At 53.8% G+C, this 231,799-nt stretch overlaps 17 protein-coding genes, 2 non-coding genes and 1 pseudogene across 35 annotated transcripts in view; 10 read left to right on the top strand and 10 right to left on the bottom strand.

Moving 5' to 3' along the window:
• Positions 1-1,128, bottom strand: part of LOC123642879 (RNA-binding protein 4) — an 8,530-nt gene extending 7,402 nt beyond the window's left edge. For all 3 annotated transcript variants that reach the window (XM_045558390.1, XM_045558388.1, XM_045558389.1), the window contains exon 1: positions 668-1,128. The gene's annotated coding sequence lies outside the window, so the exon portion shown is untranslated. The remainder of the gene's footprint in view (positions 1-667) is intronic.
• A 7,407-nt stretch (positions 1,129-8,535) lies between these two features.
• On the bottom strand, positions 8,536-17,803 carry RBM14 (RNA binding motif protein 14). 3 transcript variants are annotated; one of them, XM_045558387.1, is made up of 3 exons: positions 17,025-17,803; positions 11,569-11,679; positions 8,536-9,431 (listed from the first exon to the last, which is right to left on the bottom strand). In XM_045558387.1, exons 1-3 carry the CDS (start codon positions 17,359-17,361, stop codon positions 9,409-9,411), a joined length of 471 nt encoding a protein of 156 aa, XP_045414343.1. In that variant the 5' UTR covers positions 17,362-17,803; the 3' UTR covers positions 8,536-9,408. The 3 variants fall into 3 exon arrangements, with proteins under 3 accessions (XP_045414343.1, XP_045414341.1, XP_045414342.1); XM_045558385.1 differs by having other exon boundaries at positions 10,215-11,679; positions 17,025-17,766; XM_045558386.1 differs by lacking the exon at positions 17,025-17,803 and adding an exon at positions 11,921-16,948 and having other exon boundaries at positions 10,215-11,679.
• Positions 17,804-24,863: 7,060 nt separating this feature from the next.
• CCS (copper chaperone for superoxide dismutase) lies at positions 24,864-34,601 on the bottom strand. The gene is made up of 8 exons (XM_045558394.1): positions 34,491-34,601; positions 34,104-34,176; positions 30,002-30,139; positions 29,606-29,783; positions 29,044-29,104; positions 25,461-25,538; positions 25,284-25,387; positions 24,864-25,178 (listed from the first exon to the last, which is right to left on the bottom strand). The coding sequence occupies exons 1-8, from the start codon at positions 34,527-34,529 to the stop codon at positions 25,025-25,027; spliced, it is 825 nt and encodes a 274-aa protein (XP_045414350.1). The 5' UTR covers positions 34,530-34,601; the 3' UTR covers positions 24,864-25,024.
• A 155-nt stretch (positions 34,602-34,756) lies between these two features.
• Positions 34,757-37,622, top strand: CCDC87 (coiled-coil domain containing 87). The gene has a single exon (XM_045558395.1). The coding sequence runs from the start codon at positions 34,780-34,782 to the stop codon at positions 37,360-37,362; it is 2,583 nt and encodes an 860-aa protein (XP_045414351.1). The 5' UTR covers positions 34,757-34,779; the 3' UTR covers positions 37,363-37,622.
• Positions 37,623-39,006: 1,384 nt separating this feature from the next.
• Positions 39,007-39,068, top strand: LOC123643095. Its single transcript, XR_006736660.1, has one exon. It is a non-coding gene; the product is annotated as a U7 small nuclear RNA (small nuclear RNA).
• Positions 39,069-53,066: 13,998 nt separating this feature from the next.
• CTSF (cathepsin F) lies at positions 53,067-58,053 on the top strand. The gene is given in 14 exon segments (XM_045558396.1): positions 53,067-53,366; positions 53,560-53,658; positions 53,960-54,055; positions 54,057-54,197; positions 54,316-54,391; positions 54,967-55,080; positions 55,186-55,331; positions 55,420-55,516; positions 55,597-55,677; positions 56,477-56,596; positions 56,676-56,740; positions 56,833-56,923; positions 57,354-57,412; positions 57,492-58,053. Coding segments are annotated over 14 exon segments (1,473 nt in total). The 5' UTR covers positions 53,067-53,153; the 3' UTR covers positions 57,567-58,053.
• Positions 58,054-58,183: 130 nt separating this feature from the next.
• ACTN3 (actinin alpha 3) lies at positions 58,184-71,811 on the bottom strand. Of its 2 annotated transcripts, none has more exons than XM_045558397.1 (21): positions 71,801-71,811; positions 70,975-71,155; positions 67,030-67,144; positions 66,744-66,863; positions 66,323-66,409; positions 66,159-66,246; positions 65,578-65,656; positions 65,413-65,494; positions 64,579-64,664; positions 64,205-64,297; positions 63,486-63,716; positions 63,205-63,352; positions 61,997-62,147; positions 61,321-61,429; positions 61,093-61,233; positions 60,648-60,830; positions 60,037-60,171; positions 59,762-59,941; positions 59,226-59,372; positions 59,072-59,137; positions 58,184-58,704 (listed from the first exon to the last, which is right to left on the bottom strand). In XM_045558397.1, the coding sequence occupies exons 2-21, from the start codon at positions 71,119-71,121 to the stop codon at positions 58,306-58,308; spliced, it is 2,787 nt and encodes a 928-aa protein (XP_045414353.1). In that variant the 5' UTR covers positions 71,122-71,155; positions 71,801-71,811; the 3' UTR covers positions 58,184-58,305. The 2 variants fall into 2 exon arrangements, with proteins under 2 accessions (XP_045414353.1, XP_045414354.1); XM_045558398.1 differs by lacking the exon at positions 71,801-71,811 and having other exon boundaries at positions 58,184-58,464; positions 58,546-58,704; positions 70,975-71,213.
• ZDHHC24 (zinc finger DHHC-type containing 24) lies at positions 71,805-77,558 on the top strand. The gene is made up of 3 exons (XM_045558399.1): positions 71,805-72,290; positions 73,672-73,949; positions 77,002-77,558. Exons 1-3 carry the CDS (start codon positions 72,010-72,012, stop codon positions 77,286-77,288), a joined length of 846 nt encoding a protein of 281 aa, XP_045414355.1. The 5' UTR covers positions 71,805-72,009; the 3' UTR covers positions 77,289-77,558.
• A 4,408-nt stretch (positions 77,559-81,966) lies between these two features.
• On the bottom strand, positions 81,967-84,286 carry LOC123642175 (annotated as a pseudogene).
• On the bottom strand, positions 84,244-99,008 carry BBS1 (Bardet-Biedl syndrome 1). Of its 2 annotated transcripts, XM_045558400.1 has the most exons (17): positions 98,913-99,008; positions 98,513-98,589; positions 98,360-98,394; positions 95,725-95,997; positions 95,125-95,171; positions 94,981-95,019; positions 94,809-94,881; positions 94,059-94,190; positions 93,380-93,486; positions 91,714-91,834; positions 91,409-91,567; positions 89,953-90,022; positions 89,037-89,195; positions 86,452-86,585; positions 85,340-85,474; positions 84,634-84,720; positions 84,244-84,427 (listed from the first exon to the last, which is right to left on the bottom strand). In XM_045558400.1, exons 1-17 carry the CDS (start codon positions 98,957-98,959, stop codon positions 84,341-84,343), a joined length of 1,782 nt encoding a protein of 593 aa, XP_045414356.1. In that variant the 5' UTR covers positions 98,960-99,008; the 3' UTR covers positions 84,244-84,340. The 2 variants fall into 2 exon arrangements, with proteins under 2 accessions (XP_045414356.1, XP_045414357.1); XM_045558401.1 differs by lacking the exons at positions 98,360-98,394; positions 98,913-99,008 and having other exon boundaries at positions 98,513-98,582.
• Positions 99,009-99,681: 673 nt separating this feature from the next.
• DPP3 (dipeptidyl peptidase 3) lies at positions 99,682-120,826 on the bottom strand. Of its 3 annotated transcripts, none has more exons than XM_045558403.1 (18): positions 120,383-120,826; positions 118,954-119,228; positions 116,799-116,888; positions 116,117-116,254; positions 115,546-115,620; positions 114,904-114,997; positions 112,440-112,570; positions 112,199-112,329; positions 112,065-112,123; positions 110,982-111,176; positions 110,714-110,826; positions 110,269-110,361; positions 108,739-108,801; positions 108,514-108,638; positions 108,297-108,417; positions 106,842-107,021; positions 102,905-103,067; positions 99,682-100,256 (listed from the first exon to the last, which is right to left on the bottom strand). In XM_045558403.1, exons 1-18 carry the CDS (start codon positions 120,432-120,434, stop codon positions 100,084-100,086), a joined length of 2,271 nt encoding a protein of 756 aa, XP_045414359.1. In that variant the 5' UTR covers positions 120,435-120,826; the 3' UTR covers positions 99,682-100,083. The 3 variants fall into 3 exon arrangements, with proteins under 3 accessions (XP_045414359.1, XP_045414358.1, XP_045414360.1); XM_045558402.1 differs by having other exon boundaries at positions 118,954-119,231; positions 120,383-120,442; XM_045558404.1 differs by lacking the exon at positions 120,383-120,826 and adding an exon at positions 120,069-120,080.
• Positions 120,827-123,503: 2,677 nt separating this feature from the next.
• On the bottom strand, positions 123,504-132,779 carry PELI3 (pellino E3 ubiquitin protein ligase family member 3). 3 transcript variants are annotated; one of them, XM_045556828.1, is made up of 8 exons: positions 132,658-132,779; positions 131,386-131,538; positions 130,784-130,855; positions 128,649-128,778; positions 127,943-128,044; positions 126,985-127,179; positions 126,479-126,667; positions 123,504-125,209 (listed from the first exon to the last, which is right to left on the bottom strand). In XM_045556828.1, the coding sequence occupies exons 2-8, from the start codon at positions 131,535-131,537 to the stop codon at positions 124,640-124,642; spliced, it is 1,410 nt and encodes a 469-aa protein (XP_045412784.1). In that variant the 5' UTR covers position 131,538; positions 132,658-132,779; the 3' UTR covers positions 123,504-124,639. The 3 variants fall into 3 exon arrangements, with proteins under 3 accessions (XP_045412784.1, XP_045412785.1, XP_045412786.1); XM_045556829.1 differs by lacking the exon at positions 130,784-130,855; XM_045556830.1 differs by lacking the exons at positions 130,784-130,855; positions 131,386-131,538.
• Positions 132,780-142,446: 9,667 nt separating this feature from the next.
• Positions 142,447-145,706, top strand: MRPL11 (mitochondrial ribosomal protein L11). The gene is made up of 5 exons (XM_045556831.1): positions 142,447-142,667; positions 143,334-143,429; positions 143,875-143,968; positions 144,055-144,214; positions 145,413-145,706. Exons 1-5 carry the CDS (start codon positions 142,545-142,547, stop codon positions 145,516-145,518), a joined length of 579 nt encoding a protein of 192 aa, XP_045412787.1. The 5' UTR covers positions 142,447-142,544; the 3' UTR covers positions 145,519-145,706.
• Positions 145,707-153,794: 8,088 nt separating this feature from the next.
• NPAS4 (neuronal PAS domain protein 4) lies at positions 153,795-170,164 on the bottom strand. 3 transcript variants are annotated; one of them, XM_045558407.1, is made up of 10 exons: positions 169,925-170,164; positions 168,482-168,661; positions 159,048-159,833; positions 158,211-158,362; positions 157,930-158,032; positions 157,539-157,812; positions 157,248-157,357; positions 156,768-156,903; positions 155,210-156,645; positions 153,795-154,537 (listed from the first exon to the last, which is right to left on the bottom strand). In XM_045558407.1, the coding sequence occupies exons 3-10, from the start codon at positions 159,220-159,222 to the stop codon at positions 154,509-154,511; spliced, it is 2,415 nt and encodes an 804-aa protein (XP_045414363.1). In that variant the 5' UTR covers positions 159,223-159,833; positions 168,482-168,661; positions 169,925-170,164; the 3' UTR covers positions 153,795-154,508. The 3 variants fall into 3 exon arrangements, with proteins under 3 accessions (XP_045414363.1, XP_045414361.1, XP_045414362.1); XM_045558405.1 differs by having other exon boundaries at positions 168,482-169,258; XM_045558406.1 differs by having other exon boundaries at positions 168,822-170,164.
• A 16,570-nt stretch (positions 170,165-186,734) lies between these two features.
• SLC29A2 (solute carrier family 29 member 2) lies at positions 186,735-194,364 on the top strand. Of its 3 annotated transcripts, none has more exons than XM_045556833.1 (12): positions 186,735-187,150; positions 187,392-187,473; positions 188,832-188,995; positions 189,151-189,290; positions 189,612-189,746; positions 190,357-190,454; positions 190,678-190,762; positions 191,289-191,398; positions 191,599-191,704; positions 191,806-191,891; positions 192,530-192,729; positions 193,378-194,364. In XM_045556833.1, the coding sequence occupies exons 1-12, from the start codon at positions 187,122-187,124 to the stop codon at positions 193,487-193,489; spliced, it is 1,347 nt and encodes a 448-aa protein (XP_045412789.1). In that variant the 5' UTR covers positions 186,735-187,121; the 3' UTR covers positions 193,490-194,364. The 3 variants fall into 3 exon arrangements, with proteins under 3 accessions (XP_045412789.1, XP_045412790.1, XP_045412788.1); XM_045556832.1 differs by having other exon boundaries at positions 186,736-187,150; positions 191,289-191,437; XM_045556834.1 differs by lacking the exon at positions 189,612-189,746 and having other exon boundaries at positions 191,289-191,437.
• A 5,973-nt stretch (positions 194,365-200,337) lies between these two features.
• TRNAS-GCU lies at positions 200,338-200,419 on the bottom strand. The gene has a single exon. It is a non-coding gene; the product is annotated as a tRNA-Ser (tRNA).
• A 341-nt stretch (positions 200,420-200,760) lies between these two features.
• B4GAT1 (beta-1,4-glucuronyltransferase 1) lies at positions 200,761-203,067 on the top strand. The gene is made up of 2 exons (XM_045558408.1): positions 200,761-201,965; positions 202,215-203,067. The coding sequence occupies exons 1-2, from the start codon at positions 200,910-200,912 to the stop codon at positions 202,404-202,406; spliced, it is 1,248 nt and encodes a 415-aa protein (XP_045414364.1). The 5' UTR covers positions 200,761-200,909; the 3' UTR covers positions 202,407-203,067.
• A 242-nt stretch (positions 203,068-203,309) lies between these two features.
• BRMS1 (BRMS1 transcriptional repressor and anoikis regulator) lies at positions 203,310-210,445 on the top strand. Of its 2 annotated transcripts, none has more exons than XM_045558409.1 (10): positions 203,310-203,451; positions 205,983-206,128; positions 206,228-206,318; positions 206,505-206,632; positions 206,791-206,870; positions 206,968-207,064; positions 207,568-207,660; positions 208,781-208,845; positions 209,538-209,577; positions 210,021-210,445. In XM_045558409.1, exons 2-10 carry the CDS (start codon positions 205,990-205,992, stop codon positions 210,134-210,136), a joined length of 849 nt encoding a protein of 282 aa, XP_045414365.1. In that variant the 5' UTR covers positions 203,310-203,451; positions 205,983-205,989; the 3' UTR covers positions 210,137-210,445. The 2 variants fall into 2 exon arrangements, with proteins under 2 accessions (XP_045414365.1, XP_045414366.1); XM_045558410.1 differs by having other exon boundaries at positions 203,327-203,451; positions 209,938-210,114.
• A 347-nt stretch (positions 210,446-210,792) lies between these two features.
• On the top strand, positions 210,793-217,643 carry RIN1 (Ras and Rab interactor 1). 2 transcript variants are annotated; one of them, XM_045558411.1, is made up of 10 exons: positions 210,793-211,450; positions 211,580-211,760; positions 211,864-211,978; positions 212,061-212,133; positions 212,256-212,347; positions 212,501-213,238; positions 213,535-213,840; positions 214,156-214,287; positions 214,431-214,582; positions 215,446-217,643. In XM_045558411.1, the coding sequence occupies exons 1-10, from the start codon at positions 211,365-211,367 to the stop codon at positions 215,902-215,904; spliced, it is 2,334 nt and encodes a 777-aa protein (XP_045414367.1). In that variant the 5' UTR covers positions 210,793-211,364; the 3' UTR covers positions 215,905-217,643. The 2 variants fall into 2 exon arrangements, with proteins under 2 accessions (XP_045414367.1, XP_045414368.1); XM_045558412.1 differs by lacking the exon at positions 214,431-214,582 and having other exon boundaries at positions 215,446-215,910.
• A 9,128-nt stretch (positions 217,644-226,771) lies between these two features.
• Positions 226,772-229,312, top strand: CD248 (CD248 molecule). Its single transcript, XM_045556835.1, has one exon. The coding sequence runs from the start codon at positions 226,789-226,791 to the stop codon at positions 229,066-229,068; it is 2,280 nt and encodes a 759-aa protein (XP_045412791.1). The 5' UTR covers positions 226,772-226,788; the 3' UTR covers positions 229,069-229,312.
• The last annotated feature ends 2,487 nt before the right edge of the window (positions 229,313-231,799 follow it).

A 231,799-nucleotide genomic window follows, 5' to 3' on the forward strand; every position in this document is an offset into this window, starting at 1 on the left:
TAAATGAAGAGCTGGGGTTACTGCACTTTTCTATCCACTATAAGAACAATCAGAAAACAAAAGTCTAATTACTGGGCTTGCTGACTGCCTGAAATTATGAATTGGCCCTTCCTCTCATAGTAACCAAAGCAGCCACCATTTCTGGAAAAGTGGGCCTTGTAATAGCTATGTTTTAAGGTTTCCTTTGTTAAACAGTGAACGCAAGACTCGGACCAGATAATGAGGCGCCAGCAGCACAGAATTACTAGAGTGGACAACGCCTCTCTCGAGACACCGTCCTAAGAGCTCCTGAAGAATGGGGAAATGGGTGGCCACAGAAGAGGGCTTCAGATTCATTAACCAGACAGTGTCTCACAGCCCGAGAAATTCTCGAAACAGCGTTGTAACTTCTAAGCATAAGAGAAGCGCGGTTATCTCGGTGGAACTCTCGACGCTTACGGGTACAGCCGAGGCGAGTATCGGGCAGAGGGGAACAGCAAGGCGTTCTCAGGGGGAGGCGGTGGGGGAAGGGCTGCTTCAGGCTTACCGCGCAATGCCGAGGACCGAGATCGGCTCTCAGTGACGGATGTGGAGGCCACGACCCCACTGGGACACCCCCGACGCTCAAGGAAGTAGGATAAGATTTAACAGAGCAAAAGACAGACAGCAGAAGGTCTCAGAGTCTCACCCGCACAGAAATCAGCAGGGCCTCCTCCTCGCGGCGCGGACGCTTCTGACAAAACGCTAAAATGGCGGCGGCCGCAGCAGTGACTCTGGGTGGAGGGGGAGGGGAGCCTACCACCGGATTGGCCGTTCAATAAAGACAGAGGCAGGCGTTCCCGCAGATCCTCTTCCTTACTGGTTGCCACGAACGCCAATTACCCGAGAGTCCGGGAAGAGGTGGAAACGTCAGTAACCCCAGAGCTTTTATTCGCAAGCCAATGGGAACCAACTTTACGAAGCCGAAATCACTGATTGGGCAAGAAGCCGGCGTGAGGGAGGAACTACAAACGTGGGCTTCGCCCGCGGGTGCGGCCCGCCATTAGGCGGAGCGAGCTACGGCCCTGGAGTAGCATCCTTTCGCTTCAGGGCGCCAACTTTGTTACGCTTCCACAGTTCGGCAATTCCACGTGCAGGCCCCGACAGCATTCCGCCCTCCATTTTACCTTCCACTCCAAATTTCTCCGTCTAAACTTCCAAACACCAGCCCCCTCGCAGCCAGGATACTGTGGACAGTATCTCATGCAGACACAGACGTCAGGCAGGAAAAATAGCGGAGCCCCTCCCTCAGGAAACCAACCTTCTCCTTTGGCCAGAGTCCATCCACGCTGTGGCCTTGGGAGTCCCGGAGCTTCCCCCCCACAAATTAAAACCACTTTCCTAAGTGGTGCAAGGAACCCTGAAAAGTCAACGGGCCCAGCTTCGATTGGGGTGTAATAACCCACAAGTAGGTCCAGCAGGAGGCTGTACTTACCCTGGAGGCGCTGAGACCAAGTTTCCTCCAGGAATCAGCCCCCCAGGGTCCAAGAGGAAGAAAGTTCTTTGTGACCATGGAGACTGAAGACACCCCCACCCCACCTTGAGAAAAAACTGGAGCAGCAAAGTTGTGTTTTGTTTGTTTGTTTTATTGGGCGCCAACCACAGCAGGATTTAACCCCCTCTGAACCGGACCTTAGAAGGAAGAGCCTAGTGACAATCAGCTGTAAACAAAATACAATCAAAATAACATTCTCCAGAGGCTCCAACTCCCACATCATTTCTTTCTCATCCTTTGGCTGCTTCTCATAATCCCATATTCATTGAGCAAGCAACTTAAGAAGACCCTTTGCAAAGCAGCTTTTGAAGAGGGAGTTAAAAGCGGGGGCGGGAGGGGGTGCTGGATGGAAGAACTTAAAACATGAGCAAAACAAACTAAAAGCAGTGAATTATGTGGAAAGGGATCATTAGGAGTGGAAATAACACAAGTACAACATACTGTCCTCCAAAGCAGCCCCCCCCCCCAAAAGGGGGGAGAGGTTGTAAAGAAAAAGGTGAAGTCAGAGTTCTGGGAAGAGGAGTGAGTTTTAAAACCCCACGTGATTCAGGAATCCAATGGTAGAAAATTAGTCAAGGATTTTTTTTAGGGTGGAAAAAGGACCTAAAAAGACAAAATATAACATTTACAAATGTGATCACTAATTTTCGTCCTTTTCATTGTGGATTGTGATGCACATCTGAGACTAAGTTAAAGGCCACAGGGTCAGTGATGAAGAATAATACCAACTCCATGTTAGAGTCAGCTGTATGTGCCATTTTGAGGGGGCCAGCATTAGGAGGTAGTCACAACTCAATCTGTGTAAGGAAACACATGGTATAAGAATCTTTCAAATTTGACACTCCTAATTTTTTGTGTCCCAACAGCCCTGAGGATAGAATTTTCTTCCAAAATACCAAAGCATATGAGGTCAACTCGTTATGAAACTAACAATCTCTCCAGGTCTGAAGGAGAGAGACTGGGAATATAAACCTTATGAATTCAAACCAAGTGTACAGACAACAAGACTACTGACCACCTCCCCATGCCCCCCAAAACCTAATTACTCGGTTTGTCTTCTGAAAGCCAACTAGCTCAAGTTAGTCATCTCACTTTGCAAGCTCATCCAACTGAATGAACCACATTAAATCATCTCCCTGCTTTTTAAAACACAAGGCAATTGTAATATTAAGAAGCAAGGATGGTGAGTATAGTATTTGAGATTAATTTAGAAAGAAGATGAATACCTAACAAAGCAATTCTGTGGCTTTAAATTTTTTTTTAAATGGCAATTGAAATTAAAAATTCAAACTCCTTTCCCAGGACTTTAAGACCCTATCCAATCTGGTTCTTGCATATTAGAGTCTCCCAATCTGTTTAACCACCTCCCCAACCTGCAGCTATGCTCCAGACACACTGGCCTTCCTTTTTTTTTTTTTTTTGAGACAGAGTCTCGCTTTGTTGCCCAGGCTAGAGTGAGTGCCGTGGCATCAGCCTCGCTCACAGCAACCTCAAACTCCTGGGCTTAAGCGATCCTACTGCCTCAGCCTCCCGGGTAGCTGGGACTACAGGCATGCGCCACCATGCCCGGCTAATTTTTTCTGTATATATTTTAGTTGGCCAGATAATTTCTATTTTTAGTAGAGACGGGGTCTCACTCTTGCTCAGGCTGGTCTTGAACTCCTGACCTCGAGCGATCCTCCTGCCTCGGCCTCCCAGAGGGCTAGGATTACAGGTGTGAGCCACCGCGCCTGGCCCGCACTGGCCTTCTTGTCCCAAGCTCATTCAGACTGGAATATGCTTTTTTCAGGTCCTTCATTGGCCACACCAACTAAAGACATCCCCTGCTCCAACCCTACCTTAAAACTCTGTCCCATGACTCCAAGTTATTTTTCCAAATACTTACCATCACTTGGAATCCTATACTTGTTCTATAAAGGCAGGGACCTTCTTATTCCCTACTATATCCCCAGTGTTAGAATGGTGCCTGGGACATGGCAGACACTCAAATATCTGTTGACTAAGTTAACAAATCAATGAATGAATACATGAGTTAACTTCTTGATAACCAAAAGGAGGTAAATGACTGGATTTTTATATCAGGTTAAGAACCTGGACACTTACCAGTACTGAAAACATGCACCTTTACTCGTATCTCCTAGTACACTTTCCAATCTCCCTCAAACAGAAAAGCAGGTTCCCAAAACCCAGAGGTAACCTATGCTAACAGCTTTTGATCAACACTTTTGACAAATGTGACAAATGAAGCTATAGGTAGAGTACTGACGTTCATCTACCCAACTGTATTTTACTGAGTCCACAAAGGAGATTAATATTTGCCCCTTAAAAAACATTAAAGGTAAAATTAAAGACATCTCATCCAAATCCTCTATCTTATCACCGCAACTACAGAATGACACTGAGTGTAATGTTTTAAAAGCACCTTGTTTGGAATGCTGTAAATGCCATTTTGGTGATTCTTAACACTTTGCTAACTAGGCTACCAAGCTCCTAAGAGGTAAAGTGACTTGTCCAAAGTCATCTAGAAAGCTGACATTCTGTCAGAGCCAAGAATAAATATGTATTCTGGCTGCAGATCTTTAACAAAAAGGGCAGTGTATAAGCATATAATTGAGAGATGAGAAAGCCTAGACTCTTGAAAGGGAAATGAGGAACAAATCCAAATTTAAGGGTAAACACTGGTGTCAGTGAAAACTATTTAGACATGAATAAGCAATCTATAGTCAGTTTCATACCCTTAAGGATAAATATATATAATTTATACATCTAATAAATAACTCTGGCTCCTGGTCCAAAAATAAGTTACAGGAGTGATAATGGCTCTCAAAAGCCAGTATTCTCCAGGGACATTTATATGAAGCCAGCAAGCCAACCAAGCAGAAAGCTTCCTAGGCCTCCAATCCTACTGCCAGCTATACTCTCTTAGCCTTCCTTAATGTCTTTGTAGGTTTCCTACCCTGTACAGTATACTTTCTTCTCCATACCCACAAGAATCTGACCCTAGGACACAAAATAGTGTTGCCAGAGACTGAAGGTCGCCAAAACTGTGTGGTCCAGTAGCCTAAGTCACTCCTAGGTACCACTCGCTACAAAAATTCACTGCCTTCACTGTTACTAGTATAAGCTGCACTCACACCTACATCCAAAATCCTCTGCTCAGCTGTCCGCTATGCCATCCCAATCTCCCCAGAATGTTCTAACTCCTCATCTCTATATAAACACTTGTCACATATTCTCATTTGACCCTCTTAAGAATAGCATAGCATAATGTTCACAAGTGAAGCCCTAGATGGTTCACGTGGCTGGTTCAATTTCTTGATTTACCAACTTTGTAGCCAGGTGATCTTAAGTCACCTAATCTACAGCCTCAGTTTATAAAACAGGTTTAGAAATAGCCAATTCATCTGGGTTGCCATGGAAGATAAATTTACTGTATCATATTAATATAAACCTAATTATGTTAATATTTTATCATAGTGCTTAGCATTACAATAAATGTTAGCCATTAGCCCCATTTATAGATGACAAAGCTGAGACAAAGTTCCTGATAATGTCCAAGATCACAAAGCCAAGAAGAGGCAGAGCCAGAATTCAAAGTCAGGAAACCTACTATAGTCCCAGCTTCTCGGGAGGCTGAGGTGGGACTATCCCCTAAGCCCAGGAGGTCAAGTTCAGCCTGGGCAACATAGCAAGACCCTGTCTCTTTTAAAGAAAAAGGCTGGGCGCAGTGGCTCATGACTGTAATGCTAACATTTTGGAAGCCCAAGGTGGAGGATCACTTGAGGCCAGGAGTTCAAGACCAGCCTGGGCAAGACAGCAAGACCCTATCTCTATAAAAAAATACAGAAATTAGCCAGGTGTGGTGGTGCCCGCCTACAGTCCTAGCTACTTGGGTGGCTGAGGCAGGCCCAGGAATTTGAGGTTGCAGTGAGCTATGATGATGCCACTTTACTCTAGCCTGGGCAACAAAGCAAGACCCTGTCTCAAAGAAAAAAATAAAAAGCAAACTAAAATCTCAGGAAATCTGATTTTAGAGGCCAACAGTTACTTTGGGCCAAGTCAGTTTTTAAATCAAATCCCTTCTCCAGCCGGGCACCGTGGCTCACGCCTGTAATCCTAGCACTCTGGGAGGCCGAGATGGGAGGCCTGCTCAAGGTCAGGAGTTCGAGACCAGCCCAGAGCAAGAATGAGACCCCATCTCTACTTAAAAATAGGAAGAAATTATCTGGACAACTAAAAATGTATATAGAAAAAATTAGCCAGGCATGGTGGCACATGCCTGTAGTCCCAGCTACTCGGGAGGCTGAGGCAGGAGGATTCCTTGAGCCCAGGAGTCTGAAGTTGCTGTGAGCCAAGCTAACGCCACGACACTCTAACTCGGGCAACAGAGCAAGACTCTGTCTCAAAATAAATAAATCCCTTCTCCAGAAAGTTTCCTCTAACTATGAGGACTGCCACATCTTCTTTACCTACCACTTGCCTACCATTGGTTATTAACTATAACTAATTCACTGAGGTAGGTCCTGCCTCCCAAAATCTCAGGTTCAGCCCAAGGCCTCAGCTACCTGAGCATTACATTTCAAGCACTACAGACACATACTTCAAATGATTTAGCACTAGACCTGAAACTCAGTTTTAAGAATTTCTCTTTTTTTGGAAAACCTAGACTCTCTCACCCTTTATGACCTTTTTAAAGGTAGCTATGGAATTTAGGGGAATTTGAATTTTCCATGTTACATGGCACACTAGGTCCATAAATCTAGTAAATCTATTTTCCTGATGACCTCACCCATCCCATGTTATAGTCCATTTACTTGGCTTGATAGGACAAAGTGTCTGGAGGACCAACAGTCTGTGAACAGACTTTGACAGAGCTTAACTGATGCGGATGACTAGAAAGGTAGCCTACCTGTAGAGGCTGTCCCCTCAGTGATAGTCCATTACCTCCATTACCAGAGATGGGGCCCTAAGCCTACCTCAGACAGAATTTAAAACAAAGTTCAAACCTCAGAAGAGAGTAGGCTGCCAAGGCTAGAAGCCTCTGGGTGGTCTTATTCCAGGAATAAGCCAATTAAAACTTCTTCAATGAAGACCAAGTTGTAGAGGTGGTAAGTGTAGAAGCTGAATGATCTGAAGATACATTTTCCCAAAACACACATTCAAGATCTGTCCTCCCATTCATTCAACCCACCTTTTCCCAAGTTATAGGACCCTGGAAATCAGAAATCCACGAAAAGCAAAGTATGAGAAGTGGGCTACAGGATTAACACACGTGGCATGATTAAAATAAAGAGGGAAGGGAGATTTTAAAACAATCTGCACGAGAGAGGAAAATGACAAATGATTTGGCTTTGTAGCTCCTGGCTAAACAATGAGAAGCCTAAGGGATGAGGCAGCAGGGGCACCAGGACCTAAAGATGATAGGCAGTTAGAGCGATCATCCAGGCCAGGTCACTCGGAGGAGCCGGGGCTGCGATAGAGAACATCACCACTGGCCCACCAGGCTGGTTTTTTCTGTAGGAACCATGGCATTGGGACAGTGGCAAAACCCTCACTGGAGAGAAAGGAAGATGCAGAAAGCCACAATGACAAAGAAATATTGCAAATACACAAGCCATAATCATAGCCCGACAATCAACCCTCAGTTTTCCAGGGTAATATTTGGCTTGTTAGCTTGGCCCTCAGACAACCCTACCGTCACGCAGCAAAGTAACAAGAAGCCTATCAAACTACTCCTCCCAGTCTTTCCCAATCCTGCAAAGAAATGAAAAGGAGCAGCAAAGCACCTGAAGGCAAAGCAGTGAGCAGAAAAGAAGCAAAGAGCCATGGTCCCAGTATCCCTGAGATTACACCAGTTAGCACCCACAAATAAGAGCTCATGGTCATAAGGCCAAATGATTTTGCATACTAGACAGAGGGAAGAGGACATCTGGGACAAGCTATTCCGTCATGGGCAGGTTCACATGAAGCCAGTGAAGGGAGGCAAGGCAACCCACCTGAACTCCCTTTGACTGCCTCGCACACCTCCCCAAAGCCACCTTGCCCCAGCAGCTCCCAGTCTCTAAAGCCCCCTTTCCCAAAGGAGCATCAGTAGGTTCTCCTGTTATCACCCCATTCAACCAGTCTCCTTCCATTCACCCATCATTAAGCCCAAGTGTCCATCTTGTCCTAGGTTGGAACTGCTGTAATTTTTGCCCAGGTCAATACCCAACCCTAGAATAAAAGCATAAAAAGAATCCTCTATTCCTCACCCAGCCCCAGCATCCCTTCTTGATGGTGCTTGTGCCCTCCACCCTGTTCCCAGAATCTATCACGATACCTTCAAATATAAACCCAGCAAAAAGACATTTCAAAACCCTAACAAATGGGGATAGAAAAAGGAGTCTCAGGTGACTATAATGGCAGGGGTTGACAGGACGCAGGAAGGACGCTCCATGGTGAAGTTCAACAGGCGAAATACCAGGTCTATGGCCAGCATGCCCCAAGTCTGCTTCAAATTTCCCCCACCCCTCCTCTTTCCAACCACAGGGCAGTAGATACTGACATCACCTCCACCCCTTTCAGGGTCCCAGCCCCAGCACTCACTCAAGCCCAATGCCTAAAGGATCCACTAGTCTTGTAAACACCAAAGCAGCCCATTCTCCACTTCTTGAGAAGCCAAACCCCAAAACCACCCACTGGAGCGCAGGTTGTTTCTGCACTGGGGGAAGTCAGGGAAAATGGTCAAGCATAGGCAGAGGAAAATGGGCATTATTTATTGCATTTTGGTGTGATTAAGCTGAGGGTTAAGGAAGTCCAAGCCACTTGGTCTGGATTCTCCAGTCTCAGAGATGGCAGGCTAATAGGACGGCGAAGAGCTAGATTCCTCTGGGCCGCAGGGAAATCCTTCTCATTCCCACAACCGAGCCTCTTTCCTCACCTGCCCTGGGTTCTCTGGCTGCCTTCCCTCTAGCTGTCATGTCTTCCTGGATGTCAAACTGGCTCCTCTGACACTGAGTGCAATCAAGACAATGACAACCAGGTTTCCAAACTGCAAATTGCCCCAAGTTTTATTTGTAGTCCATACAAAAGGGGGAAAAAAATTAAGGTTTTCTAATACCACCTACTTGGGGAGATGGGGAAGTGGGACTGTGCCGCTCACCATCAGCTAGAACATCAGTGGTCAGTAGGGATTTGGACACATACCAACTGACTGTCCCAACAGGAACTCAGTCTCAACACAGTCTACAGAGGGACGGTCAGGGCCCCCTGGACTGCTGGCACAGCTTGGCGCATAGGAAATGGTTAAGCTAACCCTTTCCTGGCCTCCCTCACAACTAAAAAGAAAAAGGCGCCGACGACCTCAGCTGCAGGTTGTTTCCCCATCCAGACGACCTTAAATAATCGCGCACAAAAATAAAAGGGAGCCAGGAAAAAATAAAAACATAAAAGAAACTCCCATTCTGGGGAGATGGGAGGCAGGGTAAAAGGGAAACCGCAGATCTAGAGCCAGTAGCAAGATTTGCTGCTGAGGCGAAGGAACAAAGTAGGTTACTGCCGAACACTCCAAAGGATCATCTCCTGGGGAAGGCCCGCATGGTAGAGGGGATGAAAAACCGCAACAGGGAGCAACGGGGAGACGTATGGGCCAGAGTAGTTATAACCTGGGTCTGTATCCTACCCACCTCTCCTCTCCCTCCCTCCCTGTGGTACCCCATCCCCAGGATGGCCCTACATGCGGCGCTGGTAGCCAGAGTGCATCTGAGCTGCCCGCAGGTAATCATTATAGGAGCCCGAATAGCGTGCGTAATCGGAATGGGCATCGGGCAGGCGACGGTAATCCAGCGAGGACTTTGTCGGCGAGCGGCGGAACGAGAGCTGCGACTCTGATAAACGGCGGTAATCAGAGAGCTCGGCTAAACGCCGGTCGGAACCATACCTAGTCGAGAGAAGAAGACAGTTGGTGAATGAGACAATTGAGGCGAGAGCTCCAGGTGGGCATGGGGGAGATGCCAATGGGGGACAGGGAGGGTGTGATCAGACTGGTCTCCAACAGATTGGTCTCCTTTTGTCAGAAGGCTCATCACCCTATCCAGGCCAAGAAATCAAGCCTGGGTTCACATGAGTGGGAAATCAAACCCTCCACTGAAGCCCTCCCCTACAAACTGGCCAAGGTGGATTTTGGTCTACATTCCCAAACCACAAACAATCCATCCCCATCCCTGGGCCCTGCACAGAAAGACCTTGGTTGTTTATCAACAGAACGGCGGACGAAAGCAAGGTCCCCAAGTTCCCAGAGTGGACGCACCTCATAAACTCGCCTTCAGCCAGTTGAGTGCCAAAGAGACTACTCTTTCACACCCACCCCCACCAAAGCCAGGACAACCACGTAACAGGCTTAAGGATCCTTGAGACAGTGGGAAAGGCTATGGGCCACAATCCTGCAGGCAGTAGCTCCAATGGCACTTGGGCTAGCCTAGATAGGAGACACTTTTCCCAGCCTGACTAGCTGGTACCACCCCAGGCTGAGCCCTATGCTCCACCTGACCCTGGTGACCAGAAAAGTTCACAGACACCACTCCCCTCGGCCTCTGGACATCCCACGGGAATAAAGGAGAGAAGACCGAGGGAGGGGTGGATGGCTCCAGTTTCCCTCCCATGCCAACCTCAGCCCCTTGCCCTAAGCCCCAGCTGGGGGCAGAGGCGGGGGGGCATACAGTACCTTTTCGACATGGCGACAGCCTTTTTGTACGGATCGTCGTAGCTGGCCCGGGGTGGGGAGAGGCGGGTACGCTCATAGGGCGGCGGGGTGCTGTTGGCGTTGGCAACGGCCCCCTGGGACATGGACAGGTAGGCTGCAGACGGCTGACCTGCCCCATCGTAGGCATTGCCTGGCTGGCCACGATAGGAGGCAGCAGCCTGGGGATGCTGCTGGGCAGCATAGGAAGCAGCCAATGAGGCTGACGACTGAGTGCGGTAAGGTGCTGCCAGGGTGGCAGAAGGCTGGGCCCCGTAGGCAGCTGCGGCGCCATAGGAGCCAGTGGCCGCAGCAGCCGACTGAGCCCCATAGGAGCCTGAAAGGCCCATCGATGCTTGAGCCCCATAACTATTCAGCTGGGTCTGGACAACCGGCTGGGCCCCATAGGAGCCAGCCATTGGGGTAGTGGCTTGTGCAGCATAGGCAGCTGGCTGGCTGGCATAGGCAGCAGCTGCGGCTGGCTGTGCCACATAGGCAGCAGGCTGGGAAGAGTAGGAAGCAGCCTGTTGTGCAGCGTATGGAGCAGACTGAGCATTGTAAGAGGCTGAGGGCTGGGCATTATAAGAAGCTGCCTGAGCTCCATAAGCTAGTGAAGAGGCTGCAGACTGGGCCCCATAGGAGGCTGCCTGAGCCCCATAGGAGCCTAGAGAGGAAGCTGCTCCCTGGGTGTTATAGGAGGAAGCAGCCGCACGAACCCCATAGGAAGAGGCAGCCTGGGCGCCATAAGAGGATGGCTGGTTACCATAGGAGGCAAGGGAGGAGCCCTGAGCCCCATAGGAGTTGAGTGAAGAAGCCGCAGCTGCCTGACCCCCATAGGAGGAGAGGGCTGAGGCTGAGGGCTGGGCTCCACCATATGGGCCGAGTGAGGAAGCTGCGGCAGACTGGGAGCTAGGGCTAGCCAGCTGACCCCTATATGGGGCCCCAAGGGAGACAGAGGGCTGAGCGCGGTAAGAGGCTGCCTGGGCTGTCATGGGCTGAGTCCGATAGCCGACACCCAAAGAGGCAGAAGGCTGGGCTCTGTAGGCAGCTCCCAGCGACACTGAGGGCTGGGCCCGGTAGGTGGCTGGCTGGGCCGTCAGAGGAGCCACATAAGAGGCCCGGGGAGGTGAACGGCGCAGAGGGCTGCGGTCGCGACCAAAGAAGGGTGGTGTGGGCTGACGGGCTTGCCCATCAAAGCCACCAGTGCTGTTGCCAAAAGCCTGCTGGTAGTCGAAGGTGGCAGAGAAGCCACCAGTTCCAGGGAATGCCGTATCCCCAGCCCCTGGTTTCTTGGTCTTGTCCCCAGACTGGATAGCCAGGCCAGGCCCCTTCTTCTGACCCTTGGTGGAGAGTTCCACGTTGATGCGCTTGCCCTTCACTTCTTTGCCGTTGAGCTGCGCGATGGCGGCTTTGGCATCTGCTTCCTTCTCCATGTGAACAAACGCGTAGTCTGATAAAGCAGCAGACAGAGGGTTAGCAATTAGGGGGGCAGGGCATGCTACCTGATGGGTCCCAAATTGGACACACAACAGCGCCCAGCTGTTGCCAGCTACCTCCAGGCCTCTAAACCCTCCTCTCCAGGAGTATGTCATAAAATGTGACTCCCATATAACAAAGCTTCTGATTGCCCCAAGTAATCATCTTTGCCTACAGCCTGCTCCCCATTCTCCCCTTTCCCCCTGCCACCTCACCCAACTTCCTGGTGAGAGAAGGAAGAGCAAAGATGAACTGCAACACAGGATAAAAATTCTTCACAGGTCCTGTAAGTATAAACCAGCAGAACAAAACGCAAAAAGAGTTTCTGGACCACTCAATTATTCAGCATTCTCAACCCAAGCTCATCAAACACTTAATGTTCACCTTTGAAGATTAGCTCTCAAACACTGGAAAAGACCACTCACATTTTAGCATGACCCATCTCTCAGCCCAGGTCCAATTAAGGCAAGAGAGTTAGAATGCAACAAGCAAGCGGTTCACAAAATTCCTCCAATATGATCTGCCCCTTTTTTCACAGTATTTCCCAAGTTTTCAAGGCACTTCCAGGCACAGGACCTCATTTGAGCCTCACAATAATGATATGAGGTAGGCAGGGCAAAGGATCATTATCTCAATGTTACAGGTGGGCAAGCATGCTCAGAGTTTTTATACGGCTTGCCCCAAATCAAATTATTAGAGCCAGGACCAGAATATCAGCTCTTCCAATGTCACTTTGCTATACCAGTCTATCCCTGAGAAGTCAACATATAAGGCAGGACTGTGAAATATGACTGAAAATTTAGGCTCAGAAGGGGAGAAGATGGACCCACATAAGCCAATGAGTTATGGGAACAGAAATGAAGCCTACTGGCTGAGATCAAGCCCAAGCCCACTGTTGTCCCAGGCCATATTACATCCTCCACTGTTTCCTCTTTACAGGACAAAGCTATACCTACCCCTTGGGCTTCTGTTTATAGAACAGACTGCTTGCAGGACAAATCTGGTTTCTCAGCTATAAGGCAAGAAGCTGCAATGACTGCAGCTAGCAGGGTCTGCTAAGCAGGTTATCCCTGAGGCTCTCAGTAAGATCTGAATGAGCAGTGGTGGGAGAAGATCTAAGACAGGATCTGCCACATAGAAGGGGAAAACTTTAGGTAGGGGAGAAGCGGGAAGAAATTCTCATTCAAGTCCATACTCACAAACCAAAACAGTGCAAGCAGGAACTGAAGAACAATGGCAGGATACTACCCCTAGGAAATAAAGCCCTACACTTAACCCCATTCTCAAGCTGTGGCTACTTAAAGACAGAATCCAAGTACCAGGATCCAAACTCTATCACATCAGTTTAAGAAATGAAGAGCTACCCAGATGAAAACTTTAATATTAAAGTTCCATTCTCCAAGATAAATTCTTTTACTAGCCTCCAAACAAATGTCCCAATTTTTTAGAAACTTACAAACCAGATGCCCTCTCAAGCTGCTCCTCTAGAACAAGTCCATTTCACTGGATTTGAAGGCAATGCCACCAAACTCATAATAATGGGAATAAAAATACAATTAATAGAAGTCAAAAGTGTGGTATAGCACAAAAGGGATACCAAGCTAAGAACTAAAAGGCCTCATTTCTAGATCCAGATATCACTGACTTGCTACAAGATCTTAAGGAACTTACCCTGTGTTTCCTTACCTGACAAATCTATCCTACCTACCTCAAAATTAGGAGAGTGAAGTGAGAATACAAAAGTACCCTGTATAACTAGCTACTATAGAATGATAAGGAATTATGATTATTCAAACCTAAGAATAACCAGAGGCTTATTTCCCTACAGAATATTGTCTTTTGTCTCTAATAAAACACAATGTTATGTACATGCAAACTTAGAACATGCCACAGATGATAAAAGAACAAAACAACTATCACAACTCTAAGTCCCCAAACTCCCATGGCCATAGCCGTATCTAATGACTGTGAAAAGCCACTTGTTTCTTTTAGCCTAGCCACGGTGCACTAGAATTGTCCTCAGATTTCTCATCTTCACTTTGGCTAGAGTGAGCTAAAAATAGCAGCAGGCAGTCTAAGATCTCTAAAAGAAGCAGAGGCTGAGCTAACCCTCAGGCCATGGCAAAACCACCTGGAGAATGCAATGGCAAGCACAAGGGCCCATTCAAAGTGAAAAGAAAGCAGGAGAGTTGCTGGAACTTGGAGGAGGGGGGCAACCTCCAGGCACCATACTAATGTTCCTGATTATCCTATCCACAAATTCCTGACACTAGAATGAACTAAGAAAAACACACAACAAAAACTTCCATGAGTTTACAAAGCATCTAGACATCCCATTGTCTACTCCCTACTTAGCTGGATTTTATTAAGAAACCAAGTGGTAAAATTTGAAAATTGAGATTTCACATGTGCCATTCAACTGACTGCCCAGATCAACTATACAACTAATCCAAAAAAAAAAATAGCCATCTGATACAATTATAACCAAATTATATCAGGGAGTTTCTAAGCCTGATAACGGAAGTGTTAACAGGTTGCCCAACTGACTCAGTCACATCAGAGCTAACTAAGCCCCATCACAGTGAACAGCCAAACTCAGACCTAGTCCTATCAAAGACACCCAGAAACCCAATTACTGCTAGGACAATGAAGAAAAACCAGAAATCTGAAGAACTCCAGGGACCTACCTCCCTGGAGAGCTCTAGTTCAAGGTAACCTCTGAAGGAAATCACTGCATTGGGACTAACAAGTAATGTTTTGCTGAGATCTTCTAATGGCTTGTTGGCATCACAATTCTCCCAGTATTAAAGTTAAGAAAATCCAGAAAAACGAGTTATCCTATCCTGAGAAGACCAAAAATCTTTAACTTGAAACTATACAGCTCTGTATGAGAAACAACGGTCACGCACAAAAAAGGAAAGGAGGTATTTTCCTCTTTAGCCTTTCAGACCTCCCCTGGTCTGGGTGTGGTTCCTAAAGCTGTTCATCTTTGAACACCCAACAGGATGTAGCTGTGGAGAGTGCCTGCAATCCACTGTTGTGATTTCTGCTCTACAAATCATATATAAGCTCCTAGAAAGTAACCAAGCAACTATGTTTTTTTTTTCCTGTGAAATAAAACAGAGCTGGTTGTCCTGTGCAATAAATATCAAGCTTCTATGCTTTTTAAAGACGTGACAGTCAACACTGGGAGACTCAATCAAATGACCATTTATTTCTAGCCCAAGAAATGAGTAAGCTAGTTATACAGCCAGGCTCTTCTATTACATTCTCAACTTTAAAACTTCACCTTCCTTCATCTCAAAGAGATAAGAAGGCATCAGTAGAGGATATGATGCTCAATCTTTCCCACAGTGTCTTACATTAAAGTATACGAGGAGCTGTGTTACATATCAGAATAACAATAACAGCTAAATACCACTGCCTGAGAAAACCAATGCACTTCTGTTAATCAAGTGTTTACAAAGGGACAAAATGCACAAACTTTCCCTCTAACTCTCACAGGAAGTCAGCTAGGAGTTCTAAAACCATGTGCAGTTATTATGCACTTCACCCCCACTGTCACTTGGTGTCAATCCCGAGCAAATTCGGGCAATTTTTTGGCTTTCTCTACCACCTGCAAGCAAACTTCTTGATCATATGAGCTGGATTCTAGACTCCCAATCCAGTAGTTACCAAGCCTAAGAACCACAAAAGAAACTTGGTAGGTCAATTAAACAGAAAGGTCTCAAAGACTCATATACTCTCTCCATTTGCTGGCCAAGTACCCAATCTGAGACCCTCCCCACTCTTTTACTCTAAACAAAACCAAAAATCCATGCACCATACAGCCTGCCTCAGAGCACCCAGCAGGAAAGCCCGATTCTGGATAGTCGTAGACTTGCATAACCTGAGTTGAGGAAAATAGAATGCAGTATTAATGCAGAACAAGGAATTGTTCCCAGTAGTGGACACTTCCCCCCACTTATAGAAAGGATATGGAATGGCCCAAAAGATGTGCCTTTCCAGGACAGCAAATGAAGTATCTTGGTGGGAATAAATAAGCACCTGTACCTCACATGTATTTCCTATCCTCAAAACTGCTCACACAGAGTATGAATGGGTACGGTAGGTAAGCATCCAACACCAGGAGTAAGGCATGAGATAGCTCCCAGGTTGCTTCCTCAAAGATGACAGAGCAAAGTTAACTCTGATCTGTTCCCAAGGGGAACAGAAACTGGCCACAAACACAAGGGCTGTCCCACCAAATCCTGCCAACATAAAAGAAAAAGACCTTAGGGGATAAAAACCCAAACTATGAAAAAAGTCAACTGAGTCTCTACTCAGGCCTAAATTATGGTGACACATTTTTCTCAAACAAAAGGCAAACTAGGGATCTGCCCAGAGGATTAGACTACTCAAGCAATGACAACTAATGATTCAGTAAATCGTGTTCAGCCAATGTTTAACAAAGACCTTTTACATACCCCTCCCCATGACTCTCTCAGCCAGAGTATGTCCCCTTGCAAAGTCACCAAGCTTATATAAAAGACTGACACTGCCCTGGGGCACAGGCTTGGCAAGTAAAGACTAGGAAGAAGGGATCTTCATAAAATAAGCTTCCTTCTACATGCAAAAGGTCAGGGTTTTCAGTTGATAGATATGAAATTGAGCCCAAAGAAAAAACCCAAGTTTGAGGGAGTTGCGCAGAGCTGCCACGCCTAACCTACCTAATACTGAAAGGCCAAAGTGGTTCGGAAGGGGCCCCTCCTGTACCCACGAGTAAGTGTGCCCATGAGTAGACCCATGCCAGACAATACTAAAAGATCCCAGCCCGAGAAACGTCCAAGGGCCCCGTTACCTTCCGCTTGTGAGCATTCACCAGGAGGGAACACGAGGGCGGCCTTGGGGCGTCAGCCCCCACCTTTTCCCTCTTCCCTTGATCTGACCGACGTCTGGAGAGGAAGTGGGGAAGTGGCGAAATCTTCCCCGCTCCGTGATCCGGCTTGTGCCCGTCACTTCCCAATTTCCGCTCTGTTGCCAGGCCCAGGAGACCAGGAGAAAGCGCGCCCCCGGAACACTCTCAAGTCCCTCAGGCGCGTCCCCGGCCCGTAGCTTGGCTCGCAGCGGCCGCCGCACCCACCCAGAGCCGCTTCCTCCCACTTGGTGAATGGTGCCTGGACCGCAGGGGAGGAGGGTGGCCCCCAACACCTCGGGCCAGCTCCCGCGCACTTCCCCACCCCGCCCAACCACGCAGTGACCGACCCCCGGGTAAGGGGCGTGGCTAACAGGCAGAGTGCCCCGAGCGCGCCCCCGCCCCCGAACGCGCCCCCGCGTTACCTTTCACCACGTCACACTCGATGACGCGTCCGCGGCGCTCGAAGAGGCTGCGCAATTCCTGGCTCGTGCATGCAGCCGACACATTGCCCACGAAAATCTTCCAAGTGTTAAGAGGCCTTGGGCGCGACATCTCCACCACGAGCGCGCGCCCCGGCCGCAGCTCGTGGCCGTGCAGGGCCTCGATGGCGCGCAGCGCGCCCGCGTTCTCGCGCATGTGCACGAAGGCGAACTGTTTCATGACGGCGCAGCTCATGACCGTGCCGTAGGGCGCGAAGAGGGCTGCCAGCTCCTCCGGAGTCGTATCCGCCCCGTCGACATTGCCCACGAATATCTTCATTTTGCCGCCGCAGCCGCCTTCCCGGAGAGCCGGGACCTCTCCCCAAGCGACAAGCGAGACGTCCGACCGACCGGCAGTCCTCCCCAGGAATGGCTGGCCACCGAGAACCCCGCCGCGCAGGCGCCCTGACCTAGCCAATCGGGACGCGCCTCCCGCGCGTCTAGCAGCCAATCAGAGAGTCTGAGAGAAGATGCGCTCAGTCGCAGCCAATCCTAGAGGGTCTGGAGCCCGCTCGTTAGAGGAGGGGGTGGGAGAAGGACGACGGCGCGCGACCAACCGCCACAGCCGGGGGGAGGGGAAAGGAGGGTTGGAGAGGAGGGAACGCGCGCCCGATCTGCGCTGGTGGCGGAGAGGCCTAGTCCGTGAGGCAACCTCTGGCTCGGGTGGGGCCGAGACCGGCAGGCCCCGAGGAAAAACTTTGTTCAGTCGGAAGTCAGGGCTCCTCCCTTCTGGTATCCTTGGCTAAACCCGCGCCTGGAGACGGCCGCGTGAGTGTCCACGGGAAGGCTGGGCCTGGCGGGAGAAAACAGGACAAACGCCTTGAGTCAGCAAACGGCCCCTGAGATGTGCGGGGCGGTCGAGGGGACCTGAGAGGCATGCCCCGGAGTGCCATTAATTCTTTCCTTGGAAGCGCATTCCCTGAGGTTGCTGAATTCGTGGCAGATGGTGCAACATCAAAGGTCTCTGCCCTGACGAAATTTCCAGTCGAGAAATAATGTTATGACTCTGTTGTATGTTTGAAGTTCTCCACAATAAAAAGCGTAATAAAATAGAAAATTAAATCAAAACAATCCTTGAAGAGGCGAAATTTCGGCCTTAAAAAATAAAAGGAAAAAATTTTAAGCCAGCAGATTTCAGCATGTAAATAGATTTTTTTGCGTGTCAGAAGACATTGAAAACATAGACGTGACAATCTCGGGGAAATATTTGCCCACATGTTCATTCAACAAATTTTTTGAGTACCTACTGTGTGGACAGCACCAAGGATATAGAAGTAAACAAAAAAAAAAATGACAAAACTCCTTGGAACTTTTATTATTATGGGGAGAGACAGACAATAAACAAATCAGTAAAACGTAGCGTGTTAGATGGCGATGAAGACTTGAAGTAACTGGAAGTAAGCCATCCTCTGTGAGATCATTCCAACCAGAAAGTACGCATCAAAAAGTCCTGGACCAAGAGCAAATCCGGCTGGTTCGAGGAAGAGCAAAGACCAGAATAGGAGGGTGTGAGTCATGTAGCACCTAGTGGGCCACTGAAATGACTGGAGGGTTTAGGGCAGAGGGATTGATCCGACTATGACTTATGTTTTATAATTTTATAAGTATCATTCTGGCTTTTCTTGAGATGGGTAAAAATATAAACAGGGAAAACAATTGTTTGCTCAGAACAATTACTGCTGCAAAATCTAGGAGAGAGATGATGTGACATGAATGAGTACTGCCACAGGGGAATTAGGGAAAAAGTGGTCAGATTTGGATGTAGTTTGATGGTAGAGTTAACACCATATGTGATTGGATGTGAGTTGTAAGAGAAAGAGTCAAAGATGACACCAAGCAAATGGAAGCATGGAGATGCCATTTCCTGAGATGAGGAACAATGTAAGAAACAGATTTTCTGTGAAAAGTCAGAAATTTGATTTTGGAGATTGCTATGGTCTGAATGTTTATGTCCTCCAAAATTCATATGTTAAAACCTAATCACCAGTGTGATGGTGCTAGAGGGTGGGGCTTTTGGGAGGTGATTAAGTCATGAGGGCAGAACCCTCAAGAATGGGATTCATAGCCAGTCTTGGTGGCATGTGCCTATAGTCCCAGCTACTTGGGAGGCTGAGGCAGGAGGATCGCTTGAGCTCAGGAGTTCGAGGCAGCAGTGAGTTATGGTGACACCACTGCACTCTCCGGGAGACAGTAAGACCCTGTCTCAAAAAAAAAAAGTTCAGAATTTATTGATATGGAAAGATGACCATAATTAAAGAGGGGAAAAAATAATCTAGTTATATAATATCACATTTTTCTAAGCCATAGAAAGAAAAAACCCTGCACATCTATCCATTTGTTTTTTAGCATAGAGAAAAAACATCAGGCCTGGCACTTGGGGTGGCTCACGCCTGTAATCCTGGCACTCTGGGAGGCCGAGGCAGGAGGATCACTTGAACTCAGGAGTTCAAGACCAGCCTGAGCAAGGGCAAGACCATCTCTACTAAAAATAGAAAAAGTTAGCCAGGCGTGAGCACCTGTAGTCCCAGCTACTCAGGAGGCTGAGGTAGGAGGATGGCTTGAGCCCAGGAGTTTGAGGTTGCAATGAGCTGTGATGAGGTCACTGCACTCTAGCAGGGCAACAGAGCAATACTCTGTCTCATAAAAAAGCAAAAAAAAAAAAAAGAAAGAAAGAAAGGATATCAATTACTTCAAGGGAATGGAATGGGGAGTTAATTTTTTTATGCTTCTTTTATATCATTAGACATTAACGATGAAGATCCAATTATTTTGTAATTTTAAAAAGTTGTTTTAAGGAAGAAAAGAGGTGTCTCCCCAAATCCAAACTGCTGGCAGTATTCCCAAAGCAGGATATTGACAAGCCCCTGCTACCCAGTAAGCATGGCCGTTTTAAGGGTATCATGGGGGCAGTTCCATGTTTGCTGGTGGGGTTTAGACCCAGAACACTGTGCAACAGAAATATAATGTGGGAGCCATAGGTGCTTTTTACTCTTCCAGTAGCAACATTTTAAAAAGTAAAAAGCAACAGGTAAAACTAATTTTAACAATATACTTTAACCCAATATATCTAAAATATTATCACTTCATCATGTATCAATATAAAAATAATGAGATATTTTACATTCTTTTCCTTGTACTAAGTCTTCAGAGTCCATTGCGTATTTTACGTTTACAACACATCTCAATTTGGACTAGCCTCATTGCAAGTGCTCCATAGCCATATATGGCTAGTGGCTGTGGTATTGGCTAGTGCAGGTTTAGTTTTCCGCTTAAAATGGCCTTTAGATTCTATAGGAACATTCTTTGGAAAAGCAGAGCTTCAACGTTGGAGATGTATCTGATTTTAAAAATAGCCCCATGTTCTTCAGAGCCAAGTCTGGGAGATGGGGAGGGATGGGGGCGGTGAGGGGTGGCAGGGAACAGGAAAATCAACTGGGAATTACATCTCAAATACTGTCAAAACTGCAAACATTCTTTGAGATCAGTTAGGCCAGGCCAGGCTGGAGACTTTACAGATGAGAAACTCACTGAGGGCTGGAGAAGGGAAGGGGACGGCCCATCTTGCCCATCAAGCTGGTGGTAGACATGGGGCTAGTGCAAAAGTTCTTTCCATCACCCCAGGTCAAGAAACCAGATCCTTGTTCAAACCTCAGTATCCTGATTTTCCAGCTCTGTGAGCTTTGGCAAGATTCTTTACATCTATAGGCATCATCTTCCTTACCTATAAAATAATGCCTTACCATCTTTTTGTTTTCTTTTTAACCATAAAAAGATTTTTTATTGTGAATTTTTTTAATTATAGTAAAAGATAACATAAAATTTAGCATTTTAACCTTTGGTTTTGTTTGTTTGTTTGTTTTGGGGGAAAAGGTCCTCTTATCACCCAGGGTGGAGTGCAGTGTGGTATGATCATAGCTCATGGTAACTTCAAATTCCTGGGCTTATGCAATCCTCCTTCCTTAGCCTCCCAAGTAGCTGGGACTAGAGCTGCATGCCAAGATGTTTAGCTAATTTTTTTGTAGAGACAGTAACTCAATATGCTACCTAACCTGGCCTCCAACTCCTGGCTTCAAGTGATCCTCCATCATCTGGGACTCCCAAAGTGCTGGGATTTGTGAGCCACTACACCCAACCATTGATTGATTGATTGATTGATTGTCTGTCTCCCTGTGTTGCCCAGGCTGGAATGCAGTAGCTTTTCACAGGTATGATCATAGGGTGGTACAGCTTCAAGCTCCAGGTCTCAAGGGATCCTCTCTCCTTAGCCTTTTGAGTATCCGGGACCACAGGTGCACACCACTGCACCAGACGACATGGGCCATCTTACTATAATTATCACAATAGGCCTTTAAGATAAATGTGTTAGTATCTCTGTTTCATAGAGGAGACTGAGGCAAAGAGACGTTGCTCAAGTTCAAATGGCTAGGAAGTAGTAGAGTTGGCATCTGGACCCAGAACCCTGTATATGTGCATGAGTAAGAATGATTATTAAACAGAACATAAATACAGCTTTGATAACATTAATGAGGAGTTCATCCATTATGTAAAGATGTTCCTTTGGGGCAGATACTCTTCAGAGCTGGAAAAAGATTTGTTCTTAGAATGTCTTTAAGATTGTGGCCAAGAGAGCAAGTGAGGATTTTAAAAATAAATAAATAAGGAAAGATGAAGGGACTGTCACAGACTGGAGACTAGGGAGACACAACAACTAAAAGCAATGTTCGATTTGGGATTGGATCCCAAAGAAGAAAAAGATCATTTGTGGAAAAACTGATGAAATTTGAATAAAGTCTACAGTTTATAGTATTATCTCAGTCTTAATTTACTGGTTTTGATCATTGCACTACGTTTATATAAATTGGATTTAGAGGGAGCTGGGTGAAGAGTATAGTGAACTCCACTATTATTTTTCTATGTAAAATTTTAAAATATATATATATTTGAGACAGGGTCTTGCTCTGTTTCCTGGGCTAGAGTGCTGTGGAGTCATCATAGCTCACTTAAACTTCTAGGCTCAAGTTATCTTCCTGCCTCGGGGTCCCTAGTAGCTGAGACTACAGACGTGCTCCACCAAACCTGGCTAATTATTTTTTTGTAGAGACGGGTCTTGATATGTTGCTCAGGCTGGTCTCAAACTCCTCGTCTCAAGCGATCCTCCTGCCTTGGCCTCCCAAAACGCTGGGATTACAGGTATGAACCACTGTGCCCAGCTAATTCCAGAACATTTTCATCACCTCCCAAAAGAAACCTTGTATCCATTAACATTAACTCCCCATTCCTCCTTCCCCCAGCCCCTGGTTATCACTAATCTGTCTCTATGGATTTTCCTATTCAAGACATTTCATATAAATGGAATCATACAATATGTGGCTTCTTGTGCCTGGCATCTTTCACTTAACATAATGTTTCCAAGGTTCATCCATATTGCAACTTTTTTTTTTTTTTTTTTTTTTTTTTTTTTTTTCAGACAGAGTCTCAGTTTGTTGCCTGGGCTAGAGTGCCGTGGTGTCAGCCTAGATCACAGCAACCTCAAACTCCTGGGCTCAAGCGATCCTCCCACCTTGGCCTCCCAGAGTGCTAGGATTACAGGTGTGAGTCACTGTGCCAGGCCATATTGTAACTTTGTGTTAGTCTAAAATAATTTCAGGGTGGGTGCAGTAGCTCACACCTGTAATCCCAGGGAGGCTGAGTTGGGAGGATTGCTTGAGGCCGGGATTTCAAGACCAGCTGGGCAACAGAGCAAGAACCTATCTCTGCAAAAAAATTTTTTTAATTAGCTGAAAATCTTTGCTAAATTCAGGCATTTTTGTGCTGCCTCTCTACTTTTGCCATGTTTACGAATAATGTGTAGTAATTTAACAAATATATTTTTAATTGATTCACCTTTAAACTTATTTAAAAAGGAAATTTTAATCATATTAGCAAATACCTCTATAATGCCTACTGAATAGTACTATTAAATTCCAGGCTGTTTTCGAAATACTTTTTTTTTTAGAGGGATGGGATCTCACTCTGTCACCCAAGGTGGAGTGCAGTGGGTGACAGAGTGCTTCCTATGCTCCCGGAAACTCCAAGGCTTTGGCGAAGCCCTTGGACATGGCTAAACATCTTTGCCTGCAGTTCCATTTCTGCTTTGCAGATGGGGCTATAAGATGTTTGAATAATGTTCTGTCATTTACAAATAAAGTTTGAAAAACCACACAGCTAGGAGTTCAACCCAGCTATAATTCCAGAATGGAGGTGAGAGGATGTCAAGGGTTGGCCGTGGGCAGAGTCCAGGAGGAGTTTCTGCAATGACCTGAAGCGGGGAAAGACAGCTTAAGTCCCCGGGCTTAAAAGGATTTGGGGCCAGTGCAGTGGCTCACCCCTGTAATTCCAGCAATTTGGCAGGCCAAGGTGGGAGGATTGCTTGAGGCCAGGAGATCGAGACCAGCCTGAGCAAGAAGGAGACCCCATCTCTACAAAAAAATAGAAAAATTAGCCAGGCATCATGCCTGTAGTCCCAGCTATTTGGGAGGTTGAGGCAGAAGGATCACTTGAGCCCAGGAGTTTGAGGTTGCAGTGAGATATGATGACGTTACTGCACTCTAGCCTGGTGACAGAACAAGACTGTCTGAAAAAATAATAATGATGATGAAAACAATAAAAAAAAAGATTTGGCTCCTGGGAAACAAGGGGAGCTGGCAAACAGCCAGCATAGATGTGGTGGGAAAGAGCAGGCTCCAAGAGTTGGGTTTAGAGGTGGAGCCAGGTGGAGCCAGCAGCCTTGGGGTGGGATGGGGGGGCACGGCGGGGGCAGGGCCTGGGGATGGGAGCAGAGCCAGGGGCCTCAAAGCCAAGGCCAACTAACTGTAAACCACTCGCCTGGTTCCAAGCAGGGGGCACAGGAGCAAAGTTTATAGTCTGACAGCTCACCCTGTCATAAAAGCAGCTTTGTTAAGGCTGGGCAGGCCGTCCAGTGGAGGTGGGGCTAGGGGGACAGAAGACAGCAGTAGAGAGGCCCTGAATCCGAGGCCTACGAACTATTTCTTGGTTAGCAGTCACCCATCCATATGAGAGGGGAGCTTCACTGGGGCTGCCGCCAAGGGCCCCATGTGGCCTCAGAATCACAGCTACTGCTCCCTTAACTTATTGTGTGCCAGCCTCTGGGCTAAGCACTTTACTTATTAAGTTAATTAATTGTCTTTTACATGTGAGTAAAAGAAAGCAACTCAAGCCAGGTTAATTTTTTAAAAAGGTGGAGATGCGCTGAGAAGACGCAAGAGTGTCCCTTGATTCCCGGGACAGGAGGCAGCTGGCCTCAGGAAAGGCCCGAAGGGGGACTCAGAGCAGCTGGGATTCCCCAGCAACTCATGGGCTGTTCCTATGCATCTGCCTCATTCCTGCTCCTCAGCAGACTGGCTTTTCCTGATACCCAGCCAACACCGCAGGGAGAAGAGGGCCACCTAAAGCTCCCATATTCTCATGTTACGAGTCCAACCACGGGAAGAAACTAATGCTGGGTCTGCCCTGACTCCTCAGGGAAAGCAAGGCCCAGCACAGGTCAGGTTTCCAGTTTGCTTCCGATCACCTGCAGTGAGGAGGGGAGTAGGCCACAAACAAATTTGTCTGCTGTGGCCCTTACTATGACCCCAAGGAGGAAGAGGGGGCCCTCTGTGTGTGTGGATTTGAATACAGGTTTGGCTCCAAACTAAGGGTGGCCCTGGATGTCGAGGGCAGAGGCAGAGAGACTATGTTCACCAAGCCCATTGAAGGACACCAAGACACACACGAAACACAAAGTTCCGTATGAAAATAAACTTATTTGCTAAGGGAACATCATAGTAACCCTTACATATCCTGTACCTAGTTCTCCAAGGACTAGGCAAGCAAGGCCCCCACTGCCCCCCTCTGGAAGTGGAAGCTATTTGGCCAGAGGGACAATAACACAGGGGAGGCCATGCTCAAAGGTGGGCAGGGGGCTGGGCCGACTGCTTTCGGCCCTCACCGGCGATGGGCCGGCCTCGCTCCTCCCAGATGGTGAGGCCGTCGCAAGTGCAGATCTGCTTGGGGTTCTGGAAAAGGCCGGCAGAGCGTGCGATGATGCCACAGGCCAACCTGCAGAAGAATGTGTGGTCAAGAGTAGGTCCTTGTTTAGGCCCCTCTGGGGTTCCGCGTGCACCACTGGCAGAGCACAGCCCTACTAGGGGCTACACCACTCACCTCTCCCCAGAATTGCCCGTGATCTTGGATAAGGGATGGCCGCCTCTGCCCAGGTCATCTTCTCCCTCATCGATAACCAGGCTGCGGCCAATCACGTCCCACACCTTTTAGGGGAGACAACAGCCTTAGACAGTGGACCCCATTAGGAAAGGGTCCCCACCTTCTTTTCCACCTTACCTTCAGCTGCTCATCTTCTATCCTGAAGATGGCACGGCCACCAGCATCAGCGTGGACGTTGCCCAGGTCTCCGCGGTGCTGGAATGAGACCCGGTGCAGGGTTGGGGGAGAAAGGTCACACAGGGCAAAGCTGCAATCTTCTGACTTTTCAGTATCTGATGCCTCTTCCCACTTCCCAAAAGTACCAATTTCTTGCTGTGGGTAGAGTCTGGTAGGGTCAAGGGACAGTCCAGGACTCAAGGAAGGCAACAGGACACTCCCTCCCTGAAACTGAAATCCTGGGCCGAATGACACTGTGCTGAAAAGAACGAGCAGAAGTCCCGCCTTCCTGTGGGGTCGTCCCCACCGGAGCAGACTGCTTCTCCTCTGAGGCTGCTGCCCACTCGCTTCCCAGCCTCCCTTAGCATGGTTCTCAAGCTTCCTGCTGCCTTTATGAGCCCTTGGCTGTCTATAATTCCCATAGGCTTATGTTGGCCAGGCCTGGTTTCCCCGCCCATCACAGACAGCCAGCATCAGCTCCCGACCCCCAGCTTCCAGGAACAGAGAGAAACACAAGGGGGCAAAGGGCCTGTCCTGGCCCCCAGAAGCTAGCTCTGCCCACCTTCTCCCTTGAAGGTAATAAAAAATGTCAGACACACTCTGTAGGCACGGTGGGGAATATGTATGGTCACCACTCTCAAGGGACATGTGACATGGTGGGAGCCATATATGGAACAGACTAGTGATGATGAAACATAGGGTGAGTACAACAGTTGGTGTATGTGAGGGTGACAGGACCTTACTGGTGAGCCACAGAAACCCATATCTGTGCAATTAAATTGTCCCCAACCTGACACTCTGGGCAGAGACAAGTGCCCATGCCAGGGTGAACTGGTCCCTATGACCTCACTGCGGAACAACAAGGCATTTCACTGTGCGATGGGGCTGACAAGCAGCAGGCAGCACCAGTTCTGCTTTATCTTGTTTTCCAGAGGGACATCTGCTGCTTGCACCTGGCACTTTTTGTTACGCCCCATGTTGGGGACTTTAATGGTAGAAACAGCCTTGAGGGGCTGAGCTAAGGGAGCAGCCTACGCAGTGTGGCACGACCCAGCATGGAGTCAGGGAAAGGCAGCCTTTCCAGTCCCTTCCCCCAGCACACAGGGAGGTGCAACTGGGCCAGGCGAGGCCTTGAATGTCACACCAAGAAGCTGGGCCCAGCCTGTACTCTCAGACATTGGGGTGCCAAGAAGGGCTTCAGGCTGGGCGTGGCCTGGTTACCCCATCCTTTGGAGCAATCCCTCTAGTACAGCATATGAAGAGGAAGGATTGGAAGGGGAAGGGGAGAGAAGGGAAGGAAGCTTAGGAGATACGCAAGGGACAACCAGCCTTGGATATAAATTCCCACATTAAATTATTTTCTATCTGAGAAATCCAGGTGCTGAAACCCAAAAGAACTTGCCAGTCGTCATGGCAGCCTTGGATGCTCAGCTCTTGTTCAATTCCTCCTCATCTATTTCAAGGGCTCAGATGTGACACAGGTGCCTACCCCAGGTGGGGCATGGGGTGAAGACACAGGTCACAGGCAGTCTCTTGCCCTTCAAAAGCACTCCTTGCGGTTTCACGCCCCCGGGGTTTTGCCTAGGAGTTTCCCTCAGCTGGGCCTACCATTCCCACTCTTGCCCTCTCCACCAGCCCATTCCTGCCCAGCATCTTTCAAGGCTCAATGAGGCAAGCAGCCTCTGTGATGCACCTCTCTTATTCATGTGCTTGCATGACTCACCCCCCTGGAGTGTGGGCTGGTCACTTCCAAGATTAGGTTACAAAAAGAATGTGGTTTCAGTCTTGGACACCCTCTTGCTCTCTCACTCACTTGCTCTGAGAGAAGCCAGCTGCGTGTAGTGAGCTGCCCAAGGGGGAGGCCCATGTGACAAAAGGACTGATGTCCCTGGCCAACAGCCAGGGAGGACCTGAGTCTGCCAACAGCAACATGAGCAAGCTTGGAAGCAGATCCTCCCCATGTCCAGCCCTGAGATACTACAGCCCTACAAGAGACTCTGAGCCACAGGCACCCAGCTAATCTGCAACCAGGTTCCTACCCCAGAGAAACAGATAACACATGTTTGTTGTTTCAGACTGCTACCTTTGGTGTATTTGGTTCTCAGCAATAGATCACTAATACAGGGCACAAGCATGGCCCCATGCGATGGACTGGATACAAACACCTTCCCAACTTCCCAGGGTGGGCAATAAAAACTTCTGACCATTAGAAACGTGACTGCTATCAAAAGTCCAAAAAGTTAGTTACATGGATTAAGAAACACCTACCATGGTTTCATTTGTTTTGTGGTGGAAGGTTGCAAACTTTTGAGGTAGAAAATAAAAATAAAATCCTGAGTTCTGGGAGGACCTAAAGAGAAGTCAGCAGTTTCCCAGGATCAGGAGCCAGAACCTGCCCTGGGACTGCATCTCCAGGTGCAGAGGGAACACACACCGCTCGATGGAGGAGGGGACATCAGGTGTGTGGCAGGGCACTAAAAAACATCAAGTCACAGAGAGGAAAGGCAGCCCTCTGTTCACCTCTCAGTCGCTTAGAAGACAGCAAGGAGAAAGCCTCAGCTTAGTGTGAACAGGTCTAGAACACCTCTCTAACATTTGCTAATCTCCACTCTGACAAAGAAAAAGCGGGCTCAGCCTAGGCCACACCATCCTGCACCCGGCCCATCTGGTCTGATGAAGCAGGCTCAATCATGAAACCTAGCAGGCCAGTCTCTGACAGGACTTTAATAACATTTTTGGGCTTTCATTATTTATTTTTATAATGATCTTCCTCTTATGGCTAGAAGTACTGGCTTTTCATTCACTTTGCTACTGTCAAGTTTCTTTTTAAAAATAAATTTATCTTAATTGCATGAAATAATGTCTTCATTTGCTTCAAAATAATGGTGGAGAAGGGCCAGGGGTATAGATGAAACATGATTGGCCATGATTTAAAGTTGGCTGATAGGAACATGGGAGTTCATGACACTAGTTCCTCTATTTTGCAATATGTTGGAAAACCTCCATGGTAGATGTAAAAACTTAAAAAAACAAAACTAAATTTACCTAAGGAAAAAAAAATGCGTCCATTAAATCAAATGATTGAGTAACTAACAGTGCAAGTATTAACAGTACTGAGATGAAGCAAAAAAAAAAACCATTAAGGCAGCATGTGATTCCCTAAAGATGGGAGAACAATCTCTGGTGAAAAATGAGACTCCAGGACCAGGGGTGAGAGGTAGTGCCAGGGAGAGCCTTTTCAGTTTGGGTAAAACCTTCAACTTCCACACCTTTGCCTTCTCCAGGAAGCTTTCTTTCACTGCCTCTCGGGCTGGAGCAGGTGCTCATTCTGGGCTCCCAGGTCCTCCCCACACCACAGAATTCATTGTATTGGATCCCCTGGCCCTTGATCATAGAAAATGTCAATAAATGTTTCCAAACTAAACAAAATAAAGGGAGAGGACAAGGCCCCACCAAAAAGGAATCACACTGTAAGGCCCCGAGAGCTGCCTCTGAGACCCTGGGTTCTCTCTCAGTGCACTCGCAAGCCCAGACCAACACTTACCCGGTCGGAGTCCTGGGGGCCCCCATGAGACGCTCCATCAGGGTTAAAATGGTCCCCACAGCTAAGAAGGAAAGGTAGTAGGTGGGCAGCAAAGTAGCTTACAGGCCAGGAGGTCCACTCTCTTACCTACATTTGTTTCATTCATTCATTCAACAAACAGCCTACTCTGTGCTGGGCTTTGGGTTGAGGGCACCGGAAAGAACTGGACACGGGTCCTTTCCTCCGCGAGCTTCTAGTCCAGGGGGAACGCAGATGAGTAAACAGCTAGTTATACCACGACAAACATTGTGACATGGGGACTCTTCTCCTCCTGTGTCCAGGAGTCCCCTTCTGTCTCAGAGGCACTGAGGTGTTACGGGCAGGAGCTTCGAGGTCAGATCTTGATTCAGATCCCAACTCTACTTTTTACGTGCCCTGGGGCCTCTGGCAAGTCATTTTACCTCTCTGAGCCTGTTTCCCCATCTGCAGATTGGGCCTGTGTGTGCCTCACAGAGTGCTTGTGAGGACCAAGTGTGAAAATGTGAGGCTGAGCATGCTACCAAGGAGATTTCAGACAACGTACCTGTTGCAGTTCTGCGTGAGGTCCCCGTACTGATGGACGTGCAGCCCGTGCAGCCCAGGCTCCAGGCCATCAATGGTCCCCTCGATGAGACAGCGCTCAGGAGTCAGCTGTAGGAAGCGCACTACCCCCTGCACGGTGCCAGGGCCCCCTAGAATGGCCACTGCTGCCCCCAGATTATCTGCAAGGTATCAGACACTCTCGGGCTGGCTTGCCACCTCCCCCAGCCTCACCCCTTCATCAGCTCAGAAAGGGCACGGAAAGAGTCTCAGAGAACTTTTATGACTTCCCCAAAGCCACTCCAACCCAGGGCCCAAGAATCCTATGGTTAGATTTGTACCAGTTCTGGGCCACCTCCCTCCCAGAGAGGCGGAAGCCAAGGCCATAGTGGTCACTTACAAGATTGGTCACTGCCCATGCCCTTGAGTACTGCCTGGCGCCCCGTGCCTTCCAGGAGGGCCTGCACCTCCTGGCTGGGCAGCGTGGTCTGCACCAGGACCATCTGGTTCTCCAAGTGCACCTCCACACCCTGGACACCTGGGAGGAGAGAGGGCAGGGGGCAGCAGAGGGCTGTCATCTTGTGCTGGCAGCAGGGAAGAGAGAAACACATGGTGATATCCCATCTCCATTTCCACCAATTTTCCCGTGGCTGGAGGCGTGCACGGAAGCTGCCTTCTAGCTGTGTGACCTTGAGAAAGCCTCTTAAGCTCTCCACGTCTGTTTCTTTACATACCAAGTGAGGATAACGCCACCATGCCCCCAGGACTTTTGTGAGTCCTTGCTACATGCCAGGCACGGTTTATAACTTTTGAAACATAGATAATTCTTTGAAAAATGTTTTTATAAAAGTGGGCTATCCAGGCCAGGCACGGTGGCTCATGCCTGTAATCCCAACACTTTGGGAAGCTGAGGTAGGAGGATCGCTTGAGGCCAGGAGTTCGAGACTAGCCTGGGCAACATAGTGAGACCCCCATCTATAAAAAATACGGGAAAAAAATAGGAGCATTATTCACGATAGGCAAAAGGTGAAAACATCCCAAATGCCCAAGAACTGATGGATGGACAAATAAAATGTGGCATTCATACAATGGAATACTACTCAGCAATGAAAAGGAATGTAGCACTGACACACGCTGCAATGTAGACCTTGGACCTTGAAATGTCATGCTATGTGAAAGCCAGTCACAAAGGACAACATACATTATACAATACCATTTATGTGAAATGTCCTGAATAGGTAAATCTATAGAGACAGAGAATAGATTAGGGAGTAGAGGTAAGAAAATAGGAGGGTGAAAGCTAATGGATACAGAGTTTCTTTATGAAGTGATAAAAATGTAAAATTGATAGTGGAGAGACAGTCGCATAACTCTGTGAATATACTGAAAACACTTGAATTGTATATTTTAAATGAGTGAATGTTATGGAATGTAACAACTGACTTGTATACTTTAAACGGGTGAATGTTATGGTATATGAATTATATCTCAATAAAGCTGTTACACACATTTAAAAAAAGGGGAGGGGGCTATTACCATCACAGGAGCTAAGATTTACTGTACACACAGTGTGGGCCAGGCCCTCTTTTATGTGTTTTACCTGTATTAACTCATGTGATACTCACAGTAACCCTGTGAGTTAGGGACTATTACCCCTATTTTACAGATGAGAAAACTGAGAGATTAAGGAACTTGCTCAAAGTCATGTTATAGTAAGTTGTGGAACGGGAATTCATTCCAGGCAGCCTAGCTTCAGAGCCCAAGCACTTCACGCAGACATTCTGCTCACCCTAGGACAATGGCCACAGCCCCCAGGTGGGTAAGGACCACACCCCTTGTTTTCCTGTAGTAGCTCCCACTTCCCATGAGTAACCCACACTGCACTGATTATAATCCTCTGTTACACTCACTAGGCTGCCAGCTCTGTGAGGGCAGGAGCTCTGTGTAGTCCACAAGGGTCAAGTTCAACAGTCAGTGTGTCAAAAAAGAGCCTATGGAGTCCCCATTGCCCTTGAAAGCTCTGAAGTCAGCCCTGTAGACACAAGCCTGCAGGGTGATTCTCACACATGCTCATGGACAATCTCATGTAACTTCCACACCACACTATCTGAGGTATGATTTTTAAAAACCACCCTGGCTTCTACATGGAAGAGCTATTGGAGGGTGCAACAGAGGCAAGAGGGAGCCCACAGACAAGGTTCTTATATGGCCCAGAGAGAGGTCGCTTGGGTTAGCGTGGAGGCCTGAGTATGTTGTGGACACATGGTAGATGAGACTTCCTGATGGATTGGCCTCAGCATAGGGGGGTTCCTAGACCCTGGGGTCTCCTAAGAAGAGCTGATTCTCTTCTCCTGAAGTGGGAGGGCCCCAAGTGGGAAACTCCTTGTAACTATGCACCTCCTGCATTCTTGACCTGAGTCTGAACCAAGAAGGCTGCTTCACTAGCTAAGCAGCAATTCAGTTCAGCTGGTGAAACTCAGTGAGCGCCAGGCCAGCCCTTGGTTAGCTTAGAGCCCAGCGAGGGAGAAAAGAGAAGGCCACGGGGAACTCCACAGTGAGTGATAAGGATTCAAGGGGGTGAGCCCCATGCTGGAAGATTCTCCCACTTCCCCCTTGGAGGAGAGCAAAGTCGTCTTTCCCAAGGCCCCAAGCCTCCCAGAGAGGGAAACTGTCTCTATGTTAGAGTGTGAGTTTTGCACCTAAAAATCATTAATCTGCCATTCTGCTTCTGTAAAACCTGCTTGCTCCTGCTTGCTACCCCCAACACAGAAATCCTAAGTGACTACAACACCCATGTTCTGCATAAAATGATTACAGCCCCCACGTTTTGCGTGAAGCTATTATAACACTCATGTTTTGCGTGAACAAGATATGGCCCGGAGCCCAAACTGCCCAGATCCTGTTACACCAAAGATAAGAAAATGATATAATGCTTACTCAAGGCTTTTTGTACACATGCTTGCTCAATCTTAATAATTTTCCACCCACAAATTCACAATATAAAAATTTTCCATTTCAAAGGCTCACTGCTGCTCTCTGTGCCGCCTTTGGAGGTGCAGAGAGTAGTCGCTGGCCAGCTAATAAAGACTCCTGATTTGGCTCAATTCGGTCTTTAGGTGGTAGGTGGTCATTTCTCGTCTCTCAGACCATAACACTCTATACATTCTAGGAAACTAAAACTTCCCTGCCCAGCCCATGAGAAAGTCAAGCTCATTCCAGCAACCCAGACCAGAAAACACTGAGTCACCAGAAGTCTTTAGCTGGTGCCCAAGAGACCTGCTGAGGGCTGTAAATGTCCCTGGGTCCAACAGAAAGTCCAGCCATCTGCTCTCCCAGCAAGAATGTTTTACAGGAAGTGGAGGGCCCTATATCCTGTGAAGGCTTTGGTCAGAATACTCTCAGTGGAATGGCTCAGTCTCCATGAGACCCTTACCCCCACCCCAAAACACATGGTCTAAGCAAGCCCAGCTTTGAGCTCTGTCCCCTCAAGCCTCCCTCCACCCAGATCACCACCTGTACGCCCTTCCTCTCATAATCCCCCAAGATTTACTGGGCTCTTATTACATGCCAAAGACTTTTCTAAGGTGTTTTACCTGTATTAACTAATTTACTCTTCATGACAATCCTCCAAGATAGCTTCTACTATCATCCCTATTTAAACACTGAAGAAAACAAAGGCACAAAAAGTAACACACATGAAGTCAGTGCCATTAAGTGGCATAGAGAGGATTTGGACCCAAACAAGTCTGACCCTAGAGCTCATACCCCTAATCACTATGCACATGGCCACCCTACACAGAGTCCAGTGCCACCTACCACTGTCCCAGTTTCAGAACCCATCTCGTCTCATTCCCTCTCAGGACTGCTCTTCCACGACGTGTTCTAAATGCCACCCAGGCAGTGCTTGCATGCTCATTTTTACCTGAGGGCAGGGGCTGTGCCTGATACCCCTGTGAACCTTCTCCCTACAAAGTCCCCAGGGTCTGGTCCATACCTGCCAAATGACTGGGTGAACACTTAACAGAACCAAAGGAAGCCAGTTTCCAGCACCATGCCGGTGGCTTGCTTTCTCAGATCTTTCTGATTATGCCCGGTCAGTCATCTCCAGACCAGCTGGCCTTTTAAGAACGAGAAGCTATCTAGGATGGTACTGGGCCAGGGCTGCTGTTTGCTTTGTCAAGATCACACTGTTTCCCAAGCAAGAACTGCCTGTTTTCCAGGGCACTCGCTCTGTAGGAGGGGCTACACTCAGCCTAGCTCTTCACTCCCCAGGACACCAGAGGTTCAGGACAGCAGGACAGGTAGTTAGAGCCCGTAGAAGGCTCTGACAGGGCATATTTGAGAGCTCTAGCTCCGCCTCTGAGTCTGAGTGTGACTCAGATCATTCCTTCCACCCTCTGGGTTTCACCATCTGTAAAATGGGAGTCTGGTGGGCTTAAGAGATTTGCCCGGTCCCTCCCAGAGGCCTCTGGACTGTGCAGAAAAGTTTATACGGCTCTTACCTGCCACCCCTTGCAGGGATTTGCGCACCGCGTCCACGCAGCTCTGACAGGTCATCTGCACAGCGAACTCCAGCTGCAAGGGCGGCAGGGACCGGCCGATGAGAGCTGGGGACGAGTCTGGCGTGACTCTGTTTCACCACCTTCCCTATGGCCACCCGAAAGGCTTGGGGACACGCCCCATGTGACCCCTCTACAATCGCCTTCTTCATTATCACTCATGATCATTCCGGGATCACTCCGGAACACTCAGACCGGGGGCCCGGCTACCCTCGCACCCCAGTTTCACCCCGTGGCCCAGGCCCCGCTCCAGGAGCCCGCTCCTTCTCCTCTCCGCGAGATAGCAATCACCCCAGGGGCCGAGGCTCTCTGCCTGGCCTCGGCCCTCACCGTGCATAGGGTCCCACGGGCCCCTGAGCCTGAAGCCATGGCCGGACCCAGTCACCGGCCGGAGGTAGCCGCCTCCTGTGGTTCAGAAGGTCCCACCTACAGCGGCGGCGCGGGGGGCGGAGCCTCGAAAGCCTCCTTTGCCCCGCCTCCCAGTGCGTGCGCACGCAAGGCCCTGCTCCCGACGCGAGGGGGGGCTGCGCAGGCGCACTCAGGCCGCCCGGACCCTGGTTGCCTTAGCAACCATTTGGCGTCCTCGGCTGCAACAGCGGCGGCCGCAGCCTGCACTAACATGGAGCGGGAGAAGCCCGAGTCTGAACTCCAGCGGTTTTACCAGCGGTTGCTGCGTCCGCTGTCGCTCTTTCCCCCAAGGGCGACGCCCCCAGCGCCTCAGAAGCGCCGCCCGCAGGAGGGCCGGGTTCTGCAGACCTTCCCTCTCGCGAAGCTGAAGGTAGCGCCGCTGTGCCACCAGGTGTCCAAGCTGCTGGCCGGCAGCGGGCTGGCAGCACGGGTGACTACCGAGGCCCGACGCCGTCTCATCCAGGTCATCCTGGACGAGCTAAAGTGCAGCTGGCGGGAGCCTCCCGCCGAACTTAGTCTGAGCTACAGGAACAACGTGAGGCTGCGGAAGAGGCTGGAGTCCCACGTGCTGCTCAGCAGTGAGCAGCTCTTCTTACGCTACCTGCACCTGCTGGTGACCATGTCGACCCCCTCTCCGGTCTTCACTGAGTCAGCCACCCTCACCCGGTTGACCGCCAGCCTCGCCAGGGACTGCACACTTTTCCTCACCAGTCCCGACGTCTACCGTTGCCTCCTCGCCGACTTCCTGGCCTTGCTGAAGGTAGAGCAGGTCCGCGCTGGCGTGGACAAGCTGCGTCCCGTCTGCCCCACTGGGGTTTTCAAGCTGTGCCCAATCCCCTGGCCTCACAGCACTGGCTTCGCCCATGTGCCATGCTCTAGCCTCAACTTGAACTACCTCATTCAACTCAGCCGCCCGCCAGAGTTTCTCAGCGAGCCCACACTGGATCCAGTGAAGGAATTGAAGTCCATCCCTCAGCTGAAGAGGAGAAAGCCTCTCCGCTGGCTGCCCTCCCTAGGAAAGAAGAGAGAAATCGACATTACTGCATCACAGATTGTGTCACCGCCCAGCTTCTCAGTGACTCCCACCAGCGGGGCTTCCCTTTTCCCCACTTCACCTCTCAACTCCCAGCTCCGGAGAGGCCAGTCCATGCCCTCTCTGCATGAGGGCTGGAAGCTGGCAGACGAGTTGGGCCTTCCTCCACTCCCACGTCGTCCCTTAACCCCTCTGGTCTTGGCTGCAGAGAGCAAACCAGAGCTGGCTGGGGACACTGTGGCTAAGGATCTGAAGCAGTTGATGAAAATCATGAAATTGAAGTGGATGCAATACCCACCACTGGACTCATGTCTGCCCCCTCTCCTAGGGGTTGTGACCCACCGCCCAGCTGCAGGGCATCGCATGGAGGAGCTGCAGAGGATGCTGAAGAACCTCCAGGAGGATGAAGCCTCTGGAAAGTGGGACCTCCAACCCCCCAAATCCCCTCCACTTCAACCACAGCCATGGACCATTACTTTGAAGCTAAGAAATGAGATTGTGGTCCGGGCAGCTGCTGTACGGGTCTCTGATAGAAACTTACTGGATTCTTTCCATGTTGAGGGGGCCAGAGTCCTGTACAACCACCTGGCTGATGAACTGGACCCCAAAGTCATTGAAGAAATGGATATTGATCTGTTTATTGGCAGTAATATCAGGGAGGTCTACAAGGAGTTGATGAGCCGTGTCTCTACTAACCACTTCCATTTTGACCAGGGGCCCCTGGTTGAGAATGCAGCAAATAAAGACTGGTCGGCCTTCCTGTCCTCAGCCTTTCTACGTCAAGAAAAACAGTCTCGAATCATCAACCCTGAGCTGGCTGGTCTTTACTCCCAGAGAGCAGATGCTTTACAGTGCAGCCCTGAGACGGTGCCCTCCCTCACATTACCCCAAGCTGGCAAAAGCTGGGAGAAGTGGTCAAACAAGACCTCATGGATGACCTGGAGGAAAACTGCCTTATCTGTGGACGACTACTTCAAGTACCTTGCCAACCATGAGACAGATTTCCTCCATGTCATTTTCCAAATGTATGAAGAAGAAGTTCCTGTGGAGATAGTGGCCCCTGTCAAAGATTCCCTAGAGATTCAGCACCCTCCCCCCTTGCTAGAATATGAAGAGCCAGACTTTGTGCCAGGAGAGTGGGACTGGAACACGGTGCTGGAGCACAGGCTAGGAGCTGGGAAGACCAATCTGGGAGAACCCCACGAAATCCTGAGCTTACAGAAGCGTCTGGAACGACTGTGGTCTATGCTTGAGGTCCCTGACAAGGACCGGCTGGACATGGCCATCAAGTATAGCTCCAATGCCCGTCTGAGACAACTGCCCTCGTTGGTGAGTGCCTGGGAGCAGGCTCTGAAGCCCATTCAGCTGCGGGAGACATTGCTGGGGAGGCTGGAGTGGTTTGAGCGACAAGCCTCCAACCCCAATCGTTTCTTCCAAAAGACTTACTGGAGCCTGAGTCAGCCCCTGGAGGAGAATCATGTCCGAAGCCGTCTCCACAGGAAGCTCAATCTAGTAGAATCTTCTTTGGCTTCCCTGCTGGAAGAGATTGAGTTAATTTTTGGTGAGCCAGTGATCTTCAAAGGGCGGCGCTACCTGGATAAAATGAAGCATGACAAAGTGGAGATGCTCTACTGGCTGCAACAACAGCGGCGAGTTCACCACTTGCTCCGGGCCCAGAAGGCTTCCCGCCATTCAGCCCTGCTCCGGAGGCTCAGCAGCCAGTCTTTAGTAGCTCCTGGGAATACTCCCATTACACTTTGACCAGCCTGAGTGCCTTCAGATTCCTCCCTCACTCCCAACCCCCCCGGAGCCCACCCAGACCTCTTGACTACTTCAGAAGAAGAAATATGGTGTCTATATCTGGAAGTACAGGGTTCGGGAACATTGTCCTCCGAACTATGAAGGGACTAAGATTAAAACTTTGTTTTAACAGTGAAAGTTCTCATAAAAGAATCCCCAAGCCCAGTATTCCCATTTAGGTCAAGACTTGCATAATACAAGCAAAATCTCATATATCAAAAGAACTGTGACGTTGGAGTTCATTGTAATGGGAAAGGTCAGACAGAGGCAAACCATGGTCTTTGGAACAACTCAGTTTAGCATTCCTGTCACATTCCATTAAATTGGCTGACGAGAGCCCTAGGTCAAGAGGCTCTATGGCATCATGCTAAAGAGCTAGGGCTCCAGAGTTAGCAGGTGTGGGTTTAAATCCCGGCCGTGTAACCTTGGGCCAGTTACCTAACTTCTCTGCACCTGTATCATCATATGTCAGATGAAGGGGTTCGAAGGGGTTTGGTCCAGGTTTTTACCTCTTCCAGTGCTAGCACACTGTTGGTACGGCTAAAATTAATTAAAATTTTACCAGTTAACAAGATATGTACTGAAAAGTAAGTCTCCTGCCCATACCTATCTCCAATATCTCAGTTCCCCTTCCTGGGGTTAATAACTGTTACCAGCTTCTTGTATATCTTTCTATTTAGCAAACATTTATTGAGCACCTACTAGACATTAGCTGTTTGGTCTATATCAGTGAACAAAACAAAGATTCCCTACCCTTTGTAGAGTTTGCATTCTACTGTGGGAAAACAGGCAATAACCACAAACATAGTACCTAAGCACAGTGAATAATAGAATGTTAGAAGGTGATGAGTACTGGGGAAAAAAGAAAGGGTAATATCAGATAAGGGAAAAGAGAGGATAAAGAATGTAATTTTCATTAGAGGGGTCAGTGTAGGCCTCTTGGAGAAGGTAAAGATGTGAGTAAAGGCTTTAAGGAGATGAAGAAGTGAGCCCTGTGGACACCTGGGGAACTTTCCTGACGGCCACTGTGAAGCCCTGGGCAGGCAGGTGCCTGGTAATCCGGGAGCAGCAAGGTGGCCGATGTGGGTCGAGTGAAGGGAGGGGGAAAGATGAGCAAGGGAGGGGTCATGACAAGGTGCCAAGGAGCAAGTTAGATTATGGAAGGCCTCGTAGGCTGTTGTGGGAACTATTTCAGAGATAGTTTATGCATATACGAGCATACTGGTATATATTATCTATTCATACATCTATAACTACACCAATGGTAGCACACTCTACCCCTATTTTGGCCTCGTCACCTAACATGCTTAGGGCTCATTCCATATCAGTACACATACAGCTGCCTTATTCTTTTTCACAGCTCTATTGTATCCCACTTTGTGTTTTTATATTTTATTTAACTAGTTCTTTGTTATTGGACATTTACAAACAAAAACAATGCTCTAAAAATCATCTTTTTCATCTATTTAGCATGTGCAACTATATCTATGGTTTAAGTTCCTTGAGGTAGAATTACATCTGAGTATAAGGGTTTGTAATTTTGATAGATATTTCCATTGCCCTCCACAAACGTTGTAACAGTTTGCATTCTCATCAACATTGCATGAGTGGTACAGTTCTTTTAGAATTTGTCTAGCAGGTTTTCTGGTCCTCACTGGAAGACCCAATTAAAAAAAAACACTGTATGAGTGTACCTCTTCCACCACTCCCACCTATATGGTATGTTATCAAATTTTAAAATCTTTGTCTATTTAGTAGGTGAAAAATGGTAACTCATTTGAGTTGTGTTCTCATTTCTCTCTCTCTTTTTTTTTTTTTTTTTTTTTGACACAGAGTCTCGCTCTTTTGCCCTGGCTACAGTGCTGTGGCATCAGCCTAGCTCACAGCAACCTCAAACTCCTGGGCTTAAGCAATCCTTCTGCCTCGGCCTCCCGAGTAGCTGGGACTACAGGCATGTGCCACCATGCCATGTGCCACCAGCTAACTTTTTTTCTATATATATTTTTAGCTGTCCAAATCATTTCTTTCTATTTTTAGTAGAGACAGGGTCTCGCTCTTGCTCAGGCTGGTCTCGAACTCCTGACCTCGAGCGATCTTCCTGCCTTAGCCTCCCAGAGTGCTAGGATTATAGGCGTGAGCCACCTCGCCCGGCCTCATTTCTCTTATGCATGAAGCTGCATCTTTCATATATTGAAAAATTATTTGTGTTTCCTTTGCTGTAAAATATCCACACCCCTTGTCCACTTTTTAATTGGTTTTTCACTGTTTTATTAAATATTTTGATTTGTCAGAGCTCTTTATATATTCAGGAAACTTAGTTAACACATTAGTAGTTAACACTAAGTACTTACCTTGTGCAGAACACTTTCCCTTCATGATTTCTTAGGCTCCTCGCAGCCACCTTGTGAAGGATCTCCATGTCACAGGTGAACAGATGAAGGCTCAAAAAGGTATTAATAAAAATAACTTACCCAGGGTCATAAAGACAGTAAATGGGAGAGCCAGGACCCAAGCCAGGTCTTTCTGACCCTGAAGCCTACATGTGTCTTCTTGGTGTACTAATTCTGTGAGATATCATAAGCGAACTCTTAGACATACTCTGCCTTACCTGCCTACATAGGTAACATGAGAGCTTCAGGAGAGGACCCCTGGCCCAAAAAATCTCCGCTCACCATTTAATGATACATAAACTTACTGTCCATCTCAAACTCCCATCATAGTACTCTTTAGAATGTAGGAACATAACCAGCATCTTGGTCAGGGATGAGGAGTTGGGAGGGGGACAGCAGGGGTACTCTGTTGCCCAGGCTGGAGTGCAATGGTGCAGTCATGGCTTACTGCAGCCTCAAACTCATGGGCTCAAGTGACCCTCCTGACTCAGCCTCCTGGGTAGCTGGGACTACAGATGCGTGCCACTGTACCTGGCTAATATTTAAATTTTTTTGGTTGAGACAGGGTCTCTTTATATTGACCAGGCTGGTCTCGACCTCCTGGCCTCAAGCAATCCTCCTACCTTGGCCTCCCAAAATGTTTGGATTACGGGCGTGAGCCACCATGCCTGGCCTAAAGTCTTTTAATTTTTAAAATTTATGCAAAATTTGAATTCTACTCAGTGACATGTCCACATTTGTTTTAATATGAAAATGATGCTTGAGATTACTTACCTTTGAGTTAACTGGCCCTGCAGGCAGGTTGCCATATTTAGCATCTGTATTGTGGCTCCTTGTCTCTCCTGGCTACTGCTCACACTGCTGCATTCTGCAGCAGTTACACAAAACCCAGGTGAGAAGCGCTACAGCAGGGGTTGGCAAAGTTTTCTGTAAAGGACAAGAAGGTAAATATTTTAGGCTTTGTGGGCGATATGGGAACTCTAGCAAGACTCAACTTTGCTTTCGTTATGTGAAAGCAATTGTAGACAACACAGAAGCAAACAGGCAGGGCTGTGTTTCAGTTCTCTAAAGTACTGAGGATTTTTCTGGAAGTTTCAGGTTTTTCCTACCCTAGATCCAAAGGCCATCAGACAAATACTTCAGATCTGGGCTGGGATGATTTGCAACAGCTGTTCTGCCCAGGCCCATAAAAGCCGAATATCTTCTCTATTTGCTGCTACTGCATTAAATGGACAACTCATTTCTTTGCATATTTAAAAATATATTTATTTATTCACTTAAATTAACACAAATCCCATTATGTTAACAGAAATAGTATATTTTTATGAAAAATAACTGTTTCCAAAACAAAACAAAAAAACATACAGAGAAGAGTGATCGTTTTACTCTTTTGCAAATCTCTTTAAGGTCATTTCTGCTTCTGTATGCAATCCACTGCAACATCACCACCACGTAACCTCTGGATAACACTCGACACTCAGGACAGAGGGCGGGTAAGAAGGCAAAAGATGTCTTCGTGGTATTATGAAAATAGTTTTGACCCCATGAAACCCCAGAAAGGGTCTGGGGGACCCTATCTGCATTTTTTTTTTTTTTGAGACAGAGTCTCACTCTGTTGCCCGGGCTAGAGTCCCATGGCGTCAGCCTAGCTCACAGCAACCTCAAACTCCTGGGCTCAAGCAATCTTCCTGCCTCAGCCTCCCGAATAGCTGGGACTACAGGCATGTGCCACCATGCCCTGCTAAGTTTTTCCTATATATTTTTAGTTGTCCAGCTAATTTCTTTCTATTTTTTAGTAGAAATGGGGATCTCACTCTTGCTCAGGCTGGTCTTGAACTCCAGACACCTCAAGTGATCCTCCCACCTCGGCCTCCCAGAGTGCTGATTACAGGTGTGAGCCACGGCTGCCCGGCCCTATTTGCATTTTTTTTTAAGAAGAGGAAGGGGCAGAGATGGAAGCAAAGGCAGAAGTGAGGGCAGTGGTGGGGGCAGTGGGACACGCTAGGTCAGAGGCTGGCAGTTGCTGGGGCAGGGGCAGTAAGAAGATGGGTTGACTAGAAGTGCTTGTTCACTTGTAAAATGTCAAGGGCAAGGCCAGAGGTAAAACTACAAATAACAGATAATTCTGCAAATTGGTCATCTATTAACAGCTACTAGATGAGCAGATTGGCTTTTGGTGATCTGGCTGCTCTGGGAAGCTGGGGCATGCAGAGCTGAAGCCAAGTGCCAAAGGGCACACGCCACTGGGGGTGGGTGGGAGGGGTTTGGGAGTAGGTGGAGCACACTGGAGACCAGGAGTTTCTGACTCCACCAAGCCGCTAAGCAGACAGGCCCCACCCCTCTTGGCCTCAGGAATATCTATGTTTGGGCCACCTTTACCTTGTACTATCATTTTCCTTAAATTGATCATTTAAACTTATTTTAAAAGGCAATTTTAATCATATTAATTAATATCTATATAGTGATTATTAAATGTCAGGCCCTGTTCTAAACACTTTACATGAAGTAATTCATCTAATCCTTATGGCAATACAATGAGGTAGGTACTATTATTGTTTCAAGGTCCAGATGAAGAAACTGGTTATGTAACTTGCCCAGGTCACTCAAGTAGGAATGTGGCAATCTAGATTCTGATCCAAGTGGTCCAGCTCCAGGTCTATCCTCTTAACCACTATATTGTTTCTTTCTTTTTAGAGAAGAGTTCTCACCTTGTCGCCCAGGCCTCCCACCCCTAGCAGGTTTTAAATCACAACACTTCATCCGACCAAACATCCAAATAACAACTTGTCAGCTGGTGAAGGCAGAGATTTAAATGGGTTCCCTTGGAGGAGTCGTGAAGACCTGAGCCTCTCTACTTTTAGACCTGAAGGCCTAAGAGACCATCTGAGATGACCTTTGTAAATTGAAAGATAATTCCCGTGAAGTGTTTAGCAACGGTACGAAGTAAGCGCTGGCTGTGCCTTGCTGTTCTCATTGTTGAAAGACTCCTCTGAGTTATGCAAAGGTAGGTGAGTCCAAGGTCATTCTGGGATTAGGGCGTAACAAGAACCTTTTGGAACTCCCTCAACTGCTATAGTCTGAGATCTTGGCACACAAAGCAATGAGGATGTGGATCAATTTATGTGTGAAGCCCTGGGGCCTTTGGGGGTTGGGGTGGGGAAGGTCAGCAGCCTAATCCTGGACCTAATGATTCAGCAGGAAGACCTGGAGGTGGACCAGAGCTGCCCATCCAAATTTGAGGGACGGCCCCTGAGATAAATTCACTCCAGAAAAAAAGTGTGGACTCAAGACCTGGGGTCCAGCATCTCCATCCTTCCACATACCCATCTGCCCACTCGCCCATCCATCTGTCCAGCCATCCATTTATCCATCCGTCCATTCATTCAACAGATGCTAAGGAAAGCCAACTAAGGAGCAGGCAAGGCCATTTTTTGACCCTTGTTGGCCAAAGTCCCTCAAGCTTTTGTGGGGGTCCCAATCTAATCACATCTGATCAAATGCACCTGTGTCTCACATTAAGTACTATGTTGCTGTAATATTTTTTGTAATTATTTTATAGTTTTGCTTTTGAAATTATCTGACTTTACATTAACTCATTTAAACGATTAGCTGTGATTTTTAATGCATTCATGTTGCATCCTCCAGGTAGTCTTGGATTGAGAAGTTCTGACCTACGAGGCCTTCTCAGTTGTACCAAAATCTTTATAAATTTAAAGTAAAGTCAAAATTCAATAATAAAGAAAATAAAATGAGTTTATTATAGAGACATTTAATTAAATACACAGAAATTTCTTTTTTTTTAAATTTCGGGGTCAATAGTTTTTTTTTTCCAGTCTCCCACATTTTCACAGCCCCTGGAAAGCTCAGAGGCCTCTGGTGATGGAGAAAGTGGTCCTGAGGGGCAGTGGTGCCCCCCACTGGGGCAGAAGCAGAGGAGACTAAGATGGTCAAGGCCCTGCTCTAGGAAATTTACAGTGCAGCAGGGAGTCAGCAAAACAGCGACAGGGTGTGAGAAGTGCTGCAAGATATAAAGTGGCCTGAGATGGGGGCTCCTTTAGAAGAGGTGATTCTCTACCACCTAGCCTGGCGCTGGGCAGCTGAGAAGGAACCCGACCCCTACCGGGCAGAGCAACCTCTGCAGACAGAGGAACAGCCCATGCCAAGGCCCTGAGAAAGGAAAGCGCTGATCTGGTGGACGGACGGGGGGTCACTGTGGCAGGGGCACAGTGAGGGGCGGGGAGAGAGGCATCGGATGAGCTCAGGCGGGAAGGCAGGGAGCAGATCACACCCAGCCTCAGAGGCCACGTGCGGAGTGTGGATTTTATTCCAAGTGCAGGGTGTGCCGTGAGCTGTCATGGGTTGGGCTCCCCAGGAAGCAGACTCTGAGATGGATTAGGAGGCAGGAGGTCTGTTGGGGGCCGGGGGCGCACAGGATCAAAAGGGAAGGAGGCAAGACTGGGCGGGCAGCAGAGCTGCCATGTAGTCTCGGTGGACGCCTCCCCGGGGCCTGCAGCCAGCGGTGCGGCTGGGATGACCCTTCAGATTTGTCATTTGATGCAGCTGCCTGGGGAAGGGGGCGTCACTCTTCAGCCCAGGCGATCCCTCTAGGGGTGGCAGATCCCGCTAGGGCAACACTCCCAGGAGGTGGACACCAAGGTTGCTCGAGCTGCCGCGTGGAGAGTAGATTACTGGCGGCAGGAGTGGGTTCAGCCCGGCAAGCAACGGTGGTGGCTTGGCCGTGCGCAGCGCTCGTGGGAACGCAGAACGGCGGCCGGATTGGGCGACACTGGGAGGTGGAATCCAGAGCACGTGGAGACGGGTTAGATGCAGGGCAGGAGGGCAAGGGACAAGTCAGGGTCACCTCCAGGTCTCCGGGCCGAACAACTAGGGGAATGGTGACACCACATGCTGGGATGGGAGATTCTCGAGGTGGGGTGGGATGAAAGCAATATGCAGCTTTGGATCAGTTTGAGATCTAGGAGTGGATGTCAAGTAGGCGGCGAGAAGCGCAGGGGCCAGATCTGTCTTACTTTTCAGCTGCGTGTATGGAATGCAAATTAGGCTAATTTTCATCCTGTGATGCCGGTCTCTTCTTCGGCCCTGCCTCCCTGGCCCAGTGGTTATGCTTCGGGGGGAGGTAGCTGCGTGGGAGGTGAGAGTGCACAAAGGGGCCCCCAACTTCTTCCAGGGCTCCTGACCGTCCGGAACGAGCTGAACCTCAACAGCACCACCGTGTGTCAAGGAGAAGTCATTACAGCAGGGGACCCCCCCACCCCACCCCCCACCCCCCCCCCCCGCCACCGGCTCCAGGTTCTGCGCGTGGTGCGGAAAGAGGAGACAGCCACCAGCACCCTCAGAAACCAGGCCGACCCCTCTCTGCTCTCTCGAACTAAATAAATCACGGCGGATTCTGGAAAATTTACACGCTGAAGGGAGAGGAGCAGCTTCTAAACAAAGATGTAGCTAGATGATGGAGTTTAAAGTCTTATTTAAGAAAAATAAAAGGGTGTCATACCTGTGCCATAAAGGAGGCTGTTGGCATAATATAATAATGTTAACAGCTACTATTCAAGTAAGCATGCATGAGGGGCTGGCGCTGCATCTGCATGATCTCCTGTGGTCTACACACATGCCTACAGGAAACCAAGGCTCACAGAGGTGAGAAGATGTGTTCAGGTCGTAACAGATGGTGGTGGAGTCAGGAACCCAGTCGGCCTACCAGTGGATTCCAGCTGCACCAAATCCCACATGCCCTTTTACCAACGAATGTTTGACAATGCGCTTTTAACATCCCCCATGTCTAGTTTACGTACACAGTCAATATTTGTTAAATGACCGAAATGAAATTATAGATTATATCCTACCTACCCACATAATTTTCAAAATCATGGAAAAATATAATGAAAGTAATTTGGCTAAAGAAATCTGTATTTCCACATGGCTGGTCAGGATCACACTAGAAAACATAATGAAATGATCATTGTGGGACTGCTCTTAAATACAGACTCATACAGGCATGTTGCCTTCAAAGACATGATCTTCTGAAATGGTGAATTAACTTTTGTAAAGATCTGAACTCATACAGGGAAAATTCTTCCCTTGATTTACACTTTACTAGCATTTCTGGAAAATTCAGTATATACTAAAAGTGTGCACACAGTATTACATTTACATATGCAAGGGAGTTAGGGTTCTCAGCTCAGATAACTATACGTGGTGTCCCACTGATGTAAATAACCAGTGGGACATTAGAGGGTCGTGTAGGACATGGAACAATTCCTTGTTATGCAGGACTGTCCCAAACATTGAAGGACGTCTAGGATCCCAGGCCTCTGTCTACTACAGATCAGAGAGCCCATCTATGTGACAACTGAAAATGCCCCTAAAAATTTCCAAATCCAAATTTCCAAGAACAGTGGATCTCCTTTAAAGACCTTGAGAGTATGTTAAAGCACAGCTGCCTGGCCAGGCAGGGTGGCTCTCACCTATAATCCCAGCACTTTGGGAGGATGAGTTGGGAGGGTTGCCTGAGTCCAGGAACCAGCCTGGGCAACACAGTAAGATCCCATCTCTACAAAAAAGAAAAAAAAATAGCCAGGCATGGTGGTGTGCACCTATAGTCCCACCTACTCTGGAGGCTGAGGCAGGAGGATCACTTTAGCCCAGGAGTTCAAGCTTACAGTGAGCTATGATCGTGGTACTGCACTCTAGCATGGGTAACAGTGCGAGACCCTGCCTCTAGAAACAAAAGCAAAAAGTGCTACAAACTTTTTTTGTTTTTTGGCTCCCCACTGGGGAATTGAACCCCGGTTTCCCATGAGTGCCACAAACTTTGCACACCTATGTTCTAATAGAAAATAAATTAAAAATAAACTTCACCCCCATGTAAGAATCTCATGCTCTGAGCTTGCTGGGCACTCCACCTGCCTTGCAAAAATTGATGTATGACAGCATAGTTTTCAAACGTAAGTGTCCATAAGATTCACCAGCATATTCCAAGTTTCTTCCCTAGACTTCCTGAAGCAGAAGCCAGGACTATGCATTGTCAACTACCCCTCAGTGACTGGGTAGCTGATCCACTGAGTGTGCTTGGAGGAACAGCGCTCTATTTATCCTCTGGCTTCCGATGGCATTCTTCCAATGGCATTTTTCCAATGGCATTCTTCCAATGGCATGCCTCCATGTACCCTGGGGATCTGCAGATCTGGAGAGGCCAATTTGAGAAGCAGAGTCTTTGTAAAAAAAATTTTTACAGATGAGGTCTTGCTATGTTGCCCAGGCTGGTCTTGAGTTCTTGGTCCCAGCCTCCTGAGTAGCTGGTATTACAGGCAGGAGCCATGAGAAGCAGAATCTTTATGAATATTAGAACTGGATTCAAACTCTGTTTCCATCATTCACTATTTCTGCCAACTTGGGCAAGTCATTGAATCTCTTTGCTTTCGTTTCCTCATCTGTATCATAACTATCTTACAGGGCTGTGTGGTGTTACATGGGCCACTATACGTACAGGCTGAGGACACTGAGTGCCTAGCCAGTGAACATTAAACGTTAGCCGTTATTGCTGCTGTGAATATTCCTTTGTGCTGGACACGCTTCTGGGGAAAGCCTGTGGCAGACAGGTGCTAAGGTGGCCCCCACCTCCTGATAGTCACACGCTGAGTAAGGCCCTCCACTTGATCACGGGCAGGACTGCGGCTTGCTCCTAATCAATAGGATAGAGCAGAGGTAACTGATATATGTGATTACATGTAGGTGAGACGGTAACAACCTCTCTTTCCCTTCCTGGCTTTGCAGAATCAAGAGGCTGGGATGGGAAGGACCACATGCCAAGGAACAGGCGGCAGCTGACAGCCAACAAGTAACTGAGGCCCGCAGTCCGGCAGCCTATGGGGAACTGAACGCTGTCAACACTGCTGAGCCTCAGAGGGGACCGCAGCCCTGGCCAACACCTTGAGTGCTGCTTTGCAGAGGACCCAGTTGAGCCATGCCCACGCTCCTGACCCACTGAAACTAATGTAATAAATATGTGTTGTTTTGAGCCACTAATTTTGTGGTGATGTTTCATGTAAGAGATAATTAGTACACCGGCCCTCACCTTCTCCAGCCCTTTGCTCCTGCAGGTCTGCCCTCTTTCTCCTGAATCATCGTGCCTCTGTTCCTATTCCCACCAACGCGCCAACGCGACAACGTGCCAACCCATAAACGTGCTCTAGTGTCTCCATCTTAAAAACACTCCACCCACACCCCTCCAGTTGTCACTTCGTTTCTCCACCCACCTCCATGGCACAACTTTCTGAAATCCTTGTCTCCTGTCATTGTCCACACTTCTCACTTTCTCTCCTCAATCCAACGCTTTTTTAAAATTAAACTTTTTATGTTTAATTCCTATGGATACATAATAGTTGTATATACTTATAGGGTACATGTGATGTTTTCATACAGACATACAATGTGTATTAATCACATCAGGGTAACTGGAGTATCCATAACCTTGAGCATTTATCACTTCTTTGTGTTGGGAACATTCCAGTTCCACTCTTTTAGTTATTTTATTTTATTTATTTTTTTGAGACAGAGTCTCACTCTCTTGCCGTGGCATCATCGTAGCTCACAGAAACCTCAAACTCCTGGGCTCAAGCGATCCTCCTGCCTCAGCCTCCCAGGTAGCTGGGACTACAGGCACATGCCACCATGCCCAGCTAATTTTTTCTATTTTTAGTTGTTTAGCTAATTTCTTTCTATTTTTAGTAGAGATGGGTTCTCACTCTTGCTCAGGCTGGTCTCGAACTCCTGAGCTCAAGCAATCCTCCCGCCTCGGCCTCCCAGAGTGCTAGGATTACAGGCATGAGCCACCGCACCCGGCCTCTTTTAGTTGTTTTAAAGTATACTCTAACTTGGTGATTATAGTCACTTTGTTGTGCTATCAAATATTGTTCATTCTATTTAATTATCTGAATATTTTAACACATATTAACCATCCCTATTTTATCCCCCCTCCCTGCTCCCCTTCCCAGCCACTGGTAACCGTTATTCTACTCTCTGTCTCCATGAGATCAATTGTTTTAATACTTAGCTTCCACATATGAGTGAGAACATGAGAGAGTTGTCTTTCTGTGCTTGGCTTATTTCACTTAACATAGCATTCCCCAGTTCCATCCATGTTGTTGCAAATGGCAGAATTTCAGTCTTTTATGGCTATGTAATATTCCATTGTGTGTATGTGTATATACCACAATTTCTGTATCCATTTATCCACTGATGGATATGTAGATTGATTCCAAATCTTGGCTATTGTGAATAGTGCTACAATAAATATGGGAGTGCAGATATCTTTTTGATATACTGATTTCCTTTCTTTTGGATATATACCTAGCAGTGGGATTGCTGGGTCATATAGTAGTTCTATTTTCAGTTGTTTTAGGAACCTCCACAGTGATTGCACTAATTTGCATTCCCACCAGCAGTGTAGAAGTGTTCCCCTTTCTCCACATCCACACCAACATCCATTATTGCCTGTCTTTTTGATAAAAGTCATTTTAACTGGGGTGAAATGATATCTCATTGTAGTTTTTTTATTTATTTTTATTTTTTTAAAGCCAGTCAAATTTAGCAGCAGGGCAGGGGAGTTGTACACCAACTTTAGTGAGACTAATGTTAATGTTTTGATTATCCATTACCATCAAACCAACTCCACTGTAGTTTTGATTTGTATTTCTCTGATGACTAATGATGTCGATCATTTTTTCATATACCTGTTGGCCATCTGTAGATCTTCTTTTGAGCAATGTTTATTCGGATCTTTTGACCATTTTTAATTGGATTCTTTGATTTTTTTCTTACTGAGTTGTAGCTCTTTATACATTCTTGTTATTAATCCCTTGTTAGATGGGTAGTTTGCAAATATTTTCTTACATTCTTTGGGTTGTCTTTTCTTTTTGTTGATTGTTTCCTTTGATGTGCAGAAGCTTTTAGCTTCACATGATCCCATTTGTCCAATTTTGCTCTGGTTGCCTGTGCTTTGGGGACCTTACTCAAGAAGTCTTTGCCCAGACCAATGTCCTGAAGCATTTCCCCAATGTTTTCTTTTAGTAGTTTCATAGTTTCAGGTCTTAGATTTAAGTCTTTAATCCATTTTGATTTGATTTTTATATATGGTGAGAGATAAGGTCTGCATATGGATATCCAGTTTTCCCAGCACCATTTATTGATGAGACTATCCTTTTTCCAATATATGTTCTTGGCACCTTTGTTGAAGATAAGTTCACTACAGATCTGTGGATTTATTTCTGGATTCTCTATTCTGTTCCTTTGGTTTATGTGTCTGTTTTTATTCCAGTACCATGCTGTTTGGTTACTACAGCTCTGTAGTATAATTTGAAGTCAGGTAATGTGATTTCTCCAGTTTTGTTCATTTTGCTCAGGATGGCTTTGGCTATTCTGGGTATTTGTAGTTCCCTATAAATTTTAGGATTACTTTTTCAATTTCTGTGAAGAATGCCATTGGTTCTGATGTGGATTGCATTGAATCTGCTGATTGCTTTGGGAAGTATGGACATTTTAACAATATTGATTCTTCCAATCCATGAGCATGGAATATCTTTCCATTTTTTTTGTGTGTCTTCCTCAGTTTTTTTCATCAATGTTTTATAGTTTTCATTGTAGGGATCTTTCACTTCTTTGGTTAAATTAATTCCTAGGTATTTTATATTATTTTATTTGTAGCTACTGTAAATGTGATTATTTCTTGGTTTCTTTTCCAGGTTGTTGTTGGCATATAGAAATGCTACTGATTTTGGAATGTTGATTTTGTATCCTTCAACTTCACTGAATTTATCAGTTCTAATAGTTTTTTTGTGGAGTCTTTAGGTTTCTATAGATATAAGATCATATTGTCTGCAAACAAGGATAATTTGACTTCTTCCTCTCCTATTTAGATGCCCTTTATTTCCTTCTGTTGTCTGATTGCTCTCTAGCTAGAACTTCCAGTACTATGATGAATAACAGTAACCCACTGCTCTTACCAAGGTTCCCAATGACCTAGATGTTGCCCAGTCCAAAGGTCACTTCTCTCTCCTCATCTTACTTGCTCTCCCGGTAGCTTCTGACACTTTCTCTTTCTTGAAATACATTCTCTTCCTCTGCTTTCCTAACTTTGCCCTCTTAGTCTTGCTCCTCCCTCAGCATCCCCTCCTTTCCAGTCTCCTCTGCTCCCTCTTTTCAGCTCAGCTTCTGAATGCCAGCATGGCCCTAGGCCTCCAGGTCTTCTTTTTCTAATCGTGCATTTCTCTTTTGCAGGATTGTGAGAATTGCCCGAGGCAATGTATGTGTGGCTTTAAAGAATTCACTCCATTAATTATAATTATGCTCTCATGTGTCACTCTGGCAAGAAGATGAGCCACCCTTCCCCCCAGACATTTGTCAGATGGCTCCAGTGCCCAGGGAACAGACTTACGGGAAGATGACTGTTTCCCACAAAGGCTGAGTACCACACCAACGTGGATCTCTGGAAACTCAGATTTAAGAAAAATCCCATTGTCTCTGCCAGGGCCTTAGAACCCACTGTTTTTAATTCATTCAGTTTCAGACCTTTCAGGAGGTGAAGTGTGTGTGAGTGTGGGTATATATATAGCCTTCCACAGACACAGGCAGGGGTCTGGCTCAGTGACAGCAGGCAATTTCGGAGATTCTTCTGCCAGGATTGTGAGGACCACATTCACAGCCTTCATCCTTCTAGAAAGTGAAGCTATGGAGATGGGTGTGGTGGCCCACGGCTGTAGTCCCAGCTACTCAGAAGGCTGAGGCAGGAGGATCACTTGAGCCCAGGAGTTCAAGGTTGCAGTGAGCTATGATTGTGCCACTGCACTCCAGCCTGGGTGACAGGGCAAGACTCTGTCTCATAAAAAAAAAAAAAAAAGGAAAGTGAACCTATGCATTGAACAGCAGTTGGGTGACATCACACCCGCTCCAGGTCATGCCAAAGGAGTCATTCATTCATCCAACATACCATTACTGGGCAGGCATTCAGCATGTCAGGCACTGTGCTCGGCGCTGAGGAACGAGCAATGAGTGACTCAACAAGCAGCAGGGTCCCTGCTCCAAGGAGCTCCTGGCCAAGCGAAGGACACTAAACACTACCAGCGAACAGGAAATTGCAGTGCATTGTGAGAGGACGTTCAGGGGGACTAGGGATCTAGGGGTAAAAGGCAATGGCATTGAGGCCCGCCAGCGGCAGGTGGGGTGGGTCAGAAACGTCTTCGTGAGGAAGTGGCTTCCAAACTGAGAAAAGGTGTCTGGGAGTTAGGCCTAGGGAAAAGCAAGTGTGACGTTTCCAACGTGCGCAAGAGCTTGAGTTTCTGAGATGTAAATAGACTGAGTGTTAAGTGCACAGAATGGGGTGAGGATCCAACTGAGAATAGATCTCACTGGGCCTTAGAAGATACTGAGGACCTGGGATTGTCTACACCAGGGGAGGGCGCAAGCAAAGAGAGATCAGCATCTGCTGTAATCTTTCGGGTCCTCCCCTCTCAGACCTCAGCTGGCAACTGGGAACACTGAGCTGGCTCCAGTACTAATTTCTGCGTAGCTGGAATTTGCCTCCCTGGACCGCTGCTGCTGTAAAAAGTCAGGTTTGGACTAGATGATCTCTAATATCAGTTCTCCCAACCCCCTTCTGTGATTGCTCCAATTCCCCTCAAGTCTCCCTTCCCTCTTTCCTCTTTCCCAGCTGGGAACACCCTTTGGGAAAGCGTCCTTTTCTCATCTGCATGTCTGGCCGGACCGGGAGCTCGAGAGTGCAGCATCGTGCATGACGCACCTGTGCGCGCTTCCCACGCCGGCTGTGCACACTGCTCTCGTGGTTGCCGAAAGCTTGCAAGCACGCGTGTGACCCTCCCAACAGCCTGAGCCATTGCGCGGTCGGAAGGGGCGCCTCAAAGAGACGACCAGGCTGCGCGCTCAGGCTCCGAAGCCAACCGCCTGGGTTCAGGCCCAGCTCTACCTCCTTCCAGACGCGTGGCAGCCGCTTAAATTCTCTAAGCCTCTTGTCCTCCATTTAAGACGAACATGGCACTTACTTCGCGGGGCTGCCCACGACGGACAAGCGCAGAGGGCACGTACTGCCAGGGCACTACAGGCCAGCCGTCCCGTCAGCTGTGGGTTTTATCCCCGGGCCGGCGACCTGCCCACGCCCCCGTGCGCCCCACGTGCCTCACGTAAATAAGCGAGTGCGCAGGCGCCGCAGGCCGGCGCCCATTGGCCGGCGCGGGGCGCGGGGGGCGGGCCGGCTGGCCGCGGGCTCCAGCCGGGTCGGTTGGTCAGCGCGTCTGTCGGTCCGCGAGTCGGGCCGCCGGCGTCGCCCTGGCCATGGCGCTCTGGCTGCCGCTGCTGTCGCTGCTGGGGCTGATCCCGGGCGCGACGCCCGCCCCTGCCAAGCTCCGAGACGCCGGCGCTCAGGCCTGGGAGCCGCCGTCCTCGGCGCTGCTGGGGCCCGCCCGCTTCGCCCTGGAGATGTACAACCGCGGCCGGGCTGCGGGGACGCGGGCGGTGCTGGCGGCCGTGCGCGGCCGCGTCCGCCGGGTAAGGACGCGCCGGGGGCCGGGGCGCCGGGGGCCGGGCCTTTGGCCTAGACTTGGGGTGGGGGCCCGGACAGCGGAGAGAGGAACCTCTGGTGACTGGGAGCCCGGAGGGCGGCACGGTGGGGCTGTGGGGTCAATGAAGGACAGGCTGAGGACCCAGTGGCTGTGCCCGCCTCACCTGTTCCTCTGTCCAGGCGGGCCGGGGGTCGCTGTACTCCCTGGAGGCGACCCTGGAGGAGCCACCCTGCAACGACCCCATGGTGTGCCAGCTCCCTGTGTCCAAGAAAACTCTGGTGAGTGATGGAACTCCTGCCAGTTCCCCGCCCCCAGGCTGAGTCAGCAGCAGTTGGATGGCGATGGGTCAGGTGAAGAGGCGAGGATCTGAGGCAGGAGCCACCCCATCCAGAGTCACTCCCAGGCCCCAAGGGCCAGAGACCAAGAGACTGTGAAAGGGAGGGTGTCTGGGTGCTGGCTGTGCCTCACTCTCCACTGTGGGGTGATTGCCGTGGGGTGGTCTCCATCTGAGGAGCCTCTGTCGTGCCCAGACCTTGCACCCATCCCAGCCCCCAGACTGGCTTCTTCCTCTTCCTCCAGCTCTGCAGCTTCGAAATCCTGGATGAGCTAGGAAAACACATGCTGCTGAGGAGGGACTGTGGCCCAGTGGATACCAAGGTTACAGGTGCTGGGATAGCCCAAGGATGCTGGGATAGCCCATTCAGACTTTACTCAGAGTTCAGTCTTGATTCCCTCTCTGTCCCAACCCTATCCAGATGACAAAAACGAGACTTTGACTTCAGTCCTTCCACTGTTGAGCAAGGACCCCCTGCCCCAGGTGAGGAGCCCATCCTGGGGGAGCCAGCTGCTGCCTTATTCCACTTCTCCTCCCTGCACCCTGCAGTGGGGCTCCCTGGTCAGGGGGAACTCCTTGTAAAGACCCTCTGCCTTTCCAGGACTTTTCTGTGAAGATGGCTTCAGTCTTCAAGAACTTTCTCATCACCTATAACCGGACATATGCGACTAGGGAAGGTGAGGACCCAGCCTCGGCTGAACCTGTTTGAATCAGATCAGGGCCTTCCTCCCCAGCTTGGCACCGTGGTGTCGGGGAAGGGAACGACACAAGAGGCAGTGCATCTTTTCAAGGACCCCTGAGTTCCCAAATTCTCCTGAGCAGCCATCCCAAGTACCTGGCCCCTTCTCCTACCTTATCTTCCTGGTCAGAAACCATGGGCCTCCATCACTCCAGGCAGGGCAGGATGGGGCAGAGGCTAGATTTTCTCTGCTATAGGCCCCCTGGCACCATGGTTTTTCCCCATGACCTCTTGTGGGTGGTGCCTGTAGACCCATTTCGATTACTGCTTTCATACCTGGGAAGTCATCACTCCAGTTTGGCCCCCAGAGTTGATCGGACCTCCCACTCCATCACTTGCAGGTCTGGTCCCCCACTCCCACCTGCCCCAGAGTTCTGTCCTTCTTGAGCAGAGTTTCAGGTCTGATCCAGAATGCACCTACTCCCCAGGGCAATCCAGACCTGCTAGTCCCCGTTGCCCTTCCGTGTATGATTTGCCTGGGCTTGAGCTCCTCTCTTGCTCCTTGGTTCTCAGAAGCCCAGTGGCGCCTGTCCGTCTTTATCAGTAACATGATGCGAGCACAGAAGATCCAGGCCCTGGACCAAGGCACAGCTCGCTATGGGGTCACCAAGTTCAGTGATCTCACAGGTAGGGGTGGTGGCCAGAGCCCTCGTGGAGCCTGCTCCCAAGGTCCTTGGTCAGGCTAGCTTAGAATACTCTTCCCTGCCATGACCTGCCCACCTTTGTCCACAGAGGAGGAGTTCCGCACCATCTACCTGAACCCCTTCCTAAGAGAAGCTCCTGGCAAGAAGATGCACCTAGCCAAGCCTGTGGATGACCCTGCCCCACCTGAATGGGACTGGAGGAGTAAGGGGGCTGTCACCAATGTCAAGAACCAGGTTGGACACCTAGAAGGGAGGGTGGGACATGAGCACTGCACTGGGCTTGGGGAAGGGATCCAGCCCTGACTCAGCCTGTCTCTTCCAGGGCATGTGTGGCTCCTGCTGGGCTTTCTCAGTCACAGGCAATGTGGAGGGCCAGTGGTACCTGAACCGGGGGACCCTGCTGTCCCTCTCTGAGCAGGGTGAGCATCCACTCACCAACCCCCTGTCCCCAGCCCAGCCCCTCTGGAGGGCTCCTTGAGACCAGCCTTCTGTCTCCTAGAGCTCTTGGACTGTGACAAGATGGACAAAGCCTGCATGGGGGGCTTGCCCTCCAACGCCTACTCGGCCATAAAGAATTTGGGTACGCATCAACAGGGTGAGGCAGGGCAACAGGAGCCCCTTTCCATCTGCAGGAGATCAGTGTACAAGGGGTAGACATGAGCGTGGGAGTCACACAGAGCTGGGCTCAAGTCTTAATGCTCACCCTTATTGGCTGAACACCTTGGACAAGTCAGCTCTTTCCAAGCCTCAGTTGCCTCATCTGTGAAATGGGGCTCACCGTGCCCACCGTGTAGGACTACTTTGAATATCAAGTGAGGAAGGCTCATAGCAGGGACTTGGTGTGAGCAGGGGATCTTGGTATATTTGATGCTTGGGGGGGGGTCTGTATTTCTTGAATGCTGCTAAACCAGGTAGCAACACACCTCACCCCTGAGGGAGGTATTGACCTAAATTGGCAGTTCAGTTGAACGGTGAGCTGCAGTGGCGGGAGGATGAAGAGCTGAGGGACTGAGGTAGCTGTACAGAGACTGGTACAGGAGCCTGGCAGGGGTCTGGGCTAGATTAGGAGTGGACAGCCAGCGGAACAAGCAAAACAAAGTCAAGGGTGCCAGGAATGCTGGGAGGAACTCTCGGCAAGGAGTCAGAGGCTGGGAGTTGAGTCCTGTTCCTGCCACTTTTCTTGCTGGTTACTGCTCCTCCCCCTCCCCACCTCTCCCAGCCTTGCGGTGTCAAATCTCGAATGAGGGTGTTCCTCAGAGGGGATGGCCTGTGGCCTGGGGTGGGCGAGGAACATGAGACCTCATGTCTAAGAGGCTTAGCACACTTCTTGGGCTGTAGTAAATGGGAGTCCACCCTTTCCCTACCCACCCCATCCGCAGGAGGGCTGGAGACAGAGGATGACTACAGCTACCGGGGCTACATGCAGGTCTGCAACTTCTCAGCAGAGAAGGCCAAGGTCTATATCAATGACTCGGTGGAGCTGAGCCAGAATGAGCAGAGTGAGTGAGGGGCGGGGTGAGGCCAGGCCAGGTGGGGGTGGGACCCAGATGCCTGCTGATGCTGTCCCTCCCTCCTCAGAGCTGGCAGCCTGGCTGGCCAAGAAAGGCCCGATCTCCGTCGCCATCAATGCCTTCGGCATGCAGGTAGGCCCTAGCCTGCTGCCCCTGCTCCCTCTCCTGCTGACCCTTCCCCTACTTCTCGGAACTGGCCCCCTGCTCCTTTCTCTGCCCCCCAGTTCTACCGCCACGGGATCTCCCACCCACTCCGGCCTCTCTGCAGCCCTTGGCTCATCGACCATGCTGTGCTGCTTGTGGGCTATGGCAACCGTGAGTTCTGCTGACCGTCCGTCTGTGCGTCCACTGCAGGCCACAAGCGGGGCTGGCCCACAGCATCTCAGGACCTCCAGAGGGGGCAATCGGGGCAATGCCTGGGAACCCTGTCCTTGCCCCCGTCTCTGGCTGTGGGCAAGGCAGGAATCATCCATCCCCTCCGTGGAAGGGAGGCTGCGGCTATGGGAGGTTGAACGATTATGGCCCAGTCACCTGCTAGAGGCGGGTGGGTGGGTGCTGTCCCCCTGCCCCAGAGCTGGACCAGGTCTCGTGAGGGTGGCAGGTGGGCCTCTCCTGCTTTCTGCTCTCTCCCTAGTAGCTGTCACACAGTAGGCCCACTGCAGATGTTTGAAGGGTGCAAAGTGCATGAGGCTCTGACTGGAGAATTGGGGACCCCTGACTCCTTGCACCCCGCACTGTTCCCCAGGCTCTGACGTTCCCTTCTGGGCCATCAAGAACAGCTGGGGCCCCGACTGGGGCGAGGAGGTGAGTCTTGCCTGCTTGGCCCCTGGCTCTCCAGCCCCCTCCAGCCCTGGTGTCCTCACCGGCTCCCCCTCTCCCCCAGGGTTACTACTACTTGCATCGTGGGTCCGGGGCCTGTGGTGTGAACACCATGGCCAGCTCAGCACTGGTGGACTGAGAAGCCCACTGGCTTGGGACCTGGTGCTGACCAGAGCAGCCTCTTCCCCAGCCTGCCGTGCGTGTCCAAGCCTCTCCCCAGGAGGTACAGCTGGCTGAGTGACAGGCACTGGGTCACTCAGGGTGAGCAAAGGGCACCCGGCTTACACAGCCCCTACTTCCCTCCACCCTACTCCCACCTGAAGTCCTGCCCCCCACCTGCACCTTTGTTGAATTGTGGTAGTACCTAGGGTGATCTTGTGTTGGAGGATGATTTCTTGGCCGCTGAAGCTTTGGCAAGAACTTGGCTCAGGTAATGAGCAGGAAGAAAATATTCTGATCTTAAACCCAGCTCTGTCCTTAGCAGGCTCTGCTTCCTGCCCCAGCTTTCCTCTTCTGATGCTAGACATTTTCTGGTCCCCCTGGATCTGGGGACAGTGTCCCCTTCCGCATCCAGGAAACTTGTAACTGCCCTTTCTATCAGCAATAAAGAGGTGTTCTGGACCCCAGTATGGTGTGAGTGCTTAGTCCCTGAGGACAAAGAGGGATGGTCGGAGCGCCTGGCGGTCAAGGTGGGGTAGCTGGTGCTGCCCGGGAGTCTGAGGGCCCAGCTTCTGCTTCTGCTACAAGGAGATGGTGAGAGGCCCACAGAGGGAGCTTTATTCAGAAAAACATGGCCGGCCGTGCTCTGAGGGATGGGTGGGCTCAGCCACAGGGAGCACCCTCTCTCCATCTTGCGTAGAGACCCGCAGTGGTTGAGGTCAGAGGTCACTCTCCCCGTAGAGGGCACTGGAGAAGGCCACATAGTCCAGGGCTCCAGCCGGGGCCCCGGACCCTTTGTAGGGCACCATGCGGCGGATGCAGTACTCGGCCTGCTCGGCGGGGAGCTCGCGGCGCAGCTCCTCGGCGGTGATGTACTTCTGCAGGAGAAGGGGTGTTGAGGGCCCACAGATCCTGTTCCTCGTCCCAGCCCACCAGCCCCTCCACTGCCCCAGGCTCACCTTGTCTCCTGCCAGGATCTTGAAGGAGGCCACAACTTGCTCAGCCGTGTCAGTCTCGGCTGTCTCTCGGGTCATGAAGTCAATAAAGGCCTGGAAGGTCACGACCCCGGCTGCGTTGGGGTCCACCATGGTCATGATGCGCGCAAACTCCACTTCCCCCTGCAGAGTCAGGGGCCAGGCGCCGTGCCTGTGAGTGCTGATGCCAGGGCCCAGCCTCGCTTGCACAACCCCTGTGACAGGGTGTCCCCTTCCTCCAAAGACCTCAGCCCTGGCCCCAGCCCTTCACGGTAGGCTGAAGTCTATTTCCTGCCCACTGCAATGCCCCCTCTTGCTGGCTGGTCCTGATTTTCTTTCTGGGGCTGCACCCCTCTCTGTAGGGCTGTTTCTCTGAGGTAAAAATGTTGCAAGCTCAGACTTTGGGGACACACAGAACTAGGTCCAAGTTAATTTACCTCTCTGAGCCCTTGCCCTTTGATACGCAGGAGGGCGCTGATGGGACTGGGTGGGGGGCGTCCGGGTCACTCACCAGATCATAGCCCATGGAGATGAGGCAAGCTCGGAAGTCGTCGGGCTCCATCATCCCGTTCCGCTTCTATAGGGGGTGAGTGGACATCAGGCTTGGTCCCCAAACCCCACCAGCCCCCGAGTCTCTTACCCCACCGGGCTAGGCGCCTGCTGACCCTGTCAAAGTGGTTGAAGGATGCCCGGAACTCGTTGAGCTGCTCCTGGCTCAGCCCCTTGGCGTCGCGGGTCAGCACCTGGTTCTCCACCTCGTTGATGGTGCGGGCGATGGAGGTGAGCAGCTGCTCCCAGCCCACGCGGATGTGCTGCGGAGCAGGAGAGGCAGCGGTCAGTGGCTGGCCCGCGCCTGCCACTGGACCTCGCTCCACCCCAATCCACCGAGTGACCCTGGGCAAGTTCTCTCCTTCTCTGGGCCTCCATCTCTAGCTGGAGTTTCCACCGAGTGGCCCCCAGTCCCCCTTCCTGCTTTAAAGTTTGATGATTTATTATGCATTAATATTGATCAACTAGCCATGGCCAATCCTGGCCTGGCTTTAGACTGCTTTGTGACTCTGGACTTTTCGTCATTGGGTCTCAGTATCCCATGGGTACATTGAGGGACTTGGCCAAGCTGAACTGGGGACCCTCCTGGAACACATGCTGTGTCCAGCTGTGATGTCCCCAGTCTTCCCCACCCCAGAAGGTGTGCTCCCACCTCCATGCTGTAGACAGTGTGCTTATTGTCGAAGACCAGGCTCTCCTGCAGCAGCTGGTGGTCACCCTCGAGCCGGTCGATGTTGCTCTTGTAGTTGATGATGTTCTGCTCCTGTTGCCGCAGCCCAGCCATCTGGTCCTCCAGAGAGCCGATCAGCCCTGCTGCCAGCCTCCCCACCTCCTGCAGGGGTACGCAGGCAGCATGAAGACTCCCAACTCCCTGCGGCCCAGCCCTGGCCCCCTCCCCCAGGTCGGGCCCACTATCCACGCCCTCACCTCCACCTTTGCTTGGATCCAGGGTCCGACGGCATTGGCCTGGGCTGCAAACTGTCGCCGGAGCCTCTCGTTCACCTGCTGCCGTGCCAGCTCCTCCTGCAGTGTCTGGTCACGGCTGGGCACTAGCTTTCGGATCTGGAAGGAGGGTAGCTGGTGCCAGGGCCAACTCTGGGGGCTGGGGGATGGCTTTGAGGAGAGATGGGCCTGCAGATCTTGTTCCCTGCCCCTCAAACCTCAGCCCGCTGCTGTGAGCCAAACTGGGCTTTATGGGCAAGGCCTTGGGCAAGTCAGTGACCTGTGCAGGCTTCAGTTTCCTCACCTGCAATGTGGGACTGATGACATCATTTATGACTAACATAGGCGGTTTTGTAAAAGATGTCCACACACAAGACTCAATTCTCCTTCACATCAGTCCTGACAAGAAAATGCTGCTCTTACAGCCATTACACAGCTGAGGCCCAAACAGGCAAGGGACTTACCCAAAGCCACATGGAGCCTGTGGCAGGCCCCAGCTCTGGTGGAGGGCTTTATTCTCCTTATCTTGGGACATCTGAGGTTTCAGGGTGTGCAGGAGGGGGTGGGGGCAGGAAAAGGCGACAAGTGGCACTGACCTTGTCCCACTTATTGTTGATGTCCTGTGGGCTGAGGCTGATGTAGGGGCAGGTGGTGATGGGCCGCAGCCCGTATGTCTGGCAGATCTTCTGGATCTCAGCCTGGATGCCCATGATGGCGCCTCGCTCTCGGTCAGCCTCGGGCAGCGTTGCCTTGAACTGCTCGTGGGCTGTCAGCAGGCTCTGGGGCAACAGCCAGGAAGCCTCAGCGAGCGCCCCCACTGACCGCAGGCAATGGAAGGGCAGCACCGCACTGCGGGCATCCAGCAGCCCCGGCAGGCCTGACACAGGGACTCTCTCTCCTGTCTCCCAGCCCAGCACTCGAGAGCTGCGGTTTTCCTCCCATTCCCATCCCCCAGGAGCCCAGGGGAGTGGCCAACAGGGTTTTGGGCCAGCTTCCCTGTCACCCCATTCCCATCCAGCCTCCCCTAACCCTGGCACCCACCTGGGTCTCCTCCACGGAGTGCACCAGCCACACGTCCTGCAGGTCCTCCACGGCCCCGTCCAGCCAGTTGTTGAAGGGCGCTGCCCGCCGGGCAAACTCCAGCTGCAGCTGATCGATGGTCTCCAGGAGCTTCTCCATCCGCTGGGGCCGAGGCGTGTTGGCTCAGCAGCCGCCCAGACCGCCGGCCTCACCCACCTCCCGCCCCAGCTCCCTAGGCCCCAGCCCCACCTCCAGCGCATCCCGCCTCTTCTGGGTCAGCGTGCCCAGGTTGTCCCACTGGTCACAGATGGCCTGGCAGCGGCTGTTCACCAAGGCTGCTTCATGGTAGTCCAGCTCACTGGGAGGAGAAGTGGGGCTAGTGTGGGGCCAGACTGGGGCCCACACGCCCTCCTGACTCCCCTCCCCGGCTGGGACCCGCGCCAGGCGCGGTGGGGAAGGATAAGGGAGCCAGGGCAGGTGGGGGGTAAAGCAGGGCTTTTCTAGGGAGGTCCCTACATGAAGGGGGGCGCCCGTGGGTCCTCAGCACCAGTGCATGTAGGTGCTTGGATGGAGGGGCAGGGCCTGGCGTCTCGAGGGCAGCGTTATGCGGAAAGGGGCGGGCTTACAGGGGGAGGTGACGAGGCCAAAGCTGATGAGGGTTTGGGGGAGCAGGCCTAGGCCAGGGGTGAAGGCGCGGCCAGGTTAGGGGCAGGCCACGGAGTGGCACAGGTCAGGCGCCAATGGGCAAAAGTGTGGGCAGCAGAGCGGGGTCCGGAGATGGGGACGGAGTTTCCGGAGGGCGGAGCGAGCGGCGATGGGGAAGGTCCCGGGTACCACGGCGGGGTTGCGGAGCCCAGGGGACCGGAGGGTCAGGAGCGGAGCGGGGGGCGGGCAGGCAGCGCGGGTCGCCGGGCGCGCCCCCTACTTGAGCTCCTGCGCCAGCGCCGCGATGTGCTCCACGCGGTCCTGGTGCGCCGCCAGGTCGCTCTCGAAGGCCTCGTGGCGCCGCAGCAGCGCCCGCACCTCCTGCAGCGAGGCCGACTCGTAGTCGCGCTGGCTCAGCATGTCCTCCTTCCCTGCGCGGAGGGAGGCCCGCCTGCGGTCACCCAGCGCGGCCACGCCACGGGACCGCGGAGAATCCGCATCTGCAGGTGCAGGTGATCGCACCTGCCCGGCCTGCCCTAGGGGTTTGCTCTGAGGCGCCAGCGTAATAAAATTAGGTGAACTTTCTATTCTCCGGTGTCACCCGTAAATGACGTCAGCGTCCCCTGACCCAGCACCGTCCAGGCTGGCCCTTGGTGCAGTTTTGGAATAATTTGACCTCTCGACGACTCTGTGAGCCCCATGAACCCCTGACCTGCTCTCGTCTGTTCACCACTGTTTCCCCAGCGCCTGGCACTTGGTAGACCCTCGATAAATATTTGTTGGATGAATTAAATAATGAATGATAATTATAATTATGCAAATAAAACCAAAATAATCATAATAACAATGGTAGCAACCATTTATTGAGGTCCTCTCAATTTGCAGAGGAAGTAACTGAGGTTTAGAGGTTCAGAGACCTTCCCAGGATCAGAAAACTAGCTGCAAATTTAAAGATTTTTATTATGCCAAACCATTGTTATTCATTACAGCCATTATTCATTATTAGCGTGTATTCATAATTTTTAGGCAGGACTTACTGATTTGTAGGATTAAAATCTTTGACAGAGTACTGAAAGAATGTTTTTATACAGAGTGATATATTTGACTCATGCAATATTTTAGGATCAATATACTTTGAGTATGACATAGGTGATGTTAGGGTTAGGCATGGACTCACCTTTGGACACCAGCTACGTGGCCGTGTTTACAAATAAAATGCTAAATGATAAATTAATTGGAGCAGACCTACAGAAGGCCAGAGCCAGGGAGCAAGGGGGCTGAGTTTATAGATAAAGAAACTGTGGCCCATAGAGGGACAGTGGCCCAAAGACAGTCCCAGGCTATACCACCGCAAGTTAGGATGGGTCTAGAAATCTGGTCTCCAGCTTCCTGAAGAGTATCTACTTCTGCCCATTTTGCAGGACCCCCTACCTCCAGCCCACCAATCTCCACCCCAGGAGAAAGTTCAGCCCCAGGAGGTGCACCTACCCCGGGTCCAGGCTTCATGCAGGGAGGCCTTCTGCCGGAACTTCTCAGCCAGGTGCTGGAGTCGCTGCAGGCGCCGGATCTCCGAGAGCAGCCAGTCCTCGTAGCCTTTTTCCACCTGCTCCAGCCCCCGCCAAGCGTTGGCGATGTCCTGTGGGGCAGGCCAAGGTGCCTTCCATCACAGTTTGCCCATTGTACAGATGGGGACACAGAGCCCAAGGTCGCCCAGGGAATGCGTGAGCAAGGCTGGGGCCACCCCATCCCCGGTCCCCAGGCTGGCTCACCGAGACCAGCTTGCCCTCGGAGGGCATGAAGGCGGGCCGGTGGCTCAGCCGCAGCTTGGTCTGCAGCGTGTTGAAGTTGATCTCCAGCTGGCACTTCTCCTGGACTCGGGGCGGCTTGTGCAGGCGCCGGTAGTCCCGAAAGTCCTCCAGCTTGCGCTGCATGGCACTCATGCTGGGCTCGCCCACACGGTTCTCCAGCCATGGGACAGTGCGGCGGATCCATTCCAGCAGCTGCCAGGGCCAGGCAGGGGCAAGGCAGAGAGCTGACCTGGCCACCTCACTCCCCCTCTCCACCCACACCCAGGCTGTGGCCAGAGGGCCAGCCTCAAGTTCGTGGGGGTGACTTTCATGACTATGGAGGGCAGAATGGGGTGGCCCCCCCATGAGTGAGAGGAGGAGTAAGATGGTTAATTTCTGAGTCCAGGGGCTCATATAGGTTGGCACAGAGCAAAGGGCCATGTGACTGCCTAAATATGAGTGAGTGGATCAATGAATGAGTAACTGTACGAATGTTGAGTGAATCAGTGAATGACCAGGAGCTTGGATAGATACAAGGGCAGGTGATGGGTGGGGGCGGGCAGGTGGGTGGGGGAGGCCTGGGCTACTAGAAGCAGAAGGAGGCTCTGCAGGCCCAAGCTTGGGGTTAGCATGGTTGGGAGGTTCAGGAGGGCCGGGATGGGGAGAGCACAACAGGAGGGGTCTCTCTGGCCCAGCCTCACCTCGCTGGCGAGTTTCTCGTACTCCTCCATCAGCTTCTCGTTTTCCTGGTTTACGGCCAGCACCTTGCAGATCCTGTTGGCAGCAGTCTCTGCCTGTGGGGGGGCAGGCAGAGGGCGGGCATTAAAACAAGCTGCCTCCATAAAGCCCTCAAATACCAGAACCCTGGCGCATAGTGGAGGGGCTCAGGGAGTGTATGTTAGGTGGGGAGGGAGCTTCCAGGCCAGAGGCCTTTCTGTTCCTGAGCCCCCTGAGGACTGAGTGTGCACAACTGGGACAGTAGCATTCCCACCCGCATGGCTGCGCCTCCAAATATTGGACTGCTGCCAAGGTTGGCCCTTGGGTCCACAGCCCGGCAGCAGTGAGGCCTCCTTACCTGCTCAGCCCCAGCAAACGCATGGTAGAAGCAGGACACGTAGGTCATGACGGCCTTCTCGTCTGGCTTTGGGGTGTTCACGATGTCTGAGGAGGGCAGCAAAGCATGTATTGGCCAAAGCTGGGGTGCACAATGGGCTCGAGCCCCAGCGCAGGCAGAGAACTCCGTCAGGATGGGCGGGGGTCGAGACATCTAGCCATGGCCACCAGCTGCCAGCTACACCAAGCCCAGTGTCTTCCTCTTCCCTGAAGCCCTCTCTGATCACCCCATGTGGCATAAACAAATTGCGAGAAAGTAGGTGAGTGGGCAGCCACGGTGGCCCTCATGAGGGACAAATCCACACTGCCTCGTGCCTCTAGCCATCCTATAACTCCATTTGTCTGTCTGTCTTTTCCCCAAGTCCATGGGCTCCTCAGGGGCCAGAACAAGTCTTCCTCCATCAGTGCCCACGCACCAGGGGACCACGCGAGGCCGTGCTCGGAAAATGTTTGCTGCTTCAGTTGCCTAAACGCCTCCTTGAGCAGGGGCAACCAGAGGCCCAGGCAGCTGCCAGTCTTGGGTGACCAACATTACCCCAGGAAACCCAGGTAACTGGGACACGAGGTGGAGCCAATACATGGCGGGGAAGCAGGAGAGGCTGGTTCCTGGGTGGGCTGGGGCAGGGGACAGAAGAGAGGGCTCCTGGGGAAGGGGACCGCGGCAGGAGGGATGCTGACGGGGAGCAGGGTGGGGGCAGAGCGTCCGGGAGGATGGAGAGCAGGGCAAGGTGTGGGGGGTGCACCGTGGCCACTGAGGAGAGAGCAGGGTCGCTGTGGGGGCTGGGCTCACTCTCACCCTCTGCATCCAGCATCTTGGGGATGTCCAGGTATTTCTCTGCCACCTCAAAGGCAGTGTTCAGGTTGCCAACAGGATCATCCTAGATGGGTGTGAGGAGGGAGGGAGGAAAGGTCAGCCGAAGGCAGAGGTCGTGGAGTTGGGGTGGGGGTGGCAGAGGCCCACCTTGCGCAGTTTGGCGTAGTCGATGAGGTCGGGGCGGTGTCGGTGGATGAGAGCACAGAGGGCCAGGCCGTCCTTCCAGCTGGACAGAGAGACGGGTGGGGGTGAGGCCTGGGTTCAAGCTGAGGCCCTGTGCCCCCCTCAGCCCAGGAGCCCCCCGGCAGGACAGCCTCATCTGTAAGGGAGCACAGCGCAGGAGCGGAGCCCGGCAGTTGAGACCTCATTACCAGACTTGGGCCATCTCCCGCAAGCTCACCGGGCTCCTTCGCACTCCTGTGCTCACACCAGACCAATTTCTAGGTGTCTCGGGCCTCCGGCTCCCTCTGGCTGGAGTGCCCTTCCAGGGACGTCTCAAATGCTCCCTTCTCCAGAATTCTCTGTAACCCTCCCGGATTCAATTCCATTCAATTCAACAGTTACTGAGTCCTATTTTCAGACACTGTTCCAGGAACTTGGCTGTGACCTTTCCCTCCCTTGTGGCTTATGACGGGGCCGCTCTGTGCCCCTCACTGACCAGGGAGGGCTCCTTTCTGTGCCCAGCACCCAACAGAGGCCTGGGCGCATTTCCTGCCCAGCTGACAGACCTGGTGTGGAAGTTCTGCACGTTGACATTGCGGTATGGCGCTGTCTTCCGCTGGCACCACAGGAGCAAGCCTTCCTTGGCCGAGGTCTCTGGGTGGGGGTGGGGCGGAGCATTAGCTGGAGGGGTTGGGGCAGCCCTCTCACCCGCGCCGTGCCCACTGCTCACCCTCCACAGAGATGTCCTGGATGGCGAAGCGGAGGATGATGGTCCAGATCATGCCCAGGGTCATCTTCAGGTTCCCGTCAACGATCTCTGCAGGGCGGGGACACGGGGACAGATTCTGTCTCAGCTCACCTTCCCCCAACTCGGCCCTCTGGCCCTTGTCCCCCATGCCAGGACAGGCGCCGGCAGGGCAGCCCCTAGCAGGTGCTCAGTAAGCGCCCGCTGCTATCATACACGTCATTGACCACTTCCCGGTGCCGGCGCTGTGCGGGCACCTCAGGCACATTCGCTCCTTACAGTCTCCCGAGAGGCAGGGGCGATTAGCCCCATTGTTGAGATGAGGAAACTGAGGCTCACAGAGGAGACTTGCTGATGTCAGGAGAGCCCCCCCTTCCTGCCAGGCCCCCTCCTGCCATCTCCTCACCTTCAGCACCAATGGACACCAGCTTAACCCCCTTGCTGGCAATGAAGTCCAGGGCTTTGTTGACATTGGCGATTTTGTGGAAGCGCATCTTGCCTTTGTCTGGCCTGGGCAGCCTCTCTCCTGCGTATAAGAGGAGAAGTTAAGGGTCAAAGGTCATAAGACATTGTCCCCCAAATCTCCCCTTCCCCCCTTCCCCCAAGTCCCCTCCAGCTCTCTGCTGCCCTATTCCCCCAGTTCTCCGGATCCCCGGGTCTAGGGCCCATGTACACTGGTCTGCACCGCTCACCTGAAATGACCTCCAGGAGAAGCATGAGTTTGAGGCCATTGCGGAAATCTTCCTCGATGTTCTCAATCTGGGTGCCTGCCTTGCGCAGGTGCGAGTTACACCACGCAGTGAAGGTCTGGGGGCAGAAGACAGTACTCAGACCCTAGGACTGTGTCTGGGGGGTGTGGGGCACAGTCCTGGCTCCTTGGCCAGGGTAAATCTTAGAGCCTGAGGCTCTGGATTCAACTCTCAGCTCAGCCACTGACTTGCTGTGCATCCTGGGCCAGTCCCTTTCCCTTTCTGAGCTCCATTTCTCCTGGGGAGGGAGAAATGGGATCCAGGACCCATGCACGTCTCAGTTTGGACTTGGGGCACTTTGCCACCAGCACGCCAGCCTTGGCAGGTCTTCAGCACTGGAGGGAGACTAAGAAAATTTTAACACATTCCCAAATGTGGGGCTGTCAGGTGTAGGGGCTAGTGTAGGATGATACTGCCTTTCTAAAATGGGAAAATTCTGGATTAAAGCACATCTGGCCCTGAGGGTTTTTCCTAAGGAGCACCTGTGTTATTATTCTCTCAGTTCCACCGACCTCCCAGGGCCGTTGTAAATTGTCCTCCAAGTAGATCCTGGAGTGTGAAAGTGCTCTGCAGGCTGTAGAGGACCAGCCTGAGCTTATTTTGGGGAGTGACTGCTCTCCTCCTCTCCCCAGCGTCAGCCTCAGCCTCAGCCTCCAGCTGAGACGGGAGGGGTGGTATAGGGCTGCTGTCTGTTGGGGATAGGGGTGACCTGGAGCCTGGCGCGCAAGTTTCTGCTAACCTACCAAGCCTTCAGGCCCTGAATTCTGCCATTAGCTGTGAAGTCCTTGGTGGAGTCCATAGGTGGCCTCTAGTCCCAGCTGAGCTACTCACTCTCTGTGATCTCAGGTCAGCCCCTTGCCCTCTCTGGGGCTTGATCTCCCTATTTGTACAGTTAAGGAGTCAGAATCCATGCTGTCTCAGGTCTTTCTTCCTCCGACCTGGCAGAATTCTAGAATTCAGAGCGTTCCCCCAGCACAGAGTAGATAGATACTCCTGGGAGGCGGCCCTGGAGGCCGTTCGGAATCCTTTCCCTCAGCCAGCTTTCCTTCCTCAAGCCAGCTTGCAGAGGCTCTGGGATCTGGACATGGAAGATGATGCTTTATATACTTGAGGGGCTGTCATTGCTAAGGTAAGGGAGTGAGCTTCCCGTCACTGGCGGTATGTGAGTTGGTACTGAGTACTACTTGATGGGGACTCAGGCACTGGAGAGGGCAGTTGGATTTCCTGAAGTTCCTTCCAACCCCGGAGTCTGAGATGCTCTGGGTCTAGAAAGGACAGGGGGATGGGCAGGTCTGGGTGGGGCCAAACATGACTCAATGAGATGTGGTCTCTGTCTTAAAGGAGCTCACAGTCAATAAAAAGTCATGTTAGTCTGAGAAGTGCTGGGAGCGACATGCTGAGGAGTCAATGGAGGGATTCACCGGATCGGGTGGGGGTCTCTCGGGGAGGGATAATATGTGATAGAGCTGTGATGAAGAGGAAGAGTTATTCAGGGAGAGAGGGGCAGGCAAGGGCATTGCAGGCAGGAGCAGCTACTTGGGCAAATGCTCAGCAGTGAGAAGCAGTTGCTAGTTTGTGGGACTCCAACTGTCTGGGCACTGCTAGAATGAAGCTGGGGGTGTTGGGGTGTAAGCGGTGAGAGGCGGGCCGGAGGGGTGGCAGGGGCCAGGTCATGCGCGATCTTGAGTGCTAAGCCTGGGACTTTGAACTTGATCCTGAGGGCAACAGGGAGTCAGGGAAGCCTCAGGCAGGAGGGGACGGGCAGAACTGTGTTGTACAAAGTTTGTTAGTTGCAGAGTGGAGATGAATGGCGGGGTGGAGGTGGTGATGGTGACCAGGTGAGAGAGGAAGGGGGTAGTGAGGGGACAAGGCGGGATCAGGTGGATGAGATGGAAACATTCGTACTTTCTGGAATGTCAGCTCCCCGAGGCAGGGGCTTTACTGTCTCCTGAATCCCAGCACCTAAAACACTGCTGGCACACAGTAAGACCTCCTTTTTTTTTTTTTTAATTTATATTTTGTAGAGATGGGGTCTCCGCTGTGTTGCTCAGGCTGGTCTTGAACTCCTGGCCTAAAGCAATTCTCCCACCTCCGCCTCCCAAAGTGTTAGGATTACAGGCGTGAGCCACTGCGCCTGGCCAGTAAGACCTCCTTGAGAAATAGTTATTAAACGAATGCTTTTGTGAGGCTGAGTGAAGAGGACGCAGGCGTCAGGCGGAGGCGGCAACAGTGCTCCAAGACTGTGTGAGGGACCTTGGAAGGAGTCACTGGGGAGAAAGGGAGCACTGCGGAGCAGGGGTGGGGCGGGGCTAAAGCTGCACACAGGACGTTTATTATCACCTTTTGTAAACCGTGCTGGACAAGAAAGAAATGACCCAAATGTCCAACTACAGGGGAAGCTGACTGATTCACAGAGCGTCTTGCGCCGTGCCGCCACTGAACGAACGAATGAGATGGGCGGTTGTAAGTCAGGACGAAAGGATGTTCCTGATAGTTTGTCAACTGACAAAGGCGGGTCACAGACTGGCCTGTGTCATATGAGGGGTATGCAGACCTGGATCTGGGAGAGGCCTGGGTGGGTAGGGGTGAGAATAGGAGTTATTGCAGAACAGGTGGCAGCTGCAGCCTGGGACAGGGATGACATCACCGGGAAACTGCCAAACCCAGGACCGCAGCCGTGCTTGGAGACAGGTGCAGGAGGAGCCTGGGGGGAGGTGTGTCACCCAAGGCACCCCAGCAGAGTCAGCTGAGCCTCCCAGTCCCTGGAGTCATCTCTGTCATCTAACCTAGCGGAAGGGAAGTGCTCTGATTCTAAATTCTGGGATTCTCAGATCCGGCAAATTCCACTGAGCACCCCAGTACCCTGCCCTTTCCTGGAGTCATACACTGTTGGCAAATGCTGGGCAGGCTCCAATGACCTCATGGTGCCCTCCCTAACCCTGGCCTGCCACTCTCCAAACTTTCCTCACTCTGCCCAGGATCATTTTCTCTTTGGAAACCCAGGTGTCCTTCCCCCTCCACTTGGGAAAGTCTGGGAGTGAAAATAGCTCAGGCAGGGAGGAGGCCTGGATGCCCAGTGGGCTGGGCCTGGGCAGCAGCTGCCCATGTGCCCCTCTCTAGCTCCCCCAAGGTGCTGCCTCAGCACGAAGTGCCCATCTGGCTGGAGAGTCAGGTTACTTTGTAAGGGGACCCAGGGCTCCCCTCCTCCCTGACCTGTGGCCTTTTCAGCAGACTCAGGGCCTCTGAGACGGGGAGGGGTATCTTGGGAAAGAGTGGGGGTAGGACAAGGGACAAAGAGCCTCAGGTTGTGGGGGTCCTGTTTTCTGACAGTATATGATTTGGGGTCTATCTCTGCCCCTTTTGGGGCCTCAGTTTCTCAACTGTCAAACGAGATAGAATGACTATGGACCCCGCCCTGGAGAGGATACAGAGGAGAGAGTGGGATGGGGTCGGAGATGGTCCCCTGTCCCCCACTCTCCCAAGTTCACTGGTTGCCTGGCTGCAAGCCCTCAGGGTGGGGTCTGGGAATATTTAACTAGAGAGCGGTGGGGAGAAAGATTATTCTTTCTGAACTCCCCAAACTTGGATCTCCGGGCTTTGCCCAACCCGATTTCACCAGCAGAAGTGGGAGGGACAGTGGGCCCAGGGGAATGAATCTGGGGGCGAGGGTTCATTCTAAACCCCTTGTCATTCTAGACCAGTCATGAGGGCTCCCAGCCCTCCTTCCAGCCTTGGGGGACAGCAGAGGGCCCATGGGCAGAGCCTGGGCTGGGGATTGGCCGTCTAGGTTGAAGACAGGCTCTGCCCTTGACCTGCTGAGACACCCAGGACAAGCCGCCTGGCCCCTCAGGCCTCAGTCTTGCTGTCAGGAAATGGGCGAGCACTCACTTTCCGCTGCTGCTTCTCCCAGGCCGGGTCCAGCAGCAGGTCGCGGTCCCAGTCTTCCTCCTGTTCCATGTACTCGCCGCCCCCGCCGCCGCCCATGAAGGGCCTCTCTCCGGCCCCCAGGCCCTCGGGCTGCATAACCATCATCATCTTGCTCGGGCTCCTGGCTCCGCTCCGCGCGCTCCTGGACACCCGGGCCCAGTTAAGTAGGGCCTGGCCCAGCCCCGGATCGAATTCGCACTAAATATGGGGGAGGAGGGTGGGGCTGGACAGGGGTGAGGGAGCTTGAGTCCGGACCGGGCAAGAGGTTGCCCTGGGGCCAGGGCTGCGGAACTGGGGGCTCTAGGGTAGATCTCCTAGCGGAGATCAAGGGTTCACCTTCCGGCTCCGCCGCGTGGGCGCTGTGTGACCTTGGGAAAATCACAGGCCCTCTCTGAGTTTGTTTCCTCCTCTGTACAATGGAGATGACGACAGTAAGAGTGGCTGCCGGCCGCCCCGGAGGCTGCGCTTTGGCTCTCCCGACCCTCTTCCAGCGCCCCATCCCCATTTCACAGTCAGAAACACGGAGGCGCCGAGCTGTTCTGAATGTTTTCCGGGGTGATGAAGGGAGACACCGGAGCATGGGGAGCGGCTCTGAGCCAGCTGGATGGGCCAGAGCAGGGCTATAAATATCGGGGCGGCCGGGCAGGGTTGGGGGAGAATGTGCTGAGCCGGGAACCCCGACGCCACCGCGGCTGCAACTGGATCCCCGGCGCGCGCCAGCCAGGGACTCCGGCGGGCGGGGCTTCGGCGCGAGGGGCGGAGCCTCAGAGGGTGGGCGGGGCGATACCTGAGCTGCGTCACCGGCTCCAGCGCCAATGGGATTCCAAGGCCTTCCAATCACTTCTGCGCGTCTGCGGCCGCTCCCCTGGAGTCCGAACGCTCTCGGCACCCCTTCCGAACTCCTATTGGTCGTAGCAAACGTCCGTCGGCCGCTATCCCCGCCCCAACGCGGAAGCGGCGGGGTCCTGGGGTTGCGACAGCCGGGGCGTCCAGGCCATGGGGCAGCCCTGGGCGGCTGGGGCCGCGGAGGGGACGCCCGCGCGGCTGCCTCTCGTGCTCACGGCGCTGTGGGCCGCGGCCGTGGGCCTGGAGCTGGCTTACGTGCTGGTGCTGGGTCCCGGGCCGCCCCCGCTGGGACCCCTGGCCCGGGCCTTGCAGCTCGCGCTGGCCGCCTTCCAGCTGCTTAACCTGCTGGGCAACGTGGGGCTCTTCCTGCGCTCGGATCCCAGCATCCGGGGCGTGATGCTGGCCGGCCGCGGCCTGGGCCAGGGCTGGGCGTGAGTGGGGTGCGGGATCCGGCGGGGAGAAGCGGGCGCCTCGGACAGGGGGAGGGGCCTCAGGCCCTGAGATGTTAGAGCCAGGCCATATTAGGATCCGGGTTGTGAGAGCCAGAGGTTCCTTTAGAACGTGGGATGGAGAATGAATATTATTTATTCACTCACAAATACTTAGCAAGCACCTACTATGTGCAAGGTACTGTTCCAGGCACTGCGGTTACAATAAAACAGATTCCTGACCTGGAGCTGATTTCAGTGGGGGAGGAGGAAGATGATAAACTAGAGGAATAATAAGCAAATTATATAGAATGTTAGAAGGTGATAGTGGTGTGGAAACAAAAAGTAGAGCAGGGCACTTGGGGGTGCAAATTTCATTTTTAAATAGGTGGTTAATTGTCATCACAAAAAATGATGAGTATTTGAGGCAATGGATATGTTAATTAACTTGATTTAATTATTTCACATGTATTCATAAGTCATAACATCATTTTATACTCTATAAATATATACAACTATAATTTGTCAATTTATAATTAAAAACTCAAAAGTAAGCCGTGTGTGTTGGTGCACGGCTGTACTCCCAGCTACTCCGGAGGATCCCAGGAGCCCAGGTGGCTGCAGTGTGCTGTGATCAGGGCTGTGAATAGCCCCTGCATTTCAGGCTGGGCAACATAGACTTCACCTCTAAAAAAAGGTTTTTTAAAAAATAAGTTAACTTTAAAAATAATAAAAATAAATAGTTGGACCTCATTGAGGAGGCATTTGAGCAAAAACTTGGAGGAGGTGGGGGAGTTAGCCAGGAGGGAATCCGAGGGAAGAGTGTTCTAGACAGGGAACAGATGATGCAAAGGCTCTGAGGCACTTTTGTGCCTAGCATGTTCCTGGAACAGCAAGAAGGCCAGTGTGGCTGGCGTGGAGTGAGAGAGGGGAAGAGATGTCAGCGACATAAGGACCTTATAGGGCACTGAAGGTTTTGCTTTTTACTAGAAATGAAATGGAGAGCCACTGGAGGGTTTTGAGCAGAGGAGGGTCATGACTTAGGGTTTGAAAGGATCCGTCTGGCTGGTGGGGTAAGACTAGGGGGACAAAGGTGGAATTGGAGACCAGTTCAGAGGCTATTGCAGTAATCCAGAGGGGAGGTCATGGTGACCGACTGTGACACAGTGGTGACTGGAGCAAAGGAGACGTTTGCTGCTGGATGTTAGTGGCCACAGGGAATGTTAGAGCTGGAAGAGCCCTGGGACCTGCAGTGCTACAGCTGGAAGGGCCTGGGACCTTCGGCCTGCATTACCTGGGAAGAACCTGACGGGGCTGCTTACTGGGCATGGTATGGGGCACTCTGAGCTGCTGAGGGAACTGACCCTGTGGTTCCTCCCTGCAGTTACTGCTACCAGTGCCAAAGCCAGGTGCCGCCACGCAGTGGGCACTGCTCTGCCTGCCGAGTCTGCATCCTGCGTCGGGACCACCACTGCCGCCTGCTGGGCCGATGCGTGGGCTTCCGCAACTACCGGCCTTTCCTGTGCCTGCTGCTTCATGCCGCTGGCGTCCTCCTCCACATCTCTGTGCTGCTGGGCCCTGCCCTGTCAGCCCTGCTGCGAGCCCACACGCCCCTCCACACAGCCGCCCTCCTCCTGCTTCCCTGGCTCATGCTGCTCACAGGTGGGGAGCCTGGGAGGCCTCGGCACAGAGGCAGAGGCCTTCGTGTTGGGTGGGGGAATGAGGCCCATTCTGGTGGGAGATGAGATTTCTGGCCCTGGGGACCCAGTCTCAGTGTCATTTATGGGGGTGAGGGCAGCCTGGAATTCAGCTGGGCGTGCTGCAGAAAGTGCAGAGCTCCGGCGGCTAGGAGAATCGGGAAGGACTCCAGGAGTGGTTGGCAGGGGAGGAAAGACTGGTGGGAGTCCGCGGGGGCCGTGGGCTGGTGGGAGAGCACTCTGGGGGCGCATTCTAAGCGAGGGAAACAGCATGAACAAAGGCTTGCAGGGTGGTAGGGAGTAGCGAAGGCAGTTTGGTGGGAGTTGTGAAAATTAAGGCTAGGATGGTAGGTAGCGCTGGCTGGTGGAGGCCCTGAGTGCTGGTGTGAGAAGACAGCGCCTACTGGACCGGGCAGTGGGGAGCCAGGGAAAGTGACAGGCAGGGAAGGCCCAGTCGCCGGGAGTTGGGAGGGGAAGACTTGGATCAGGAGGCTGATCAAGATGCCGTGTTCCCGACACACATATGTTCCTCTTTCCTCTGACTGACCCCAGATAAAAGCCCAGCTGGTCCTTCATACTCTGTGTTCTCTCCCCCCGGATGATCTGGCCTTCTCGCCCCTGACTCCTTCCTCCTGACCCTTCTGTGGTCCCCTCTGTGACTTTTTTTCTGCCATCATTAACCTCCTCAGCCACTCTGCATGGTCACTGTTCCTCCTCATCCTGTCCAAGCCCAGCTCTGTCGCGCGGCCCCCCACCCTGCAGCCCAGGGGAGGCCTCGGGAGCCCTGTTGGGGTAGATAGAGACCCCTCTGTCCACACTGGCTCCCTGACCACCCCTCTCCACCCTGCTCGATGGCTCCTCTCTCTACCGAGTCCCAGCCTCCAGCTGCACCTCCCTCCATCCCCCCTCCCTGTGATCATCATGGCATCATCATGGAGACTTGGGCCCCAGCTCCCAGGCTCTCCCTCCACCCTGGGCCCTGTTGAAATCACGGGTGTCTGAGAGTCTGTGTGAACGGCCCCCTCAGTGCCCAGATGGCTCAGCTCTTGACCTTCTTCCCTTGTCCACACGCCAGCCTTTGTTGAAATCCAAAAATGGGTCACCCCCAAAGCACCCATCATTTGGCCCTCTTTCTGTTCCCTACCTCCTCTCCTGCCCACCCCTCACTCCTGCGTTCCGTGACGCCTGTTCCATGCGCTCTGGGCCCGCAGGCTCGTGGGCCTCACCTCCCACCTGGACCCTCCCACCTTCGCCACCCCACGTCCAGCACAGAGCCCTTCATCTCCACCGCTCTCCTGCCAGCCTCTCAGACTTCCCTGGCTTCTGTGTCTGCCCCTGGCTGCAGAGAGCGGCCGGAGACACGTGGTACTCCGAGGCAGGTTGGTCCCGTGCCACACTCATGGCTGCTGACCTCGGCAGGCCCTCCGCTGGGCCTGGCCACCTGCTTTTCTCGTAAGCTTGCTTCCCCAACGACTGCAGCTCAAATCTTCCCTACTCTCCTGCCCTCCAACCTCCATCACAGAGAAAACAAGATGTCAGTTGGTACATCCAAAATCGTTCTGTCCTCACGTGTCTCCAAGCCTGGCTGACTGCCCAGCGTCTTGTGTCTGGGCCTCCTGGCTTGGAGGCCTCCGCCGCGGCGTCTGCTATTCTCCTGGCTCCGGCTCCACTGCGGGCTTCCCCCCTTGTACAGACCCTCACACGGTCCTCCAGCTCGCACCGCTCGCCCTGCACCTCCCGGAGGCCGGGCCCGGCCCGGCCGCTCAGCCCTGCGCCTGCTGCAGCCTGGCTTCTGCCCACCCGCCTCCCAGCCCGCAGCGCCCGGCGCTGCCTCCACAGGCTCTGAAGGACCTTGTGAGTTCTTGCTTCATGAGGACATTTACACTCAAAACTGCCGCCCACCAACCTCCATGAAGCGTCCTACCCCTGGCATCACTGACAGCTCAGACAGGCTCCCCCCCCCACCCCCGGCTTTTCCTGTTTCCTTTTCTCTTCTTTTATCTGATCCCTGATACAAATCGGGAGCTGATTTCCTGTGCTCAGGTCTAGGCACCGCCCGGGTACCCACTGCAGACCTGCTGGTGCAGCCTGGGCTTGTCCCCTGAGCTTCCTGACTCGCATGCTGTCCACTCACTTGTGTCACAGGCGCCTCTCTGTCCTGCCACCGGACGTCAAACAGAATGTTTTCTCACTTTATCAAAAGACATGAGGCCACTTTCCCTACCCTCTTAAGTTTGCGTGGCATTTCCCCCTGTGGGCTCTTTTTTATTGAGGTGAAATTTATATAATGTATAATTCATCATTTTAACTATTTTAAAGTGTATAATTCAGCGGCTTTTAGTAAAATCATGTAGTGCAACCATCACCCTTTTCTAATTCCAGAACATTTTCACCCTAAAAAGAAACCCTGTATCCATTCGCAGTCACTCCCAATCCTTCCCTAATCCCTCCAGCCCCTGGCAACCACTAATCTACTTCCTGTCTCTGCGGATTTGCTTGTTCAGGACATTTCATGTAAGTGGGAGTGTCTGGCTTCTTTCACTTAGCATAAGGTTCAGGGCATCTTGTAGTTCATTAGCTCAGCGGGTACTTGTTGCCCACTGTGGGCCAGGATGGTACAAGATGCTGTGCTTTTCCCTGGTGACACACATCACAGCTGTAACTGAGTAACTGAGAAATGAGCTTTTAAATTTAGTCTGTGAGCTTCCTGAGGGCAGAGACGCCACCGACCGCATTCATCCTGGTATTCACGGCGCCCAGCACCGCGGCCCGCACTTACCAGGTGCTTGCCAAGTTTGCGATGCGAGAATGAAGGGGCATGCCAGGCAGGGGCTATGTGCTGTGCTCCTGTCACCCAGCACGGGCTGGCCACCAAGTATGGACTCTGGGTTTGCTGAGTGGAGCAATGAGCCTTGCTTTGTGATGGAGGGTACCGGGCAGAAGGAGGGCAGGAGCTGGGCTTTGGAAGGGCTGGGCCTGACTTCTGCCACCTGACCCTCTCTGCTCTCTCCTCACAGGCAGAGTGTCTCTGGCACAGTTCGCCCTGGCCTTCGTGACAGACACGTGCGTGGCAGGCGCACTGCTGTGTGGGGCTGGGCTGCTCTTCCACGGGATGCTGCTGCTGCGGGGCCAGACCACATGGGAGTGGGCTCGGGGCCAGCACTCTTATGACCTGGGCCCCTGCCACAACCTGCAGGCAGCCCTGGGGCCCCGCTGGGTCCTGGTGTGGCTCTGGCCCTTCCTGGCCTCCCCACTGCCTGGGGATGGCATCACCTTCCAAACCAAAGCTGATGTGGCCTCCTGACTCCAGGAAGAGCCAGAACTGTACAGGGAGGAAGGCCGAGGCGGGGAGCGAGGGGGGCACCCCCAAACTCAGGAGGGAAGTCGGTTGGCCTGTAATGCCTGCATCGGCACCTCCACCCCTCCCTTGGCCTTGCCTCTGCCCAGCTTGGACTCCTGTGTGTCCAGAGCTTGGGCCCTGTCACTCTGTCTCTTTTGGAGTGCAGGGATGTGGCAAGGGCTGCTCGGCCAGCCTAGCTGCCCCTTTGCCGGGTTAATAAAGCGCACTTGTTTCCCCACCTCCATCTTTGCAGGGTTTCTGGCCCCTCAGTTTGGTGCTGGGGCTGCTGTTTCTGGTTCCTCTGGTTTCAGGCCTAGAAACTCCAGAACGTCCGAGGGTCTGAGGGGCCAGGTGGGGGTGTCCTTGTGACCCAGGCCACGGGAATCCAACATTCTTTCCCAGGCGCAGCGTTTTATAGTTAGAAGCATTTCTGCGATGACAGCATCACGGACCCTTTCTTAGCTAACCTACTACAATTATGCTCCTTATTTTGTGAGTGAAAACTTAAAGCTCTGAAAGTTGATAAGATGATGGTTTAGTAAATGGCGCAGCCAGGCGGGATTTGAACCCAGGTTTTTGTGCTTGTGCCTTCAGCCCTGCACAGCTGAAGGAAGTGAGTAGGGAAAAGTCCAGGCATCTGTGAAGGGCTGTGAGAGGAAAAGCCTGCCCCTCTCTGTGGGCTCTGCAGGAGCTTCTTGTTAAGCATTTGTACATAAATACAGTAAATAGAAAGACTGCCAGTTAACCAGTTCTCTAGTTCTCTTAACATCTCACTAAAATGATAAAGAAATAACAAAGCTAAATACTTTCAAGGGGAAAGAAAACAGGAGAGGAGACAGTAGACCAAAGTGCCTGACAGCATTTGGTGAGATGGAAAGTGGATGGAGGCTTATTTACTCTCTTAGCAGGGCATTAAAAGTTGAAATTGTGTGTTCCCAAAGTGGGGGCCGAGAGGCAAGCAGACTGCTCCCCCAAACCCTGGAGAGGCTGAGGAATTCCAGTACCACGGAAGGCGAGGTGAGGCTTCCGGCCAACAGCGTGGACCAGTGGAAAGCCTGGATCCGGAGCAGATGTGCCCCTCCCTCCAGGCCCACCCTACCCCGCAGCCAAGCAGCTCCCCCCTGGGGCAGGGCTGGGGTTACTGAAGGAGAAACTGAACCAGAGAAGCTCTGGGTCTCAGGGGCACTGGGAAGGGTAGGGGTGAGGGACCAAAAATGGGGTTAGATGAAAGTCCCCAGATGCTGCTGGGGCTTCCTCCCATGAACAGGCAGGCTTGCCCCCCACGGACCCCCCAGAGGAACCCATCCTCTGATGAGGCTTTGCTGTGGCCACGGATGTTTGAGCTTTTCAGTTGTTTGTCCGTCCAAAAGGCATGCTCTGTTACTGTTTTTCACAGTAAGAACTTGGTGTGTGTGCCTGGCGCTGTGGGCTACACATCAGCATTAGCACCTTACCCTCCAGAATATCGTATTTTCATTTTTTTCCTTTTTATTAGTGATGAGATACAAAATAAACAGAAACAGCATCCGCCGCCCCATTTGAGAAAGCTACTATTCCCTCCAAGTTCCTGCTGTGCCCTCCTGGCTGGGGGAGATGCTGTCCTGTCGATCATTCCCTTGCTTTGTAGTTTTATTACATGTTTGTATTGGTTTTGCATGTTTTTGAATTTTATATAAATGAAATCATACCGAGTTTGTTCTTCTGTGACATGTCGTTTCACTCAATACTGTGTTTCTGAGATGTATCCAAATGACTGCACGCAGCTGTAGGGTGTTCCCTTCCCTGCTGCAGCGACCCGTTGTATGTGCCTCAGTTAACTTTTCTGCTTTGATCCACTGCTCATTGTAGTTACCCATTTCCTTTGGGAAGCATCCACTAAGATCTGTTCTTGGCCTTTGCTCTTCCATGTAAATTTTAGAATCAGCTTGTCAGGCTCCACCAATAAAAATTCCTTTGAGATCATAAATGGAACTCAACTGAATCGATAGATCAGTTCAGATAAAATCGGCATCTACGTGAAATTCAATTCTCAAAAACGTGGTGTATTTCTCCATTCAATGTTTTCAATAAAGTTATAAACTTGTTCTCATAAAGATGCCCTTTTTTATTAGATTGATTTTAAGTATTTGATATTTTTATGCTATTTTGCATGGTCTATGAAAAGATTGTGTCTAGCAAACCTAAAACTCTTGTCCTTATCATTTACTTGTAGCTTGCCCAGCTCCTACTGCAATTATTAGACCTTCCTACTCCATCCTCCTCATCTCATCTCTCCCCACCCCCACAAATTCTCAAGCATGCTTTATTTTTTAAAATAAGGCTGGGTGTGGTGGTTCATGTCTGTAATCCTAGCACTTTGGGAGGCAGAGGTGGATTGCTTAAGGCCAGCAGTTCGACACCAGCCTAAGCAAGGGCGAGACCCCATTTCTACAACAAATAGAAAAATTAGCCAGGTGTGGTGGCGCATGCCTGTAGTCCCAGCTACTCAGGAGGCTGACGCAGGAGGATCGCTTGAGCCCAGGAGGTTGAGGTTGCAGTGAGCTATGATGACACCACTGCACTCCAGCCTGGGCAACAGAGCGATACTCTGTCTCAGAAAAACAAATAAACCAAACAAGTGCTCTCCTCTTTCTCTCTTACTAACTCATATTTTCTATGTTTCTGGACATGCTAGATAATTTCTATAGATCTACCAGTTAAGTTTTTCTTCAGCTGTTGAAGTAATCTAGTGAGCTTTTTTTTTAAGTGGTTGTACCAACTCATCCATTGAGTTGTACATGTCAAATATTTTATTTTTCAATTCTGGAAGTTCTTTTTTTTTTTTTTTGTCAAATCAGCTTGATCATTTTATAAATGCTCTTGTTCTCATATTTTAAGATTCTTTTTTTCCTTAAATATATTGAAAATATTAATATTTTACACTCTGTGTTTGGTAATTCCAATATCTTAAGTCTTTCTGCAAGCTAGAAGTGTTGGTTCCTAGTCTTATTTTTTTTCCTACATGCTCAGAGAAACTTCTCTAGTAACAAACTATAGAAATGGTCACCAAAAGTATTGTCTTACGATGTCTTTTCTTGCAGTTTGTTTTGATGGTGAGTTCACATTTCTTGGCATTTTCTCAATGAGAATTTTTTGAGGTTGGATTAGAAGTAAATTCCTCCAGAGAGGAAATGTATTTGTTAGTTGCCTGATGACAGACCAATCCTATACCACTTTAAAATTCCAGCTAGGGGGTCTTTAGGACTACCCGGGTATTGCCAATTCAGGTGCAGACACTTAATCAGGGATGGCTTGTGGTTAAAAATTCCCAGGAGAGCTTTTTACCCCCTTCACCCAGCATTACGCGTGGAGACGGGCATTTCCCTGCGGCGCTGGCATGGACAGTGGGGGCGGTTAATTGCTCGTGTGCCTTCACGCTGGCATGTAAGCGCTTTGCGCCCGTGTTACACACCTTGGAGGTAAAAAAAAAAAAAAAGAAAAAGAAAAACAGAAACTTGGGAAACAGTGGTAAAGATAAAATATAAAAGATAATCTTAGATAAGATAATGCACCTGTGAAAGACCGTAAGTGAGGACTGAACAGAGAACAAAGAGTTGAGAATTAAAATAACAGAAATTTTTTTAAAAATTCAGAAGAGCCGAAAGAATAAAACTCTCCCAGAAAACAGAACAAAGATGGTATGGGAAGAGAGAAGGCAGGCTCTGTCCTGTTCTCTCAGGAAGTACCATTTATCAGATGCCGGCGTGAACTGAAGTTCCAGAGAGAACAGAGAAACAGAGGGAGAAAATCACCCAAGAAACAACAGCGATACAACTTCTCGGAACTGAAGGATGCGCACTCTGCCCACAGCACAGCACAGCAAATAACGACACACGGTAAGGCATGTGGCGACATTCGGAACCTCTGAGAGAAAAAGATCAGGAATAAGAATGGCATGGAATTTCTCAACAGCATTACTCAGAGTCAGAAGACAAGGGAGCACTGCCTGCCAGAAAACTATTTTCAACTTCGAATTTTATGACCCAGACAACTATCACATGTGTGAATTGAATAAAGAAATATTCAGGCCCTAGCACTCTGGGAGGCCAGAGTGGGAGGATCACTTGAACCTAGGATTTCAAGACCAGCCTGGGCAACATAGCGAGACTCTGTCTCTACAAATAATTTTAAAAAATTAGCTGGGTGTGGTGGCACACGCCTGTAGTCCCATTTACTGGGGAGGCTGGGGCAGGAGGATGGCTTGAGCCCAGGAGTTGGAGGCTGCAGTGCGCTAGCACTCCAGCATGGGCGACAGAGTGAGACCTTGTCTTACAAAAAAAAAAAATTTTTTCAGACAAGCAGTTTCTTAATCTTATTATGTCTAATGACTTTTTTAAAAAGGTACTTGTGGATGTGTTTCACCAAATGAGGGTGAAGAAGGAGGAAAGAAGAAGGAGGAAGCCATGGGGCCCAGGAATCAGGGGACCTAGCGCAGGGGAGCAGCAAAAGGAATTCTGCAGAGCAAAGGATCTTCAGTGAAGCAGGCGATGAGGGAAGTGTCCAGAGAAAAGAGGAACTGTCAGACTGGGTGGGGAAAGAATCAGCAATTGGCATATTAGAAAACCAAGCAAATGAAAAAGTCAGAGCAATTATTAACTCCATGAAAAATAAAAAAGTACAAAGGAGGTAATTTAATTATAGCCCAATTCTTGGTTCTGCAGTGAATACCCTCACACGGTAATACAAATAGTAATCTAAACAGTGAATATTGATTTACCTAAAACCTGGGGATGGGGAAGGGGTGCTGTCACAGACAGCTAAAGCCTCATCTGTTACAACAGGGCCAACAGATATGTCTGAGATTGATAAATCTAGCAAGAGTAGTATAGGCAAATTTCAAAAATAAATAGCTGAAAGAACTGAAAGTGACTATTGCGGGGGAGCAGTACTAGGGAATGAGGCGAGGCTGCTTTCCTGTTATAAACGGTCTGATTCCACATTACTTAGTGCATATTTTTAAGTATTTTTTAAAAGATCCCAACTCTCCTTATCGTAATGTACACGATTTCCTGGCGCTCTCTCTGGCGTGTGCGCTGGGTACCCTGCCCCGTTACTTGCTTCATGTGGCTTTATGTGCTGTCCACATGGCACAGTCTTGCATTTCTTACCAACAGCTACACCGTATAACATACAAACTCACAAGAGGTCCTGGGCATGGTCCCCCCTCATCACGAATAGCTACGAAGGGAACACAGATCAGACTTTTTGTTCTCAGTTAATGCAGTTCATCGCTTGACTGGGGTGAAGGGACTGTACTGTCATGTGGCCTAACCCACGACCCCGCCCCCACTCGTACAGCTCCAGTGACAAGATGCTCATCGCCTTCTAGGGCAGGCCCTTCCGTCTCCAAGTTCTCCAGGCCAAGCTGCAGTCTCTGACTGGCAGCACCACTCCTTCCGCCCTCGCCTTTCCGTTCCCCGGCTGTAACTCCTGCCTGTCCCAGCCGTGCCTCAGCCGGCTTCCTCCGCAAACCCTCTGCCTTCCCGACCCGACTGGTCTGTGTCTGCAAGTGGCCGGGAGGGCAGAGGAGGGGGACAGGCTCTTTGATCCCAATCCCTTGCTTCCTTTAACCTGGCCCCAGATACCTCCCTTGGGAGGGACAGAGGTGGGCTGTGGGCTGTCACCCTAGTCTTGTGTCTTGGGCACAGAGGCTGTTGCTGGCCAATGGCAGTCAAAAGCCCTGTACTTGCTCTCAGCAAGCGCCACCTCCCTGGTGCAACTGCTCGCTCCCCCCAGAGGGGCTGCCAGAGCGCAGGGTGTTAGGCTGAAAGGGTTTAAGAAACGATCTGGCCAAACTGCCTTATTTTACATGTGGGGAAACTGATGCCCGGAGGGACTTGTTTACTTCCCCAAGGCTGAGCTCTGTGTCACCCTCTAGGCCACATCTGGTTGGACAGAGGAAGCTGTAGGTCCTCAGGGAGCAGGGCTCCCGGCCCACAAGTGGCTCAGGGTGGCCTGTGGGGTGGGCCAGGCAGACTCGCCTGGGGCTCAGGAGGCATCAAGTGCTGCGGGTCTCGGCCCTGGTGGTCTAAACACACGCCTGCCTTCCTTTAGTCCTCAGCTTCATTCCACACCTCTGGGCCGTGCTTTTCCAGCTAATTCTCTCACAGTGTGGCCACTGCACAGTGGACTTTCCACCCACATGGTTGATTTGGGTCCCAGGGCATAGAAGCACACCTTGATTGGCAGTTCTGGGCTTCTCCCTCCTGAGTCACCTCCCCAGGGCCCCAGAAATGCCTCTCCTGGGTGCCCCTGGCGCCACCTCTGCTCCCTGTCCAGTGTAGCCCTCCTCTCCTTTCTGGGCATGAGCGTCCGCGTCAGGCGCAGCTGCCGTGTAGTCCTTAGGATCTCCAGCAGGGGCTGGAGCCTCTAGCTCCCTGCAGGGGCACCCTCTGTCTTCCTGTACCACCTCCTCCCTTGGCCACCTTTGTGGAGCATCATGGCCTGAACCTGGCTGAGTCCCCAAGGCTTCAGAAAAGTTCCCTGTGGGGAGGCAGCCATTCCCTGGGCCTGCTGAGTGGAAAGGAGCCCCTCGCTCAGTGGGGAGGGGAGATCAGAGCACGTGTTTTGCCTGCAGTTGAGTCTCTGGAGCTCCGGGGAGCAGCAGGGAGCTCAGTCTCACCTAAGAAGAGCCTCTGATTTCCCAGGCCAGGCCCTAGCCCAATTTTGGCCTTGACCTGCAGCTGGAGATGAGTGATGTGCCTTTGGGAAGTGGCAAAGGAGAAGGGCCAGGCCTGTCCTCATCTCACTTTGATCCTTCAGAGCTTTTCCTTGGAACCGGTGTGATTTCTGGAAAAAGCCCGGGAGGGTTGAGGGGCAGCAGGCTCAGTGGGACGATGCCTGGGCTGCTGCTGAGGGAGGAGGAGCTGACCTCCAGTGGGAAAGGGGGTGCGTGGGACAGGGGATGGGGGCTGGCCTGGGCACTGAAACTGCACAGTTCAGAGGAAGTCGCAGATCTTCCTGGCTCTGCTGGGGGCTCAGGCAGCTGCCAGCCCCTCACTCACGGGCATGTTGATGTGGGCGCTCAGCAGGGGTGCGCTCTGGCCTTCTCGAAGCACCAGCACCTATGGAGGAGTGTCCATGGCAGCAGGGGCCATGCACCTTTGACCCCTGCCTGGTCTGTGCTGGCGCTAATGACAGGCCACCAGGGCTCTACTGTGCAGAGACCCACCATCCCACCAGCAGCTCTCCAAGGGTCTTGTCCATGCTCACCCTACTGTCCTCCCCAGGGTCCTGCCTGCCCTCCAAGTCATACCAACGTGGGACCTACCTTGATAATGTCTGAGATGCCCTTGTTACTGAGACTTTCCACAAAGGTCTCCAGGGGGTAGTTGAGTCCTGGCACCAGCAAAGGGACCTAAGTTTGAGGAGAGATAAGTAAGAAAAACAGCCTGCATCCTGGACAGTGTTTGGCACATTCCAAAGTGCAGTCGGCCGGCAGCTGGGCCCAGGAGGGCACAGGTACAGTGGGGGATGTAAGTGCTCCAGGACATGTGATTATACCTGGACCTCTGCAATGCTACCAAGTCCAGGGCTAATTATTTCACATTCCAGAGTCTTTCTTAGTTCTCTGCCCTCCTAACTTGAGGTCAAACCTGGGATCTGCAGGCAACGCCCTCTGAGGCAGAGAGAGGCTCCCATTCTAGGAGTGGCTGGGAAGCAGGGTGGGCTCTGGGACTCCCCAGCCCCCAACAGGCCTCAGAGAGGTACGGGTGGGACCAGGCTCTGGCTGTTTTTCCAGCACCTTCTGTGTGGCCCCGAGATCTCTCACAGGCTGGGAGGAAAGCAATGGAGGCAGGTCTTGGGTGGTCCCTCCAGAAGCCCCTGCTGGGGCCTCAGCCTGGCTTGTGGCGGGAGAGCTGTCCTGCTGCCACCTGCCCACACCCTCACCTTGACCTGGTGGGGGCTCTGTGGGCATCTAAGCAGGCCCCTGCCCCAGCCTTTTCCCTCCCAGTCCTACTGAGGAGGCCCAGTACCTTGAAGAAGGCCCGGGGCAGGGCATAGAGCGCCTCGTTGTACAGGAAGCAGATCTGCAGCCCCAGGGCAGGGCGGGCTGTTGAGGGGTTCTGCAGGTGAAGCGTGAGCTTAAAGGTGGGGCCCAGGCCCTGGACCTGTGGAGGAGGCGGAGGAAGCCCTCAGGACCTGGTGGCCTTGGGCTCTGCCTGCCTTCTCCCCAGTACCCGCAGGTCCCCTCCAGCCACTGCATCTGTCCCTCAAAATGTGCAAAAGCCCAGCAGGCCCACAGGGGCCAGCAGAGGCCCAGGGACGGCAAGGGGCTTGAGGGAGGTCCTGCAGCAAGTGGGCAGCAGAGCTGGCCTGGGACTGCATGTCCTGACTCCCACCTGTGTCCTCACTGCTGCCCTGTCCTGGTCTCCTGGGCCTGGTTCCACCTCCCACTCTCATACTATGATGGCCTCGGTGATTTCATTTTTCCCCCTCTTACCCTGAGTGCTCTGTAGCCTCGTCCTCCTCTAAGTCTTATCCACTCTCTTTAGGAAAAGAGAAATTGGAAACCCAAGCGGATTAGATGACATACCTCAGGGACCCATTTAGAGCTGGCTGGAGCCCTGCTGACCTTGAGGTCACTTGTGCCTGAGTGTGTGTGGGCTCCTCCTCTCTCGCACCTGTGCTCGTTTCAAGATGCCCGTGGGTCGGGTTGGGATGGCCGCTTCCCTGCACCAGGCAACCTAACACCTGGCGCTGCCCGTGGCTACTGAGGGGAACCGCTTTCCGCCCTGTACCACACTATAGGATGCCTCCAGGCTTCCAGGAAGAAATGTCCCAAGGTGGCTACTCTGTGTCCCCGCCCAGGTCTGGGAGCTTGTCTGAGGCACAGCACAGAATAGGGGAGCCGGAGAGCATGCCCCAGCCCATGGCCAGCCAGGGGAGGAGGCCGCAGCGGAGGGCAAGGAGAGAGCAGCTCTCACAAACGAGGACGTGAGATTTGGTCCCAGGGTCTGTGGGAAGGTGAGAAGGGAGCACGGGGCTGAGCTGGCTCAGAGTTGCCTCTGGGGGCTTGGCTGCATGGCAGAGGGGTTCCTGCCCACTCCTGGCCTCTGCCCCTCTTCCCCTACACCTGGGTGCTCACCACAGCGTGCAGCTTGAGCGGCTCCCGGGCTGTCATGGACATGGGGCTCAGGCTGGACTCGAGGGCCTGCACGTAGGCGCGGGCAGTCCGCAGGCGCAGCAGGTAGAGGTCTGTCTGGAAGGCCCGGTGCATGGCTGAGGAGGAGGGACACAAAGGCTGAGGGTGGTGTGGGGAAGGGGAGGGAAGGAGGCAGCAGAGTGGTGGAAGGGGTGCTCCCGCCCAGGCTGCTGTGGGGAGGATGCGAGAGGGAGGTGGAGCAGGCAGGGTCTGCAGAGGCTGGGAGTGTGGGGAAAGGGAGGGCCGAGGGCCAACAGCCCAGCCTTCTGGCGACACTGGACGCTGTGGACCACTCCCTGCCTCCTGCCTGGTTTTCCTACCACCTCGCTGCCTGCACGATCTGTCCCCTTCACTGGCTCCTGTTAGGCACTAAAGGCTGGTGCTCCCCTGACTGCTGTCCTTGGTCTTCTTCCCATCTGCCATCTTCTTCCCCTTGACAATCTATGTCCTGCCACAGCTCTGAGCATCCTAAAGAACAGCTTCGGGCCCCTGACGGCAGGGACCTTGTCCCTCCTGAGTCCTTAGTGCCCAGCTCGGGGTAGGCCCGTGTTCGATGTCCCCAGCAGCTCACAGGTGCTGGGCCTGCCTCCTGCTTCTAACTGCCTCCTGGTCATCTCCATCCGGACGTCCCTTCAGCACCTCAAGTTCAACGCCACAGAAACCAGCCTCCTTGTCCTGCCTCAGTCACTGCCTCCCTGACCCTCAAGTCACCTAGGTTCACCCTTCACGTCTAACCATCTGCCAGGACCAGATGATGACTCTTCCGCAAAGCACCCCCCACGCCGTCCGTCACGCCTCTGCCTCCTTTGCAGGTCCTTGGTCAGCCAGCCGGGCCCTTTCACTCGGGTGGGAGGTGCCTTTTGCCATTCAGGAGTTTTACACCTTTGTCTCACCTACCGAAGTTTCCTTTTTTCTCTAGTACTTTTACAATTGATTTTTAATCGACCCAGAATTAATTTTTGTGTTTGGCATGTGGTAGTCTGTTTTTTTTTCCTATAAGTAAGTTGTCCTAATTGTGTTTTTTTGGACAGTCTGGGCTTTCCCCACTGATTTCAAATGACACCTTGAATGCAGCCTGCCTTTCTGCACGTTGCAGAGTCTGTTTCTGGACTTCCTGAACGTGCCAGTCCTCTCGGGCTGCTGGTATTTCTGCATCGGCACCACAGCTCCGTTCGTTCTGCCGTCCGGTAGGGTAAGTCCGCTCTTATTTCCCCCAAATTTCTTAGATTTACTCTTTGAATCAACTTACATCCTTAAAACAAATCCCATTGGTATTTTAACTGTAACGTTACTATGTTTTTACGTTAATTTTGGAACAATTGACAGATTTACCAAATTTACCCTGGGACCTGGTAAGTCTCTCCATTTAAACTGCAAGGTGGTTTTTAATGTTCTTGAAAATAGTTTTAAAATTTTATCAGTCTTTGCATGTCTTCTTGCTACAGTTATTTCTAGGGATTTCCTAGGTATTGTGAATGGAATCTTTTTCCAGTATATTTTCTAACTGGATATTATTGGTATATACACAAGCTTGTGATTGTTTAATATTTTACATCTGATCACCTTACAAAACTCCTTATTTTTCGGATTGTTTATCCATTGTTTCTCTTAGATTTTCTGGGCTGTGACAGCTTGTTAACTATTTTCTCTGACCTCTAATCTATCCTTCAAACTAAGACGAAAATCGCTGTGTAAGGCAGAACTGGCCGAGCGGCTGTATTTGCTATTTACCGTCTTTGCCAGCGTCCACCTACCCAGACAACATCCCCACTACTCAGCCTTGTGTTCCGGCCCTGCGGGAGCTGGCTGTGACCCGCCGGTCCCCTCCCTCTGACCACCCGGCCTCTGGCCCCATGCCCGCAGCTCCGCTGACAGAGGCTTGCCTGAAGCCGGTCGGGGCCCTGTGCCTCTACCCAAGCCTCTGTCTACACTGCTCCTCCCTGCCCCGCTGTGTCTGCTGGACTGGTAATCACCTTTTAGGGTGAAGTCCAACGTCACCTTGCTCTGAAGCCTTTCCCAAGCTTCCCAGGCAGAGTTTCTTACTCTGCTCCTGTGCTCTAAGAGCTCTTTGCAGAATCCCTGTCTACCCTAGTCACATGACATGAAGTTGGCCAGGTAGACTGAACGCCTAAGGTAGGCACTAGCCTAATTCGAGGCACCCAGCACAAAGCCTGGCATTATCACAGATATTGAACGAATGAACGACTGAACAAATGAACAGGAAAAATTGAACAAGAAGACAACACTTGGTTAAATTCTACTTTTCTCATGAAAACTCCTGTGTCTGGAAGTGACTGCTCCCTCCTCTGAATTCTAAGGGCTCTTGCCCTCACCCCCAGCACCTTCTACCCTGAGGAACAGTTACCTATAGGCAGCGTGTACCTCCTAGGCTGTCCCTGGACTTAGAGGCACAGGACCTGCCTAGCCCGTTTCTTCCCCCTGCCAGGGCAGCTGGGCAGCATTCACCAGCTTTGCTGTGTGGGAGTCATGGAGGAGGAAGAAGAGGAGGGACCCAGCCTGAGTCTCACCGGTGCCAGCCTCCCGCTCTCGCAGCGTCTGATCCACATAAAGCCGGGTCTTGCGGGGCACATTCAGTTTCGTGGCCTGGGCTGGTGGGGGACCCATCTCGCCTCCCCCCTCCACAAACACTGCTGTTCGCTTCAGGATCTTGATAATCAGGCCACCGCCTAGGGAAGTGGACAGACGGGAACAGGTTTATCCTTCCCACGCTCCCATTCTTTCATCCCAAACAATCTGCCTATTTCTGTACATGTCCATCTTCCTGACAAGACTGTTTCTAGAAGAAATATGTCTTAATAGTTTGATTGATTGACTGATTATTTGTTAATTTATTTTTAGAGACAGGGTCTTGCTCTGTCACCCAGGCTGGAGTGCAGTGGCACGATCACAGATCTCTGTAACCTGGAACTCCTAGGCTTAAGTGATTCTCCCTACTTAGCTTCCTGAGTAGCCGGGACTACAGGTACAAGCCACCACGCCTGGCTAATTTTTTTAGTTTTTATGGAGATGGGGTCTTGCTATGTTGCCCGGGCTGGTCTCGAACTCCTGGCCTCAAGTGATCCTCCTGCCTTGGCCTCCCAAAGCACTGGGATTATAGGTGTGAGTCACCGCACCCAGCCTCCTAGCATTCATTCATTCATTCATTCAGCAGTTATCGACTGGGTGCTGTGATGTTCCTGGCATTGTAGCAGGCACTGGGATACTGGGTGAACTAGAGGGATACAACCAAGCCCAGGGCCTGGCTCCAGGTGGAGACAGCAAACTGCTGCTGATGTCCCCAGCGGAGGCACAGCCTGCTAGGTTGCAGGCCTGTAGGCCTTGCTTCCACACCTAGGCCCACGCATGCTCCACGCCCACCTCCTCCTCGTTCCCTGTCCTTTCACTCCCGGCTCCACGGCCCCTGCCAGGCCTGACTCCCCTCACCTCGAGTAGTCATGACGAGGGTATTTTCTTCCCGCCCATAGCGGCCAAAGCAAAGGCTGGTCACTGCGTCCTATGTGGAGACATCAGAGTTTAGTTGGGGAAACAGCTTGCAGAGGAAAGCAAGACAGGAGGTAACGGTGGGGGAGACCCCAGATATAACAGAGGAGACGGGAGGCGAGGCCTGGGGCAATGCTGCCTCTGCAGTAGCTCCTTTATTCCTCCCCTCCCCTCCCCTCCAACCTCACTGCCACGGCCACAGTGCCAGACTAAACATCACTGGCCTTCACTTTTGGGGTCAGCCTCCTAACAGGTCTCCTAGCCTAGTCTTTCTCCCCAGTCTGCCCTTCACAGTGCTGCCTCTGCTGCCTTTCTTTCTGTCTTTCTTTCTTCTTTTTGAGACAGGGTCTTGCTCTGTTGCCCCAGGTACAGTGCAGTGGCATCATCACAGCTCACAGCAACCTCAGACTCCTGGACTCAAGCCATCCTCCTGCCTCAGCCTCCCACCACAGGTGCATGCCACCAAGTCTGGCTAATCTTCCTTTTTAAATTATTTTGTAGAGATGAGGTCCTGCTATGTTGCCCAGGCTGGTCTCAAACTCCTGGCCTCAAGGGATCCTCCTGCCTCTACCAAGCAGCGGGACTACAGGTGCACTCTGCTGCCTCTCAAAACCACAGATGTGTCTAGTCACTGCTCACGCATCTCCGCGGGCCTTTCTCCCTGCTCGCCAGGACACCAACGGCCTCCCACGCTGGCTCCCACCTGCCTTCCCTTCTCCCACGCTGCACACCACCTGTCCTCCCAGGACCTGTGGCCCAAGCCAGTGGCTTTCAAATTTTATATTGTGACTCAGGACAATTTACATACACACATACACATTTCACATGTGATATATTCTGAATTTTCTATTCTATTTTTTAAAATGTTGCTGGTGTGATCCACTAAATTGATTTAATGACTCACAACTTAGAGTTTGAAAGATTCTGGTCCAAACTCATCCAACTACCTGGATTCTTTAATCAAGAACCTTCATGCCTGTCAGCCTTTGTTCATGCTGTTCCCTGTCTGGAATGTTCTTCCTCCATTTGTCCACTTGGCAAACTGTTTTGAGGCCCAGCTGAATTGTCACTTGTTCTGTGAAGTGTCCTGTGGGTTCCATCCCCGTTCATCTCACCTCCACCCCCTCTCGGCCCCTCTGTGCTTTTCCAGCACTTCGCTGTGCTGCAGTCTGCCTTGGTTTTTAATTTGCTGTGTCTCTGGCTGTCACCTTATGCTCCCTGAAAACAAGGACTTAGTCATTATCCTGTCCCCCTCCCCCACTATAATGACTTGTACATGAGGTGCTCAACCAAGGTTTCTGAAACACCTCATTGTGGGGCCAGGAGAAGCAGCTAAGATGCCCCAGGGGTGGGACCAGGGCAAGAGGGAGTCAGTGGCAGATGCGGAGATGGGGCTCACCGGGGCACGGATGATGTTGAGCAGGGCCTTGTCGCGGTAAATGCGGACCTCTCCATTGGCCAGGCCAGCCATGACAGCCTGCAGGCCCCGGGAGCGCTGCTCCAGGAGGTTCATGGTCAGGATGGCTGCGGGCATGTGCACTGTCCACAGCTTCTTCCCCTGGCAGGGAACAGCCGGTGTCTGCGGGGGGCTTAGGGCTCAGAGTGGAAAGAGGAGTTGCCAGGAAGAGGAAGCCAGAAGGGCTCTCCTGCTCCGGGGCACTGGGGAAACAGGAGTAGGGGGGCTGGTGCCTGCTGGGGCCATACCTTGTGAGTGAAACCGTGCAGGCTGTCTTCAGTGCTGCCCACCACCAGGACCTTGTGTACCCGGACAAGCCCCACAGGCTGGGCGCTCAGCTCGATGCAGTACTTGGGGTGCTTGGAGTCTCTGTGGAATAAAGACACACTTGTCCAGCCCCAGAAAAACCCTGTCTCCACTTCCTTGGCTGACCCTCCTCTTTTTAAGCCCCACAGACTAACCTGGGAGGAACTCTGGCCCCAAAGCAGATGACCCTGGGATTATTTCCACCTCTACCACTTAGCAGTGTGACTTTAGATACTATCAAGTGTGTTTTCCTACCTTGTCTCCCTCCCAATTTCACTATGGTGGTTTGTGTGATAACCTGGCATTTAATAGTTTTCAGGGCCAGGCACAGTATGGTTCACTCCTGTAGTCCCAGCTACTTGGGAGACTGAGGCAGGAGGATTGCCTGAGCCCAGGAGTTGGAGGCTACAGCGAGCTATGATCAGGCCACTGTACTCTAGCCTGGGTGACAGAGCAAGACCCTGTCTCTTAAAAAACAAAAACAAAAACAAAAAAGTTTTCAGCGAGTTTACCTTAGAGCAGCTTAGCCAGTGCAAGTGGGCTTAGGCAGGTCACTAACTTATCAGAACAGGATGAAGGTCTGCCCTGGGTAAATGCACTGTTTTCAGTTTCCTGGCCTCTCAATCAGTTTCCGTCCTCCAGAAAGTAGGGGCTTCCTGCCTACCAACCCCACTTTCGGCCCACTCTTCTCATCATCATCTGATGACTATGGGTCTCCCACGGGTCTCTGGGCTCTTTCCAATCTACCCTCTGTCCAGCAGAGTAAGCTTTGTGAAATGTCAGTGGATTATATCATTCTTCTGATTAAAGCCCCAATTTTCCACTGCACTTCAGGTAAGATCCAGAATCTTTGCCATGCCCTCCAGGTCCTCCCCAGGCAGACCTTGGTCTCAACCTCATCTCTTCCCACCCTCCTCCTTGCCCACCAAGCTTGAGTAGCACATGCCAATGTCTTTCCCACCTTGAGGGTGCCTACAACACTCTTCTCCACTTTTTGAACAACCGGCTCCTTTTTACCCCTCGAGCCACGTCTTCAGACAGGTATTCTTGACCACCCTTGCCCCATAATTTTTTCCCATTGAGCCTGCATTCTTCCACCATAGCACTCACCCAATTTGCAATACTATCTTGGTTTGCTGACTTTAGTATCTGTCTTCCCCAGGAAGGCGGGAACTATATTTATTTTATTCATCAATATATCCCCAATACTTTGCATAGTGCTTAATGCATAGTAGGTACTCAATAAATATTTCTTGAATTTAAAAAAATGAATGTTATACAGAATATCAACCCAGTGCATAAGGAAGTGTCCTCTACACTATAAGGTAATATAACAAATCCGGGAGACTGTTTTATCTCCTCCCATTTCTGACTGTGTTGTGCCGCTACTACAGCCACCCAGCCTGGTCCCTCACTTTGCCAGCTGCCCGCCTGCCCCCAAGCCTCCAGGTGTCCCCCTGTGCTCATGCTTGCAGCCTCCTTTATGAAGTTCTCAGCTCTTCCCATTCCCAAATCCAGAACCAAAACCCCTGCTCATCTTGCAAGCCCCTGACACCATCAGTTTTCTGAGCTGTTCCTTCTGGCCCCAGAGACCAAGGACGTGGCTACCTTCTCAATATATAGATATTCCCGTTGCGGCAGGCAGCGGCAAGCCGGAACTCGACATCAAACTGGCCAGAAGCCTCCAGGAAGACGGGGACGCTGGGAAGGCTCATCTGCAAAGAAGAGGCTCAAATATCCTGATTTCTCTGGAGCCCCTGTCCCTCCCACTCCTGAAGTAACATCTGTAAGTTAATTTCTTGTCTAAAGTCCCAATCTTCTCACTCACATCCTGCTGGTCACAGCACAAACTCGTACAGTTTTTCTGGGGGGAATCTCAGCAACACGCAGCAAGAGCCTTTTAGTCTGTACCTTTGATTAAACTATGCCACTTCTAGAGCTGCATCCTAAGGAAGTATTGAAATAAGCACGCAAAGACATTTGGGCAAGGAATTCTACAGTGGTGGTGTTATTATAATAGTAGTGAAAAATGGAAAACAACTTGAACAACGATAGGTGACTGGGTAAATAAGTCATGGGATATCTATGTTATAGATATTATATACCAAAACTTTAATAGGAGATATCTGTAGGTGGTAGGATTTTTGGATATATATATCTCTTTATGTTTATCTACAGTTTCTAATTTTTCTTCAATGAATGTGTATTACCAAGAACTAACTGGGGAGCGTGGGGGAGGAATGCAGCCTGGGCCTTGGGTGTGCCCAGGGCCAGACCCAGCACTGACCTTGGCCAAAATGGTGAAGGCCTCAGGGTCGAGCACCAGGAGCTCCTTGTTCTCACTGCCCAGCACCAGGCACGACACAGCATCCTCATCAGCCAGGTTCTTCTTCAAGGTGGTCATGGTAGTGATGACTGTCTGCAGAAGGACTCCAGGGTCACCCTGGGTACCCCCACTCACCATCCCCCCAGAAGCCCCCAAGATGCCAGAGGAGGGAAGAGGGCAAAGGAAGAGGCAGTATCAGGTTTTTACTGCATCAAGTGCATTGATGAGCTCCTTTTTTGACACCCAGAACAATTCCATAAAAACGGAGTTCTTAGAGACTATTTAATGCTCAAAATACATTAGATACTTAAGGGAAGCAGGATTTAAAAGTGTATTTATGAAGATAATATACCAAAATGGTAAGAATGGGTATCTCTAGGTAGGGAAATTATAGTCATTTATATAATATTTCTCCGTTACACTTCTCTTTATTTTCTAAAATTTCTGTAATAAAAATGTGTTATCTTTACCCCCAAGAAAATAAAAGTTATATGCAAATTATGTAATGTTTTACATCTCGATATTAAAAGCTGTTGACTGGAAGTGGAGAAGCCACTGAGCCTGGTGATGATATACATGGGGCATGGCTGGCAGGGAAAGAGCAAAGGGAAACTGCTCAGGTTTGGTTGTAGAATTTCCCCCTGATGTTAAGTGGCCTTTAACAAAAAGTATGTATTTTTACAAGGAACTAAAAAGAGAAGGGGACATTACCTGCCGCTTGATGGACTTGGACTTGTGCTGGTTTACAAACGCCTCCATTTCACTCAGCTCCAGCTGCAGAAACCTGGACACAGCGGGCATCTGCTGGTGCCTCCTCAGGCTGGTCTGCAGCTGCTCCCTCGCCCCGGGGCTTCTGCAGCCCTGGCCCCCACAGGGCCCTTACCTGAGTGACTGTACGGACAAAGGCACCTCTGCCTTCTCCCTGCAAGGAGAGGGGCCAGCATGGCAGGTTTAGTTGAGGAATGGGGCCCTGGGGTCAGACCAGATGAAGGAGTTGGGGTGGGGATGGGGAAAGGTGGGCTCTCACCGGATGCTCTCCAGCATCTCCTTCAGGGTTAAGGGGTCGATCCGGTCCTGTGACAGCGCGGGAAGGAGGGAGAACCTGTGAGCTTGTGCCAGGCAGGGAATGAGGACACCCATGCCCTCAGGGAGCTCAAGTGCAGGGACACCTCTTCCTCTGCACTTCCCTGCCACCTGCCTCTGTGCTGAGCCCCAAGCTGAAGCCGTTTACTGGAATCTAGCCTCAGGGCCACACCCATCATCCCCTTCATCCGTGCCTCCCCAAAGCCTCCCTCTGGCTGTTTCCAGTCCTCCTTCTCTGATGGGCCCCTACCTTCTTTGGTTTCACCTCTCCCAAAGGTGGGCAGGGGTGTGGCCAGCGCAGAGGAATTTTCTGGGTTCTGCTCTCCAAAGCGCCTGGCCAACTCCCCCCCTCCCCGGGGAGCCACTGCTCAGAGGCCAAGCACAGCGCTTTGCCCAGAAGTGCCACCCACTGCTGCTGTCAGGGAGGGGCTGACCTCCTGCCACTGGCCTACCTGGGGGCCCAGCCTTCTTCCTGGAAGCCCCTCCCTTCTCACACAGTGGCTGTCATCTTCTGCCTTCTGGTTCCCAGCCCCACGTTGTTTACCTCCTTGGCCTGATGCCAAAGGTCTTCTTCCAGAGGGTTTGGAGGCAATTGGGGTAGGCTGAACTTGAAGTAGGGTCTAAGATTCTTATACACGTAGACACAAGGGCCTGAAGCAAGTGCCAGAGCGGGAGCCTGGGGCTCGTGGTGCTCCATGAGGAAGGTGGCGGCAGCGGCTGGCAGGGCAGGTAGCGGGCTTTCAGTCAGCACTGCTGGTCCTTTGAGCACCTTCAGGCGGGGCTGCTGTCCACCTGGGCCAAGGTCCCCCACCACCAACTGTAGGGAGAGGATGGCTCATTCCAGGCTCAGGGTCTAAAATCCACTCCACTGACCCTCTTCTTGGGCTCAGTCTTTTTGCTGGTGTACATTGGTTCATTCCTATACCAACAAAGGCTTTGCCCTCAGGCTTACAAGCTGTGTGACCTTGGGAAAGCTGATTAACTTTTCTGAGCCTCAGTTTTCTCACTTACAAAATGGAAATACCTATGTCATGACACTCATGGTGAAAATCAAATGAGATACTGAATTATAGAACTTGGTGAGTGCTAGTGAGGAGTAGGTGGCAGCTAATGCTTTTGTTATTCATTTGACAAACATTTCTTAATGCCAGGCACTGTTCTAGACACGGGGACAGTGGCTGAGGTCAGTGGGGGAGGGATGGGGACAGATATATCTGAGCTTCTAAGGCCTGGCTTCCAAATGCAGGGCAGGATGTGCTCTGTGGACACAGAGAAGAGAACCAAACTCCTTGGCCTCTTGGTTTTCCACCTTCCAGCCCATCCTTCAAGCTGCTGTGGCTGCCATGCAAGCCCATTCTCCTGAGCGAGGCCTGTAAGGCCCCTCTGGTCTGGTTCCCAATTTGTTTCCTATCACCTTCCCATTGCTGTGCTCCAGCCAGAATGGGGTGCCCAAGAGCATATGGGTACTGAGCATGCACTAAGTGGCAGGGACCACATCAGAAACCACTGCATGCTTGCATTCAACCCTCTCAACAACCTTATGAGGTAGGTACTATTATTAGCCCTATTTTCCGACTAAGGAAGCTGTGTCTTAGAGATGTGAAGTCAAAGTCACATAGCTATTAAGTAGGAGAGCTGGGACTGGAGTCTAGGTCTGTCCAAATCTAACACAAGTGGTCTTAACTACCATTTTATATTGGGCTCAACTTTTTAACTCCGCATTTATTCTTTCCAAATATGCTATGAACTTCTACGCCTCTGTACCTCTGTTTGTGCTGTTTCTTCTACCTGGAATACCTCCCCCATCCTCTCTTCCTTGTCTTCTTGATATACTTTCATTTGTATCAATGCCCCGTTTACCTGTTACTGCCTCCTGGTGCCTCCAGATATTCAGAATTCATTGTTCTCTCACTCGAGCCCCCATAATACTTTCTACGTATTCTACCTTAGCATCCACTCACTTACCCCACAAATACTCATCAAGTACCTACTTTGTGCCAGGCACTGTGCTACATGCTGGGAATCAATGGTGAACAAACTAGCCATTAAACCCACCATTACATGAAAACATTTAACATTTCATGTTAATTACTGTATCTGTGGTTTCTCCACCCCTCACTGCTGTAAACCCAGCATCAAACACAAACTAGATGTTCAATCAATATCATGGATGAATTAACAATGTGTCTCTTCCTGACTATGTGCTGATTCATTTCTGAGTTTAGAGTCCCTACAATGCCTGACACACAGTAGGGATTCACTATGCATTTCTCAATATATGCTGAATTACTGAATGCATTATGGACAGGAATTTGGGGGCAAAACCCACTGAGTCCTACTGTACTCTTTGTGTGGGGTAAGACTCCAGGACTACTGTGTAGCTGCCCACATAAAACACCCATTGTGGGGTCATTGACAACCATGGTGCAAAAAGCACAAGATTTAGAATCAAACCAGGTCTGCCACTGATGAATTCAGTACACTTACCCTCTCTGAAACTATTTTCCCACTAAGAAAATGGGAATAAATAATATCTATGTATATGAAAGTGCCTCACAGAAGGTCTGGTCCAGAAATATTCAATACATGTTAATTTCCTTTCCTTTATCCCAATATATTTCTCAACCTTTTAAAAATGTGTCTCTTTTAAAATTTATTTATTTATATTTTATAACTAAAATGAGATTTAAATTTTAATCTCTTTATTATGGAAAATTTTCAATCATATACAAAAGTAGAGACTCGCATAATGAATCCCTATATACACATTATCCAGCTTCAACAAGTATCAGCTCACGGCCAATTTTAAAATCTATGCTCTTTTGATAGACCAAAACTCTCACTTCCCTCCCGTTTACATTCCCTCCAGATTCTAATGCCTGCCCCGACCCAGGGATTTGCCCTACCAACAAAGACTCACGTTAACTAAATTAAGAGGATTTGCCTTAGTACAATCCCCAGAAGCATTTTGATCTGCTTTACTTTCTGCAGTCTGTATGATGAAATTGATAAGTTCTCTTCATTTTCCACATAAAAATAAAATTTAACACTAAATGTGCTTTTTCACAGTACACGTGAATTCCAGATTATGCTGAGCCTCTTTGGAGCCATTGGGAAATCTCACTTCCGGGTACTCCCCCATCCCCCCAACTCTCTTCCTGCCGGGGTGATAGGCTTACCTTGTGTTCCCCATCCCCATGCAAATCTGCCAGCACTGGAAAACACAAAGGGCCCAAAACCAGGGTCTCAGAATCCCGGAGGCTTCACTACAGGACCAGTGTCTAATTTCCCCTTTCCCCCAGAACCCAGGGCTCATGGTTCCAGAAACTCACCTAGGCAGGCGGAAAAAGTGTGGATGTTGGCGACTGGGTCATAGTGTGCGTCCAGCCATTTCGAATTGGCCTCATTGCTGGGAGTTGGCGGAAAGAGAGTTGGGGAGTGAGTCCCATAGGAGGGAAAGAAAACGGAGCTGGGGTCTGACAGGGAGCTGTGCAGGGAGCTCTGAACTGGGGGCACAGAACATCTGGGTCCGAGTACAGGCTCCGCTACTGACGCAACCTCGAGTCAAGACACACACATACACTTCTTGGGCCTCGATTTCCCTACATGACCTCTAAGAGACCTTCAGGAACTGCTAGCGCTGCTCGAGAACTGCAGGAACCCAGAGCCCGGGGACCAAGGCACCCTCTTTACATCTGTGGGAGAGGAAGCCTCGAGGACCCCCGCCTTCACCTCTCAGCTCGGCCGCTGTCGGAATCCGATGAAGACGCCGCAGCCATCTTCGCAGGCGTCGTCCTGGCAACCGGCCCCGCCCCCGGCGCCGCGCAACGCTCAGTGGCGCCCCGGGGCGGGGAAGCGCGCGTGCGAAGGTTCCGGGCGCGAAGCTTTCCCAGCCAGGCCCCTAAACGCCCCTGCGGGATGCGCGGGCCTCTTTCCTGGGTTCCGCCCGGCGGAGGCGCAATCACTCCTCCTAGCATTTGATTTATCTTTACCCTTTCCCAGGCGGAGCCACCTTTCCGGGCTTGCGGGCCCTACAATCTCTGGGTCAGCCACAGGGCTCTCTGGTTTGGAGGTCTGGAAAGGAGTCCCTTCTACCGTTTATGAGCAGCCAAATGAACTACGCCTGTCTTCATCTGCGCAGTTATCCCGTTGAAAAGGGGCCATGTCCTTTCTTGCTGCCTGACTGTAGAGGTCCAGGCTCAGAGAAGCCAAACACGAGGGTGAGGGGGCCCTGCAGAGGATTCTGACCGACATTGGGTGTTTCCAGTTTTTAGGTTCCCAAAATACTTAAGTGCAAGACATGCCACAAAGTAGGGCTGTAAAAACTGCCATGTTCAACTCTGAGACTGTGTATTCTCATTTAGAGATAATGTCAAATCCTGTTGTGGGTGGGAGGCTAAAGATGGCTCCCCTGCCCCAGGCTTTGATCCCATCGCCCTGCCGGGAGCAAATGAGAAGTGAGACAAAGGCGCGGAGGAATCACACATGTAGCAAAGACAGCGGTGGTTTGTAATATTTATTTTTCTGGTTATAAAAGTAATACATGAGGAGCATTGGATTTGGTGAGAATGTTTTGAGCCCTGGTTCTGTCACATACCACCTGCAGGATCTAGACAAGTCACTTCTCAGAACTGTCATTTCCTCATCTGGGAAACAGGATAGTGAGCCCTGTCTTGCCCACTCCACAGACGGTAGCGCAGATCAAATGAGATAACAGAGGGGAAGCACTTGGTAAATTGGAAAGTGCTGACAAATGGCAGGGGTTAGTGTCACCACCCTCAGCTGAGGTAGCACCAAGGTCCGAGCTCCTGCCCTTCCCCTGGCCCCTAAATACACACCCAAATGGAGGGCCACTTGCAGACTTGGCCTGATGGAGTGGAGGGAGGGGCCACACAAATCTTCCTCAAGCCTGGCCAGCTGGGGCCTCACTGGGGCCTCTCCAGAATCGGACATCAGCTGTGGCCAGCTGGGTGAGGACCTCCTCCAACTTGGGCCCATCCTCTGGGAAGCGCTCGGAGAAGGACTGGATGAGGCCAGCAGCCGAGGCCTCGTATTCCAAAAGCTGTACTTCTGAGCCTGGAGAGGAGATGGAGAGAAAATAGCAGCAGGGAGGGCGAATAGGGAAGTAGAATCATAATAATAGTTATAACAATCATAATCCCAGGAGGAGCTAGTTCTTACTGAGCTCTTATCTTGTACCAAAAACTGTGCTCAATGTTTTAAGTTAATGATCTAGTTTAATCCTGACTATGACCCTGTGAGGAAGCAAATACTACAGGAAGAGGATTAAATGAATTGCTGCTTTCATTGATTCAGTCAAAAGATTATACCAGGTGCCATGCTAGGTAAAACAGATACAGTCCAAGGCCTCCTGGAGCTTGCAGTCCAGCAATCGCTTCATCTGTCTCCTGTGGGAGCTTGGGCAAGTCCCAATCTCTCTAAGCCTAAGTTTCCACATCTGTACAGGAACTGTGGTGATTACACACAGTAATGCATTGAGTGGGTACTCAACAAATGCTAGCTACCACCAGCAGCATCATCTCTGAGCCCATTTACTCATCTGTTAACTGGGGCTGCTCCAGTGGTCCCCTAAATACTCCTGGGAAGCAGTCCCCTCGAACACACTTCAATTGCTCTGCCCTCTCATGGTGCCTCGTCATGCTCCATGGCATTGCCAAGCATATAGGATCGAAGAGCACAGGCTCCAGGTTCAGATAGCTGGAGTTTAAGTCCTGGCTCTGCCACCTACTAGCTGTGTAACCTCAGGCAAATACACAGACTCTCTGTGTCTCATTTTCCAGCCGAAGAATGGGGATAACAACCACTCCTCATCGGGCTGTTGGGAGTTAATCCATGGAAAGTTTTTACTCGGCACCTGGCACATGAAAGTCCTTAAAAGTTAGCCATAATCATCATATCATCGTTGCCATGTTTTTGAAAATTCACCCTGTTCTTCAGGTCTACTTTAAACACCACTTCCTTCCCAGATTCTCCTGGGGGTGGGTGTGATCTTCCCTCCTCTAAGTGTTCAGAGCACTGTTTGTATCTTTTGGGCGCTCATTAGCACTTCTCCTGCATGATTATTTAGCTCCATGTCTTATCATCCTAATGACCTGTGAACTACTTGAGGGCAGGGCCTAGGTCCCCTTCACCCTGGGATCCCCAGTGGCTCCCCAGTGGCTGGCACAGGGCTGCACACATCAAAACAATCAGTGACACCGTCCACATGGCCGGCATGATTCGCGCAGCTCCAGCGTGCCAGGCTGCATGCTCAGTGCCGGGGTTTGCTGTTCCTGCTGTCACGGAGATGAGACCGACAAAACGGGTGAGCGTGATGGGCACAGAAAGAAAATGAAGTTGGGTGACAGAACAGAGAGGGACAGAAGGGGTCACTTTAGGTTGAGAGGTCAGCGACAGCCTCTCTCAGACTTCTGAGTTGCCATTTAACAGGGACGTGAATGACGTGAAGAACCAGGTTCTTCTCAGGCAAAGGTCTGGGGCAAGGTGGTGCCAGGCAGAGTGGAGCTGCCTTGCGAAGGCTGTAGGGGTGCGGTGAGCTCAGGGGGTTGGAGGAAAGGAAGCGCTGGTGCCTGGAGTGCAGAGGCCGGCAGGGGTTCGGCCAAATCCCAGGAGGCCTCTGGATTGCCTAGTAGATAGTTTGCAATGAGCCTCTTAATACATGCTTATTCCTCACCAAAACTGGTAATAACTTTTATAGACATTATTTAACCCTCACAACTGCCCATCACATACAGAAGTGAGGAGCAAATGCTCTTAATTTGACTCTTGGCTCCTCCAGTAAAAAGGAATAAGCCTTGTGCAAATTACATTGTGCCTGGGTTTCCTTATCTGCAAAATGGGGATAACAAAAATTCCCACCTCACTGGGTTACTGTGCGGATTTAAAAGGTTAACCCATGGAAAGCACTTGGAACTTCAGGGAAGTACTTCAGGCTCACTGTAGCATCAGGAGGCAATGACACTGGCTTTATGAACGAAGACACCAACGCCTAGAAGGGTGAAGTGACCAAGCCAAGGCCGCAGGACGGTTGTGAAGCTGGTGCTCTAACCACTCCCTGGCACCACCTTGTCTCAGGTGCCCCAAGTGGCAGGTGGCAAGAAAGATGAGTCAAGGTGAGAGGCAAGTGAATGCAGTGAGGTGCTGGGACCCCAAGGGGTTTTAATATAAAAGGTACAAGCACCATGCAGACAGGGTTGGGACTTGTGGAAATGGAATCGTCACTTGAGAAGGAAGAGGGACGATGCAGCTGTTGATCTCCATCCTGCATGTGGCCGAGTAGCCTTGTTCTCTGGGTTTCACTAGGCCTGCTGGGTCCCAACTCCCTGCCTGGCCTGACCTTGAGCCTGGGGACCCAGCGGGTCTGATTCTCTGGTGCCAGGCCTGGCCTCCCATAAGTCTGTCTGTTTTGCTAGCCCCTGCTCCGCTGGCCCTCCTCAAACCTTCCACTGCTGTCTTACAACCTGCATGACCCTGTGTGTGTGTGTGTGTGTGTGTGTATGTGTGTGTACACGTGTGTGCGTGTACATGCATGTGGTGGTAGATGCCAAGGTTTTGGCCTGAGGTTTGGCGTGGAAAGGACCCTGGCAGGGAGTGGGGGGGAGAGAGGGGCCACCCCAGGCAGCCTTCGCTGAGCCCCAGGGGCGTCCTCCGCACTGCCACAGGCCCCGCGTGGCCCCCATCAAAGGGGCACAGGAGTCCATTACCTTCGAGGCGAGTGTTGGGCTGAACAATGAGCTTCCGAGACTCCTTGCGCAGCAGCACGGTGTCCCTGAGGGTGAGGAAGCACTCGGGGGGCGCGTCCGTGACAGCCGAATACCCCTCGTACAGGGCCCGCCCTCCGGCCACATCCCCCGTGGACTTCAGCACCTGTGGGAAGGAGGGAGGAAACGTCTAGGAGGGGCCCTCACCCTGCGTCCACAGGGCTCTGCCATGGCCGCAGCCGGCTGTGCCCAGGCCAGGGCGGCCTGTGCTGTGGTTTGAATGTGTCCTCTCCCAAATCCAGCTGTTAAAACTTAATGGCTACTGTGACAGTATTAGAGGGGGGGCCCTTAAGGGGTGATTCGGCCACAAGAAAGGGCTCTTCCCTCGTGAGTGGGACTAAGGCCCTCACAAAAGAGGCTTCAAGCCATGTTCACCCTCTTGCCCTCTGGCCTCTGCCACGTGAGGACACGGCACCCCTCTCCTCCCAAGAACACAGCAGCCCTCACCAGACGACCGAACCTGCTGGCACCTTGATCTCAGGCTTCCCAGGCTCCAGAACTGTGAGAAATAAATTTCTATTCTTTATAAATTGCCCAGTCTCACGTATTTTGTTACAGTAGCACAAAATAGACTAAGATAGTCTGTAAAATGCTCAACTCACTTACAGGCTGTGTAACCTTGGATGAGTTACTAAACCACTCTGAGCTGTCCTCTCTAATTGGGAATAGTATCTGCTCTCAGTGTTAGTGAGCTGAATGAGCGAGAAATGCAGATCAAATGCTTAGCACATAGTAAATGCACACTAAATTGAAGTTGTTTCTTATCATTTGATATGCAGACAATGTGTATTACCATTATGCTCTTTTCATATTTATTTTAAAAGAGGCAGGGTCTTACTCGGTCACCCAGGCTGGAGTGCAGTAGTGCAATCATAGCTCACTGAAACCTCCAACTCCTGGGCTCAAGCGATCCTCCTGCCTCAGCCTCCCAAGTAGCTGGGACTACAGGCACACAACACCACACCCAGCTAATTTTTTTATTGTTTATAGAGTAGAGGTCTACCAATGTTGCCCAGGCTGGTCAAACGATCCTCCCACCTCGGTCACCTGAAGTGCTGGGATTACAGGTGAACCACCCTCCCCAGCCTTACTCTTATTCTTAAAAGATGACTTTATTGGGTATTGACAAGTCATCTACTCTCAGCACGGTGCCGCCATCATCCCTTGTTGCCTGGCTTCTGTAGCTGAGTCCGCGCTCAGTTAGTATCATTCTATTCAGGTCACTTGTCTTCATTCTTTGGCTGCTTTCAGGATTTTCTCCATGTCTTTGGTGTTTTGCATCACTCTGTGATGTTTCTAGGTAGGCCTTTCCTTTGTCCGTTTTGGGATTTCTTGCGCCTCCTGGATTTATGAATTGTTGACTTTAATCAATTCTAGAAAATTCTCAGCCGCTATCTCTTCTTATATTCCCTCTCCTACCTCCTACCTTTCCTCTCTGCTTTCGTTTTGGAACTTCAGTCAGAGGCACATGAGACCTTCTCAAACTCTCTTCATCCCTTAACTTCTCTTTTAAATTTTCTATCTTGGTCTCCCTGTGCTACATGCTTTATAATCTCTTTTACCTTCAGCTGGGCCTACAACCTGTAACCTGCCTTTTAAAATTTCAGTGCTTATCTGGTTTATTTCAGAGTTCTATTTGGTTCTTTTCCAAATGATTCACTTTTTGTGGGTCTGATCCTTAGTCCTTCTGCCAATTCTCAAGTAGCGAAGCAGGACTTGAACCTCGGGCTCCCTCGAGGAAAGCCTCTACTTTCTTAGACCCGGGTGTGGAATGACTCTCCCTGGCTCTGGAGTCAGTGAAACCACCTGGCAACTCCTAGGGAGAGGCTAAAACGAAGGTCTCACCTTCCTCTTCTCCACAGCCCCCAATACCCAGAAGGTGCTAAGGACACATTCATCACACTGACACATCAGACTCCAGGAGTTCAAACTGGACAGCTGGCAACAGACCCCAGTGGGAGCCCGGCGGTATCACAGGCGAGTGATTAAGGCAGGTTCAAGTACCAGGGAGTGTAGGACCAGGGCAAACCGGAGAGTCCATGCCATGAACAAATGCAGTGGCGGCTACTCAGTTCCAGTCCATTGTTCATGTAGAAATTAAGCCTGCTGTCGCCAGACCTTCCAGGAAACCAGAGAGACCAATACCTGACCTTTGCCAATGTTAATAACACGAAGTGGGCCAGAAATATGGCTGCGTTGTGATCCCTGGCTGAAGCCCTCCCTGCTTGGTGTCTCACTGTTGTGCCCTGGGCTTTCCCTGGGGGCTGACAGAAGAAACAGCCACACCAAGAATGATTTTGTATCCCACATTTTCTGTAAAACTACTGTGGAGAGACCACCCACTACGTGGAATGATTGGAATGATTCCGCCTGTACAGAGACCCGGCTGGCTCAGTCTCCAGAAAGCTGCCAGAAGGCTCTGTGCTAATTTAGTGCTCAGTTCCCTGTTGGCCTAGGAGTTGGTAGGTTTGATTCCTCCATCTAATGATTTGTTATTATTATTAATAAACTTCATTTTGGAATAATTTTAGATTTGCAGAAAAGTTGCAAAGATGGTAGAGAGAGTCCCCACCCGCCCCTGCCCAGAATCACCTGTTGTTCATTCTGACACAGTTGGTACATTACCATTAGCTAAACTCCATACCCTATTTGGATTCCACTAGTTTTCCTACTAATGCCCTTTTCTATTCCAGGATCCAATCCAAGATACCACATTGCTTTGCAACCAATGATTTTTAATTTCTAAGTGACTTTACTTTAATGGACAAATATCTTTTATGGAAAAATGCCATAAATCCTTCTGGAGACAAGTGGGGATAAAATCACAAAGATATATTGTGATTTATGATTCATGATTTGTGAATTTAACGTGTAAATTAAAGGCTGGGCCTTCTATAGGTAGAAAGAGCTGGCAGGACCCTGCGCCACGGGCAGGTACTCACTCCAGAGAGTGGCTGATCAGCAGTTCTCAACTTGCAGGTGCCAGGACCGCCTGCAGGGCCAGCAGACATGCAGGCTCCCGAGGCCCGGCCCTGGGAGTGCTGATCCCGGGGTCTGGAACGGGGCCTGAGGATCTGCATTTCTAACCTGCCCCTGGGGGTGCCGGTGTTGCTGGTCCGTGGACCACAAGCTTCTGGGTCTCGTGTTGCTCCGGCTTGGATAACACGACATTCAGTTTGCTCATGTCTGTATGTACAATGTTCCATTTAATCCTCACAGGTGTAACCCACTGACAGGTGAGAAAAGTGGGGCCCAGAGAGATGAAATGTGTCACCCCGATCACCCAGGCAGTCAGCACTGGCACCAGAACCCCGAAAGTCTCTTGGCTCTCAGCAGCCCTGCACGACAGGGAAGCCAGGGCGGCGCTACCCACTATCCTTTCCCTGCCTCCCTCACCACGCTCCCCCACCAAGCTCATTCTGATCCTAAGACTGACTGGCCCTCACACTTGCTGCTGCTTCTGCACTCAGATCTTCTCACAGCTGGTTTTCCTTGGCACTCAAATTCCAGCTCAACTGACACCTCCTCCAAGAAGACTTCTCTGATTACCCAGACTGAGATGGACCTTCCTTTCCCCTCTAATCACACTCACCATCGCATCACGCACTTTTGTTGCCTTTACAGCTCTTCTCATGATCTGAAGTTATCTCGCGCACTGACTGCTTACGTGTTTACTGTCCATCTTCCCTCGCAACAGCCTAAGGAACTGCTCCACAGCCTAGTCTCAGTGCCCGGCACATGGTCACCCTCAGCGTAAACACTTGATGAATGAATGAATGAATGAATGAACAGACCAGGAGGCTATGAGGAAGTGTTCACAGGGTAGGGGGATAGGGCAGAGGTTGGCGGGTACCCTCCAAGGTGAGATGCCTCTGCTTACCTGGAGTTTCCGCAGGAACCGCTCCAGGGCGGGCCTGCCCACAGACCGGATCTTGCTGCGGTCAAGGCGGACTCGGGCATCGGGTCGCCCATCGGAGCCCGTGGTGGGAGTGACGGTCACGAGTCCCTCGCCAGCCTCCAGCAAGACCCTTAGGATCACAAATCGGGCCTGCATGTGGGCCTGCAGGGGGAGGAAGGGGTCATTTGTAGCCTGGATCAAGGCTCGGTCCAAGCCCTGATGCGCAGTGTGTGCTCGTTACGTCACTCGCTCGCACCTTGTCCTTTTCTGCCTATTCCTCTTTTCTCAACTGCTTTCTCCCTCCTCGGCTCATAGGGTAGGCAGGCTGCCTTGGGGGACAGCGAGGCCATTTCCAGGCAGTCCCTGGTGCCCTGTGCTAGTCCTTGTCACCCCTGCTGCTCCAGGTGCCCCCTGAGGACAGCAGCTACCCTTGAGGGCCCTGAGCACTGTCTCCTCCACAGTCTTGTTTGTGCTCAACAGCGGGACCAGGTAGGCATCATCATCCCCCCGTTTACAGACAACAGAACAGGCCCAGAGAGCTGAAGTGACTTCCTCAGGGTCACACAGCTGGTAGAGGAAGAGCCGGGACTCAGACCCAAGATTCTGGGCTCCGAAACATGTGTTCTTTTAATGACATAACATTGCCTCCTTATCTGATTCTGTAAGCAATGTTCTCTTGCTGGCCTGTAATCTCAGCACTTTGGGAGGCCAAGGCCGGAGGACTGCTTGAGGCCAGGAGTTTGAGACCAGTCTGGGCAACACAATGAAACCTCATCTTTACAAAAATAAAAACAAAAGAATTAGCCAGGCATGGTGGCGCACACCTGTAGTCCCAGCTACTGAGGAGGCTGAGGCAGGAGGATCACTGGAGCCCAGGAGTTCCAGGCTGCACTCCAGCCTGGGCAACAGAGCAAGACCCTGTCTCAAAAAAAAGAAAAAAAAAAAATCCTATTGCTTACCCTATTTCCAAAGGAGACACGGTAACGGAGCAGTGAAGCCTGATGGCTCTGGAGGCAGAATGCACGGGTTTGAATCCTGGCTCTGCCACTCGGCAGCAAGTTAATCTCTTTGTGCCTGAATTTCCTCATCTCTAAAATGAGGATAATAACAACACCCACCTCCTGCGGCTGACACTGGAAACCAAAGTTAATTAACAGAGGGTGCTTAGAACTGTGTGTGGCAGAGCAAGTCAGCTGTTAGCAGTAGCAGTAAAACCATCTCATCTGATTCACCCTGGAAGGAGGCCGGGGAGAGATCATGACTCCCATTTCACAGGCAGGGACTGAGGCTCATCAGAGAGACGTGACTTGCTGCCTGAACTGTGGAGCCTGGCATTAAACCCAGCACACCTGCCTCATGGGTAAGGTCACACCATCCCTGCACCCAGAGCCCACGGCAGGCCCCCTCCCACCTCCTGGGGGCTCCCCCCAGCCCCACCTGTCTCCAGCTGGAGACCTCAGGGGTGTAGAACTCCAGGGCAAGCAGCCCAGCCCGAACCATGTTGAGCCAGTTCACGTAGATCACGTCTTCCGCGTCAGCCCCCTCGAAGCCAAAGATCCTGGGGAAGGAGAAGCAGGTGACAGGGATGGTCAGAGGCTGCCCTGCTCTCCCGGGCAGCACCCACCCCTCCGACCCCTCCGACCGCTGCCCGTACTCCAGCACTTGGGGGTGGAGGCAGAGGTAGAGGCCCACGCTTTCGGCCCGGCACTCTTCATAGCTGGAGGCGATGTTGCTGAACTTGCTGTCCCAGGTCTCCCCGCTCTGGTACCAGCTCTGAATCTGGAAGGGGAGGCCCAGAAACCAGGCTCAGGGGTGGCTGCAGCCCCACACGTGCCCACCCTCCTCCAGCACCCCGGGGCTCCACCGACGCTGCCCTCACCTGCTCCCCAGTCTCCGGGTTGATCACTGTCTCCTGGTCAAAGTTGAGCTCTCCCTTCTCATCCTGCAGACACAGCATGAGTGAGGGACAGGCCTGGTCCCGCGTTCAGCCCCAGCTCCACGGCCGAGGAGTGGCTCGGGAGCGAGGGCCGGGTGGCAGGAGCGGCGCCTCCATCCACATCCTGACGCCTCCAAACCCGAGTCCTGCGACAACGGCTGCCTCCTCAGAGGCCCCAGGAGGGGCAGAACCAGAGTCGCCTACCCCACGGCACAGAGAGGGAAACTGGGGGCCAGACAGGGAGGGACTTGCCCGTCATGTGAAGACCCAAACCTGGTATCTCCAAACCCCCAGCTGGGCCCCAGTGGATGGGCCGGAAAGCCCGGCTGCTCCTCCCTCGTGTGTCCCAGCCCATCTCCCGGCGCTGCCAGACGAGCCCCGGCGTCGTCCCCTCCGTCCCACCATGTGCCAAGCACCACCCATTCAATCCTCACAACCACCCTCCAAGAAAGGTGCCATGATGACCCCACTTCAAAGATGGGGAAACTGAGGCTCAGAAACTAAAAGCCCCAAACTGGAACCAGAGCGCACAATCTGCATGTACCCCATCTCTTGACACTAATGCTCGTTTGCTGATGGCCTACTGTGTGCCAGGGCTTATTATCCACCTTCACTTTTATTCCTTTCAATAATCCAGAGTAGGGGTCAGGAACCCCACTTAACAGGTGGGCCAACTGAGGCTCAGGGAGGGGAACTGACTTATCCGAGGCCACAGGCCGGACAGAGCCCGGACAAGGCTCTAGGCGGGGCTGCTGCCCCATCAGCTGCTCTCTGCATCTTCCGGACTCCCAGCCAGCACGGTTCTGCCCATGCAGGAAAGCACCCACCATGGGCACAGGCTGCACCAGCACCCTGCTCTCTGATGGTCCCTGCCACGTCCCACCTCTTGTCATCTCCACTCTGGGGGGCCACACAAGCTTTTCCCAGCATTCCAGAAAGGCTGTCTGCCTTTTCCACATTGCCTGAGTGCACGTGTGGGGCTCCAGCCACTCCGGCCAGCTGGCAGGAGAGCCCGCTCTGGGGAGAAGTGGCTCCTTACGATACCTGGAAAGGTCCAGCTCCAGGGAACAGCCATGCGAAGACAGCGCTGCAGCCTCGGGACAGGGAATGTCCACAGACAGCCCCACCCAGCCACTGTCCCCAGGGCTGCTGGGGTCCCACTCTCAGGGTGAGCTTCTGGCCTGAGCCAAGCAATCCCTCCTCGTGCAGGGACACCAGCTGGACTGTCCTAGAGGTCCCTCGACACCCACCCGGTCATCTGAGCTCCTAGGACAAGGTCTTCCCTTGTCCTAGGGGAGGGCAAGGCAGGGTCTTCCCTGCTTAGGGGGCCATTTTCCCACCAAACCCACAGCCCTTAAGGGTAGAGACTGGAGCCACCTCGCCCTGGGCAGGGCAGTCGTCAAGGAGGGGAGCTGTGGGCCCTGCAGCGGGGGCGGCTCCCGTGGGCCCCAGGGCCGGCCACGGCCGTCTCACCTGCACGAACAGTTTGCCGCTGCCGTGGCCCAGCAGCTCGTGCAGCCCAACCTGCACATCGAAGGACGGCCCCTTCCACCGCAGGTACAGGTCCTGCCAGGACAAGCAGAGACCAGCACTGGCCACGGGCGCGCCGGCCACATAGCCTGCCGGCCTGCCCTTCCCTGCCCCGGGCCGAGCGCCCCCACGGTGCACGTGAAGGCTGACTGTGCTCTGGCCCCACAGAGCCCATCTCGTCCTCGCGGTAACCCAGGAGGGAGGGACACTTCCACTGTGTGACCAGTGAGGAAACTGGGCCTTCAAAGTGGCACTTGGTCACATGGCCTGAGAGCGGCAGAGCCAGGACCAAAGCTGTGCTTCCACTGCACTGCTCTGGGCCGTCTGCCTCCCCCAGTCCTCGGGGGCAGGTGAGGCCCAGCCCCGACCCCCGGCTGCCGGTGCCCACCTTGTCGTCCTCCTCCAAGAAGGTGAGCTTCTCACGCGGCATGGTGTAGGCCACAGCCAGCACGTTCCCCAGCGACACATTCTTAAAGCCTTCTGTCTGCCGCAGGTCGTCGTCTGGAGAAGACAGGGAGGGACGGGGAGAAGGGGCAAAGGTCAAGGGTCACAGACAAGAGGAACAGGTTGGGCCCATGAGTCGAGCAGGGCAGTTTGTGGCCAGGGTCCGTGTGTGGAGAGGGAGGGGGCTCGGGGGCTGGGCCAGAGACACTCACAGTTGGGGATGTTGATGCCGGCAGGGATGCCGGAGCCAGCGAAGGTGAGGACATCCAGGGAGGTGAAGTCGGGCGTCAGGAACTTGTCCTTCTCGAAGGCTGAGGGCCAGGGCAGCTCCTTCAGCAGCTGCTCCGCACTTGCCACGAGCCGCTCAAACTTAGCACTCATGGCCTTGTTCACCATGGCCACGAAGCCTGCAGGGGCGCGAGGGGGCTGCAGCTTGGCAGGGTTCTGGGAGGGCTCCCACTGCACCCACTCAACCCCTCCAGCCATCAGGCGTGTACTGAACACTTGCTGTGCACAAGGACCCTGTGCTGGCTGCTGGGGACAGCAGTGACCCAGGCCTGGGCCCTACCAGATGAGGACCTGGTAGGAAAGCTCTCTCCCCGTCCGTCCAGGGGCTCACACCCACGCCCTGAGGGGTGTCGTGCTCCCCGCCCTCCTCCCAGGCTGAGCCCTCTGGCTTCAGCAGGTGGACGCTCCTGCCATGTCCAGGGACCGGGGAGGATGAGGGTGGGCAGAGCCCTGGCTGCATGCTCGGGCTGGATGCTCTGCCTACACAGTGGGCCCCGTGGGCATGGGAGCCGAGGCAGGCTTCCTCCAGCCCAGAATGACAGCACCGAGTCAGGCTCACAGTCACAACATCCCCCTGCTCCCAGCCACCCGGTGCGCAGTCTGCACGCATGATCTCACTCGTGCGCACAGGCTGGGTAACCGGCCCAAGGCCACACAGCCGGTGAGTGGCAAAGCCGGGCTTGGAATGCTCATCCGTCTGCCTGAAGCCCGTGCCACCAGAGGCAGCACAGCAAAGTGGCTCAGAGCCAGCCGCCAACTGTGCCCCAGTTCCCATGTCTATTAGGTGAGGGTAAAAATCCTCACAGGAGGATGACGTGTAAACGAGTGAACAGGTAAGCATTGTACAACCGTGCCTGGTGCATGGGAAACAATCTTTGCCACGGCTGTCATTGCTGTCATCACTACAGCCGAGGGGGAGGGGAGAACCCTCAGGGGACACTGGGGTATGAATCTGGACATGGGGGAAGAAATTCCGACCTGACCCCCCCAGCCCACCCAGCAGTTACCTTCAAACTCCCCTCGGGAGCCGAAGGGGTCACGGTAGCTCTCGATGAACCCGATGTAGCTGCGGACGGAAGGGCAGAGATGGAGGAGGGGCGGCGGGCAGGCGGGCAGCGCAGGGCTGAGGCCGGCCCCTCACCTCTCCACGATGGGGCCTTTGTCCTGGATCCAGAAGCGGGAGCCCCTCTTGTGGGCCTCGATGGAGCCCTGGGTGAAGCTTTCCATGTACTGGGCCAGCATCTGCTCCTGGTGGCTGTTGGCTGCATACGCCTGGGGGTGGGCAGGGGCCGCTCAGCCTCGGGCCACCCACTCGTCCCCATCCCCTCCTTGGCTGCCCAGGGGGTCCCGAGCCTGTACCCCGTGGCCCCCGCCAGTCCTACCTTTGCTTTCTCCAGCTGCTCCACCACCTTCTCCAGGATGGGAGCGTAGTCCCCGCGGGTCACCTGGAAATGGCTGCCCCGGAATTCGTAGCTCTTCAGCTTGGAAGTCACTTCGGAGTCCAGGGCAGGCTCTGAGGAGACAGGAATCACGCCAGGAAAAGGCCAGCGTGAGACGCCTCAGCAGACTTTCCACCAAGGCACCCTTTTACTCTAAGGTCTTCAATGGCTCCCCACTGCCAACTGAAATCAGCAGACACTCTCATCTTCAAAAAAATATGTATTAAGTCACATGTAACGTTCTAAGTGCTTTACACATGTTCACGCATTTAAGCCTCACACCAGCCCTGTGGGGAGGAGAACTTATTCTCTCCATTTCACAGATAAGGAAACTAAGGCACCAAGAGCCGTGTGGATGGCGAGTGGCAGCCTGGATTTAAAAAGACAGCCATGCCCTGGATGCAGTCACACTGTTCCTCACAAGGCAACAAGAGGGTGACTGGGGAGGCGGGACGTGACGACAGAACAAAGTTGGTGGATGGAGTGAGGAAGGGGCCAGAGCCCAGGAGTGCAGGCAGCCTTCTAGAAGACAGAAAAGGCAGGGAAACAGGTTCCCCGAGACTCCAGAACGGACACAGCCCGGCCGACCTTGATTTTAGACTTTGGACCTTCACAACTGCAACAGAATAAATTCGTGGTAATTTGTTAGAGAAGCAACAGGATACTGACACACTGTTGCATTTTGCCTGTCTCCGATCAATAATAGATACCTATAGACTATGTAAAAATTTAAACAAAAAAGACAGCCACAGCCAGGCACGGTGGCTCATGCCTATAATCCCAGCACTTTGGGGGGCCGAGGCGAGGGGATCGCTTGACACCAGGAGTTCAAGACCAGCCTGAGCAACATAGTGAAACCCCATCTCTACAAAAAATAGAAAAATTAGCCGGGCGTGGTGGCGTGCACCTGTAGTCCCACCTACTTGGGAGGCTGAGGCAGGAAGATCACTTAACCCCATCAGTTTGAGGCCGTAGTGAGCTGTGATGACACTACTGTACTCCAGCTCCAGCCTGGGTGACAGACTGAGACCCCGTCTCAAAACAAAACCAAAAAAAAAAAAAAAAAGACAGCCATGGTATTTTCTGTCTCATTTGCTCTTCTTACTGTGACTTCTCCTACTGAGATGTAGGATCAATGTATCGATGTTCTCTCCTCTTCATGCTGGGCAGGCTGGGACCAAAGCAGAAGTGACGCCACGTGAGTGCCATGGCTAGGTCACGAGGCGGGCCAGCTTCCGCCTGGCTCTGTTGGGACGCTCACTCTTGGCGCCCAGCCACCGTGAGCGATACGAAGACACCCCGTGAGGCATTTTGGTTGACAGCTGGCATCCGCGAGTGAGCCTGCAGATGGCTGCAGAGGCCCAGACATCGTCACGGGGCCAGCTGCTCCTGCTCTGCTCCAGCCACCTTCCTGACCCACAGAGTCCGAGAACATGAGAAGGCAGTTTTGTGGCACTAAGTTTTAGGGGCATTTGTTCCACAGCAACAGACACTGATCCACTCGGGCAGCCTGGCTCGAGCCACACTCCTAACCTCTCACCGTCTGTGTGATCCGCTCCCATTCCCCTGACCCACGCCCTTCTTCCGAGTCAAACCAAACTGGCTGCTGAGCCCTACGCTGTCCCCGCCACCTGGGGCACCTTCCCCACACATCTGTATTCACACACCGACCAGCCAGCACGCGGGAGACACCCCGCTCCCCCTCCCAGGGAGCTGGCGGCCAGGGAGGTGCTGAGCGTGCTGACGGGAAGGGGAAGGGCACGGCTCAGTTATGAGCAAACAGCAGAGGGCTAGGAGAAGCAGCATCCACGCACGGCCTAGAGGACGGGGAGCGAGCCAGGGGAACACAGGGGCGGCAGGGGGCCCCATGCAGGGAGGGCAAAGAGACCCTGAGAAGGCCTGCAAGGGACACGAGGACTAGAGCCGTTCTCTCAGCTGGAGCAGGGTCTGAGCAGGAGGTCATGGGGGATGAAAGGCTGGGGCGGCCAGGGAGCTTGCGGGTGGCGAAAGAAGGCCCAGGTGGCCAAGAGCCATAGGGCCTAGACGTTTCTGTCCATACTATGTCCACTTCCCCCTCACCCAGCTTCCCTTTGAGAATGCCTCCCCCAGTCCCCAGTCCAGGTGGTCTGGGCCCACCTCATCGCTGGCGCTGGGGGAGGCTTGACACCAGGTTGAGCCAGTCAGAGACTTGTCCCCTGCCTGCCCTCAGGGACTGGTTCACAGATAAACATGAGACCCGACAGACAGAAACCAGAGCCACCCAGCCACCCAGGCCTCACGCAGAAACTCCAGGAGAGGACCCTCTTCCTGCTGGAGTGGCAGGGCTGGTGGCCTGAGCCACCCAGGTCCAGGAATGCCAGGGTGGGAGTAGAAGGGGTGTGAGGAGTGGCCGCTGGGCCTCGCGCACCTGTGCCAAGCACGGAAGCCAGCCGCACGTCGTAGCGGGGCTTCCCTTCCTGGTTGACCTCCTTGAAGAGCCTCGTGTTGTAGGCACTGAGGTTCTAGAAAAAAACAGGGCAGGGTTGGCTGGGAGGGGGGAGGGCGGGGGTGGCCAGGCTGGGAGGGGGGAGGGCGGGGGTGGCCAGGCTGGGGCAGACTCTCCCACTCCGCTCCGGACGTTGAGTGCTAAATCTTACTAAGCACCGACTCCACTGTGCCAGGTACCACATGACCTCAGCTAACCCAAGGCCACCCGAGCAGGCAGACACGGAAACCGGTCACATGCTGGGCTGCTGAGCTGGGACTTCCAGGGGACACGCGGACCCCAGAGCCCCAGCTGGAAGCTTGGCCTCGCCCTGCGCTGAGGCTGCCCTCGGGCCCGACAGCCTGGTGGACAGAGGGGAGTTCCTTCCCTAGCACGTGTGGGGTGGGACATCTCCCTTGTCTGTGCCCGGCTGCACTCTTAGACAAGAATTCAAGTCTCTTCCGCCTCAAGGACCCAAGATGCCGTGTCTCTGGGCCCGAGCTGAGACCCGGGCACAATCACCGGTGATGAGGGGCCGGGATGACGAGCACCATTAAACCACCCCCGAGTTCCCCAGCCCCAAACCTGTGAGTCCAGAAAGTCTTGAGCCAGTTTGGCATCTTCCATGGTACAATTTCCAGAGAAATAGGTGGTCATTCCCTGTTGGGGAAGAGGGGACAGGGGGAGAGAGGAGTTGCCGAGGTTGGGGGACCTGCAGGGCCGGCCGGCAAGTCCCTTCCCAGGCTTCCAGCAGCTCCTCTCAGCAGCCTCCACCCTCTCCCTCTCCAGGGGAAAATGTAAAACAAACAACTAGATGCTCATTTCCAGCCTTCCTGCGGCTCTGCTCCGGCCTCTCCCGGCCGGCCCACCCCTAAGGCCTGCCACGGCCCCTACCCCAGGCCGCCCAAGCGGCCTCCAGAGCTGGGAAGCCTGGGACGCCCTCCTGCACCCCTCCACCTCCCAGCCCTTCCCTCCTCCCCTCCTTCCACACACAGCATCTCGCGTGCACAGCGTCCACCCGCCCTGCTCCCCACCACGGAGGACACGACCGCGGCCACGGCGGGGAGCAGCTTTGCCTCAAGAGCGTGAGCAGAGCCCACTGCCTCCCCAGCAGGTGCCCTCCGCCCTCCACTCCCCCCACCAACGGGGGCCTCACCTCCTTCCCCAGCCCGAGGTGCCGAAGCCTCGGCTCCAGAGAGAACATGAGCTCCCCGCACGTCTGCCACAGGCCCCTGACCTCCTCTGGGTGCCGCTGAGCGGCCTCGCTCCCCAGGATCACACGCTCCAGCTTCTCCTGCAGGGCAAGGGAGGGCACCGGCCCGGTCACACCACGCAAACCTGTGGCCTGAGACCTTCGGCTCAGAGCGTGGTCCATGGAGCAGCACTGGCCGTGCCTGAGAAATGTCGAGCCCCGGTCCCCCCCTCCCGGCAGATGCGCTTAATGAGACGTGGCATTTCAACAAGACCGCAGGCCCCTGTGTGCACCCCAACATCAGAAGCCCTGGGGTAAGAGCCGCATCTTTCCCTGATGGGCTGGAGACCCGCAACGCGGGGAGGGCGCCGTGCTGGGGCTTCTCCACGGTTCCCCGTGGTGACCAACAGGCTCCATTTTCGCAGGTGCCTAAAAGTTCACAGAACATTTCCATGTTCCACCCCTGTTCGACCTTCGGATCAGCAGTCAGGAAGAGCTGTGCTTTTCCTCTATGCGTGAGGCTGGGTAACACCAACGGTCACGCAGCACGGCAGTGACAGGGTCAAGGCTCTGCTCAGAATCCCTGATTGCGGTTGGGGCTCCTTCTACTGCATTCCCCACCCCCACCCAGCAGCCCTCAGCTCACCTTGGGCAGGTTGGGAACAAACTTGGTGTCACCGAAGGACTTGTAGTTGCCCATGTTGGAGTAGACACCCGCAGCATAGACCAGGAATGCCTGAGGGGGAGGTGGGCATCAGAGACCTGGGGTGCACAGCCTCCTCTACCCCAGGGACATCTCCTGAGATGTGATCATCAGTATGGGTAAGGCTGGGAAATCCGGGGGCAGGACCCAGATCCCGGGAAGCTTGTACTGGGCAGCTTAAGCTCTATGCCCATCCTGGAGTCAGGGAAGGTGGTTTCTCAGACGGGCCAAGCCAGCCCGCTCTGGCCCCAACTTACTTTCGGAGACCAATTTTTACACCCCCATTTGTCCAGCCAACTGGTCTTCTCAGCAGTTCCAAAACACACCACCCAAGCACTCACCTGCCTTGCTCCTCCTACTCCCAGCACCCTTGCAGCCGCTGGGGGCCTATGTCCCTGAAGGCCCAGTTCTAACACTGTCTCCTCTCAGAAGCCCCCAACCTATCAGGCAGCTGGCCTCAGACGCATCAAACATTAGAGGGGGACAGGGCATCAATCATCCATCTACTCTGGCCTTTGCTGGCCCCAAATCCTGCCTCCCTTCCTCTGTTAACAAGACCTCAAGCTTCCTTCCCCCAGCTGCAGGGGCAGGCACGTAGGCTGGCTTGGCCAGTTGGAGAAATCACCTTTCCTGGCTCCAAGGATGGGCGTAAGGCTGAAGCTGCCCAGGGAGAGCTGTCCCCGGGCAACTTCCCGTTGGCAAAGAGCCTCCGCCTTACACTAGGGATGGGCAGGCCTGGCCCCCTGGAACCCCCTGGTGGATGAGGAGAGAAGGCCAAGCTGAGACAGGAAGACTGCACCCCAAGGTGGCACTAACCCTGACGCCACTCATGCATGAAGCCTCCTCGAGCCCTAGGCTTGCAATTATGTGAGCCAGCAGTTCTCTTTTTTGTTTAAGCCAATTTGAGTTGGCCACTTGCAAACCTAAGATTCACCCTGAAAAGAGTAACGCTTGCGTAGCACCTTTCCATTTATAAACGTTTCCACAGAGATTAGCTGTTTTAATGACTAAAACAAGGTCTCGAGATGGGAAGTGATTACCTACAATTCAAAAGAGGTAGAAGAAACAGCACCTCAGCTCAGAGATTAGCAATACGGTCCTTTTATTTCACACACAGAAAAACAGGCTACGTTCTCGTACATTCTTGGTGGGAATATAACTTGGCAAAGCTTTTTCAGAAGGTGATTTAATGGAATCAGTCAAGGTACAGAACCTGTGACCCAAAGTATTTTCTACTAGGAAAAGATATTACACACGTGTGCAAACATGTTCACCATGGCACCGCTGATAAGAAAAAACAGGAACAGTCTAAATGCCTAGCAATAAAGGAAAGATTGACTATAGTGCACACTGCTGTGGGATGCTTCACAGCCAACAAAAGGAATGAGGTAGATTTATACGTACCCCATGGAAGTTCTCTAAGACATGGTATTCAATGAAAAAAAAAGGACACGGGAGAAGATGACCTCGTTTAGGTAAAAGAGAAAATAAGGACTGATACACGTGCGTGTGCACGTACAGGCATGTGATACACGACGGGGACTGAAAGGGCTGGACATACCACACCAATCTCAGCAGTTACTTCTGCGGAGGGCACTGAAAATGAGCTATCTTTGTGTTCTGTTTTGTGTCTTCCCGCATTGGTGCAATGCACTAAGAATCTATGCATCACTTTGCCAACAGGTCCACAGACAAAAAAACCTAGAGGACAGATAGAACATTCTGCCCAAGGACACACAACACGGTAAAGAAATGGTCCAGAACTCAGACCTCCTGATTCCTACCCTGAACTCCTTCCTCTCCCTTCTCTGAATCTCCACTGCTGTTTCCTTTGTCATAATCTCAGCAGCCAGCATTTACCTTCAAGTCAGGCACTGTTCTAAGTGGGTCGTCACAACACTGAGGTACAGACAGCCCACCTGCATATTTTACAAATGAGAAGACTGCGGCTCCAGGAGGGGAGGTTCCTGAATTTGTAACCTTTGGTGTAATCCTACACCTACTCCCTCAAAGAGACAGAGACCTTTGTACCCCTGCATCCTGGTCCCTCACACACAGAAGCAACTCAGGAAATGTGGGTTGGCCTAAGAGAACTGACCTGATACTCCTCCTCGGTAAGGCCCTCAGCCAGGGCATGTTGGCGCAGTTGGTCAGGGTTCTGGGCACGGAAGAGGCGGCTGAGCAGGGCATAGATGTAGGGGGCCTCAGGGGAGGTCTGTAGCAGCACAGCCAGGCCTCCATACCAGGCGGCCCGTGACAGGTGGTGGGCATAAAGGCGCTCTGTGGGTGACAGCAGGCGGAAGGCCTCACGGCAGTCCAGGCTAGATACGCCGATGTCATTGGGCAGGATGTACTGGGTGTCCGCCATGGGCTCTGCTGGGAACCATCACTGTCATTTATTACACATCAACTACACACCAGCTCTGAGCTATTACGATCTCATGTAATCCTCCCAAAGCCCATGCCAAAGGGAATACTATTGTACCCATTCACCAGACGTACTCACTGAGACTCAGAGAAGGGTGGTTAGGTGACTCACTCAAGAATTCCAAAATACATTGTCAGGCCATATTTGAAAGTAGCCCCTCAATCTTAAAGACTGAATCCAACTACTTAGTACTACAGATGCGGAAACTAAGGCTCTGAGAGGCTAGGAGCCTGCCCTAATCACACAATGGAGGGGTCAGCAGCAGAGACCCCCATCTCTAGACTCTTAGCCCAGACCCCTCCCTGTGTCCCCTCCTCCTTCTCTGACCTCCTAGCCCCGCTGTTCAGAATTCTTCAACACCCCTCACTGTGTTCACAGGGACAAAGTGCCTGGCTGCCAGCTGGAAGACTCAGGTTCTAACCTCAACTCCACCAGACTTCTAAAAATCAAGTCAACTGCTTCACTTTTCTGTCATTTCCTCCTCTACAAAAAGCGGATGATAGTAACTCCAACTTCACCAAGTGTGTGCGCTAATGAGACGAGGTCGCCCTGGAGGAATGTACCCCACAGCAGTAAATGATCTTCCTTGCACTCCTCTCCTCCCTCACTGCTCCCGGGGTCTGTCCCACTGTCCCATCCTCATCCCTCTAACTGCCTTTTCCTGAGCTCTTCATTCTCCTGCCCTCTCTGTGTGCTCGGCCAGGGAAGCCACAGAAGTTCAGAGCTGGAAGAAAATCCATTTTACAGACGGGGAACTTGAGGCTTGGAGAGGCCGAGCAACTTACCGAAGGTCTTACTGCCCCGTTGGGACCCGGGGGTCTCCCAACCCACGGCATTTTCCACACCCCCCTCCTGGCTGGGAAGGAGTTTCCAGCCTGCCCCCCACCCCGACTCCGGAGGCTCCGCCCCAATAGCACAAGCCCCCGGGTTCTGTTAACTCTTTGCTGCCAGGAGCGCTCCTTGGCCTCGATGCTGGGATGAATTTGCAAGGGGAACTGGAGAGTGGGCAGAAAGGAAATGATTTTGCGCTCAGTTCAGCCTCGCCTTGGTCCCCGGGGATGACACATTGTGACCCCCAAACCCGGGCGCCGCACCTCACCTCCAGCAGCTGCTCTGTTCGCAAACTCACTTCCTGCTTCCGGCTCCCCCATTCATTGGGGCTCTGCGAACCCCGCCCCTACTGGCCAATTGTCTGGCCCCGGGGCCCGGATAGGCATCGGCTCCAGCCAATAGGCGCGCCGAGGACAGCCTCTCTTGCCCGCCGGCTCCCGCCTCCAGGCGCTACGGGGCGGCGCCGGGATCGGCCCCGGTGGCCTTGGCCTTTGTCCGCAGGCCGCGCTCGCGCCGGGACCGGGAGCCTCCGCGCCCCGCCTGGCCGCGGCCTAGTCCCGCAGACCGGGCTCGCAAGGTCCCCGCGCCCGGGCGGGGCCGGCGCGGGCGTCAGGGACGGAGCACCAGGGATCTCCCCACAACGCTCAGCCCCGACCCCTCTCCCTTTTGAGGTTTCGCCCCAGAGTCCCCTGACCTCAGTTTTCCAGGGGGTAACCTGCGGCTCCCCCTCCTCCCTGGACTCGGGGCCCCGGGGTGGGAACTCGTCGGAGACCGCGAAGCTCTCGGTGCCGGGAATCGAGGCTACGGGCGAGCGGGCTCAGCCCGGGCTGAGGGGTCCCGCCCGCGCAGGGGCGCCGGGAAACGCCCCGACCGCCTCCCTGCAGCGCCACCGACTCTCCCCGGGTCTGGGGGCGGTCGCCAAACGGTCCCGAGCCGGTGTCCTCCGCACAAAGAGGCGCGAACAGGGAGGGTCCGGCAGTTCCTTGCCTGCCTGGTGCTCGATGGCCGAGAAAGCCTGCTGCGACCCAGAACGGCAGCCGGGCGGGAGGCGGGACGCCGAGGTCCTCCTTGGTGTGGTCTGGGCTCGGCCTGAGGGTCCGGGTCAGGCTGGAGCGGAGCCAGGTAGTCTAAGGTCCAATCAGGCCTCCACTACCTGTCGTGGCTTTATCGGGGGAACCTGGCTAGTAATTGAATCCAACCCGAGGGATACTGTAGGCTTATGCGTCGCCTGGGCAGTGCCGCCCCCTGTGGCTGTGCGGCGCTGGTGTTTGGAGACGCAAGTCCGGCGCTGTCCTTGCCACGCGCGGGTCGGCCCGGCAGCGCCGCCACCACAGACTCCAGTTTCTCCTTCACAGAGGTGCCCAAGGCCCTGCGTGGCCCAACAGTGCTCCTAGCTGTCGGCTTTGATGATGACTGTCGCTTTACGGGGGAGCTCAATAAGTTGGTCTACGCCCTTAGGCCTGAGTCACCCCTCTTCTTTCCCGTGCCTCGGTTTTCGTGGTCTTTGTAAGGGGTATAAAGTTGACCGGCGCGGAGTGAAATGTACACAGGCAGAGGAGGTAGTGCTGCCCGCCGCCACCAGGGGGCAGCTCGGGCCAGCAAACGATCCGTTCTCTTGGGACCTGCGACCAAGGTGCATGCTCACATTGTCGTGATCACAGCTAATATGGGCACTCACTGCGGGCCCTTGCTAGCAGCCCGACATGGAGGATCTCATTCAATTCTTCTAAACACCCTGAGGATACCATCATTTTACCCATTGTACACATGGAGGAACAGGCTAAGAGGTTCATTGATTTCCATAAGGCTACACAGCATGTCCTCAGGTGTCCCTGAACTGCGGCCTACTTTATTCCGACGTTCCACCACGCTGTCCCCTCCTCCTGCCCTACACACACACACACACACACACACACGCACACACGCACACAAACGCACGCACGCAAAGCAGTCTCCTCACTGAAGTCATAACCCTGCCAGCCTTGGCTCTTCCCCACGGGAATGAAAAAGGGGCAGGTGAGGACGTAACATTAAGTGTCTACTGCGTTACAGGTTCCCTCCACACATGCGCAACCCCCTGGTGAGGTAGGGACTGTTATTCCATTTAACAGTTGAGGAAACTGAGGCTCCAATAGCTGGCAAGGGCAGAGCTGGGGCAAGCTGGGGTCAGACCCAGGGCCCTCTGACCCCCTCCACCAACACGTCTGAGTTCTGCCAGCACCAGGCTGGTGCCCTTCGCTTGTCTCTGCTCCCAGAGCCTGAGGTTCCCCTCTGGAAAGGGGATGACAGTGCCCCCCTGCCTGGTTCCCTACTGGGTCAGAAAGGAGAAGACCTGGGAAGAGCTGGATTTCTAGTGTTTTGGGGGTGGGGAGGCTGAAATGCTCGCACACCACTCCAGCTTCCCCCCCCCCGCCCTGTTGCAGCAGTGTGATGCTCGATGCTCAGAAGCAAGGGTCTGCCCACATCCCCCTCTCCCCGCACCCGCACAGGTGGGGAGAGGACAGAGGGTCCTCTCAGTAAGCCCAGGTTTGGTCTCTCTGGCTCCAGCCAGCTGTGTGGCCTTGGCCAGGTCCCTCCCAAGGCTATGGCATCTGTCTTCCACTGGGGACAATGCCCAGGTCAGGCCTTTCCCATCTCCAGAACATGTCTACCTATCTTCCTGGCTTGCCCCCTCCAGGCATGGTCTGGGGGCAACCCCAGCAACACCCCAGCCTGGCCCTTGGCTCACAGGGAGAAGTGACCTGTAGCCAGGATGACTAGAAGGCCAGTTCAGACTCGGCCTCCATGGCAACCATCCCCACCCCATTCCCTTTTCCTGCCGCTGTCCACACGGGGCTCACTAGTTGTCAAGCATTTTCCTGCCGCACCTCATCGTGCTGTTCCCGTCACCTGGGCTGCCCTCCCAGCCCCTCCTTCCTCTGGAGACACCGCGCCATGCAAGACACAGCTCAAGCCCCAGGTCCTCACTGGGCCTTCTCCCTCCTCTGGCCTGGCTGCCAGCCCGCTGCAGCTGGCCTGGGTGCAGGCGTCAGCACGGTGGTCCCTTCCAGCACGGGCACATGCAGATCCCTCCTCAGACCAGCAGGCCGGGAGGCGGGGCCTTGCTCACCGTGGGGGGCCCTGCCTGGGGCTGGGCATGGAGCAGGTGAGTGTCCACCAGTCCAGTCTCCAAAACCCTGCTCGTGCGGAAGGAAAGCAGCACGGTGCGGTGGGGAGGGCCGGGCTCTGATGCCAGACGGGCAGCCGTGGGTTCCAAGCCTGGCTTGGCCACTTTCTAGCCATGTGACTTGGAGCATGTGCCTTAATCTCCCTGTAAACACAAATGGCAACACTGCCCTTCCTGGGGTCACTGTGGATTAAGAAAACCTCGGAGAAGCAGAGCCCGGTGCCTAGTGAGTGCTCAGTGAGCACAGTTATTATTATCATTGGCACAGCGTGGGGCACAAGGTGGGCATTCAGGAACGATAGCCCTTGTGTCACAGCCAACGCTCTGGACCTGCGCATCCCTCCTTTGTTGACTCCTGACCGTTCAAAATGAGGTTCAGAATCCTCCAGCATCTTCTCCAGTCGTCAGGGCCAACCTCTCGCTCCAGCCCCCTCCCTGCCCCCTGCAGCTCCCCCCATGCGCCAGCTGCCCTGAATCCGTCCCTCAGTTTCCTGTTTGCTGACACCCGAGCCTGTGCAGGCCCTCCCTTCTGCCTTGAGCACCCTTCCCGTCCTGTGGACCTGGAAGATTCTGAGCAGCCATCGAGGCTGAGCTCCTAAGCCACCTCCTCTGCGAAGCCCCCTCCCCCACCACCAGTGAGGACTGCCCCACAGGCCCTGACCATTCTCTGATCCTAGAGCACAGGAAGCTGTGCTGTCATTTGGCAACTTTGTCGGTCCTCCACTAGACTGTGAACTCTGCCCCTGGGTGGAGGCCGGGGGGCTGGTCTGATTGTCCCTGTGTCCCCAGAGCCCACTTGGCATGGAGTCCAGCCTATAATGGCTGTCAGCAAATGCCAGTCCCAGCCTGCCATCTACCCAGCACTGGCTCCAGGCTGGAGGCACTGCACGCATGCGGGACACGTGGGATTTGGGCGGGCAGCTGAGCAGCGAGGTTTATAGAAGAACCCAGGGTAGCAGCAGGAGGGATGAATATCTGGAACTGGGTTGGCAGGCTCAGGGCACAGCCAGCCTAAGCTGGGGGTCAGGGGTCCTTGGCCCCTTCACCCCCCCAGGGGCACACAGTGTAGGCGGCATGACGCGGGACGGCCCCGGAAGGGCAGGGGCATGGGGCTGGGCTTCCCTCCATCGGCCCAGGGCAGAGCTGGTGCTGAAGGCCCCATCAGTATGACGGGGTGACGGGGTAGAGAGATCCTGGGGACCTCCAGACTTAGGGGGAAGGGCACAGCCCATCCAACATGTTCATCTCGCATGGCCACGTGCCAGCAGCTAGCGTCCCACATGCAGAGCTCCCTCTGGGCTGCAGGAGGTGGGGTCCTGGGTGGGTAGGTGAGCACAGCAGCAGGGGGCCCCGGGGAGCCTAGTCCAGTGGCCCCTGGAAAATGAGGCGGACACAGCCATGCTCGCCGGTGAGCCAGGCTCCACAAAAGGGGCAGGCGGCGTGGAAAGCATGGGTGCCATGGGGCAGCGGTGTCTGGGCCCAGTAGCGGGCAGTCTTCTCAGAGCAGACGTGGCCACAGGGCGCAAAGGCGTGGCTGGGGGGCCCAGGGTCCAGGCAGAGGCCAGCCTCCTGGCCGAGCCACAGGGGCACGTAGGGCCCCACGAGGCGGCAGAGAGGACATTCACGCTCCTGGGGGCCCCGCTCCCGCCGGCAGCCCCAGCCATGGTAGCCGTGGACGTGGCCGCAACGGACATAGACCCAGGGCTGCTGCTTGTCGGGTGCCGTGCGGCCACGGGCCGGGCTGGGGAAGGCCAGGGTGCTGAGCCCCACGGGGCACTGGGGCCTCGCAGCATTTGCCTCCTGCCGCTGGGCCTCCAGCTGCTTCAGCGTGGGCGCCCGCAGCAGGCCCGCTGGCGTGCGCCACAGCAGCGTGGCCCCGCACAGGTCGATGAGGGAGCCGTCCTGCAGCACGTTGGATTCGTTTTCCACCTGCAGAGGCAGCAGAAGGGCCTTACTGCCCAGGAGGCCCCCAGCCAAGCCGCCCGTCCATCCCCCTGAGCCTCCCGGGAGAGGGCACCCTGGGCCAGCAGGATGGGCTGGAAGGCCACGTCTGAGGGCAGCAGTTCTCCCAAGCATGGGCTGGCCCTCGCTCCCAACAGGGCACAGGACTTGGTTTCCTCATCTGCCTAATCAGGAGGTCTGGACCAAAACAAGATTTTCCCAAAATGTTTTCCAAAGTGCCCCCCAATGGCAGGGGCAGGGAACACTGGGCATGCTGGATACTTGGCCCACAGCGGCTGTCCAGGGACTGTGGTTAAAAGCAAACGCTTTGGAGCTAGACTGCCAGGTTTGGGTTCCGGCCTCACCGTTTACTAGCTGTGTGTCCCTGGGGGAGCAACTTTACCTCTCTCTGTCTTAGCTTCCTCATCCTCAAGATGGAGGCCCCCTCCCATTGTCTCAAGTGGTTCTCATGAAGATCAAACGAATCAATCAATATGAGCACTTGGAATGGTGCCTGGCACATAGTGGGTGCTCAACGAGTGTATGAAACATTCATGTTCATAGTTTTAAAAACGAATGCTTCCCCAAACCTCCCAGTAGTGTTGATGCTCTAAAAAGATAAGCCACGCTTCTCCCTGAGGTTTTGCGGGCTGTGCTTATACCCAGGAATACCTCTGCGTGGCCCAATTGAGGAGCATGGCCAAGTGGCCTCGGGCAAGGCCCTGCCTATCTCTAGGACTCACGCCCAGCTCCCACCCTTAGCTCTGATCTGTACCCTGTGGGCCTTCCACTGCCACCTGTGTCAGAGCGACTCCAAGGGCCCTTTCCTGCTGGGAGAGAAGACTAAAGCTAAACCCGTCCAAACGTGACAGACACTCTACGGACTGCTAACACGCCGGGCTGTAAACTGCTCACACAAGGCCAAGTGTCACCCTCCTAAGAGGGTGTGAGTTTTTAAGCTGCCAGGAGTCTCAGAGCCGCTTGGTACGGCACGGGGTGCTTGTGTGTGCTCTACTTCAGTGTTCCCCAGGGTCCCCCAGTGGTACACAGACTACACTTAGGGACGCAGATCTGGTCCTATCTGTGGGGCAAGTGGCACATGCCAAGAACTCTCTGAGCCTGGGATTCCCCCAGATGGAGCTTGCTGGGGTTCCCTTGGGCAGAAGGGCTGGAGATCACTCCTGGCTTGGGCAGGGGTACGGGCAGATTGTAAGGGCCGGGCAAGGATGGGGGTGGAGAACAGAGCAGGCCACCTACCAGCTTGCCCCGCTGCTGGGCTGAGCGGCTGTCCCGCAGCGTGTACACATTCCCGCAGACTGAGATCTCTCGCCAGACACCCGGAGCCGAGTCCTCGGAGAAGCCGCCCGCTGGGTGCATCACCAGGACTCCATTGGTGGTCAGGCCATCCATCAAGCCATCAGGGGTCCGCCATTTGGCTGCCCGCTCCTGGGACCACATTAGGGGTCAGATCACATCCCCAAGAGGCCCCCCAGCAGGCTGCACACCAGAGGGCTGCTGCTCTACCCTCAAGTTCAGAGATGGCCGAGAGGACAGGCATTGAACTTGCATGACTTGGGCATCACCTGACCTCTCTGAGCCTCACTTTGCTCATTTATTTGTTAAGTGAGGTTGCTAATCTCTGCCTGGGTCATCCTTAGGGTTACTGTGGGGTGGTCCATCACCTCAGGATGCTGTACCTCCCCAGCCTAGCCCTTGGCTCACTCTCCGCTGAAGAGTTGTTCCCTGCCTGGGGGCTCACTCACGCCAAGGAAGATGTTGCTGGAGGCATCGAAGCCAGCAGCGTAGATGCGGGCTGTATAGGGCGGCCGGCGGTCGCAGAGGATGCGGCAGGCATAGCGGGAGATGGTGCTCTGGGCAGAAGGGCCCTCAGTGGCCCCTCCTCCAGGGGACGTGTCTGTTACCACAAAGTCGATCATGTTCTCCGTGGAGCGGCCGATCTGCGGAAAAGAGGGGGCAAGCCCAGGGATTATATGAGCACAGGGAAGTCTCCTGAGCTTCCCACCCCAGCACACCAGCAGCTCTCTGCACGCAGGGCCAGACAGTGAGGCCACCAGGCCCTGGGGGTGGGACAGCACCAACTGCCCGGGCCCTCTGGGCTCCCAGGTGGGGTGTCCAAGTCCATAAGCCATGGTCTGGAACTTCTCCTTCTCTGTCACCCCACAGTGCTGGGGAGCACCCCACTCAACAAAAACTAGTTGATTTGCTGATCGAACAGTAGAAGGGTGCTCAGATGTTAGCAGCAAATAGAGCGTTTGTAGTACGTATTTATTATACGCCAGGCACCCTGCTACGCACCTTATGTGCGATAGCTCAGCTAATCTGCCATGGGTGGGCACTGTTACGGCCTCACTTTCCAGATGAGGAAACCAAGGCCCAGAGAACTTAAATGACTCTTGCCAAAGTCACCCAGTGGTAAGTGACAGAGCTGGGATCTGAACCCAGCCATACGACTCTCACACCCGTACCCTGAACTCCGAGCTATATGGCCTCCCGCAGTCTGGGAGTCTCGATGCAGCCACAGACTGGCTGTGTGACTCTGAAATTCAACAGCCCACACTGGGACATCCCGCATCCTCATCCCAAGAGCAGTCGACTACGCAAGTGCCCCAAAGCATCTTTCCCAGGCCTCAGCCTGGAATGTCTGCGGAGCCTAGAGGCCTAGTGGCCCGAGGCCAGGTTTGTGGAGGAGCCTGAGCATACCTGGAACATGTCTGTGTCACTGTCGTGCGTATACTCCACTATGACCGAGTGGCTCCGGGACAGTGTGTATGAGATGCTGTGCTGGCCACGGTTACTCAGTGCCTGGTGGGGAGAAAGAAGTCACTTTCCAGGGCATGTGCCCGTGAGAAGTGTAAGCCTCTGAGGCAGAGGCTGGAGCTCAGGTTCCACCTTTGCAGAGGGTAGCCTGTGCAGCAGGTGCTTTACACGGGTTACCTGATTTGACCCCTACGGCCACCCCAAGAATGGGGTTATTAGTCCCATTTGACAGCCGAGGGAACTGCAGGTCAGAGAGCACTTGGCCTAAATGCATACAGCCGAAAACAGCGGAGGCTGAATTCTAACCCAAATCCTCTCGAGCCAAAGGTTTTCCCTTTGGCATTCTGTGTGACTGTCACATCCCCCTCTCTGAACCTTAGCTGCCTCTAAGAGGATGCTGCTCATTTCCATCCAATGAATGGGGTCTGGTGGTCAAGGAAACATTTTACCAACTGTAAAGGACTGCACACACTACAAAGGACTTCCTGTCACCACCCTTTCTCTCGCACAGCCCAGTGGGCAGTGAATGATGACACAGTGGCCCCCCATTCCAACAGAGCTGAGGGCAGGGAGGACCGGGAAGGCTGAAGACCCGGGCCTTGGGCAGGGAGGGCAGGTCTGGCACCAGGTCGACAGGTCAGGTGCTTGCCTTGGACACAAGCGGCGTGGAGATGTGGTGCATGACATCTGGCTTCACTCCGTTGGCATGTGGCCGGCGGCTCAGTGCCAAGCGGCTTCGCCGGCGGCCCTTGTCCCCACTTGCCAAACATCCATTGTAGCTGTGGAGGTGGGGAGTTAAGAAGAAGGGGTTTCAGGAGGAGAGAGGGGAGGAGAGAGAGAAGGAGAGGCAGTGAGCCCCCGATGAGACGTGACCCAAACTGCCAACTTCTGGGCAGATCCTACCTTAATAAACAAGCTCTAGAACCACCCGGAACCGGAAGATCCTACAATAACAACCCAGGGCACTGGGGAGTCGGAGTGGGTATTGGAACAGTTTCAAAAGGCCTTTCATTCAATTAAGCACGTATTGCCTGGACACCTGAGCCGTGCCTGGATGGGTGCTGGGGTGGCAGAGGTGACGCACCAGGGGTGAGTTGTGCCCTCAGTGGAGGGGCCCTGAGCTGCTCCAGGAACTTAGACACCACCTGCCATGACCCAGGCACAGGCCACTATGCCACAGGCCCAGAGGAGGGGAAGGGAATTCTGGCCTTAGGACCAGACACCTATTGGGTCTTGAAGAACTAGAAAGGATTCACCTGTAGCAAACTGTCATTTGTTACACTACAACTAGAAACCAAAATGAAAGAAAAACTAGACCCACAATGCCACTACCTCCATATATCCACACATGCCAAATTTCCACCTTCCTTTCCAGCTCTTGTCCGGAGGGAATGATTGTAAGAGGCAAAGAGGGAGTGAGTCACAGCTTTGATCGCTGCCATGTACCAATGCCTTCGTGTTCCTGGTCCTTCACATCATTAATCACCTAATGGAATCTGAGGGACGTCCTGCCAGGCAAGGGTCATTCTTCCCATTTTACAAATGAGAGAAATCGAGGCTCAGGGAGGTAAAGTGACTTGCCTCAGGCTAGCGAGGTAAAGAGTGCGGATCTGAGCCGGGTCTGTCTGACTCCAGACTTGCGAAGCCCTTCCCCACGGAGGCTCCCCCGAGCAAAGGCCCCAGGGCCGGCTGGGTTTGGTGAGATGGGGAATGGTGACTTGGGTGGTAAAGTGCCGTGGGGCAGATGAAGGTGGTAGAAAGGCCCTAAACACCAGGCCGAGGACGCTATTCTGTAAGCAGTGGGGAGCCATGAGGGTTTCAGAACAGGGGGTGACAGCTGCCAAATACAGATGAGGACCACTTGAATCAGAATCTTCTGGTGAGCTTGTTAAAACCCAGGTCCCTGGTCCCACTAGACTCTGATTCTGGAGGCCTGAATGGGCCTGTCAATGTGTATTTTCAATGCGCTCTCCGGGCAGCTCTGACGCGCAGCCGGAGTGGGGCTTCACTGCTTTGTGGAGGGCTGTCAAGGGGGTCACACTCTTGGGTCTGCAGTGTCCCCCACCGGTGGCTTTGCCCCCGGCTGGAAGGCCAGCCCTGCCTTTGGGGTGAGAAACAGCTGCTTTTCGCACGCAAGCACTCCCAAGAGGGCATCACTTTTGCCCTTGTGAGCTCTTCCCATGTATTGGGGGCAGGCCCTGGGGGGGTAGTTTGGGACACAGGCTCGGGATGCAGGTGGACCTGGCATAAGCCCAGCTCTTCTACTCAGCAGGTGACCTCTGTAAAACCGGGATAATTTTTCAGGACCTACCTCACAGGTTCATTTTGATAACTAAATGAGATAAAGCATTTAAAAATGCTTGGCACAGAGTTTGGCATCTTTATAGCAAGCCCTTGATAAGCATTAGCTCTCCTTATTTTCTTAAAAAAAACACATGGCACATACATGTCAACAAACAGTAGCCATTATGATTTCTTAATAATCCTCATAATGAAAATAGAGCTTATCAAATAGTTTCCTCAGGACTGATGGCAGAGAGAGACCCAAAGGAGACCTGGATGGAGGAGGAGGAAGGGCCTGGGGGAAGAGCTGAGTGGATGGTGTGGGAATCCTGGTCAGGCAAAGACCAAGAGCGTTGAGGACTGCTCAGCCACCAACCCACGTCACTCCCTCTCTCCTGGCCTCGGCTCGCTCATCTGCAGCATGAGGGTCAGCTGTGGCTTAAAGTGCACTAGACCTAGAGTAAGAAAGACCTGGGTCCAAATCCCAGCCCTGCCACTTACCAGCTGTGTGCCCTTGGGCCAGTCACTTCCCCTCTCTGAGCCTCGGTTTCCTCACCTCCTTCCTCACAGCATCTTTGTGAAGATTGAAATGAAATAATGTCCATGAAAGGGCTTGGCACAGGCCTGCCTCCCAGAACACTTGCTACGTGCTGGGCACTGTTTACGTACTTTACAGAAATGACCTCACTCATTCCTTCCGACACCCTCCGAGGTAGGGTTATTGTCATCCCTGTTTGCAACATGGGCAAGTGGAGGCATGGGAAGCTCAGCAACCCATAGAGGCAGGACTTGAACCAAGCAGTTTGGCTGCAGAATCAGAGCCCTTCACCCCACACCACACACTAGGGCATCACGAAAGGCAGCTGGTGTTACTTTCTCCTCATCTGATCAGAAACTTGGGCAGTTAGAGTTGTCTCAGTAATTTGTGGAAAATGAGAAGATAATATCATACTTATGAACTGAAGTGGGTTCGGTCACTTTTGTCTTTCAGCTGGGAAGATGAGGAGGGACAAACACAGAAGGCCCTGTGGGGGCTGGGACCCTTGCTCTGGCTGCCCTGGGGGTGCCTGGAGCCCTGCCCCTCCCACACCAGGGATGCTCACCCCAGAATGATGAGCTCGCCATATTTGATGGGCTCCTCGCCTGGCTGTGCATCTTCACCGGGAGAGGAGAGGACACAAGAGCCCTTGTTCCCAGGGTGCTGGAGGTCTGAGGTTCGAGGGGCCCCCACTTCAGGGTTTCCTTCCAGCACCATTCTGGGCAGAGTGAGAGAGAAAAGAGCTTTGCAGCTTCCCCCTCCCAGCCCCCCTCAGTCCCCGCTCCAGCCTACTGCAGGGCCACCTAGGCTAAGGCAACAATGACCTTTCACTGCCTCTGTTGCTATGGTAACCACTTCACCTCGACCTCCCCTAAACTGCCCTGGGATGCTGGGATGCCAGGGAGAGGAGATGGGTGGGATGGAACCAAGAGGGAGGGTGGCACAGTCTGGGGGTCAGGATATTTGGTGGTGCCAGAGGGATGGACCAACTTGGGGTGGCCAGAGGGTGCTTTTTAGCCAAGACACCAGTCTGGGATGTGCTTGGAAGAGGAGCATCCCGAGAGCTGGGGGTCCTTACCCCTCACCTCAGACTCAGTTCCTGGGTTTAGTTCTTAGCCCCAGAACCTCTGAGCTACTTCCGCTGTCAGGTTCTTTGACTCCATCTATCCATCTTAATCTTTCTGCCCCTGTGCGGTCTAGGCCTCTGTTTTCTCAATGACTTTCTGTCCTCCCAGCCGCTGTCCTTTTCGCTGTCTCTCTTCCCATCCTCTGCCTGTCTGCCCGCCTCCACCTCACCATCCATCTGCCTCAGTCTCCCCACCTTGACCTCGCCCTGCGGCCAGGCCAACAGGCTCCCCCTGGGTGCGCGCCTCTCCCTCCCTCAGGTGTGTGTCTGCGGCCCGGCCGCCCGGGTCTCCGGAGGCCTGCGGGGGAGGCGCTGCCCCCGCCGCCCGGGCTGCAGCAGAGCTCGTCTCCTGCAGGCAGCCCGTTTGGAAAACATCCCCGCGCGGGAGGGACTGCGCCGGCGGGCCCGCGCCCCGCGCCCCGGGCGGGCACAGCGACGGCCCAGCGCATACGCAGATACAACCCGGCGGCCCCTCCACGGAACACGCGCGCGCACGCACACGGCCCCGCACAGCCCGAGCCCCGCGGGCAGTGCCCGGACGGGCGTAGAGCCCACCGCACCCGCGACCGCAGGGACGCGCGGACGCGCGCAGCCACAGGCGCCTGCCCTCGGACCCACTCCCGCCGTCACCCCCAGACACGCAAACACGCCCCCCGCGCCCGCCCAGGCCCGCCCGGCGCAGCCTCCGCCCCCTCCGCCCCTGCAGCTCACCTGGCTGCGCTCCGGGCCCGCTGGGCGCCGCTCCCTCCCCGCCTCGCCCCTGTTCGGCCCGGGGCCGCTGCGGCGGGATGGGCCCGGCCCGCGGCGGCTCCGCGCTGCCTCGTCACGGGGACACCCGGGGCCGGGGGAGGGGGATGAGCGCGAACCGCCACGCTCCGCCCCCTGTCCAGATGCCCCGCCCCGTTTTCCCCGCCCCCAAGAGAGCTCCGCCTCACCCAGACTCCGCCCCTTGCGGCGAAGCTTAGCCCTAGTCGGCGGAGCTCCGCCCTTTCGCGGGAGACCACACCCCTCCCCGAGCACCGCCCTCGGCCCCAGGGAAGCCCCGCCCACCACTATTTGTGGGACTCCCTCGCCCCTCCTCTCTGGCTCAGGGACTCCCCAGTAATCCACGCGACCCCTCCCCCATTCGGGCTCCCCAGACCCCGCCCCGGGGACTCCCGGGTTCTCCCAGAGACCCCGGCGCCCCTCCCCACCGTAGGCCGGGCCCTCACATTGGGCTGGAGGCCCCTTTCCCCAACCTCAGGCCCGGGGTCTCCCCACCCCCGGCCCCGGACCCCGCCTCCTCCCACATGGCGAAGCCACGCAATTCGAGAAGCGAGAAGACCAGCAGGAGAGAAGGAAAGTACTGGAGCGGGCGGAGGGGGTGCGCGCGGCGGTGGAGGCGCAGGAAAACAGCCGCAGGTGACCAGAGTCGCAGACCTGTTTCCACCCCAGCTTGGCCACTTTGTCGCCGGGTGACCTCCGGCCGGCCCCGGGCCTTGGTGTCCGCCCGCCTTCTCCCCTCCCGCCAGCGTGCACACAGCATCGGAGACGCCACAAAGGGGAAGGAGACCTTTGGGGGAGCGCAGCCCTTCTGGGCCTGGGGCGTGCCGTGTATCTCTGCTATCAGTTGTTAGAGCACATGAAACCCTGCGGTCCCTGGGAGGCAGGCACCATAATTGCCCGTTTTACAGAAAGGAGACAGATTTTTCTAAAGTGACTAGCTTTTTGTAGTTTCCTAGAAACGGCCAAGAGGGGATCTCAGCTTTCTGAGTGACTCCTAAGCCTCAGCTCCTAACTTCTATACCTTGTAGTAAATGGGGGCGGCATGATGGAGGCTCAGAGGTGCAGAACAGGAAAAACTTATGAGCATCAAATAAGGTCCTTGCTGCTCAGTATCTCTTGGTCTGGAACTATAAGGGCGAAGTTATAGTTCCAGAACAAGTCTTTGGTCGTTGAGGGTGGGAGGTATGAAAAAATCAAGGAAGGCTGCACAGAGGAGATGGCTTTTGGCTGCCACCATGAAGGACATGTGGGAATTTCCCCACACATTCCTGAGAGCGAGCCTCTGCCGCCACCAACTTGTTGCATGTGAAGCTCGCGGTGTACTCCCCCTGGGCCCCACTACATCTATTCCACTAATCCCCCCACCTAAAACTAGTCGAGGATACCAACTGCTTTGCCAGTTGTCCTGGGGCCCCGGCAGCTAGATGACACACGGAGGCCGCCAGCAGCACGTCCTCTAGGGAGCAAGGCACTCATTAGTCAGAGAGAAACTCCCTGAGAGGCTGCCACCAGCAGGCCGGACTGCTGGCTGCACCACAGGATAGCTTCCGTCGCTGAAGGCCTGCAGCACGCCCACCTCTGTGCAGGTGTGCTCAGCCCCCATAGGTACGGGCAAGCTGGGACGGTCTGGCTCCCTTTTGTCCCCCAGGCTTTCAGCACTGTGCCGGCCAGAGCAGGTCCTCAGGGAACATGGACTGAATTGCTATTACAGTCCCCAGTTTACAGATGAGGAAACTGAGGCTCAGGCAGGGGGAGGAACTTGGCCCAGGGCACACGGCTGGGCAGGTATGGAGCTGACATTTCACCAGAGCCCCAGTGCTGCTGCTACAGGGCACCGGGCTGCATCACGGCTGATGTGAGAGAGATTGCCAGTACTCGTGGGACCAGGCAGTGGTTTCTCCCGGGGTGGAGCACTGGGATTGGAGCTGCATGGACCGTAAGGGGCCTCAGGGAGCTAGGGGTTGTCCCAGTCCCAGCGCTGTCCAGCGAGGTAGAGGAGGGAAGAGTGGGGACACCACCAACAGATGCAGATGCCACATCCCAGCCATGGCTTCTGGCTCTAAATCCAGTGCTCTGTCTCAAGAACTGCAGCTTCCCAACCTCTCTGGGCCTCCAGTTCCTTATTTGTAAAACGGGAATAATAATAATGGTACCTGCCTCTGGTGGATTACGATTTTGCAGTTTGCCCTCCCTTCTCTCTCTTCAGTCTAGATCTTGTCCCAATTGCTTCAAAAAAGAGACAAAGAAAGGAATGAGATAAAAACTTTATTTCTTTAATTCTTGTGTTCAAGTGCCTGAAGACAAGGGGCTGGCATAAACAGTTGGAAGAACAGTTGTGTATCTAGTTAAGAAAAGATGTTCAAAAAACAGAAAGCGGCAGCAGTAAACTCTTCCTGGGCTAGGAGATTTGGAGGCGGGAGGGAGAGCTGAGATGCTGGGCTCTGCCTTTGTGGCCGGGCTGGAGCGGAGGGTGGGTTGGGGAAAGACAGGCCACACCGATGGAGCTGGGGACCCTGAGCAGAGGAGACCTTGGCCTCACTCCTCAGGCTATGGCTTTGGAAGAAAGCCCTGGCGGCAGAACAATAGCAGTGTGTGGGTTTGTCCCTGGAGTCTTAGAGATGCACAGTGGCCTGAGAAAGCCTTGAAATTTCTGTGCCCCAAAATGGCAATGCTCAGGAAGGCTAGAGTATCCTAAGGGGTCTCATAGCTGACAGGAGGGTGGCTCAGGGTACCTGGATTGACAATTAGAGGCCAGTAAGATGCAGGCATCTCAGTAGAAGCTGGCGATGAAGACAGCCAGACTCCAGGGACACTGGTCCTCTTGTTCCTCTCAGTGCCAGGACCCTAGGGAAGTCCCTGGACTGAGAGGCCACCCTAAGTAGGAGAGAAGTGAGGAGGGCAGCGGGCTCAGAAGAACCGAGTTTAATCTGAAATGGCTGAGAAAAGCTGGAACTTCCTCAACTACATTGTCTCCCAACAGGTGCCATGGCGACAGAGACGATGTTTAGTTCTAGAACAGGGGTGAGCGAACTACAACCCCCGGGCCAGGCCCAGCCTGCTATCTGCGTGTGTAAATAGCGTGTCATGGGCACATAGCCACACCCACTCGTTCACGCACTGCGTGCAGCAGAGTTGAGTATTAACAGTTGTGAGAGAGTCTGTATGGCTCTCGACGTCTGAAATCTTTACTGTCTGGCCCCTTACAAAATAAGTTTGCTGACTTCTAGTCTAGAAGGCGATGGAAGTTATAATTTATGCCCCATTATATTTACTTATTTATCTTTTCTTAGAGACAAGGTCTTGCTCTGTTGCCCAGGCTGTACTGCAGTCACGCAGTCACAGCTCACTGCAGCCTCCAACTCCTGGGCTCAGGTGATCTTCCTGCCTCAGCCTCTCGAGTAGCTGGGACTCCAGGTGCCACCACCACGCCCATTTCATACGCCTCCTTTTATAATGAAAGTGCTAATGGCTTGAATATAGGATACTCTTGATACCCCACCTGGGGTCATTGTGGGGATTGAACCAAAGGGTGCTGTAAACAGCTCAGCTCAGTGCCTGCCTGTTTCCGCATTACAAGGTATCCCAAAACTTAGTGGCTTAGATAATAAATATCTCTCATCTTACTCAGTTTCTGATGGTCAGAAATTTGGAGCAGTTTAGCTGGGTGGCTCTGGGTTGGGGTCACTGATGAGGTTGCAGTCCAGTGTCAGCTGGAGCTGTCATCATATGGAGGCTTAGCAGGGGCCCGGGGACCCCTTCCCAGGAGACTCACTCACGCAGTAGCATGTGAGTGCTGCCTGTTGATGAGAGGCCACCATTCCTCTGCTTATAGATGTCTCCTTGGGCTGCTTGAATGTCCTCACAACATGATAGCTGGGTCCCGCAGAGTGAGTGAGCCAAGACAGCAAAACTGAAGCTATAATGTCTTTTTTTTTTGGTAGAGACTGGGGTCTTGCTATGTTGCCCAGGCTGGTCTCAAACTCCTGGCCTCAAGAGATCCTTTTGCCTCAGCCTCCCAAAGTGCTAAGATTACAGGTGTGAGCCATTGTGTCTGGCTTTTTTTTTTTTTTAAAGCTAGCTTCAAAAGCCACACACCATCATTTCTGTGATGTACTATTGGTTGCACAGATTAGCCCTAGCCACTGTGCCAGGAGCCTATACAAGGGTGAGCATGCCAGCAGGCAGGGAGCATTGAAGGGCATCTCCAAGGCTGGCTACCACAGACTGCCCTCTGGCTCCCCTCCCACCGCACACCCCATTACTGCATTAGCTGGAAGTCCAAAATCTCATCATCTTAATCAGGTCCATGTGTGCATGAGGCATCTCAGGTATGGTTCCTCGGCTACAGTTCCTCTCAATCTGGAAACCTGGGGGCATAGTCATAAGACAGCTTGACAAGGCTGGAGGATCCACTTTGAAGGAGGCTGACTCGCGTGCCCGGGAAGCCAGTGCAGATTGCCAGCAGGAGGCCTCGGTTCTTCTCCGTGTGGTCCTCTCCAGAGGACTGCTTGAGTGTTCTTGCAGCACAGCGACTGGATTCTCCAACACAATGAGAGTCAAAGACAAAAGCCACAATGTCATATAGTGTCATTTCTGCTCTATTGATCAAAGTGATCACGGGCCTGCCCAGATTCAAGGGGAGGAACTTGGATTCCACCCCTCGATGAGAAGAAACTGAAATACTTTTCATCCGTAGCTTGTGACCACCACACCCAGCGTGACCACCTGCTGAAATGTGGGACCAGGCATCATATTACCAGGTGACCCTTCCCCCTTTCCCTCACATCTGACTGGACCATGGATGGGCGCCTGACTTGAAGGTAGTCCATCCATAGGTTATAAGGCATCCAATGCCCTATCAGACACAGAAATTGTGTATAACTGATGACAATGAATGAACTGTAGCCAAATGCAAGAATATGGGTTAATTTGAAAAATGTAACTTTGAGGTTTTACTTCTGGCCCGACAGAGTGAGGAGCTCTGCAGGACGACCCCCTTCCCCAAGCAAACTGGTGAATGTTTAAAACAAACAAACAAACAAACAAACAACCATTTAAAAAATGGTCCTAAGAGCATACAGCAAATGAAGAAACATTTATCAACAAAACCTATTAAAACTCAGTTAAAAAAAGGGAATCTGGGATTTAAACCAAGGCCCACCCCTTTGCTCCCCCGTTCCAGCTCAGCGAAGTGAAAGAGATGGAAATTGCCTCCACACCGGGGCAGCCAGGATTGCAGGGCTCGCTCCCTCCCCAGCTCCAGGCCAGAGGGCTCTGGTGTTGAGGCTGTTCTGGGGGAGTGGAACTGGGAGGTGGGGGCTCCCTTCTTCCACTCAACCCCCACTGGTGGGATGGAGGCTCAGCCTCGGGCATGGAGCCCCTGAGAATACTAGGGTGCCAGTCACCCTTGCCCCAGCATGTGGAGCAGGGGTTCCACTCAGGAGGAAGTTGGGGAAGCTGAGGAGACCTGGGGCTGCTGCATCCTCCCTCCAGCAAGCATGCAGCTCCTAAAGTGGGGGTGTCACTCAGAGAGAAGCATGTGTTGTTCCTGCCAGCACCAGCACCCTGGCTGAGATGTCCCCTGGGGACAGAAGTGGGTGAGACAGAGAAAAGAGAGAGGGCTCCAAATCCTTCCCCAAAGGAACTGATTTTATTTGCAACAGGTTGTGGAGAAGTTGAAGTTCGAGCCCAAGGGCACTCTCAAAACAGTGGAGGCTGTGATGAAAGGCAATAGGGAGGAGACGGACAGACTCTGGGGCTGCAGGCTGGGCTGCAGGCTGGGGGGTCTGGAGAGGAGCTGGGAAAAGAGACACTGGAAGATCCTCCTGGACTCAGAGCAAATCTCAAACACCAGCCCTGGGGACCATTTCCTCAAGGGAGTCTGAGTTTGGTTGGATCCGTTTGTGGAGCAGTTTATGAGTATTGCTGAAAATACAGAAATAGAGAACTCAGCTGCCAATTAGTGGAGCTTGACAGCTGGGTGTGGTCAGGGAAAGAGTCAGTCAAAGAGAGTCCTGCCGAGACCACTGCTCACCCAGGTGACTGTGGGTCCCCAAGGCTGCACCTGCCCAGGAACGACATCAGAGGCTTCACACCCTGGCTGCAGGAAAGGAGGGAACAGACTTCACTAAAATAACCCCTCCAGCCACTAAATGGGCAGATAAGGATAACAAGCCCTGGCAGACTTGCATCTGTCACACACAGACAACGGCCAGCCCACACCTGGCACCTGGGAGCCCCCGGGAGGAGCAGGGAAGGGGGAGGCAGAGGAGAGTGGAGGCTGGGCCCCCTCCTACCTTCGATTGGCAACATGGAGAATTAGGGACCTAGAACTGCCCACATGTCGCTCATCCCTCTCCCTCATCACCCGCATTCAACTTGTCACCAAGTCCTGCCCCACCAATCTTGCCATCCCCTCTGTGACTGTCCAGAGAGCAGGACTGAGATCCAGGTCTGTCTCTCCCAACACACACACACACACACACACACACCCCTCTCCCTAGCTGTGTGACCTTGGGCAAGTCTCTCCACCTCTCTGAGCCTCAGCTCTCTCAACTGTGAAATAACAATGATAAAGGTGCCTACCGCACAAGACTGTCCTGAGAAATTGGCAAGATTGCCCAGGAAGGGTGCTCAGCGCAGGCCTGGCTCATGGCCTGTGGGGAGCGCTACCCAAAAGGCAGATGCTATCCTTGTCAGTTCAGACTTCATCATTTCTCGGCTGGACACTCAGGACAGCCACCCCAGTGGCCTCTCTGTCTCCATTCTTGCCCCTCCAATCTGTCCTCTCTAACTCAGCCAGTGTCAGGCCCCTGTCTAAGGCTGGTCAAGGTGCCCAGAGCTTCTTTTCCAAGAGTGTGGGTCTGGCCCCTCTGGGCCACTGGTTAAAATGCAGCTTTCTAGAATCTCCCCTCCAGGGACCCCTGCACTTGTCACAGTGCCCCAGCGACCCTGCTGTGCACTGATGCTTGAGACTCAGCACTCTGCAAGCTAAAGTCTACGCTCGGTGGTACAGGATCCAAGGGCCTCCAGATCTGGCCCCTGCCAACCTCTCCAGCCGCTACTCCCTAGCTCACACCACGCCCTCCAGCCACACCACAGCACACACACTTCCCTGCCGCCCACGCTCTCCTGCGACTCTCTGCCTGTTCCCCCTGCCTCCCTCAGGCTGGGGAAGGTGCCAATTATAAGCCAAATTGTGTCCCCCCAACAATTTCTATATTGCAGCCCCAACCCCCAGTACCTCAATATGCAACTGTATTTGGAGACAGGGCCTTTAAAGAGGTGATTAAGTTAAAATGAGCCCATTAGGGTGGGCCCTAATCCAATGTGACTAATGTCCCTATGAGAATAGGAAATATGGATGCGTAGAGATGCCGGGGCACAGAGGGACGGCCACATGAAGACACAGGCAGAAGGTGGCCATCTGCAAGCCAAGGAAAGAGCCTCGGAAGAAACCAAACCTGCTGGCACCTTGCTTTTGGACTTCCGGCCTCCAGAATTGTGAGAAAAGAAACTTCTGCCGTTTAAGGCCCCGGTCTGTGGTATTTTGTCACGCAGCTGGAGCTGACTAGTACAGTGCCCGTCTCTGCACTGTGCCACCGACGGCATTGGCACCTCGCAAAGAACCCGCCACATTGCTCTACAACTGTCTCTTTATTCACTCGTTTCCTCTCCCAGTAGCTCAGGCTTTCTTCAGACTAGGGTGGTGACACATCAGTGGGCTATGGCATTGAATTCGAGGGCTCAGCCAGCATGCGGAATGAAACAGAATGGACTAGAACAGAAAATAGCAGAGTACATCACATAAAGACGTGAACTGCCTCATGACACTGGTGTTCCCCTGTGTGTATGTCTGTGTGTGTGTCTTTGGCCACGATGTCAAAGATAGAAAGCCACTGTTGTATGCTGTGTGACCCTCAAGGATGACGTCACACCTGCTCATTTCTGTATGTCCAGTCCAGAAAGAAAATGCGGTAAATATACACAATGGAACAGTACTCAGTCCTAAAAACAGGACGAAGCATGAACCATGTCTTTTGCAGCAATATGGATGGAACTGGAGGTCATTATCTTAAGTGAAACAAGTCAGACACAGAAAGACAAATATTGCACGTCCTCACTTGTAAGTGGGAGCTAAGCAATGGACAGAGCTCGGAACAGTAGGCAGTGGAGACTTGGGAGGGTGAGGGAGCGGGAGGGGACGGATGAGGAGAGACTACTTACCATACTTGATGGATACAATGTATATTATTTGGGGGAAGGACACCCTCAAAGCCCTGACTGGACCACTACACAATCTATGCATCTAACAAGATTGCACTTGTATCCCACAAATTTATACAAATTAAAAACAAATAAACAAAATGTAAGAAAGGATTCACTGCACTGTGGGGCACACAGAAATGAATCAGACCCAGTCTGGCTTGCTCCAGGCCAGGCCCTCTAAGCGCTTTACCAGAACTGACCAATTTCTCGTGAGCAGGTATATTATTAGCTCCATTTTACTAGAAGGGAACCTGAAGCACAGCGAGGTTAATGATCTTGCCCGAGGTTTTACAGCTTGATTCCAGAGTCTTGGTACGGGTAATGAGGCTGGGTGTTATGAAGGCCTTGACGGACTTCAGAGGCAGGGACAATCACATTTAATTAGTGGGAGTCCAATAAGAATTCATAATAAAAAATTTATGTGTCTCACAGTTTACAGTGTGGTTTTACATGGATTAGCTCATTTTCCTAGATGGGGCAGTATGGAGTCTTGGTTATCAGGGCAGGGAACCGACAGCCTTGGGGCCACATGTGGCCTTCTGGATCCTTGAGTGTGGCCTTTTAACTGAATCCAAATTTTACAGAACAAATCCTTTCAATAAGGGATAATATTGGCCCCCTTTTGTGTCTTAACTTTCTTATTTCTAAAAGGGGTACAATAAAAGTATTCACCTCATGCCATTGTGAGGATTAAATAAGATAATAATGCCCTTAAAGTGCTTAGCACAGTGCCTGACATATAGTAAGTGCTCAGAAAACAAGTTAAATGATACAATAAGATGCTGGCTTATTTGCCTGGTCATGGATAATGCTCTGGACCTGTTAAGCCTCATGACAGCTCTGAAGATTTTGTCTTCGTTGTACAGATAATAATAGCACATGCTTACTAGGTGCCAGGCATTGCTCTAAAGCACTTTGTTAACTCAATCGTCACAACGATCCTGAGGTAGGTGCTACATATTATAATACCCATTGCACAGGGGAGGAAACAGAGCATAAGTTAAGTAGCTTGATCAAGTTCACAGCCAGCAAGGAGGAGCACCCGGGCAGTTCGCTCCCAAGGTCTACACTCTTAACCACACTGCCTTTCAACAGCAGGCGAGGAAGCAGACTCAGTAAAGAGACGGGCTCCAGGTTAATTTCAAACCCTAGGATTATCGCCGTGTCCAGCAGATGGCGCCCCGGCGCATAGCAGTCTGCCAGACTTGCACTGGGGGGGGGTCAAAACTACCACACCCACAATGCTGTGCGGGCCTCCAGTTCCCACCCTCCTCCTCTTTAGCTGTCCGAGGTAGTGCCTGTGGGCGCTCGTCAGAGAATGTGGGAACTGAGGCCATCCAGTCCATCCCCTATCTGCAGAAGGCAAATTAAATGTGTTTTCTCTTTTTCTCGCCTCCCTCGTCCTACTAGTTGGCGAGCGGTGGGACTGAAACACGGATGCTATTTGTTGGCCTCACCTGTCCTGGCCTAACGTGAGGACCCTTGACCTCTGACTCAAGATGGTGGCGCCCAGAGCGTCGCGTTTGCTGCTGTCCTGAGCTGAACTAAGCCCGAAGCCCCTCGTCATGTCGAAGCTAAGCCGGGCCATTCGGGCCCTCAGGAAGCCCGAGCCTGGCGGCGTGATCCGGACCATCGTGAGGGCAGGCCAGGCCATGTCTGGGCCCCCACTAGGCCCCATCCTGGGTCAGGTGCGGCCATGGCTGGAACCAGCTGTGGGAGGCCTCGGAGCGGGGGGCTCGTCTGCGGACGGAGGGTGCGGGCTCTGGAGCCAGGGTGGTCTCGCTTCAGAGCTTGCCTCTGCTCACACGCTCTATGGCCTTGTTTTAGTTACAAATGTTACAGCAAGTGTTACAGCGTGTGGTTCCGAGGACAAACCGAGCGGCACACGGAGAGTCGCAGAATCCAAGTTTATTCGCCGGCGGGCTTAGAGGGGGTCTCACCACCAAATTCTGAGCCCCGTCTACCCGATTTTCCCCACTTTTATTAAGTTGCAGTGGTCCGAGGGGTGGGCTCTCAGGTGGCTGGTGCCCGCCGGGTAATAGATTAGGTGATGGGTTAGTATCATGCTGATGCGGGACTTCCGTGAGTTGTGGGGGTCTCAGGTGGCTGCTCTGCCAAGTAATAGATGTGGGTTTTCCTTATCAATAGAGTCTTCAAGCCTCAAGATGCTTTTGTGAGGATAAAGTGGGACGATGCACACAAATCATCTGGCACACAAAGTGGAGTTGAATCTGGGTAGAGGAAAGACGGTGGGAACACAGAGAGGGGAAAATGAAGGAGGGAACGGACAGAGCCTTCTGGGTGGCAGGAAGCCGTCCTCTCCTCCGAGCACTAACTCCCTGTGTCTCTCACAGCGAGGTGTGTCCATCAACCAGTTCTGCAAAGAGTTCAACGAGAAGACGAAGGACATCAAAGAAGGCATTCCTCTGCCTACCAAGATTTTTGTGAAGGTGCAGAGTGTGGACTCTGATCCCCGGTTTCTGTCTCCCCCCCAACCCCGTAACCCCCATTCTTCTTTGGCCCTGGGATTGGTCACTTGGGGTTGCTACTCTGCTCCTGACTAGGCACAAACAAGTCTCTTCCCATTACTGAGCTCCATTTTCCCCATTTACACAGTGAAGACTAGACCATATTTTTTCTGAGCCCACGTGGTCCTGCCGTATTGTAGTTCTTCCCTTTGCCCCTTCTCCTCTCGGGGGGTTCTAGAGCAGAGTTGGGCCTGAAGTAGAGGTGACAAGGATGTTTGCTTTAGATTTATTTTTTCCCTGTGATTTTGTGGTCTTTTAGAGGGACACCATAGGAAAGTGAGTTGAAGGAAGTGGGGACAGGATGCTAGAAGTTCCCTGGCGTGGGACAGCCGGAAGAGATCTTCTCATATTTCTTTTTTCTGTTAAGCCTGACAGGACATTTGAAATCAAGATTGGACAGCCCACTGTTTCCTATTTCCTGAAGGCAGCTGCTGGGATTGAGAAAGGGGCCCGGGAGGCAGGTGAGGGCCAGGCTGGGCACCTGAGATTCTGGGGGCTCTGAAACGAAACAGTAACACCTGAAGAGCCACTTGTTCCTTCCTCCCAGGGAAAGAGGTGGCAGGCCTGGTGACTGTGAAGCATGTGTATGAGATTGCCTGCATCAAAGCTCAGGATGACGCCTTCGCCCTGCAGGACGTACCCCTGTCCTCTGTTGTCCGCTCCATCATCGGCTCTGCCCGCTCCCTGGGCATTCGCGTGGTGAAGGAGTGAGTGTCTGGGAGGTGCAGTGAAGAGAGGGCCCATTGCAGTGGAAAAATCAGCTTTTGAGCCAAAGGACCTTAGATTCTAGGGGATGGGGTAGGGGTGGGAGGCCTCATTCATTCTTTTATTTGGAATATATTTATTAAACACTTGTTACATATTAGACATTGTTCTGAACATTGGAGACAGCCAGGAATAAGGCAGTCATGCGTGACCGTACTCAGGAGTTAGTCGCAGTGCAGACGTAGAGGCAGATCCATAAATGGCGCGTTGGAGTGCCAGGTGGTCGATGTTGATGAAAGAACTGTGGGTGTCTTGAGAGCAGAGAGGAGGGCTCCTGATTTTCCTTAGTGTGTCAGTGAGGGCTTCATGGGGGAGGTAACATTTAAGCAAAGACCCAGAGAAGGGGGTCAAGAACTGAGGGCGAATGTTGCAGGAAGTGGGAAGATCCCTGTGAAGGACGGAAGGTAAGAGAGGGAAGCCAAGTTCAGTGTGCTCTGGGTGTGAAGTCTAGGGCAGAGTGGGCAATGGTATGAGGCATGGACCTGTAGGAAGGACCATTTGAGCTGTGCCAAGTTCAGACTTGCTCCTGAGGTCAGTGGGAGTCCCCTTTCCCACCACAGGGCTTCAGATGACCTCAGGAATTGCTTCCTTGAAGTAAGATTCTGGATGGGAAGGCATCTGGCCCAGACAACAGCAGGGACAGGGACATCACTCAGCTCCTTACCGGCCTCTTGCTGCTGTGTCACACCTCATGCCAAGGCTGACAGTTGTTTCCCAAGAGGACTGGGGTTAAGCATAGAGCAGAGATGAAACTGACTTTTCTCAAATCTTTACTTTTCCTGGGAGCACAGATATGAGTAAATCTGATTGCTGTTCTGGGGCAGACACACATGGACAGCCCATGACTTCTTCATTGAACGAAGTATTTGGGGACACAGAGGAAGGGCCAGTTAACCTGGACTGGGGTATAGCTGAGGCCTCAAAGGATGAATAGGGCTTTAATAAGGGAATAAAAGGCAGAGGGTGGTGGGGGTCGTGGGGTGGCGTTCCTGGCAGAGGAGACATGAGCAAAGGTGTGGAGGCTGGGAAGTCCAGGGAGGGAGACGGGCCAGGCAAGCTGGGCTCTGAAACAGTGACACGGAGCCTTCTGAGCTCCCACCAGTGGCTGGCCGCTCACCGTCTGTCTGTCTTCACCTGCAGCCTCAGTGCGGAGGAGCTGGCAGCCTTCCAGAGGGAGCGAGCCACGTTCCTGGCTGCTCAGAAAGAGGCAGACTTGGCAGCCCAGGCAGAGGCTGCCAAGAAGTGACCCTGTGCCCTCCACACCAAGATTTCGAAGGAAGCCGCTGGGCAGGGGGCCAGTTGGGAAGGCTCTGCCAAAGAGAGGAAGGCAGGTCACACCAACCTGACTGTTATTTTCTTGACTTTAAATGATATATTTTTACACATATGGCTGTATCAAGGAATCAAGCCTGAATAAACATCCTTTGTCACCCACTCTCAACTTCTGACTTGGGACCCCAGGGAAGGGAACCAGTACTGATGATAGCCAACGTGGACAGACATTAGGAAGTAGGGGTCTTCGTGCTGTTTGGATGTGGAAACTGAGGCTCAGCCAAGCAGTGACTTGCCGAGGTTCTAAATTGGTACCAGAGGTAGGAGTGGAACTCAGGCCTTCTGACTGGAAATCCTGTGTTCCTCCCCTCCCAGGGCTGTGAGAATGGGCAGGGTGGGTGGGGCCATGGGTGCTGGGCTTGGGTGCTGCTTGCTTCTTCCATCAGAACTCTTATCTCCTGGGGCCTTGCCACCTCAGCAGAAACAGATCCCCTGTGGATTTCAGCTCACAGCCCAGGCACGGTGACTACACAGAGCGCCCAGATCCCAGGGGCACTCCAGGCCCCCTACTAAGCTGCTTACCCTGACTCTGGGTCAGACATTAGCTGTACTTGAACTATCGCAGGCTTTGCAGCCACACACCCACAGAAGGAGCAAAGCTTCAGTAGGTGCCTGCCCAAGGCAGGAGATGTCCTCCGGAAGCCCTCGGCCTCTTGTTTTCCCCATTATTTAGAGTGTGAAGAATTCTTGTCCTTTCAGAGAAGGGAGGAGGCGTTGAGGGAGAAAGGGGTTTGCATTTACTGAGCATCTGTTAGGTGCTAGACACTTCATTTTCCACTGAAAAAATTTGGAAGGCATAGAAAAACACATATAAGAAAATAAAAACGTTATGTAATCCCACTACCCAGATGGGACTCTTGCCAACATTATGGTGTTGGCCAGGCGTGGTGGCTCATGCCTGTAATCTTAGTGCTTTGGGAGGCTCTCTTGAGACCTAGAGTTTGAGGTAGCAGTGAGCTGTGATTGCACCACTGCACTCCGTCCTGGGCAACAGAGACCCTGTCTCTTAAAAAAAAATTAAAATATATATATGGGTGTATTTCTACTTTTTTTAAATCTTTGTATGTATACTTATATATAATGCTTTTTGAAAAACAAATTAGGGTCATATTCTATATACTGTCATATTCTATTTTTTGTTTGTTTTTGTTTTATTGAGACAGGGTTTCACTCTGTCATCCAGCCTGGAACTCCTGGGCTCAGGTGACCCTCCTGTCTCAGCCTCCCGAGTAGCTAGGGTTACAGGCACGTGCCACCACACCTGACTAATTTTTAAAGTTTTTGCAGAGATGAGATCTAGCTATGTTGCCGAGGGTGGTCTTGAGCTCTCAGACTCAAGCGATCCTCCCATCCTGGCCTCCCAAAGAGCTAGGATTACAGGCGTGAGCCACTGTGCCCAGCTTTATGTTTTCTTTTTTAGTGGTTACACAAGATTTCAGAATACATCCTTAGTTTACTAAAATATATCTTATGTTTTACCACTTCCCAAACAATGAAAGAAACTTAGAATAGTTCAATTTCACAATCTCCTGCCTTTTGCTAAGGTTGTCATGTATTTTAATTCTTGTGGGCTTTATAACATAGATAGAAATAAGATACATGGCAACATTAGCACAGAGGACAGATGGGAGGAGGATAAATTGAGTTATTACTGATTTAAATAGTTAATTTTTAAATATTTACCCACATAGTTACCTTTTCTGGTGCTTCTCATTTCTTCCGTCAGCACTATATTTCCATTTCATATTATCTTCCTTCATCCTGGAGAATTTCTTGTAGTATTACTTATAGTGAAGGTCTGTTGGTGACAAATGACCTCAACTTATTTTTGTCTGAAAATATCTTTATTTAAACTTCCACTTTTGAAAGATAGTTTCATTGGGTATAGGATGCTGTAGGTTGGCAGTTCTTTCAAAATATGTCTTCTGACATTATCTTCTGACTTAAAGCAATTTTGGTGGAAAAGTTAGCCGTCATTCTTATTATTGTTTCTTTGAAGATAATGTGTCTTTTCCCTATGATTTGCATTTAAGGTTTTTTCTTTATCATTAGCTTTCAGCAGTTTGACCATGATGTACCTAAGTGTGGTTTTCTCTGTTCGTATTTTGCTTAGGGTTGGCTGAGATTCTTGCACCTCTGGGTTGATGTTTTTGATTATTTTTGGAAAATTCTCAGCCATTTTTAAAATATTGCTTCTGCCCTCTTCTCTTGCTTCTTCTGTTCTCCAATTACATGTATGTTAGACCTTTTGACTGTATCTCACCAATCCCATATGCTCTGTTCAGAGTATATTTGAATATTTGAATATTTTCAATTGAGCTCACTATCTTCTGTGTTCAGTCTGCTGTTAAACACACCCAATGAGTTCTTAATTTTAGATATTATATTTTTCAGTTCTGGAATGATATCCATTTGGCTCATTTTTATAGATTCTGATTCTTTGTTGAAATTCTTTTTTGATTCATTTGCCCATCTTTTAAAAAATATTTTTAATCTTATCTATTTGTTCATCTTTTTCTCTATATTTTTAAACACTAATCACAGTTATTTTCTACTCCTTGTTTTATAATTTCAGTATCAGGATCATCTCTGGATCTGCTTTATTGTTTGTTTTCGCTTGATTGTTGGTTACATTTTCCTTACTCTCCCAGTTTCTTCTACATTTTGGCTATATATCGGACTTTGTATATAAAGGAACTACAGTAGCTTCAGAGAGATTCCCCCTTCCCACGTTAGGTAGATGGGGCAAGTGATTGATCAGCTCATTTTGGTCTTCATCCAAGGATTGAGTTGAGTCAGGGTATGCTGCAATTTTATTAAGACTCAACCCAGCTCTCGTTTGTCCCTATTCCCTGCCATAGCCCTCCTGGGCTTTGACGGAGAGCTTGGAAGGCCTCTCTTCAGCAATCAGTTCTCCCTTTCAGAAGTTTTGAGCTTAGCATTTCTCTCCATGCAGGTTTGAAATGTGGCAAATATCTTGAAGGGGAGGCTGGCCATGAGCTTGTGGCAGGCTCACTCCACTCTCGAGGGCTTTCTCCCTTGGCACCACAAACTGAGATTCTAGTCGCCTTTTAGCTTTCCCTTCTGCCTCCCAGTCTCCTGGACCATTCCAGAGTTTAGTAAATCTTCCATGGGGAAAAGAGGCCACGCATCTAGGGGCCCATCTACTTTCCAATCCATTACACCAGCCCCTCATGGCCACCCAGAGGCTCCCTTCCAGTAGATTCCTGCCTGGACTACGCCCAGCCAGCTGCACCCGGCAGGAAAATGTCCCCAGGGAAGGAGATGCTGGTGGTCATCAGCTCACACATTAAGGGCTCTTCCCTCTCTGGAATTTTGGTTCATTTAGTTTTTGTTGTTTCCACAGATCTGTGATGTCTCCGGCAATATGAATTTAGCAACTTACTCAATTTTTTACTTACCACAGTGGAACATTGTATAATAAATTAGCACAGTTAAGCAGCCACCAGCATGTATGACACAATGATGCTCCATATGCAGTGTGCGTCAACAACTTTTTCTTCAAATACTGATTTTTCGCTGTATCTTTTCATTATATCAATAGTATTTTCTTTCCTTCACGGTGCTCAGATAACTGAAATTTTTAAAAAACATTTTGGATTGTGTATTTTCACTACAGCTTGGCCTATTATAGATTATGGTAGCCTGTGATACAGTAAAATATCCAGATCACAGGCAGTTGGTTTGCAGACAATGCACAAATGTTTTACACATTGTTTTACAGTCTTTGGCAAAAAAAAAAAAAAAAAAGACATCTGGGCTGGGTGCGGTGGCGCATGCCTGTAATCCCAGCACCTTGGGGGAGCTAAGGCAGGAGCATCACTTGCGCCCAGGAGTTCAAGGCTGCAGTAAACTGTGATCACACCACTGCACTCCAGCCTGGGCAATGGAACAAGACCTGTTTAAAAAAAATAAAAAGTTTGATATGACTGTAAGGATTGCTGGCTCTTTCAATTTTCCATTTTCTGATTGAGTTTCAAATTTCAGTTTTCATCTTTTTCATTTCTATAAGTTCTGTTGGTTCTTTTGCAAGCCTGATTTATCACTGTTACAGTTTTATGTTCTCTGCAGACATTTGTTTCTTTTTTTGAGACAGGGTCTCACTGTGTTGCCCAAGCTAGAGTGCAGTGGCGTCATCATAGCTCACTGCAACCTCAGACTCCCAGGCTCAAGTGATCCTCCTGCCTCAGCCCCACAGATTGCTGGGATTACAGGCATGAGCCACCACACCCACTAGATATTCTTGAGTTTGTAATTTATTTCTTTAAACATGAAAAATATATTTGTTTTAAAATCAGTGACTGATTATTCCAATAATGAGGTCTGTGCAAGTCCATTTTGCTCACTTTTGCTCATGTTGCCTAACTTCCTTGTGTGCCTGGTTCTCTTTGACTCTGTGCTGCTCAATGCCTTTGACAGATTATTTATGAAAGTTCCTTGAAGCCTAACATGGCTGTGCCCTCATCCAGAAAGGCTCTGTGCTGGGCCTGCCAGGCCTCAGTGGACACTACGGAATTCCTGATGCTCATCTCATCTCAGTTTTTTTTTTTAATCTTTAGAGATGGGATCTTGCTCTGTCACCCAGGCTGGAGTGCAGTGGCACAGCCATAGCTCACTGGAGCTTCAAACTCCTGAGCTTGAACAATCCTCCCACCTCAGCCTCCCAAGTAGCTCGAACTTCTGGCATGCGCCACCACTCTTGGCTAATTCTTTAATTTCTTTGTAGAGACAAGGTCTCGCTATGTTGCCCAGGCTGGTCTCGAAGTTCTATTGGTTCTTTTACAAGCCTGACTTATCACTCTTACAGTTTTATGTTCTCTGCAGACATTTGTTTCTTTTTTTGAGACAGAGTCTCACTGTGTTGCCCAAGCTAGAGTGCAGTGGCATCATCATAGCTCACTGCGACCTTATACTCCCAGATTCTAGTGATCCTCCCACCTCAGCCCCACAAATTGCTGGGATTACATGTGTGAGCCACTGCTCCCAGTCAGTTTTTTCCATCTACATAAATAGCAACTCTTCATTCACTAAAATCAGAAACACAAGACTCCTCTCTTTTTCTCACCCACACTTTAAATCCATTATCAAATCCTGCCAGTTCTCTCTGAAGCGCTCCAAATCCAGGCACTTACCCCGCCTGTGCCTGTTGAGAGCACTCTGGTGAGAGTCCTCTACACCTCTTGCCTGGGCCGCTGTAGAAGCTAAGTGGTCTCTCTACTTCCACTCCTGCCTTGTCCAGCCATCCACACAGCTGTCAGCGGGTGGCTTAAAAATGTGCATCCTATCACGTCATTCTCCTGCATGAATCTCCTCAGCAGATTCCTGTTGCACGTGGAGTGAAACCTACGTTTCTTAGCACGGTCCAAAGGCCCAGGTCATCCTCCTCCTCCCCACCATGCTTCCTCCGCTTGCCCTGATGCAGCCACGCGAGCTTCCTCTCTAGGCCTTGAACGGCCAAGTCTTTCCCCGTCCCGACACCCCTACTCTTGCTTCTTCATCTTTCTCATCTTTCGGGTCTTAGCTCAATGTCACCTCCACAGAAGGGCTTTCTGACACCCACTCTAAACTGGAGTCCTCCCTGTTCACTCTGCCACTGCACACTGGTTCTTCCCTCACTGCTCACACCGCACACACTCTCCATTATTCTACTTTTATGTGTCCCCACAACTGGAGTGTAAGCTCTGTGAGGCCAGGGACCTTGTCTTTCTTGCTCAGGTCCTCCCAGCCCCCAGAAAAGCCGCTGGCACACGTAGGTGATAAATATTTGTCACAAGGAAAAATGAGGTGGCAGAGCCAGGACTTGAGCTCAGTCTTCATGATGCCAAAACTTGAGCCCTCTCTCACACTTTCATTCCTCCTAGGACAGCGATCCAGCGTTGGTGGCAAGGGCACTGGCTCAGAGTCAGATCTGGCTTCTGCAGCCATCCAGCCATGCCATTGGGCAAGTCCTTTTCTCTCCCTGGGCCTCAGTTTCCCCACCTGTTCTAAGATACTGTATTGATGAGCTGAGCCACAGGGACTGTGCCTGGGAGAGGAACAGCAGCAGGTACTTCTTTGTCCAGCAGGGGGCGCCATTGGTTCTTCCAGTGTTGGGGGCCAGGTCTGCGCCGGGCCCGCGGACTGGCTCTCTAGTTCTGAATGTCGGGGTGTCTCCTCTTCCAAACACACACACTCTACCATCACCTCCCACCGCCACCAACACCAGGAAGGTGTTTTTTTCTCACACTTTTTTTTTTGCTTTTAAATTTGTTTTTATTTTTCCTTTTCAAAGAAACTTTATTTCAGAGTAGATTTAGGCTTAGAGCAGAGTTGTGAAGATAGTACGGAGTTCCCAGACACCCCACGCCCAGTTTCCCCGTTATTACCATCTTACGCTTGTATGGTACACTTGTCACAATGAGTGAGCCAATGTTGATACATTATTACTAACTGAAGTCCATGCTTCATTCAGATTTCCTCGAATACCACGCTGTATGGCGTCGTTAGGTTTCCTTCGGCTCCGGCTGCGCTGCGATGGACGTCCTCAGACTTGCCTGGTCTTTGATGACCACCAGGGCTTTCAGATGGGGCCTCAGTGTGTGTCTTGAGTTCGTGGTCACTTCACATTCCCTCTGGGGAACTTAGGAATTTTTGTGGTAGAAACTGATGACTTCTACTCAGACCCTTGGACTGATCTTCAGAAATGGTCCTCTCAGTAAAACATTTTTAGCGTGCCTGTTGTGTGCCAGCCCTGTGCTGGGTGCTAGGAGAGGAGCAGAGCTGAGATGGGATCTCCTGGGACTGGCAGTCCAGTTCTGTTGCCCAAGTTGGGGGACAGATGTGTAAGGAAGACAGAGAACAAGACTCCAGCCTCCTGTTCCACCCGAGGACCCATCCAAGGTGGAAAATGGTGGCAGGGCCCTGGGAGAGTCTTCTTCCTGTGGGGCCCTCTGAAGCGAACGGCCCCAGAGCTGGAGGATTTGGTGTGAAAGGAGGTTTAGGGGCTTTCTCAGGGTTTGCGCTCTCAGCTCCTGGAATCCAGCCCCTGTGTTTCAGTGGGGAAAGATCGGGGCCTGGAGTTTCCTTCCTTTCCTTGAGAAAGAAACTTCCTCTAAGCCTTCGAGGTCACCATTGCCTTCTGATTCAGCTTATTTAAGTCTATTCTGTGCTTCTCAATGTATTAAGGGGCCCCATCAAGTCTTAACAGCATCTTTAGGAAATTAGTGACGCTTTTTCCTTTCATGTCACCTGTGAAGAACAGACTCAGGTCCCACTCATCAAATAATTGGTGGAGGTGAGATTTAAATCCAGGCCTTTCTGTCTCCTCGTTTTCATTCCCCCATGGCTGTTGGGCCCTCAAGCTTGGAGGAAAACAGCAATTTTGGAAACCTTTTTTTTCTTGACCACTAAGTTATATTCTGCTCAGCTCCACCTCTCAGGCCTTCAGGGGCCAAAAGGAGGGGAGACACTTCAGGGAGAGGCCCCTGGTCCAGACCAGCCTGCCCTTCCTGGGAATCTGGGTGAGATGATTTAGGACGGCTGCTCACCGGCTTTGGGAGCAGAGAAAAGAGCCCACGTACCTGTGCCCTCGCTGCAGAGTGAGTCACTTCACCTGTGATTCCCAGTTTCCTCATCAGTGAAATGAACTAATACACCTGCCCAGGGGCTTTACTGCAGTGAGTAAGGGATGTAGGGTGTTTGTCAGCTGAAAGCGCCGTGCGAGGATAGCAGAGGTGGCTGCCATTTCCAGTGGGAAGTCCCACCGCCCCGCCAGGGGGCTCCTTCCCTGCAGGACCAGGCAAAGAAAGAGCTCATGTCCAGAAGCTTCAATCCCAGCGCCAGGACCAATGCCAAGATGAACCCTCTTGCCCAGCCCAGGCCTTCTCTTCCCTCCCACGCTGGACGCAGGGAGGGGACTCCAGTGTCCTCCAGCCCTGGATGCCAAGCACCTTGAGGGCCAGACAGCATCTGTTTCAGCTCCAAACGCTCCAGTTTCCAGCACAGCGAGGGCCGCACACTGAACACGCCGATGTTGAGACAATGAACGCAGGAGTGCATGAGTGAAGGAAGAAATGCCAGGTCTGGGAACAGGCCCAGCTTTTACCTCCTGCCCCCTGGGCTCCCATCTAAGCCACCCGACTTTCTCTGTCCCCGCCCTTTCCTTTTCACAGCAATGCATGACACCAGGGGTACCAAAAAGGCAAACTGGACTTTATTATAAAGTTGGCTACAAAGTCACCGCAGCACCACGAGGTGGCCGTCTGGGCAGGTCCAGGCGGTCTGGTGGCCGGGTGAGTCCCGCACCAGGTACACGCACTCGTGCAAGCACACGTGTGACGGCAGGTCTGCCTTCCTCCATCGGAAAGGAACGTAGCGTCTCTTCGCGCCCCCCACCCCAGGCGCGGGGCGCAAAAGTCACAGGAAGGGCCGCCGGGGCGGCAGAGTCCATCGGAATTGAAATCCCGTTACTGGTGTGTAGAGAATTCTACGTGGATGTCAAGAGCCCCTCAGGGCACAGGCTGGCCCAGGTGGGTCCTGCCTTTCCCCCACCGAGGCCCAGGGGACGCTTGGCCCCTAGGAGGGGAGAACTGGCCCAGGCCAGTGGGGCAGGCGGCGGGGAAGTGTGACTCCCCCATTCTCCGCTTGAAATCCCATTCAAGGAAACTCACTACGAGTGAATACAGATTGAAATGGAAACTGGGATCGCTCGAAGTCTCTTGATTTTAAAAAGAAGCTCCCCTCCCTTACCCTCCCACCTCCCCCCGCCAATCTTTCAGGGCCTGGGAATCAGATATATCCCCCTCTGGCCCCCAGAATCCCCCCAACAGTCCTGGGGGGGTGGAGAGCGGCTCCACGTCTTGATGACAATATGCCATACTTGACGACGTTAAGTCACAGACTTATTCAAAACGTTGGTTCCCCTCCACTTCCATCTGCAGAGAGAGAGAGGGGGGGTGGTCAGTCGGCCTATTGGGACAGGGGGTCTTTGGGCTGAGAATGTGGTGCGGTGTTGGCACATAGCATGGGCTTCAAACATGTTGGCCCCATGACTGATGATCCCTAGAGGCTCGGCAGGTGAGGGGGCAATTTGCAGGGATGGAGTGAAACTGCGGCTGTAGTTTTGGAAGGACAGGGAGCTGCTGCCGTGGAGCCAGGGGCTGCCCTGTCCCCTTTCTTTCCTCCACCTCTGTACCCTCTTGCTCTGTATCCCCTTAGGGGCAAGAATGCTGCACAGGGCTCTAATCCCTCTTCCACTGGTTTGTGGTGTGACCTAAGGAAAGTCTTCAACTCTGGGACCTTGACTGTCTCATTTGTAAAATGGAGTGGAGAAGACTGATCTAGGCCCCTCGCAGAGTTAAGAAACATACGCCTTTACTCAAGGACTCTCTAGCACTCTATCCCATGTGCCCAACCCTGCCAAGTCTACTTGTCCAAAAATGTCCTGTTAGGTTTTTTCTTATCCTCACTGCTACCCTTGGCAGGAGGTAATGTCATCCCCTTAATAAAACTAAAGTACAGGGAGGGGAATTTATTCACCTAATCCCACCCAGCAGCAAACTGGCAGGACAGGGACTTGAGTTCTTAGACATTTTGGCTGGACTCACCTTCATGGAAGCTGTCTTGAACTTGGCTCTGGAGTTGATGCAACTCATCAGTAAACCCATCGTAGGGGAATGCTGAGACACCTGTCTCAAAGGCGGTTTCATATGTGGCCAGGTCCTCCAGGAAGCTGTGGTCTTCTGGGGACAGGTTGTTGCAAGGCGATGGGGGCCCTCCTGGGCCCTCTGCCTCAGGATCCCCCGAACCCCACTCCTCATTGGGGTCTGGGGTAGAGAGATCCATGAAGATGTCTTCCACGGGCGTCTCCTCCAGGAACATGTTGTCAGGGTCAGCCAGAAAGTCCAGCTCCTGGCACTTCCAGGGCTTCAGGTCCAGGCTGAGCACAGGGGGGCCAGCCCCCGGCAGGGACAGGTTGGAGTCCAGGGGCTCCAGACCTCCAAGTGGCTCCAGCCCACCAGTGCCAGCCTCAGCTGAGAAGGGCCTGTCCATGCCCTGAGCCAACTGGCTAATCTGCCGGATGAGACGATCTATCTCATTCTGCTCCTTCTCAGAGTAGTGGAAGAAACTATGCTTGACTGGAGAGGCCTCAGGTGTGAGCAGGCCTTCGGGTACCAGGGGGACATCCACAGAGAGGGGGCCCCGGAGCTGGGCTAGGGCCAAGAGTGTGCAGTCCCCATTACCAGGGCTGCTAGGACTTGGGGGCAACTTCTCATAGAGAAAACTGCATCCCTCCTGGGCGAAGTAAGTCTTGGTGGGATTGGGGCTCAGTTGCTCTGGGAAAGTTTGGCTGGGGCTGCTCAGGTGTGCTTGGAAAGCTGTGCTGGGAGGAGTCAGCTGCTCATGGGCAGGGCTCCCCAGAGGCTCTGGGAAGGTGGCAGTGCTGGGAAGCAGCTGGTCTGGGAAGGTGGAGGTGCAGGGAGTCAGCTGGTCTTCATAGCTTCTGGCTGAGGTTTCGGTCAAATGGCCTTGCAGTGGGCTAGTTAGTGGATCTGGGAAGGTGGCACTGCTGGGTGTCAACTGATCAGAGAAGGTCGCCGTGCTTGCAGTCAGCTGTTCTTGAAGAGAGCTGGATGGGGTGCGCAAGTGGGTCTGGAAGGGCTCGTGGAGGCTGAAGAGGAAGGCGCAGCCTCCTGGCTGGTGGGGCGTGTAGGGTGGGGTGCACACGAGATCCTTGCTCAGGTCTGCTTGCAGAGAAGGCTCAGGCCCAGAGGCGAATGTCAGGTAACTGAAGTCAATCTGTTTGGGGGGTCGAGGAATCTCTTCTGATGCTGAGACAATGCCCAGTTCAGGAGCGCTGGGGAAACTGGTGCTTCTGGGAGCCCCCAGGGCTGGGGTGAAGAGTGGGTTAGCACTGGAGCACTGCTCCTGGGAGAGAACGTTCTCAGGGAATGAGGGCAGCATGGTCGGGGTGCCCAGGACATAAGCTGCTTGAGTGTCTTCAGAGTTTAGCTGCTGGCGGAGGCTCCAGGCTTCCATGTCACTGGAGAGAAGAGAAGGGGCAGCTGGTAAGGGTTTGATGTCCATTCCCAGAGAAGTTCCCTGATTTGTGTCTTCTCCATGCCAACATCAGCTGCCCCCACTGGCCCCTGCCTTGCAGCTCACCTGATCGGGTAGTTATTGGCAGTAATGGGGCCCTCTGGACCTTCCGAGTATAACAGGCAGTAAATCCATGTCCAGCCTCCAGGCTTGGCCTGCAGTCTCACCACCATCTCTGCCTGAATATCTCCACTCTCAGCCACTGGGGAGAAAAGAGATGCAGAGTTAGGATGCCCATCAGGCAACATCACCTAAAGCCCCCCTTGCTCACCTCTCCGCTGAATTGAGGTAGCCATGACACCCTCTCCTCTGACTACCCTACCCTGTGCCACTCAGCTCCCTACCTTGACCTCACCACTCAGAGTCCCCCAGTTCAGATCCTAGTCTCACCTTAACGCCTCACCCTAATGGTCACCCTATAGCATCCAAAACTCTTGGCCTCTAACATCTTCCCAATGTCAATCTTGACCACAGCCCATTCTTGCTCTCATCTCCCATGCCCTTCCCCAACTGCCTGTCTTGTCCCCAGCCTCTCTGGACACTCACACAGGCGGTAGTGTTGAGCAGAAGCGTGGGCCAGGTCCTCAGGGTGCAGCAGTCCATACCATGATTTACAGAGCAGTTCACTGCGCTCAAAGCCCAGGTAGATTAGGACACTGGGAAGGTGGAAAGGGTGAGGTCAGCTTTCTGTTTTCTCTGCTTGGTACCCATGCATCTCACTCCCTCCCAGATCCTCTGCCCCCCTAAATCCCATCCTCCCTGCCCCTGACTCCAGAATCTAGGGTCCCCTCATCTCTGGCCTGCCTTCCTCCTGGGGTCTGAATGTTCTGTGCTTACCTCTCAGAGACATCCAGTAGGATCAGGTCCTTAGCATGACGGCTCTGGAACATGGCCAGGAAGAGTGAGGCAGGGCCAGGGCCGGGGCCAGGGCCAGGGCCAGGGCGGGGTCTTGGCTCCAGTGGGGCACAGAAAGCTGTGAACACGGGGTTTCCTGCCCAGTAGGCTCCAGGTGGGTGAGCATGGAATCGGCCTCGAATAAGCACCAGTTTGTTGCCTGCACTCTGGCGCCTGAGGGACTTGGAGGTGTTGAAGCGACAGCGGAAGAGGCGATCTAGATGCGAGAAGAGAAAAACTGGTAAGAGGAGGGGTGGCTGAGTGAGATGGTGAATGGGGAGGAGCAGGGCGGCGGGAGGGAGCCCAGGCTGAGGAGGGAGAAGGAAGCCCTTACCGGTGTCCAGGGCAGAGGGCAGGGCGAGTTGCTGGCGCACAGTAAGGTGGTCAGCTGGGTCAATGATGTCATAGATACTGTCACCCTGGGCAACGAGGTCCACCTGGAGGAAGGAAAAGAGGAGATGACTGTTAGTGACAACAGCAAGAGCCAGTCTTTGGCCCATGGCACCTTTCAGGTGTCACCCCTCCCTCCGTAGTAACTCTAATTGTCTCAGGAGTGGAAGGCTCATTGTGCCCCACCTGTGTCCAGCCTGAGCTGAGGGGACCCCCAGGACTCACCATGGAGTGGCCCAGGTGCTCGCTCACACTCTCAGACAGGTACAGCAACTTCCCCTCAGCTGTGAACACGAGCAAAAATCCAGGTAGTGCTGCCACGATGTCCTCAAGCTCTTCGGCTGAGAGAAGCCCCGTGGGGCCCTCCAGAGGGGCACCTGCAGGGCGGGAAGACGCGGTGAGTCAGGAGTGAGATGGGAGGCACAGCAGAAGCGAGTGAGGCGCGGTCTGAGTGGCAGAGGATCCGGAGGAATTCCTCACGGACCTGCCGCTGCAAACACCTGTTGACCCGCTGCTCGTGGCCGGGGAACCTGTTGCCGGATCTCCACAGCCAGCGAGCCCTTGGACTTCTAAGCCGGCCGGAGCCTCCGCGGGCCGGGGTTTCAGCACCGCGGACAGAGCTCGCGAGCGGAGCGCGGGCTCAGCACCGCGGACAGCGCCGTCAGCACCGCGGACAGCGCTCCGAAGGCGGCAGAAGAGCCGGTTCGGCGCCGCGAACAGCGGCTGCCCCTTCCCAGGCTCCCGCGGCTCCATGCCTGCAACTTCCCGGGCTTCCCTGCCCGGCCCCCGGGCGCCTCTGCGCCGGCGGGGACGAGCCCACTCTGTCCTGCCTCTCTCCTCCCACAGACCTGGCGTTAGGGAACCCCCAGGCTCGCCAACCTTCACCCAGGACTGAGGCGAGATCTGGACAGGGCTGGGAGGAAAAGTGGGAGTCGGGAACCCCGAGTCCCGTCTCCGCACTCGCCAGCACGCTGCCGGACCTACGGCAGGCTCGGCGGGCTCCCCGAGCTCCGCCGGCCCCGGCGCCCGCCGGCTCGGTCTCCGCTAGCCCGGCTCGCTCACCTCCAGCGAAGAAGACGCCCTTGCGAGTGTAGATGCAGGCGAGGCTCATGATGTGCAGGTAGGACAGCCGGACCTTGTCGGCCTCAGCCAGCGGCAGCAGCTCCTTGAGGTTGCGGATCTCGGCGTTGATCTGGTCGCGGCGCGCCTTGGAGGCGCCCTTGGTGGAGCGGTACATGCCTGGCGCCGCAGAGCCCAGCGCGGGCGCCCGGACACCTGCGCTCCGGTCCCGACGCCCCGGCGGCTTCCTGCTTCCCCGTCGCTCGCTCGGGCTCTCTGTCCTCTGCTGGGCTCCGCTCGGATGCGCTGCCCCTCGCCTGCCTCGTTCCGCCTTATATAGTCCCTGGCGCGCGTGGGGGGCTCGTTCTCGAGACGGGGGGGCGGGAGAGCGGGAGGCTGGGCCAAGCGAGCTGCAGCGGGAGCCGCCGGCTGGGGGCTCCTCCTCCCTCCCCGGCTCCCGACGTCATCGCGTGACGTAGAGTGAGAGCGGGAGGGCGGGGGAGGGGAGCAGGCAGGCTGCGGAGGGGCCGAGGCCGGCGGGAGCGGGGCGGAGAAAGGCGCCGCGCAGGGAAAGCCCGACACAGTGCAGGGACCCGGGCGTCCGAGCACATCGGCGGGGCGAGGGACGGGGCGGTCTGAAGCCCCTGGCGAGGCTGTGGCGGGCAGAGAGGGGCCGGAACTGACCTTGGTCTTTCTGAGATGGGGAAGGGCAGGGTCGTCTGCACACCCCCCTTGCTGTTTGCCAGACGAAGGTCACGTTCACATGCAGGGAAGGCGTTTCTTTGGCCTCTGTGGGAGAGGTCACAGCTGGGGGTCCTCTCTAGGGGCGACTCAATCTGGAATCCCCTTGGCCCTTTTCAAAGAACAAATCCCTTCCCCCTTCCCAAACTGGTGCCTTGGCGATTTACCAGCGGGTGTTACATGGGGTGGGAGGGGGGTCAGGTGGGAGAGGGACCAGCTAAACTTGGCACTGGTCCTGCTTTCCCCCAGCCAAGAGGAGGGACACCAACCCCAAGGCTGAGTCTGCAGTGATAGTGATTCTTGGTTTCCCCGTCAACTAATTAACCTTAGCCACTGACAGGGAAACTGAGGCAGAGGCCCAGGGCAAGTGAGGACCCGGCTCTGCGCTTTCGCATCCCTCCCCCCTCACCGGTTGGCGGCCCCCACAGCGAGCGCCCCCGCCCCGCTGCGGCACGTCTCCCGGGCCGGGGGCGGGGGCGCCGGGGAATCCCAGCTCCATATTAGGGCAGGAATCCTCGGCGCGCGGGCGGGGCCCGGCTGCCTGGCTGCGCGCGGGGGCCCCGCCCTGCGGCGCGGGGAAGCCGGGCGAGCGAGCGCGGCGGAGGAGGGCGCGCCGGACCCCCCGCGACCCCGCACCTGCCTGGGACCCGCTAGCCCCGCCAGACCCTGCCCCACACCTGCCCCCGCCCCCGGAGCTGGGGCTCCCCGCCGTCTCTCCACCCGCCTCCCGTCCCTTCTCCGCCTCATTGCCCGCGGTAGTCCGCCCCGCTGCCGCCCCCCGCCACAGAGGCTCCTCTTCTATCTTGTCTCTCCGCACTCTTTCCTGACAGGTTTGTCCCCACGTCCTGTCGCCTTTGTCCTGCTCCCCCTTTCTTTGCTCTCTTTTCAGCACATGTGATTGCTCTGCACAGGGGCGAGGAGGCGCTGCTCTTACCCCAGGATCCCACAAAGGAAGGCAGGAAGGGGCTAGGGAACATTCTAGTCCAAAATCTCGTTTGCTGGAGGAGGGTGTGTGCAAAATCACTTGAGGGGCTGGAAATGAAGCCACTTGAAAATTGGGGGAGGGGGATTGGGCTGACTGTAGAAAGTCACACAGGAAGGGTGGAGATGAACTTTGACACCAAGAAGGAAAGTTTGGGGTCAGAGAACTCCCCACTTCTCATGGGACAGGGCGGTAGTAAGAGAGGCAGAATGGGAGGAGAAGGGTGTTTTAGAAGACGGTACATGGCTGTGGAGACCCTATCCCAATGGCTTATACTATTTTTACAGAGGTTGGGGTCATCCACATAAACCACCCTGTGGTCAGTGTCACAACTGAGACGGAGGGAATGGTGTGCGTGTGTTTGTCAATGTCCCTGACCCTATTGTCCGGGCTGGCAGAGAGATAGCTCCTCCAGGATGTAGGTCTCTGTTGCTTCTTCTCTACCTTACCTCTGATCTACCACCCAGCCCTCTCTGAAGCTTCCATTTGAACAGCCCTTGGTCTTTGGACCTGCTTCCCATATGACAATCTGGGGAAGTGTTCCTGTTTTCTTCACCCATTGATGCTTTAGGCTCTGGCTGAGAGACATTCTTGGTGTCTCTCCACAATAAGAGGTGTCTGTTGGCTGGGTCCAGCTGGTCTCCAGCAAGCCGAGCAGATCCACAGTGAAAGACTGGGGCGCTGTCCATGGTTCTGAAATGATCACCATGGAAGTCAGATCGGCTATGGTTTGCCTGGGACATCAGAGTAGGGCTTGGGTCCACACAGACCTCAGGATGAGCGCCTCCCTGGCTGTCCCCCTCTTTTCTGAGGATAAATATGGAGGGGGGTTTGGGGGCTATGATTCCTGGGCTCTAGGAGTGAAGTAAGTGAGGGAGGACAACTGGGCCCAAGGAAAGAACCCCTGGATTTTTCCAGAAGAATGGACTGGGGGGAAGGCACTTTGGAAGAGAAGGATCTAGAAATAGACAAGGGAGGGGTATAGAAGGGCTCATCCTAGTTCGCCCACTCTGATTCAAGTTGAGAAGCTCTGTATGCCCCAATGTCTCCTCTCCCTAGGCCAGCTCCCACTCCCATTGCCTCCCACCTCCGTGGAGCTATTTTTAACTGTGCAGAACCAAAAATAGCTTGGCAGCAGCTTCAGGCCGTGGGAGAGGAGCTATTTATATCACCAGTGACGGTTCCGAAATAGCAAGCAGGAGGAGGGGGGCGGCTGGCACGCTAGAGAGCTCCTGGCCGCTGCTAAAAATACTGGCAGTGTGAGTCATCCCGGCCTGGCTGAGTCACCCCACTCTCTCCCCCAAGCGGCAGCAGCAGCAGCAGAACCAAGAATTGAAAGCCTGAGATGGGGGGGGGGGTCGGGCATCAGAGCCTGTTGGCTGTGGGAAAGTGGGCAATGGAATGAATTGGGAGAGGGGCTTTGGGGTGAGCGTGTAGAAGGAATAGGGGAGCAGAAGTCTCCCATGCCCTACTGGGTGGGCATGCAGCACTCCAGCCATGCACTGCCTGGGGATGCTTGGGCAATTGAAGGAAGGGAGCCAGACTGTGCGTGTGCGTGTGCGTGTGCGTGTGTGTGTGTGAGTCTGTTCATTTGACTGTGCCTGTGTTTGTATATCTCTGTGTGTCTGCATCTCAGCCTGTCTGAATGTGTTTTTATGTCTATATCTGTGTATCTGTCTGCATGTGATTTTGTAGATGTGTGTCCATATCCTGTGTATCTATGTGTTTGCCTATGTCTGTGTCTATGCCTCTCTTTTTAAAAATAAGTGTCCAACTTCCTGTGTTTTGTGTACTTCTATGTTTGTACCTGTATATATTTATGTCTACAACTTTCTGTGTGCCCATGTGTGTGTGTCCATACCTGAGTCTGCTCTGGGCCTTTCTGTCTCAGTGTCTGGTGGTGTGTGTGGATGTGCATGCTCCCCTGGGCTCCGCAGACCTTCTGTTGCCCTCTCTGATGCCACTTGTTAGGGTCTTGCACCGTCTATCCCTTGCTCACCTCTCTCCACCCAGCATCTTCTCCTCTTTCCAGCCCATGGCCCCCAACCATTTGCAAAGTTCTCTCTGTTGCATGCAATCTCTAGTAAAAACATGAAGGAGAGGAGCCCCACATAACCTCTCCCTTTTCTTTTGAATCAACCTGAATCGTTCCTGGCTTGCAGGAGTAAGTGGTTTTCCATCGCTCCATATTTGGGGAGCTGAGAGAAGGGCTTTCTTTAGTTCTAAAAAAAAAAAAAATTCCTGGTGTGGGCACAGGCATGCGTAGCACGCACATGCACACACACACACACAACTGAGAGAATGAGAGAGAAAAAAATATCAAGGTCTCTCTTTACTGAGATGAGCTCGCATCTGTTGCCATGGCAACCCACCCACTCCTTCCCCGAAAAATCACCAAGAAGAAGTGATGGCATCGAGGAGGGATTGGCTGATTCCTTTCTGTATTATTTTTTCCGAAAAAGGCTTTTTATCACAAGAACAGGCTGTGAAATCCTTTGCCTCTGCCTTGCATAGTTTTATTGGAGACCTGAGGGGACATCACCCCTCAACTTCTAATCGGAGAAGGGGAGATGTATCTTTTCCAGAGATTTTGAGGAGGATGACCCCCTGAAAAGGAACTGGAGGGGGGTAGGGGAATCTGCTTCTTCAGAGCAGCATGGAGACTCCTGACTGCTTTTCTGGAGATTTGGAGCAAGGATCCTGACAGCTGTCAAAGCTGTCAAAGTGTCTCATCTTCTTGTCTTGCTCTGGACAAATGTGTCTATGAGAAAGACAAAGAGGGAGGACAGGAAGGTGGGGGGGGAGAGAGGAGAGAGAGAGAAGAGGTGGAAAGTGTGAATGAATGAATCACTTGATGGGGCTTCAGAGGAGATGCCAACATGCCAAAGGATGCACGCTCCCAGCAGTGGTCAGAATGGACAGGTGCACACAATGGCTCAAGAAAGATCCATTGATGCAACTGGTGGAGGTACAAGTCACCACTGGCCCACAGCTGTGGCAACTTGACTTGTGGCCACAGGGTGAATGTTCTAGAGGACCACTGAAGCCCACCTTTCCTAACTCTGGTGCCAGCCCAGGTCTCAAAGGCCTCCTCCGAGGCCTGGCCACCAGCCAGTGCAGCCACATCGCTCTCTCCAGGGAACTGCAGCCTCCTGCCAAGTGACTGGGCAGTGAAAAGGAAGATTCCTCACCCCTCCTGTGCTTGGCTTGCTACAGAAATGGGGTCATGGGCTGAGGCTGGAGTGACAGACCAAGAATCTGGCTCTAGAGAACGCTTCCCCCTCTGGCAGCTGCTGCCACCCTGAGCAGGCAAGGGCAGGGCCAGGAGGGGTGAGGGTGGCCGGTGGGTGTAGCTCCACCCAAAGTGATGGAGTAGAGGGATGAAAAGACTTCAGATCTGCTCTGACCTATTAGTCATATCCTCGTGCCAGATCTGACTGATAGTATTATGCTCATTTATGGGGAAACTGAGGCTTGGGGATGGACAATGACTTAATCAAAGTCACATAGCAAGTCACTGGCAAATGCTGAGCCTTAAGCCCAGCGCCTGCATGCCAACCCAGGCTTGTTCTCTTGTACCACATGGTAGGGCAAGGATCTACAACATGAGTTGGAACTGGCAATGAGGAGGCAGGGTACCCCATTCCATCCCTATCCCAACCCCAGTCCTGCATTTTAGGAAGGGGAGGGTCCCATGCTTGGTGATTAAGGTATTGTCAGAAAAAATTTCCTTATGGGAGGAAATTGAGGGTATTGCAGGATCTTGGGGCTCCTGAAGTCTCCATTGTAACCCAGGGGAAGAATCTCTACATATCTTCTCAGAGAGGTTGAGTAACTTGTCCAGGGTCACACAGCTAGAATAAAATAAATTCAGAATTAGAGCCCAGGTTTCCTGACTTCTATTCCCTTGTATTTTTTACTAGATTGTTCTTTTAAATTGTTGGGTTTGAAACTATGGAAATGTTTCTTAACAGACTCCCAAGTGCCTCGCCAGTGTCTGTGGCTGACCAGTCTGTGCAGTGAAAATGGGACCCCAAGTCGAGCTGGTTTATGCAACGGCTGTGTTGTCTTGGCTGCATCGTGGCAGGCTGTTGTCTTTCTCCTAAGGCCTTTTCATTATGCTATCACTTCGTCAATTCCACGGCACATAGAAGCATTCAGAACAGCTTATCTATTTATGGTTATGAAATCAACAAATCTCGTGTAGGGAGGTGCAGGCTGGCACCCATGCACTGAGATGGTCGGAGCCGGGTGAGCGAGCCGACCGGGGAGGAGAGGGACACCGGACCACGGAGGGTGTGACAGGGAGAGCAGAGCCCGGGTGGGAAAAGGTGAAGCTTTTCTGGGCCAGGGCCTGAAGGCAGGGCTGAGGCACAAGGACTGCAACGACCAGCGTGTCAGACCTGCCATATTCCAAGGAGGGAAGAATCCACTAAAACCACTTTTCAAATGTAGAGCAGGGACCCCACGCTCCTCCAAGTGCCAGGCAGAGCCAGGAGCGTAGGACATGGGCCTTGCCCTTGAGGAGCTGGGGGCCAAGGATGAGACAGACCCTCCACACACTCACTCTTGGAGTTCTCTCCACTGGTGAATCCCTCCTTGCCCTCTGGCCCGATGGCCGGTCTGGCAAATCACCCCCACCCCGCCGCAGTGTCCCCAGCCCCTGTGCTTCCTCAGCACTGCCCTTGTCACCCTGCACTGTCCCCGCTTGCTTCCTGGGCCATCTCTGCCGCCAGCACCCATGTCTAGTCTCCGCATTCCCAGCGCCCAGCGCGGCTGCGGCACCGAGCAGGGCTCAGGTCTGTAAGTCATTTGCACGACAGACACCCGAGGCCCGAGTTTGGGCCAGCCTCTGCGGTGATGTGGCAGTGACAAACTCAGGCCAGGTTTGGCCCCATGGAGCCTCCAGGCTGGGGAGAAAGTGGGAACTCCATCTGGCCACTGGGGTGGGACACGGTCGTGAGGGAGGGACGCAGGGCGTCTGGGGAGTGAGATGAGGCTGGCCCAGCCTGGGGAGGTGCGTTTGCGCTGAGCTGCTGGTGGCAGGTCACAGCTGACTAGGCCGTGCTGGGTGGGTGGGGTGGACAGAGGACCCCATGAACAAGACCCCACATGGTGCCAGGTGGCCATAAACGAAGCTGCTGTGGCTGAGGCCACGTCAGCAGGTGTGGGGGGAGGCACAGCGAGGGCAGCCACAGGACGTGGCTCCAGGGCTGTGGCCCAGACTCCCCAGCTCTGGCTCTGGTGACCCCTCCTGCCCATCTGGCCCCCTGTGCCTGCCCCCTCCAGCTACACGTACTGCCTTCCAGTCCCTGGCCCTGCCATTCCCCCGGCTTCCACGGTGCCTTCGCACATGCTGTCCCCTCCTGGGGCACCACTGCCTCTCCCCTTTGCCCACTTCACCCCATCTTTCCCTGAAAGCTCAGGTCAAATGTCGTCTCCTCCAGAAAGCCTTCCCTGACCATCCCAATTAGGTCAAACCCCCAGTTATAGGTTCCAGGCACCTGTGCCTCTGTTAGCCTTTGACGCAAGAGCAACTTTACCCTTTATTTTAGTGATTAATTGGTTATTGTTGCTCCCTAGCAAGACTGCAGACGCCACGGCAGGGACCCTATCTGCTTTGCTCCCCGCTGACTGTTCAGCATGGTGTCGTAAGACGCTCTGTACACATCTGTAAGACGTCTTGATAAGACGGAAGGATGGAGGTGTTTGGCTCCGAGCAGAGAAGGCTGAAAGGAGGGGAGGCATCTTCAGACACCTGCAGGGCAGCCACCAGGAGGCAGGCGGCAGACACATCTGCGTGGAGAGGTGGCAGGGGCCTGAGGAAGGAGAGGCAGGAGAGGGTGGTGGCTCGGAGGAGGCTCTGGGCCAAGTCCTGTCTCCCTCACAGACCGACTTTGTGACATTGGTCAGTTAAATGACTTAACCTTTGTGCCTCAGTTTACCCACCTATTAAATAGAGATATGAGGAGAACAATTGCACCTCCTTCAAGGGGTTGATGTGAGAATTAAAGGAGTTAAATAGGTAAAGCCCTTAGAAAATGCCCAGTGCATAAAAGGAGCACAATAAATGTTGAATGGTGGATGTTACTCATTATTTTAACTTTATGAAAGAGAAGTTTGAGCAGGCTGCACAGAGAAGGCAGGGGCTGGGTCAGGAGGCAGCACATGCCCTGGCACTGCGGTTGCGGGAGCAGCGTGGGCACCCACTGGCTCCGGCAGCTTCGGTCCGGGCTGGGTCCGACAGTACCAGCCGCAGTAGGCCAGGCTGGGGGCTGCAGCAGCTCCGACTAGAAGGACAAAGATGACAATGGGGCCCAGGAGTTGAGGGGTGCTCACAGTGGCCCTGAGGGCTCCGGCTCAGGGTCCCGGGGCGCCCCTTCCCAGGGCCTCTGCTGGCTGCCACACTGCTCACCATGACCAGGGACAAGTGCCCTGGCTGCGTCCAACACACCCATCCAGTGCTCCGCAACCGAGCTCCCCTTGCATGTTTCTAGAAGCCACCTTGCCCATGTTCTTCCCTCACTTAAAACCCTCATGGCTCCCTCACTTCCCATTACCCAAAACGCATCCTGGCCGGTGCCTGCTGTCTTCCCTCTACCCACAGGTGCCTAGGCCACGGCGGGTCCAGCTTCAAGCCTGTCCGTGTTATCACCTCAGCACACCTTGGAACATGCCAGCCACGGATGTAACAGATACAACACTGACCTGCACCTTGTACACCCAACAGGTGCATGAGCTCATGAAAACCCCCCAGCAGCCCTGTGACGTCTGGGCTATTACTGTTCCCACCGGCCCTGGGCCAGCAGAGAGGCAGTCTGCAGGGGACGGTCCATGGGACCCCGGGAAAGACTGATAAGGTTTAAGGCTCAGGTGACCAGAGGTGAGCAGGAGGCCTGGGGCTGGGCCGGCGACAGACGGGAAGCCCTGGGTGCAGGGGAGAAGAGATGCCAAGAGCAGGGAGAATGATGCTGTCTACCTGGGACTGCTGGAACCGCAAGGAGTTGGTTGAGCTGTGGCGAGAAGGGGAGAGTGGCAGCTGTGGCCTGATGGAGCAGCTTCTGGAACAGGGAAGGGACAAGCACTGGGCGGGTGGGGGCGCAACACCAGGAAGCCTTAGTGGAAAGGACCATCCGGTTGAAGGGAAAACTCCTGAATCACCCGGCCCAGACAGGGGCTGGCTGAGGAGCCTTCTGTCTAGAGTCAGGGTTCGGCTCAGTCTAGAAGTCAGCAGATTATATTTGATGCAGGGGAGAGTCTGGGACGGGAGGATCGGAAGACGTGGATGCTGGTCCTGGCTCTGGCACCAGCCCACCAGGGTGTTAGGCAAGCCCCTTCCCCTCTGTGGGCCTCAGTTTCTCTATCTGCAAAATGGTCTCAAATGGCCCTCCCTTCTCTGGTACTCTGAGCCTCTCTGGGCCCAGGTCTCACCCTGGCCCTGTGACTCTTGGGCCTTAGAAGTTGAACCCTCTGCAACCCTGAGACCCCGTTTCAGGTGGGGATGTGCCCATTTGCCTGGTGCTAGGGTCCGAGTGGGCCTATCCCAGAGGACCAAGTCCTTGGCCCTGGATGTGCGGGGCCACCCTGGGCCCCTGGAGACCTGGCCTGTGTGGACACAGGGAAGCAAGTACTGTGCTGACTCTGCAGTTTCCTTCACAGCCAACCCCTCAGGGCCCATCCTCACAGCTCGGTGTGACTACACCAAAGGACTCACCATTGGGGGCTCCGGGGGGTTCCAAGGTGCACACAACAGACCCCAGGTCACCTTCAGAGTGGTCCACACAGCCTGCGGCTGAAGCAACTACTGTCTCCAGCAATCCTTAGCTTCAGACCGGTGGGAGGAAGACGGCCCTCTCAGCAGGTCCCACAGCTGGCCACACAGGGACGCCACGGCCTGGCCAATACATTCAATTTCAGAAAATCCCAGACTTACAGTCGGAGTGGGGGGCCCTTACAGACCATCTCTGCATTCTGCTAGTGCAGAGAATGGAGTGCCCCAAGTGACATGGCCCACACGTGGCAGAGGTGGACCCTGAACCAGGTCCTGGGCTCACAGAGCAGTGGCTTTGTGCACCTCCCGAGGGCTGGCCTGTGGGGTCGAGCTGCACAGAAAGAGCCTGGGCCAGGAGGCAGGGGTCTAGGTCCTAGGCTCAATAACACGCTGACTTGCTGTGTGGCTTTGACAAATGATATCTTTCCAAGGGCTGCCTCAGTTTCCCCTTTTGTGCATTAACGGCTTGGCCCTGGGAACAGATCCTCCTTGGAAATGTCATTCAAGGCTCCAGGGCTAACTGTTCCAGAGTATGAGCCTCCCTCCTTTCCTAGACTCAGAGCCTGCATGTGCTGGGCTGGATTGGATCCACCTCTGGGCCCCCAACCTAGGACCCGAGTAGGGGTGCAGAGATGTCTGGAATCCACAGAGCTCCTTAGGAACGGTCAGGTACTTCACAGCCGTCCTCGGTGGGTCCTGGTCAAACACCTCCAATGGGTGCTGCAGAGAGAGTGCAGGTGTCAACAGGACCAGGCAGGGGTCCAAAGGGCTGGGTCCACATGGCTCCAGAGAGCCCTGCTGGAGCGCAGCAGCCCGCACTTCCACCCAGACACGGAGTGGCACTCCCAGGCAGTCTGGCAAAGGTTTGGCTCCAGGAAGTCCCAGGGAGCTGGTGGGCTGCAGGAGCCTTCATTGGGAGCAGACATTTGCAAGCAGCAACCTGATTGGTTGGTCACGGAGTCCGTGGGATCCAGAAGCTTGTCCGGAAAGCCCACCTAGGCCTGGACGGTGCTGGGGAGGAAGAGGCAGCTGGCGCCAGGCAGAGTTGTCCAGCTCCTCTGCAGGGTGTAGGGCAGGGGCCAGAAGCTGCACCCTGCGCCCGCTACACTCAACGTGCAGGAACGAGGACAGACCTCTGGCCGGGAGCTCAGCATCCCTGGGCTCTGGTCCGTGCTCTTCAGGAACATGCCATGTGACTCTGGCCAATCACTACTCTTCTCTGGGCCTCAGTTTCCCTTTCAGTTTAAGGAGAGGGTTGGAGCAACTGGTAAGGGGCTTTCCTGGGATCTCAACTTGGCTCCAGGCTGAGCCCAAGGGGAAGAGTAAGGCAGAGGGCGGAAGGGAGGTGTGAGTCCCAGCGTGCCCCGAGGGCAGTGAAGTCCTCACCTGGCGTTTCACTCCGTGGCCTTGTCCAGAGAGGATCCCAGCTGCGCTGGGCCTGCATCTTGTGTCCTTGCAAGATTTGTACAGAAGCGTCTCTGCGGTTGGAAGGAGAGAGGGACGGGGCGAGGGCCAAGGGTAGGACCTCCTTTCTCCATGGTTGAAGGGTCCCCATGGTGGGTGGTGGGCGCTAGGGGGGTGGAGGATGGGGCGTGCGGCGCCGGGGGCTCCCTGGGCCCGGGCCCGGCGCGGGCCGGCGGCCGGGGGCGGGGGCAGCTCCTGGGCTCTGGCGGAGCCGCCACTCCACCGGTTGCCTTAAAAAGGCGCCAGCGCGCGCGCATCAGCAGAAGGGACGCGGCTCTCTTCCAAAATAGGCAAGAACTGGGAGGCCGCGGGAGACCAGCTGCGACGAGCGCGGACGTCACCCGGGGCCTCCCCCCGCCCCCGCCCGCATCACGTGTCCATGGCAACGGCGTGCCGCGCCGCAGATGAATGAGCTGCCGCGGGCGCGGGGGCGCGCGAGGAGAGGCGCGCGGGGACGCGCCCTCGCGCGCTCAGGCGTCGCGGCGCCGCGGCTGCCCCGGGAGGCGGGTGCGGACGGCGCCCTCGTGTTCGTGAAGGCGCGGACCCTTCATTCCCAGCCGATCCTGTTGTGTCCCGGGGACCGGGAGCTCCTCGGCCCAGAGGCCCCCGGTCCTCTCGTCCAGGGCTCCTCCCCCCGAGGGCTCCCCTTCACCCCGCCTGCCCTCTCGGCGGCCAGCTCTGGTCCCCAAGTCCGCGGAGAACCAGGCATGTTGACGTGGCGCCACCGCGCGGCCGACGACGGCGCTGCGCCGGGCGGGCCTGCGGGCGAGTCCCGCCGTCTGTGTCGCCCTCTGGCGTCCGCAAGGGGAGGCGCACAAAGGACCCGGCGGTTTCACCCGGGACCCTAATTAGCAAAGTAATCGTGTGATACCGTCGCGCTGCGCCCCGGCGGACGTTCTCGCAGAAACTGCCGTGCGGAACGCTGCCGTGGTCCGATTTCACGGGGAGGAAGCCGGAAACCACTTCTCAACAGAGCACGGGTTGTTTTCTGAAGAGGGCATGGTGCCACCAAGTGCCCCAGAGCGCGTGGCTCAAACAACAGGAATTGGTTTCTCACAGTTCTGGAGGCTGGAGCCCAAGACCGAGGTGCTGGCAGGGCTGCTTCCTTCTGAGGGCCTCCTCCTGCCTGTGTCTTCAGTCATCGTCCCTCTGTCTGCGTCCAGATTTCTTCTTACAAGGATATTGGTCATATTAGATTAGGGACCACACTAATAAACTCATTTTAAGTTAATTACCTCTTTAAAGACCCTCTCTCCAAAGAAGGTTACATTCTGAGGTACTGGGGATTAGGACTTCCACACAGGAATTTGGGGGTGGGGGAAGAGGGGCGACACAATCCAGCCCATCATACAGGCTAAAGAAAATCACATGATCACACCAACTGATACAGAAAAAGTATTTGACAAAATACAACACCCATTCATGATAAAGACTCAGAAAAATAGGAATAGAGAGAAATTCCCTCAACTTGATAAAGAACATCTACAAAAACCCTACAGCTGACATTGTACTTAATGGCAAAAAACTGAATGGCTTCTAAGATTGGGGACAAGGCAAAGATGTCAGTTCTTACCACTCTCATTCAACTTGGCACTGGAAGTTCCAGCCACTGCAATAAGTCCAGAAAAGGAAACAAAAGGAATATGGATTGGAAAGAAGAAACAAAACTGTTTCTATTTGCAGATGACATGATTATTTACATAGAAAATCCCAAGGAATCTACCAAAGAAATAAATTTTAAAAACCCTAGAAGTAATGAGAAACAAGACGGTAGGTTAGAAACTCAACATACAAAAGTCAATTGTATTTCTGTATACTAGCAATGAACACATGGACTCAGATATTAAAAATATAATGCCATTTATAATTGCTCAAAACAAAAAGGAAATACTTCAGTGTAAATCTAATAAAACACATACAGGACTTGTAGGCTGAAAGCTACAAAACACTTATGAAAGAAATCAAAGATCTAAATACATAGAGAATTACTGTGTTTATGGATTGGAAGACAGCATAGTAAAGATGCCAATAGGTTGATTCAATTCCTACCAAAACCTTGCAAGATTTTTTATAGCTATAAACAAGATTATTCTAAAATTTATATGGACAGACAAAAGAACTAGAATAGTTAAAATAATTTTGAAATAAAGGAATAAAGTGAGGGGAATCACTCTAAGAATTCAAGACATTATGTAGCTACAGTATCAAGACTGTATAGTATCAGCAGAAGGATAAACAGATGGATCAAGTGAATGGAATAGAAAACCCAGAAATAGACCTACACAAATATGCCCCATGATTTTTGGACAAAGGTTCCTCAATTGGAGGAAAGATAGCCTTTTCAGTAAGTGGTACTGGAGCAATAGGAAGGACATAGGCAAAAAAAATTGAACCACAATCTGTTTCATACCTTACACACAAATTAACTCTAACGAAGTTCTTTGAAAAGGAATTTCAAGAAAAGAGGCTTTATTCCAGTGAACAGTTTACAAACCAGGAGACATAGCCTTTGATGTATAAGGGACTTGCAGTCCAGAGAACAGAGGGAAGGTTCCAATGTTATAGCCGAAGTTCCCGCCACATTTCCAATCAGGTCTGTTTATGCATGAAGTAGTCAAACTTGCTTAGTTCTGATTGGTCGATACAGCTGAACCCTGATTGGTTGGTTCAGGTGAGCTCTGAAAGCCCCAAAATTAAACAGAGGTGTGGGTTTTCAGGGAACTCAGAGAATGGGTGTGACCTCTGGTCAGCCACTGGCCACGTGACACTACTTTATATTTAGGCCCAGTTAGCCAGTGGGGATCCATCTGGAAGGATTGATTCTTTCACGTTCCCATCTGTTCTCGTCTGGTTCTTAAAAACCTAAAAACATGAAACTACCATACGGCCCATATAACCCAGCAATTGCACTCATGGCATTTATGAAAACTTATGTTCACACAAAAACCTGTACGTGAATGTTCATAGCAGATTTATTTGGGATAGTTCAAAACTGGAAACAACCCAGCTGTCATTCAGTGGGTGAGTGATTACACAATCTGCTAAATAGTCAATACTGTGGAAGGGTGCTCAGCAGTAACAGTGAATGAACTTTGATGCACACAGCAACCTACATGAACCTCCTGAGAATTACACCGAATGGAAGAGGTGTACAAAAGTTACATACTCTATGGTTCCATTTACATAACACTCTTGAAATGATAAAATTTTAGAAACGGAGAACCTATTATTGGTTGCCAGTGGTTACGGATGTCGGGAAGGAGACGGGGATGGGGAAGGGACATGGGTAGGGCCACACAAGGGCAGCACGGGGGATCTTGAAATGACAGGAATGTTCTGTATCTTGACTGTATCCATGTCAGCATCCTGGGTGTGATATTGTCCTCTAGTTTTGCAAGACGTTACCAAAAGGGGAAACTGGGTAAAGGGCACATGGGATGTCTCTGTATTATCTTTGAACTGCATATGAATCCACGACTATCTCAAAATAGAAAGTTTAATTTAAAAAACAGGGAATGCACTGCGATTTTCCCGTATAGCCTTGCCATCGACTCCACACACTTTCTTCATCTGGCGTCATTGGATCCACTGAGTCACGAGAGGCAGAGGGCTTCCATGCAGCCTGGTTTGGCTGGAGAATCTTTTCTTGGTCTGGGCCACACTGGGAACTCATAAAGTTGGCTGTAACAAATTACCACAAATTTAGTGACAATGCAAGTTTATTACCTAACAGTTCAGGAGGTGGGAGGTCTGAGAAGAGCCTCACTGGACTAAAGTCACAGTGTCGGCGGGGCTGTGTCCCTTCTGGAGGCTCTAGGGGGAAATCCGTTTCCTGGCCTTTTCCAGCTTCTAGAGGCCGCCTGCATGCCTTGGCTTGTGGCCTCTTCCTCCATCAAATCTCTTTCTGACTCACACAGCGGCCCTCTGTGACTTCATGAAGACCCTCGTGATTACCCGGGGCCTGCCCGAATGATGCAGGATAATCTCTCCTTCCCAAGATGCTTCGCTTAACACACCTGCAAAGCCCCTTTGGCCTGCCAGGTTCCGGGGATTAAGACATGGGCATCTTTTCCAGGGGGCAGGGTTTTGCCTGCCACACCTGGCAAATGATTCAGAGCATCACATTCGCGTTGGCCTGTGCTGCCTGGAAAATCCATAAAGGCCCTCCAAGCTTTGTGCCTCTTTCTTTCCGGTGAGAGATGCATGTTCTAGCAACTTGAGTACATGATGTTGATATGTTTTATTATTGATGACTTTAACCTCGATCATTTGCTTCAGGTAGTATCTAATGAGTTTCTCCACTGGAAAGTGACCACGTTTCTCTTTGCAATTCATAAATACCTTGTCAGGAGAAGCCAGATGCTTTTAACGGCCCTGGAGAATGTAAAGAAAATGAAAAGCTCATGTCATTAAATTCTTGGCTCGAGGCACAGAGCACTAAGTAGTTTCCATCCACGCCTGCCCTGTAAGAATTTCTTACCCCTGTAGCCACAGGGCTGGTGCAGCTGAACACTAGAGGCATAACCAAATCCTATGCCAATCAGAGCAAGCAATGGCCTTACAAGGAGACACCAATTCTCTTCACGCCCAAGCCCTACGCTCCACGCTGACTTCAGACTAAAGCTCCCTCCCGGCACGCCTCAGAGGGATACGTCCTCGGTCTGACCCAGGAAAAGAAAGCCGACATGCCAAGCTTTTCACCAGTTGTTTGTTGCCCAGTGGTGCAGATTATATAAGCAAGGTGGGATAAATGCTTGATTCTTTTTTTATTATTTTATTTTGAGTCAGAGTCTTGTTCTGTCACCCTGGGTAGAGTGCAGTGGTGTCATCATAGCTCACAGCAACCTCAAACTCCTGAGCTCAAGCGATCCTCCCGCCTTGGCCTCCCAGAGCAGTAAGATTACAGGCGTGAGCCACTCTGCCCAGACTGCTTGATTCTTTTATTTACAAGTTTGCAAGATAAAAAATTGGCATCTTATCATCATCCATTGATGGTCAGTTACTTTAAAAATATCATTATGATCTCATGGCTTTGAACATACCCGATGGGTTTCAATCTGTTGCAATCGTTATTCTTTTTTTTTTTTTTGAGACAGAGTCTTGCTCTGTTGCCCAGGCTAGAGTGAGTGCCGTGGCGTCAGCCTAGCTCACAGCAACCTCAAACTCCTGGGCTCAAGTGATCCTACTGCCTCAGCCTCCCGAGTAGCTGGGACTACAGACATGCGCCACCATGCCCGGCTAATTTTTTTTTCTATATATATAGTTTTAGTTGGCCAGATAATTTCTTTCTATTTTTAGTAGAGACGGGGTCTCGCTCAGGCTGGTCTCGAACTCCTGACCTCGAGCGATCCACCCGCCTCGGCCTCCCAGAGTGCTAGGACTACAGGTGTGAGCCACCGCGCCCGGCCTGCAATCGTTACTCTTACTGAAGCTCAAATTATCCCATTTTTGGCCTCTTCAAGTTGGCATCTGAGATCTTTTAAATATGACCTTAGCAGCCTCTGTACCTTCTTGCTATCTGGTGTGACAAGTTAGCCCAGGCTCCAGGAGCTTCTGAGTCAAAAAATTATGCACGTTTTTTATTTTGCCCAATTACTTTCTCCCAAAATGTGGTAACTTGCTAACCTTTTAGTGATCTATATCATTGCCATTTCATCTCGAATGCCTCAGAGTAAGTGAAAGAAGCCAGACCCAAAAGGGTATATACTGCTTGATTCCATTTATGTGACAAAATTATAGGGACAGAGAACAGATCAGCAGTTGGGAGGGCGTGTGGGTGGGAGGAGGGCTGGCTGCAAGGGGCAGCGGGAGGGAATGTTTCAGGGCCGTGGAGCTGTTTCTCACCTGTGTTGTGCAGGTGCTTTCATGACTCTGTGCAGTTGTAAAAATGTTATAAAACTAGATGTCAGAAAATGATTTTTACTGTATGTAAAAATTAAAAATTCCTGAGCACACTTAGATCTGTTTTGAGACTCAATCCCTTCACTTAAATTGTTGTCAATTGCTGGGCCATAGTCCCCTGTTTAGAGTACAATAGTTTTCCAGTCTAGATTAGAGTTTGCTATAAGAAGCCAATTGATGCATTAATTCAAAATGTGCATATAAAGTGCACATATGTAAAGTGTGCACTTGGATAAGTTTCAACGTACGTGTGCACCATGGAGCCGTCACCACGATGAAGGCAGTGAACATCTCCATCACCTTCAGAAGTTTTCTCCTGACCTCTGGGAACCCCTTCCTCCTCTCCGGGCCCAGCCTGTTTCTAAGCAACCGCTTGTCTCCTTTCTGTCATTATAGATCATTTTACATTTTCTGGAATTTTATATGAGTGGGATCATACAATAGATACTCTTTTTTTTTTGAGGGGAGGGGTCTGGCTTCTTTCAGCATTATTTTGAGAGCCATCCACACTGTTGTGTGTGTGTGTCAATAGTTGATTGTTTTAAATTGTGAGAAGTATTTGTTTGTATAAGTATGTCACAATTTGTTTATCCAAAGACCTGCTGGCAAACATTGGGTCGTTTCCAGTTTTGTGCTATTACAAATGAAGCCACTGTGAATCTTTGTGTACAAGTCCTTGTTTAGACATAGGCTTCCGTTTCTCTTAGAACTATACCTAGAAGTGAAATGGCTGGGTCATGTAGTAGGTAGGTGTTTAACTTTTTAAAAGACTCCCAAATTGTTTTTCCAAAATGATTGAACTACTTTATAGTCTCATAAGCAGAGTATGAGAGTTCCAGTTGCTCCCTCATGGCCAACTCTCAGGAAAGTCTTTTTAATTTTAATCATTCTAATAGGTGTGTAAGTGGCATTTCATTGTGGTTTTAATTTGCATTTCCCTAATGACTAATGACATTGAGCATATTTTATTTGCTAATTTATAATCTATGTATCTTCTTAGGTAAGGGATCTCTTCAAGTCCTCTCCATTTTAAAAATGGGGTTGTTGGCTGGCCATGGGGGCTTGCATCTTTAATCCTGACACTTTGGGAGGCTGAGGCAGGGGGATCACTTGAGGCCAGGAGTTCCAGACCAGCCTGAGCAACAGAGTGAGACCCTGTCTCTACAAAAAATAGAAAAATTAGCTAGGCGTGGTGGTGCATGCCTGTAGTGCCAGCTACCCAGGAGAGAGGCTGAGGCAGGAGGATCACTTGAGCCCAGGAGTTTGAAGTTGTTGTGAGCTAGGCTGACGCCACCGCACTCTAGCCCAGGCAACAGAGCAAGACCCTGTCTCAAAATAAATAAATAAAAACTAACTCAGAGGATGCAGGCTCTGGAGACAGAAGAAATTGCTGTGAGTTGTGACCGTGCCTTATTGTTCCCGAGACTAAGATGAGGCTTCTCAGGTGGTGCTAATGCGTTGCAAATGTGTTAGGAAACTGAGGCCGAAAGACTTCATCATGTCTGCACTTCCTAAAGATGCTGCAAGAGTTCAGTTGTTGTTTTTCATCTAACTTCAAGCAGCTGGCACCACGGCGCAGCTTCCTGTCTGCTTTCCCCATGAGCCGGGCATAGAAACAGTAAGAGAAACGCATAATATGACTTCTTTGACATAAAGTCCAGAACAGAGCTGCTAGCATCTCCAAGTGAATCACCAACCTGCTTCATCTGGAGGCCAGTGGAATGTTTCTCCTCTGCTCCAGCTGGGAAGTACCTTGGCATGATTCCGGCTGTAATCAGATCCAGCCTTTTTCTTACTGTCTTTTCCTTACTGTAATTCTGGTGTCCCTCCCAAATTCCTGCAGCTGATCTCTGTGGCAAAACAGATCAGTTTCATTTCGACAGATCGGAAGTCATCACATACTGAACCATTTTGCATTGAAAGAGCGGCACTTGCACTTAAAAATGAAGCTTTATTTCTCCTACCGCCTTTGAAGCCTAGGGTAGCAAGGCCAAAGAGCGGCTCCCTGAGCCGGAGCTCACAGCCACGGAGTGGGTTCTCCCCCGTCTCCAGGGTCTACACCTTAACTCCACAGTGCAGCGACTTCCACGTCCACTGCTTTTAAAGGCCCATCTTGCTGGAAATCCTTCCCTGAGCTTTGTCAACAGAGGGTGCTGAAGAGACAGGAGGGGGAGGGCCTTTCTCCTGCACAGCCCCTTTTCCGGGTGCTCTGCTCCCAGGCAGGAAGTTGTCCACACAGGCTCCTGCAGGGCACAGCTTTCCGTAGCATCTGGTCCCTGCAGAACAGCATTCCCAGTGACCAGCTCCCGCCAGGCCAGCTTCTCTAGCTCCCAGTCCCTGAGCACACAGGGGCCAGCAAGCACCTGGTGGGGAGCAGCTTCCGCCTGCACAGCCTCTGGCAGCTTTGCAGCTTTGCCAGAAAGCACCTCAGCAGTGTCCGTCTCCCTGAGCCGGGGCCTTGCCCTCTCCAAGGTCTGGATCCCCATCTTGGGTGGGGCTCTTGCTTGGGTGCTCTGGTTCAGCCCTCAGGGTCGTAGCTGCTCCCCATATCTGCTATTCCTTTGTTCTTTAGAGCTGAACTCTCACAAGCCAGGCCCCCATCATTCTAGTCCCCTGGTAATAATTCTTTATATTCAGCTTTCCCCGTTCAAGTCACTGTGTGGTCCTGTCTCCTGGCTGGACCCTGACACAGTACTGTTGTCGCATCCTCCGATATTCTTAGGGCAAGTCCTGCTTCATGGTTCTTTTTCAACCTGTCATTAGTTATTCTCTGTCATCTTGGAGACCAAGATGGACTTTTGAAAGTTTTCAGATGTTATAAAATAACCCTTGAGATTTTCGTTAGGATGACATCGAAATAACACGTTAAGTTGCCAAGAAGGGCATTGCGATAATAACGTGTTTCTGGTCCAGAAATGTCGTTAGCTCCCGAGGCAGGTCATGCTCCTGACAGTCGCGTCTGCTCATCCTTGCTCGTGGGAAGTCGTTTCCTCACTTGGCTGTGAGCATGTTAAGAAGGGCTGTGTCCCACCAAGGTGGTCTCACGGTTGCCCCTGCTGGGCACCTGTCAGTCTGTGCGGGCTGCTGTAACAGAATGCCACCGGCGAGTGTTCGGGAAAATCCCAGGACAATATAGAAAAACTGTCCTGCAAACTGAGATGGCACCAAGAGGTCAAAGAATGACTTAGACAAGTCCAGCTTGGCCAGTTAGAGGAGTTGATTGGAGCTTACTGACACTGGGCTCCCCTCCTGCTCAAGTCAGGGGTCCTCCAGGCACCCGCTCCTGGGTGGCGGCAGGAGCTCTTTGCAGAGTGAGGCGCACACTGCCTGCGTGTGTGGGGGCCTTACATTCCTTTCTGGCAAGTGATGCAGAGAGAGCTGTGTCACGTTTACTTATATATGCATAGTACTTCCCAATAAGTGGGGACTTTAGTATCACAATTAGTTAAGGGTATTATAAGATAATTAAGGCAGTGTAAAACAGTTTATACTGGTCTTAAGACTTATGACCATCTACACAAAAGGAGCTACTTAGGAATGCCTTTGTGCTTTGTGTTTCTTTCCACTTTCTTGCTTTGTTCTATATCCCTAAATTCAAAAGAAATCTGCGCTGAGTTCTGTTAAACATTAAAAGTCAGTCACACCTGTAATCCCAGCACTCTGGGAGGCCGAGGAGGGAGCATCGTTTGAGCTCAGGAGTTCAAGACCAGCCTGAGCAAGAGTGAGACTCCCATCTCTACTAAAAATTGAAAAATTATCTGGACAACTAAAATATATATATAGAAAAAATTAGCCGGGCGTGGTGGTGCATGCCTGTAGTCCCAGCTACTCGGGAGGCTGAGGCAGAAGGATTGCTTTTTTTTTTTTTTTGAGACAGAGTCTCGCTCTGTTGCCCGGGCTAGAGTGCTGTGGCATCAGCCTAGCTCACAGCAACCTCAACTTCCTGGGCTCAAGCACCTCTTGCTCAGGCTGGTCTCGAACCCCTGAGCTCAAGCGATCCTCCTGCCTCGGCCTAGCAGAGTGCTAGGATTACAGGTATGAGCCACCGCACCTGGCCTGGATGGTGTTTTCGTTGGCTGAGCCGATGAAACAAATAGGCCCCAGAAATGTGTGGTTCTTTCTCACGTAACAATTTAGGGCAGGAGTTCCAGGTTGGTGGGGACCTCTGTCCACTGCTGTTTATCCAAGCCCCCAGAGCGACAGCAGAGCTGCCATCTGCATAAAACTTCCATGAGCCTCCAGTTGTGGCCATTCCAGCTCTCAAGATGGGGAAAAGGGCCAGGTGAGGTGGCTCACACCTGTAATCCCAGCACTCTGGGAGGCCGAGGTGGGAGGATTGCTTGAACTCAGGAGTTCGAGACCAGCCTGAGCAAGAGTAAGACCCCGTCTCTACCAAAAAAATAGAAAGAAATTAGCTCGACAACTAAAAATATATAGAAAAAATTAGCCTGGCATGGTGGCGCCGTGCCTGTAGTCCCAGCTACTTGGGAGGCTGAGGCAGGAGGATCACTTTAGCCTAGGAGTTTGAGGTTGCTGTGAGCCAGGCTGATGCCACAGCACTCCAGCTCGGGCAACAGAGTGAGACTCTGTCTCAAAAAAAAAAAAAAAGAAGAAGATGGGGAAAAGGCCATGGAGGACATTCATGGGAATTTCTCTGGGACAGTGCAGAAAGTGGCATGTCTCTTCCAGACCAGTTCCATTAAAGAGAACTTAGCAGATGGACAAAGCCAATCCCAAGGGAGGGAGGCTGGGAAACGAAAGGTGAACGGGCGTCACATGCCCAGCTACAAGTCTATTACTGCCAAAGAAGGAGAGAAAGGATTTTGGTGGATAGCAAGAAGGCCACAGAAGAAAAAATACTGGGTCCGGCAACAGGGAGGCCTAATCAGATTTGGGGATTGGGCAGGAGGAGGTCATTAGAAAGGGCCTTTCTCAGGGAAGAGCATTTCAGGAGGAGTCAGAGTTGCTCAGAGACAGACCAAACACTCATGTTGGCCTGGAGAACAGAAAACATGGAATATTCCAGGATGATATGGCAGGGGCTTGGTGGGGTAAGGGGGGCTGGAGGGGTGGGCAGGAGCCCACTCAGGCAGGATCTTGCAGGCTGTGAATAGATTCAGCTCTAACTCTGCACACAGTGGGAAGCCATCCAAAAACATAAGCAAGGAATTGATATAATCCGACTTGGATTTTTAAAAGGTCACTCTGGCTCCCAGTGCCCAATCTTGGTTTCTAAATACCATTATGCAATAAAAGGAACCAGGCTCCTGGGGCAGGGGTTGGTGGCTGATTCAGGACTGGGGCAAGAGCAAGATAAACCTGGAGCATTCTGTAGTACTAGTACTAGAAAGCAAAGAAATAGTAAAAAAAAAAAAAAAAAAAAAGCATGTCACAGGGACACAGGACCCAACCTGAACTCCCAGCAGCCAATGTTGGAACAATGTGAGCAACAAAGTAAATAGCATAGTATTGGATTATAACTCAAAATATAAAGTATATGTACATGATATAAATAAATGATTTAATAAGTAAACAGGGGAGAAAAGACAAATCTTCCTTACAGAAGAAGTCCAAGTAATATATACAGATGCTCCCCACCCCGGGAGGTAGAGCTCAGTGCCCCCCTCCCTGACTGTGGGCCACACTGACAACCTGCCTGCAATGAATAGAGCATGGACAGAGAATAGTCACTCCATGCCAGATAGACCTGGCAAACGTGACCTTAACCAGGTGATTAAAGTTAACGTCAACAACATCTGCATAGGAAAACCACCTAATGGCGAACTGGGAGAGAATTTGCAACTCACATGACATGCAAAATTTAATTTCCTTGAAAAATAAAGACATCCTACCATTCATTATTAAGAAGAAAATAAGACCAACAACCAAAAATGGGCAAAGAACATAAACAGCATTGAGAAAAAGAGGCTTTTAGATATATTAGCTTGAGCCATATAAGATTGCCAATATTGACTGCTTTTGACTTATATAAATGGCAACTTCATATGATTCAACCTATTAAAAGTTGCTAAACCACCAAAACGGTAAGTGCCAATTACAACTATACTAAGATCTCATTTTCCACCCACAGTTTGGTTAAGAACAAAATGTTTAATAACACCCTGGGGGCTGGGATGGGCTAACAGGCCCCAACATACACAGCTAGTGGAACAGTGTAAACTGCTATGATCTCTGCGGAGGGCAAGTTAGCAGCATCTATTAAAATTATAGATGTACATATCCTCAAAAGCTTTTCTATTTCTAGGAATTTAACCTATGGATAAAATCCCAAAGGTTATTCACTGCAACATTATTTATAAGAGCACAAGACTGGAAATAACCTAACCTAAATGTCCATCACAGGTGACATGACGTTTTAGCTATACAATGAACCACTATTCAGATTTTTTTTTTTAAGTTTAAGGAGTCAGGCAATATTATTCAGAGAAACTGCTCCTGGTATAGCACAAATAAAATGCTAGGGAAAATATAAAAACAACTTTTTTTTAGATAGTCTTTCTCTGTTGCCCAGTCAGCCTACCTCCCTGCAACCTCAAATTCCTGGGCTCCAGGGATCCTCCTGCCTCAGCCTCCTAAGTAGCTGGGACTACAGGTGTGTGCCACCACAGCCAGCTAATTTTTTTCTATTTTTAGTAGAGACAGGGTCTCACTCTTGCTCAGGCTGCTCTCAAACTCCTGAGCTCAAGCGACCCTCCTGTATCAGCTCCCCAGAGTGTCAAGATTAACAGGCATGAGCCACTGCACCAACCCCTTTTATTTTTCAAAGACAGCATCTCTAACCATCTGATAGCACGACCATAGCTCACTGCAGCCTCAAACTCCTGGGCTCAAGCACAGTGATCCTCCTGCCTCAGCCTCCCAAAGTGCTGGGATTACAAGGTGAGCTACCAAGCCCAGCCCCAAAACAACTTCTTGATGAATGGTTAAACTAATAGGACAAGTAAGAGAAGTCATTACTTTTTAAACTTTTTGTTATAAAAAGCTTCAAGCCTACAGAAAGACAACCTAGGTACAATTGCTGATATTTTGCCACATTTTTCCATCTATATGAAAATATAATGTATAATAAGATATAATATAAATATGTGATAAGTATAATATGTCAATAAAGTAAAAACCAGATATTATGACATCTCAACCCTAATTTCTTCTCAGACATTAATACTTTCCTTTTAAGCTACCAATGTTCAGAGTTAAGAGCTGGTATGACGGCCACCTCCAATTGCAGCAAAGAAGGTCAGTCTTTGTTTTATTTTTTTTGTTTGGTCTTTCTTTCTTATGACTCTATAAGTCAATGAATACTTTCCCACGTTATTACTAAGTTGAAGCATGGGGAATTAACATTTTTGTGGGTAAAAAGATCAAACATCAGCATTTTCATATGGTTCAACTTTAATAGTAAAATAAAGAGTGATCTATTGAGTGACAGGTTATTTCCTCAACTGCACAGTGACAATGAAGAAAGATTTGAACATTTTATCTTACCCTTGGAAGTAAGATGGCTCTCCAAAAGACATTCTTTAAAAATGTTTTCTTCCTCTTTGATATCAGGGACTTACTTTATTCAATGAAGGAAATATTAAATATCATAATTGAGATGTTGCAAAATGGTCTAATACATCTTTCAATATATTTGAAAAGCTAACCTGAAAAACAATTAATGTAATTCATCCCATCAACAGGCTAAGAAAGAAAAACCACATTGATTATAGCAATAGATCCAGAAAAATCATTTGACAAAATGTAACACCCATTCATGACACAAACTAGGAGCAGAAGAGAACTTCCTCAACTTGACAAAGAGCATCTACAAAAACCCTACAGCTCACATACTGAACGGCAACAAACTTGAAGCTTTCCTGCTAAGATCAGGAACAAGGCAGGGATGTCCCTTTTCACCATCGCTTTTCAACATTGTACTCGAAGTTCTAGCTAACACAACAAGGCAAGAAAAAGAAATGAAAGGCATATGGCCCGGGAAAGAGGATAGAAAACTGTCTTTGTTTGCAGATGACATAATCATGTACATAGAAAACCCAAGAGAATCAACAAAAACAGCTCCTGGAACTGATTGATTACTACAGCAAGCCTGGAGGATACAAGGTTAACATACAAAAGCCAGTCAGCTTCCTATATGCCAGCGATGAATAAGCAAAATTTGAAATTTAAAACATGTTATAATTTTTGTTAGCACCTCAAAATGGAAATGCTTAGGTATAATAAATCTAACAAAATATGTACAAGAGCTATATGAGGAAAACTACGAAACTCTGATGAAAGACATCAAAGAAGAACTAAATAAATGGAGAGATATTCTATGTTCATGGATTAGAAGACTCAATAGTCTTAAGATGCTACTTCTTCGCAACTTGATCCATAATTCAATGCAACTCAAATCAAAATCCCAGGGAATTATTACATGGATATTGACAAACTGATTCTAAAGTTTAGATGAAGATGCAGAAGACCCAAGATAGCCAACCCAATATTGAAGAAGAACAAAGTCAGAGAACTGACATTATCCAACTTAAAGACTTAATATAAGTACAGTAATCAAGACAGGGCAGTTTTGGTGAAAGAGTAGACAAACAGATCAATACAACAGAATTGAGAACCCAGAAATGGAGCCACATAAATATAGTCCAATGATCTTCAACAAGGGAGCAAAGGAAATACAACAGAGCAAAGACAGTCTTTACAACAGTGCTGGAGCAACTGGACATCCACATGCAAAAAAATGCATCTAGACACAGACCTTAGACCCATCACAAAAATTAGCTCAAAATTGGTCATGTAAAATGCAAAACTACATAAAATTCCTAGAAGATAACATAGGAGATAGCCTAGATGATCTTGAGTATAGCAATAACTTTTTAGATACAGTGCCAAAGTCACAATCTGTGAAAGAAATAGTTGATAGGTGGAATTCATTAAAATTAAAAACACATGCTCTGCAAAAGACACTGTTGAGAGAATGAAGAGGCAAGCCACAGACTGGAAGAAAAATATTAATATTTTCAAAACACATATCTGATAAAGGACTGTTGTCCAAACTATACAAAGGCCTCTTGAAACTCAACAATAAGAAAAGGAACAAGTCAAATTAAAAATGGGCAAAAGTCCTAAACAGACTCCCCAACAAAGAAGATCTACGGATAGCAAGTTAGCATATAAAGATGCCCATCATCATATGTCATTAGGAAACTGCAAATTAAAATAACAAGATAGGCCAGACATCGTGGCTCACGCCTGTAATCCTAGCACTCTGGGAGACCAAGGCAGGAGGATCCTTTGAGGTCAGGAGTTGGAGACCAGCCTGAGCAAGAGCGAGACCCTGTCTCTACTAAAAATATAAAAAATTAGCTGGATGTGGTGGCGCACACCTGTGGTCCCAGCTAATGAGGAGGCTGAAGCAGGAGGATCGCTTGAGCCCAGGAGTTTGAGGTTGCAGTGAGCTATGATGACACCACTGTACTCTAGCAGGGGCGACAAAGCAAGACTCTGTCTCAAAAGAAATTTAGAAATTTGAAATATTTTTTAAAAACGGGTGACTGAGTCTGACAGAGCTGGGAGCCTCCCCAGCCTGCCCTAACCATCCTGGCTGGGGTGCAGGCTCCTTCCACCAAGCCAGCCAAAGCGATCTATTTGTGTGTCCCAGAAGGTGTCAGCACTCTCCTGTCCCTAGTTTGGGACAGGCTGTTCTCTCCCTGACGTGCGCTGGCACAGTGCTCCCCAAACCTCTGTTCTTCACTTTTCTTGAATCTTGTGCCAAACATGTGCGGCACCTGCAGCCCCACATAGTTTATTTTCTTTCAACGATTCATTTTTCATAAATAAATTGATTTTTCCAAAGAAAAATTGATATCACTATCATAAATAGGAAACCAGTATGAGTAGCCATAAAAATAAAATAAGCATAAAAATAAATTTAAGGAAAATGAAAGTTATTGTATTTAGGTAAAACTGTCAGCAGACGCCCTGAGGCCAGTTGAGCGGGGGACGGAAAATTAGAGGCGTTAGAAACGTGTTAGCACCAAATCGAGACTTTCCCCTTGATACACTGCAGGGCTTGAAAGAAGAGCGAAGAGAGGGTAACTCGGTCGGGTTCGCCCTGAGATCAGTCGGTCCCTCGCCGGACCGCGCCGGGACCGCGACACACCAGCGCTGCGGGCAGGACAGGCGCAAGGCTCGCCCCGCAGACTCCACGGCGCCTGGGGCGCGGCACAGGCCACCTGGAAATGGCCGTAACATTTCCCTACTTATGACAAGAGTTTGCGATCTGGAGCCTCTCGCTTCTCCGAAATCCGCGGTATGCCCTGTGAGCGCGGAGAAACCGCACTCGTCGGCAAATTGTGAGAGTGAGTCGGAGCAGATGAATTCGAAACCGCAGTGGTTTATAATCTTTTCAGTTTTTTACAGAAAAGCGGGAGGTGGGAGCATCTTCATATGTGGGACACTCTGTGTGACCTGGGGCCGCTGAAAGTAACCCTGACGTTTTCCCAGCCCTCCCGGGGGACTCAGCCCCAGGACAGCCGGCGCACGCTGGGGTGACCGCGGGCGGGGCGCGGCAGGGGCTCGGGTGACAGCTGGGCAGGGACGCGGCAGGGCGCGGCAGGGGAGCGGGTGACAGCAGGGCAGGGCGCGGCAGGGGCGCCGGCGCCAGGGGGCGCGGGCCGGGCTGCGGGGCGGGCGAAGCTAGGAGCGCCGGGCGCGGGGTGGGGGTGGGGGTGGGGACGGAGTAGCCCCCCGCCCTCCCTCTCCGCCTCCCCCTCCCCCTCCCAGCAGGGGTCCGGCGACGCCTGCGGAGAGGGACGGGGAGGAGGGGGGGCCGGGAGAGGGGCGGCGGCGGTAAGATCCTCCCGGCCGGGCCTCTCCAAACCGCACGCGCGGCGCGGGGAGCTGGCGGGACCCCGAGACCCTCAGGTAGGGCCGAGCCGGATGCTCTACCCGCCAGTCCCTGCCCGCGGCGGTGAAAAGAGAAGGGAGGTGCGATCCTCTGTCCCCGGCCCGGGGCGGAGCCGAGGTCCGAGCCTGCGGAGCCAGCGACCGCCGGAAGCCGCCCGGGGTTCCCTGCGGCTCCTCCCCCTCCACCCGGATTTGGACCCGACCCGCTACCCCAGCGGCCCCCCGGCCTGGGCGCAGCTGCCCGTGCGGCCTCCCAACGCCTCCCCTCCGGGCGCAGCCCCCTGCCGCTGCCATGGCGCGAGGAGACGCCCCGCAGGACAGGTGAGCTGGGGACCGAGTGGGGTGTGTATGGGACCCGAGTGGCCGTGGGCAGCGAGGACCTGCTCCCTGTAGGCGATGCAAGGTTCAAGGAAGACCGGTCGAACTACAGTTCCCATCAGCCGGCTCCCTTTCTGCCCGAGCCGGGGCGATGGGGATTGTAGTCCGCTCTCCGGCGGGCGGCGCGGGAGGCGGGAGGGGCAAGGGGGGCGTCTCGGGGTGACCTTCTGACTGATCCCCACAGCTACCACCTGGTCGGGATCAGCTTCTTTATCCTGGGGCTGGGCACCCTCCTCCCCTGGAACTTCTTCATCACTGCCATCCCGGTGAGACTCGCGGCGGGAGTGACAGCCCCGCGGCCACACCACCGTCCGTCCCTCGTGCCGCCAGGACTGAGGCCAACCGGGCGCTTTCCCGCCGCCTGTGGTTGCCCATGACGCCCGTCTGTCCGCGGCAGCACGGAGCCTCTCCCGTGGCCCGAAAGCCACTGTCAGGAATGCTTCGACCCAGGGGCAAGGCCACCAGCAGGGGGTCTGTGGAACCAACAAAGTAGCTTCCCACCTGCCTCCTCTGTTTGTCTTGTTTCTGAGCCAGTCACTGCAAAAGTGGGTTACCAAAGCCTTTGGTTTTTTTGAAATAGCACGAATTATAAACATTCATTCAACAAACTTTTACTGTGGACCTACAGTGGACCAGGCCCTGGGATGCAGGAGGCTGCATAACAGAGAGCTTTGCCTTCACAGAGCGCTGGTGCTCTCGGGCACAGGCTGAAACGTGGGGTTTCATTCTCTTTGGGACTGGGCTATTCGTATATACTCAGTGCAACAACTTTCTGGATGCCTCTTGAGTGCCTGGCTCTGTGCTGGATCCAGATGAATCAGCCCCTGGTCTGAGAGTAAGGCCAGAGAGCTATTAATAATGTAACATGACCTGGGCCAGCCCAGGCTTGGAGCAGAGTGCTCCGTGTCCCCAGGGGAGGGGGGAATTCCTTCTTCACGGGAGAGAATTGTAAGTTGAGAATAGAGTAGGCTAGGTGTGCGGAGGGTGGCCGGGCAGTGGTCAGGAGGAGGGGGCATTCCTGGAGGAGGTGACAGCCATGCATAGGCAGGGAGGTGAGAGAGGGCCAGCCACTTCGGAAAATGTACTAGAGCCTGGTGTGCCTAGAGCTTAGTGGGACGGAGCAGGAGATGGGGCACAAAGGGGAGGCTGGGATCTATTCCGAAGGGCCCCAAATGCTGTTCCAGAAATGTGGGGCTTTGCCCTGCAGGCAACAGGGAGGCAGGGGTGGGGTGGGGGGTGGGGCTGGTTAAGCAGAAGAGTGACAGGATACATGTCTCAGAAAGAGTGCAGTTGCTCGGCACCTAGGCCAGAGTCTGGCTTACAGTAGGTGCTCAATAAATAGCCATGGAATGGATGAATCTAGAAGCTGCTGCAGGAGTGAGGTGGGGCTGGAACCAGGACACTGGGGAGGAGGGGCTGTCAAAGCCAGAGCAAGGCTCTTGAGCTGGGGGCTCGAAAGGCCTGGGCTCTGTCCCAGGCTTCAGCCATTCAATTCAGTGCACGTTGGTGGAGCCCGACTGTGTGCCGGGTGCGGGGGACAGTGCGAGGATAAGCATCACAAGTGAGGGGGAGGCAGAGGGGGAGGCTGGGGGTCCTGACCCTACCTTACCTCCCTGTCTGGCAGTACTTCCAGGGGCGGCTGGCGGGGCCCTTAAACAGCACAGCCGGGACTCTGAGTGCCAACCACACGGAACCTGAGGACACCTTCAACTTCAACAACTGGGTGACACTGCTGTCCCAGCTGCCCCTGCTGCTCTTCACCCTCCTCAACTCCTTCCTGTACCAGTGGTGAGAGGCAGCCTCATCTGGGCCCAGGAGGACCTCCCATCGCCCCCTTCCCCGCCTCTCCCCGCATCTCTCCCAGCCCACTACCCAGCTGAACCCCCTGCCCCCCTCCCCTGCCCTGCCAGGGCCTGGCTGAGCCACTCCGCCCTCCCGTGCAGCATCCCCGAGCCGGTGCGGGTCCTGGGCAGCCTGCTGGCTGTACTGCTGCTCTTTGCCCTGACGGCGGCGCTGGTCAAGGTGGACGTGAGCCCCAGGCCCTTCTTCGGCATCACCATGGCCTCTGTCTGCCTCATCAACTGTGAGCACCGCCCCAGCCAGCCCACTCAGGGCTTCAGCGCAGCCCAGCACACCCCTGAGGAAGAAACTGAGGCCCAGAGGGAGAGGAAGAGTCACTTGTCCCAGGCCCCAGTGACCTCGGAGCAGGCCTCCTGGCCACCAGCCCCGCAGACCAATGATGAGGATGCATGGGGGGTGTCGCACCACAGTGCTCCGAGTCCCTGGAAACCTCACGCCTGCCCAGCCTAGTGCAGAGGCCCCTGTGCACCCTGCCGACACCTCCTCCAGGGAGCCCCTGAGGCCTGCCCAGCTGAGCAGCAGCCCTGTCCCTGTCCCTCCACAGCCTTCAGTGCAGTCCTGCAGGGCAGCCTCTTTGGGCAGCTGGGCACCATGCCCTCCACCTACAGCACCCTCTTCCTCAGCGGCCAGGGCCTGGCTGGAATCTTCGCTGCCCTTGCCATGCTCATGTCCATGGCCAGTGAGTGGACTTGGGTGGCTGGAGGGCTGGGGTGGCCTCTGAGGTTCGGGGGAGCAGAGAGGACGTGAGAGGGCTGGATGCCTGGTTCTGGGTGTAGACGGAGGAGATGGGGTGATGTGGAAGTGGAGGCTGGGTCTGGGGCCCTGCAGTGAGGGAACAACCGGGGAGGGCTCGGTTAACTTGGGACCGGGCCGGGATTCCTGAGGCCAACTGGCATGTGGCAGCAGGTTGAGGCTGAGAGGGAGATAGGTTTGGGATTCGGGTAGACTTAGGTTTGAATCGTTTCACTGCTCACTGGCCGTGGACCAGGCACATAGCCTCTCTATGCCGTGGTTTCCCCCGCACGTGGCTGTGGCTGTTCCCTGCCCAGATTGTAAGGAGCAGTAAGAGAAAGCTCCCGGCACATAGTAGGTTCTCAGCAAAAATGACACGTAGGGGAAAGGCTGGTCTAGGGCCCTGTACGAGATCCCTGACCTTGTCAGTGAAGGGAGAGGTGGACAAGGCTGAGAAAGCGTCTGGGAAATGCACGATGACAAGTGGGACAGAGTCCGAGGTGCTGTGGGGGACAGTGGCACCAGTCACCTCTCTGCAGCTGAAGTTTCTGCCACAGGTGGTGTGGACGCCCAGACCTCTGCGCTGGCGTACTTCATCGCCCCGTGCGTGGGCATCCTCGTGTCCATTGTGTGCTACCTGAGCCTGCCCCGACTGGTGAGCCTGCCGTCGGGCTCCACGCCCCGCCTCACAGTGTCTCAGTGCAGTCCTGAGTCTGAGGCCCTCAGCGAGGCCAGGGGAGACGGAGGAGACCTGAGCTCAGCCCAGATCCCCAAAGGAGTCTGCCACCGGGGGACCCCGGCCTTTAAGCTAGTGGTGTGGGGGGATCAGGACACCTCAGCCACGCCAGGCAGGCCAGCACTTTCCTGTCCTTCTGCAGAAGTTTGCTCGCTACTACCTGGCCAAGAAACCATCGCAGGCCCAAGCTCAGGAGCTGGAGACCAAAGCCGAGCTCCTCCAGTCTGGTAAGCCCCGAGACCCTGCCAGGAGGTGGGAGACCCAGAGCGAGCTAGAGCCACCTCCCCCGGGCAGCACTTCCCTCTGTTCCCAACTAGAGACCCACCCAGCAGCCTTATGTGAGCAGAGGCAGGAGGTCACAGAGGAAAGTCAGTAGGGTTAAAGTCCTACTGCTCTTTGGGCCTCAATTTCCTCCTCTATAAAATGGGAGGCAGTAGAGCTTCATGCATGCAAGCTCTGGATCTGAGGCACCTGAATTTGCATCCTGGTTTCACAACTTCCCAGCTGTGTGGCCTTGGGCGAGTCACTTAACCACTTAAACCCTCTGAGCCTCACTTTCCCCTGCGTTATCCATCTAAGGTGCTTAGCGCATTGCCGGGCACTCGTGCTGACCAGCAGCTGTGTGTGTGTCCTCTGTTAGGGGGCCGGGGTGGGGGGGAACCACTGGTTTTAACTGCTGGGACTGTCCTCGTCAGGCCTGGCTGTCAGGAAACCTGGGTCACAGGCGTGACCCCACCCTCCTTCTTGCCCCAGATGAGAAGAACGGGATTCCCAGCAGGCCCCAGAAGGTGGCCCTGACTCCGGATCTTGACCCTGTGAAGGAGCCAGGGCTGGAGCCAGAGCTGGAGCCAGACGAGCCCCAGGTGCCAGGGAAACCTTCAGTCTTCGTTGTCTTCCGGAAGGTTTGGCTTGGCTATGGTCCCCGCCACCATCTCTGGGGGAAACGGGGCTTAGTACCCACAGCGTCTACCCCGAGGGCACAGGGCCATGGCCAGTCAAGGGCTCAGCTGGGCCGGGCCCCGGGACTGCGCTGCCTGCTCACACCCCTGCCTCCGGCCCCCAGATCTGGCTGACGGCGCTGTGCCTTGTGTTGGTCTTCACAGTCACCCTGTCTGTCTTCCCCGCCATCACAGCCATGGTGACCAGCTCCACCAGTCCGGGGAAGTGGAGTGAGTGTGGGGGCATGGAAGAGGGCAGGGCAGGGGCACACGGGAGAGGCGAGGGAGGGAAGCTGGGGGCCAGGATGAGCCGCCAGCCCTCTCTCTCCCAGGCCAGTTCTTCAACCCCATCTGCTGCTTCCTTCTCTTCAACGTCATGGACTGGCTGGGGCGGAGCCTGACCTCCTACTTCCTGTGGGTAAGCACAGCTGGCCTGGGTGAGCTGAGGTTTTAGGAAGCAGTTTGGGAACAGAGTGTGCGAGGGCATAAGAGGTGACTTGCCAGTAGTCTGCTGTGTGGTCTGGCAGTGGGCAAGCCAGGACTTGGACTGGAGCCATGTCCAGTTGACTTCTGTGTCCCCAGCATCTAGCCCCAGGTGAGGGACTGGACTTAGGATGGCTTTTTAGCCACAGTGCTATTTCTTTAAATGAAATCTTCCAAAGAGATATAATAAACGAATCAGATCAATGAGGAGCTGCTCTGAGCCAAGTCAGGACGGGACCTGGGTCTCCAGCTTCTAGTCCCACTCAGCAACCTAACCCCGTCTGCTCCAAAGGGTTCTGTGGAACCCCCAGGGGTGCTCTGAGGAACCAAGTCTGAAAACCACAGGTGCTATCTAAACCCCTCCAGTTCTGCCATGGAGAACACACGCCAGAGACTGATTGCAGGGTGGGCTTGGCACAGCCCCTTGTTCTCTAGAGGTCCCAGTGCTCACAGGCTAGGTCAAGTCAGAGGAGGGCAGGAAGTGATCGAGGGGTCCATCTGTGGGTGTCCCAAGGTGTCCCTGGAGCAGAGACCTGGCTCCAGGGACCCTACTCACTCCAGCCTCTGCCACAGCCCAACGAGGACAGCCGGCTGCTGCCCCTGCTGGTCTGCCTGCGCTTCCTGTTCGTGCCGCTCTTCATGCTGTGCCACGTGCCCCAGAGGTCCCGGCTGCCCATCCTCTTCGCACAGGATGCCTACTTCATCACGTTCATGCTGCTCTTTGCCGCGTCCAACGGGTACCTGGTGTCCCTCACCATGTGCCTGGCGCCCAGGTCTGCGGGACGGGTTGGGAGTGAGCTGGGAGTGGGGAGGTGGGCGAGCTCTTGGAGGAGGGACAGCCTGCAGGGAGGGAGGGCAGCTTCTGCTCCTGGCCAGCCCCCCAGCTGTCTGCGGGCCTCTGGCGTCCCCTGTCAGGTGAGGACTTAACTGCTAGGAGAGGACAACTGAACTGGGGAGCTACCTGCCTCGTAAAGTAGCCCGTGCACTGGTTCTGGGGCCGCTCTGTGGGCCTGTTTCCCCATCTGTAAAATAAATGGGTTGGCCTGTCATCCCTTAGGGCCCATCGAGCTCCAAAATTCTCAGTTGAAGGGGAGCTAAGGTTTTGATCAAAAGCAGGGTCACGGCTGTTTCCCAAGGGGCAAAGGAGTCGAGAAGCCGGGAAGAGTAAAGCTGAGAGGGAGGACCAGATTGGGGACATTTTGTCAAGAGGGAAGGCAGTGGAATCTGGAATCACATAGTGTTGGACCCCTGAGAGATGGCCTTGTTGTTTTATAGATCTGGAAACTGAGGCCCAGAAAGCAGGGCCTAGTAATAGTGACACGGGTTGGTCAGAGCCCGGATTGGACGTGCAGAGGGCCCTGGGGCTGGCTCTGGGTTTGGGCCCAGCGTTTTCTAAGAGCTCTTATTCCTGGGTGCTCCAGGCAGGTGCTGCCACACGAGAGGGAGGTGGCCGGCGCCCTCATGACCTTCTTCCTGGCCCTGGGACTCTCCTGCGGAGCCTCTCTCTCCTTCCTCTTCAAGGCACTGCTTTGACGTGGGCCATGGAGGCTCTCCCGGCAGCCCGCTCCCCGGCGCCCCCTCTGGAGCTGAGATCCAGCCCAGGGGAACAGCGAGCCGGCACAGGCCTCTCCTGGGTCGGCCCCCTGGGTCCGAGGTGCCCGGAGGGGCAGGAGCTGCTCTCCATCCTGGCTGGTGACCGCTTGGGGCGCTGCAAGGAAGGCTTCACCGGTGGTCATTCTAACCTCCCAGGAACAGTGCTGACCCACGTCACCTCACTGGAAGGCGGTCGTCAGGGGCACAGGGCCATGGCCCTCCCACCGCCAGGACTGCACTTGCAAATCGTCACCAGGAGCTGAGGCTGCGGGTGGGGCCTTGCTGAGGATGTGCCTGATGTGGCCCCCGCCTCAGGCTCAGGGAGGGTGTGGGGCCCAGGCCAGGGTGGGAGCTCTTCTTCCCTCAGGCCTCAGCGACACAGGGTGCCAAGGAAGTTGAAGGGACGAGGGAGGACAAAGGTGTTGAGAGCTGAGCGTGCAGAGGACTGGGCTCCGGGCCTCAGTGTTTTCATTGCTGACATTGACTACCCACCCCAAGCCCAGCTGGGCCTGGGTCCCAGAGCTGCAGTTGGGCTGCATGTATGCACTGCACTTTACAGTTTGCAAAGCTCTTCCACACCCACCCTCTCACTGAAGCCTGGGTGAGGCCCTTGGAAGGAGCAGGGACTGTGCTTCCCCCGTTGTGCAGGTGAGGAAACCAAGGCCGGGGAAAGGACTGGTGCTGCTCCTGCCTGCAGCCTGCTTCCTCTTCCTCACGGGCTCAGGGCAGGAGCCTGAAGCTCTTACTCCGCCCTTCTGCTCAGCTTGTCCTTCTGGCCCTGCTCCTGAGTCTAATATCAACTCCATTCATCTGTACCATGTGCTCACTGAGTCTGTTTCCAGAGTGCTGTTGGCTCTGTTGGCCTCAGTGAGCTGGCTGGGCTGGAGTGGCGATGATTGTACCCATGTGACAGGTGGGATGACTGAGGCCCTGAGAGGGGCAGCGATTGGTGGGCATCTCTGTGCTTGGCCCTAGTAGCCAGGGGGTGGGGAGGTACAGACTTGCAAGGAGCCCTGTGCCCCTGGGCAGAGCACCTGGCTGGCTGGACAACTATTGCTGTCCCCTCCATCAGCCCCTGGACTCTCACCGGCATCCACTGCCCCCGAGGGCTGCTTCTCCTCAGAAATCTGGCCTCAGAGAGGCTGTGGGCCTGGGCAGGGCTTTGGCAACCCAGCCAATTCTACAGACCGATGGGGGAAAGGCCTGCCTCACCACGTGCCTGTGCTACCCAGCCCAGCCTGGAGAGAAGCCGGGGTTCCCTGCCCACCTGCCTTCCTGCCTTCTGTGAACGTTCACTGAGCACCTGCTATGTCCTAGGTGCTGGGCCAGCACGGGGCAGCTGCCCAGAAGCCAGAGGCTCTTTTGATATCAAAGAGGAAGAGGAGGCCTGCCGGCCTGCATTAGCTCCTAACAAGAGAGTCAGACTGTCCATTAAAGCTTTGAAGCCAGGAAAGATTTCTCCTCTCTAGCTATGAAAGACCCAGATGGCATCTTCTTCCAATATAAGGCTGTTCTGTGTCCATTGAAAATCTGTTGTTAGCCAGGCATGGTGGCTCACACCTGTAGTCCTTATACTTGGAGAGGCCAAGGCAGGAGGATCACTTCAGGCCAGGAGTTTGAGACCAGCCTGGGCAACAGAGTGAGAACTTGTCTTTACGAAAAATAAAATTAGCTGGGTGTGGTGGTGCATACCTGTACTACTAGCTACTTGGGAGGCTGAGGTAAGAGGATTGCTTGAGCCCAGGAGTTGGAGGCTGTGGTGAAGTAGGATTGTGCCATGGCATGCCAGCCTGGGCAGTGGAGAAAGATCCTGTCTCAAAAAAAAAAAAAATCTGTTGTTAGTGTAGCCACCTTCATCAATGATCTTAGCTAGATCTTCTGGGTAACTTGCTTCAGCTTCTCCATCAGCACTTGCTGCTTCACCTTGCTCTTGCATGTTACGAAGATGGCTTCTTTCCTTAGATCTCATGAACCAACCTCTGCTAGCTTCAAACTTTTCTTCTGCAGCTTCCTCACCTATCTGAGCCTTCATAGAACTGAAGAGAGTTAGGACCTTGCTCTGGATTAGGCTTTGGGCTTAAGGGAATGTTGTGGCTGGTTTGATCTTCTGTCCAGACCACTCAAACGTTCTCCATATCAGCAATAAGGATGCTTTGCTCTCTTATCATATGTGTGTTCACTGGAGTAGCACTTGTAATTTCCTTCAGGAATTTTTCCTTTGCTTTCACAACTTGGCTAACTTTTTGGCACAAGAGGCTGAGCTTTTGGCCTATCTTGGTTTTTGACATGCCTTCCTCATTAAGCTTAATCATTTCTAGCTTTTGATTTAAAGTGAGAGATTTGTGACTCCTCCTTTCACTTGAACACTTAGAAGCCACCGGAGGGTTATTATTTGGCCCAATTTCAACATGGCTGTGTCTCAGGGAATAGGGAGGTCTGAAAAGAGGGAAAACGAGAGAACGGCCAGTCCGGGCAGCAGTCAGAACATACACATTTATTGATTTAGTTTGCCGTCTTGTGTGGGTATGGTTCATGGTGCCCCAATTATTAATATAATAGTAACATCAAAGATCACTGATCACAGATCACCGTAACAGATATAATAATAATGAAAAAGTTTGAAATATGGTGAGAATTACCAAAATGTGACACAGAGATGAAGTGAGCACGTGCCGTTGGAAACATGACACCAATTGACCTGCTTCACACAGGGCTGCCACCAACCTTCAGTCTGTATAAAGGGCAGAGTCCTCAAGGCACAGGAAAGCGAAGTGCAATGCAATGAGCTATGCCCACATGCAGAAATAAAAACGACCGTAAGAGAATACTGTGAACAACCGTATGCCAGCAAATTAGATGAAATGGACAAACTCCTGGAAACAAACTGACTCTAGAAGCAACAAGAAATCTGAACATACTTACAACAAGTAATGAGACTAAATCAGTAATTAAAAGCCTCCCAACAAAGAGAAACTCAAGACCAGATGGCTTCACAGGTCAATGTGACCAATCATTTAAAGAAGAATTAACACTAATCCTTCTCAAACTCTTCCAAAAAATAGACAAGAAGGGAACACTTCCTAACTCATTCTATGTGATCTGATGCCAAAGCCAGACAAAGGCATCACAAGAAAACTACAGATCACATCCCTTATGAATACAGATGCAAAAATCCTCAATAAAATGCTAGCAAACAGAACCCAGCAGCATATTAAAAGAATTACACACCACGACAAAGTGGGATTTACTCCAAAAATGCAATGTGGTTCAACATATGAAAATCAATGTAATATACCATATTAATAGCATGAAGGGAAAAATACATGATCATCTCAACATGCAGAAAGCATGTGACAAAGTCCAACATGCTTTCAAGACAAAATCACTGAACAAACAAGGAATAGATGGGAAACTTCCTCAATCTGATAATGGACATTTATGAAAAATCCACCAGTAATATTATACTCAATGGTGAAACACTGAAAGCCTTCTCCCTAAGATTAGGAACAAGACAAGGATGCCTGCTTTCTCCACTTCATCTATTCAACTTTGTGCTGGGAGTTATAGCCAGTGCAATTTGGCAAGAAAAAGAAATAAAAGATATCCAGGTTGGAAAGGAAGAATAAAGCTATCCATGTTCACAGATGTACAATATATACATATGTAGAAAATCCTAAAGAATACACACAAGCACACAGAGACACACAAAACTATTAGAGTTAATGAATTCAGCAATGTTGTAGGGTTCAAGATTAACATGAAAAATTTTAATTGTATTTCTATACATTAGCAATGTACAACCTGAAAAGGAAATTAAGAAAACAACTTCATTTACAATAGGATCCAAAGAATACAATACCTAGGAACAAATTAACACAGGAAGTAAAAAATTTGTGCACTGAAAATTATAAAACACTGCTGATATAAATTAAGGAAGACCTAAATAAATGAAAGGATATTCCGTGTGCATGGATCAGAAGGCGTACATTGTTACGATGGCAATGCTACCCAAAGTGATATACGGATTTAATGCAATCTCTATCAAAATTCCAAGGGCCTTTTTTGCAGAAATGGAAAATCCTATCCTCCAATTTATATGGAATTGCAAGCAACCCTGATTAGCCAAAACAATAATGAAAAAGAACATAGTTGGAGGACTCACACTTCTCAATGTCAAAACGTATCTCAGAGCTACAGTAATCAGGCCAGGGATGGCTCACAGCTGTAATCCTAGCACTCTGGGAGATCGAGGCAGGAGGACCGCCTGAGCTCAGGAGTTTGAGACCAGCCCGAGCAAGAGTGAGACCCTGTCTCTACTATAGCTGGAGTCCTGGTGCCTGTAGTCCCAGCTACTCTGGAGCCTGAGGCAGGAGGATTTGTTGGGTTCAGACAGTAATTCAGTCCTTCCAACACTCAGAGGCAGGGGACTCCTTCCAGTTTAGAGGCGGCTCTGGGGGTTGGGAGCTACCAAAGCCAGGCCACGAAAGCCACATAGCATGGGGTAGCTGGGGAGGGTGACAGTACTCTGGGAGGAGAAGAATGTGACCTCTTTCGAACAGCTATTGGAAGAATTCAGGGTGGGCAAAGCCTTTGGTCTGGGCTGACATATGACAAGGGCTCAGGAAACTATAACCATTGGCCTTCACCTTGGGACAAGTGAAGGGTTAATAATAAACTGTCTTCAGGCCTCAATCAAGCCTTCATCTGACTTGAGGCAGAATCCTATTGAGTCCTGTAGTTGAGAGATACCACTTGTGAATGGCCTAGTCTGGGACCACACCAATTCCATCCTTGAGGGGTGGGCAGTGGTGGTCTAGACAGCAGAAACCAGCCCAGAAAGGGGGATGGGGTAGGATCTGCAGGGCCAGTGAGTCTGGGGTCTGGCTGGAGCTGTGGGAGGGAAGAGAGAGGAGCCCAGGGCCCTGAGTCAAAGAGCAGAGTCTTGTGGTTACTTTTATGTGTCAACTTAGCTAGGCCATAGTACCCAGACATTTGCTCAAACCATTCTAGATGTCAACAGAAATATTTTTTAAATGAGATTGACATTTAAGTCAGTAGACTTTGAGTAAAACAGATTTCCTTCTCTGAAGGAAAAAAACCAAAGTGTTATTTTCTCTCTGCTCTCACACCCAGTAGACAACCTGGCAGTGCCCTACCGTTTGGTCTGTAGTAAGGGCACCAGCAGATCCCTTGTTAGTGGTTATTAATACTGGTCTTTGAGTCTCTGGCCCCTGTGTCACGCCAGCCCCTCCCTCCAGCCAGGCACCTCTGCCCACAGTAGCAGGCTTTTGGCCACCTTCTTGGCCTTCCATGTGGCTTTCCTTGATCTTCATACCTCACCAAGGCCTGGTCATCACTTTACAGTGTCCCTGTAGACCAGGGGCCCAGGGGGCACTTCATAAGCATCTTATCTATTCATTCAACAAACATGCATTGATGCCGGCCATGTGTCATTGTGCGTGTGGGCTGGGGGGACTGCGGGCAGTGACTGGGTGAATCTTACCATCGAGGTGGTAAATGGGTATCTGGGTATTGTGTGAGCGCGGCAGATGAAACCAAGTGCTCAGAGGGTGGGAGTGGCTAGGCAGGGGGCAGGGTTGGGACTCTGGCAAACAGAAGACTCTTTGCAAAGGGGGAGCCACTCTGATGCTCTGGCCAATTGTCACCTTGTGGGAATACAGGCCTGGCATTGCCAGATCTGCCAGAATTTAAAACAGAAACTGGAAATGTGGATTTCACATGAAATCTCCGGATTCACCAAAGTTAACTACTAATGTATTTAAATCGTTATTTTTAAACACTGAGCAGGTCAGAGAAAACCCACATGGTGGCAAATGTGGCTTCTGAGCCTCCAGTTTGCAAGGCCTGTGCTCAAGGAATCTGCACTTGCCTTTCTCCTCTCTCTGGCAAAGGTCACCAGTGAAAACCTTCAGGGCCCCATCCCTGGTGCCTAACACAGCCCCTGGCAGGGAGCAGGTGCTCAACAGGTGCTATTGCACTGGCTGCCAAATAAAGGTTTTCTGGTCACTGTCCAACTCACCGACCTCGGCACCCTACTGCCTGTGGGAAACTGGGCAAACACCTTATCCTGGCATCGGAGGCCCTCCCAGTCTGTCCCAAGGTACCTTCCCAAGGCTCAGAGCACTGTGCCCTATGGGGGCCTCCCTGACTCAGCTGGAAAGGTCGAGTACTTATTACATATGCAGTAACTGATTTAGCAGCCTCTCCTCCATGGATAAACAAACACTGAGTGCCTTCTGTGTATGGTGGCTGGCGTTGGAATGTTGGAGGTTTATCTGCGTAAGGGTGTGTGTGCGTTGGGGAGGACGCATGTGGATACAAGGGCTTCGCCCTGGGAGAAGAGCTGGGGGCTGGGGGGCATTATCAGTCGGCTGAACAGAGTGATAATTTACATGATCAAACTCCCCCCACGTTCCACCGCTTCAGACGGGGAGGCGGACGCCTCCAATGGGGGCTTCTCTAATTCCTGCAGAAAGCATATTGGCCCCAACTTGGCACTGGCTAGAATCGCGGTTCCAGTCTTTCAGGTGTCACTGACCCCGGGGCCCTCTTTCCAGGGAGAAAGAAAAGTAGACCTTGGGCCTCTGCCCAGAGGTTCAGATACCTGGAGGACGAGCAGGCGCGACACGCAGGTTGGACAGACAGGAGAAAGCGCGCCCCGACTTGGATCGAATTCCATTTGCACCCTCCATTCAGTTTTCTTCAGCTTGCTGCTCCAGACAAGCAGGATGCGGAAAATTAAAACTTTCCTCCCTGTAAAACAGGGCCGACGAGGATGGGATTCGAACCCACGCGTGCAAAGCACAATGGATTAGCAGTCCATCGCCTTAACCACTCGGCCACCTCGTCCCACGTTCGGCAGCTCTTTCCACATTCCCCTATCTCTCATCCCCCGCGCACCTTCCGGGCCCCCCCACCCGATCCCAACGCCGACCTCGCAGGACTCAGTGGCGGGAGGACGGCGGGGAGACAGCTGCTTTTTGATTTCCTTTCGGCCCGCCTCAGCCGGAACCCGCCCCACCCTGCGCCGAGCTGCCGCCGAGCCCTGCCACGGTTTCCCCGCCCCGAATCGGGGCGCGCGCCGGGCTTCGGGATGCGCGTGTCCAGGGGTCGCGCGCTGACCGGGAGGGAGGGGCGGCGTCCGCGGAGCGCGGCGGGCGGCGGGCAGTAGCTCCGCCCCTCGCGCGGCGGGGGGCGGGGGTGGGCGGGGCTGCGCGAGCTCGGCTCGCCTCGGCTGGTGTCGGCTACGCTCGGCAGGCTGCGGTAAATCCGGGCTTGCGGCCGCTGGCGGAGGCTGTGGCCGGGTGGTCCCTGCCGCGCGCCCCGAGCCCCGAGAGCCATGCAGATGTCCTACGCCATCCGGTGCGCCTTCTACCAGCTGCTGCTGGCCGCGCTCATGCTGGTGGCGATGCTGCAGCTGCTCTACCTGTCGCTGCTGTCCGGACTGCACGGGCAGGAGGAGCAAGACCAGTATTTTGAGTTCTTCCCCCCGTCCCCACGGTCCGTGGACCAGGTCAAAGCGCAGCTCCGCGCGGCGCTGGCCTCCGGAGGCGTCCTGGACGCCAGCGGCGATTACCGCGTCTACAAGGGCCTACTGAAGACCACCATGGACCCCAACGATGTGATCCTGGCCACGCACGCCAGCGTGGACAACCTGCTGCATCTGTCGGGCCTGCTAGAGCGCTGGGAGGGCCCGCTGTCCGTGTCGGTGTTCGCGGCCACCAAGGAGGAGGCGCAGCTGGCCACGGTGCTGGCCTACGCGCTGAGCAGCCACTGCCCCGACATGCGCGCCAGGGTCGCCATGCATCTCGTGTGCCCCTCGCGTTATGAGGCCGCCGTGCCTGACCCCCGGGAGCCGGGGGAGTTTGCTCTGCTGAGGTCCTGCCAGGAGGTTTTTGACAAGCTAGCCAAGGTGGCCCAGCCCGGGATCAATTATGCGCTGGGCACCAATGTCTCCTACCCCAATAACTTGCTGAGGAATCTGGCTCGTGAGGGGGCCAACTATGCCCTGGTAATCGACGTGGACATGGTACCCAGCGAGGGGCTGTGGAGAGGCCTGCGGGAAATGCTGGATCAGAGCAACCAGTGGGGGGGAACGGCGCTGGTGGTGCCTGCCTTCGAGATCCGCCGAGCCCGCCGCATGCCCATGAGCAAGACGGAGCTGCTGCAGCTCTACCAGGTGGGCGAGGTGCGGCCCTTCTATTATGGACTGTGCACGCCCTGCCAGGCACCCACCAACTATTCCCGCTGGGTCAACCTGCCAGAAGAAAGCTTGCTGAGGCCTGCCTACGTGGTGCCTTGGCAGGACCCCTGGGAGCCATTCTACGTGGCTGGAGGCAAGGTGCCCACCTTTGACGAGCGCTTCCGGCAGTACGGCTTCAATCGAATCAGCCAGGTGCCTATAAGGGAGAGGGCAGGGGAAATGGGGAAGGAGAGGTGGTGGGGTCAGGGAGCTATGAGGAGCAGCCCCAGATGGAAAGGAGGCAGTGAAGCAGAAGGGATCATAGTTCAGGAGGTGGTTGGATGGCGTCGAAGATCCAGGACGCCTCCAGAGGGGTGAGGGAGCTGGAGTGTGGCTTTAGGAAAGTCAGTTTCGGCCCTGTGAATGTCATCAAACTTTGCTGACCTGTCTTTCCCCCTACAGGCCTGTGAGCTGCATGTGGCAGGGTTTGATTTCGAGGTGCTGAACGAAGGTTTCCTGGTTCATAAAGGCTTCAAAGAAGCCTTGAAGTTCCATCCCCAAAAGGAGGCTGAAAATCAGCACAATAAGATCCTTTACCGCCAGTTCAAACAGGAGTTGAAGGCCAAGTACCCCAACTCTCCCCGACGCTGCTGAGCTATTCCCTCCCCTAGTCTGAGAAGTCTCAGCCTCCTGGCTCCTCAGGCCGCCCCTCAAACCTGACTGGGGTAAGAAATGTCACTCCACTTTACAGAGGTAGCTGTGGTGTTGAAACACTGGACTTGAATATGGGGTGCTGGGATCAAGTCCTAGCTTTACCACTAACTAGCTGTGTGGCCTTGAGCAAATCCGGTTACCTCTCTGAGCCTCGGTTGCCGTCTGTAAAAAGGGAGGTGAGAATACCTACCTCACGGAACTGTTGGGAGGCTCAGATGAGATGCTGTATGTGAAAACATTCTGTAAGCTTCGTACAAATGTGAACTATTAATATCACAGTATTATTATTGTTATTAACAATCTTATGTGGGTGGGTAGGGGTTGTAGGAGAGCAAAATGTATGAATGGGATGGAGGTGAGAAGTCTGAGTACTTAATGAAATGGGCTTTTTGTAAAGAAATCCGATGAAGGCATAGAATTTAGTTCTTAGCTCTTGGGCAGAAGCCTAAACTTCCTGGTTCTCTCAAGCCTCCGCCCTCGGGGGCCGGGGAGGCGGGAAGGGTCTGTAGGCTCTGTGGGCCTGAGAGCTGTACCTTCGCACAGGCGGGGCTGGGTATTGCCCACCGATGACGATATGTAAATAAATGAGTGTTCACACCCACAGCTGGCTCCGTTACTCTCCTGAGCTGGGGGTGGGGAGGACGGGGGGAGGTGGCCGCGGACTGAGGGGCGCAGGCTGCAAAGCAAGGAAAAAGCTACTCGGGCCTTCTTCGCAGACAGAAGGCCTGTGTGTGTGCATATCGGCCGGTTGCTATGGAGACCGGCCCGCGGTATCCCAGCATGCCTCGGCTCCCAGCTGTCCAATTGTGAGCTCCCCGACGGGTGCCTCCTGATGACGCACACGGAAGCGCCGGCAGACCCCGCCTCCCGTAGAAGAGGGACCTGCGCAGCGCTTCCGGGAAGCCGGCGGCGGCGGCCAGTACCGGGAGCCTCGGGCACCTCTCAGGCAGTGTCGGTGGGGAGGCCGGAGGCCCCACTGTCCGCGGTGCGTATCGCCAGGCCCGGAGCCTGGTTCGGCCTCTCCCGTCAGTCGGTCAGAGCTGGCACAATCTCCTCCTCTGGGGCCGAAGAGGAGACTTAACCGGCCTGACGCGTGCGGGGCCGCGGGCCCGAGGCCGGCCGCGGAAGAGCCCGCGATTCTCTGGCTCGCGCTGGCTCATTTGGGGGTGGAGCGGGCCGGAAGCTCCCGGAGCGGCTGGGTTGGCCTCTGCGAGAGTGGGGAGGGGTCTGCCTTCCCTGGCGGCCTGCCCGGGAGGAACCTACCGTCTGAAAATATAAATTGCCTATGTACAGTGCTTTATAGTGTGCTTTTCAATCCCTTACTCCTTGCGATCTTTACTACACTCGGAGCAAGAGTGATTATCCTTTTGCACCCAGGGTAAGGAGGAGAGGTCGTGACTGAATGTAACTCACTCATAATGAGTCAGTTGCGGGAGAGAAAGGCTTCTGCAAGAGATAGGACTTACCCTGCGTCTTACGAAGTAAATATACTTAACAGTGAAGAGGAATTGCAAACGTTGGGAACTGAAGCTTCAGAATGGGAAAGATGAGGCTGGTTTGGAGAACCAAGGTTTTCAGGTCAGGTTGAGATCATTGGTGAAATCACTGAGAAATGTGTCTAAACTCTCTCCTAGGCCATGCATTATACACAGCTTGAATCAGTGTCACGAAAGTTTGCTGCTACTTCAGGGACTTGGGGCTACCAAAAAATAAAAGCTATTCGCTGCCCTGCAAAAGTTTATTTTGTTAAATTTGTATTCACAAATCCTCCAGTCAAGTGAGCCAGTACTGTGCTGGATGAGTAAGGTGGGTGTGCCACCCCTGCCTGGTGAGGCTCACGGACTGATTGGGGCAGGGGTGGGGACAAATATGAGAATGGGCAAGTAGGAAAGGTGAACAGAGAAGGCTTCCTGGAGAGAATGGCATCTGCATTTTTCTAAAGGACTACAAAGCAGTGGACAGAGAAGTTGGAAGAACATCACAGTGAAATAGAAGCCCCCAGTAGGCAGAGAGATCATCTGCCAAGAGGACTGTTTAATCTTCCTCTTAGGTGATCTCTTGGCAGCACTTGGCACTTTCACCACTGTTTCCTTCTGAAATTCTTTCTTCATGACTGGGTGCTTCCTCCTCCTTTGCTGGGATCTCCTCATCTGCCCCCTTTGGTGACCTTGGAAGTTGCCCCGTGGGCTTCTCACTGCACACATTCTGCCTTGCTGGTCACACATCCTCTCCTATGGCATGAAGAACTTGCTGTATGCTGATGATCAAATCTCTGCACCCCAGATTTCTCTCTGAGGCTTAGACCCATATACTGCCAACCCTTTTCCTTCTCTTATTTCTGGATTTTTGCACATGCTACTCAGTCTACCTGGAATGTTGCCTCTGTCAATCAGCTCAGCTCACCCATCTGATCCATCTTCCTCTAGAAGCTGTCACTGCTGCAGCAAGCTCCAGGTCCCAGGTAGATACCCCTCCCTTTTGCCCTGGGTCTTCACTCTCCTCACACCAGAGTAATAGTCTGCTTCTTTGCTCCTTGAGGTCAAAGACTGTCTGTCTGTCACAGTTGTGCCCTGGAACCTACCATAGTGTCTGATGGTATTTAGCGTATATTAGATGTTCAATAAATGTTAGATGAGTGACTAAAAAAAGGAATGCTTAACAGTGTTCAATTTTCAGTTCAATGTTGCTGAGAAGTCAATTGACAAGCACTGAAAAGTATTGGCATTAGCCACAGGCAGTCATTAACTCTACAGGATCAGTTTCAGCTGAGATTGATGGTTACAGAACGAGATCGAACAAATGGGAGGGGAAAGTAGGAATAGCACGTGTGCACAACGCCCTGAAAAGTGTAACTCTGAATTGGAAAATAGGGAGCAGTTAAGTGGAATGGGCAAGGCTTTGTGTTTCTGCTTTTTCTTAATGGTAGAAAATACCTGAGCACATCTAAAGGTTCATGGGAGGAGACTGCCAAGAGGGAGAAGTTGAAGACACAGAAGAGAGAGGGGAGCATTGATGACCCGAGGTCCCAGAGGCAGCAGGAGGAGATGGGATTTAACCCAGAGCACAATGAAAGAGTATTGCACAGTGTTACCAGGAAGAGAAGCCAAGGGCATCATAAGCAGAAGGAACAGCACGAGAAGAGGGAGGGACATGGAAGTGCAAAAACTGGACATTAGATGGTGGGGTGAGGGAGCTGGACCGGAAGTTCAAGTCCAGTCTGAGAAGGACCTTGAAAGCCCCAGTCAGAAATTTGGGCCCAGTCCCATGGGCAGTGGGGAATGCTCCCTGGGCCTTTCCCATATAGGGATCAAAACCTTGGCCCGTATTCCCAGAATTGGGACCACCAGCAACATCCAAGGGCAGGAGATATGCACAGCTCCCAGCCCACGGTGTGGTGGGGCCAGTCACCTCCCTGGCTGTCCCCATCTGGGGTTGGGTTTGGTTCAACTCCCCACTTCGCCTCTTTCCCACTGAGCTGTGGGCAACAGTAAGTGATGGCTCCACTCCTTCTCCCAGAGCCAAAATGCCCATCCAGCCTCCAAGCAAAGACACGGAAGAGATGGAAGCAGAGGGTGATTCAGCCGCTGAGATGAATGGGGAGGAGGAAGAGAGTGAGGAGGAACGGAGCGGCAGCCAGACTGAGTCAGAGGAGGAGAGCTCAGGTGAGTCCCTGTGCGCACACATGCGTGCACACATGCGTACACACACACACACCCCGCCACTCCTCTCCAGAGCCAGCCCTGACTGGCCTCTTGTCCCAGAGATGGACGATGAGGACTATGAGCGGCGCCGCAGCGAGTGTGTCAGTGAGATGTTGGACCTGGAGAAGCAGTTCTCGGAGCTAAAGGAGAAGTGAGCGTGGGGATACCTTGGGCTGGGTCTTTGGGCACCTGGGGTGAGGAGGCAGCAGTGATGCCCAGTGAGCGAGTGCCTAACGTGGGGCCTGCTTGGAGCGGGCGCTCAGTACGTGCTTGTCCAAGAGCGACAGGTGAGCAAGTGGATGAGCACATGGGTGCACGGCTTCCTTTTACCTCCCAGGTTGTTCAGGGAACGACTGAGTCAGCTGCGGTTGCGGCTGGAGGAAGTGGGGGCTGAGAGAGCCCCTGAATACACAGAGCCTCTTGGGGGACTGCAGCGGAGCCTCAAGATTCGCATTCAGGTGGCAGGTCTGTGGGCTGGCCTGTGCCCTGTGCCCCTCCCAGAAGCCATGGCTTCCTGTCCACTTCCTCTCTTGTCCCTGCCCTGCCTCACCCTGTTGTCTCAGACCTCCTTTGTGGGCCCCGAGGTCCCCTGCCAAACAGGCCCTTCCTCCCCGCCCCCCCAGGGATCTACAAGGGCTTCTGTCTGGATGTGATCAGGAATAAGTATGAGTGTGAGCTGCAGGGGGCCAAGCAGCACCTGGAGGTGAGCCCAGCTGGCAACCTGGGGCGGGGGTGGGGGGCGGCGAGGCCTGATGGGCCCCACCCTGCCTACCTGGCTGAGCCACTGCCACCCCTTCCAGAGTGAGAAGCTGCTGCTCTATGACACGCTGCAGGGGGAGTTACAGGAGCGGATCCAGAGGCTGGAGGAGGACCGGCAGAGCCTGGACCTCAGCTCTGGTGAGCGCAAGGGCCCAGCCCTGCCAATGCCCGCCCCTCTCTGAACCTCAGCTTCCCTCACTGCACAAGGGGAGAGTCCGAGGCCCTGCTTCTTGGGGTCCCTGTGAGGACTGAATGAGGCCTGGCACACAGTGGGGACTCAGGCAGGGTGGGTGCCCGTGCCCTCCTCTGCCCATGGTCTCTTTCCAAACGGTCAACTCGGCACGCCCACATCCCTTAGCCACAGTGCGCAGTACCTGTGTGAGGAGGCAGGGATTGTCATCATCCCACTGTCCACAGACAAATGAAGAAGCTGAGGCCCACGGAAGTGCAGGGGCCTGTTTCCCAGGGTCGCACCGCTGTGCAGTCGGGACCTGAACAGCCCCAAGCCCAGGGTTCTGTCCATTACCCTGCGTGACGGCGCAGGGAGAGGAGGCCAGGCTGGCCCACGTGGGGGCAGAGGCTCCAGGGGAGGGAGCGTCCTGTGGGCCAGCCCCCGATCCTGACTGTGGGTCTGGACACAGAGTGGTGGGATGACAAACTGCACGCCAGAGGCAGCTCAAAGTCCTGGGACTCCCTGCCGCCCAGCAAGAGGAAGAAGGCGCCTCTTGTGTCTGGTATCCTTTCACCCCAGGTGGCCTGAAACCGGGCAGAACGTCGGGGTCAGCTCCAGACCTGGGGTAGGTGGGGGGGTTGGAGGGACACGAAGGACGGTCAGACTAGACTCATGGTGGTTTAGTGTCATGTGACCATATCTGGGCAAATCCAGCTGTCAGCAGTTTCCGGTAGGGTCCTGGGTCTCCCCTGGGCTAAATGGACCCTAGCAAAACAGAAATGTCACTTCAGTAACTCCCGTAACTTCTTGGGTAAAGTTTGGCCTCTGAGGCCTCTCTGTCTCCAGGCGTTGCCGCAGCAGGTCCCAGGCGCTCCCAGCCCAGTGCTTTTGCTCACTTCCCCTCCTCTTGGAACTCCTACCTGTCCCCGCCTGGTCAGGGCCCATCTCCGTGAAGCCCCTCCTGGGCTTCACCCAGTGCCTACGGCTTTGCTCTCCAGGGCTCCCTGTGCCTTACCTGGGGACGCCCAATCCCAGCGGGGGCTAGCTGCCTCGGCCCGTCTCAGGCAGGAGCGCTTTAGTCCAGGGCCCACTGTGCCTGCATCCGCCCTGGTTGGCCCAGCAGAGTTGAGTTCTGTGTCCCCTGAGGGCAATCCCACAGAGCCAGTGTCAGGTGTTACAGCTGCCTGGTGCTGGAGGGCAGGCCCAGGCAGGGAGGGAGGAATCCGGAAGGCAGTGACTAGAGGAGCAAAAGGCAGATGGGGACATGGAGACATCAGGTGGAGAACTCAGGTGGGAACGGAAGGGTCGTCTCAGGATGGAAACAACCTGAATCTGCCTTCAGATGGTGGAATGAGGGGACAGTTAATGATACAGGGTAGGACAGAATAGGAGAAGGAGCAAGGTTCCTGAGGGGCAGGATGGGCCTCAGCAGCTGACCTGAAGGAGGGAGGTGAGGTATGGGGGGCCCTCCATGGATGGGTGAAATAGGCCACGAGGGCCCCCCAGAATCAGGGGGCCAAGAGGTAGGAGGTGGAGCCCGAGTTGAAACCTGGTCCACACTGTCCACTGCACCACCTTTCCTGAGAATTGGTTGGGTAGCACTGCCACCCTTGGACTCCCAGGCCATACCCTCATCACCTGCCCCCTCCACTGGGCTTCCTGCTTCCTTGACCCTGTCACAGGCCCTTACATCGTGTACATGCTGCAGGAGATCGACATCCTGGAGGACTGGACAGCTATCAAAAAGGTCCGGCCGGGTACAGTGGCTCATGCCTGTAATCCTAGCCCTCTGGGAGGCCAAGGCGGGAATATCACGAGAGCTCAGGATTTCGAGACCAGCCTGAGCAAGAGCGAGACCCTGTCTCTACTAAAAAAAAAAAGTAGAAAAATTAGCTGGGCGTGGTGGTGAGGTACTGTAGTCCCAGCTACTTGGGAGGCTGAGGTATCGCTTGAGCCCTGGAGTTTGAGGCTGCTGTGAGCTGTGATGATACCGCTGCACTCTACCCAGGGCGACAGAGTGAGACTCTGTCTGAAAATTAAAAAAAAAAAAAGGTAGTTCCATGGCTGCCACGTCCCTACCACCCTACCTCAGGGTCCCCACCCAGATGACAGGTCTAGTCCCTGCAGGCCTGGGCTTCCCGAGGGCCTGGGCAGTTCTCTGCTCAGCCCTCGCTCCCCATGTCTTCAGCCCAGGTTCCCTGGATTGCAGCAGCTCACAGGACCGCCTTCACGGGAGGCTGCCCTGGCGGGGGGGTTTTAATGTGTCAGCCCCTTCCTTGTTCCAGGGCAGGTTTGATGGTTTGGAGGGTTTGCAAGGTGGGGGCAGGAAAGCAGTGGGGCACTGGGTGCTCTGCCTCAGGAGGGCCTGGCACCCCTGCCCCACAGGGGCCGGTGTGGAGGAGGCAGGCTCTCAGGGGGGCTTTCCTCTCACCCACCCAGGCTAGGGCAGCTGTGTCCCCTCAGAAGAGAAAATCAGATGGTAAGAACCATGGCAGTCGTGCTGCCTCCCTCCCCCCAGCCCAGCCTCCAGGAAAGGAGCCCAGAGAGAGGTGGTAGCCATGCCAGAATCGGTGGCCCGAGAAAGTTAGGACATTCTAGGTTCGAGGGGGTTGAGGGCGTTTGGGGAGCAGAACCAAGTGGGGATGGGGAGACTCTGGGGCGGTGGAGCCCATAGCCAGGATCCACGGGTGAGGCTGTGGAGCTGCCAGGAGCCCTTCTGGGAGGCCTGTCCTGGGACAGAGCGAGGCCACTCCCCTCCGTCCCCCACAAGAAGTGGCTGCCGCCCTCTTGGTTCAGCTTCCTCTCACAGGTGACGATTTCCCTTCCCACATACCCCCAGGACCGTGACCCCACTGTTCATAGCCAGGGGGGTCTCTCAGAGCAGCTGGCACCAAACCCGGGATTCACATTTTCCTGCTGCAGAGAGGCCGACGGACACGCCCTTCCTGGTCTGCCCTGCCGGGGTCCCGCCAGCCGGCACTGGCATGGACTCCTCCGCTGCCTCCTTGAGGCCTGCACAGCTGTGGCCCTGGAGGTGACCTGGCCAGACAAGACCGTCACCTCACCTCCATCCCTGAGCAGCCCACTACCTCCCCTCCTGAAGATCACCCTCCTCAGTGCTCCCTGTATGCCAAAGCAGCATCCGACCTGCTGACCTTGGACCCTGGCTCCCCAGCCACTGGGAGCTGGGCTCGCTGTGTGGGAACTCTGGGCCAGAAATATCGGGGGGCCTGTGCATTCTGGGTGGCCAAGGTGAGGAGCCGGGCCTCCCGGTTTTCCCAGGGCAGTCCTCAGTATCTGCCTCCCAGATTTTGAGACTGCAATTAAAGCCTTTCCTGGGACTTTGGCATGCCCGTGTGTGTCTGATCTACCTTGCAAGGGATTCGGGGCTTGGTGGGGAGTGCCTGCGACAGGCAGACTCTGTTCTGGGGTCTTGCAGTTTGATACCTCCTCTCCCTACCCTGCGGGGGGCCGGATGCTCTGACTTGAGGTCAGGCTGGGGAAGGAGAGTCTGGGCCCTGGACTGCCTGGTGCTAGTGAGGGAGTCTGCGGCAACATGTGGCAGGGAGGTGGTGCACGGTGCTCAGAGCCTGGGTCGTGTCTGCACCTGCCCCAGTTGCTCGGCAGACTGGAGCGGCAGCCTGGCAGAGCCTGTGCGTGGGAGGCAGCCGGCAGCAGCGCCATGTGCTGACGACCTCGCAGCCAGACTCCCCCTGCTCAGCGCTGTCAGAACCACCCCCAGAACCTCAGTTAAGCAAAGGGGTTGGTTTCCATGGAGACATGGCATCTTTTCTCCATGGCAACGTGAAATCCCAAAACCCAGGTTAGGCTCAGGAATGAGTCATCTGTGACCAATAGGGGGTGCTCTCTCACAAGGCTGACCCCCAGGGCTATGGACAGATGAGCAACTGACCATAGACCCAAGGGTGAGGCTGGGGCCTGTGGGGATCAAGTCCGACCCTGTTTAACCCCTTCCCGCCCACCAGTGTGACTTGAGAAGGCCCGCGAAGCCCTGTGTGGAGGTGGCACCCCCACAGCTGGGGCCCTCAGAGTGGAGCTAGCAGGGAGGGGTCCCTGCCCCTGAGGCTGGGCACAGAACAGAGGAGGCGGGCGCTGGCCAGGCGGGGTGGACACACAAGAGTTAACTGGCGGGTGTGACAGGCGGACCGCCCTCAGGAAGTGTTACTCACCGGGAATGTGTGTGCCTGTGCCTTGGGGCTGGATTCTCTTCCTGAGTCCCAGCAGAAGCCGAAGGAGCTCCCAGCCATGGAAATCCCTGGGGAGCCAGGAGCAGGCACTGGTGGGGCCCCCAGCCCATCCCGCGTGGCTCCTGCGCACCTGGAGAGAGAAAAGTTAGTGAAGTTGGAAGGGCAGCAGGAGCGGCGGGGAGGGCCTGTGCGAGGAGGGTCTGTCCTCCCTCAGAGGGGTGGGCAGGGGTCCTAGCCCTGGCCCACTGCTCAGGTCTGGGTGTCCACACCCAGGCCAGCCCAGGACCCGCTGTACGACGTGCCCGATGCCAGCAGGGGGCAGGCAGATGGACCCCAGCGGCCGGGGCGCGCTGTGAGCCTGCGGGAGCGCCTGCTGCTCACCCGGCCCGTGTGGCTGCAGCTGCGGGCCAATGCGGCGGCCGCACTGCACGTGCTGAGGACCGAGCCCCCGGGGGTGAGTCTTGCCCCCACCTCCAGGGACTCGCCAGCCAAGGTGGGAGAGACAGGAGTGGGACACAGAGGTCCTGAGCCTCCCGACCCCATCCGTCCCCTTGCAGACGTTCCTGGTAAGGAAATCTAACACCCGCCAGTGCCAGGCCCTGTGCGTGCGTCTGCCCGAGGCCAGCGGCCCCTCCTTCGTCTCCAGCCACTACATCCTGGAGAGCCCTGGCGGTGAGAGGGGCTGGCCTGGCGGGAAGGGGCTGGAAGCAGGGGGGAGTCCCCAGAGAGCGACCTCACTTCCCACCTCTCAAAGGCATCTCCTTGGAGGGCTCGGAGCTCGTGTTCCCGGACCTCGTCCAGCTCATCTGCGCCTACTGCCACGCCCGGTGAGTCTGCCCACAGGCGCCTGATGTCCGCAGGGCCTTGCTGCCTAGAGAGCCTGTCCTCGCTGCCCCTGCGGCCCCAGCGCCCCTCACTCCTGACTTTCTGCTCCCCCCTCTGGCCTCAGGGACATCCTTCTCCTCCCACTCCAGCTCCCCTGCGCCATCCACCGGGCGGCCACCCACAAGGAGCTGGAGGCCATCTCCCATCTGGGCGTTGGTAAGGGCTCTCCCGCCACCCGCTGCTCAGACAGACAGGCTGAGGCCAAGAGGGGACGGGAAGGTCAGGGCACCCAGCCCGAAGCCTGTGCCTGTCCTTGGTTGAGCCCCTCCCCTGACCAGTCCCTGAGGCCGGCTGGTTTCTCTTCCCCAGAGTTCTGGAGCTCCTCCCTCAACACCAAGGCTCAGCGGGGCCCATCCGAAGGCCCCCTGCTGCCCCGGCTGAAGGCCCGGTCCCCTCAAGAGCTAGACCAGGGCACGGGAGCCGCCCTGTGCTTCTTCAACCCTCTGTTCCCAGGGGACCTGGGCCCCACCAAGCGGGAGAAATTCAAGAGGAGCTTCAAAGTGCGCGTGTCCACAGAGACCTCCAGCCCCCTGTCTCCACCCGCTGTGCCGCCTCCCCCCGTCCCAGTGCTGCCAGGGGCAGCCCCCAGCCAGACAGAAAGGCCACCCTCTCGCCAGCTGCTGCGGAGGGAGAGCTCAGTGGGGTACCGAGTCCCAGGGAGTGGTGGCCCGGGCCTGCCACCCCTGCCCTCCCTCCAGGAGGTGGACTGTGGCTCCCCCAGCAGCTCCGAGGAGGAAGGGGCACCGGGGTCCTGGGGGAGCCCTGTGACCTCACCCCGCCTGAGCCGCCGGCGGCCTCTGCTTCGGTCCATGAGTGCTGCCTTCTGCTCCCTGCTGGTGCCCGAGCGGCAGGTGGGCCGGGCAGCCGAGGCGCTGTTGCGGGACCGCCGCACGGCCGTGGGCCAGCTGGCACAGGACCTACTGACCCAGGTGCGGGCTGGGCCCGAGTCCTGGGAGCTGCAGGGCATCCGCCAGGCGCTGAGCCGGGCCCGGGCCATGCTGAGTGCAGAGCTGGGCCCTGAGAAGCTGCTGCCGCCGGAGAGGCTGGGTGAGGCCCCGCTGCCCTGCACTGGCTCAGCCCCTGCCTCGAACCTCCCCTCCCCTGCCCTGCCCTCCCCCTTTCCGGCCTCTCTGATTGTGGTCGCTGTGTTACAAACCCGCCCTGTCTCACCACTGTCCAAGTGAGTTCCGCACCCTGCCTCAGTTCCCCGTGCTCCTGTCTCACCCAGCCTCCCCCTGCCTCTCTCGCTTCTCCTCCCAGCCCTGCCCCTTCTCCCTTCTCCCCTGGGCTCTGCCCCCCTCCCCCTCCCCGCACCCTGACCCCTGCCTGCCCCCCCTCTGCAGAGCACGTCCTGGAGAAGTCGCTGCACCGCTCTGTGCTCAAGCCCCTCCGGCCCATCCTGGCAGCAGGCCTGCGGCGCCGGCTGTCCGCGGATGGCTCCCTGGGCCGCCTGGCCAAGGGCCTCTGCCTGGCCCGGGCCCAGGGCCCCGGAGCCTTCGGATCCCACCTGAGCCTGCCCTCCCCTGCAGAGACAGAGCAGGTGCGCCAGAAGCTGCTGCAGCTGCTCCGCACCTACTCCCCCAGCGCCCAGGTCAAGCGGCTCTTGCAGGCCTGCAAGCTGCTCTACACGGCCCTGAGGGCCCAGGAGGGTATGTCCCCTCTGCCACCTCCCCCTGCCCTGCGCCCTCTGAGCCAGAGGCAGCCCCCCAGGCAGAGGTTCCCAGAGCCCAGAACAGCACAGCCCGGGAGAACAAGCCCACCCTCCCATCGCACACAGGGTAAACTGAGGCCCAGAGAGTGGATCACCCTCTGCACAGCTCCCTCCATGGGTTTACTGTAGAGATCACATTGCCCAGGGCCTGGCAGGCAGAGGGGACGGGTCACTGAGACAAGGATTGAGAATTGTACCCTGACCCTGGGGCTCCAGAAGAACCTGAAGCTTCCTCTTCACCATGTCCCCACAGGGGAGGGCGCCGGGGCTGATGAGTTCCTGCCACTGCTGAGCCTTGTCTTGGCCCAGTGTGACCTTCCCGAGCTGCTGCTGGAGGCCGAGTACATGTCCGAGCTCCTGGAGCCTGCCCTGCTCACTGGAGAGGGTGAGGGGCCCCCCACACCACCTCCCTGTCTGGCGGGGCTGGGGGCCTTGGCTGCTTGGCGACGGGCCCTGATAGCATGGAAGGCCAGAGGGAGTGGGTCCCCCACGCCTGGCCCAAGCTGCCTTCTTCCCCTTGTGTCCCAGGCGGCTACTACCTGACCAGCCTCTCGGCCAGCCTGGCCCTGCTGAGCAGCCTGGCCCAGGCCCACGCCGTCCCCCTGAGCCCCTCGCAGGAGCTGCAGCGCTCCCTCAGCCTCTGGGAGCAGCGCCACCTGCCCGCCACCCACAGCTTCCAGGTAACAGGCCCTCCACAGCACCCACCCCAGACTGGCCTGGCCCGAGGGGCACTGGCACCCTGCGGCACGGTGCCCTGCTTTTCTCACTGAGGCCCAGCAGGGGAAGGGCTAGTCCTGCGCCACCCTGTGGGAGAAGCAGCGCCCTGTCCTCACGTCAGAGCCAGCCTTTGTGTGCCGAGTGCTGTGGGGTGGCATCCCCAAATTGTCACAGAGACTCAGGATAGGGCCCTTAGAAGCCACATTTTACAGATGAGGAAACGGACATGACATGGGGGGGAAGGGCCAAGTCCTGGCCTCTGGCCCCCAGCCAGGGCTCCGCCTCCCGGGCCTCAGGCTTCAGCTGAGCTCCCTGCCCTCCCATCTGGGCTCTGCCTGGTTGTCCTCAGAGCCATGCTCTGTCGATGCCCTTCACCTTCCCAGCTAGCCTTGGCTAAGAGTCCATGCTCTGTAGCCAGATCCTGGGTTCCAGTCCTGGCACTACCACTTCTTAGTTCTGGAAGCTTGGGCAAGTTACTTAACCTCTTTGTGCCTTGATTTTCTCATCTGTAAAATGGGGCAGTAGTACCTACCTCCTAGAGTTGGTGTGAGGATTAAATGAGTTAATGCAGGACGAGTGCTTAGGGCCCAGAGTAAGCACCATCTCAGCTTCGTCTTGGGCTCATGAGAGCCCTGCTGGGCTGTCCTTGCACCTTCAGCACCCACGAGCCCACCCCCTGGAGCCCACAAAGTTTTTGCCAGTTGTTTCTACCCCTTGGTTTACACCCCCCACCCCTGTCCCTGCACAGCGTGCACTGACCCCTCGGCCCTGGAGCCAGAGCATGCCAGCAGGCTGAGTATTTGTCTTTGTCTCTGCTCCGGCACAGCACCTCCTCCGAGTAGCCCACCAGGACCCCAGCACTGGCTGCACCTCCAAGACCCTGGCTGTTCCCCCAGGAGCCTCGATCGCCACCCTGAACCAGCTCTGCGCCACCAAGTTCCGAGTGACCCAGCCCGACACTTTCGGCCTCTTCCTGTACAAGGAGCAGGGCTACCACCGCCTGCCCCCGGGAGCCCTGGCCCACAGGCTGCCCACCACCGGCTACCTCGTCTACCGCCAGGCAGAGTGGCCTGAGACCCAGGGGACTGCGCCAGAGGAGGGCAGTGGGCAGCCAGAGGCGGGGGGCAGGGAGGAGGACAAAGGGGGCCAGGGAGACGGGGATGTTGGGGTCAAAGCCAGCCCCAGGGACAGGGTGGGAGCGTCTGAGACAACTGCTGAGGGCCGAGAGGACCAGGCCCAGGGAGGCCCTGCTCGGCCAGGACAGCCAGAGGCTGAGGGAAACTAGGCAGCCAAGGAGTAGCTAGCGGTGGCTGGAAGGGTCCTTTGGGGCAGGAGACTCTGAGCCTGCTGGGAAGGCCTTTCAGAGCCTTCAACCCAGCCAAGGTGTCCTTGGTCAGCCCCACGCCAGGCCCTCTCCTGTGTCTGCCTCCACCTCTGTCTGCTGCTCACCTCCATGAGCCCACCTGCTGCGGGAGCTGCTGGAACAGCCACATTGGAGGGGTTGGAATCATGTTGGGGTTGAGGGACCCCTGGATCATGTGACCAAGGCCCCTTGCCTCCTTCTTCTCCCCCAGCTGGAGGCTAGCCAGCCGCAGTGGTGGGTGTGCCCAACTGGGGACAGATCCGACTAATGACAGCCTCTGGTCGTCCCGGCTCCTTTTGCACCTTCCTCATGGGCACGGCCCAGTCAGGGCTATGTCCAAGCAGCCCCTGATGGGTTTGGCGCTTCCAGGCCCTGACGGAGGATCCAGGGAGGCAGCAGAATGGCAGCAAAGGCTCAGGGCCAGCCCTGCCCTGGGCTCCCTGGAGGAGCCTCAGCTGCAGGCCTCAGCGCTCTCACCTGTCCTGCGGGGATGCCACGGATGCCCTGCCCTCTCCCAGAAGTGGTCTGGGAGTCAAAATGGATGATTTTGCTACAAAGTAGAGCCCAGACCAGGGGAGGAGGGAAGGAGGTGGGGCAGTAGCTCCCTTCCAGGAGTTGGTTCCCTGTCACGCAGGGCTCTCACCTGGTGCTCTGCCAGTCGGTCCCGGGAAGGTTATTCCCTGGAGATCTGGTCCCCGGGAGAAGGCACCCAAGTTCCAGTCTCTCCCCAAGATCCGAAGTCCTCCCAGGCACTCTGGCATCCCTGGGGAGTTGGACAGGGGAGATAACGCCCCCAGCAGGCACATCAGCTTCCAAAATGCAGAGTGAGGCTCAGAAACCATTTTCTCTGCACTAAGTGGCCCTCACAAAAGCTCTGCGGGGAACAGGGCATGGCTTGTTAGCGCCACTCAAGTTCAGGAAGGTCACTCCTGAGACATCACACAGCAAGTCACTAGGGGTTACCCCACCCAACCAGGGTGTCAGCTTCCAACTACACCCTCTATTCTCAGCCCAGACAAATTAACCCTCAAGGCCAGGGCAGCCCCAAAGGGGCACCCAGAGCAGGCAGCAAATCTGAGCAAAGAAAATTGCCCCCCACCAACCACGAGGGGGCGCGCATGGCCCAGGAAGCTGCTGGCAGGGTGCCCACTGAGGGAGGAGGACAGTTCAAATGCCCTTGTTATGGGGCAAAGGCCTTGCACTCCTACAGCCATCAGGTAACCTGGGGACAGCACGGGGCCGAGGCTGCTGGTCATCAGATGTCCTGGAGCCGAGGGTTTGGGCGAGGCCAGCCTCTAGGGACCACACCCCAGGAAGGAATCATTCCTGATGGAGGAGGACCCAGCCAGTTTCAGATTCTGTCCCCTTGGGCATTGAGTACAAAGGGACAGCAACCCCCATGCCATACGTGACAGTTGGGAGGCAGAAACTGTGGACATTGGCTTTCAGGTGATCCAGATACAGCCCAGGTGCGGGGTAGGCAGCCGGCAGCTCTGCGCCCCCCGCTTCCACGCCCCTCCCCTCAAACTCTCGCTGTGGGAAGTCTCTGCCCTCCCGTCATCCTCCCTCCCTCCCTGTGCCGCCCGCGCCAGTGCCTTGTACAGTACAGTGCTGAGCACCCCACAGGCGCTCAATAAATGTTGTCCACGGATTGGAGTTCGGTAACTAGGATGAGGGGCAGGGGGGCGGGAACCTGGGGAGGGAAGAGAGGGCTGGGTTCTGGGAGCCAAACGCAGGATGTGTCAAGTTCAGTGCCAGAGGAAGGGCCTGGGGTGTCTGCAGGGGATGCTCCGAGAACCGCAGGGGCTGGATGTGGAGCTGGTCTCCCGGAGGGGAAGAGGCTCGGGGTCCCTGCCCTCCCTTGCCTGCTCAGGCCCAAGTCCCTAGAGCGCTGCCGGGCCCTGCCCGCTGCCTGGGGCACTCGCTTTCTCTCCTCGAGAGATTCCCACTGGTCAGGGGGCCTCCAGGCCGGGTGGGCAAAAAGAGGCCAGCCTAAGGCTGCTCTCATTATCCGCATTTTATAGATGAGGAAACTCAGGCTTGCTCAGGGAAAGTGGCTTATTATGGGGCAAAGGGCTTGGACATCCTCCAAAACAGGACTCACCTGTTAGTCCACTCAGCAGTACTCTGTTAAGTGTCCTTTATGGACCAAGCACCAAGCACCCACAGCCAAACGGAAGCAGGTGGAGTCTCGCCAGCCTCACAGGGTGATCTAGGCAGCAGCCAGAGCCCCCTGTGTCCTTATGGGAGAGGGAGCCAAGGCTCCAGGAGTTGACGTGCGTCCCCACCTTCGCCCAGTGTCCACTGCTGCAGGGCAGGCCTCGACCCCTGACGTGTGGATCTGCTGAGTAGTCGCTAAGTCATTTCCTCGCTTGCAAAGCTTGCACTCAGCACTCCTAAGGCCACCGTAGTTCTGCGTGACTTTACTTACTGCCCGTCTCCCTCACCAGAATGCCAGAGCCAACTTGGCCTTGTTCCCAACTAAGTCTCGGGGGCCTAGAACAAGGCCTGGGCCGGAACTGGCACTCGGGAAAGATATGTGGAAGCATTGATCCGGGAGACCCAGCCTGTTCCTCCACGTTCCCGGCCGGCAGCGGGTTCTCCAGCGCTGCCACCGGGGGGCGAGCGCGGCGCGCTCTTCTCCGAGCTAAGGCCACCCAGAGGACCCAGGGGACTCTGGCCACCCGGAGGACCCGCGGGCCTGGTGCTAGGAGGAAAGCAGCCCTGCAGCGGGGCCCTGGGACATCCTGCCAATGGGGATTTCGCGAATGCGGGTGTGGGAGGGGCTGCCCATCCCCGGTTCTAGCAGCGAGTGGCCAGGAGCCAGGGGCCTACGGATGGCCCAGGCCGGTGGGTGGACGGCAGTCGCTGAGACACACCTCCAGCCTGACCCGCCTTCCACACAGCGTTTAACACCCTGCTGTGGCCTTGTGACCCATGCTCACGCCCACAGCTTAACACAGTAACACTCTGACCCACATCCCCACACCGCGTGACACCCTGCCAGCCTCAGGCATGTACAACAACACCCGGGCACTGTTAGCTGTTCACGCCCTGCAGGATGGGACACAGGGACACAAAGGCAGCCCTCCTCCGAGCCACACCCTGACACAGACCAAACACCCACTCAGACATCCCTAGATCTGCAAACGCAGAAATATTTCCTCAACACCCTCGCTCTCAGGTTCAGAGTGTGACTCGCTGACATGCACGTGGTGACAGGCTGGTATGACACATGGGGACAGGCTGACATAGAGACACGTGTCACAAGGACCCCATGACACACTTAGACCTCCCCATGCAGAACTGCCACTGCCACCCCCAAGTCCCCGGCTCAGGCACAGCACACGGCTTCCCCTTCCCACCCTGCGTGAGCACTGGAAGTGCAAACACACGTACACAGGCACATGTGTGCTCACACACCCGGGGACACAGACACACCTTGCAGACTCTCCAGCACGCAGACGAGGTCTAAGGCCCGCTCCTGACTGATCTCACTCCCAGCCCTGGCCTACCCCCACCACCACGCACCCACCCCAGCCCATGGTGGGCCCTGGTGGGGGCCATGAGTTGCCGAGAAGACCCCCATGAGGGGTGTGGCGACCCTACTGGCCAGGCAGGAGGCAGAGGCAGCAGGGTGGGCGGGGACGCTGAGCTCATCAGATTCCAGCCTGAGTGATTCACGGGAGAGCCTGGGGAGGCTCTGGGAGGGGCGCTGGCCCAGAGGCGGGGGCATCAGGAGCCTGGGTGGGCTTTGACCAGAGGGTCCCGGGTCTGGGTCCAAAGCAAACCTCGAGTCTGGGGAGGGGGGCTTCCGAGGGGGTGGCCCAGCCTGAAGGGTGGCTGCTGGGCGAGGCTCCCGGGAGGGGCCTAGGACACAGAGCCGCAGGATGAGACAATCAGCCCTTCCTGACCACCCCGCCCAGGGCCTGGCCCACTGACCCCACGCCTTCCTGGTCCCAGCTGCCGGGTGTCTTCAGCAAGGGTTAGGCCAAGGGTGGGGACAGGGGTGAGGTGACCCTCATGGCCCATCTTGGCCCCTCAGGCCCTCGGGCAGACAGCCCAAGTGGACTCAGAGGCCCCAGAGGGCTGGGCCCGCCGGCCCTGTCAGAGCCGACAGGGTTACAGACCCGCACTGCCCTGGAAGGCACGGCCTCGGCCACAGCCCAGAACGCACGGGCTGTCCCCGCCTGGGATGTTTTCTGGCTGAGATCGAGCCCTCTGCTCCTGGCACCCCAGAGCCCCCTGCCTCCCATGCTGGGCTGATGCTCAGAGGAGGTGGAGGCCGCAGGCACCCAGTCCCAGCTGCGGGGTGACAGGAAGAAAGGATGGGGCTGGGGGCAGGGCAGGGGCACAGGAAGTGCCTTTCTTGGAACTCTGCACCAAAATAGCCCTTTCTGTCCCTACTCTGGGTCTCAGTGTCCCATGGGTAAGGTATATGTCACCAAGGAGACCCTCACCAGGGAGGGGCCTGAGCTGGCCTTAGTCTGGCTTTTTCTTGCAGCCCCTCCCACTCCCCTCCACTCCCACCGCAGCCTCTGCTCCACTTTGAAGTCCTAACATAAATATCATGTCTGCTTGGGTTCCCCTTCCCGGCCTGGTCACAGCCCCCAGACCTGGCGCCCACCCCAGCCAGCCCCGGGGGTGCGGTGCCGGGAGAGAGGAGGTTGGCCTGGACCACCCAGGGGAGGTAACGAGTCAGAGACCCTGAGACAGGGACAGGGGGACTCCAGAGACAGAGAAGAAGTGGGCAGAGAACAGAGAGACCCCAGAAACCAATAAGGGGACAGTCCTGGGGGAAGGAGAGAGAGAGGAAGAGGGAGGCAGACGCTGCAGTGAGAGAGGGAGAGTGAGACAGAGATCCTGGTGCAAGGAGGCAGGAGGAGGAGGGTGCTAGACAGGAAGAGAAGGTTCCAGAGGTGGGCTAGGGGGAGGCTGAGACAGGGGTAGCAGGGAGAAGGGTGTGGTGGAAAGAGAAACGTCCCTGGCAACAGTGTGACCAACTATCTCACTTGCCTAGGACTGAGAGGGTTCACAGGACATGGGACTTTCAGTGTGGAAACCAAGGAAGTTCTCAGTAAACTGGGGTGGGGACCACAGAGTCCACCCCCACAGGCACCCCTTGCACAGATGAGAAGGGCTGTTTGTAAACTGATGGGGGGACTTGGGCCCTTCTAGCTCTGACATGGGCTTCAGGACTCCCTTTCTTAGGGGCAGATGTGGCCAGATGTTCAGGTCAGGTGTCTGCCAGAAGAGGGAACTGGGGTCCCAGCTGGGTCCAGGTTGGGCAACCGGGGGCGGCCATATGCTTCTCCCTGCAGCTGTGGGCACAGGTGTGGACTTGTGGGGACACTCCTCACCCACCTGTGCACACCCACGGCACTGCCAGTCCTGTGCAGGCACCTGGTTGTGCACCCACAAACACATACACGGTCTCTCTCCATGGCAAAGACACCACCCCACCCTCAGCACCCTCCAGCTGTCAGGATCCTTTACTCTTGGGGACCAGGCCTGGTCTGCACAACACCCCTTCTTCCTGGGCCCCTTCCCCAAGCTTCTCTCTCCTATCGGTCCAGGCCCAGCACTGCCGCCTCCCATTCCTGCAGGGCTGGCCCATCCAGAAGCACACAGGGTGCGGCACCAACACGTGGGGTGGGGAGGAGGCTGGGATTGCTCCCCTCCCACTCCTGCGGTGGTGAGACCTCTCCCACCTCCCCTCCTCTGGCTCCCACCCAAGACTAGGCGCCTCCCGCCCACCCGTTAGCCCTTCCTCCTGACAGCCCGAAGGCTTGGGTAGTTTGGGAAGAATTTAGACATGGAGGGAGGTGGGGGGATGGGGACAGAGGAAAAAGGAGGAAAGGAGGTGATTTGTACACAAAGCAATGTGCTGGCTCAGCGGCCTGGCGTGCCAAGGCTCTCTAGGACGCCTGCCCGGGGGGGCGCCCCCCAATTGCACTTGACCCCCCCACCCTGGCTGTTCCACTAGGCCCTCTCCGGGCCAGCCCTCTGCAGACTGCCCTCGCCCTCACCCCTACGGGCTCACACACTGCACCCAAAACCACCATCTGCCTCTTGCTTATCCCAGCTGCAAGACAAGGCTCCTTCTGGGGGAGTGGGCTTCTGCTCTCATGCTCCTCTTGAGATGAGCTCTCCCCACATGGGCCATAATCAGAGCAGGGAACCCCAGCTTCCTGAGCCTCCAATGTGATGTTGGCCTCAGGACCCAGCAAAGAACACAGGCCGTGTGGTACTAGAAGTGTCACATTTGACCCCTACCAGTGGTAGCCTGAGATGTCCCACCCTCCTGGGCTGTGCTCTGGCAGAGCTGTGGAGTTCCATTCTGAGCCATTCATCATGGTGGCTGCTAGCTGTGGCTCAGGGCCTCCCACTGAGTCCTATGTCCAACTGGGCATCTCAGCATCTTCCCATCCACATGCCCACCCACTTAGCCATCTATCCATCGATCCACTTATTTCTACACCCTTCCTTCTATCCACCTGTCTATCCATCCACCCATCCTCCCACCTACCCATCCTGCCACCTATCCACACATCCATGCATCCATGCACGCATGCATCCATCCACACATCCATCCATGCATCCATGCATCCACCCACACATCCATCCACACATCCATCCATCCATCCACCCACACATCATCCATCAACACATCCATCCATGCATCCATCCATCCACCCACACATCATCCATCCACACATCCATCCATCCATCCATCCACACATCCATCCATCCATCCACACATCCATCCATCCATCCATTCACACATCCACCCATCCTTCAAGCATTTATTGCATCAGTTAGCATCTTTTTTGTGCTAGGCTCAAACAGATGAGCAGGACAAGTAAGACCCCAACCAGCCCCCTCTACAGCTCCTCACACCCAGATCCCTGATGCTGTGCCCACTGCATCCCCTATTCCAATTAGGGCAGAAAGTTCTTAGGCAACCTCAATCCTACCTCACCTAACCTGCGGGTGGCTGGTGAGTACTAGGCACTTTCCCAAACTGGGCACCCAGGTGCATCTCCAAGTCACATTCTCTATCCAGCAAACCCTTAGCCTTGCTGGAGCCAGAGGTGCCCTCTTTCCCTCTCCATCCTCCAGTGTGGCCTGGGCTTCCCTCCACTTGCAAGTAGGCCCAGCCAGTACATCTGGAATTTAGCCTCTGACCCTCTTCCTCCTGCTTCACTTGCCTGTCCCCCCACCCCTCACCCCCAATGAGGGTCCTAACCTCTGATCTGACCCACCCACTTGCCAGACAGCCTGCAGCCGTCCCCTTAGACGCCCCCGCACTGGCCATTGCCCGAGTCATGACTGGGCTCACCACACCCTTGGACCAGGCTCAGGACCGCCCCTAAGGAGCCTCCAGAGGCTGCCTCCCCCAGCCCGGCCCGCCCTGCTGCCCGGTGCTCCAGCCAGCTCCCTCCCCTTTCTCAGAGGATTGCAACAGCCTCCTAACTGGTCCCTGGCCTCTGGTCCCCTCCACCCACCACACACCAGTGGTGGAGACCTCTCATCATGCCTCTCTTCCCCGTGGCCTCCACAATGGAGGCCCAGCCTTCTGGGACAGCTTCAGCATCCTGCACACCAGCCCTCTACTCCCTTCTGGTATGTTCTCCCCACTCCTTCTCACTGTTCCCCTCCACGTCCACCACCCTAGGCCCAGAGAGGTCCTTCGTGTTCTCCAAACACATCTTGAGCTCTGCCTAGACAATATTGTCCAGGCCGTGCCTTCTCCAGGGTGTCTTCCTGCTATCTTTGTTTTTCGACACCAGGCCTAACCGTCAGACTCTGCTCAAATTATGCCGCAGGGTGCTACAGCCAAAAGAGAACTGGTTAGGCTTGGAGGTGTCTTTTGAAAAAAACAAAACAAAACAAAAAGAGAACTGGGGTAAGAATCAGGAGACCCCGCCCTGCCACTGATACTCTGAGACTCCCTGTGCCTCAGTTTCCCTATCTGTAAAAAGGCTCGCTGATTGCCAGGGATCTCCCAGTTCTAGGATGGCATCTCTCTGAGCAGGTTCTTCACTTACCTCAGCCTCATTCATTCAGCAAACCCTTACTGAGCAGCATCTGTGGGCCCGGGAGCTTTCTAGGCTCTGGGGGACAGTTGCAGTAGGAACAAGACAACGGCCTGGGCCTCATGGGGCTCACAGTCTCCCAGGGCAGAAGTTCCCCACTGGGGGCATTATTGTCCCCAGGAAACATGACATTTGGCAATGTGTGGAGACATTTTTGATGATCCCAACTGGAGGGGTGCTACTGGCATCCAGGTAGAAGCCGGGGATGCTGCTAAACATCTCACAGCACAGTCCTTGCAACAAGCGACCCTGCAGCTCTGCACAGCAGTTACGCCAAGTTGAGCGACCCTGGCCAGGGCACTCAGGGCATAAGCAAATCCCCACGTTATTTACAGTATGTACCCTGTCAGGAACGATACACGCACAGGGGGAAGTGGAGCCAGCTGCAGGGATGGGGGTGGGGGGAACGGTGGTCAGGGACTCTGTGCTGCTCCAGCTGAGACCCAAGGACAGGAACGGAGCAGAGCAGGGACAGCACAGGAGGAGCACGGGGGAACCGCCAAGGCAGAGACCCTGAGAGAGCGAGAGCGCCTGGGGACAGCAAGGAGCAGACCTGCCCTAGTGGATGGGACAGAGGGTGTGGAGGGGAAGAGGGTGAGTGAGCAGCTTGGATTGAATAGACCTGGAGGCCATGGCCAGGACTCTGGCCTCGCCTCTGAGTGAGCTGGGGGTCTCAGAGTGACCTGGGGGCCTCGGAGTGACTGGGTCTGACTCAGGAAAGGATCCCTCTGGCAGGATGGAGAGGGTGCGAGAGGGCCCAGGGCAGAGGCTGTCAGGGGAACCAGAGAGGAGAGGAGAGGACAGTGGCATGGGCCGGGGTGGGTGGCAAAGAAGGTGGCGGGAAGGGGTCAGATTCTGGACCTGTCTGAAAGTGAAGCCAGTGGGGGTTTGCGAGGAGACTGGCTGTGGGGTGTGGGAGAAAGAGAGGCTCAAGCATGAGTGCAAGGGCTTGGGCTTGCGCCCACGGAGGAATGAACTGCCCCACACTGGCTTTTCTTTCCTGAGAAGGGGAATAATTCTGTGTTTCACAGGCACAGACCTTGTAAGAAGGAACTTCTGGGCATATAGCAAGTGGTTTGCAAGCCCTGGTCCTCAGGGGGACTGGCGGGTGTGCAGGGCCCGCCCAGGCACTGAGGTGGCTCGCAAAGCCTGCCCTGGTCTCCACCTGCACCCAGATTTGCTGAGAAGCTAGGGAACATCTGCCTTAGGTTTGGCAGCTGACAAAGCCCATTTGCAAACACTGAGAGCGATGATACAATAGCCCTGCTGAGCTAAAAGGCCTGACTCATTACCCCATATTGCAGATAAGAAAAATGGAGGCCCAGAGAGGGTCAGTGACTTCCCTGCAGTCACACAGCAGATCAGTGGCAGAGTGGGAAGCTGGACCAGGGCACTGATAGACAGAACCCCTCCTCCACCTCCCCATTCAGGCTCAATCTTCTGCTAATAGTGCAGTGTGTGTTCGCGGGTTAATCCACCAACCAGCTCCCCAGGGGCTAGCCTGGGTGACAGGCTCAGTGCACCAGCCTCCAGAGGCCTCCAGGAGGGGCAGGAAGAAGACCCAGGCCAGGCCCACACAGCAGGCCCTGGGGACAGGGAGGGCTCAACACACGTGAGGCCTATGTCACATACACGTGTGTGTCATTGTGTGCCCCATGCCCATACATGGCCTTGCCCTGTCCCCTCACAGCCAGCCCCACTCACCCTGAGTGCAGCCCAGCCCCCACCGGGCCCCCTAACCCACGCACTCTGCCCTCCGCAGCAGGAGCCCAGAGAGGCATTTCCTGTTTGGGGGCCGCCTCCTCCCCCTCTAAGCCCAGGTTCCCAGGGCCCCAGGCTGAGCGGGGTGAAGGGAGGGCAGCCCCCTGGCCCCCTCACCCCCCACCCCCCACATGATAGCTAGCCCAGCTGGAGCCAGAAAGCTGGGGGGCAGGGGAGGTTGAGGCAGGGGCTTAGGAAACAAATGAGAGGTTGAGGACGCCCGGGCCTGGGTGATCTAGGTGGTTCCCTATCAGGCCCTGCACACGAAGGAGGGGGGACTTCATGTGTCAGGCCACGTACAATACCACACCATCTCTGTACGTGCACCCGAGGGGGTCAGCATGTCAGAACGTGTGTGCGTGTGGGGAGGGGCTGTGCAGGCCCGCGTGGGCCCACAGTGCGGTGAACGGACAGACAGGGTGCCCGACAGTGCGCTCCCGCACGGGCGTGGGGAGAGGCGTGTGCACACACGTGAGACGCGCAGGGAACGGGCCAGAGTATGTTTCCTCACGTATGGCAAGCAGTTGGGCTGAGACAGCTCACGGGTGTGACAAGGTTGGTGTGTCCAGATTTGGGTCTGTGCAAGTCCCTGGGAAGCGACCTCACCCCACAGCCCTGAGCCCCACATGCACGGGAGTGTTGTGAGGGTGGGCTGGCCTGTGCGGGCCGGCGGCCCCCTCCACGACTCCCAGCCCTGTGGGGCCTGGGGCAGTCGTTAACTGCGCCTCCTCCCCTCCCCCCACCCCCAGCACCCCCCACCCCGCTGCTTCCTGCTCTGGTGGCCCCGGGGGAGCGGGAGCAGGGAGCTGGCAGCCTCCCCAGCCCACTCCTTACAAGGCCTGAGCCCGCCCGAGACCCGCCCCTGGCCCGCCCGCCAGGGGCCCCGGTCCCTCCCCCTGTCAAGAGCGGCCGCTGGCCCAGGCCAGGCCAGTCGGGGGGCGTCGCGATGCTGCTGCGCCTGCTGCTGGCCTGGGCGGCCGCGGTGGTGCCCACACTGGGCCAGGACCCCTGGGCTGCAGAGCCCCGAGCTGCCTGCGGCCCGGGCAGCTGCTACGTGCTTTTCCCTCGGCGCCGCACCTTCCTGGAGGCCTGGCGGGCCTGCCGCGAGCTGGGGGGCGACCTGGCCACTCCGCGGACCCCAGAGGAGGCCCGGCGCGTGGACAGCCTGCTGGGTGCCAGCCCGGCCAGCCAGCTGCTGTGGATTGGGCTGCAGCGGCAGGCCCGGCAATGCCAGCCGCAGCGCCCACTGCGTGGCTTCACGTGGACCACGGGGGACCAAGACACAGCCTTCACCAACTGGGCCCAGCCGGCCACCGGAGGGCCCTGCCCGGCCCAGCGCTGCGTGGCCCTTGAGGCGGGTGGCGAGCATCGCTGGCTTGAGGGCTCGTGCACGCTGGCCGTCGACGGCTACCTGTGCCAGTTTGGCTTCGAGGGCGCCTGCCCGGCACTGCCGGAGGAGGCGGGCCAGGCTGGGCCGGCCGTGTACACCACGCCTTTCCACCTGGTCTCCACAGAGTTTGAGTGGCTGCCCTTCGGCTCTGTGGCCGCTGTGCAGTGCCAGGCTGGCAGGGGAGCCTCTCTGCTCTGCGTGAAGAAGCCTGAGGGTGGCGTGGGCTGGTCACGGGCTGGGCCCTTGTGCCCAGGCCCTGGCTGCAGCCCGGACAACGGGGGCTGTGAACACGAGTGTGTGGAGGAGGTGGACGGTCATGTGTCCTGCCGCTGCACCGAGGGCTTCCGGCTGGCAGCAGACGGGCGCAGTTGCGAGGACCCCTGTGCCCAGGCCCTGTGTGAGCAGCAGTGTGAGCCTGGCGGGCCACAAGGCTACAGCTGCCACTGTCGCCTGGGTTTCCGGCCAGCTGAGGATGAGCCGCACCGCTGTGTGGACACGGATGAGTGCCAGATCGCCGGGGTGTGCCAGCAGATGTGTGTCAACTATGTTGGTGGCTTCGAGTGCTATTGCAGCGAGGGTCACGAGCTGGAGGCTGATGGCATCAGCTGCAGCCCAGCAGGGGCCATGGGCGCCCGGGCTTCCCAGGACCTTAGAGACGAGTTGCTGGATGATGAGTTGCTGGATGATGGGGAAGAAGAGGAGGATGAAGATGGGGCCTGGGAGGCCTTCAATGGCGGCTGGACAGAGATGCCTGGGCTCCTGTGGATGGAGCCTACGCGGCCACCTGACTTTGCACTGGCCTACAGGCCCAGCTTCCCAGAGGGTGGAGGGCCGCAGATACCCTACCCGGGGCCCACCTGGCTGCCCCCGCTCAGTGCCCCCAGGGTCCCCTACCACTCCTCAGTGCTCTCTGCCACCCGGCCTGTGGTGGTCTCTGCCACGCGCCCCACACTGCCCCCTGCCCACCAGCTTCCTATGGTCCCTGCCACACACCCAGCTCTGCCCCCTGCCCGCCAGATCCCCACCATCGCAGCCAACTATCCAGATCTGCCCTCTGCCCGCCAACCCCAAATTACCTCTGTCACTCACCCAGCAAGGCCCCCTGCCCACCAGCCCCCCATTATCTCAACCAAACACCCTGAACTTTCCCCTGCCCAGCAGCCCCCCATGTTCCCAGATACCCGGGTTGCTGATATCCAGACCACCACCCATTTGCCTCGAATCCCAGCCAACCATGCCCCCCTGGCCACCTCCCCCAGTGCCCATGAACCCCCTCTGGCCCCAGACGTCCCTGTTCTGAGAACCCAGGCCACCCAGCTTCCCATTATCCCAACTGTCCAGACCTCTCTGACCAACTCCATGTCCCCTGCCCATCAAGTCCCTGTGCCTGCTGCCACCCAACCCCCTGCCCTCCCTACTCCCCTGCCCTCTCAGAGCCCCACTAACCAGACCTCACCCATCAGCCCTACACATCCCCATTCCAAAGCTCCCCAAATCCCAAGGGAGGGTGGCCCCAATCCCAAGTTGGCCCCGTGGCTGCCCTCAGTGGCCCCCACAGCAGCCCCAACGGCCCTGGGGGAGGCCAATCTGGGAGGCCGCAGCCGGAGAGATGACCGGTGGCTGCTGGTGGCACTCCTGGTGCCAACATGCGTCTTCTTGGTGATCCTACTTGCACTGGGCATCGTGTACTGCACTCGCTGTGGCCCCCATGCGCCCAACAAGCGCGTCACTGACTGCTATCGCTGGGTCACCCACACTGGGAGCAAGGGCCCAACGGAACCCATGCCCCCCAGGGGCAGCCTCACAGGAGTGCAGACCTGCAGAACCAGTGTGTGATGGGGTAGGGGTAGGGGCGTGCACTGGACACATGGCCGAGGCTGCACGAGGGACCCATGGGGACTGCCCAGCTGGGGCTTCCTGCCCCTAGGGTCCAGCCAGGCTTCTCTCTCAGTCAACCACTAGACTTGGCTCTCACGAACTCTGTCCCTGGCCCAGCACTCCCGACAGGATACAACAAGGCCCCCAGGACCTCAGGGGGTGGGTGCCGGGGTCTTCTCCAATAAAGGAAGTGCCAACCTCACCCAAAGTTTCTGACCCCCACTGGTGCCTGAGGGGAGTCTGGGAGGACTCAGTAAAAGGAGGGGATCTTCCTTCAGTTTGTCTGGGCCCCCAAAGAGGTAAGGTAAGACCCCCCTTAAGGGAGGGCATGCTTCAGAGATTCTCAGGGAAGCAGCCCAGAGAGTGCAGAGCCTTGCCCAAGGTCGCACAGCAAGCCCAGGAGTGGGAGGTTTGGCATGGGGAGAATTTTGTATTATTCCTCTTTTTACCAAAACTCCAAGAAGGTGGGGCTGAGTCTGGGGGAGGGTTGTGGAATGAGGACTTCTGTTGAACTGGAGCCAAACTGGCATGTAGGGGTCAAGGTAGGCTCTGGGGCTGGTGATTCGGGGCAGTGAAGGGGGCATCCGGTGGGTTTCTCCTGACTTTATTCTGGTATCTCCCTTCCCAGCCTCGTAGGCTGCACTGCAGTTGGGGGCTGGGCTCAGGGTCACGCAAGGGTGCTGCCACCCCTCTCGGTTGTATGTGCTCTTGGGGGTGATCCTCGCTTTTGCTCTAGGGAGAGATGGGAATCAGAGCCTAGGAGGCTGGGACGGAGAGAGGATGGGACCCAGGAGCGACGTCACAACTCTCTGGGCAGCCTCAGGAGCCAGGCCTTCCCCTTTGGGGCCACGCTCTGCTCCTCTCGGTGAGGCTTAGCGGAGCCAGGGCAGACAGTGCTGTGCAGACCCCAGCTAGAGGGAGGGCTCAGCTGCTCAGGGCCGAGGCGTCCCGGGAACTAGAGGAGAGGCTGGTCAAAGACCACAGCCTGGTGGGGGTGACCTCCCTCATCCCAGGCTCACAGCCTCAGGGGGAGGGTGCCGGACCGGGGTGGGGGAGGCGCCAGTTCCCACCGCCTCTGTAATTTTTCAGTTGCAGCCTCTCTGGGGCCTCTAATTAGGACAGGGCAGTGCCGCCACGACCACCCGGGCAGGCGAGGAGGAGTGGCCGAGCGACCCCTCCCCTACCCGGAGCCCTATGCCACCCTCCGGCCCAGGGCCTGTGCACGGGCTGGAAGGCTGGGCTGCGCCCCAGGGACCCAGGAGAGGAGGGAGGGAGCTGGGGGCGAACCAGGGGGTCGCGGAGGGGGCGGAGGGAACGCTACGCACCGCCCCCGTCCCCCCGCTCTCACGTTCCCCTAACTCAAACCAGACGTGCCCCCCAGAGCCTGCCCAACTTTTAACCTCGGGGACGCTGTCGGAGAGGTTTGCTGGATGGGAGTGAGGGTCGCAGGGCGGCCCAGACGCCTGGGTCTGGGAAGGAGGTGCGGGCGGCGCGAGGGGAACATGGGGCTGCCCCGGACGGGAAGGTGTGGCGCTGCCCCGAGACCCCGAGCAGGGGATCCAGAGCGCCCCGAGGGCAGGAAGGAGTTAAATGCTGTGCAGTCGGAGGAGGATGGGAATGGGGAAGGGGGCCCTGAGCCGGCTCTTTGTCATCTGGTAATGAGCACCAGATGCGGAGCTGCGTGCGGGCCTAAACAGACGGCCTCCCAGGGCAGAGGCCCCGCCCGCGCGGGGCCCGGGCCCGCCCAGGCCGGGAGCCTCGTCTCAGGCCCCGCCCCCGTGCCTCAAGCCCCGCCCCGCCGAGGCGCGGCCGAGGACTGTAGAGAGCCGGATCCGCAGCCGGGTCCCCGCGGCCTAAGCGACGCCCACCACAGCCGCCAGACCCCGGGGAGCTCTCCAGAGGCTCCGCCCCAAAGCCACAGCCTCGCCCCTGCCAACTCAGAGACTCCGCAGAGCTCCTGCCCGGGCCCCGCCCACCGGTGCCGTAAGCCCCGCCTCCGCTGCCGGGCTCGCGCGGAGACTGGCCGCGCCCTCCGTCCGGCTTCCCGGAGGCTTGAACTCCGCCCAGAGTTTACACGTCCTCCTCGCGGCGTCACGGGCCCCGAACCACAAGCTCCGCCCCTCGCAGAGCTCGGACGCCCGCAGAGCGGTTAACTTCGTCCGGGCACCTGCGAACTCCTCCAGGGGGTGTGGAAAGTTCCCCCAGCAGGCCCCGCCCCCAGCCGCAAGCCCCGCCCCATCACCGCACCTCCGCCCACGCACGTCCTCCGCACCTCACCAGAGGCCAGGGCTCCCCTACACCGAGCCCCTGCCGGGCCCCCAGCTAAAGACGCCCACAGGCTCCGCCCACGCACGAGTACCGCCCAAGCAAGGAACAAAATTCAACTTCTTCCCTCAGGCTCCGCCTTCTGCTTTATGCATGCCCCCGCCCACATTTAGGCCCCACCTTCTTGGGGCTCAAGCCCCGCCCACCCTGGCCTGAGTGCCCTATGGCCTTCAGGAGTCCTCAGAGCCCCTGATCCCTGACCAGTACCCCTGAACCTGGCCCTGGCGCCCTCTCCTTCCCTACCTGCGGTTTCCGTCCGTCCGGAGTCCGGGTCGTCGGATGGGCCCGGAGGGAAGGCGTCGAGAGCCGGGCAGGGGGTGTCAGTGGCCCTTTGGCGCCACCTGGCTTCGGCACCGTGGAAGCC

Source organism: Lemur catta, chromosome 7 (genome assembly GCF_020740605.2).
Source record: "Lemur catta isolate mLemCat1 chromosome 7, mLemCat1.pri, whole genome shotgun sequence".
In the NCBI taxonomy this organism is placed as follows: domain Eukaryota; kingdom Metazoa; phylum Chordata; class Mammalia; order Primates; family Lemuridae; genus Lemur; species Lemur catta.

Coding starts and splice junctions, on each gene's coding strand:
- RBM14 (XM_045558385.1), bottom strand. CDS start 17,361: ATGAAGATATTCGTGGGCAATGTCGACGGGGCGGATACGACTCCGGAG. Junction 11,680..17,024: donor CGAGTGTGACGTGGTGAAAG/GTAACGCGGGGG, acceptor CTGCTTTATCAG/ACTACGCGTTTGTTCACATG. Junction 9,432..10,214: donor GCTGTCGCCATGTCGAAAAG/GTACTGTATGCC, acceptor TCTCTCGACTAG/GTATGGTTCCGACCGGCGTT.
- CCS (XM_045558394.1), bottom strand. CDS start 34,529: ATGGCTTCAGGCTCAGGGGCCCGTGGGACCCTATGCACG. Junction 34,177..34,490: donor CCCGTGGGACCCTATGCACG/GTGAGGGCCGAG, acceptor CCGCCCTTGCAG/CTGGAGTTCGCTGTGCAGAT. Junction 29,105..29,605: donor CTCACGCAGAACTGCAACAG/GTACGTTGTCTG, acceptor TTTCCTTCTTAG/CTGTGGGGACCATTTTAACC.
- CCDC87 (XM_045558395.1), top strand. CDS start 34,780: ATGGAGCGGGAGAAGCCCGAGTCTGAACTCCAGCGGTTTTACCAGCGG.
- ACTN3 (XM_045558397.1), bottom strand. CDS start 71,121: ATGATGATGGTTATGCAGCCCGAGGGCCTGGGGGCCGGAGAGAGGCCC. Junction 63,717..64,204: donor ACGAGAAACTCGCCAGCGAG/GTGAGGCTGGGC, acceptor TGGCCCTGGCAG/CTGCTGGAATGGATCCGCCG. Junction 59,373..59,761: donor ACACTGTCTACAGCATGGAG/GTGGGAGCACAC, acceptor CCTGCTCCGCAG/CACATCCGCGTGGGCTGGGA.
- ZDHHC24 (XM_045558399.1), top strand. CDS start 72,010: ATGGGGCAGCCCTGGGCGGCTGGGGCCGCGGAGGGGACGCCCGCGCGG. Junction 72,291..73,671: donor GGCCTGGGCCAGGGCTGGGC/GTGAGTGGGGTG, acceptor TCCTCCCTGCAG/TTACTGCTACCAGTGCCAAA. Junction 73,950..77,001: donor CTGGCTCATGCTGCTCACAG/GTGGGGAGCCTG, acceptor CTCTCCTCACAG/GCAGAGTGTCTCTGGCACAG.
- BBS1 (XM_045558400.1), bottom strand. CDS start 98,959: ATGGCTGCGGCGTCTTCATCGGATTCCGACAGCGGCCGAGCTGAGAG. Junction 95,020..95,124: donor GAGATGCTGGAGAGCATCCG/GTGAGAGCCCAC, acceptor CTCTCCTTGCAG/GGAGAAGGCAGAGGTGCCTT. Junction 84,428..84,633: donor GCATCTCAGACATTATCAAG/GTAGGTCCCACG, acceptor ACTCCTCCATAG/GTGCTGGTGCTTCGAGAAGG.
- DPP3 (XM_045558402.1), bottom strand. CDS start 120,434: ATGGGGGAGCCGGAAGCAGGAAGTGAGTTTGCGAACAGAGCAGCTGCT. Junction 111,177..112,064: donor CTCCCGAGGGGAGTTTGAAG/GTAACTGCTGGG, acceptor GCGCCCCTGCAG/GCTTCGTGGCCATGGTGAAC. Junction 108,802..110,268: donor GCGGCAAACTGTTCGTGCAG/GTGAGACGGCCG, acceptor CTGTGTCTGCAG/GATGAGAAGGGAGAGCTCAA.
- PELI3 (XM_045556828.1), bottom strand. CDS start 131,537: ATGGTGCTGGAAGGAAACCCTGAAGTGGGGGCCCCTCGAACCTCAGAC. Junction 130,856..131,385: donor GGCGAGCTCATCATTCTGGG/GTGAGCATCCCT, acceptor ATCTTCACAAAG/ATGCTGTGAGGAAGGAGGTG. Junction 125,210..126,478: donor CCCAGCAGCGGGGCAAGCTG/GTAGGTGGCCTG, acceptor CTGCCTCTGCAG/GTGGAAAACGAATCCAACGT.
- MRPL11 (XM_045556831.1), top strand. CDS start 142,545: ATGTCGAAGCTAAGCCGGGCCATTCGGGCCCTCAGGAAGCCCGAGCCT. Junction 143,430..143,874: donor CTACCAAGATTTTTGTGAAG/GTGCAGAGTGTG, acceptor TTTTCTGTTAAG/CCTGACAGGACATTTGAAAT. Junction 144,215..145,412: donor GGCATTCGCGTGGTGAAGGA/GTGAGTGTCTGG, acceptor CTTCACCTGCAG/CCTCAGTGCGGAGGAGCTGG.
- NPAS4 (XM_045558407.1), bottom strand. CDS start 159,222: ATGTACCGCTCCACCAAGGGCGCCTCCAAGGCGCGCCGCGACCAGATC. Junction 156,904..157,247: donor TGCTCAACACTACCGCCTGT/GTGAGTGTCCAG, acceptor TTTTCTCCCCAG/TGGCTGAGAGTGGAGATATT. Junction 156,646..156,767: donor GCCAATAACTACCCGATCAG/GTGAGCTGCAAG, acceptor TCTTCTCTCCAG/TGACATGGAAGCCTGGAGCC.
- SLC29A2 (XM_045556832.1), top strand. CDS start 187,122: ATGGCGCGAGGAGACGCCCCGCAGGACAG. Junction 190,455..190,677: donor ACCTGAGCCTGCCCCGACTG/GTGAGCCTGCCG, acceptor GTCCTTCTGCAG/AAGTTTGCTCGCTACTACCT. Junction 192,730..193,377: donor ACCATGTGCCTGGCGCCCAG/GTCTGCGGGACG, acceptor TGGGTGCTCCAG/GCAGGTGCTGCCACACGAGA.
- B4GAT1 (XM_045558408.1), top strand. CDS start 200,910: ATGCAGATGTCCTACGCCATCCGGTGCGCCTTCTACCAGCTGCTGCTG. Junction 201,966..202,214: donor GCTTCAATCGAATCAGCCAG/GTGCCTATAAGG, acceptor TTCCCCCTACAG/GCCTGTGAGCTGCATGTGGC.
- BRMS1 (XM_045558409.1), top strand. CDS start 205,990: ATGCCCATCCAGCCTCCAAGCAAAGACACGGAAGAGATGGAAGCAGAG. Junction 208,846..209,537: donor ACTGGACAGCTATCAAAAAG/GTCCGGCCGGGT, acceptor TCACCCACCCAG/GCTAGGGCAGCTGTGTCCCC. Junction 209,578..210,020: donor TCAGAAGAGAAAATCAGATG/GTAAGAACCATG, acceptor TTCCTGCTGCAG/AGAGGCCGACGGACACGCCC.
- RIN1 (XM_045558411.1), top strand. CDS start 211,365: ATGGAAATCCCTGGGGAGCCAGGAGCAGGCACTGGTGGGGCCCCCAGC. Junction 212,134..212,255: donor TGCGCCTACTGCCACGCCCG/GTGAGTCTGCCC, acceptor CTCTGGCCTCAG/GGACATCCTTCTCCTCCCAC. Junction 213,239..213,534: donor GCTGCCGCCGGAGAGGCTGG/GTGAGGCCCCGC, acceptor CCCCCTCTGCAG/AGCACGTCCTGGAGAAGTCG.
- CD248 (XM_045556835.1), top strand. CDS start 226,789: ATGCTGCTGCGCCTGCTGCTGGCCTGGGCGGCCGCGGTGGTGCCCACA.